This window comes from Musa acuminata, chromosome BXJ3-3 (genome assembly GCF_036884655.1).
Source record: "Musa acuminata AAA Group cultivar baxijiao chromosome BXJ3-3, Cavendish_Baxijiao_AAA, whole genome shotgun sequence".
Classification (NCBI taxonomy): Eukaryota; Viridiplantae; Streptophyta; class Magnoliopsida; order Zingiberales; family Musaceae; genus Musa; species Musa acuminata.
This window is the reverse complement of record NC_088351.1, coordinates 32,766,420-33,005,769: the sequence shown is the minus strand read 5'-3', so window position 1 is coordinate 33,005,769 and position 239,350 is coordinate 32,766,420. Positions and strand designations below refer to the sequence as shown.

Genomic DNA, 239,350 nt, shown 5'->3' with positions numbered 1-239,350 from the left:
TGTTAAACAAGAGAATGACAATAATTTGATGCAGTCAGTATGATCTCTTCTTATTGACTAAAGTTACCAAAAGATGAATGTTACCAAATGGCCAATTTGCCCAAATTTTACTTCAAGACACATCAATAGAAAATGCCACTGAACCAGATGAACACAACTGCCAAACACAAGCAAATTTTAGATATTTCCATGCATAAATCAAAGCATATCATTCTGTAAGTAACACCGTGTGCCTAAATCTGCACATGCGCTCATCAATTGGATATCCGAAGAGAACTCCGTAACAAAAAAAAACTCGAGGAAGATTTGCATCAACAGTTCTGTTAGAATGACCGACAACTACAAAGTTTGCAGGCTACAACAGGGATGTGAAATTATGCCATCCACACCTGTCAAGCCAATTAGAGTAAAAATAAAGAAAAAACTGCACAATTTGGTGGCTTCTCTTTCAGCCAAGGTGACTTTTCACTGGTAAACTTCTTAAGTTATCGATAAACTAACAGCAGTCAAGATAAGCAAATGCAATGGTCTCTAAAGCGACCAAGTATTATTGCTTCCAGTTGTAACATTATTGTCAGCTTTCATCCTTTAAATTCCAAAAGGATGAATTAGAATACACTAGTGACAGTCTTCAAGCTGGGACTTGGGCTATCATGGAGCTGCATACCGTTGATCCAGTCTTCGGAGGTTGCATCAAATCAATAGAATGCAATTACCACAAACATGCGAAAATACCAGAAAGTAAAAGCAAAAGTTCAAGCCTAACTGTGCTCAGTGTCCGCAGCCACAACCCAAACAATTGTCTCATCCGGCTGAATTATCTATTAAATACACCAAGGCTGATAGCTTCAAGCTATAGATCCCATAAGAATCCAAAGAGACGATCTAAAAGATGGTACTTGAGAGTAGAAATAACCATCTTTTTCATATCAGTTAAATGAGGGAGATCACTCTGGCTAGTGATTCAATAATTTGTCATTACTATGGTTTGACTGGGGCAATATAAGAGTAAAGCTTGAATGAACCTTTTGCAGCCTTCTATTCAATGGAGCTGACTGTTGGTAGGCTAAGGAATAAAAGTTCCAATTATACCCATCGAGACAAAAACAAAAATGTTGTAACTTCAATCGAATTTCTGACTCCAAAAGTGAATAGATTCGTTGCCTAAATGGTCTGCAGAATATTTTCCTAGCAATATGTGTCAATTGATGAAGACCATGAACTTCATGAACTATCTCAATATGAGCTTTCATATCGATAGCATGAGACCTCTCCCATCAAGTCCGTTAAAAACTCCTTGTCCCAAGGAACAGGAGTGGCAACCTTCCAATTTCCGATGACCAATTTCAACATGAACAGAAATATACTTGCAGGCTCTTGGAAGATTATATGCTCTTTCACACTTGAACAAATTCAAAATATTAATCGTCATTGTCACTTGTGCAGCATAGCTTCTCAAATTTGATGTGTTCACACAGAAATATTCAATTTCATCCTTGGATGTGCTGGAGTCATCTGCGAAAAACTTGCTAATAATATGCTCTCTCAAAATTTAACTTCGTGTCACCGAGGTTGAGAATCATCAGTCACAGAGACCTACATCCTGTCCATCAGTTAAGCAGCTACGATTTGCTTCTGAAGAATGAATAAAACCTCTATCTTCATTTCCAGCCCGTACAAAGAGTAGCCTCTTATCTTCTTCCGTTACGTGCTTGGCTTCAGCTTCATAAAGTTTATCGACATCAGATTCGGTGTCGTTGTTAATTGGCACAACAGGAACAGGATCAACAGGAAGTTGAATATCTGGAGCACAAATTATAACAGAGGCAGAACAAGAATGTAAAGCAGTAGATTTACTTGTGAATGACATACACGTGAATGTATTTTGCTCAATATGTTCTGATGAATCAAACTGGTCCATCTTATGAAGAGAGAAAATTGCTACAAGCAACCTAGCATTAGGATCAGATAGAACACTACTTTCTTGAAGAGAGAAAGACTGATTAAAAGCAGCTTTGCAAGTGTTCAAAACATCAGTTGGTGATGTTTCTAAAACAGGTCTAAGAGGATTTTGAGCTGGAAAATCACCAACTGTGAAAGCAAATGTACTTTCTGAACCATTTACTGTGTTATTAGGACTTGCTGAATCCTTGTAACACATGTGATGTGAGCATCTTGTATCATGCAAGGCATTTTCAATACAACCAGCTGAACTTTTAAGGCATCTTCTGTGTTTCTACACAGCTTCCAAAATGCCATTTTTGAAGCTTACATTGGCTGCTGCATCGCAGACCATTGCAATTTTGTAATCTTTGCTGATTTATAGAAATTTCACTTACATTTTCAGATTTATAATCAAGCTGAGTAACTGGCAGAGCATTATGATTTAAACACATTCCTGAACTTGGATTCTGATTTGCCACTTGAGCAACTTTGTGCACACTCTGATCTGCCAAGACAATATTATTTTCCCCACTCAGGATGTAAGTAGAACTTTTCATGGCCTTGAATAGCCTTCCCTCTGGCAGAACACCAATCTTCTTATTTATGCAGACCACAGCAACAAATGGTTCAAGAAGCTGCCATCTCTTCAAAAGAGAAATGGATATTCCAACGGGCCAAGTGTTCTTCTCAATGTAGAACAGTGTCTGTCAAATCATCCCAAAATCTGTCGATATTCATCCATACCCTCCCATTATCTTCCTGTTCAGAGCCCATTGCACTGGCATAAAGCCTCTGTCCACAGGCCTTCCAAGCTAGAGAAAATGAAGTGACAACAAGTTTTTCTTTGGGTGCTACAAAGTGGGAAGCGAACTTTGTTCGGTCAGTCCTCACACGAGGCTCAATTTTCCAGCCTGCATCAATAAGTAGACAATTTGTATGAGAACGAAGACAATCAGGAAGTTCCCCAGTCGATGCCCTCTTTGAGACGACATCAACTGTGCCAGAGTGCAAAATGCTCAATTCTTCCACAACATTTTTCATATATAGAGGCACACCTTGTGCCTCCACAGGAGTGGCAGCCACCATCAAAAGTCCTGAAGTGAAGCTCTCTTGGGAAACAGGGGAAGCAACAGATTTAGCTTCACTAAGTAACTTATCCCCTCTCATGTCTTGACTTTTGCAATCAACATCCATAGCAATGTCATCACTACCATCAGTTTCTTCTCAGGTTTTAGAGAGATGGTAACTTCATATGATACTTGGACCACAAGTTTCAACCATAAGGCATGTTGATTGCTGTTGATGCTACATGGGCACACTTAAAGAACTTTGTGAATGACTCAGGTCAGTCAAGTCATCAACAGTGGAAGACAGACCACATTCTTGATCAACATTCATATAAGTTTGTTGCTCAAGAGAAGATAACTTCATCTGCTTCGCACGAACATTGCAAGGATCTGAAACAGCACCAGAAGAGGAGTCATCTAGAAAGCACCCAGGTCCACTAACTTCCCTGGAATAAATACATGCAAGCTGCGAACATTCACCAGATGAACGTTTAATGGACAAATAACTAGTCAGAATTGAACTCTCATAATTCGGAGGGGCTAATGATTTTGATTGGCTGCTTTCATCCTTTTGGAAATTCACAGTGTCCGAAGTGACATTATGACTGTGCGATTCGCCAGCGCCAGTTACATTAAAGACCTCCATAATATGTATTGCTCTTGCTTTGAGCCATCCAAACCATCTCTGGCCAATGTATCAATTCCCTGTCCAGACAACATTCTATTCACCTTGTCTTCCTTACATCCTTGATCATCTGTCAACCTATGCTCTGTCATCTCCATCGAAGCCACTTTTGCTGGGCAGAGTACTTCAATACTTAAAAGGAAGACCAGTGACTGTGCGCTTGCTGAGTAGGAACTCATACATCTGGATGGAATCACCATTTGTTCCCTACTAATTATACGGAAGGAATAGCAGAGAAAAGGCTTTGATAACACAAACAAAAACCAAAAACTCCATATTTGAGAATACCTCACATTGGAACCTGAATTACTACCCAGAAACGATCATGTTTCCTACCCAGTAACACATACATGCACCAAGCTCTAATCGAAGAAGAAACCCCAAAATGTCCAAGAAAAACCCAGCAAACAGTGAGATGGATCAACGAATTCGAACCCTTAACCAACCTTAGCGCCGCCAGGGAAAATTATAAGCTCAGAAGTCTTAGATTTTAGCAAATCCATGCTCGGAGAGCATAAAACGACTCGAAAATGGAACTTCGATCCCAAATATTGAAGCACTAACGTGCAAAAGGCATTCACGAGAAAGCTCCGGAAACAACCAATAAAAGTGGCCGCACAAATGAAGTACAAAAACTCGCCACCGTATCCTTAAACAGCTACATTCACGCCGCCCAAGATCCCATCTTCTGATAACTTTACACCTCAATCTCCTTCCCTATGTGGCCAAAAACCTACCAAGGGCCAAATCTATGACAGAGATAAGAAAAATTCAAGATTTCGGTGAAGGAAACTTTAAAAGACTCCACAAATCACCGAGCGACGGAATACGGGGCAAAGAACTCGTCTTTTGCAGCGAATAGGGTCAAGGATCCGGTCTTCTCCTAAGCCGTTGACAGCCGCTCCTCGGGCTTCCTCGGCCAAAGGATACACTGTGCTTCGAGCCGTCGGGCAAAGCAAGTGGACAAACGGAACGCCTTCGCCACCTTTTCAACCCCGCTTCACACCCAAAACGCTCGTGAGGCCATCAGCCCACGGCGGCTGATATAGTGGGACAGCACGAGGCCCAGCTTTCGATGTTATAAGATCGAACAGTCGATGACAAAAGCAATAACAACTATATATACTCGCTGCTCAACCACCGTCCTTGCCACCACCGTGGACATGACCGAACACATTGGCTCTGGTTTAGCTTAAGCTCCAAGATCATTTCCCCGTCACCAATGGGGACATAACCAACTCTCCAAGATGAAAGAAATCGCGATCCGAGGAGTTGTTGTAGTCCACGAGTAAGATCTTGCTATTAGCCATTGGCCTAAACATGATGATACAACAGTTGAAGGTGTCTTGTTCCAACACACTGTGTTTCCCTTTATCTCCGATCAATCAATGATTCAAGATCAGAAGCTTCTTGGGAACCTGTCGACTTTCCTTAGAGCAAAAGATTTGGCATTTGGGAGTATGAGTGGGCTCTTAAAAGCACGAATTTGTCTTCTCTCCATGACATCACAGTTACCAAGAAACTTCAATGCCACATAACTCAGACAAAGATTTTGTGGGTCAACCATGTACGGACGCAATCTCACTTTAAGTGGGTCCGCAATGGAATTCTTGCACCAATTAGCTTCCCAGCTTTTTCAGTTGACATCAGTGGAAGAGTTACTCTGAAAAGGCGGCCTTTTACTCATTGTATGCACACTCTTAACCTGAAACTAAACAAAGCAATTGACTGAAGTCTCAGAAGTATTCGACATGACAGCCTCATCCCACACTGAAAGCTTGAATTAAAAGAAGTTGTTCTAGCAATCTTAGGAGAAATAAGTGTTAAAACTGCATTTCTTATTGCCCCGAAGAGATTGCTGAAACATGAAACAGGGTACGCAAAATTGGTAAAGACCAATTTTGGAGCAAGAAAAAGAAATTTCACTCTGAACAAGAGAAGGAAAAAGAAGGAACTTTTTGATGGTTTTACTGCTATTTGTCACTTCTGATAATTATCATTTCATTCTGAGTCCTTTTAGTTATCTGTTCACTGATGAATGAATGAATCTTTTGGTGAAAACAAACAGAGAAGAGCAACTGATGCCACAAAAAGATGCGTATGTCAAGACATTCACTTTACTCAACAGGCAATGTTATCAAGAGACAGATTACAAGTTTCAGAGACTGTGTTGACATAAAAGAAACCAAATGATGCAAAGTGAATGTGCAATCCACCAATTATTTCAGTAATCAATGCAACCATACAAAAGGAAGCAAACCTGTCAAAGAGCAATTTCAAGAAACCAAACTACAATGACAATATTTCACACTTAGACAATAACAAATCTGTTGGATGCTATGTGTGATTTGGGACCAATTTAACTTATTTCTTATGTGAATATTTTTTATTAGTTTAGAGGACCAACAACTATAATATTTCTAATTTAGTTTCCTAAGGGAAAGGAAAAAGGAAGTAAATATAGAAAAAAATGAAAGAAATTAAAACTTAATTTTGATTAAGGACAAGAAAATATCTACCAATCTATCATGGGAAGATTATTTTCCAAATAAATCTCAAACGTCATTTCTTAATTATAATTTTTTATTTCTATATTATCTTTTTTTTTCTTGCAATTGAGGTCTATAAAAAGGGTCAAATAGATTGTGATAAGATTATAAAAGGGATAACAATCAGATAGTATGATCAACATGAGCAGTATTGCTTGAAACTGCTAAACTTGCCACTATGTGCAATTCATCTAATTGCTTCATAATGATTTTCCTGAAAACAAACAATTCCTTTTCTCTATTTTTACTTTAATGAGTTCCAACTTCATTGGAATTGATTGTTTATGAATTGATCAAACTAAATGACAAATGAAGCCAAGAGGGTTGGAAGGCAATCCATCATAAGCCTATGAATGCAGCCACCAACTATACATAATACTCTAATCACAGATAAGCAGGTGTCTCAAGGCATCATTACAATAACCTTTGGTTGTTGAGGGAATCAAAGTTAGGATGAACAACCTAATGGTAGGTTTAGGAGGTTGTGGATAGCCTTGATCAAGTTTATATTTGTTGCAGTCTAAAAGAACACAGTTTGGTGGAAAATTTAAAGAAATAATGAGATCATGTATCAAACTAAACTGGTAGGCCATCCAATATTAGGTTCACTGTAGTTGCATATCAGCAGCATATTCCTTGGTAGGACAAGTGACCAGTAACATGTAATCTATATTTCTGATTGGATTTAGATAGTAGATGATGTACCACAAGAATGATATGACCTCTTAAAGAATAATAGGATTGAGGCCCTGTTGGCTCATATGTTGGATCTTATTAGTCTCAGTTTGGCTGAATTCTGTAAAGGACTAACATACATGCAATGTCTTTTCAATCTTCATCAGCTTTTGACTTGTTACATGGTTCCTTCTTGTGTCCAAGTTTGTAGGATCTTGTGGTTGAAGTGTGGTAAATCATGAAGATTTCAATCTAACAGTCGAGCTCCCATGTTGAGGTCAATCCAAACTATTACTCTCCATATCACTATGATACATGAATGTTAATATGGAATTTTCCTCTCATGCAATTTATAGTTTCCCAAACAGCAATTTCATTCCAATGAAAAGGAATGAATGAGAGCAGTGTTGCCTATCAATCTCATACTGTTAGGAAAAAATAAGGAACTCTGACATTACTTTTGTTCATATTATAGATTTGTTCATCAAAAATTAGAAGCTCTTGTAAAGAAGGCTGCAGGAAGGTAATATGGGTCTATGATTTTGGCTTTGACAGACTGACATGTATTCTCCTGCTCTGTTTATAATGACATTTTTCTTCCATCAAGTCCATGAATCTTTTTTTTTTTTTCCTTTCGGAGGCAAAATCTAACATAGTATCATGACAAATATGAAAATGGATTACATTCTTAAATCATTCTCAAGAAATAGTACAAGTACTTATTGTTTGAATCATCTTTATATTACCAACACAAAAGTTTATAAGACAACCTAGCTACCAAAATTATTTATCCAAAATCTTCAAATTTAATCAGTTGACTTGAATCAACCTGATGGCTTTGTATTCTTCTTGATCTCAATTAATTTCATCAGCCACAGTGACCTGGGAGAATTTTTTTCATGAAACTGTTGTTTACTATATTCTGCAGTCAATAGAATGATTATGACAGGTTCAGAAAAGAAGTTTCTTCTTTGATTAGGTATTGTTCAAGATTTTGCAGATTTAACACTAAAATTAACCTTGACTAAGGATGTGCCATGTGAACTAACTAATCAAGCATATCTAATAGATGTAAAGTCATTGATAACATGCATACCGACAAAATTACGAATTGCTAAACTAATATTAGTTGGAGATGATAAAGCCTACAAGTTCAGCTAGATGCTAAAGATATGCAGTCTAGTTTATATGCTGAATAAGAAACATGTAGTTCATCATATAGCTCCTGACTAATGGCTGCAGAATCAGCCATGACTGATAGCAATGGTTCATAGGCGCAACTACTTTTAGTTAGATAGATGTCAATGTTAATACATAAATAACCTACGAAGACACCATGAACATGAGCAGGGAGCAGCAGGGAAGATGGGTTGGTAGCTTATTGACTTTGCCATGTTTGTATTGCCCTCACAGGTAGGTAGGAACAGTTAGGAAATGCAAATGATCAGCTCCACAACATTAAACATCAGCAAGACTTTTTTGCCAACTTCAATCTGGAGACATTACATCACATAATCAACAGAGCATGCACAACTCTTCCTTATTGTTTTAAGGACTCTTTTCCAGTCTATCTAGTATCCTGAGTTAGTAATTGAGCTATTCAAGTTATGGTCTTCAAACAAAGCAAATAGTTATCTGCTTGTTCATCAATTAATCACTGATCAGAAAGCAAGAATATGCTGTCAGTTTTATTAACATCTCCTGTATTTTTCGGTTCAATTTTCATGGAATGAATCGGTAGTATGCTCAATCTTTCTGAATTAGTGAAACAAGCTTGTGAGTCAAATAATTAACATAATCTTGATTACTGCTGATCTATAAAATCTCATTAGGTACTTGCAACATTATGATGTGCAGCATTATTGTTGAAGCTTGGATTATTACATCATTTTGTGCAGAGTTATTTTTAGAGACATTGATGTCTGTAGATGAAACATAATAACCTGGATTGGAGTGGTTGCATAGGGCAAATCCAAGCACATGCATCACCCACCAACCAATTATTTCTCAGCTTTCTGATCTGTCCATGGATAGATCCAACAGGATAACCTCTGCAGCAAGTACAAACATGCAAGAATCATCTGCAACAGACCAAGCATGTCAAGAAAGGCACCAAGGACATGAGGTTTTACCCTTCCGTGGAAAATGCTTCAGGTTAAACAATACCATATATTCTTCCCAACTCTGACATGATTAAGCTTGAGGTTAAACAAGAGCAGGAGACCATGGGGTTGTTTGAGAGGTGGGAAGAGTTCTTAATGGTGTAGATCTGTCGGTGGGGGATCAGAGAGTTGAAACACCACTGCAAACATGGAGGCTACCTACCTTCTATCAACCATCTTTGCACCAACTCGGTCAATGGATCAACAAGTAGTGGATCGAGTCAATAGGGAGAGTTCCCACAGCCTCTCCTTCCCTCTCGTATATATACACACAGACCACAGCAACAACAACAAAAGAAGCAGATCAAGAATTGGCATCTTTCTTCATCTCCTGACATCGCAATGGGCAGGTCGCCTTGTTGCGAGAAGGCTCACACCAACAAGGGAGCATGGACGAAGGAAGAGGACCAACGGCTGGTCGCCTACATCAAGGCTCATGGCGAAGGATGCTGGAGGTCGCTCCCCAAAGCTGCAGGTCTGTTGAGTCCTAATGTCGCAGGTTATGAGTTAGAGGGTGGAGTTGGGTGCTGATGGATGGTTTGGTTCTCAGGTCTCCTTCGTTGCGGCAAGAGCTGCCGCCTTCGGTGGATCAACTACCTGCGGCCTGGCCTCAAGCGCGGCAACTTCACCGAGGAAGACGACGAGCTCATCATTAAGCTGCATGGCTTGCTCGGAAACAAGTACGTATCAGCTGCTGCTGTTGCTGCTACACTTCTCTTGCGTGTCCTCCTTCTTACGATGCCAATGTCTTGTGGTTTCAGGTGGTCTCTGATCGCCGGGCGCCTACCGGGGAGGACGGACAACGAGATCAAGAACTACTGGAACACCCACATCAAGCGCAAGCTCATCAGTCGCGGGCTCGACCCGAAGACTCACCTTCCCATCGGCGGCGTTCCTTCTCAGCGGCAAGGCATTCCCATGGCAGCCGACGAAGCCGTGAAGCCGAACGACATGGCCGAGGACGGGCACAGCAGTGTCACGAGCATGGACGAAGAGCGCTGCCCCGACCTCAACCTCGACCTCACCATAAGCCTCCATGGCGGTTCTCCGAAACCTCCAGCAGCCGAGGCTGCGACGCCGGCATCAGGGCCAGCTTACGCTCAGCTCATCTGTTTGTGTTACCATTTGGGTCTGCAAACCAGTGAGGCATGCAGCTGCCAAGCAAGTCCCGATCTCCAACATGTTCTTAGATTCTATAGACCATTGGAAGAAGGGCAATAAACTGATCATCTGTGTTCAAAACATCAAGCTAGCATCATTTGTTAGGATAGGAATGAAGGGGAGGAGAAGAACAAATGTTGATGAACCAAATGTTCATAGCCAATCATATCGGTTAAGGTTAGATTGCCTCAGTCACCGGTGGGCAAAAGCCCCCACTCAAGCATTCCCTCCTTGCATGCTGCACCAAACAATCATTCAAGCAGGAGGGGGTCCATGAGGAACCTACCTCACCACCACCCAACTTGATCATATATTGTCTTCATTGTCAGATTTAATGCATTTGGAAAGGGAAGGTTGTTGTTGGTTGGAGGTTGGTGACCCACTGACATCACACAACACAACCACCATATCCTCTTCTTCTTCTTCTTCTTCTTCTTGATGTAGATGAAGAAAAAGCCTTTACTCATGATCTCTAAAGCAGAGAAGTGGAGATTAACTTCAGATGATCACCAGAAACTCTGTATCCACAATTTGGATACAGAAAAGCAACCAAAGAGGCTGTGATAAAACCATATTTTAATCTGTAGTAGTTAATTAAATAATATTGAGAGGGAATGGCCAGGCATATTAAATTAATGGGAGGTGATGAGACCAAAACCCTGTTTTGAGCTATATTTTGGTACTCACCAGCTTCTCCACACATGCATTATGCAGTAATAGAATATAATAGGAGAGTCATCTTCTCCTAGAATTTATGGACCATCTAACCTTCTGCTGTCATGTCTGCAATCAACATGTGGTTCTTTCAAGTGTTTGCCTTGCTTTTATTTCCATGTCAAGATTAGGTGTAATAAATGATAGCAACTGGAAAATTAGGTCCCTTGTTCAAGAACTCTTGTATCATGTAGGCATGCATTATTAGCCAATATAAAAAAAACTAGGGGAACAATTCTTGATCATCCTTTGGACCTAAATTATCATATCATGGTTTGCTCAGGATTCTAAATTCCATTGATGATCTTGTCACAATTTTTGGGAAGTTTGCCATAAGATAATGATGCATTAATCCTGTCTACTGACCATATTGTAGCCTTTTTTTCCATATTGGTTGCACATTACTTAAACAAGTAGAAAGTAGGGAAATATTTCCTACACTGTGTGGCCATTGCAATCAACCATTGTCTTGCCAAACTCCAATTGCCACTCCTAAAATTGATTGAAGTGCTCTATGAGTTCCAAGAAATGATAAGACCAATTGATGGAAAGATCAACTTCATATCACACCAAAATCACTCTTGCTCTTTGTCCATATATATGGCATTAAGATGCTCCATGAGGTCTTTTTCCTTATCCTTTTTTTTGAGAAGGGGTATCAAACCCCTTGATCTAGAGAGAATAAGGTCATAAAAGGAATACAAGACCAATTATACATCATAAGTTCATAACAATGGGAGGAAACACAGAGTGCACATAATAGGAATCAAATCACAATTCTACTATGGAAATAAAAGACAGTGGACTTTTTTTCTTGGAGAGTAAATGAGACATTAGTGGTGGTCATAATCAACAAACAACCAACTTTTACCTAAATATGTGATGATTCTTGTGACAACCTTACCTTGGCTCAGCTAATAACTGTCATGAAAGATTAGTTTACCTAATTATCAGTGAACAAATCTGACAATTCTCAACATCCATGCATAGATTTGGATTACACAACCATCCATTAGACACTTTAAACTAGAATTTACCAAAGAGTACATGATGGAAAAAGAAAAAAAAAAGAATAATATTCGACTAGTAAGGCAATGGATCAGATTTCTTGCCTACTTAAACAATGTTGGATTCCCTTTAATCAGATATGGGGTGAGCTTGACCTTAAATACATACCTGAATTGGAAAAAAATTCATATTTGCTTACTTAGGTGGCTTTAGATTTCAGTTTCATAAAAATTGTTGGTACTCAATTCTCTGTAAATCAAAATTTAAATAATAATGATATTTGAATGAATGATGGTGGCTATGATTTTTCGGATTTTCTTTTGTAAGATATAGTACTCACCCTCCAATGACAAGTTTTGAATGGGTGGGAATCGAGAGCTAAAGCTACTTGGTTAGGATAGTGATTGATTCACCCTCTCATACCTCATCCTTGAGTTAATTTGATCTATCATCTTGATAATACATCAACATCCTCTCCTAATTTCACATATCATTTCAATCCAAATTGTGACATTGACCCATTCAGATGAGTGTTTGAAGAGCTAAGGAGGTAATATGAAACTTATTCATTGGTCCCATAAATACCTATAGAATAAATAAACAAATAAAAGGCTTTTTACATATCAATCCTTGCAAAAGAAAAATAGCTTAGTTTGCCCTTGCAAATTTTGATACATCATATCACATATCATGATCCTCCACATATATCATATTTATATTATATATATTATGTATATACTTATTTTGAACTCTATATATATATACCTGTGCAAGTTTACACAGAGTGAAAGAGGCTTAGAGCAGAAACAATGGAGGAACATAAGAGACTCCCAATCACCAGGAGTGGCCACAAAGATGGCCACAGGGTAATGGACACAATGCATCAATAACTTCTCATGCCAAGTGCCCTACAGCCAGGACCAGCTTAGTGTTGTCTCAATTCATGTGCATGGTGAAGGATCATGCTTTTGATAAGCTAGCCAGGGTTGGTGCATCTCTCTCTCTCTCTCTCTCTCTCTCTAAGTGACAACAAAGTCAAATCTACATATCCCTCCACAAAAATAACAGCCCATCATGAAAGATATCTTTTCATGGACAACATGATTGAGCTGAAAGTGACTAAAGTGCAGGTGTAGGAATGATGATGTGGAACATAGAGTACTCAACACCACAACTGATGGTAGCTGCATCAAGGCATTCACTGGGGCTGGTTGGTGGCATTTCATAATAGTTGCTCCTCCTACAATGAATGAATGGGAGAATGCATTTGCTAGTGCTCCTTTTAATGTTCCTCCCACCACATTGCTGCAACTTGCAAGCAGGCATTACAGGAGCGGACACTACATTGGCCACTATTTTTTTTTAGCTAATTACATGTTAACTCAGTAATTAATTATCTTTAGTATTTTGATTCTTATATTTTTAAAAATTACATTGATATATCTATAATTAGAAAGTAAAGCATCTAAATCTATTTACCCTCACATCATCGAAAATATAAAAATATTTTAACGTCTTAATTAGTAGTGACGGATAACGTTGATAGTGGCAGATAGCATCGGTGGTGGTGGACGATGACACCGTTAGGAGCCACGAGTGACTGTTATGGATAAGAAAAATGATAACAAGAAGTGAGGACTACTCGGTAACTATGTCGATAATAGGTACGATGACATAACTAATTGCCTATCAGCTTTTTAGAGTTTTTCTTTTTGGTCGACGATAATCGCGACAAACAAAATTCCTCCAACGAGCCCCATCTCCTCTTTTTCATGCTTATGTCGAAATTGATACAACAGCAAATATTGGGTCAACAATGAGATAGTTATTAGGTCGACGCTAATTCGATTACTTTATATTTGGGTCAAGCAATCCACTCAATAAGTCAACGGTGAGGCAATTACTATTTTCATCATAGACATTACGATGATCACCATCATCTACATCGACATCGATATGATTGCTGAACGACAAAAGAGCCATCGATATAAATGGTAAGTGGCTCTTTCACTGCTTTATGTTGACATAAGATAAATATTGTAAGAGAGGTGTCCATAAATATACATAGAATGTAAGATGAAAAATGAGAAAAACATAATAGTTTTTGGACAAAGATAAATATTCTAAGGTAATAATTTTCTGGAACTTTGTTGCTGATAAATGTCTCTAATTAATAATCGAAGTGAATAAAAAGATGTTATATTCCATGAAAATTACAAATTAATGATCTCAGATGAGATTTATATCTACCTTTATCAATCAAAATCAAGGAACGTATAGCTTAAATGATAGGCTAAGATCCAGAGATTTGAACTTATATATGTATCGAATTGCACGACTCATTCCTAGACTAGTATAAGAACAGTATCTCGATGAGTTCCACACCTAATTTTGGGCCACAATAAGATCCAAATCGGGCCCTTAGTTTTTTTCACATCAAGTCACTTGAAGTGTTCATCCATCAATTACATACAACTTAGTGTTTACATCTCATCTTTGTATATTGCAAGATTGAGCCCATAAAGTTGTCGAAGTTTGCATGTCATTTCACTTAAGTGATTGTTCCATGAAAAATATTTGTTGTATAGAACTCTTAATTGGCATTTTGTTCAATTATCATTGAGCTAATCTTCTTGTATATATATATATATATCTATATCTTTTGTCATACAATCTGCTATTCATTTAAATTGAGTTTAACATGGTGTTTGATCTCATGTAATTAATCACGATCGATTTGACTTGGACTTATGTGATTTAAAATTGTAACATTAAAAAAAAACTCAAGTGATTATTTGATAATAATCTTTTAGATTGTGTCAAAGTTTGAAAAGAAAGTGAGAAAAATACAGTTTAATTTACCCTTACAAATGAAGAAGAATTAAGAAACAATGAGTCAAAAAATTAAAAAGAATATTAGTCAAACTGTAATTTAGCCTACCCTTATGAATAAGAGGGCGGCAAGTCAAATCTTTAGAGTGAATTGATAATTGAAAGGAAAATAGGTCAAATTGTAATTTAATCTATTTTTATTTTTATATGTAAGACTAAGAATTAGGACCGAAGAACAATAACAATTGTGACGATTAATATAATAAAATAAACATGAATATGATATGATAAGATAAGATAATTTTATCATAATTTAAAGTATAATATTAGGCCTATAAATATGTGAGTATTTTGGTAAATTTAATACAATATAATAAGTTATTATTTACCATTATCGATGTGATCGTGAGAGTTTATGAGAAATTTTTTGTTTTAGATTTGGTCATATAATTTTGTCCACTCGTGTATGGCCCAAAAACACATGATAGAGTATGATCAAGATGCTTATAAAATTTTAATTTTCTTACTTTCCAAATAATATAAGATTAAACATACTTATCAATGAATGAATGCTCGGAGACTCTTGGTCTCACGATCCCTCCTTTTAATTTTAGAGTAAGTGAACTAAAATCTTATAAGTGACATAATTATCTTCAAATTTGATAAAAATATATGAATTCATCCAAAACAAATAATTTCTTATCGATGATAACAAATGATGATTTATCATAATCTTTTAATTTCTACTTTGATATCATCGGATTTAGATTTTGTATTAATACTATTTTATTATTATCATCGATTATACTTATATATGAATTTTTTTTCATAATAATTATGTGTTATATATTGGTATAGCGTCTTAAGCTATTTATTATACGAAGAGTTTGAGACGGACTCATCCATTAGGGACATCATCTTCTTGCATCGAGCCAAAGGTTTGCTACTGTTGTCCGTCACATCTTAATCGTCTCTAAAAGCGTGCCATCTTGTCAGAGTCTCTCTCCCGACTCAAAGTCACTCTGGAGCTCCAAACTGTGCTCATGATCGAAGCAGAAGAGACTAAACGTAGAAGCAAAAGAGGAACAGCCATAAAAATTTCGATTCTTTCTTTCTATTGTCAAAAATCTTCTTCACCCACACAAACTCATTCTTGTAAACTAAAAATCAATTTGAAGATCCAAATCTTGATAACTCAATTTACAGAGTAGCAATCACCAAAAGGCTTCTCTTCTTGAAACACGAAGTAGTGTGGCTCCTAACATCTATAAAGTGATTGACATGATGTGGAAACGAACACAGAGAAAAGGAATCAAAAGGAGGGAGTTGGGACCCAAGGTTTGGACAAAGCACCAAACATGGGAGGGTGCCAAAAGCTGGAACAGTGAGGTTGCATGTGAGTGAGTGAGGTGCATACAATATAGAGAGTAGTCCTACGCAACATTGACCAACCAACATCAACTTTGGTAGATAAATATTGAGGGAGAAGACACAAAAAACAATGAAAACAGGTCAAGAGTACACATCAATGAAGGTCCCAAATGGTTGCCTTGTTTTCTAATGTTCCTCATTATTGGAGGAATCTGTGTGATTTCAACTGCTACAATGAGTACTTAAGCACTTTGGGCTATCATATGCTTGAACAACTCATTCACTTTATTTTCTCTTCTACCTTCCTAGTTAAAATTGCTTCACTATCTATCATATTTGTTTTAGCTTCTTCCTAATGAGACTAAATCTTAAAAGAATAATGATTCAACTACTTATTGTAAGAACAAGTTAGGTGAGGGGGAAGTCTCTCCTACCAAAAGAATAATCCAAGAATCAACAAAAATATTGAACATAATATTTACATGATTTGATATATGTTATCTGCATTATTAATTTCTAAAACTTGAAGTATAGTAACTTATCTCAAACATGATGCCAAAAATGTACTTCTCATGTAAAAAAATTATTATTCCTCTTATGATATCTAGTTTTACTAAGAAAAGCTAGCATTCAAAACCAGCATATTTAATTAACTATATCTAAGCATTATAAAAATCACCCATAGTATCATAGAATAGCAAAAATAATAATAATAATAATAATCGAGGAGGTTATTATTAGGAACGAGTCGGCAATCATGTCGGTTTTGAAAAATCTCTTCGTGTAATTAAAATCGATTTCGGAATATGTTAACTTGAAAGCGTATGCGAGTGTAGGCGTAGTAAAAGCACAGTAAAGAGGAGAGACAATTTGCTATAAAAGTAAATTGCTCAAAGTAAATACAAACTGAGTTTATAATGGTTCGATCGTCATGACTTACATTCACTCCCGATTCTTTCTCCGTCGAGACCATCGGCATCCACTATCGATCTTCCTTTAATAAGCGAAGACCAACCACCTTTTATAGTTCGATTCTCCTTTTACCGGATTTAGGAGATGACCCTTACATCACGACTTACTCGTCTCTCAAACTATTCTAACACTTAGAACTTTGAGAGGAATTCACACAAGATTGCAATAGTATTTTCTTTCATTTTCACTCTCAATACTTATGTATTTTAATCATGGACGAGAGGGGTATTTATAGGCCTCAAGTTGATTCAAACTTGGAGCCTAAAAATATCTCATCCTGGGTTTCTTAGGTACGGGCGGTACCATCGCTTGTGCTGGGCGGTACCATCACCAGTGTTAGTCTAACACTGACACTACATTGAGCGATCCACTGCCTACGGTACCATCGCCTGACACCCTACCACTAGGCAGTACCACCACCCAAACTGGTGGTACCACCGCTTGATAATCTCTCGGAGACTATGTCTGGACGGTACCACCGCCTGACATAGTCTCGAAGATTGTGCCACGATGATGCCACCTCTTGGGTCACTATTTGGACCTTTCATTGGGCCCAACACAGTCCTTACATAGGCTCAACTAGCCCATAATTGGGTTGACCCAATTCCAATTCTAATTATATACTAATTATGAAATTTAAGATATCTACTAAGCTAAACAAGTCCGTAAATCTAGGTTTCTTCCGGCGAGCATCCGGCAATCTTCCGACGAGCTTCCAACGAACTTTCGATGATCTCTCGGCAATGTTCCAGCAGACTCCCGGCAAGCTCCTGGACTTCATAAAAATCTTCTTGGTGAGTTTCGACGAGCTTCTTTGGCAAGCTCCTGGACTTCTCGGTTAGTTCCTGCAAAACTTCTGACGAACGTCTGGCTTCCGATAAACTCTTGAACTTCCAACGAAATTACGTTCTTGACTCCGGGACTTCATTTTGCTTTATGCCTTACTATCGTAGTTAATCCCGCACACATAAAAATATACTTCGATCTAGACAATTATTACTAAGCTTGAATCATGTTGTCCGGCATGTCATTGGTCCATCGATGCTTCGTCCGATTATTCAGTGCATCGTCCTCTCTTGTGGCCTATTGTCCAATCGGTCAGTTGACCTCCGTAACTCCGATATCCTTAGCACAGTATCCTTTCTTCTTGGCCCGATGTCCGAATCCATGACCCAAAGCCTTCTGTCGATACACCGATCGATCCTTTGACTCGACGTCCAATCTTCTGACATATTTTTTATTCGGCCCAACATGATTCTTCTTGCTTTAATTGTCTCATCATGATCGAAGCTTTCTGCATCACTTAAAACGTAGATTAAATCATAACTACTATCAATTGGTTTTATCATCAAAATCCAAGATTCAATGTTTACTCCCCCTTGGAAATATAAAAGATGAGAACTTCTAATATATCTAGCTAATTAGTTGGCTGTTTTATTTTTCACCCTATATATATGGAAGCAAATCCAGTAAGATTCAAATATGTAAAATAATATTTTTAATGGATCATAGAACGAGATAATTATGCTTCAAAATATCAATGAGAGCCGATGAATCAGATTCCATATGTATTTGTAGAACTCTCCTGGCCAAACCAAACCTGCTTGAAGCCTCACTAGAATTGCCATAGCCTTGTAGTACAAGACATCCCTATTTTCCAAGAACTTGCAACTAACAAAAATTGAATCAATATTCTCGTTACTTCAAATAAAGCTGACACCTCCCTTATGATCCCCTCCCCTTAAATTATTATAGTTCAATTTAACCCTTATACAAAAAGATCCTCTGTTGGGGACCTTTCTCCTGCCATGCCATCAGGAACTTTGGTTCTGTCATAAGTCAAGATTTAGAATCACAATCAAGTGCAAAATGTTGAAAATAGAAAAATTAGAATTACAATGGAGAGCTTCATTACATGCCCTCCAAATCTATCATAAACCCATAGAGATACTAAGGGTAGCTTCTACAAGCAGTGCCACCAATCCCCCTTAATAATCAAGCCCCATAGGATAGAAGAGAAGAGTTGATTTTGTAGAAACATTCTCATTAGAATTTATTTTTTAAAATAAAAAAAAATCATAAAATATAGGGGAGAAATATAAAATTTTGATGTCAGTCCTCCCCAAAAGTCACACAAAGCCTATCAACATCCAAAACACCATTTGTAATAAAACCTATTACCATGGAGATGAATCAATTTCGAAAATATTATCTAAAGTCAGTAAATAGTTTAATGAAGCATGTGTAATCTACGGATCATCTGGATAGAAATACAAATTTTATAATGTCATCACGAAGGAAAGCAAGAGCATGTAAAACTAATTTTCAACACTAGCTAGTATTTGCATTATTATGAATGTTCCAAGGGTTTACAATATCATATTTAATCCTGACCACATGAATCCAAAGGTTGTCCCCTAAAGAGAATATTCAAACTCATCAATGATAAATCTTTAATACCTAGACCTCTCTAGAATTATCTTATCCCAAGCTACTAAATGAAGATCCCTTATCCTACCAGAGTTATACTATAATAAATTCTTCATAATTGAGTGATCCTATTCAAGATATCTCTTGGTATTCAAATCACATTTAATGAAGGAGAATATAAGTAAGCATAAAATTAATCAAAATGATGTTATTATCTCAAGCGATTATAAGGGTGTCCAAATAGTTAAGAGGTAAATGACCCTCTCTAGTCAGAAGAAACAAATTTTCTCTTAATATCCATATTAGCATGCTTAGGAAAAAAATATTTAATTAAATAGTATTGACCTTGGAATATGAAATATCAAAAGTCTTGAGATACACAAAATATTAGCAACGTAATAAATTATTAATTTTTAGTATGGATCTGTCTTGTTCTTCATTGCTTCTTGATTAGGTAATATGTACTAAATTAAAAAGCTCGATTAGGCAATATGTACATGATTAAGTAATATGTTGTACCAAAATAATATTTAACAACCCTAATAGAGATAAAGGAGGTAAAAGGAAGCTATATACTTTTGGGGAACAAAGCATGTGAGATTCATCTCCTCCAACCAAACCTATGATCCTATGATTGAGAGAGGAAGATTATTATTTTTAGGGTTTTACCCATTTGCATCCGTAGTGATGACGTTGGCAATATTATTTCCTTATGAGACTGATAATGTAAAAAAACTTCTCCTTTTATTTCTTATTCCTCATATTCTTTTCTTTCACAAATTTAATTAAGTGATCATAAATTCTAAATATTTAGATGAGGGGATCCATTTTAGCATATCCTCTCGTTATGAATCTAATCTAGATTTGACATATAAATAAAACTCAAGTATATAATGTAAGTTGATATGAAAAATAATTAAAACTCATGACATGATATTATTTAACCATATAATTATAAATTTTAAAAAATTAAAATGATTAGTATTAAAGAAAAATATTCTTGACATCCTTGTCAGCTTGATGTGACCCCAATCTATATGTATAGAATCATATGAGGTGAAATGTGTCTCCTTCCAAGATATTACATGCACAAAGACTAAATGTGAGCGAAGTTTCCGGAGTACGAGTCTACGAGTCTTTGGAGATAAGGATGTGTTTTTATATCTAACATCGGAGAAATTAAATATTTTCATAAAAATTTCATAAGGCGTCTCGAGCTACATTTTGAACTTCCATAAATATTCTGTATTGGAGATATCTTAATCATCTCGAACTATTCTTTGGAGGGTGATAGATTATGAACTTTTTTCTCTCGTAGATTTTTATGTGGTGGTTATGTGATAGACGATGACCGACTAATTATATATTCTCTGTTAACTAATAATTATAAGAATAATATTTTTATGATAATTCTCTAAGATGTGATATACCAACCATCAAATACTAATGTAAACAATTATCGTGGTAGTTGTCTTGTCCTGACTTCCATGTAGATGGCGTTGAAATCACGGAGGAAGTGATCCCCACGTAAACAATTGCTCGAGTCATGTTGTGGACGATCACGTTACCATCTTCTACGCCCTTCCAAACTGTGGGCAAACAGTCGATGAATCCTCTCTCTCTCTCTCTATGTGCTGCGAGCAGAAGCTTTTGACTTGTGGTAGACTTACACGATGGTTCCAAAAAACCGTCGGCTTCAGTTTGGTAGACGGTGGAAGCAAAATCAGATGGATAGAAATGGTATTGACGAGGATAGTAATTATGATAAGACTCGATTGACGTCAAATGACGTCTCACGTGATCGACGTGATAATACATGGTTAAACATATCAGAACGTCGATCAAGGCATATTAACGCCTGCTTAGGCTTGGTTCTTCGTGTCATGCCAACACTAGAGTTAGACGTTACCAACTTGTCCCCTGCAAGCGGACACATCAGGAAACAGTAAGCTTCTCTATAAATACCCTCGCATTCCGAACGGGAAGGGGAGGGGAAGAGGAGAAACAGACACACAAAAGGACTTCTTCATTTGAATCCCCTTTTACATCAACTAACTTGATCGTCGGAGGGGTCGGGCCGAGCACCCCGACCCGACCTTTGTGCAGGAGCGAAGCCGAAGGTCCCCACGAGACGCGAAGACGAGGAGTTCCTGCTCGGAGGAGGCAACGACACCGTCCCGACCACCGCACCCGATCGCCTCGGCGGACTTGAAGGCTGTCTCAGGAAGATCCCCATCATTCGGACCCGAACCTAGCCGCGTTGGCCCCGAGGCCACGGCTTAAGGTTGTTTACATGAACAGGTATTGAGGCCTTATGCAATTTTGGTTTGAGCTCTTGAATCATTAATTTTGATTTCAGTTTAGAATTAGAATTATCATTTCTTATTATTATTTTTATTGTTAATTTTAATTTAAATTTTTTAGCTAATTTGAAATTGAATCTAAATGAAACTAACTGTCAATTTCGATTGAGGTTTTACAACCACCGATTCCGATTTCGAATTAGAATAGTCTTTTCTTATTTTTTATTAAATTTTAATTAATTTAAAATTAAATCGGAATAGAACCGTTCGATGTTGTTTTCGATTCGGCTCGAAATCATAGAATTATGGTGGGTGGGAATTAACCAAGTGCTGCTTGTCCTGGCATCACCTGAGAACAAGGACGACAAGTGCAGATGCGCAGATCGCCATACGTGCTTTTGCTGATGGATGATACTTTTGGGTAGTGGATGATTCATGGAGGATTCAAAGGAGAAAGAAAGAGGCATTAAAGAGACCACCAACCTTTTTACTTGGAGCTTTAGGGATGCACAGAATCGATCAACGTTCCAAAGCTTTGAATCTTTAGCAGAAAGTTCAGATGGACAAGTGGAGCCATTTGGGAAAAGTTGCATGCCAATCTAATCGAAAGTGAGGAGCAAACCATGACAAAGTCGTAATGGTTCCTCTCATTGTTTAAACATTAGCACAAGATTGAAAGTCGATAGATGGAGGAAAAATATTCGGAATCATTCAGACGCCATTGCTCGTGAGGAAATCGATTCTTGCATATGCATCTTCTTCATGTCGGTATCCCAATTTGGATGACTCCACTGGTGTTGCGGGGAACAACTTTAAGCCGTGGCCTCGGGACCGACGCGGCTTGGTTTGGGCCTGGTCGACAAGGGCATCTTTCCGAGTTGGGCTTCGACGAACGTCCGGGTCGGGGGCGTGCTGTCACGGACTTAGCTGGTTTTGCCTAAGTCGTGCGGCACCCTTGCGTGTCCGTCCGCAAAGGTCAGCCTCCCCGAAGCCTCCCATGGTCCCTTAGGTCCCACAAAAGAGAGAACAGGATAGAGAAAAGGCCTCACTCGGGATCCACAAGCAAACATCTCCGAAAAACACTTTATAGACAATGCAAATCACAAACAGACTTTACAAGCTCTGAACAATTGCACAACAAATGGTAAAATGGTCCATTACAGACCGAGAATCTCTCGCACGTGTCCACATGATACAACCTTTATTTACAAGCCTAAAGACACGGACATACATAAGCATTACATCAAACACCCTGTTTAGAAGTTTGTCCGTGACATTCTCCCCCACTTATTCCTTCGACGTCCTCGTCGAAGCCTTTGTCGGCACTGCAACTCCTTGCCTATGCTGAGTTTTCAATCTTCTGCTCCAGCTGCAATGCGTCCCTTGGCTCCCAACTGCTCTCCATTGTTGTTTTCGAGTAGTCGAACCTTTTGATCCGCCATGCTGCTTCAACTCACCAATGACTCTGACTCCGGTGTGGGGTTGGCTGAGTTGTGTTGATCCTTGTTGATTCCTACGGATCCTTCAAATGAAGGAAAAGACCATCCTTACTGTGCCAGTCTCTCAAATGCCTCATGCTGCTTGAATTGGGTGGATGCTTGTTGGAGCTTTTAACGAGCATCGTCTCGCAAACTTCTGAAGATTTGGGTCCTTTCTCCACAAAATTTGCTCATTGACTCTTCTTTCACTTAGTTGTCACATCCAAGTAGGTTCGCATCACTTCCGCTTTCGATTGGCATTTCGTTGGGAAATGAAGCGGACAATCTACTCTTAGTAACACTGATCACCATTGGTGAGGATTTGACAACTATTGTCTTCCATTATCTTCGAAGGGTCTTTGAACTTTTGCAGAGCTCCTCTGCTGGATAGATAAGAGAATTGGGGTACTCAGTTTCGCCCATTCTCTTAAGAGTTGAGAAGGCAAATGTTACTTGACTTCACCCGCCTCCTCGAGGTTGTACTCCATGCATCGAGCTGGTTACTGGATAAGAACTTCTGGAATGCAGGAAGTTTTCACCCCAACTTGGAGTAGTTCTCTCATAGGTTTGGTCACTTCTGGGATTGTACCATCTTCTCCATCAACCCTACCGCCTACTCCCCTGAGTAGCGAAGGTACAGCACCGCGTACTGCCTGCTTTGTTCATTGGTTATGCACTCTTGCATGACCCGAAGTCCTTCACTTTCGGCTATCTTGATGAGAAGCACATTGACACTGGTCTTACGAAGTTCTTCGGCCTCTGCCCTTCAGCCTTGTCTCGGTACTTAGATATTGCCTTTGTGTTCTCCACCTCCTCGGCCCCTTTCACGACCAAGCGCTCTCCCTCCATGAGAGCAAGGGATCAATGACTTTCACGGAAGTCCCGACTCTGCGGTACCATGGCGCTGCCATGCCCATGACTCTACTATCTGTCGCTTCGCATCTGCATCCCTTTTCTTCACGATCAGTAGAAATGTCTCTGTGGGACTCCTCTGAGTCCACCTTCATTCTAACTGATGCTTGATTTTGGGTAGCTAAGTCCCTCTGGACTCGTTGTCACTTCCTCGCCCCTTTCGACCCCCTGCTTCAACACCTCTGTGTTCTCCAAGCAATCCGTCTGGTCGATAAAGAGACAGACTGCAACTCCCATGCATGGCCTCTGCCATCACGTTGTAGAGTTTGCACCGATTCTGTTCTCCTTAGCTTCCTTGGTAGCAACGTTCGCTTACTCGGCCTTGTCCTCTGACTTGCCGGGCTCCCTTAAGCGATTCTGTTCTCCTTTACCAAGCACCATCAAGTATAGTTGTCAACGTTGAGCCATAGCTCAAACTCAGTCATCCCAACCTTTGTGCGCTTCACATTCTTCCAAGCTTGTCTGTTCTCATGGTGCCTCTTGCGCGAAGGGTTGGCCATTCCTCAAAATGTCAATCTCGGATGCCCGCTCCTCTGAGCGACTCCTGTTTCCTACATCACCATGCCCGTTTTCCCCCAAATGGTCGCGCGTGTGCTGACTGCCCTAAACGCAGCCCTACTAGGTCCCCCACGTTTGCATGCTAAGTGTTTTTATGAGTGCTTGTCCCGCTCTGATACCATATGTCACGGACTTAGCTGGTTTTGCCTAAGTCGTGCGGCACCCTTGCGTGTCCGTTCGCAAAGTTCAGTCTCCCCGAAGCCTCCCATGGTCCCTTAGGTCCCACAAAAGAGAGAACAGGACAGAGAAAAAGTCTCACTCGGGATCCACAAGCAAACATCTCCGAAAAACACTTTATAGACAATGCAAATCACAAACAGACTTTACAAGCTCTAAACAGTTGCACAACAAAGGGTAAAATAGTCCATTATAGACCGAGAATCTCTCGCACGTGTCCACATGACACAACCTTTATTTACAAGCATGAACATACCAAAAGACACGGACATACATAAGCATTACATCAAACACCATGTTTAGAAGTTTGTCCGTGACAGTGCGGGGTCGTCAGCTCCTCCGGGGGGTGTTCCCTCGTTCGGTGGCCTAGCGGGAGGTCGTCGTCGTCTTCGTACCTGCACAAAGGTCGGGTCGAAAGTTCGGCCCGACCCCTCCGACGATCCAATCAGTGGAGGTGGAGAGGGTTTTGAGTGGAGCAGCCGAAGTCGTAGTTTAGTTGGAGTCCAAGTCCAGTCCAGAAGTTTCCCTGTTCGTTTAGAACTCCGGGGTATTTATAGATGGGTTTGATGTTACATGATGTGCCTGCTTGCAGGGGGCAGGACAATACCTCGCGTGGTGTCTGATATTGCCACGGGGGTTACGTAGAGAACCGGGCTATCGCAAGGTATAGGCGAGCCTCAGTTGACGTACTCCCGTGCCTCGGTCGAGCGTACGGGGTCAAATACTGAGGTTGTCGGCCGAGAGCTGGTGACGTTGGCGCACGTCAAGTCGGCCTTAATGCTAGCTTTCTCGGGCAGTGCACCCTCCTGGCGTGGCTGACGTCGTGATGCGTCGCGTTGCCATTTTTACCCTTATCAACCGGAAACTTCTACACTCGATGAGATCTTTGAATCTAATATGATGTCTCGACCTTACAATCCGACGACGAGGAGTACGATGGCTCCAACATACGCTTCTTCTGCACTCCTCCCTCATCCGCTGTGCTGGGAGATGAAGTCTCTGGTGAGCAAGTGGGCTTCTCTGTTTAATTTGGGGGTTCGGTGAAAGTACACAACTTGCAGAATCAGCAGCCTTTTTTTCGACAGAACATTATGCAGAAATCCCCGACCCCACCACCATGCAGCCACATGGACAGCACCGACGAGCGGCCCCCACCCTCAGTCTTTCCTTTCGCTCTACCATAATTCCACCACACCACCCTTTTCCGCCCCCTCGTCTTCTGCGACTCCCGAGCGAGCTCTCTGTGGTCGAGAAGAGAGAGAGAGAGAGAGAGATGAAGGTGGCGGTGGAGGTGGCGGACGCGGCGGACCTGATGCCCAAGGACGGGCACGGGTCGGCGAGCGCGTTCGTGGAGGTGGAGTTCGAGGGGCAGCGGCAGCGTACCCAGACGAAGCAGAAGGACCTCAGCCCGGCCTGGAACGAGACGCTGGTGTTCAACGTCGCCGACCCCTCGCAGCTCCCCCACCGCACCATCGACGTCTCCGTCTACCACGACCGCGGCAGGGCCTCGTCCGTTGGCGGCGGCGGCGGAAACCACCGCAACTTCCTCGGCCGCGTCCGCCTCTCTGGTGTCTCCGTCGCCCCCTCCGCCGCTGAGGCCGTCGCCCAGCGCTTCCCCCTCGAGAAGCGCGGCCTTTTCTCCCACATCCGCGGCGACATCGCCCTCCGCGTCTACGCCCTCCCCGACGCCTTCCCCTCCTCCACCTCTCCCGCCGATACTGCCCCCGCTCCCGCCGTCGATCTTCCGATCGACCCTTTTCCTTCCGTCGGCGAACCGGCCCCGGTTGACGCCAAGGAGCCGAAGAAGAAAAAGAAGTCGTCCGCGTCGGTGGCGCCGGAGGAGCCCCGGGTCTTCTATTCCATCCCTGCCTCCGGCGATGGCGGCGGCGAAGCAGTCAGCCAGATGAGCCAGGCGGCGGCCGGGGCGACGCCGCCGCCCGTGGCGGTGGCCGGCGTGGCCCACACGAGGGCGGAGCCGCCGCCGCCGGTGGCTGTGGCCAGTGTGGCCCACGCGCGGGCCGAGCCGCCGCCTCCGGGGGCTGTGGTCCACATCCGGCCGCCGATGCCGCTGGCCCGGCCGGGCCCCGATTTCGGCATCGTGGAGACGGCCCCGCCTCTGGCCGGCCGCCTGGGGTACCGCACCGGCGACAAGATCGCCTCCACCTACGACCTGGTGGAGCAGATGCGCTACCTGTATGTGAACGTGGTCAAGGCCCGCGACCTCCCGACCATGGACCTCACCGGCTCCCTCGACCCCTACGTCGAGGTGAAACTGGGCAACTACAAGGGCACCACCAAACACCTGGAGAAGAACTCCAACCCCGTGTGGCAGCAGGTGTTCGCCTTCTCCAAGGACCGCATCCAGTCCAGTCAGCTCGAGGTGGTGGTCAAGGACAAGGACCTGATCAAGGACGACTTCGTCGGCCGCCTCGTCTTCGACCTGACGGAGGTGCCCCTCCGCGTGCCTCCCGACAGCCCTTTGGCCCCTCAGTGGTACCGGCTGGAGGACAAGAAGGGCGACAAGATCCCCAAGGGGGAGCTCATGCTCGCTATCTGGATGGGTACGCAGGCCGACGAAGCCTTCCCTGACGCCTGGCATTCCGACGCCCACTCCGCCAGCGGGCAGGACGCCCTCGCGAACACCCGCTCCAAGGTCTACTTCTCGCCCAAGCTCGTCTACCTCCGCGTCCAGATCATCGAAGCTCAGGACCTCGTCCCCGCCGACAAGAGCCGGCCGCCGAACGTTGCCCTCAAGGTGCAACTGGGTCACCAGCTCCGACGCACGCGCGCCGCCGCCGGCTCGGCCAACCCGACTTGGGGCGAGGAGCTCATGTTCGTGGCGTCGGATTCCTTCGACGACCCCCTCGTGCTCACGGTCGAGGACCGTGTGGCCGCCAACAAGGACGAGCCCATCGGACGGCTTGTCTTGCCGGTGTCCACCGCCTTCCCGCGTATTGACCACTACAAGGTCGTCGAATCTCGATGGTACAATCTAGCCAAGCCGAGTACGTCGGCGGAAGAGGCCGGCGGCGGAGAGAAGAAGGACAAGTTCTCCAGCAAAATCCATCTCCGTCTCTATCTCGAGATGGGCTACCATGTGCTCGACGAATCCACCCATTACAGCAGCGATCTCCAGCCGGCTTCGAAGCACCTCAGGAAGCCGAGCATAGGGATCTTGGAGCTGGGCATCCTCAGCGCTCGCAATCTGATTCCAATGAAGGCCAGGGACGGCCGCACCACCGACGCCTACTGCGTCGCAAAGTACGGGCCCAAATGGGTGCGGACGCGGACCCTTCTCGACACCCTGACACCTCAATGGAACGAGCAGTACACCTGGGAGGTGTTCGATCCTTGCACGGTGATCACCGTCGCCGTGTTCGACAATTGCCATGTCGTGGGCAGCAAGGACGACGTCAAGGACCAGAGGATCGGCAAAGTTCGTATCCGGCTCTCGACACTGGAGGCGGATCGCGTCTACACCCATCTCTATCCCCTGTTAGTCCTCCAGCCCTCCGGCCTCAAGAAGACCGGTGAGCTGCATTTGGCGGTGAGGTTCACCTGCACGGCGTGGGTGAACATGGTGGCGCTCTACGGCAAACCGCTGCTCCCAAAGATGCACTACGTGCAGCCCATCTCTGTGCTTCACATGGACTACCTTCGGCACCAAGCCATGATGATCGTGGCCACCCGGCTTGCTCGCGCGGAGCCGCCACTTCGGAGGGAGGTGGTGGAGTACATGCTCGACGTGGACCTGCACATGTGGAGCCTGAGGAGGAGCAAAGCGAACTTCCGAAGGATCACGTCGCTGCTCTCCGGCATTGGCGCCATCGGCAAATGGTTCGATGGAATCCGGAACTGGAAGAACCCAGTGACAACAATCCTCGTCCACGTCTTGTTCCTGATACTCGTCTGCTACCCGGAGCTAATACTGCCCACCATCTTCCTCTACCTGTTCATGATCGGCGTTTGGAACTACCGGTTCCGGCCGCGCCACCCGCCGCACATGGACACGAAGCTATCCCACGCGGAGTCCGCGCACCCCGACGAGCTCGACGAGGAATTCGACACCTTCCCGTCAACGAAAACAGCAGACATGGTGAGGATGAGGTACGACCGGCTGAGGAGCGTGGCCGGCAGGGTGCAGACCGTGGTGGGGGACCTCGCGACGCAGGGGGAGCGTGCCCAAGCCATCCTAAGCTGGAGAGACCCTCGGGCGACCGCCGTCATCATCATACTCTCACTGATCGTGGCCGTCTTCCTCTACGTGACCCCGTTCCAGGTGGTGGTGGTGCTCATCGGCATGTTCTTGCTTCGACACCCCCGGTTCCGGCGAAAGATGCCGTCCGTGCCCTTCAATTTCTACAGGCGGCTGCCCGCCAAGTCCGACATGCTCCTCTGAGATAAACTGCCTTCAGCTTCGCGAGATTAAGGTATCCATGCAAGTTTCCTTACGCATAATGACAGGTGAAAAGGAGAAGAATATGCAGGGACATATGCTTTTGTGGTGTTCGACTTTCTTCGCCTCCAGTGAGAAGGATCTGAGGGAGCTTTTTGGCACCTACCACCCTTCCTTTTCCTTCTCTTTCTCCGGACGTTCACAGCAATAAGAATCGGAAAGTGGATGAGAATCCAGCACATGAGTGGTTGATGAAAGAAGCTTCTCTTCTGCAACCATGTGGCTTCTTCTGTTCTAATAAGTCCGCAGCAATATCGTTTCCGGTCTTCACTCTGCATTTTCTATGTATATATTGAGATGTTCTCAGCAAGACAAAGCTGTTCCTTCTCATTCCAGGAATTCTATATGCCTAATGCACATGCTGGATCATAATATACAATCTCATCAACAACACAATGAGAGAAACATGACGTTTCATCAAGTTGGGATGTCACTTCTCTTGCCATCCTTTCATTACTGTTCATTCGGTGATGCAGAAATAAAAGACAGCAGCAAGCACAGGAGGAGGGGTCCTCTGCAAAGACGAAGTTGTTCTTGATGTGCCATGTTCGTCAACAGGGTTTGGTGCTGTCAAATGCAGAGTGGCAGGAGGCATGACAGAGGTCATGGGAGAGATCATGGAAGTGTAAAAGCAGCGCAATTGATTGATTTCACTTGTCATGAGGAGGATTTTTGTGTTTTATCTACCGAAAACAAAAAAAAGTTAAAGTTTGTTATTAATAATTTTTTTATATTAATTTAATTTGATTTAAAAATAAAAATTGTAATTTTTTTTGAAAAAAATTCCTTCTATACATTTCTTCTAAAACCTTTAACAAAACCACCAAACTTTGGTTCAAATTTTCATAAAGGTAGTTTTAGTTTGATTAAAAATTTATAATTTTATTTTTAATATTATTTTTTAAAAATATTATTATACTCATTATAATTATACATCTATTTGTTACAATTTAGATATAAAATTATAAATTTTATATTTTAAATAATTTTAATTAAAAAATATTTACGATTCGAACCAGAATTGAAATCCTTCTGTTCTAGTTTTTAATTACAAAATTAAAATCGAAATCGACTGTTTTGAAATCACGATCAGGACTAATTTGAATCCCTGATCTTGCCACGTAACACACTTAGCCCATCATCATGCTAAAGCCCATGAAGATCATCAAATATCTAAAATTGGCGGCTTATATTGGGAAGAAATATCTGAGTTGGAGGCTCATATTTCTCGGCTTATTACCAAAGATTCCTCCTTTCCTGCTGCTGTATCCACTCCGAAGCCCGAAGGCCTTACTCCCCCGCACGCGGATGGACGCCGCTGCAGTCCTTCTCCCCTTCCGTCCTCCCGAATGCACCCTCCGGCGACGCCGAACCAGCGCCGGTGTCCCACCTCGGCTCCGTCGTGCTCTTCGTCGGCCGCTTATCTTTGGTGATCTCCTGCCCACCTCTGTAAGCCAAACCCCGCGACGCCATTCTTTAATGATGCTTTCCTTGTGTGTCCTGCTGTTTGGTGTTGATTGCCTCGTTGTTTCATGTAAAGTTCGGATTTTTCTTCCAAAGCTGGGAACTTTATTCGTCTTTGGCGTGCAGCTTGCCTTGTCCTTACTGTCCTGTCTAGTCCTTTTGTGAAATGCGATGGCAATCTTAATTATGTCTGTGCTGATTCCAGTAAAAGGTTTTTTTCTTTTTGGAGGTACATATGTGACCCTATTTGTATGTCTTGCTTGCGAGCATGCTTCAAGCTTTGTCCCTTGGCTCTTTGCTGTCCCATAGTTAATTCTTTGGCGCTTGGTTTTATCTGCGTAATTTACAGATTCTGTGAATGAACAAGCAAAGGAACATAATGCTGAAATTTGGAGCACGTAGGTCAAAGAAGAGTAATTCTTATGCTAGCCTTGGAATCTTTGTGTTGATGGGAAGAAATCCCACTTTGTTCAGCACTCGTATCTTGTATGTGGTTTCAGTAGCAATCTTGACAAAATGACATGAAAAATTAATTTTCAAAGTGAAATGGTGTCTTGCAGAAATTATCATTTAATATCTGGTTTGCTTATGTTTCTAATGTTTTCATGTCACTACTGGGGATGTTTAAGCAGGTAGATATCTGGATATATTCTGTGTAGCACTTAATATTCTGGAAATATTAGTATCCATCTTCTGATTGTAACATTTCAGTTTCGGTCCAGAGGATGTGACTTGTATCGTCGTAGAGGCATGCATATTAGACGAAATGCAACTGGGAAGCTGTTGTGCAGCCAAGTGAAATTGGAGGATGATCTTGATGATGAAACATGTGAACTCGTCAGTGGAGTTGATCTTGTTATAGGGGAGGATCAGGACAGTATTTCTGCATACTTATTGAAGGCAGTCAAGAATAACAATGGAACAGGCGTGCTGCTTTTGTCCGATGTATGTGGTTTTGAATATCCACCTACAAGGGACTTTGCATATCAAGTGGCTTGCCATGGTTTCAAGTATGTCTCCGATTTATAACTTAATGCTTCATATTTCATATATCAACTGTCTTTTTTTTTTTCTTTCGCATTCTCATCAGTGCATTTTGGTGCTTCTAAATGTTAATGTGCCGTTTTAGCTGCGTCATGGTTGTCACTATACTGGCATAGAGCATATTGTGCCCCCTTCTCTAAAATGGTATCCGACTAGAGGCAGCAAGAAGACTAAGAGTAAAGCTAATCAATAGGTACTTTCCAATGAGATTATCCTGAGAAAAGTTGTTTTATTAATCACCAAATATCAACTTAATTGGAGTTTGATATAATCTGCCAAACATCTCCCCTAAATATTGAAATACCAAAACATAAGTTATATTACCTACATGCCCCAAGCTCTTACAATCAGTGAAATGCAGCATAATCTTTCCAAGATACTTCTGAACCAGGAACAGATGAGTCCTATCCTATCATTTACTAAGTTTACATGATTTGCCAAAATTCCTTATCTCCTTCTTCGAAATTATCATGGACAAGAAAAGAATATATTGGGCGAAATTCATAGAAGACTATGATGAGATTTTGCAGAAATTTCTGCCATTGTTAAGATTATAGAGAATAAGTTGTCTTTCTTATCCTCTGAATCAGCAGATCATGCAGTGTATCAAGCATAGCGGTTAAAAGTTTGGTGATTTAATCTACCCAAAGTCATCTCAATTGAGTCCTACTAAAAACTAGATCGGAGCAGGCTCTACTTATTAAAGCATTAAGCACTTATTTTAACTCGTGCCTAAGTCTAGCCATAATTTCCTAACTATTTTGGTTCAGTTACATGGATCTTCTTCTCTGTTGAACTCTATGCAAGACAATATCTTTAGTTATAGTAAGAGCATTCAAATTTCTTTTTCATTGTTTCCTACTAGTTGTTAGTAGGACTTAGCTGATCAATGGCTTAAAGTTTGTGAATGCTTAAGAAAGTCATCTTATTTGTTAGCTATTTGTAATTTAATGTACTTGTTTGGCTGTCTTGTTTACCACATGTTTTATGCAAAAGTTCTTTTTAGAATTCATCGTCAATATTTCAGACAAAATTAATCATACTATCAAAACATAGAGTTCAGTCGCACTTATGAGATCAGACCTGGACGCTACACGTTTTCTAATAACTAGGTTGTCAACTTCCTGTTATTACTCTGTTTTATGCAATGCTTGAAACCAGTGCTATATTCACTCTTATGTCCATTATTTTGAAAATTAAGTTCACTGAAAATGCCAAATTAATTCTTAGTTGTGACTGAAGACCAATATATTAGTCTGACTTATCAATCACATATAACTTAACCTGAGTCTTTTCATTATGCCCCGCACAAAAATTTTCAAAATCTTCCACCTCATGTATAAGTGTTTTGTCTCTCCCGTACATGTGAAACCTTTTTCATATGAGACTGACACATAGCTTCTTCCTAGCATATGCCACATTAGCCACCACATGGGACTAATCCTTAGCTTATGCCACATGTAGCCAAATGAGACTGGTTCTTGGCTCTGGCATCACCTGTTAGGGAGAGATCCAAGCCCAAACGACTAGCTAGCAAGGGGCATATATATGCATATATTCTCAATATCAACCCAAAAGTTTAAGGCACTTAGGTTATGAGTCAACATCAAAATAGAAATATAGTGAGGACTTTTCAACCATTGGCCATATGGCTTATGCCTTGCATATGAATTTCAGAGTCTTTGCCAAATTCTCCTAGGCCAAGCATTCATACATGATGTTGGAAATACAAAGCTCCAATTACTTCAGCAATTTTTGTAAAACATGTACCAATGCCATCTTTTTTAGCTGCTCTTCATGTCATTCTCATTCCTGACAATGCATGGCTTTAAATAATTTTTGCACAATATGCTTTCAGTGTTTTGGTCCCTGACTTGTTTCGTGGGAATCCATGGAAGAAAGGCTGGACAGTTGACAGATATGAGCATTGGTTATCTGAACAATTATCAGAAAGGGTGGCCAGAGACATTGACACATGTGCAAAGTGGATGATCGATGAATTCATGGCAGCTGGAATATCAAAAAAGCTTGGCATAATTGGCTTCTGCTTTGGTGGTGGACATTTAATTAAGGCCTTGGCTCGTGATGAGCAGGCATATTTTGGCACTGGTATCTGCTTCTATGGAGCTAACATAGACCCCTCCAGAGGGAGCAACATCAATGTTCCAGTCTTGTTTATTTGTGGGGATAATGACCCCTTTTGTCCTGTCAACACTTTGCATCAGATCGAGAAGAATATTCAAAGTTCAAAGGTTGTAATCTATCATGGGAGAGGTCATGGGTTTGCTCATCAACCAGAATCCGAGGAAGATGATCAAGCTGCAGAGGATGCATTTGCCATCATGAGGAATTGGTTGCATGATAATTTGCTCGTAAGCAAGAACTAGATTATGTATCACTAGCGGGAAATTGGTTTTCTGTACAACAAGCTGCTATTTCTCTTGTATTTCATGTTTGATTCGAATTCAAGTATATATTGGTAATTTGTGACTGTTGAATGATCTCTTGGAAGATTGACTGTTAGCATTAGCTCAAAGGCTAAATTGTTTAGAACTGCAATATAGAGTATGATTGAACGAGCACAAAGTCCACTGGAAGGTGGAAGGAGATAAATAAGCAGATATTATAAGCTTTTGTATATTTTTGGCCAAAAAAACCTACATATAGTTTTTTGCTTTTATGTTTTTGTCTGTGTATCATACATTGTTTTTTTGGGATAATGTGTATTCCCCTGCCACTATTAACATGTTCGGCACAGAACTTCTCAGATGCTGACAATTATTGCCATTCTTTAGCAATGCTCTCTCCTTTCTCTACCAATCTTGGTAGCTGATGATGCTCAGACTACATTCTTCAATTATGTAGAGATTTTAAAGCAGAGTAAGAACTTTGTTTCTTATTCTCTTGCCAGACTATAATGATTCATTTCCATTGGATTTTGCAGGTTTTGATACATCTGACAAAGAGGCTTAGATTTCAGTAAGAGAGATATAACTGGTTATAGCATAACAAGTTATCTCTTCTTTCCATCATTGTTCATATAGCGTTTAGTCTTTCCCTTCTTTTACAGTGGTAGTCTAACCAATTACTCCATCTCATACACGAAGAAGTTCGAAGAAATCCAAATCCTTACGTGACCGTACAAATGACTGGTGTTACCGTTGAAGTTTTCTCACAGGAATTGGTGAATGTTTCATGACTACAGAACCTGATGCAGTTCTGCAAATGGAGAAGGGAGCATGGTGTTCTTCTAAATTTAGAGTTATATAAAGCATTTGAATTGGTAAAATCAGTTTCTTCATCACAGATCTTATCACAATCCCAGAATTCTTCTGCAACAAGTGAAACAGTTACCATACAAATAGCTGATGCTACTATTGAGATTTTCTTACAGGAATTGGTGAATGTTTCATGACTAATGCCAACCTGATTCAATTCTGCAAATGCAGAAGGGAGCATGGTGTTCTTCTAAATTTAGACATATATATAAAGCATTTGAATTGGTAAAATGGATTGCTTCATCACAGATCTTTATCTCAATCCCAGCTTCTTCTACAACAAGTGAAACAATTACCATACAAATGACTTTTGTTAATACTGAGATTTTCTTACAGAAACTGGTGAATGTTTCGTGACTGCAGACAACTTGATTCAATTCTGCAAGTGGAGAAGGGAGCATGGTGTTCTTCTAGATTGAGACTTGTATGAAGCATTTGGCTTGGTAAAATTGAGTTACTTCAGCACAGCTTTTATCAAAACTCAGACTACTTCAACAAATGGAACAACTGGATTGCTCCTCTTATATGATGCATGCTGTCATTGAAGTCACCAAAAGAATCAGTATCTCAAAAGTATCATGACCTTAGAGGCCACTGCCAGCTTTGCAACTTCCACCACCAGCTTCAACTTTTTCTTCAGGGCAGCTATCTCCAACCTCTTAGTCACTCAATGGATGGAAAGATAATGATAGATACATGTTATATAGATACTTAAAGAACTTTTGTGGGTGTCACATCTGTTGTTGTGGGAGTTTCTCTCTCTAGAATGCTCATAGGATGCCTTATAAAGGATGTAAAAGACAGATGGAGAAGACTATGAAAATATTGTGTTGGATTCCAGCATAATTTCATCATAGATAGCTGGAGATTGCTTGAAAGCATTAGTTTTATATCACCATCATTATCTGAATCCAAATCTTTACCTATTCAGTGCAACATTTAATGATTGCTAGTCCTCTTTTGAGCTACAATCCCATGTACAGTTCAATAATTTGCATTCTGTTTCTGGAGGGCATTAAACTCTAAATTAGTTGGTGCCCAAAGATGAACATACACATTGCATGGAGCTGAGTTATCCCAATCTAATTTCTATCAAATATTTGTCATAATCTATTGTTGATTTCAATTCATTCATTTTCGAATTGAGACTAATAAAGTACATAAAAAATCTATTCTTCTATCTCATACATTCGATAAATGAATATATCAATCCGACTTAAGTGAATTATAAAATGTTTGCTATTTACATATTATATTTGATTTCAATTCTCATTTAGAAAATAATCGTACTCGTTTTAAACCTAATTTATCTCAAACAGATGGATCCGAAAAAGATCCGACCCGTTTCACTTGGCCTCAATGGAAACGTTGGTCGACTGTTGCCTGCCTCGCCTCACCTCTTCATGGCGATAGTCACATGTCCATGAGACAAGCTCGTATGCTCTTGTTTATATATATATATATATATATATATATATATATATATATATATATATATATATATAAGATTTATACTTTTATTTATGACATAAATAAATTATAAGAAATAAAAGTTTATTGCACAGGTTATTTGCTATTTTATAGTCGAGTGGCTGAAAGGTCGAACTCACTATAAGACGAGTGGCAATGGATCTAATAACCCACTTACCCAATCAATATCGCATGTATGGATTGATCACATAGTGTGAATTAAAGTCCAGTTACCCGAATCAAATCCATATACAGATTCAGATTTGAAATGGATCCGACTAAATTACGCCCCTACGACGGACAAACTTACTAGTATGCAAGGCTGAGATATGAAACTTTATGAAATGTATTTGTGGGCTAATTATATATTATTATATGTAGTTAATTACCTTTAGTATCTCGATCCCTATATTTTAAAAAATTATATTTATATTTCTATAATTACAAAAGTAAAATATCTATGTTCATTTATTATAATAACATCGATTTTACTAATGAAAACATGAAAACAAAAGACTAAAAAATAATTTTAATGTTTTGACCGATGATGATAGATGGTTATATCGTTGGGGATCATGGGTGACTATCGTGGATAAAAAGAGAGATAGTTAGAGGTGAGGATCACTTTACATCTACGTAGACGCAAACACAACTGGTAAGCTGCACCTCTATCACTACTGATACATATGTCGAGCGGCTCTTTTGTTGCTCAACAATTGCATTGATGCCAACACAGCTGCAGAGTGGCTCTCACCCTTCGTCATCGCTCTCCTCATCCACAACAGTCATTCATGACCCCCATCGATGTCATCGTCAGCCACCATCGACACTATCTGATAGGGGTAAAAACGGATTTGACATAACACACCGGATTTGACGTAATACCCCCCCCCCCACGTTAGATATCCCTGTGCGGCACACTACCCCAGGGAGCGAGCAGTAACACCGACATAACGTGCACCCACACCCACCGTACCCAAACGACCTCATCGGTTGATCCCTCATGACCAGCCGAGGCAGGGGAAGGCGTCGATTGACACTTTCCATACCCTGCGGTAGCTCGGCCTTCCACGCAACGCCCATGACGACGACAGACACCATCAGAGGTACGACCCTGCCTCTGGCAGGATGGCACATCAGGTAACACCAAACCCACTTACAAATACCCCCTGGCTCCCAACGGGCAAGGAGGAACACGATCTCACTCAAAACTCCACTCCGAATCATTGACTTGATCGTCGGAGGGGTCGGGCCGAGCTACCGACCCGACCTGTGTGCAGGCACTCGACTGAAGCTGACCCTACTCGGCGTCGCGGAACTTTCCAGTCAGATCCCCTACATCGGCCACCACAAGATCCCAAGGGAAGCCACGTCTGATCCCAGCCATTTGGAGCCCTGAACCAACCGCGTCGACCCCGAGGTCACGGCTAAAAAAGTTATTTACCGTAACACTATCCGTCAAAATTTTATTTTTATCCTTTATTTTCGTATTTTTATTGATAAAATTGATAATGTTAAAGTAAAAAAATATAAATGTTTCACTTTAGTAATAATAGAGATAATATGGATGTTAATATAACTAATCTACTTATACCAGTAAACAAAAAAAAAATCCAATGTTTTTTTTTTCTCTAGTCTGTTGCATGGTCTTAAATTATTTGATTAAGTAATTATATTTCATTTGATGAAATAATGTTGATAAGACTTAATTACTTGGATGATGTCAATATCATGGGGAATTATGTATATGTTTGTAAGATAATTTTCATGTTAAGATGGACCCCCACGGACAGGTGTAGCGTTGAACTGCCTCCTCAGCCTTGACAGTGTGCTGTAGCTCTTCCTCTTTCGACATCTCTTTCTTCTCCCTCTCGATCCTTGCTATATATTCTCTTCCTCCTATCCCTCCATCTTTGCTCTTCCTACTTCTTGTTCTTCTTCTTCTTCTCTGTGTACATATATACACACGTAGATATTGTTCCTTTGGATCCCAATGACCGAAGAAACCCAGCCCATGGCCACCGAAGCTGAGCCGACCGCGACGGAGGAGCTAAAGAAGGCGGGGGCTGAAGAGAAGAAGACAGAGACCGACGAGGTTGCGCCTCCCGCAACGGCGGAACCAAAGAAGGTGGAGACTGAAGAGAAGAAGACAGAGGCCGCGGAGGTTGCGCCGCCCGCTGACGCCGCCGCCGCCACCACCGTGCCGCAGTCCGCCTCTTTCAAGGAGGAGAGCAACGTTGTTGCCGACCTCGTGGACCGCCAAAAGAAGGCCCTTGACGAGCTTAAGCAGCTCGTGCAGGCTGCTCTTGCCAATAACGAGTTCAGCCCGCCTCCGCCTGCCCCCGCTCCCGCCGCCCCGGCGGATGTGCAGCCCCCGGTCGAGAAGGATGAGAAGGAAGGCAAGCCCGCGGAAGTTGTCACCGCTGGTTCTGCCGACGAACCGAAGACGCTGTCTGAAGAACCTCCCAAGCTGCCCGAACCCGCTCCGGAGGTGGTAGAGGAGCCCGCTGCACCGGTAAAGGAGGAAGCTTTGCCTCCCCGTCCGCCAGCCTCTGCGGGGGATGAGGACGGCGCTAAGGCTGTGGAAGCCATCGAGGAAACTGTTGTTCCCGTTTCTGGTCTGCCTCCGGCCGCCGAGGAGGGCCCTCCTGCAGTAGAGGAGGCATCGAAGGAGCCATCCGCTGAGGCCCTTGCCACAGCTCCAGTGGCGCATCCAGAGGAGGTGTTCATCTGGGGCGTCCCTCTCGTCGGTGACGAGAAGAGCGACACCGTCCTTCTCAAGTTCCTCCGCGCTCGTGACTTCAAGGTGAAGGACGCCCTGGCCATGCTCAAGGACGCCGTCATCTGGAGGAAGCAGTTCGGCATCGAGGCGCTCCTCGAGGAGGACCTCGGCCTGCCGGAGCTGGACAAGGTGATCTACACCCACGGCGTCGACAAGGAGCGCCACCCCGTGTGCTACAACATCTACGGCGAGTTCCACAATAAGCAGCTCTACGAGAAGGTCTTCGGCGACGCGGAGAAGAGGCAAAGGTTCCTCAAATGGAGGATCCAGTACCTGGAGAAGGGCATTAGGGAGCGCTTGGACTTCACTCCCGGTGGGATCTCCTCCATGGTCCAGGTGACTGATCTCAAGAACTCGCCCCGCCTCGGGAAGCATCGGCAGGTCACGAAGCAGGCCGTCACCCTGCTCCAGGACAACTATCCTGAGTTCATCGCCAAGAAGGTAACTCCATATTAGCATAAAAATCACATCTTTATCATACCCTCTGTTATGTCGAGCATATCTGCTTGTGAATCGAATGTATGGGTGCCGAATTGTCAGGTGTTCATCAACGTTCCATGGTGGTACTTGGCTGTCAGTAGAATGATGAGCCCGTTCTTCACACAGAGGACCACAAGCAAGTTCGTCTTCGCCGGGCCATCCAAATCAGCTGAGACACTCTTCAAGTCTGTCAATAAAGAATGTCTCAGACCCTGTAGGGTGTGATCTTCTCTTGATTGTTCATGTTGTTGGTGCAGATACATGGCACCTGAGCAGGTCCCAGTTGCATTTGGAGGCCTCAGCAGAGACAATGACCCCGATTTCACCTCGGCTGAGGCTGTTGTCGATGTCACCATTGGGCCTTCATCCAAGGAATCCATAGAGATACCGGCTACTGAGGTAGATTTATGTTCTCTTTAGGATCATATGATTGATTGAGATAACACCTCGTATGCAATTTGGCAGACATGCCTTCTTGTCTGGGAACTCCGAGTTCTGGGATGGGAGGTGGGCTATGGTGCTGAGTTCAGGCCGAACGCGGAGAACGGATACACGGTCATCGTGCAGAAGACTAGGAAGTTGGTCGCCGACGACGAGCCAGTAATCAGAAGCTCTTTCAAGATCAGTGAGCCCGGTAAGGTCGTCCTCGACATCGGAAACCTGACATCCAAGAAGAAGAAGCTCCTTTACAGATACAAGGTGAAGAGCTCCACCTAAAGAGCTGCTGCTTAATTGGTTTGTATGTGCTGGTTTTGTTTGATCACATAAACTTGGCTGTGTTGGTTTCTAAGACAGTTCATGAGACATTAGTTCTTGAGCTCAAAAACTGGAAGAGGGGTTATTGCTGCTTATCATCAACCTGTAAACACCAAACTTGCATCCTAAATGCTGAACTTGTCTTTTGATTGATACATTGTGTCTCATCTGCCGGTGTGATCCTGACAAGTTCTACAAATATTTCTGGTCTGCTAGCTACCATTTGGTCTTCCACACTGGCTTGCCATTTCCAGTTCACAGAACAGCAGGAACAAACACAAACAAGAGGGATTGGCCTCCTTGTTCCTGTCAAAGAGAAGGTGCCACTTTGTGATGGGGACAAGGAGAAAGACAGTGTACATATATGAATCCTATGTTTGCTAAAAGACTTGGTTGCATGTGTGACCTCTCATTTGCCCTCTGTTGCTAAAAGGCTTGAAGCTGTCATTGGCAGGAAACATGAGTGTGTTAATGAAGCAAGTTGGACATGGCTGAGTTTATTCTTCCATCTGTAAGGTTATCTCAATTCTACCATTCCGTAGCCAGTGATTTGGACAGCACAAGGCTTTGTTCTCTGCTTTTTCTGATGTCATCAACAAATGAAAACCATGTCTCTGGTAGACAAGTATGATGCTGGTATTTGTGGGAGATTCTTCAAGAAGTCAATCTTCTGGTGATATCCTTCACTAGTTTTGTATGGTGCACGAAGCTGAAAAGAACAGGTGGATTAAAGAAGAACATAAAGAGAACGACTCAAAGAATTTGTCAGCAAACTTCTGCTCTTGCCTTTCTTCCATCATAACCTACTGAAGTTAGCATTTGAAGTCTGAAGTCCTGATTCCACAATTAAGAGGAAGTTGGAGGATAAATATAATCCCTACAATAAATGGTTTCTTATTCAAGGTAATCAGGTTTAGAACACCAATTGATTTGATTAAACTGGAAAAAAAAAGCAAGATACTTTAGTTCAAATTAATTTGTGCCATCAGTTAATGTATTAATCATTGTTTCTGTGGACTAATTATATATTACCCCATACCTCCTTAGTATTTCAGTTTTTATACTTAAAAAAATTATATTGGAATCCTTATATTTATAAAAAGTAAAACAAAGAGCAAAAGGATGATTTTAACGTTTAAGTTGATGATGATAAACGATGACATTGTTGGGGGCCACGAGTAACTGTTGTGGATAAGGAAAACAGTGACGAGAGATGAAGACTGCTTTGCATTTACGTCGACACTAACATAGTTATCGAACGGTCCTTTCATCGCTCGACAATTATGTTGACACTAACATAGATAAAGAGCGACGAAAGTATTGCTCGGGAGGATGTTATAAATGAGGGGAGTGACGACGAGAGGTGAGGGCTGCTTTGTATTTGTGTCGACGCCGACCAGATGCAGAGTGACTCTAATCTCTCGTTGTCGCTTTTCTCATCCACAACAACCACTCGAGTGGCCATTTCGTTGCTCTACATCTAGCATTGACATAATTGTCGAGCAACAAAAATATCATCGATGCAGATGCCGAGCAACTTTTTCGTTGCTCAACAATTGTATCAACACCGATGCATATGTAGAGTGGCTCTCACCTCTCACCTCGTCGCTCCCCTCATCCACAACAGTTACTCGTGGCCTCAGTGGCACCATCATCTACCACCATCGACGTCATCCACTACTACCAACTAAAATATTAAAATTATCTTTTTACCCTTTATTTTTATGTTTTCGTTAGTAAAATCAACGACGTTAGAATAAATGAAGCTAGATGTTTCACTTTCATAATTATAAAAATTTTAATATAATTTTTTTTAATTATAAAAATGAAGATACTAAAGAGATCTAACTAATTAGCCCCTGCCATATCCTTAAAAAAAATAACTGCAGAAGAATTTTGATTAGCAGTCGTTTTCTGTGTTTCATACACATTATGACCTTTCCTTTGACGTGATCAGATTGGGAACAAAAGATAGCTCTTATCCTTTTGTTTCTCTGATTGGTATATAGTTTCTTCAACATAAAATGGAGTTGTCTTTTTTTGTGTATATACCTCAGGAAATCTTTTTTGTAAGCTGTGTACATCACAAAGGAGCTGCTAAAATCTCTGACACTACTTAGGAATTCAATGTTAATTCAAGTCACCAAGTTGCTCATTCTACACCAACCTGGAACTCTTCCATGTCCAGATCAGTACACTGCTTTAAATGATTTGGGACAAACCTCACCTTCATGTCCTCTTATAAGCTCAAAGAACATGATTCTGCTTGTTTGAGCTCCGAGCAGAACTAAAGCTCCACATTTCTGAGATCTGCCAGTTCATGTGATGTGTCTCAAGAGTTGGAACTGAAGACAAGAAAGTGAAAACACCTCATGTGGCTTTCACCTGTTGCCAAGAGGCTACAATTCAGCTGGTAGATATTGTGCCACTCAAAATTGCTTGAACAAATCCAGTGGCAAACTAAATTCAAGTCCTTCAGGTAGTTTAACTTTATTTTCATAACTCTTTTTTTTTCAGAGGAAGGTAATTCAGCCATTCAGGTAGTGAATAAATGCTTACACATGGAGTCTTTCCGATGTAAAGTAGAATGACCATCATTTATTCTGTTCAAGAGCTTGCACATGTTGCATGGATACTCACCAGGAATTGAGTCAGTACAAGGAACAAGCCTCATCAGTGTTCAGATTCCACCTTTCATCTGATCCAGTAGTGTCATCTTATTAAACTTTAGCACCTGCACAATGATAAGGTTGCTCTTTTGTGAAAATCAGGGTTTGCATCTCAAAAACATCCTCTATATATAGATATAATGTTGCATCTCAAAAACAACATGAGAAAAAACTTCCGATAGTAAGATTTTATCATTGTACTTGAGATTATGCCCCATAAATTGAGCTTATATTGACTTCATCACTGTATCGAGGATAGACTGGTTTAGTCTTACCAAAGCACTATGACATGTTCTGTGCCCTATCGACTTCACCATTGTATCAAGGATATACAGGTTTAATCTTACTGAAGAACTATGACACGTTCTACCCTACAATATCTAGATAGCATGTCTGGACCTTGCAGATCAGAACTAAGAAACTACTCTCAAACACTATTTTGAACCAAATTTGATCATTTCCAGGAAAATGACAGGATTTTGCAAGTTCAAAATTAGTGAACACGATCACTAAAAATATGTATGCATATGGTCAACACCAACGACCAGCACATAGTATGTTTATCAACCGATCAGATCCATAATATTGTGTACACCATTTAATTAATCAACAAGGAACCTACAAAAAAATATGCATCATTTGACAGAGCACATCACAGTAAGTGTTGACCTTATTAAGACAAGAAAACAATCTTGTTTTTGCAGCAATTTTCATGTGAAATGGATACACTCATTCTGGATGACCAACACAAACATCCCAAACATTAATCACTTCCACTCATCTTCCTACCACATCATCAGCAATTTAACTCCTTAATCATCAATAATAATTCGATCCTGGGCCAGTCTACATAATTAAAAAAGATTTATAGAAATGTTCTTTCTGAGGAAGTAACCACAAAGCAAAATAATTCTGGTCCATTTCAAAGAATTAGTATTCAAGTACAGCTAAACCACTTCAGACTACCTCTGCAAGCAGTCCTGAGGGCAGATGTCTTAGTTGGGCTCCACAGTTTGAACCCTTTGAACACTGTGCAGTATATGAATATAGGCTAAATAATTTCCGCATATGCTTTGTCGCAGAGGTCCACTGTGTGTCATTCCACTAGTGGTCAGGGAAGGCAGATGATGTTACAGACATGGTCAATGGTGCAGAAATGCAAAAAAAGTTCATATATAGGCATGAAGCACAACCTGATACAACTCTCCCTTTGAGGTATAATCTCGGTGAAGAAGGCAGCATAAAGACATCATTGATGCTGTTGTCATGTTCCATTTAAAGATTATGACAACAAAATGGATAAACAAATAAAAAAGGAAAGACGATGTAAGCAACGAACTATCAATTTCTTACCAATGCATGAATAGCTATTTCCTTTAGGCTGGAAACCAAACAAAATATCTGCTTGGTCAAGCAGTTGTCGTCCTCAACCATCACCGAGATATACAGATCGATCACCCTTTGAGATTCTGCTCTCAAAGGATTTGCTTCTTTCTCTAGTAGCAAAAGTCAATAATTACCAAGAAGTTAGACCTTTATGAAAATTGATCAACCTTTTACTCATAGCCAATAATTTTCACTGAGAAAAGCATAGAGAAGAAAGATATCATCATCAAATTTATTTACGAAAACATGATCACCAAAAGGCAGAACCATAATATCTGCAAAAGTGTCATTCTTTTTATCATACAAATTCTAACACCATCATTAGCAGAAAAGGCTCATCAGAGTTGGCATCTGAAATAAGAAAGCTTGCACTGCACTGATGGTGTCTCACAGGATTTGACATTTAGAGAACACGTCAAACTTCTCCACAATTGTGGCATTCATCCAGGATTACATGCATCACATGTAATAATTCTATCATATGTTAAAAAAATGTGGGATGAAGTATTACAGAGGAAATAAACATGTCAAACTTCTTCACAATTGTGGCATTCATCAAGGATTACATGCATCACATGTAATAATTCTATCATATGTTAAAAAAATGTGGGATGAAGTATTACAGAGGAAATAAACATGTCAAACTTCTTCACAATTGTGGCATTCATCATGCATTACATGCATCAAGGGTTACAAAAGAATGGATGCTCAAAACTTTAGGATGAATAATTATTACTTCTCATATATTTTAGCTCATATAATTAAGTTTAGAAGATGCATGATACATAGAAAGAAGAATTTTCCTAAGAAATAGCTATGAATGTGCTTAAATATAGAATCAGACTTTCTTTCGGTATACTTAATTAAACACAAGGAATGGCAGAATACAATTTTCTACGTCCCCTGTTACTCATCCATACTCTTCCTCCTACTTAATAACAATCTGGAAAGCATATTCTTAAACTACTCCTAATGTAAATGGATCCCAGTGGCATTGAAGTCCAGTAATGGTAATGTCACAAACAATCAGAACAATATGTTTTTCAACAAAGTTCCAAGACCCAACTAACAACAAAAAAGAACAGACTTTCATCCTTTTAAAAATATAAGAACCTTCAGTATACTATCAATGTACTCATTCAAAGACTCTTTGTACCAAAGAAGCCATAAGTGCTGCCAATTGTTGTATCATTTCTCATGTTATCATCAGGACATCTAATAACTCATAGGTCATATGAAAAAATGTACTCATTTCCATTCTCTACACAGACAGTTATGTGGATATCCTACCAAAAAGGACCATTGCACAAGACTATTACCAATATTGGGTACCAGGAAGGATCAAACTTTGTAGTCTTACCCCTTTAAGCAAAGAGGTTATTTCTATGACTAAAGCCCTAGTCATCCAGTTTAGAGAAGAGCCACATTATGATGGCATCATGGTTCACTCACTATCTAACTAAAATATACCCTAGATGTCAAGGATTACTTTTTGATCCACAGCTTGATTGGCTGGCGAATTCCCTCAGTATGCTGATCTCCAACAATCTACACAAAATGTCAACTTAAGTTTTGTTTTTGTTTTTTTTTCTTCCAATTCTATGATGGCTATTAAAGGGTTTTTATTTCTTAATATAATCTATAAATGGGATATACTGTTCTGTACTACTAAGTCTTAGAATAATATGTCATGAAAGAAGAAAAGGATACAGTAACAAAGGTGTGGAAGTGAGAAGGTAGTAGAGGAAAAATGTTGAGGGAGAAGATATTAAACTAAATTAAAGTGATTAAAAAAGATACAACATCCCTTAACTAATGAAACAAAATAGGAAGAAATCTTAACCTTTTCCAGAAGAGCCACTCATTTATATTCTTAAGAGCAAAGAAATTTCTTGTTTTATGAACTTAATTAAATGCTAAAAGATAAAATTATGATAACAATTATCAAATAATCATGTTGTTATACACATTAAATTTACTTTAGTCTTTAGCATTGGGAAAACCACAACCAAGTTAGGAAAAATCAACTTAAAGGAAACCTCATCACTTTTGGAAGATAAGATTAAAAAAAGACATGCCTGTTATTTAGCTTCTGGCCTTCAGGCCTTTCCCCCAACTTTCTGAGAAAGTTTGACAAGATTACCAAGTCATTGCTAGTGTTTCTTTCTGATAACCAATCATCTTGAAGCTGAACATTAACATCCCTAAACAAAAACAAAGTCATTGACATCAATTACTTTTCATAACCATGCATAAGGTTTATGCATATCTTTTTAACTGATTAACAAACTATCATGTGATTACAAAGCCAGATAGCATTTATTCCATCTAGGACATTTCCGTAAACTCATACCTCCTTAGGCTAAGAACCTTATAATTTCTTCTCAGATAATCAGCATATTTTGTGAGTGCATTTTGTGCATAGTCTTTGCCTACTGTTCTTATTGCAGCTGCACTAAGTAAATCTTCTAAAGAGCCGTGTTTCTTCAAGAGTTTGAGGGCTGTCTTGCGACCAAATCCAGGAACCAACTGCTGAATCCCAGGAACACCATCAACTTCATCACCGATGAAACACCCTATGTGGATACAAGTTTAGACAGTAAATAATGATGAAGACCTTGGACAGGTAAAGTTGCATTGTAACATGAAGCAGCTTCTGAATGCCATGTGGTGATGATTGATCTAGTTGAACACTTAATGAGGTACTCCATACAAGTGATTCTGCTACAAGCTATGGGATGGATAACATGAATTTATAAGTCAAATCCAGATAGATTGACCACTTTAATCAAAGATATACAGTAACAGACCAAGCTAAAGGAACCTTTCATTTTTCACTGACAATCCATGGAAGGCAGTGCTTACAGTGCCCAATTAGGAGAGTGAAGGATATAACAACACCTTCATTTGGGCTTAAAATGCTCATGGTCACAATGTTAAAAGCAGCAGCCAGACAAGAGATATAAAACTTTCTGGCAGTATCAACCATAGAAATGCTCACAAGGTCAATAAATAAATAACAGTTACAAGTAAATGCTCATTTTGATTGTTAACCTACCAATAATATGAACCCATATAAAGTGTGTGTGTGTGTGTGTGTGAGGATGAGGTTTGAGAAATACAAAGACATGTTCCATGTATAAATTGCTGCTTGAATGGTAAAATTTTGAAAAATACAGTTAAATTTCGTTTGTGAAGTAAAGCACCAATGAACAAGTTATGAAAGCTGAAACAGTTGGACAGAAAGATTAAGCATCAAATCGAGCTTATATGTAATATCATAGCTAATTCACACATGAGGTACATAATTATTTCCAGATGTGAAGACAACATCATAAATTAACATGAAAAAATAAACAGAACTAAAAGATTAAAAATGTTGTCACAGTGGCATGAACTACCTGAAGAACAAACAATACCTATCCACTGAGGAAAGAACATAATAGAAAGAGAATTTGTGAAAAAGAGCATTTATAGAATAAGTTGAAGCTCTATAAAGTCCATTTATCATGGAACACGCCCACATAAACTGATCAGCATAAAAATACAGAAAAGAATGCACAATGAAGTTCCTGTAGATTTGCACAAAAAGGTTCATTATTAATACAGTGGGAAATGACAACCAACTCTTGCCAGCTATTTAAATTAGGATCCCTCTAGATGGAACACCATCTAATATGAATTACCACCTCATTAATGCAACGTCAAGCATACATATCGAAAAAGAAATCACAGGTTATGACTATTACGACAAAACATCAACAGCTTTCTCCATAACATATAAAATACATAGAACATGTGCAATGTCATGGAAACAGTGTAATATTTTGTACTCACGAAGGCTCAAATCAGAACTTGGATCACAGTTGTACTGATCAATGTAGTGTCTCAATGTGTAGAAAGACCATCGACCAAAATCAGGCATGGGCATCACAATTTGAACATCTTCAGATATCAACTGCTTGAAATCTTTATCAGGAGACCCAATAACAACTCGTGCTCCCTTTTTTAAAACTTGATCTGTTAATGTTGCCACTACATCATCTGCCTCATATCCATGAACTTTGACTACCTGCATTGCTTAAAAACTTGGAAATTATTATTTTGCAGCAAACAATTTGCTGGTAGCAGAATTCTAGGGATAGAAGTAAATTAAAACACAATAATCTTGATTATGGTCTCATATCATGATAAGTTTAATCGAACTTATGTAATTTCCTTTCTTTACACTAGCAAGCTATAAACTACCAGAGGAGCCATTAAGAAAACTACGTGACTGATGGAACTGCAATCGACTGAATGAACAATAAAAATGGCAACTCAAAATACAGTCCCTTCAACAGTCTCAGTCTGAATAAGCACCCAAATTAACAATCTAAATTAACAATCTAATTTAACAAAAGAGAACCTTCTCGACATACCGGCACGTTGCACTTCAGGAGAACGTCTATAACTTTGCACTCGGTGGTGCTTTGATAAGTATCATGAGCACTCCGCAATACCCGCGATTGCCTCAAGTATCTCTTCCTGTGTGCTTTATATGATGGCAACAGATGCCTCCGATACTCATTCCCTTCTTCTCCATCCAATACCTTAAAAGAAGCATTTTTTTCCTCATTCACCCCTAAAAGTTACAATTTTGATAATTCCTATGCAAGAATTAGGCAAGACAGTTGGGCTTACGGCGATGACGGGATCCCGGAGGCTAACTTCGGAGAAGAAAAGGTCGAGCCATCGCGCAAAGGAGCGGAGACTCGGGCGGGACCCATCAAAGCACAAGGGATTCACGTCCAAGAAGAAGACCCTCCGCTTGCCCGCAAGCTGCTTGCTGGAATTCCCCACCGACTGGGACGCCACCGCTGCACCAAGCAGGCACAGTTTCTCCGTTACGGCCTCATCGTGGGAAGAGATGGCGAGCCTCCACCGTCCGGCAAAGGGGCGACGGGGTAGGCTGGGAGGTCCCGAAGGACGGTGGCGGAGCTGTTGGGAAGTACCGAAAGCGTTCGCTATCGCCACCGCCATCAATCCCCTAATACTCCTCCGCGGAAAGTTAACCGACCAATCGAGGCTCGTACCGTCCTTCGGGACCCAATTGCCCCCAGGGGATCTGTCACGAATCTCAATGCATTTCAACGGTCAAGATTTCTCATTCCACGAAAAGAAGTCGCGATCGCTCAGTAATGCGCTGCAACAGCCGGAAGCTAGTGGCCTCGCCACTGCCTTGTGGCCACCGCTTCACCACCAGGCGGCTGCTGGGGCTCCGGCCACCGGCCAGTCTCATACTGCTCCCCCACACCGCACCACCCTCAGCCACCACCAACTTCTGTCGGCTGCACCACCATAGTCTTCCTGCGCAGCCTCTGAGGTAAACAGTTATAAGAAACTGCACAATTTCTAAATAGCAGTTTATCCAAATAAAAAAGTAAACAACACTTTCTTAATCTTTCTCCTCTTCATATGCCTTTTTCTTTTGTTGTTTTGGGTCTTCACTAGGAGTTTTTTCATCTTTAATTACTTGTAAATTCTGAGAGTACTCTCTTATGTAATCAACAGAAAACTAATTTATACTTCTAGATGATTTAAATTTAATTTAGTCATATCTTTTGAAGAATGATATGATGTGATTCATAGGTTCCTTGTATTGCTCTTGGAATGTTATTGCAACTTCATGATGCAACAATTTGATATGCATGATTCATATGTCTTTGTTGTTTCCTTTTTTGTGGAAACAAAAGTTTCCATTAATGAGATTGAATTATTAAATGGATAATATTGAACAAAAGAAGGAACTGGAATCATCCACAAGAGTATAATTCTAAAACTAGTGTGCTCAAGTTAGCAAAAATGATAGTTTCCAAGGTTTGGATCAATGTCTTAGAGCATAAAATGAGTAAAAGCTAAAGCAAGACTTGAGTTATAGCAACCAACATGTATGATAGAAACTTGTATTATAGCAATTTACATGTATCACAGAAACATGAGTTAAAAGCTTAAGCCTCAGGATCCATGTAAGATAGAGAATCTTTTATATAAATTGACAAAAAACTGTTGTCTTTGTAAAAATATGTACAACCAATAAAACTCCACAACCACCAATTATTTTAAGGTAAAATCTGTAAAAACAATGATTAGTTTTTCATCAATATTATTTTGATCACTAAATTAGTAATTTATGCTATACATTTGAAATAGTTTTAGTTCTAGGACTCTTTGCACTTCCCAACTTGTCACAAGTTTTCTGCCAGGCTTCTCTTTGGATCTTCCCCTTCTCAAGATCTCAAGTTGAAAATTGAGGTTCTTTTGTCTTTAATGTAACTCTAACGTGCATCATAAGTTTCTCTGTGGTTCTCAAACAACTTTGATCAATTAAACATGAATTATTGGGTGGTCAGTCTAATGCATGACCCCATTAACTTCAATTCTGAGTAGTCAAGATCTCCTGCAGGTTCTTCATCTTTGTTGCCGCTACAAAGGGATTCTGTATAGCTGAGAATTCTAACAGAATGATTCCATAATTACCTCTTATCTTACAGCATGTTCTATACCAGGAATATATCCTTCATCCTTCATCTGTTTGAGCAACTCTCTCAGCCTCAAACATATTTCTTCTTTTTGTGGATGCAAAGAATCACCTGCCATGAACTCATGGACTTTAGCATTTAGCTCAAGCCAACTTTTTCCTGGTTCTTTCTTCACCCCATTAACTCTCATCATTTGTCGGACTTCCTCAACTCCATCCCAGTTGCCTAAGGAGGCATACAAATTAGAGAGCAACACATAAGCTGCAGAATCACCAGGTTCAAGGGCCAGTATCTTTTCCATGGCCCTCCTTCCTCTTTCAGCATCACCATGAATTCTGCAAGCACTCAGCAATATTCTCCATACTAGTGCATCTGGTTCGAAAGGCATTCCTTCTATCAAGTTTTCTGCTTGCTTTAATTTTCCTGCTCGCCCGAGAATGTCAATCATGCAAGAGTAGTGATTAAATCCAGGTCTAATCCCATATTTAGTCTCCATCATCTTAAAGAACTTTCCAGCTTCCCTTCTCAAACCTGCATAGCTGCAAGCTGTCAATACCGCAATGAAGGTTTTGGCATTTGGTCTCACTGCAGCTATCTCCATTTGCTCGAAGATTTCAAGAGCCTCCCTCGAATAACCACTCTGCACACAACCTCCAATCATTGCTGTCCAAGATATTACGTTCTTGACGGAAAGCTCAGAGAAAACCTTTCTTGCTTCCCTTATGTTCCCTGCTCTGCAATACATGGTTATAAGTGAATTGGCTACAGCTGCATCTGTTTTATGTTCTGATTTCAGGACCAGACCATGGACCTGTCTTCCCTGTTGCATCGCCATGGCATTTGCGCATGCTGCAAAAATACTGGCAAAGGTAAAATTATCTGGCTTGATGTTCTCTTCTCTCATCCTGTAAAGTAGTTTCAGTACTTCATCCAAATAACCATTTTGTGCCAACCCAGAAATCATCGCATTCCAGGTGATCAAGTCCTTATGTTCAACTCTGTTAAAAACCTCCCTAGCATCAGAGATGACCATTGATTTGGCGTACATGTCAATAAGTGCGCTACCGATAAAAGCATCTGGTGCCAGGCTTCTCTTGACCAGGTCACCATGAACTTCTCTTCCAGTTCGGTACCAGGCCAGAGAAGCACAAGCAGCTAAGGCGCCTACAAAGCTGAATTCATCAGGCTCAAAACCAGACCCCTTGATTTCTACAAAGAGTGTCAGTGCTTGTTCAGGCTCCTCATTCTGAACATGAGATTGGACAATGGAATTCCAAGAGATAAGATCTGGCTCTGTGATACTACTGAAAGCTTTCCAGGAGTCAGAAACCTCTTCATGTTTCGCATACATCGTAATGAGACTGTTTCCGATCAAGGCATCTGCGTGCAATCCCATTTTGATTGCAAGTCCATGAAGCTGTTTGCCAACAATTATCGACAAACAGGTAGCACCCGCCTTCAGCAGGATGGAGACAGTATACTCATCTGGCAGCACACCCTGCTCACCCATTTGCCGAAATAGTTTCAGACCTTCTTGCACCATATTGTTCCCGAAGCATGCTGAGATAACCGAGTTCCATGTGACAGCATTCGGTAGCTGCATGGAATTGAAGACTAAGCTTGCAGCTCGTGGATTCCCAGACCTGGCATAGGCATCCAGTAGCACGCTTCCTACAAAGACATTGTTAGCCAGCCCCCTCTTAGCAATCTGGCCATGTAGCTTGGTAATGATGTTTGCATCCGTCAATGAGAGCAAGCTTCCGAATGTGAATTCATCTGGAGTGAAGCCTTCCTTCTGCATGTCCACTAAAAGAGCCAATGCGTCATCAGGAGACCTGCTTTTGACATGCAATGCAATCAGGGAATTCCATGAGACCTCGTCTCGCTCAACCATGTTCCTGTACACTGATTCAGCATTCTCCGGTTCTCCAAACTCTGAGTACATACTGATCAAACAGTTCCCGACCTGGACACAAGCGAAGAGACCTGCCTTCATGAGGTGCCCATGAATCTGCTTCCCGAGCTCACGACTCCCTGTGCCGACCGAAGCTCGGATTGCAGTCAAGTAAGTCAGATGATTGGGGCTAGGTCCTGCCTCAACCATGGTGCAGAAGAGGAATAACGCATCGAGAAGACGGCCATTGGAGAAGTAACCGGAGATGAGGGCGTTCCAGGACACCACATTCCTTTCGGGCATTTCATCGAACAGCTCCCGGGCCATGCCAAGCTCCCCGCACCGCGCGTACAGGTTGATGAACTGGTTGTCCAAGAACAGGCCAGGCGTGTACCCTATTCGGGCCATGTGGGATCGCAGGTGGCGCCCCTCGCGGAGCGCCCTGTTCGCGATGCAGAGGGAGATGACGGAGTTGTAGTGTGCTCGATGCTCTCCAGGGGTCTTCTTCCTCTGCTTCAAGGCGTAGTCCCCCAGAGATAGCATCAACCTCCCCAATTCTAACCTGACATTGTTAGTGGGCGCTGGTGTCCTCGTGGAGGTGGCAAGAGGTGGTCTGGTGGGAGGAGAAGGCAATGGTTGGGTGAGGGCAGGCGAAGTGGCCTTGGCCATTGGACAAAGGTAGGGGGTGTGCAAGTCTCGTCACGTGGGACTTCACATGGCTGAGAGGCAAAGATAAGGTGTTAACTCTCAGAATTAAGGTTATAGTGAGATTAAGTCTATTAGGTATTTGGTTTTGTTATTATAAATGATGACATAAATATTTGGGGGTAATTTCTCTTTTAAAAAATCATCTTTTTTTCTTTTTTTTTTCTCCCAAAAGACTCCCTGTTTTATTTTTTTTGAATGAAATCCCATAATTTCAATAATGCTCAAAATATCCTTCCACAACCCCAATAATATTAACCTTTTTTCGACAATTTTTTCATCAATTTTAAATCATTACAGTATTTTCTTTTGACTTATTTATAATATTTTTATTAAGGTGCTGAAAATACTGTAAGTGATACTATATGATGTCTTTTTAGTTATCATTGCTCATAGATCATTATCTCTGTTTGAGTAATATTATCTATGTTTTAGTAATATTATTCATAAATTATTATAAGTAAATATTTGAACCCTAGTATGATATATCCAATGATTTTTATTGTGTTTTGATTCTATTTATCTCAATTATATTGTTTTTCAATAGTATTATAGTATTTTTTGTTGAGGTATTGAAAACATTATAAAGTTATTAAAAAAATATTATAAGTGACATCATATTATATCTTTTTGGTTGTCATTATTCATGTACTATTATGGTACCAAACTTTTTAACGCTTAAAATTGGTTTGAATAAAATTATGAATCAATTTATATCATTTACAATTTTTTCAAATAAATTTTATAATATTTTTATTGTGATGACCAAATTATTGTAATATATTATTGGATTAGTGAGAGATATTTTGGATATTATTCGAAATAAGAATACTATTTGAAAAAATTAAAAAGAAGAGATTTAAAAAAAATGGTTTATCCAAAGAAATTGTCCACTATTTTAGATAATTTTTTTAGATATATTAAACTAATATATTAATAATGTTTATAATATGTGGACAATTGTTGGATTAGGATTAGTTCAATTATTTGCTGGTTGAGATTGTTGGGAAATTATATAGAGTATCACATGCATAATAGAAGGATAAAAAATAAAACAGGTTTTCAAAGATTTAATATTAAATTGTTGTGCGAAAATTGGTGTGCAAAAAAATTGTAAAATAAAAAATCATATAATATATTTGAGATGATTTACCTACGGGAGATCGTATATCATCAAAATCGCATATCAAAATCTTTAGATGAAGAAGGTTAGATGTCATCGTCCTCTTTCGTAGTATGATATTTCCTTTCCTTTGTATACCACAAGACTATGCCAAGATCAAGAAAGGACCAATCCTTCTTACTGTCCACAAACCTCAAATAGGGCTATCGATTGAGGAGGAGAATGAGAGATAGAATATGAGGTGTAGCCGAAAAGGGTTTAGTATATGTTTCTTTGGTTCCATCCTATTTAAGTTCTTATCAACTTAACCATAATAGATATTACCCTATTGGATATTAGATCTCTATCCAACTACTCAAGTCTCTCTATCAAATAATCACTATTTACTCTTATTGAGTCTCACCCAAATGATCTAATAATACAATGACTTATTGGATATCTAATAAGATATAGGCTCGAAGAATATCTCATATTCATACATCTACTCGTTACAACACCTATTATATGTGTATGACCCTTTAGGCTTAATACTGAGCTGGTCGTGAGTCATACGTATTAGAACTTCTTCTAATCGAATGAATCATTATCTACATGATAATTCACTTGACTTGACGATTATGAACATACTATATCACTATTTCATCGTTCTCAAACGATATTGGGGGATCCAATCTATTAGACTTGTATATCCTCAATTATCGTGTATCTATAGTATCTTATCATTCTAATATCCTAAATATCGTATATCAGGTATAGTACTATCAGGCATATAAGGAATCTACTCGAGTCTTGCTCTAATCGAATTCTTCCATAGAACTCTTTTTTATCTCAATCTGAATAATTGTGACCAGAGATTTAATTGAAAGAGAGCACATGAGACATTCCTCTCGTGACACCGAGAGCAGATGATCCTCTATTGATATTTAATTGCCCTCGTAAGGTTGGTTACCACTCTCTATAATCGACTATGCTAGATTTGGAACGTTTAGACCTACAAATCTAGTATCAAAAAGTAAAATACTCGTACATGGCATCTTTTGTGTCTCAAGTCTACATACCAAACTTATAATTTGAACTAGGAAATCGTTATTTGACGACAAGGTATCATTCACAATCTCGTATTCCGTGAGCGGATCAATCGATGAACTCATTTTCCAATGAACACTTGGATTGTACCCCTAGTGTCCTCACATGAATAACTATGAGACCAATCGTCTCCATCATATGGATGATTATATAGCATATCAGTCTGTCCGACTATCTCGATGTCTCTCTCAAGTAACATAATATTTACGGTCTATATTTATAAGTGAATTGATATCATTATTATGATTTTATCATGATCCAATTCCTATTATGAAAAACTTCATAACATTATCAAGTAGATAATATAAAGTAAAATAATACTAATAATAAAGATAAGAAAAAAAATTATGTAATGTATCACACTTGTGATTTATTGGCACATCCACATATGATAGCATGTTGAAACCTTTAGTTAAAATTGAGGTCAACAATAAATATGCGACCGAGACACTCTCTCGAAGGATTGGATGGCTTTGGAAAAAAATTAATTATCAAATTCCCTATATATTCCCTTTTAAAATTAAATTAAAAATTTATAAAAATATTTTTAATACTCATACATATTTAAAGTGTTAGCTAATTTAATTGATAAATATTTTGATAATTTTATTTATTTTTTAAAAAATACTATACTATTCTAACATATTTAAAGTGTTTTCATTAAAGACTTGGTTGATTTGGATTAATCATAATAGTGTATAAGTTATTAGGTTTTAAAGGATACATACTGACCTTAAATTGATAGAGATAAATATGAAATTTACTTGTATATAAATATATAAATAATTCAATCCTTGTAAAATTCGGAGACTAGTTGTTTGTCCTTCTTTATAAGTTTCAAATTGACATCCATGTCCCCCTCCTAACTCAGTTATTACTTACTGCTGTCATCAGTTAATTCTAATTTTAAAAATAAAAATATAAAAGATTAGAAATATTCTTAATACTCAAATACTATCCTGACATATTTAAAGTGTTTTCTTAAACAATCAGTTGATTTGCGTTTATTATAATAGCATTTAAGCCGTTACGCTGAACTTAAATTGTTATAAATTAATATGAAAATTACTTATGTCAAGTTATATATATATATATATATGATTTTTTTTTGCATCCATGGTTAGCTCTGTGTCTCTCCTCCCTGATACTCATCCACGCCGTCTTCCTTCTCCCTCGTTTCTCTCCCTTCTTTGTGCTTTGTCTCCGTGTTTTGCTTTCTTCCATGGCATCACGACAGTTACTGGCTTGCACAGGTTTCTTTACTGGGTGCGTAAAAGGTAAAAACATGTCGGTTTGTTCACGATGGCGGATGCGCGAGAAAAGAGGAGGCAAGCAACAGAGGCGACGACAGAGCCAGCGCAGCTTGTGGCTGTGGGGAGGAGGAAGAGGTGGGCTGAGATCACCGTACCTCTGTCTCTATGAGCGAGCCACAGTGCTACTGCTGCTGCCCCCCTTGCGAAAGCTGGCCACCACCGGCTGCTCCGTGTGTCTCCAGCTCCAGTTCCAGCTCTTCCTCCGCTGCAAGTTCCGTCCGGTATCAGATCCCGAGGTGTTCGACGTATTGTCGGATCCAGTGTCTTCCACTTGCTTCCACGCTGATTTCGGACTTCGGTTCATTCATTTACTGTGGATGTTTAAGTTGGATTAGAGGGCTTCTTCATCGAATTTAAGTTCAAATTAGGAGGAGCATACGAGGCCCTTAAAAAAGCTAATTTTGATTATAATTTTATAAATATAAATATTCATTAATTAATATACAGTGAGAAATATAGGTGTCTCAATCCAGTTCTATTAAAAGAAAGATGAATAATATAACACGGCTCAATAATAAAATTATATTACTCTATTAGTTAGAATATTTTAATTTTTAAATTTAAAAATATTTATATTAAAATCTCTATAATTATGAAAATAAAATATTTAATCCTATTTATCTTGATGTCGTCGATTTTATCAACTGAGAATATAACATATGATAATAATAATAAAAAAATAATCTTTATTGTATAAATGATCGAGGAAAATAAAGCGCCGGTAGATCAAATGACACGAAAACCACAAGCAAAAAGATGTTTAGGATAAATGAGGTTAAATATTTAACTTTTATAACTATAAAAATTTTAATATAAAAATCGATATACTAAAAAAAAATTAATTATAATGATCTCAATATATTTTTTAAATTTAAAGATCAAAATATTAAAGAGATCTAATTACGTAATATAATCTTATCAAAACATGTCATCACCAAATCAAAATATAATCTTATCAAATATGAAATAAATTTAGATGCTTAAATAATTATACATATATATATTATTATTATTATGGATATGTTGAAAGGTTTTTCTTTTTGTTTTGAGCAAGGATTTCTTTTTGGTCGCATCTCTCTAAATAATTGCCGCTGCTGCTGAAGTAATATTGGCAGCAGCAATCAAGAGAGTGCAGGAACAGTCGCCTGTGCCGGCTGGTCCCGTCCAGAAGCCTTTTCCATGGCGGTTGCCATCCGTTCCCACATCAATCTCAGCAGACAACGAGATTCCACCAGTACCGTCCTCGTGTCTCCTTGTCCACTCAATTGCCCAGGAATCTCCTCCCCACCCATCCTCTTCTTCTCCCTCGCCTGCAGCCTTCACTGACGGAAGAAGATGACAAAGGAACCCAGTCAAAGAACACAGACGGGTTCCTTCCAAAGCAAAGCACAATAAGAAGAAAAGATCCCTTCGTTGCTATAACATGATGCACACAATCAAACTCTCTCACTCACCATGGTGTCTCTCGAGTTGTTTTTACTGTGATCCTGCTTCTGTTTGCATGGAAGAAGACTGGTAATGGTATTGTTTGTATACTAATGGAACAATAGCTGCTACAAACAAACAAAGCTAGAAGAAGAAGAAGACGAAGAAGAAGAAGAAGAAGAAGAAGCTGATCACCGGAATTCTCCTTCCTCTGACCTCTTCTTGTTGCTGCTTCTGCCTACCTTCAGCTCACTGGTGGCTGCAGATGTCCAATAGCTCCTTCCTGCCCTCCACAATTTCATCAAACAAGTCATCCAGCTGCGCCACGAGATTCTCAGTTCCAGATCTCAGCGTCCCCAGCCACCCCTTCAATCCCTCCACCTTCTCCTTCAGCTTCCCTGCCGTGGCCCCCGTGTCGCCTCCCTCCGTCCCCGCCTTCTCCATCTCTTCTCTCAGTTCCTCGGCCGCCGCCCTCGCCGCCCGGAACTCGTGCATGAGAATCCCGGGTCGGCCGCCGAGTTCTTCCACCTCCCCGACCAGCCTCCGTCGCAGCCTGCCCACTGAAACAGCGTACCCCGAGCTCAAGAATGTCGATTCTTCGGAGACACCTTGTTCTGGACAGCAGTGGACCGATCCCCACAGCAGGATCAGCAAGAGGAGCGAGCTCACGTTCCTCAGCGCGTAAAGAACTCCTCTGAAGCCATTGAATCCGTGGAGCCTGGATTCCGTGAACGCTCTCTCGTCGTCGAACCGAAGTGAAGCTGGTTCGATTTTGGTCTCCACCAACACCCTGTTCTCCTCGTCCAATCTCATGGCTTCCCTCCGGCAAACAGAGATCGCTCGCATCACCTTAACAAAGGAAACCAGATAAAAGTCAGGGCTTTGAGCCATGAAGGAACGTTAACAGCAGGTAGGAGGATGTAAGTAGCCGATCAGGACCTGCAGGGCGAGGCGAGGAGTGGGATTCCGGCGCCACTCTTCGAGGGAGGCGACCATGTCTGCTCCGCGGGAGTTGTAGTTCTCCATGCCCGAGATGCCGAGCTTGATCACATGGCAAACGTCCCAAAGGCGGGAGCTTTCATCCATGTACTCGTCCAGCCACCTCTCACCGGCGGGCAAGTGGAGCTTCTGCACCAGGCCGATGAGTCGGGAGTGAAGGGACCGAAGGAGGGCGACGGCGCGCTGCAAGGACTGGAGCGACATGAACGCATTCGACGCGAAGCATCGGTCGAGCTCATCGAGGCCACCGGAGAGGAAGGAGAAGAAGCTGGTGACGGAGTTGGAGCAGGGCCTCATGGTGCTGGAGGACGGAGTGAGTGAGATGGGAGGAGGCGGCGATGGCATGGCTTAAATGCGCGGCTCCCCTCCGCTGAAAGGGATGCTTGGAGGACAATGATGGGTGTTTCCTGTGGGGGGAGAAGGATGATTAGGAATCTGCCATGTCGCGTTGTTTAGTGGCAGAAAGGGCGGAGCAAGTGATGGAGTTCGGAACACAAGCCTCATGAGCTCTGTTGCGCTGCCCTCTTCTTCCGGGGCTACCCACTGTTGCGAGACTGTGTGCTGCCTTTCCAACTCCTCTCGGTGCAGCACCTACATGTTGGGGTGGGTGGAGTGGGGGAGGGGCAGCAGCACAACCTTTACTTCTGGGCTCTGTCACGTCGTTTTCTCTTCTGCTGCTCACTGAGATGACCTTCTTCATCACAATCCAATCTGACGAGAACTTCTCTTGCTCTCACCACTAATCCTTTTTTGCAGGTTCACGGTGATGATGAGCTGTTGAAGAGTGTTCCAAGCTCGGGCTTCAGTCCGACCAAGGGAATGATGGGATTCCATGTACTGCAACTACCGATGTCTCCATGGTTCTTCCTTAATTTACTGCTGTCAAGGTGGGTCTTGACCTGCACGAGCTGCAGTGTTGGTCATGTCTTTGCTGAATGGGAGGAGCCACCACCCATGAGCTTTTGGGAGAACCGAGAACTCGGAAGACCATGTTGGTCTTCTAAGATCTCAATGGCGGCTGGATGACCAAACACAGTTGCAGAAGAACTTGGGAATTTAAGATGCTACGTATATTTATTCGATGCTACATATTTTTCATATCAGTTTTAGTTTCAACATGAAATCGATGGGGATTATTTGTAACAATATATTTGTATGATTTTAGTGTTATATATGCTAAATTTTGATGAGGGTGGGGAGAGCATGCAGGCTAAAAACAGGGTGATGGTGTTGGTAGATTAGAGTGGCAGGGCCGAGAAAAGCCATGATGTAGGGGACCTCCTCACCCTCTATCTCCTCCTCCTGTATTTTCCCACCACCACAACCACCACCACCACCGTAGTGGTGGAGGTTGTGATCTCCCCAGTCCTGCAAACTCTCTTGCCTCCCTGTACTAACCATCAATGATGTATGATCTTTTTAGTTAGCTTATCCTTTCTTGACTACTCAATTTGATGTTGATCTCAGCTTCAGTCTGTCTTTAATATTTTTCTTATAATATATACATATTTCTAAAATTTGATGATTATGTGGAAGTAGAAGCATTCATGAGAAGTCCTCCCTCTTCTGTTGGTGTGTGTGTGTGTATATATATATATATATATATATATATATATATATATATATATATATATATATATATATATATATATTCAGATTATCTCTCTTTTTTTCTTGCAAAGAAAGTGGAAGAAAATAAAAGAAAAGAAATGAAGAGCAGAAAAAATGAGTGTCAAAAAAATAAAAAAATTTCACTACTTAGGAGATTCTCAAATTAATAAGAAAATTACAGACCAAGATTTAATTTGTCAGTCTCTCTTCTCATATATATTTTCTCTTTTTAAGATTTCCTAACACTAATTTCCTTGTGCCATAAATTGACTTACCAGATCCAAAGAGAGAGAATGCTGATGATTTTTTGGGCTACTAATTTCCTGTTTGTTTTCTTGTGATTATTGCAGCATGTTTTAGGAGCAGGGGAGGAGCAGCACTGATGGAGTGAAGAAAAACAAAACACATCAGACATCCCTCTCTCAGAAATCTAAAACAAAATTACCTCTTTCTCAATGCTGCATTTTACTCCAATCCCTGACCCCATTATTAACATGTGCCACAGTTGTCTTGTTTGGTGCATCTACTGCTACATGACAATCAACCATCATAGATGTTTGCACTCATATTATTAGCTCTAAGACAGCAGCTATGGATATAGGATTAACTTAAGAGGGCTTCTAACATCAAAATTACACCATATCAGAAAGCAACATAGGCAAGAAAACCAATGCAAATGCGTTTATCAATCAACATAACTTTGTTAAGTAGAGCAAAGTAGATATGAAACAAGGGGCAACAAGAGATCTCCCCTATTAAGTCATGAAAGCAAAAACAACTACGAAGAATCATTCTGCTAAAGAAGTATTCATTTAAGTTACTATAACCTGTATGTGGGGCAGAAGGAATACGGAAAGTGCAAACATATTGAGAGATTGAACTTTGCTCTTTCTTTGCTGCATTGACCATCAACCACTGTTTTTTTGCAGCACTAAGCTTTATCTTGCTTATCGTTTACAAGGGGGAGCAGCTCCATTAGACTCCGAGGGGTGCGCGGAGTTCGAGGTGTTCCAGAAATAGTGGGTTGCTGTGACAACTTATGCCGGACATACCCATAGAAAGTACAGCCCGACAAGGTCACGGCACATCCAACGGCGTTAAGAGCAGATATGGGGTTTCTGAAAATAATCCACGAAACCAACACAGCGACCGCAACCTATATCATGTCCATAATTTAGTAACAATAACTACACTCTGTGAGGAGGATCAGAAATTAGATGTAACTCACCTTGAGGTTGCCAGCAACATTGAATGTAACAGCAGTAGTGGAATGGATTACATAAAAGATTGAGAAGTTGAGGCAAAAGGCCAGCACCCCAGAGCTAAAAATGATGATCATCGATGAACAAATAGATTGGTGTGAGTATAACCAGTCCACTACGCCAGCTCCTTCGAGTAATATTGCTGGTAAAGCCAAGATCATGGTTGCAAAAGGTGCCATATAGTATACTGTGTTTATGCTACACAAATGAAAATGCAACCAATTTAGCATGATAAAAAAGAACAAAGGAAAACACAACGGCCAAATGTATTAACAACATTAAACTAGAACATCTCTATAAGATGATTGCAGTTCAGTACTTCAGTTGATAATGCAGCAATTATGATTCATGATTTTCTCTATCAGCAAGTTGAATGTTATAACATCATCCATTTAGAATATACTTGACAGTCATTTTATTCCAAACTTCATTTGAAGAAAATGTTCATTTTTCCATATCAAATGAAGTTAAATAACAAGTTCTGTTTTTGATGCTGCAAACCAGCTGCCTGCACCATGTTCTAATGTGAAATTCCTACATTATGTTGGTTTTCACAATCCATTGAAACACCTTATTTAAGAAAGAAAATGACTTGTACAAATCTGTGAACAGGAAAACTACCTTTCACTGGAACTGCTGCCTAAATCAGTTCTCTAAAAGAGAAGTGCTTCCTTACCTAAAATGGACTTAAGTCTCAACCAATCAAACAAAAATATGTGAAGCTCTTTGTTCATATAACTTCAGCAAATTAAAAGTTAATCTGGTTAGGTAATTTTTCTTGCCATGAGAACATATCATCCTTGTCAAAGCCTATGCAAATTGGCATGTAAATCCACACTGAGCAAACCACTCTTAGTTATAACCATTCATTCAAATATGTGAATGACATTGAAAATGTATATTCATAGTGATGTTTCATAAAGTACATGTTAGTTTTGTGGTATTTCAACTGATGCTTTTTCACGTTGGGCTAGAAACTAGAATATTGAAATTTTCATTAATATTGAATAGTGGACTAGAAAGCACACTAAAATTTATTAACAGGACCAAGAATCCTTAAGAAAAAGAATATTGAAATTATCATTGCTGCCAATATATCAGAATCATCAAACAAGTTCTCATCATATATGTATATACCAACACATTCTCTCGAGCTCAAGCCTAAGCCTGTTTGAGCCAGGTCTTTGATCAGAACCACTAAGCCTTGAACCTGACACATACATGAGTGTGCAAATAAGAAGTGTTCTTGTTTTTTTTCACAGATCCCGATCAAGACCAAAAATGATTCCATCTATGGTTACTTAAGTGCAGCCAAAAAATAGACTGGAATGTGTTATCGGTTCCTTTGAAATTTCAAGTGAACAGAAGACACATGAAATTTGTGCCAGTGAAATAAAAGCTTGAATAACAGAAACCATAGTCCTTGTGAGTCATCAACAACCAAATGATTTGACACTGTAAAACATCTTAAAAAATAGTAGTAACAGACTATTCATTACATTCAACACCCATGAAATGATTAAACATAAACTGGAATGTTTATATTTTAGCTAATATAATATGAGATTGATTGTCCAATCAGATATCCACATGAGATATCGTGCAAAGGGCTAAGCAGAACATTTTTCACAAATAACTTGCCCATGGATGGGATAAGAAGATGTATCTCATTCTCTACTTTCAGGAATGAGACCAAAAGCAGCATGCATCGGGCTATACAGAAAAGTGATTAGCTCTGTTAAGAGCATTTTAAGATAGTTTCAACTTGTCATATTGAAAAATCAAAGTTAATAATTCACAAATAAGAACCATTACCTGTCAAATTTATATCCATGAAGAAGAGACTCTGCCAGGATTGTCTTTGTTGATGTAGCAAGACAGCCAACTAGAGCAGCACAAAATCCAAATACATTGAAACTAAGCTCTGTTATTGAGGTTAAAAGAATACCCCCAACAATGGGTACCAATGAAGCCCAAATGCGCCATTCAAAAAATTTTCTCCAAACTAACCACTGAAGAATGACTGGGAAATACATATGAATCAGATAAGATACAAGCTATGTGAAATCTCATACTGATAAAGAAACTAAAGACAGGAACATATGGAGAGAAAACAATAAACCAACCTGTTGTTGCAGGTGTGAAGGATTTTATTGTCTGCATAAATGAAACTGGGATATACCGCAAGCTCACATTTCCCAATACAATATTGATGCAAAACACAAATGACATTGGGAATATTCTCCTCCATCGATCTTCAGATTTTACCTCAATCAAGGGCTTAATCTTAAGCAATTTGATGGCAATATATGCTCCAACAGAAGAACATATGAAGTGGATGCATGACACTGTTAGAGGAAACTTGAAATCCAAATTCTGCAAAGAAAGTTTGTCATCATATTAGTAATGTTTTGATATTTTGATAGGCAATATTTTGATAACTTGAAATCCAATCTGAAACTTAGAAGAAAACTAGGCAATATTTCGCTATTTCTTCAGTTAGCAAATGCGAATACTTCTATTGCAATTAGCAATGCTTGGATAGTGAACCAAGAAACAAAGGCAACGATATGATGAACGAGCACAATGATAAAACAAATGTCATTCATATTGGATCCGTAAGTAATATAAATTAATGATCATAAGAATACAAATTTATTAATTTCTTCAAACACAAATTTCATAATGGCTGAATTATAGCTTCCTTATGACCCATCTAGTATTTGGGTCTTGGAACCAATAGAACATATTATTTTAATGACAATCATATCATCAGCAAGCCAATGTTCCAGTACAGCACTAATCAAAGACGTGGCTTCTGAGACAAGATAAACACTAACATGCAACAAGAGTATTGGTTGTTAGTCCAATAATTATTTAATTAGTTGGCTTGATTTTCTGTCACGGTGGTTATGAAATATGATGATTGGTGACTAACACTGCCCAAGAAGTTGACTAGGGCCTTCAAAGTCTCGAAAGCAGGTAATGTCTAAGGCTAAGTAGGTCAGCATGTCGACATTAATAACCATCTATATATTGTTGCTACCATTTTACCAGTAAATACTTCATCATGTTAATTATTCTGCTAGTAGCTGTGTATACACAAAATGGTACCTCGATTTTGTGCAAGAAACCTCCTTTTCCTTCTGACAACTTGGTTGTCTAAAATGTAGATTAGTAGTCCAAGGATTGCAATATCTTAGTATGGTTATCATCTAATAGCTAAGAAGCCGAAGGATCTCAAGCCATAATCCTGGGAATGCACTGTAAATGAATATAGCAGTCATCAAGAAACTCCCGATTCAAATCATCACTTTCAGCCCTCATTTTCATAATTTATGCCAGATTAATATTGAAAATACTATGAATTCTAGCTGAATGTTTGAAATTCATGATTTCTTTCCCTTTACTAGAAATTTAATTGCTTCTATGTTGTGAAGTTGTTTCCAGTATACAAAGAAAATAAGCTACACAGGAGGACAACTCTTGGCCGACTCTTTTAAGGATAGTGTAGGCAAGACACGCACCTACCATGAGCATAGGAATGCAGAGAGAACATATGCAAATCACATTCCCTCAAGAAAAAGGAAAAAGAAATCTAAGAACCCTATTAAGTACATAGCTCATCATCAAACTGCTAGTGATATCCAAGCAACAAGTCCACCTGCAGTAATCGATGTTACCCTACAAATCATTTAGCTCAACATTTTGGCATTCCTATTCTTCCATTCCACAAACCCTTCTGAAAATGAGGGAGAAAGATCTGCATCACACAGGGTACATGTGTTTGATGCGCAGAATAGAATAGGAAGGCCAAGAATCATAAAATTGGATTCAAAGAATTTCCATCAAAAAGGTTTCATTACTTTCCATATCAAATTTATCTTTATTACTCTGCTTAATATATTGATCCTCGTACCAACGATTAAAATTTCAACCTGCATTTGAACCTGTAAAACACCCATCTTGGACAAAGCAATTGCGTCACCTGCAATTCTAAGTTCTGAGGTGAGAAAAGAGAAATTTATTCATAAAACCTAACAAAAGGCTTGGTAAACCAACTTCCTAATGTGGAAATATCACAAAAAGGCGCAGACTTTACCAGTATGAGACGAGGGCTCGTCCAATAACATATTGACAAGGGAAATTCACATCAAACGCGTTAATCGTGGCCTAAAAATCTCACCTTTTTGAGACGATCAACACAAATCAATAAAAGGAAAACCAGCCAAACACCAAACAAGGTCATAGAACTCATGGCATCCAGGAAAAGCAAGGAAAGTAAAACATAAGAGAGGAGAAGGAAGAGAATCAAATCGGCTTGACCTGAAAGATCCACTTATTCATGATGATGACGGTGACGTTGAAGCCCCACCACTGGAGGATGGACAGCACAGTCCGCAGCGTCTTCCCGTCCAACACCTTGCTCTCCTCCATCAAGATCCTCTTTTGATCCCCTCACCAACACTCTGGATCCACCACCGCCGCAGCCAAAGGCGAGATCAAGAAGGGACGCCCTGAGGCGATCAAAGGACGGCGATTTGGAAGGCACCTCGATCTGCGATCGGATGCGCAGTTCCTCGCACTTGGGAAGAACCCCAATCCTTATTTGAAGACAAGAGGAGAGAGAGAGAGAGAGAGAGAGATACGTGTGGGATTAAGAGGGAGGAGGAGGAGGAGAAGAAGAAGAAGAAGAGGAAGAGGGACGCAGCTGTCGCGGGAGTTCGTTCTCCATGTGTTGTGCGCGGCTTCCATGGGTGATGATGCTGTTATATTATGTCTCCTCCGACCCTTCCTCTCGAGAAACACCCTTCCCCACCGGCTACGCCATGACTCGGGACCCACCTGCTTTGTTACTAAAGTTTCCGAACGGCCAACATAGGACCCGGGTCAGGAGGCAGGTAGACAGATGGGTGGTTGGAGGAGGGTGCTTGTCTTATTAACGCAATATAGCGCTGAGAAACTGCAGCAGGAAGGAATGGAAAGAATAAGAACTATTAATGGGGGCTTCTTCTGGCTTCAGTTTTTTATTTTTCTTCTTATTCTTTCATTACAAAATTTATTATGGGGAAAATGGTTTTGTTGTGATTTTGTTTTTGTTTCAAAAACTCTGAAAAAATCGAAAAAATCATTTCCAGAAACTGTAGGAAATCAGCAATTGCCAAAGGCCATCATATCTTGATTCAGTTTTGTTAACATTATTTAAGCTCTATTTTTCATTAACTAAAACTAATAAAGATTGCAGGTGTTTTTGGAGGGGGATGACAACTGTGGAGAGATTTGATGGAGTCGCTTAAGATTCCATCAGGATCCCAACTTTGTGGGCAGCACTGTGGTTGAAGCTCCTCGCATGGAGTGTGTGTGTGTGCGCGCGCGCCATCCGCCTTGCCTTATTATTTTTCTCTCGTCACAGCTGCCTCACATTCCACGAGAAACATGGAATTCATGGCTATGAGCATCTCTAGAAGAAACCATGGCTGAATGCCGTGCAAGGGCTGCAACAAGTTGGTGGAGTTTGGCGCAAGTGCAACCATTCCTTGGCCAAGGAGGCAATCCAACGTCTCCATCTTCTTAGGCTTCCAAGCACCACAAATGAGAGTTGAAAATGTTCAAGGTTGAAGCTTGATTGATGGAGACATCACTTGGCCACACCAATACCCCATTAATGGCTTCACCATGCTGTCTCACATCAGGAAATGAGCTGTTAACTACGCCCTCATTTACAGAATTCATTAGACTCGTAAAAGAGTAAGCCAGAAGCATAATTGAGCGGTGAAGAAGAAAAGTGGTGCTGGCTGTAACACTGCATGCAGAATTGGGTCAACTGGAGCTTGGAAAACTGATTCATTTCAACTACAGCTGAAGCCTCATTTGCAGAATTAAATTGGATTTGTGAAAGAGAAGCCGCTGAAGTCAAGGAAGGCTAGTCAAGGAAGAAGCATAGTTTTTGTTGTTTCAAGTAAAGAGACATCATTGAATAAAAAACAATGAACAAGAGGGTTGGACGAGCTCTCTAATCGTCCAGCCGATGGGGTCTTGCTCGAGTGACCTGAGAATAAAACTGATACAGAACACTTGAAGGTTAGCTATTATGAGGTGTATATCTGAAATAATAGCTTGCAGTTGCAAGAATATTGCTGGGAGCCATTGACAATGTGGACGATGGCTTGTGCGTCAGTCGTTTGAATCACAAAGTTTCTCTATCTCTCTGGTTCAGCATGTTGAAGTGTTTGAGTCAACATGAACTTATATAAATAAGACTAATACATGTGGATGTGAGAACCCTAAGCAGCTGCAGAGCTTCTTCTGATGATCCGGTCACTCCATAACCTCTTCCAGAGGTGGAATCTTTTGTTCTCTTTCTAAGAGTTGTTTCCATGATCTCACGAGCCCAAAAAGACATCTGATCGTGGCTATTGTATCCAGTTCCTATTGTGGCTAATCCCTTTTCTGGTTTTAGTAGCTCTAAGAATTCCTCCTGCGGATTCAGCGAGCAAAGCTGAGATTTTCACTGACGACAGCGATTAAAAATGGGATCTTGGAACTGGATCCCCCTGTTCTGGAAAGGAGACAAGGTTTCCTCTCGTGGCTTCCACTCTTCCTCCACCGCGGAAGAGGTCACTGAAGGCATCGACGCCAGCCAACTCACTGCCATTGTCACCGGTACTTCCCTGCTTGTTTGTCGATCTGGGGTTTTGTTCTATGGATCGTTTTCTATCCCTGGAAGAGTGTTTTATGTTGTTGGCGTGTTGGTCATTGGCAGGGGCAACTAGTGGAATTGGGAAGGAAACCGCAAGGGTTCTGGCACTGAGAGGCGCCACCGTCGTCATCCCCTGCCGGTCGCTGGAAAGCGGCGGAAAGGTGAAAGAAAGCATTTTGGAGCAGAATGCGGATGCCAAGATCCATGTTATGGAGATGGATTTGAGCTCCCTCGATTCGGTGGAGTCCTTTGCTCGATCGTTTAATTCATCGTACGAGCACCTAAACATTCTCATGTAAGCGTCACAATGCTCTTGTAGCATTCAAGATTCTAATTTTCCTTCCTCTTATTCTTTTTGTGGTAAGCTAATTGTGTGCTCTGAAACATTTGGTAAAAAACACATTATTTGAGCAGCAACAATGCAGGGATTATGGCCTGTCCCTTCCAGCTATCCAAAGATGGAATAGAGATGCAGTTTGCTACTAATCACCTTGGTGAGAACAATCATCTTTGGAATATAAATTCGCTAAAATGTTATCCCCTGTTGAACTTAATCCAGGAAAGTTCCAATCTTGGTGAATTCGAGCAGCCAGATGAGACACCAGATATAGTAACGAAAACTAGATCATGCACTTATTCAATGCCAAAAAATCCATTAGTAATGTCGTACTTGAAATTTAATGGGTTTATTGCTGTGTTAAAATGCAGGACATTTTTTACTTACTAATCTGTTGATGAACAAGATGATAGTTACTGCCGAAGAAACAGGAATACAGGGAAGGATTGTTAGTGTTTCGTCTTTGGGTCATTCAAGCAAATTTGATGAATCTTGGTTTAATTTGGAGAAGATAAATGATCAATCTAAGTAAGCAGTAGCCTCAGAATTCATCCTAGATTTTAGTTTAAGAATATTCTGAAGTTTAACTGAGAGTGAAGTTATTTTCTTTTTGCTATTATATTCTGGAACCATTGATGAAGAGATTTGCTTCTTGCCATCTGTCAGCTATGGACCTTTTGCTGCTTATTCTCATTCTAAGCTGGCAAATATATGGCATGCAAATGAGCTTTCTCGGCGTTTACAGGTATATCTTTAGCCTGTCCAGATTTACCTTGTGTTATTTGATGACTAGATTGTGAAGATAGAAAAAATTAGAGTTGAAGATTAAATCCTTATTCCTATGTATTGATCATGAAAAGTTTTCAATGTTAGTTTTAGACAAGGCAAATTATCTTTTGCATTTTCATTATGTTGTAGGCCAAGTATAGTTTGAAATCTTTGATCAAGAAGTATCTATTCTTGGTATTCGGTGATTAACTGAGTCAAATTAGCACTTATCAACCTTTCTTTGCATTTTCTGACCTTTATCATGGAGGACTTACACCCTCAACTGGCACTAGAAATGGGTTCTAAATTGATCTAGTGGTAGACCAACTATTCATTGTCTTACATTTGAAGTTTTGTGTGATGCACAGATTTTATCATGAATATTAAGAAAGTTGTGAAGGAAAGAAACAAAACTGATTCTTCTCAGGCATTTTGACCATTGACGATGACTCAACCTTGTGAATTTTCTTCGGATTGAACAATTCTGCTTCTTTGACTTCGTTGATACATGATGCAGTATTTGTTTAAACAGCATATCGGTCATACTTTCTTTCACACATCTCATTGTTAAGAATGCTTAATGCTAATTAGGAAGTTAGCCTCCTGAGCTGATTTTAAATTATGTTGGATTATATATGCTGGTACTGCTACTTGATTCGTGCTGCGTGCTATTGCAACTATACTGTGCCGGCAGGGGTTGGCACATGGAGGGCACGCGCAAATTCTAATATCAGACATCATATTCACTTGGTAGAGGTCAATTAACACCCATGTGGATCACATATCCACATGGCAGACATGTATGACTCTTCAAATTGCAGAAGACATTCACTTAAGACTTAAGTTTGGAGTGATCTTAATGGAGGAAACATATTGTCGAAGACCTCCAAATAATCTTATGTTCTACCAATTAACTTGTGGAGTTAAAGGTCATGCTGCTTATGCATCCTATTTATGCAATAGAAAAGCAACCTGTTGCCAAAGAGGAATTTCTGGTGTGGTTTGAGATGGAAGTCAATATTGTAAGTAAAGAAAATAATTGTTTATATTTGATAGAACAGCATTCCTTGTAACAGCCAAAAGACTTCCTTGCCGTTAATTTCTTTCATGTGTGGTTTTAATTTGATTTGCAACTTATCCTGCTGTCTTAGTGCAAAATAGTCTCAGGTGAAGGATTTGAAGTCTAATATTAAGCGATAAGTGCACACAATCTATCAATCTCTTGATTGTTGTATCTGTAATGGTCAGACTAATAACATATATAAGGACCCATGAAAAATGAGAACCACATTTCTTAAAGGGTACTTCTAAATTGATGTATTGACCTTTTTGCATTGTTTACTTTTCTGCATTTCTTGTCCATGTAAAAGCTTATGGGGAATTTGCTGCTTGTATAGGAAAAGGGCTGCAACATAACAGCAAATTCTCTTCATCCTGGAGCAATCCATACTAATGTGTGCCGCTATCTAAATATTAGCTGTAAGTGATTACCTTTCACTTACTTTTTTATCGCAAAATCTCAACTATAATGAATTCTCTGTTGTATCAGCATTTATACTGGATGCCATTGCTGTTGCGATGAAACCTTTCTTAAAATCCATACCTCAGGTATGCCCAGTTTCTCGAAGTTCTTCTCTACATGTCTGCAAATTGTATTTAAATCCAATCTTAATCAGATTTAGAAGCTCTCTGATCCTAGTTCATCATCTAGTACCCACAATACATGTGCTTCAAACTGCAGGGTGCATCTACTACCTGCTATCTTGCTCTACATCCTGACATGAAAGATGTAACTGGAAAATATTTTGGGGATTGCAATGAGACATTGCCTTCTGCTGTTGCAAGAGACGAGGAATTAAGCATCAAGTGCTGGGAATTCAGCCAACAACTCCTAAACAATTTAAGAGGGCCAATTGTTGAACATTAAAGGAGTGTTTTCTTGTCCAATGTATCTTCTGGAAATGAACTTTAGCTACAACTTTGAATTTACTTCATCCAAATCACTCATCATTTTGTTTAGCTCAGTCAAAACTTCTGCTTTGGATAAGTTGGTGGACAGAAAAAGTAGGTTTTACTGGGAAAAGAGGAAGACAACCAATCAAGCGTTGGTGCGAATCTGAAAGCATGATAAGCGGTAGATCATGCACGTGGTTGCATGTGGTCCAAGCTGAACCAAACCACCGACCTTGATGGGTTCGGTGAACCGAGTCGGCGTTCGAACCTTCGGTTCGATCACGACGCACGCACAAAAATATCCTCCGGCTGAACTAAAACCACGGACCAGCCGCCACCCCGTCTCCGTTCCTCTTCGTCTCCGGTCTTCTCCCTTACCTGCGCTACATCCCGATCTCCAGCTCATCTACCTTTTGAAGCGCTGCAGAGTCCGTCGCCTCCCTATGTACACGACTCTCAACTGGAGTCGGAGAGCCGTTTCTTCGCTCGGTCATTTCGTCTAACATCTTGTCTGCATCCGAGAAGCCCCCTCAAGATGATGGGTGTTTCTGCCGCCTCGCCCTCTTCTTTTTGCCTTCCCCACGCTCGATCTCATCTGGGGCCCTCTCGTTTCACTTCTCTCCCAGTTTTGATCCCCGCCTCCAAAAAGAGGCCTGGTTTTTGCCGCGCCACGAAACAGCAGCAGCAGACAGGGGCTGCCAAGAAGAAGCCCGGGAGGAGGAAGGCTCCGGAGAGGCCGCCGGTGGATGACGGGGGAAGACTGGTGGATGTTGTCCCCGGCCCTCAGAATCGCCGGAGTCATTCTTCTCCGCTGCCCAAGCCTCCAGCCGGCTTTGTGCTTGACGACCATGGCAGGGTCCTGCTGGCCTCTTCGAAGCGGATAGTGACTATTGTACGTCGACGGACTCTCCTTCCCTCTTTTATTTTTTATTTTGTTACTTGTGCTCTCTGAAGTGTGCTGCGTTTCTATTGTTGCAAGAATTGTGCTTATTCTTGGATAGAGAACTCTTGAAGCTTTAGATTGGACTAGCATTTTAGATTTCGTTGACTAGAAAAATCAAGGAAGGGGTGCCACGAGGAAAAAAGTGAATACAAGGAGAACGGAGAAAAGATTTTTGGATAGTAAGATGGCATCAAAATTTTCTTTTGATCTAGTAGAGTTTCTGGTGCCCAAGTGATGGAAGTCAATACTGTAGAAAAGGTTGTGTTTGCTTGGTGGATCACTGAATTTAAGATTATGAACTCTCTTTGTCACTGTTATTCTGCTTACCAAAAAAACACTTTGTTGGTTAGCATATATCGAGTTGGACTATCCTCAAAATTTGTTGAAGTCAGATCATGCTTCTATTTTGATGTTAACAAATATATCCTAATTAATCATTTGATGCTTTTCCATGAAATTGCAAAGCAATCAACTCTGTGAGAAGAAATACAAGGTGTGAAACAAGGGAATAAAAGTAACAGAATTAGGTATAACATTCATGCAATTGTTACAAACTGGTCATTTTGCCTCCTTAACATATATAATTTTTTTCCTTAGGTCAGCCTCCATATTTATCTCCAATCATTTTGACATGCTGCCTGATTAAATTTCAGACTCTTTTGCTTGTAATGATATAAAAACTACTTCTCTTTCTTTTGTAACTTTCAAGCTTAATTAATAATTTTTCAAATTAAAATTTCACTGTACTTTCTCTTCAATGAGTACAATGCTGAGTAATTGTGTTGCAGATGGATGCTACAAACAATCTGCCCCTAGAATGTGTTATTAGGCGAGTCTTCCAAAGTTCTGAAGGGGACGAATGCATGCTACTCTGCCCAGTTGATCCGTAAGTATGTTCTATAAGCTTCATTTTTATTTTTTTTGGAAGCATGGCTCATTAAAAGTATTACTTCCTTTCAGGCCTGTGCAAATACTGAAGAGCACAAACTTCGACGGATGGTCAGCTGTATGATTTTCCTCTTATCTAAATCAGAATTTTGGATCACAACATCTTAGAATTTAAATTCAATAAAATTTGGAACAAAAAAAAAAAATATTTTAGCTTGTGTATATTCATCAAAAAATGGTTTTGTCACTTGTCTATGACTTCGATCTTGCAGTGAGCACATGATGACCAGCTTTTAAATGACTGAGTAGGATCTACATTTTATGTTTGAATATTCATGATATAAAATCCACTTTATACTTAGCATTAGTGCTTGTTTTCTACAGGGGTGGTATGGGTTTCTGATAGCTGATCAACTACTAGTTGAGTGTAGTAAAGGAATCTCTCATTCACATGTTTGACCTTCCCTTTTTTGACACTAACTAATATAATAATTTATATTTTTTTCCATATCTTAGAGTATCATGTTTGATAAAAATTTCTAACCATACTTGTTACTTTGCATGTTTGCATGCGCATAAAAGATGGAGCTTACTCTACATATTTGTACACAGTGCAGTGAACTGGTGAAGTTCATTGATTTGTCTGTCTGTGTAATATAAATTCTTTTTGTTTTACTTCACTATGCATTAATGAGTGTTTCTTTGTACTGGTAGCCAACTGTGAACATGCTTACAATATATACGTGATATCATTGCACCATCTACAACTTATTGAAGTTTTCATCTATACATGTATAATCTAACAACACGAATAATTTGTTTTTTACAGGTTGATGATGAGGAAATTGAAGCTATCATACCTGCTGCTGCATATGCCTTGGCCAAAATTCATATGCATCTTGTAGCTAGTGGGTAGGGAAAAACTGGCCCCTTCTGCCAATTTTATCTCTGATTTGAGAGCATTGTTGTGCAAAGCTTTTATGCAACTATTTTATTGTGTTTATAAATTGATGGACAGAGTTTTTTTTTTCTGAACTTATATGATTTTTAAATTTAATTGGTCTCTTCTTTTTTCTCTGTTAGATTTTGTTACACAGCACGAGGTGGCTTTTGCTATTCTGACGAAGACATACTTGAATTTCACACTGGTAACTTTCCCTTTACATTCATGAATATCAAGATAAATGCTTATGGTGATCTGATAATAAGCAGGACAAAATAGTGTCATCTAGAGCTACAAGATCTTTCTGCACTCTCAAGTTTTTTCTGGATTTGACAAGTCAAGACGGCCACAAAATTTCTGTAGAATGAGTCCTTTAATCTGATCACCAAACCAGGAGTTTGTCTAATTAGATGTCAACTTCCCCAAGTCGTCCTACTTGATCATTGCTTCTTCTTTTTGTGTTATAATACTATATTTTAGTTTTATTTATTTTAATGCTAGATTTCTTTCTTAAGGACTTCTCCATTTAAAGTTGTCAGACATATGCCAACTTCCCTAGCTCACTCCATTTAGTCATGGCATATACATTGTGGTATTTAATCCTAGTGAACTATCTTAATGGCTTCTCCACTATAAATTGCCAAATAGATGTAAGCTTCCCCAGCTTACTCCATTTGGTCATGCATATACTTTGTATTTTTAATCCTAGGATACTATCTTATAAATTTTTTGCTTATAAGTTAATTCTTATGACAAAGTTGGTAGTTATTATTTTTTTCTTTTCTCTGTTCCAACCAACTATCAATTCTAGAATATTTTCTTCTTTGCCCATCCATGCTCTTATTCTACTTCTGATTGATACTAGAGCTCCTGTCCTGCATCACTTGTAGTTGCTCTTTCTATAACCATACACTTAGGATGCCTCATGTGCCAATAATCTGGATTTGCTTCCCTTCTTTTAGTTTCTTTTCTCAGATGATCAAAACCAAATATTTAAAAAAAGAGTAATCATGTTTTCAGTGTATTGTGTGTCAGATGATCATGATAGGAAGTTCATGATATATAAAATATCCAATTGATGTTTGTGATTTGATTTGTGTATCATATTTTATTTACTCATAGTTTTTGATCTAATAAATGGTTCATGATGTTGGACTTGCAAGTTTGCAAATTGGCATTTAGGACTGTTACTTTGAGAAAGAAGGAATTGTGGTTTTTTGCTCTCTTGCAACCACACATCTTTGACTTGTGTTGGAAAATTTATCTCAACTCTTGTATGCTGTTAATTCTTGTTGTTTACTGTATGCTCCTTGAGTTACAGTTCCTAAACAGTAACATTTATGAGTCTTACAGATGATGGTGAAGGTATTGAGGGTTTTCCTTCTGAAGCTGTAAAGATAACTTGCTTCAACTTGGTAACTCTAGTCCTCCTTATGCTTTTAATTACTATCTGATGAGAATGTTTGCAGGAACAAGTTAGTTTAATGCTTTAGCATTTGTATATCTTTCTAAAAGAAATTTGTTTAACTAGATGGAACCAAGTCATGGTCTATTTGGCTGCATGAGGTCGATTTTTTCTTTAGTTTCACTTAGCTTATAATAGGTTGCGTGGGACAAAGCCTTTTTTACTTCAGGGTATTTTTGAAACATAGTTTGGAGGGGGAGGGGAGTTAGGGAGCAAGAATTGAGACAAAGGTGAATATAGCTGGGAGAAAGACCTTGAGAATCTTTGATAAGTTCTTTAGCTTTTGTGTTGGTGAGAATTAAAATAACAAATTTAAATGTGGATTAACCACATTAGGCTATATGAGCTAGCTGTAAGGCTTAGAATATAATTAATTACTTGTTTGCTTCTGTCCTCCAACACTACAGTTGTCTCCGTTCCTCTATTTTTCTGTGATTTTAACTATGCTGCTTTGTACATTTGAAAGTTAGTCCTAATGATCTTGTTTTGGCATCTCTGCTTATTCTTTACTTGGAAAATGGTCAACTCGCTGCTCCTCAATTATTCCTTTTCACTGTTGGCTATTATAATCAAATATGTTAATGTTTATCCTGCAAGATCAATAATACTAGTCCTGATAGCAATCTTTAACATCCTAATCATTTATTGTATTCATCAAACTTGCAGGATGGAACACATTATATGATCTATACACCATCTGATCCACTTCTATTTGTTGCTGTGAGGGTGTGTTATCTGGTTTTTCTATATAATCAAGGAGATTCTTTACCGACGTTTTTGATCATCTTGTTTTTGTGCAGGACAAAAATGGTGTTCTGCAAATTGCTGATGATGTAAGCAAGTCATCTTTTGTTTTCTTTGTTTAAAGGCTGTAGATATGGAATGCTATTTAGCCATCAGTCATTGATGATTCCCTTGTTTCAGTGAATTTTCTGACAGTTGATTAATGGTCTTCAATGATTATTCTTAATTTTTCTCTCTCTGCATTTTATCTGGTTAGCTTGAACTTTATTTTGGCATACCTCCTGCAAAATCTGTTCAAATAAAAACAAATAAAGTTGTTACATTAAGGAGGTTCTTGTTGATTTTCTATTTTTGTATATTTACCATCTGCATATATCTAGATGTCTATTCATTCACTTGATAAATATAGTTCTAAATCTAGTTTCATATTGTTTCTACAAAATTAATCTTCTATTGGTTTTTGTGGGGCTGTTAATTAGGATGGTAAGTTCCTTTTCTGTACTGTGTTTTTTCCATGAATTGCATTAATTTTAATAATTAAAATTAGATTAGATTCATGGAATTTGATTTCCCGATATGCTCTTAAATATTGGATAATACATGTATTTCATATTTTATTAGAAGGAACTTGCCCTTCTCTACATCTAACTTGCTTTCTGGGAAACAGGATCTCTTGGAGGACCCTGCTATCATCAGTGCCATTGACGAGGAGACAGAATTTAATGCTCTTGTGGTACGTCTGATTTCCTCTTCAATCTCAGTGTGTTGTATGGTTCCAGTGTCACAAAAAAGAACAACCTATCCAATACACCGGCCACTATGGGCTGATGTAGTTTTTACAAGTGTCTTCCATTGATCCGGCTAACTGCCTACCTATCGAGCCAAATCGATTCAGGTAGTCAACATAGCCTCCAAAAAGGCGGCTTCAGCTGTTCATGCTTTGCTCCTTGATCATGTTCTCAATTAAGTAGAAAACTCAAACACATTAGTTACCTAATATGGCACTTCAATGCAAGTCTGATGTTTAAACAGTTTTTTCAATGTGCATTCTGAACTTACTCTGCTTTCTTGAACCGTTTGATTGGTTTTACAAAGCCCAAATGAATGGTTCTCAACTCCAAGTAAATAAAAGTTTTCTGCATCACACGGGCACAACATAACCCCTCTGTAACTTTGCAGGAGGAGGAGGCTGCTCTTCTTGAATCGTTGTTGGGTGAATGATGGCACCACATTCTGCATTTGTTATCATCATATGAAATGTCATCAGGAACGCAAAATATGATCTGTAAATTATGTGCGCTACAATTGCATATGCCTAGGAAATTTAATCATGTTCTCTTTTCCTTGTTACCATTTGTGCTATATTTTTTTCTTCATGTAAAGCTAACAATTTTTACGCCATTTCTCGGGTAGACATTATTGCATCAATCAAAAGCTTGTCATTCCTGTCAGCGAATACACAAATGTGCTTCTCTCTGCAAATCATACTACCTCGAAAGATTTGTGATGATGGGAAGACTATTGATGTGTGGCAATGTGCTTGTGATGCATGAATCAAACAAATTATATGTTGTAACACTAGCAAAATTTTCCTTGTACACCTGAAGATGCCATGATTTCCTATGTATTTCTCCAGGAATACAAGTATTTTTACATAATACATAAGCCTAAAAAAATCCCCTTATTTATATACCCTTGCAACCCCCTTACATTCCATTTACTGTGTTAGGATTGTGCAGTTGCAGTTGGAGCCTATTTAAGCCCAGGTTGAGGCAAGACGGGTCCGATGAGGCAATGCGGGCTTCGACTCGATCGCGAATCATCTCAACGACGAGAAAAGCGTCGATGCCGTTGGCCGCCTCTCTCCCTTCCTCCCTCTTCCGCAGCTGCTCCTTTCTCTCCGGGTTTAAGCCTAAAACCCATACTTTGCTCCCTCTCCCCTGCTATGCCCTCGATTGCCTCCCCGCGCATTGTCTATGCACTCGCCTTTCTTTGAGGCCATTTTTCAAACACCTTCGGCACCAGTCCCTCCGCCGCTCCTTGGCCGCCTCTCTCTCTACCGCCGCTGCCGCCGCCGCCGTGTCACCTAACCCTGGCGCCGCCGCGTCCAGGATGTCCAAGAAGGCCCGCCGCGAGTCCCCCGAGGGCCTCCTCCGCCACCAACTCGGCTTGTGCTCCCAGAGCGGGGACCTCGCCCGGGCCCTCCACCTCTACGACGACGCCCGCGCTGCCGCCACTTCCCTCTCCGTCCACCACTTCAACATCCTCCTCTACCTCTGCTCCTCCTCCGCCGACCCCGTCGGCCTCGAGCGCGGCTTCCAGATCTACCGCCAGATGGGTCTCGACGGCGTTGCCCCGAATGAGGCCACCTTCACTAGCGTGGCCCGCCTTGCCGCCGCCAAGGAGGACCCGGACCTCGCCTTCGACCTCGTCAAGCAGATGTCTTCCGCCGGGATCCCGCCAAAGTTGAGGTCTTTCGGACCCGCGCTGTTTGGGTTCTGCAAGAAGGGAGACGTCCAGAAGGCCCATGAGGTGGAGGCTTACATGGCCTCCTCTGGCATTGAGCCCGACGAAGCCGAGCTTGCCGCACTCCTCGAACTTAATGTTCGTAAAGGTAGGGGAGACAGTGTGTATCGCCTGCTCCATCGGATGCGGGTTACTGTGAGGCGGGTGTCTGAGTCGACAGCGGAGATAATAGAGAATTGGTTTGGTTCAGAGGTGGCGGAGGAGGTTGGGTTGGAGAAATGGGACGTAAGGAAGGTGAAGGAAGGGGTGGTCAAGGGAGGTGGTGGCTGGCATGGGCAGGGGTGGTTGGGGAGGGGACGGTGGAATGTGGGAAGGACCGAGATGGATGGGAGTGGTGTGTGCCGGCAGTGTGGGGAGAAGCTAACGTGCATAGATATTGATCCAGTGGAGACTGAGGATTTTGCAAATTCACTGGCAAAGTTGGCTTCCCAGAGAGAAGTCAGGGCAAACTTTACGGGATTCAAGGTCAGTGTTTATTGTATTGAAATATATATGTGATAACTATATGCTTAATTTCAATGTTCATATAATTGTCAGAATAACCAAATATGATTATTGGAATACCTCACTAGTACATGATTGTTCTTGAACTTAAATCTGATGAATAGGAAAACTTTCTCCAAAAAACTGTAATACGGTGTGTTGGTAAATGCATCCAGTTTTTATCACATAATTTTATAATCTTTTCACTAGAATATTGTAGTAAAGATGCATGATCTTTTAGATTGGATATTATCACTTAAAACACTGTCAATAGAGATCAGAAAAGTTGCAATCTCTGTGTCCTGATGTGTTAAAGACAAATAAGTGGACTAGGAAAAACAATGTCTTCTGCAGTTCTTTATAGATGTCTACTGTTGACAGCCGAACAATGTTCTTTCTTAAGGCTATTATTTTTTTATTCTTAGAACTACCGTTTTACCCATGCTTTGTAAATAGAATAGCATCCCCTTTGGGTCAGGGATAAGAGTGCATAGATAGAATTCCACATTATCATTTAGATGTTATGTATAAACTGGCAAATATTAAGTTTGTCAAATACTTGAGACAACTTTTCAATAATTGCATCTAATGGTTAGGCCTCAATTACATATTCATTAATTGAGAATCTGATTCTGAAAGTACTAGATAGTAAGAAAAATCAAGGTGATAGCTATAGTTTTTTATGTGAAGCTTTAATAAATATATCACTCATTGGTCTAAATATGCAAGCAAATGTGTATAATAATGGATATTTAGACAAGCAACTTTCTTATATTTATATAATAAGCAACGAGGCATAAGATTCCCTCTTATTCCACCTTCATAGCCTGATTGCTGAAAGTTGATGGCAATAAGGCCTATGAAGAAATGGAAATGACTTTTGTACCAGGGTTTGCAGTACCGAATTGTACCGCCCGGTACGGGCGGTACATACCGGTCCGAGTGCACTGTAGCACTGTAGCAGTGTTACAGTACTCGGCACACCTGGGTGTACCGCTCGGTATACCGTACCATACCGGTACCAAGCCCAGATCGAAATACCGGTACGGTACGGTATTGCGAACCTTGTTTTATACTTCTTTTTCTTGTCTTAAAAACATAAGCATGACATGAAGTTGTCACCTAAATTCAGGATTGGCTTGATCGTCATGGACCATTTGATGCTGTTTTAGATGCTGCAAATATTGGCCTGAACAATCAACAAGTATTTAGTTTTTTCCAGGTAAGTAGTTATTCTCTTGTTTTCTTTAGTGCTCTAATCCTGATGCCTTTTGGATAGCTATATATATTTTTGTGGAAGACGTCATCTAATGATCTCTCTTGCAGGTAAATTCTGTTGTGAGTGGAATCCGTCAAATGAGTCCCTCAAAGAAATTGCCTCTTATTATTTTGCATAGCCACCGCTTGAAATATGGTCCTGCTGATAAACCAAATAATAAGAGACTGTTGGAAAGCTGGCGGAGGGCTGGTGTGTTATATGCTACCCCTCCTGGATCAAATGATGACTGGTATCTGTTCCTTCTTTTTTTGACACTTGATTTAACTAATGATATTGTATTACACAGAACTAAGTGATAGGAAAAGATCCATGCACCCAACTCCAAATAGTTGGGATGTTATAGCTTACTGTTGTTATCTTGTTTATATTTTCCCTTTTCTGGAAATAGCTCAATAATGTTTTGGTGGTACTGTTTAATAGAGGACATCTGTTTCATAACCCAACCATCAATATTTGTGAATTGAAATTGACATAGATGACAGACATATATTATATTTTTGTAGCCTTCTTTTAATTGTGCATTTTTCAAGGATGATACTTGTGAATATCTTTACCTGACAACACCAGGTAGGTACATGGTTAAGGGAAAACATGCTCTTTTCTTTGTTCCTTGGTGAAAAGCAACTAATAGATAATATAGCATGGGACTTCAGTTAGCATTCTTACAAGTGTTTTTAAGAAAAAATAAAGTGGAAAAAAAGCCCTAGCCAATTGTGTTGGTTGTGCTACTTTTATTAAGCCTTTTGAGAGACCAGAAATCAATCTGTATAGGAGATTGATTCAGAGCTAACACTTCATGTTTCTTTATGTTGATGTATTATCCTTTCCTTCCTGAGTTTGAATTTTAAGCACTGGAATCATAAAACTGGCATTGTTAACTCAAACCACTTCAAAGTAAGGCTGTGCATGTCAATATTTTATGCAGGTTTGAACATTGGGATAAATCATTGAAGATGTGTGAGTTACTAATAATACCAAATATTACCTTATAGCTTATTTACTGCAATTTAGGATATCATTAACTTAGTGGCCCCTGCCAAGTATCATGAATCTGTGATGCTTTTGGTGCCTATCCTCTTCTAACTAGGCTAAACTTTCTTTCTGATAGAAATGTTCTTTGAAACAATTTCCCTATGTTTGTTTGAGGCTCTTAGAAGTAGTTTTTGACCCTTAAGATTCTTTCCTAGTGAGTAACATTTAGTCCTGTATTTGGGATATCTAATCTTTTTCAGTACACAGAAGTTAGATGGCCTTTCACCTCTAGGATCTCTCTCCCTTGTTGGCATCTGTTATCATCAAGAACTTTTCTAGTTAGGCAGCTTAATGGAAATTCAGAAGAGCAGAACATGTGATACTTTGTGAAGTTAATGTATCTTGGACCTTGGTGAGCTAACTAAGATAAATAGTTTGCTGGTTGTAGCTTTTCGCATTAGCACATTTTGTGAAATACCATATCTGCTGGTTCTTAAATTTTGGTGATGCAAATTTCTTTAAAGACATGTTCAATTTTTTCCTTTTTGCTTCTCTGTTTGTTGGTATTGGGCATTTGTCTTTAGTAAAGCGAGTGTTGTAAATTAGCTGCCATGACTTTCAGCAGATTAAATATATTATGCTTCTGGAAATTTTCTAATTTGTTACACCATAATATCTGCAAATTACCTGCCGCTTACATTCTAGCTTTCTATGAACATTATTTTTCTTTCTTAATCCACTGTATGCTACCTGCATAGCTGTTACACAGTACATTTTCATATCTGATATCAAGCTTTGGTTTCATGTCATTACAGGTATTGGCTGTATGCAGCTGTCAGATGTAGATCTTTGCTTGTCACGAATGATGAGATGAGAGACCACTTATTCGAACTACTAGGAACCGGCTTCTTCCCAAGATGGAAAGAGAAGCATCAGGTTTGTTTATGCTTCTTTTTGCTGTACTATCTTGTCCACAGAAAATCAGAACAAGTATTTGCCATTTCTTCAGTGATACTATGCGAATATGATATGTATAATTAGTGAACAGCAATTTTATCCACACATTGCATACCGAAGCTAGTTCCATGGTTTTGCATGCCTGTGGTTTGTTGGTGTAGTTTGTCACCCTTAGGGAAACTTTACCCCTTAGTACATGGGTGAGCAAGATTTTTCATGGTAATTTCCAGTGTCTTTTGTGTTGCTTGATGTTCTAGATCGATCATTTTTCGACTTTTGTTATGCCTACCAAGCTTTTATTGTGGTCCAGGCTGCTGCTAGCATTTGTTTATTGATAATTCTTCTTTTGGACAGTGATATGGCATTTTTTAACATACCACCACCTAAAAATCTATTTAGGCCTCTCTTGCATGGTGGCAAGGCAAAATTTTCCCCTTGTTCAGCCACCATTATTTATCACTGCTACAAGATGTGTGATGTTTCTTGTGCTAGCTCTTCAAGAGATAATTGCTTTACCTCTATCTACAGAAGCTTATAAACTAGATCTTTGCCATGCTTACTAACTTGAATTTCATCTAAAGATATAAAAAGCAATGGTAATTGTTTGATAGCCATGTTAGCATGGTTAGCACACCATTTGCAACCTTTCTCATTTATATTTAGCATGCTTTATTTGTACAACACTTCTGGTATATTCATCTTGAACCTATGTTACCTTAGACTGAAACTATATAATGGCACTTACTGTCATTATAATGGTACTAGGCTTTAGTTTGCTCATTTAGTAATGATGTCTTCTAAAGTTTTTTTCTGTTTTGGGTTAAGGTCTAACTTGTTTGTTGATGTTCACAGGTGCGGTTAACCTTCTCCAAAGATGGCCCAACCTTACACATGCCCCCTCCATATTCAGTAGTCTTACAGGTGGTTAATCTAACTACTTGTGTATGATAAAATGAGTTTAATCTATCACGACCTAACCTGATGAGATAACTAGCCAAAATGTTTAAGCTGAGATTGATAGTAATCGAGGTGTTATAATTTCCCTCACTTAAGGGCTTGACAATCTCGTCAAGACCTGATAAGTCCTCTGACACTATCCACAGGTAGTCGTTTCTTACTCGAGCTCTCTCACTATGCCCCAATACTAGGTCGGCTTTGATATCAATTGTCATAACCTGACCTAATGAGATAACTAATCTATCAACTTTGTTTAGCTCAAATCATTAGTCAAAAATACTTAAGTTAAAGTTAATAGTAGTGCACCCATCAGATCCTTATAAGTCAATCTTAGTCTTATTTACTTCCAATATGAGATTAGTTACGATGTTACATAATCACTACGTTAACTGCACATTTGTAAGGCTTACAACTTAAACATTTACAGAATCTGTCAGTAAACAACCATTAGTCTGTTATTGCACTGATGAATTTTTTGTTTTTCCTGTGCACGCCTTCTCGGTGCCATTCTTTGCCCAAGTGCTTCAACTGGTTTTTATGTCATTTTAGATTGTTGTGATTGTTTCACTTCTCATTTTTACCCCTTCTTGTCTTCAGGAGTCGGAAGATGGTGGCTGGCACATACCAACAGTTTTAGGTGATGAGATTGAAACACCAAGGCAGTGGGTCTGTGCAACCAGAAAAACTGCAGTAGCCTCCTCTCCTCCAAGGCAAATACGCACAACATCGAAGCCAATCTCCTAATTTGCAGGAATTTGTGTCTTCTTGAAGGATATTTATTCAATTATTTCAAATTGATATAATGTAATGTTCAATTCAGCTATGAGCTGAGTCTTGCAGTCTTGTGACTAGCTGAATAGAAAGGGTAGAAAGAGCAAGAAAGGAATGCCAGAAATGCATGATTGGGTGCATCAATTTATGAAATTAATTATTGCTAAGTGTATCAAATACAGAATAGTTATTGCAACAAAAGACTGGTTGTCTGAGACAGGGATCCAAAGCTGTAAAAGATTTCTGCCCCCTTCCAGAGTGTTGTCCATTCAATTACAGCATGATTCTAACTAAAGTTTAGGTTCTGAGACAAAATTGAGACCTGTGAATGCATAAAATTATAGTCACATTGCTGTCGGTGATGGAAAATGGTGTGCTGAACCACTTTGGATAACTATTTCTATGAACAAGTTACTATTTCCATTTTGAAGCATTTTATAGTTATCAGAATCTATCAGTCTCCGAGAATTGTAGGGTTAATAAAATTTATTTAAAATAATATATTTATATATTATGTTTAAAATATAAAGCATGTAGAAAATACTAAAAAAAAGCTTTTTAAGGATATATTGAAAGAGAATGGAAGGGACAATAACCAGAGAGCATTTAGGATGAAGTATGGAAGATTAAAGTATATAATAATATTTTCTTCTCTTTCATTCATATGATGGATTGATGATGAAAAAATTGAGGGAATTTTTTTGAAGGCTCAAAAGGTCTAATTAATGAATCAAACTAGTTGACTGTCAAATTAATAATTTTCTTTTCCTTTCCAACATTCTTCCAATCCGATTCTATACTGCTCCATAAAATGCAGCAAATCTACGTGCACTCACAAATTTGTTGCGTCATTTGAGGCAATCCAAGGAAAGATTTGGTCGGGGACACCCAACCCGCCGTTCGCCTCCTAAAGGTTCCCCTTCCTCATTTTATTGGTTAATTACAAATTATCGTCAGTTCTCCTTAGCATTAGCATTCGTAAACTTAAAAAATTTATATTCGAATTTATTATGAAAATTAAATATTTAGTTTTTATCGATTTCATTGATAAAAATATGAAAAGAATGGACAAAAAGATAATTTTAACATTCTAATTTATGATGATAGACGACGTCTGTGGTGGTGAACAGCAATGCCGCTAAGGGCTACGAGTAACTGTTATGGATGTGGAGAACGACAACAAGAAATGAGAATTACTTGATATCTACGTTGATGCTGATGTAATTATCAAGTGGTCCTTTTGTCATTCTATATCTATCGATATCGATGTAATTGTCAAGAGATAACAATGCAGATGTAAGTAGTCCTCACATTTTACAATCGTTTTTCTCATCCATAATAGTTACTAACAATTTCCAATAGTATCATCCTCTGTCATTATTGATATCATTCATCATCACTAATTAAAATATTAAAATTATTTTTTTATTTATTATTTTGATATTTTCATCGATAAAATTGATGATGTCATGATAAATAAAACTAAATATTTTATTTTATAATTATACAAATTTTAATATAAATTTTTTAAATGTAAGGATTGTGATATTATGGAGATGAGCTAACATCTAATTAGCCACATCTTGCATATATCAAATCCAACAACAATCAGACCACGTCGTCATTTCAGATCTCTTCCGGTGACAGATGAGACGCCGATATCCATATTATCCATTCCTTTTTTGTGCTCACCAATGAAGCCATTCCATGTGGCAGAGAACGGCAAGACCACCAAGACTCTAATGGCCGCAAGAGAAGTAGCAGACGACGACCGTGTGTGTGTGTGTGAAGGTCATGGGGGCCGGACGAGGCCACGCATGACGCCTACAGAGAGTCGTCCTCCTCCTCCCCAGGAGCTCCTCCCATGGCTTGCTTCTCGGCTGGGATTGCCTTCGCCGCTACCAGTCTCTCTCGCGCACCCGTCGTCTCTTCTTCCTTGATGGGCAGCAGGACTCCCATGTCCACTGCGACCGCCTCAGCCACCCGTCTGCTCATCTTGAGCTGTGAAAAGAGAGACTTCTAGTGGCCTCTAGTCCTGCAACTCCGTTCCTCTTCTCTCTTCTCCCTTTGTTTCTTATGGTTGTTGAGTTCAGTTGCAATGCTGAGAACATAGATGTGTCCAAGGCACTTGATGAAATGTGTCAAAGAGAACAAACTCTCTTCGAATACGGTTAGCCATTCCGTAGAGAACAATACAGATCGAGCTATCTAAATGATAGTAAGAATTGTGGAGCAGTATCACATTACTTTGCTAGATCTGTTGTGATACAGAGGAATTAATCTGTTTGGTTATAGCATGGCAGATTGTCAATTTGAAGTCTGAGAATAGGATCAAACCAGAATACTTCTTCCCCAACTCTGTTAGCTATGTTTTAGTTCTTAGCCAATTGAAACAGTGAAAGTTGTAAGTAAACGACAATTAGTCTCTTCATCTGGAATAAATAACATCTGAGAGGAGGATCGCCATACCATCCTCTTCCTGACTCGTAGATCTACTTGCAGTTACTACCTAGCATTTTCCGACATTCCACAGGAATATAGTACAGAGTTGATGATTTCAGTATGTGTTGTTTCACTGCCAGGCAGCTAGGCTTTTGGGTCCTCCGTCGAAATTTGAAGCCTTAAAGCTCAAAGTAGTTTTCATGGGGGAAGAAATGGAGAAGTAGATTCCGAGCACCACTCCAAGAGCTTACACTCTCACACACTGTGACTTCACAGCTAATCTAACCTTAGCTGTCTCCAATGGTATGCATAGTCAAAAGGTATGATCAATTGATCAGTAATTTCATTTAGATCCTACACTCTGGAATTTCAATAACCTGCATATTGTGACATAATTTGCAGTTAAAAGATATTGATATTTGGAATAATTTATAGGTTTGTTCCTGAGTTTTATAATGTGAAGGACAAGGGATGCATAACATTGCTTGCTATATGGAATCTTTGGACAAACACAGTCACATTTGCAAATGTTATGGATTTTGCTAAGCAAATTCTATATGATCATTTACCTGTTTATTGCTCTTAATTATCTTTAAGTAATATGCAAGTCTCTAAAATGTCATAAAATTTGTTCAAGTGTTTACATGTGATACTGTTTTCTTCTCTGAGATGAAGAAATATTGCAAGATAATCATTTTTCTGATAGCTATTTGATGCCTTGCATTACACTAACGACCGATGGAAGCTTTCATCAAATATCACGGTTGGACTGGCAAACCACATTACATAGGGATGATGTTGTGGCAGAGTGGAAGGAGATTAAAGAGGAAATGTCTTTGCATGTACATTGCTATGTAAGTGGGTCTGACATCCTCCAAGATCTGGTTGCTGGATTCCGATACCATAGCTTCTCTAAAGAGCTACCAGTGGTGAGTCCACACTTTTAAGATTCAGCAATATCATGGATTCTTGTTTCTTATACTCCAAATCAATGATCTATGATCTGGTGTTCTCGACAGCTATCCGGATCACTTCTCTCAAGCATGAGATTTGGAATTTAGCATTTGATATTTTTGTTTTATTAAGAGCTTTATCCCTAAGAAGAAGCTAGAACATAAGATCTGATATGTTAATTACATGAATTATTAATTTGATTATATTCAGGTTTTAAAAGCTGTAGTACATCTGTACATGGAGATTCTCTCTTATTTAGGAAGCACCCTGAGCTGCTGGAAACTAAGGTATGGGCGTACTTCCATTCAAGATTGAAGAAGTACAATCGAGTAGAATGCTGGGGTCCTTTTAAAGATGCTACACAGGTGGGGATACATGCTGAAAGTTGAATTTTGTAGCCTATGTACTTGCTATTGCATGCAAATCTGATGAAGTTTCGATCGCCAGAGAACACTCGATGATGGATATGATACTTTTCAAACTTCGGTGTTCATTAGCATTGGGAAAACAATCTTACATTCGCTAGTTGCCTTCCTCCTCTTAGACAGCAGCTATTGCTTCAAAGAAGTCCTCTTCCAGGCTATATGATTTTTATGATCTTATCATTGATTCCATTCATTCTTCTTCAGACGGACAAGCAAGTGAAGAACGACAGCCTTGCATGTAAATGCAGTCATTGGTTCATGGATGAGTTCAACCCATGACCATTTATGTTTTGATTGTTTCACTTCACTGAATTATTGTTATTCCTGGTTGATGAGTTCAACCCATGAACCATGCAAATTGTACCATGATACACAAAAAGCAATTTCTTGAGATTTTGAGTTGTATACTGCTCAAAACTAAATACTTGGATAATAAAAATAATATTTCCTTAAGTTATGTAGCCTTTTTTTTATTTTGAGATTGATAATTCTCTTGTTGAAGTGATGGACCTGAAAATTTGTACTGCCTTCAGCAACTCATCTTGTCAACTCTCATCTTTCTGCACAGAGGTGGATTTATGTTTCCCCCACTATATGCTACTTTACTGAGCTTTTCATCAAGAGAGGAAATTGAAAACTTCAATCAGAAGCCCAACCTTGATGGTTATTTAGTTCATTCTCAAAATAGAGGATTTCTCAACCAAAATTATAAGCTTGTGTAGGCTTACTGCCATATGTTAACCTTCAATGTTATCTTGCTCCTCTCTTCTTTTTTTCTTCTTTTGAGGAATTCAACAGTCTTACTTGTGGACTCAAATCACAATCATAGACAGATTAGTGTTCATCAAGGATTTGCACTTGATTGTGACTTTAATTTAGTAAAAATATGAGTTCCTCAAGCTTGATGGGCAACTCATTGCCACATCAGCTGTTGGCAAGCTCAATCTTTTAAATGGTTAATCATATAGTGTGTTCATTTACAAAACCAAACTGAGAAGCACAAGGAAAATGATTTTTTTTCTATATTTCATTACATGCAATGTATATACCCCAAACAAAATTTATAGTATCATCATAGAAGCTCAATAAATGATCTTGTGAACTCTTCATAGAAAAGTGTGATAAGATGCAATTATATTTGTGCAGAAATTGGAATAAGAATCTTCTTGAGGGTGGCTTTTTCCTGTCAAAAAACTTGATGACCCTATGGATTTTGCTTTACCACCAGTTCATACATTTATAATTAGTATTGAATTTGATGATTTTCTTGTGGTATAGGTTTAAAAATCTTGCATGCTTGAAGAAGGTCAACATTTTTTTATTTCAAGAATGAGAGTTTCTTGTTATCAGACTATAATGCACACATCAAGTAGCTACACAAAAAGAAGTGTTAACTTGATTCCTTGTATTCCCAACTCCAATAAGCTATCATTGTCATTCTCATACTGGAATTATCAACAGCTTCATAAATCCACACACTACAGCAGCAACTTAAGGATGTCTTATCTTGATTCCTGTGAGGGTGTCAACCTTTCAGTGTATTATCAACACCAATAAACTAAGATTATCATATCTAAGCTGGAATTATCAACAGCTTCATAATTTTACAGTGAAATCTAAATATTCATCACAGACTCTAAACTTGGGCTTGTCCACTACTAATTGTTGAACAATGCAAACCAGGAAAACCAGACAAAACTGCACTTTCTCACCATGGATGCCAAGGATGTCTTGTCATTCAGCCATGGATGCCAAGGACATCCTTTTTACAAAATAATAGCTGAATGGCATCATCAATATTAACAAACAATTATGCATATCCAACCTTCATCATTTCAAGTATTTCATACGCACAAGAGAAAGAAAAATAATGGCAACATCACTATGAAATTACCTGGAACCAATTGCCAGAACAGAGAGGTGACTAATTCTGTGTATAACAGATTGGTATTCTTCCAGATGTAGACAGTGTCCACAAAAACCATTGTCATCTAGAAGATGAAAGCTTGCTACACCACAATAGAGAATGAGAACAGAAAAGTAATCGAAATTTCCACAGAAAGGGGATACTGGGGAAACGTACATTCTCCTTGGCTATTATTTACATTACATGGGAGACTTCGACTGAGATTGACATTTCAAAAAAGATGTTGCGACCCTTTAACAACAGCATTTAACAATTACAAGGAAAATTTGCCCTTCTAGGGATTTTCTGGCACTGGGAGGATATAATACATTGAAGAAGATGTCTTTCCATTCTTCCAGTTGCATTTGAATGCCGAGTGTATGATTGACATTTGAGTGAAAAAAACCTTCCCTTAGCAAACTAGAAACCAAACTGAACGGGAAAAAACTCCCAAGTCATACTCCATAGATCTATCTCATGATCGAAGGATATCCATTTCAACCATTAAAACTAAGACTCCTACCGATGAAGTATCTCATTGCACAAGGTTTAGTAACTTGTGCAATCACCTATCTTGAATTCTCCCCTGCCATCAATTGCTCTTCTGAGCTCAGCTTCTCAGCAGCAGTTAATAGCAAATCCACTGCACGACTAACCTCATTAAATTGTCTGTCATCATTCTTCCTGTGTTGCTGGGCGATACGCTGCTTGTGTCTCTTCGTCCCTTTCCTCTCCATGGATGCATTGCAAGACTGGCAATACCACTGGCCCTTGGGTATGGAAGTACACGGTGGTCTCATGCAGTATGTGTGGTATGCCTCATCACAACCATCACATAGGACAATCCTATCATCATCCTTATCACAAAAGCAAGCTCTACAAAGGCAAGATGGGCAATACCAACAAGACTTCTTTTGCTGCTGCAGACTAGCTATCTGACTACTTTTTAGGCATCTTATGTGGTAGAACTTGTAAGGGCAGTGAACATGATCACAAATCAAGAATTTCTTGTCTTCATCCTCGCAAGTCCCACATATCTTGCACAAGAATGACTGAGCAGTCCTTGGTAGTTCTGGTGACTCATCAGTCTCCATAAATGAAACTGAACTTTCTGTGGAGTTGGAAGCTCTAACAATCCTGCTGTCACTGTCAATGCAATATTCTTGTGTCCCAGAAGTTTTAAGCCCATCATACACCAAGTGATTCTTGTGCATAATATCTTTCCTAGTGCAGATCGAAAAAGGTTCAGGTGATTCCTTCTCGTATGCATTACAAACAACACAGTACCAGCTCTGAGTTGGAATTTCTACAAGAGCAGGCTTGATGCATGAGATATGGTACATTGCCTGACATCCACCACAGATGAGGCTACATTCTCCATTTGCTTCCATGGCACATTGCCTGCAAGTCGGAACCTTGTATAGAGGAGAGGCCTTAGCTTGATCCAGTTTGGTGTATTGGCCTGATTCACAGAACGTAAGGTGCATGGCAGTCTTATTGGATTCCGCAAAACTCTTCCTTTCAGCAACTACTTGACAAGTGTCCTGGAAGATGTAGAGATGTTTCATAAGCAACAATCTGCTCATGCATGCTATCGTATTGTAAATGCAAACAGTATTAATACAGGATGTACTTGTTTCAGGGTTAAATTCACGACCTCCATATACCAAGTATTAACCAACCAAAACTTCATAGCAACAAATGTTGCAGTTATAGCATAAAAAATCACAACCTCAGACCTCAACAATGTTAAAAATATAGACCATTGACAGGCTAAGCAGAACATTTATTTTTAAGATATGAATTCATTAGATAATTATGTCAACCAACCAGTCCTTGTCACCCAGCCAATGTAACAGGTAAAATCCAGAGTTCAGAAGAGAGAAGAAAAGGGTAACAGTGTTTTACATGCTTCTGACAGGAAACATGTGACATGCTTGAAAGATTACTTGCTAGAAGGACCATTTCTTCACCAAATTTTTGGCATTTGTCCCATACCTGCAAAACATACAAAGTATGTAATAATTTCAAGTACACAAACATGAGGTTCCCAGGTAAAACTTCAAAAGCAAAAGACATCTAAAAAAAGTTACGAATCAGTATGAGATCAACCATACAGCATAACTCAAAATTGAACTGCTCAAAAAGATTTATGACCAACTGTCAAATGTAAAACCTAAAGGCGTTAAAACAGATTTCCTAGCAAAGAAAAGCATAATTATCAAAACCAGATTGGTCCATCCGGTCCAACCAAGGAATTGGGAACCAGACCCCATCTGATCTGATCCCACAGATGGGCCGGCTGTGCATATTGCCCAAGGGAAACAAATTAACCCATCTGATTATTAGTCAAACCAAAAGAACCAGTTACCAGGCAGTCAGTTCTAATTTTTTGCCAAAGATTAAAATAAGCATATTTTGAATTCCAACAAGTAAATTACAATAAAAAACTTTTCAGCTTAAGTAGATTTTTTTTAAAGGGAAGCCTCATGTCTTCATTCAGATATTTAAAATATAATAAAGAAACACTGCCAAAATTTCCTCCAATTTCAAACCACTGCCAGCTAGAAGCACCGTCAATGTTTCTGTCTCCCAAGCTACATCCCTCTCCCTTGAATGGTCCACCTCGGACCAACGTCCACGCACTTTACCGAACCACTGCACCTCCTCTCACCTCTCCAGAGCAGTGATGGATACAGCATCAATCAGGAAACAACAAAGCAAGGCATATTTCAGCTTTGATGAGAGGAGTAGGAGAAGAGACTGCAGTACATCTTCAAAGAGAAGGCTTCGGTTCACACAATTGTAAGGCAATGTGTTGGATATCATGGAGAACGGTCTGAAATCTACAAATCTTGTGCTGGTAAAGAGTGTCCAAGTACTACAATGATGGATGATCATTTAATGCAGCTTCAAGATGAATTTGTCATTGGTATCAAACTTGTTGAATGATATATCTGTTGCTTCTTAATGCTTTCGATTTGCTACATCTTTGTGATGGATGTTGGAAGTGTACTTGTGTAACAGTTTAAATAGTTGCTTCTGTGTTTTATTTGATAATTTTCCTATATATGTATATATAACAACTTTTTTTATTTAACAGCTTTAACAGGCTTACAGTCTGACAAGTGACCTGAAGATCAGTCAAGTCACTAGCCCATTCTGTTTTAATATCAACAAGCCAGAAAGAATAGCAATAAATGGAAAATGAAACATTTTCTGCTACATGAAAGGCCGCTGTTCTCAAGGCACAAAAAGCCAACAAAAGGAACAGAACCCTATTAAGTGGTCGAATCAACTTTTTCATAGTTCTTGATCAAAGGGCCAAAGAAAGCAGGAAAGCATTCTTTATACTGTCTACTCATTTTGTATTGCCATCTAGCAACCAAGCAAAAAGAATGAATAGTACAGGAATCATAGTATGGGAGTAGGCCTGTGTTACTATGAATGTAAATTCCAATTCAAGGTAAGTGGAAGAGCTTCTGAAATGACCTGATAATTCAAAATTAAGAGATTGATAATTTTCAAAAAAATAAACTTAAAACCAGTGATTTAAATAGCGCTAGGCGCTCGCCCGAGCGAAGCGAGACACTAAAATATTAAAATATATAATATAATTAATAAATATAATTATTTAACAGTATTAAAATCAAAATAATATATTATTAATCTAATAAATACAAATACATTACTGTTACTAGTATACTGTTAACAGTATACTTTCGAAAGAGGAGAAGGAAGAGGAGTGTAAGGGAAGACCGAGGGTGCAGCGACGGCAGTAAAAGTGAGCAGCGGCAGCGAGAGCAGCGAGCAACGACAGTGGCAACGGCAGCGGCAGCAACAAGCGACGACAGCAGCAGCGGCGAGCATCGGCAGCGGGAGTAGGAGCGGTAAGCGATGGCAGCGGCAGTGAGAAGCGGCAGCGGCGAGCAGCGGGAGCGGGAGCGGCGGCAGCGGTAGCATGAACGACGAGCAGGGTTAGGGTTGGGCAGCGACAACGACAGCTGATATCAGTGCTTTAGTTGGTTCGATTGAACCAACTAAAGCACCAGAGACCAAACCAGACCTAAAACGCTGGTTCGATCGCCTGGTTTAACCCAGGCGCTCGCCCGAAGCGCCCGGCGCCTGGGCTCAGGCGAGCGCCTAGGCGGCGCCTCTTTGAAGCGCGCCGCCTAGAAGTTAAGCGAGGCGCTCGGGCCTCGCCTCGCCTCGCTCGAGCGCCCGAGAGCCTATTGAAATCATTGCTTAAAACAACAATGTTTGCTGAACCTTGATATTTGCTGTGTTATACATCTTAATTCAGATAAAAATCACACAAACATACTTGAATGATTCAGGCATTAATGGCATAGAAACTAAAACATGTCTAGAATCAGAAAATAACCACTGAAAGCACAGGGGACAAAGAAAAACACAACAGAGATAAATATGACTAAAAAACTGACATGCGTCAAGACTTGATAACACTGCCATAAATCATAAAATAAGTATAAATTCGCTATGAATACAGCATTAGGAAACCAACATCAAGAAACCATAGAGATGACTGCTGAGAAACACAAAATTAAAATTACCTCTTGAATATCCTGACTAAATAATCCAGGTGATTGCTTATAATCCCCATTTTTCATCTTTGAGTTAATCAGGCTGAAGTCAAAGAACAATTTGACCTTGTTGTCCTGGAAGTTATGGCAGATCAAATCACACAATAAGAAAAACTTTTCTGAACGTAAAATGTCAAGAAAGTGTTCTTGACTATTTAAATTGATGACATCTGTATCAGTTTCACTAAGAGATCCAGTTTTTGATGCACTCTTTTCAGCATTTGCAGCACTATCTGGTGTTTGATGACATTTTACTTCACTGTTCCCAACAAACTTATCCTGGTATACATGAAAAGTTACAGTACACTATTATTTCAAACTTCGCAGCAGAGTAAAGAGACCCAGATTGAAGATATGCCACTGTAGTACCTTTAGCTGTACTGTGTTCCCCAAGATATCAGTCATCTTGAACTTTTTGGTAAATTCAGGTCCATATGTGAGAGCGTCACGGATGCAACATGAAATGCCACCACCTTCACTCATATCAGGAAACTGCAGTATGCTTTCTAGTACATATTTCCAGTGATGTTCCCTTCTAGAGTACCTATCTTCCTCAACAGTTCTGGTACATGAAATTTGGTCATGAAGTTCCTCCATATCCTGCTAAAAACAAAATTATCCCATAATTGCTTAAGAAAGAATAGAACAACAGAGTGGCAAATGACTTTCCTGGACTCAGTACTAAGTGACAGCTGTGACTAGCTGTTTTTCCAACTAAGATTGACCATATGCATATGAGCTGATTAGATTCCAAATAAGAGGAAGTAATCGTTATTTACTTTCTAAGTTGTTCATGAAAATGTGGAAAAGAAAACTTGTTTGCAATTTTCCAAAACCACTTCAAAATAAAAATTAGTTCTCCCATAGAATAGTTTTAGTTTTTCAGTAAGTAAATATGTTTCGGATTTTTTTAATTTTCTCAGAAAATGTTCTGGAAGAATGAAAACTTTTCCAAAAGGGAACATGCTCTAAGTCTCTTATGGAATGCTTAAACTTGACACTTGAAATCTAGTGCAATAATCCAATATGATGCACCCTACCTCACATCTCTAGCATGCTGCATGATGGCATGCATGTGCTTACAACATTGTATCAATCAGTTGCCCATACCTAATTTGTGCCAAATAAAATTATTAAGTAGTAACATTAAAATAAGTTTGATCAAACAATCAAGCACTTAAATTTCCATCATGATCATTAACACTAGAATATCACTTATTTTGATAGCCACATGAATAAAGGAATAGCTGAGAAGAATCACAAAATCGACATATTCACTTAACTTGTATATACAGAATATACCAATGACTAAAGAATGTAAATGAAGTCCACATGAGGATATCAAGAAGGGACAGAAATAGGATAATAGAAAAGATATCATATATAAGAGGGGAAGTGATGCCCTCACTGGCAGAGCAAAAAGCCAGTCTAGGTATAATTAGTATCTTTCTCAAGTTGTTATATGCTTTACGAGCAAGACAATGTCATAAATATCATAAACGACTTTTCAATTCATTCAAATAAACCATATTTTGCAAACTATCAAGGAAGTACATGACAAAGTTGTCAAGAAAAACAAGAATAATATATATTAGATAGGTAAGCAACAAATCCTCGCAAAAATTTAGCAAGCTTGCTTATGATCAAAGACCTGGGAGAAAAAAGAGAATGAACATATGTTTCAACATATAAACAAAACATGATACCTCAGTCGTGCCAGTTAATCCCATGGTTGTGGTTGACTGCTGGTTCATGATCTTCAACCTTTCAGAGGCAATATTGGTTTCCCAAATGCCTTTTCTAGATAACTCATTGGCACTTCCCACCTGTGCCTTATTGTCACCTTTTATATGATCCTTGTCCAGTAAATCACAATGAGGAGAACACTTCTGCCTTCTTCCTTTGATACCACGTGCAACCAACCTCCTCTTTCTGTGTTTTTGCTTCTCCATGAGATGATTCATGATCTCTTTTGCAATTTCCTCTGGGACATTTGGGCACTTTCTAACATCACAAACACCAGCAAGATGTTTCTTAAGCCTAGACACCCCACCTCCATATCTAACTAAACCACACCAATTGCACATCCACTGAAACCTATTTCCATCAACTATCTTCCCATGATCCCACCCAATATCCTTGGTTTTCTCCTTACGTGAAGGCATGCACACCTGCAAATACATTCCATGATGACACATGTGTAAGGTAAGATACTCAACAGGAAACACGAGTTAAATGCTGATACAGTTCTTATGATGTCAAATTACTACATTAAAATGATTAAACAGCATGCTCTAAGATTAACATAACACTAAAATATCTTAAAGACATGTAAAGGTGGAAAATAGTTTCTTTAAATCCATAACAACAACAATTCTCTTGGTACTTCCAAAATTAAAGAAAATCAATGAGCACTTCTCTAGCATTATAAATTAAGAGGAGCTCACAATAATTTAATTATCAAAACAATGTGCCAATTTATGCGACTATTCCCAATTTCTAATCCTAACAGAATCTAAAGGATCCAGAATTTGTTATGAGAACAACACAAACTTTTGGAACTGAATCCACTTACTAAAGATTGAGGGTCAAAAATCTCATCCAATAAATGTTTACATCTAAAATATGGATCCAGTTACCAAAGGCCAAGAAGTTTGAAACCCCATTCAATAAATTCTTACAACTAGAATATCGATCTGGTGATGGTGTACCAGGCTCATTTACAAAAAGTTAAAGAGTTTAGGATGTTGATGTACCAAATCCACTTAACCGACATTTTGGATTCAAAATCTTATCGGACAAATGTGTACACTAAAAACATTAATCTGATGATGACATATGAAATCCACTTACCAAAGGTTGAGGGATCCAAACCTCATCCAACATATATTGATTTGTTTTGGTAGTAGGGTACCAAATCTATTTACCAAGGATTGAGGATTTGAAACCTCATCCAACAAATCTATCACATCCTGAGCCCTTTTTTTTTTCACAGGCATGTACACGGAATGTGACATACTTCCACAAAATAATAACTCACAGCAGATATAAAGTTAATAATAACTTTTAACCAAAACAAATTTCAAATGTTCTAAATATCCATGTCTTACAACAAAAAGTAGATCAAGTCCTACTGGCTAAACTTAAAATGTATAAAACTTAAGTGCTTTGATGCAACACTACATAATGATAGGTAATGTTCCTTCCTACTCTTTGTAACAGGATCAAGTAACTGCTCTGAAAACATGAACGACAGAAAAAGCTGAGTAGGAACCTCATATACGTCCTCACAAAACATATAGGAAAATAGCATAGCAGATGTAGAATAAATAAATCAGAGTTAATCACAAACTCTATGGTCACAATTCTCAAAAACTAGTTTTGGTAGCACAAACTAGAACAAGTCACAAATATAACTCATAACATATGGCATAGGCTGGACACATGATGGGGCATGCTTCCAATAGGAGATGGAGATGCATAATCCCTGGGGATGGAGTCTCTCCCAACAACAGATAAAGTGAATCCATATCGCACTTCTAGCAACAGATGAAATGATGTCCCTCACCTGTCAAAGTAGGGATATGTTCCTCCTAACAGCAAATGGAGGAATGTCTAGCCGTCACGTCTAATAGCCCGCTAATCTCTAAAGGAAATCGCCCTCCAGTATAGTGACCCTCCTGCAATTGACAAGGATCATATAGGTCCTCTTATCATATCAGTCACATATCTCATGCTAGTCTTAGGACTGGTGCTACCACATACATCCATTCATCCAGAAGTCATCAAATAACATCAATATCATGGATCATATCATAATTAACCCTCAATTGACTTGAACCAATTGAATCAGTCCAATTGCCTCGAACTGGACTTAATTCAACCAAAACCTTACTAAACCAACCCGTAATCCTCATAAGAGTAGTTTGGAATCACCCTAAACTAGTCAAACATAGACTTGATTAGGTCCAATTTAGGTCAAACAAGCTTGGACCGATCTAAATCGATTCACAATCACCTTGAACCACTCGGAGTCGACCAAACCAGTTTGGTTCAAGTTCAATTTGGCACAAACTCAGAAAAACAGACCACAACAAGGCTACTGGGCCAACCCAGGCTCGAATCCAACCAAATACAAGGCTGAAATCAAGTCGAGCTAACTCAATACAGTGCTGAGCCGAATCCTGGACCAGCCAACAATGCACTCATGTGCTAGGCATGTGCATCAAAGAGGGAGGAAAAGGGGGCACGGGCTGTGCTGCAGAACTGGGTCGCACCTGGGCTGTAGTCAGTGGGCCGCACCAGGGTTACAAGCTGAGTCATGCCTGCACTGTAGCCAGTGGACCACACAACACGGGGCCGCAAGCAATGGACCGCACCAGCCCGTCACTTGGTCGGGCCGAACCTGCCAAGCCACCAGCCTGGTCTAGTCAACCTACTAGGCTTGAGTCAAACCCGTATCTAGGCTCAAAGTCGCATCGAACCGAGCCACGAGTTGAGTTGGGTCTGCACTTGGGTTAAGCCAGGCTGCAAGATATGTTGGTTGGGCCTGATCGAGCCTGACGGCTGGGTTTAACTCAGATCTGATATGAGTCAGATCAATTTTAATTCTGATTTTCTATTTAATTCCTTTTTCACAGATTTCTAAAATTCTACAGTAATTCAAATAATTGATAAAAATTCCAAAAAAAAGGGATTTAAGTTTTAGATATGCATACTCACTTAAATAAAATAACAGCATGATTTATCAAAATTTTAACACCACTTTTCATGAATTAAAATTATAAACAACCAATAAACTTGAGTTAAAAATTCTGTAAATCATGAAAAATATAGATACAACCTGCATAATTAACAGTAAATCAGATCGATAGTATAATCATCAGTATAAGCCAATTTTACAATCTATAATTTGGGTTTGAATAATTTCTAATGTTAAATTTCATGTTTTGCATTCTAAAAATTTGCCACAATTGATAGAAAATTCTATAAAATTATCATTGATCTCAAAAACTTTTCTATCATTAATAATAAAATAAAATTCATAAATTTATTGAATTAGGAGAATCAGAGCACCTATGTCTCCGACGTTGTCTCACTCCTCTCCATTGGGACCAAAGCCTCTCACCATTGTGAAGAACAGGGAGAGTGCAACCCATCCCTATAGAGGAGAGGAGGAGAGAGTTTGATTATGTTAGGATTTTAATAATATTTTCGAAATTAATATTTAATTAATCTCATTTTATCTAAATCCTAACTTAATGTATTTTATTCGATTTCAAACACTTCTCATCCTCAACTCAAGATAAAATATGATGGAATATTCCTAAATCTTAATATTTTCAGAATTATTCCAAATTTTAAAATTTTTGGGGATAATATATACATATATATATATTATTTATTTATTTATGTATATGATCCTAGGACTAATCAAGTCAAGTCATTGGTCACTAGCCCAATGTTCAATTTTGTAGCATTTTATCAAAGAAATATTTATTAATATACTTAGAGAACTAGAAGGAAAGTAGAAGTCATATAACATTAATTTTTAACTCTTTAAGTCTACTTTAGTTTTGTACTGAATTGGAAGCAACAAATTAAATCTAAGCATCCACCTAGATGGGCGCTCTATATTAGGTTACATATATCAACTGATAAAGAAAAAATAAATTGAAGTGATAGAAAACTTAAGCAAGGTTTCAAATCTTGATCCTGTATCAGTTTCAGTAATCTACCAAACTGGTACAGCACCATGTGCAGGCAGTATATTGACCCGTACTGTCTGATATCAGCTGAAAGAAAATTGAAAATTTAAATACTGACAGGTATCAAACCATATGGTCTGATACCAATCCTTGCTTGAACCGGTAAATATTGATTGGTATGGTATGCACCGACCAGTACTTGTACCTACGTATTCATGCAAGATACATTATATTGCATTGTATGATATAACCATGTATAAGAGCACCATATGGTCTGATACCACTGCTTGCTCGAACCAGTATCTATACAAGTCACATCAAAAACCATCTGATATATTGTATAATATTTCAAGATACATTTGTAACCATGTATTTAAAAATTGTAATTTCATTGATACAAGAACAGTCACATCAATATACCAAATCATGAAGAGTCCTTAAGTCATTAAGAATCTAATTAGGCAGGTTAAAAGTCCTTTGCTAATTTTTCAATGGGATTGCGAATTTTAAACAGGAGTTCCAATCCCTAACTTCTGGTATTTTACAACACTCAATTAGGATGATTGGCGCATTGAAAAGGTTTGCAAATAAACAAGCTATCAGCTGAAAAGAGAGAGACTGTACAATGGATTATGGTCAATGAAAGTTGTTTCCACTTAGCAGCTAGTATTCACCTTAAGTTTATTTATTTATTTTTAATTCCACTTTATTATCTATTTTCTTTATTGTAATCACTAAAACATCGGTTCCTGTCATTTGCTGATTAAAGACTGTCAGAAATAGTTCAGATTGATATTCCGTTTACTTGAAATGGTAGAAATGTAGTTATAAACTCGATTCTCAGTATTGTTAGTTTCTCAGCAAAGTAGCCCCTAGAACATTAAATTTGAAGCATATGATTCAATCAAAGTTCCACACACTCAATATGATTTTTGTTGCATTTATTTGTTCCACAGGTTTGCTTATTTAAAGTCAAATTTTAGTGAATGATAGAATTATGATGAAATTTATAACAAAGAGGAAACAGATTATAGAAAAATGACACTTCATAATAGATCATAATTAATTGAAGTTGTTTCTCTTTAGCATGAAGCTTACCGTCGTCTCCATACCCTTTTGTCTAGTTCCCATTATCTCTATTATTTCCATTTACCGCAGAAATAACGATACATAGTGTTCATGCTATTACAGCTCAACAGCAATGATATACGAATATGATCCAGGTCAGAATAACATCCATATCGTTGTTTTCTTTAATTTGATGTCTTTGACATATGCCAACAGAAGCATTGATCTTTCAGTACGAAATGTGCAAGACGGAACAAGCATTGATCACCTGAATCACATTCGGACTCGACCCGGCACGCTTCCGCTTGTCGCAAGTCATTGGACCCCCGAGTGATGATTCTTCCATCTTCAGAGACCCATTTCTTCTCTGCTCCTCGACCGCCATACGAAACCCCTAATCTGTGCCCTCCGTCGCCTGATAGGCTTCGACGAGACACAAAACACCCACAACTACCAAAGAACTCCCAAAAGAGACAGAGGAAAGTTGTGGGAAATCAAGGGAGGGGGCAAATAATTGACGAGAGAGAAGAAAGATGGGATCCTGCGAGGCGGAACGATAAACCCTAGCGGTTTCGGGTGCAAGGTGAAGGGAATCGATCGATCGACAACTGTTTGGCAGAAGCGTAGCGAAGCAAAGCTTAATACCTTCTATTATAATAACTCTATTTCTTTTTAATATGCAATTCCAATATTATAATTTTCGATAAATATATGTTGCATTTTACTTTTTTTTTGCTAGAAATTTATTTGTAAAATCCTTTTTCTGAAAATGGATTGGATATAAAAAAAATAAAAATTTATTTTCATTCTCAAGTAAATAAATACCTAAATTTAGATACCAGAAGATCTAATGACTTGACATTGATGGGTTGATCATAATTTACATGATTAAGTTGATGAGGGTGATGTCCATATCTTTCATGTTTATCAATCAGTGAAAATTTAATTAATAATTTTTTGTTTGATATTGTAATCCTAATTTCACAAACCAAAAATCACTATATCCAAAATAAGATTCATGGGGCTTCATAAACCAACTTAAATCTCTTTCCATTTTTGATGTTGGATGATTTAGGATGTCACATTATCTTCATCAAAAGCAAAGTCAATTTGCAATTCTGTCAATTTCATGGGGGGAAAAAGGCCTTCTTTTGACAAGTATTAGAACCAATTAGCATTGGAGGAAAAGATCTCATAGTTATAACACAATAAACATATTGTGTATAGTGAATCAAGTAATACAAATCATCCTCCAAAATCCCCCCCTCACATAAATAGGGTGGCAACCAAGGCATGGGTCATTGCAAATAGCAAGCCACAGCTCCACTACCACTTGCTCAAGTGTAATATTTCAAGTTCTCTTTGTCAAATGTGAGGATTTAATTATATTTATGTACAAATATGAGTATCACTATGTAAAATGAAATCAATCTTTGAATTAGGTGGATGTGTTTTCATTAACCCCCTGAGAATTCACTAGATTTGGTCACATATTTTGCAGAGCAACCAAGTTGAGGAGGATAAATTCTAATAGCCTGTGTCCCGTATGGAGATAATCTATTACCTCTAAAGTTCAATTGATAATGTCCACATCACAACAGAGCAACCTTATCAACATACATACTAAAATAGATTAACTCAAGAGGTTTTTTTTCCTGTTCCTGATGCAAACATTGAGGAAGATGGAACGAAGAACGTGTCTGGACACATGTTCTTATGTTCTTCAACTTTCAGCTGCTTGTTCAATGTACATGGTGAGAGACCAAAGTAACAACAAAAGCACCACTGCAGCCACTATTTTGATATACTTCATCAAGCATACAAGTCTCCTAAATATCAGAGAGAGAGAGAGAGAGAAAGAAACAGAGGTCTGACTTCCACCATTATCCTTCTCCATTAACCCTACTACTGAAACTAAATTTTATGTAGACTTTTTCCATTCACAGTTAGAATGATTTCCACTTGATGATGGAAACTCTCTGATCTCTGAGCTTGGCTAATCATGATCCAGACTTGCTTTACTGTTCTCATCTGTCTTCTCTATGACAATGAATGATCATTAATTTGGAATTCCAGTTTGCTCCCTTACTGCTTCCACTGTGTCACTCACCCCCATGGAAACTTCCTTTTGAGTTAATGCTCTCCAGTTTGTATGGGTGATAGTGGTGGAAACAGTGTGGCCTTCAATGGATGGTGAGCTATGAAATGATGGAAGCGTCAACCACAGCTGACCACTGCCTCCGCCAGAGTTCAACCTTTGGACCCTTGATTTGACTGTGCTAACTCTTTTCCTCTATATATAGCCCTCTCTCCTTCCTCTGGTAGCTGCAGCAGTCTTGAGCTTACAGTCTCTCTCGACGCCAACTGCAGTCTTCCTATGGAGGTCTCCTTGGAACTAGGCGCTCCACAGGGTGCTTCCAAATGCTTCGATGATGATGACCGCCTCAAGAGAACCGGTGAGGAGAAGAACAGTTTCTCTTGGATTAGATTCTCTGATGACCCTAATTCCACTTCCACTGTGCTCCAAATCCTCTGTTTCTCAAATTGTTGTCGGTTCGGATTCTGCAGGGACACTGTGGACGGCGAGCGCACACATTATAACAGCGGTGATCGGCTCCGGCGTGCTATCATTGGCTTGGGCAATAGGCCAGCTCGGGTGGGTCGCCGGCCCCATTGCGATGCTTCTGTTCTCCTTCGTCACGTACTACACATCTGCCCTCCTCGCCGACTGCTACCGATCTGGTGATCCCAACACCGGCAAGCGCAACTACACCTACGTGGATACCGTCCGAGCTAATCTCGGTATGTCCCGCCACTTCATCGAGCAAAACATCGAGCTTTGCACCAAAATCTTCACCTGCTAACTTGCGACTCTCGTGTTCTTGATTCTAACAAACAGATGGGTTCAAGGTCAAGCTCTGTGGCTATCTCCAGTACCTCAACATCGTCGGCGTCGCCATCGGATACACCATCGCTGCCTCCATTGGCATGGTGTAAGTAGAACCTGCTGTTGTTCTATTTTGCTATGTGGCGTTGAGAGAAAGAGCGTTGATGTTGGTTTGGTGTGGAAACAGGGCAATCGAAAGGTCCAACTGCTTCCACAAGAACGGAGATGACAGTCCCTGCCAGGTGAACAGCAACCCTTACATGATCATGTTCGGTGTGGCCGAGATCATCTTCTCCCAGATCCCCGACTTCGACCAGATATGGTGGCTCTCCATCGTCGCCGCTGTCATGTCCTTCACCTACTCTTCCATCGGCCTTTCTCTCGGCATCGTCCAAGTCATCAGTAAGCAGTTTCTTCGCCGTACCTTCTTGATGGATCCGCCAACTCAATTCGACTCCATTGCTTATTCTTCTCTTCTTCAGAGAATGGTGGTGTCAGAGGCAGTCTCACTGGAATCAGCATTGGCACCGTCAGCGAGATGGACAAGATCTGGCGCAGCCTACAAGCCTTCGGCGATATCGCATTCGCCTACTCCTACTCCATCATTCTGATCGAGATTCAGGTACTTCGGTCGTAGTCCATGCCTTCACGAAGTTTCAGAGTAAGGTGACTGACACAGTGCATGCATCTTCAGGATACAATAAGAGCGCCGCCACCGTCGGAGGCGAAGGTGATGAAGAGGGCGACCCTCATCAGCGTGGCGGTGACGACGGTCTTCTACATGCTGTGCGGATGCATGGGCTACGCCGCGTTCGGCGACATGGCCCCGGGCAACCTCCTCACCGGCTTCGGCTTCTACAATCCCTACTGGCTCCTCGACATCGCCAACGTCGCCATCGTCGTCCACCTCGTCGGCGCCTACCAGGTCTACTGCCAGCCGCTCTTCGCCTTCGTCGAGAAATGGGCTCTGGAGACGTGGCCCAGGTCGCAGTTCATCGGCAAGGAGATCCAGGTCCCGCTGCCGGCGCGGCGGTCGTACAAGCTCAACCTCTTCAGGCTAATATGGCGCACGACGTTCGTGGTGATATCCACCGTCGTGTCGATGCTCCTTCCCTTCTTCAACGATGTGGTGGGCTTGCTCGGGGCCATCGGGTTCTGGCCGCTGACGGTGTACTTCCCGGTGGAGATGTACATCGTGCAGAAGAAGGTGGCGAGGTGGAGCACGAGGTGGGTGTGCCTGCAGCTGCTGAGCTTGGCTTGCCTAGCCATCACCATAGCCTCGGCGGCCGGCTCTATAGCCGGGGTGGTGAGTGACCTCAAGGTCTACCGGCCCTTCAAGGCGAGCTAGGAAGACAAAGCTCACAGATCAGATGTAGCTGATAGTTGTTTATTCCCTGTGGTTGTTGCTGTGCTTCACTTATTTGTGATCCTCCAAGAAAAGCAGCTCAATTACTCGTTAGAAGATACCAAAAGCAAGCTGTGCGTGTACTCCATCTGGAATCCTCAATATAACTCAATTAATATTTGTTTCATGACTTATGTTTTCAGTTATTTAACAAAATATAAATATTGATCCGTGTTTGATGGACTAACGAGTCTATCAATTTCGTTTGGTCCAAATTATTGATCAAAAGAAGTTGATAATAATATACTTATCATATCCTTATCCTTATAAGTCAATCTTAATTTTACCTGCTTCCGATATAGGAGTAATCGGAAGTGTTATAATATATTTTTATTTATTTGTTTAAGATTATTTGTTCAAAAAAATCTTGGACTGATCTAAATTTGATCATTTAGATGCAATTAAATGATAAATAAATAAATAAATTTAAGATATCAAAAATGCTCCAATGCTTTCTAATATGATAAATATTTTAGATTGGTTAGAAATTGATACACAAATATCAGTCAAATTAATCTCTTATATTTGCATATGTCAGAGGGGAAGAATACTCTTCGAAATAATATTTTTTAAAGAATACTCTACATGCTAAATTATTCGAGCCTCTCGAGCATAATTCAAGATAAAAAACTTTCTTTTTGGATTCTCACATAAGACTTTTATTTAAACTACTTTGAGCATCAGAAAAATTATGTTAGAATATTTATAGTGCTACTTTGAGCATTCACTTCAAAGATCTGATTATGATAATGTCCCTTAAAAAGTGGATCGAATTGACTCAAATCCATGATATGGGTCAATGACTATGATCAATGATAACGATAGAAGCTTCTCAAGTATAGTTTGAGAAATAAAACTTTATTTTAGATTTTTAAGTAAAATATTTAAAAGCATCCAAATGACCAAGCTAAGTGCACTATTAATACTAACGTTTAGCTTAGCTCGAAGGAATTATCTTTAAAAAATATCCACCTTCTCAACTCAACTCTATGATATGGATCATAGTTTTATTTTGATACTAACACTAGAGATTCTCATGTGACTAAAAGATCAATTTGAGAGATTCTCGTGTGACAAAAAGGACAAAGAAAAGAAAAGAAAAGAATATATGTGATATTGTAGAGGTAAGACTTCATAGCACAGTGGTGTCTTGTCACCCAGTAGGAAATGTATATTGATATTAATCACTTTCTAATTCACTATGTTGTTTGACTTTGGTAACACACTAAAAGTTCTTTGTCATTTACATACCGATCAAAATTCCCTATAATTGATTGGATCAAGATAGAAACTAGTCTTTGTAATCATTTTGCCGGAAGTCGAGGATCCTGCGGACAATCCGACAATCTGAACCCGATTCATCTCTCTCTTTTTCTTTTCTTTGCCTCTGGTAGGATAAGGGAGTTGAATGATGACCCATGGTAACTGAGTAAACAAACTTAAGATGGTAAAGAGACTTAAATGAGGACCTCAGAATGCTCATGAAATGTGTGCCCTGAATGCTAAAGTTGACGGAAAGAATTAATGCGCGTTATCAAAGAGATAAGATTTCATAGAATAATGATGTCGCGCCACCCAATGATAGCGTCTTTTAATATCAACCAATCCAACTTTGACTCCGTCTGTAGAACTACTGACAAACTCATCTTTATCTCCCACGAATCATTGTTTTTCTGCCAACCAAATCATCCTTTTCCTGAGATGAACAGCTGTTTTTAGGTGCTTGCTGCCCAAACTACAAAATGTGGACTAATCAAAAAGCAAGAGAGGCTTCAGCTTTTTGGTCTTCTTCCTCAACAAGTGGGAGAAGTTTAAGGTGGCAGATTCAGATTCTCCACTTCACTCTACTCCGCACAAGTTGCTATCAGAATCCTCCAAAGAATCCCCTCCGACCCTCACTTTTTTACTTTCAACATTACGAGTCGGCCGCCGCCGGTGGCCACTGAGCCAACGTTTCCTTCTTCTGGGATGCTTCGTGTAACGTGGGAAGACGAGTCAAAAAGAGTCAGTAAAGAAGCAAGATGAGTGGGGGTGGCGACAAACTCACTCATGCAGCCGGCAGGTACAAGAATGGCTCAATTCAAAAGCCTGGCAATAATTTACATAAGAGAACATGTGACATCATTCATGTCTAATGAGAAGAAGAAGGTATTTCTGCTCACTGTGTTGTTTTGCCCAGTTATACTCCTGTATTCATGTTCTCTTTTATATGGGGTTTTGCTTGTTTTGCACTGCTGCTGCATGCCGAAGTAAAGATCTCTGCGTAGCTCTCCATATCCATCCTGCAAAAGTTTGGAAATAATATATGTTTTCCTTCAATTTTTAATGTTGCATTTATCAATATATCTTTAAATTAAAAAAATCATATATGTCTCTCCCATCAACATTTATCCAATAAACTCAAAGTAACAATTATTAATCAGTAAGTAATATATATATATATATATATATATATATATATATATATATATATATATATATATATATGTATATTAATGTCTGAGCTAGATCATATGTATGTTAATTTTAATAAGTTTAACTTAGCAGTATCTAATTTCTAATATGATATCATAAGAAAGTTATATAACTACTTCTTGGAATAGTATTTAATCCATCTTATTTTATTGAATGTGTTTGGCTAGTCTAACTAATAAAGATTTTATTATATCATCCTAAGATTTAAAAATAAATTCCATCTTCACTACTTATTTTTTTTAATAAAATAATAATAATAATACAATAGCAGTTAAATAAAATATTAATTTGGTTACATTCTTAAATACTCTTTATCATTTTCTTCAATAAATGCTATTCATCACTTTCATTAATTATTTGTTTTTTGTTTACTAGATTTAAATTTAGAAAGAAATGACTAATTTAAGAGAGATGTTTCATGATGCTGTGAAGGATACCATCAACTGAAAATTTAACTTCATTGATGATGATTAATTACAATGACATAAGTCTCGAGTTTTGCAAAAATATATATGCTCTACTTAAAGTTGTGATAAACATAAAATTCATACATGAAGCATTTGGAACAATCTTACGAGGAGACCCACTAAAGATGATCGTCCATCTCAAGAATTATATTAATAATCACAAGATAAAGTAAAAAAGCTAGTGAATAGCTCAAGAAATCTTTAATAATTTCACAATTTAGATGTCATGGATGGGAGACTTCATTGGCAGTACAGTGCACTTGCTTTTACATAATATAATTTTTTAGAATGTGATGCACTCGACTAACCAAGTGTTCACGTTTTCTTACATATATATATATACATATATATATATATATATATATATATGTATATGTACATATGTATATGTACATATATACATATACATATACATATATACATATACATGTACATATAAATATACATATACATATATATATACATATACACATATATATTTGTATATATATATATATATGCATCGCACGTGCTCAACGGACCGAACAAGGCATTTGAAGATTCAAGTCGGCGACTTCCCGCCCTCAAACGTCTCGAAACCAACCCGAGAGCTTGAGGGACCGAGAAGAGTCGGAGGAGCCACAAGCCGTGGGAAGACAGAATCGACGTCTACGACTGCGTTCTCCTTCCTCTCCTCATTCGTTTCTCCTCTTCTTCTCGGGATTCTCAAACCCTCACCTCCCCGCCTCCCCTGCGGCCTTTCTCCCACTTACCTCCCCCTCCTACTAAAACCCTCACTCTCCCCTCCGACCCGTCGAGGAGTCTCCTCCCTTGCACATCCCCGGCCTTGCCGGCTTCGTGCAGGGGTTAGACCACCGATACTGCCCTTTCTTTCGCGATCGGTGCACGGATGATGGCGGACTAAATCTCGACGACGACGATGGGGATTTCAAGCTCATTCCGTGGCTGTGCGCGTTAGGGTTTCAGGGTATGCCTCTGCCTCCCGACTATCATCTGCGTGGCTTCGGTTAGGGGAAAATTGCAATCGGGTCTACCCGATTGGTTCTTGGACAGCTGCAGGTTGTTGTCTTGCAGACCTGCCTAGAGATTTGATTTGATCTCCATGGTGTTGATTGGCTTGGTGGATTGATCATCGGGTGGTAGGGATCGTCAAATCCTGCTCCCCAAATGATCTGGGACACCCTATGTTTCTAACACTGAACTTACAGACGGATCTTTGGATGAAAGTTGTGTCATCATTCTTATGCAGAAACCCTACTTTGATTGAGAAGGAACCCCTTTTTAGTATCCGACAGGCATTAGTAGAGGCTTTGTGGAGTCCTCTCGGATTACAATCTCAGTGGCAGTAATCTCTTGGCTTCGTCCTCATTCTCAAGCAGGTTGCAAATACTCATCAGAATCTGTCTTTGAAGTGCCATTTTAATTCTTTTGCTTTCTGCCTAAGTCCAATTTGATTGAGACAGTGAATTCTCTGCTGTTTCTTCTTGAATTCATACTTTCATATGCTTAGAAATAAAACGACTTCAGGTGGCTGCTTCTTGTCCAGCTAAAAGAATGTGGTGAAGGTGCGCTATGCAGATGAAAAATCCATGGGCTGATAATTACATCGGTAATCAAATGCCTTTTGCTATTGTCTTTATTGTCATCTACCATTACCTGCCTCAATAAATGTCCTTGTGATATGTAAAATGCAATTTCTCTTTACGAAGACAGATCTTTTCTTGTGACTAGAAAATTGATCTGGCTTTTGATGTTTCTATAATTTCAGGTAAATTGTCGCTGTTACATCATTTCTCTTGCAGTTCAGTTCCTATTTGAATTGACCTATCACACTCCATTGTATATATTGTTGGTCCCTATCAACAAAACTTGGCATTTTACTGCTGAAATTTCTTTTATCGATATACCTCCTGGTAACCAAAGATAAATATCGGAGGGTTAGAATAGAGTACAGGTAAAAGAAATCAAATTTAGGAGCATGAAAAGTCTTTTACATTAGGCCTTGATCTTCTTGAGAATTCTGAGAATAAATAAAAATGGTATTCCAGACAAATAAGTAGATTTACCACTGGATAAGATAGCTGGATAATGTTCGGAAGACTATGTTTAACATCAGATGCCTGGAAGTTAGATATCAACAATTGCAAAGAAAATATTTGAAATGTCATATGATACAATGAGGTATGTTGATGCCAAGATGGACCACTAATAAAGAGGCTTTTTGGTGAGACAAAACTGAAAGAATTGTCCAAAAGTTTTGGAATATTGTTTGAAAAGTCCAATTGGATGTGTCTGTCTTACATCTTAGATGACAAATGAAAAAAGAGAATTTAATGGCTAACTATATGCTATATATCAAGAATGGAAGTGCAAAAGGACTGAGTGACATTCATTGTCATTAATATATAATAACTATATTGGCTGGTGAAGAAACGAGTAAAGACATTCCTGACACAATTGAAACAAAGTTTGTGCACCAGAGGCTTGCTTATACACTTTGGGCACTACTGGTAAAGTCACATTATTTTTTTACCCCTAACATTGACTTATTGAATATTTTATTAAAAAAAGGCAAAAAAGAGACTCACATTTGAAATATTGAAGGGAATGACATTAGAGATATGTTAACAGACATATCATAAACAATGACAAATAGTGGATCGCTGAATCATCACGATGACTGTATGACGTAAAAATGTTGCATTTGATGAATAAAAAATGTGCTGCTTTGAGTAAGCTATGGATTTTTGTGCTTTGTTGTATTGTTGTTTATTTATGCAATGAAATTAATTCAGAGAAAATTCTCCGTTTTGCTTAACGAAGAGATAGGCGCAATGTTGATGAGGGAAAAAGAGCTTTATATATGCTTTTAGCTGATTGTTCTTTGGATGCTAATGCGTGCTAATCTAAAAGATGTGATGTGTGAGAACATTTGCGCTCTTGAGAGGAGATTATAATATACTTTTGTGGATTCTTGTTTTTTATGCTCAAGGTTCATATTGGGCCTCATTTATTTGTGCTTCCGAGGCAGACAGGGGGCCTCGGGACAATCGGAAAGGTGGATACAATTATTTTGGCATCACAGCTCGAAGAACATCCGAAGGTGCTATATAGTGTTATAATTCGAGATAGACAGGTGCTATACAGCGTTCCTCATGCATCATCCAGATCACAGCATACACACAACAGTGTATTATTGCAGCACCAACATTAGAATGCCGAAAGGTCGATACAAGTGTTTAAGCATCACAGTTTGAGGAACATTGTGGTATCGTTCGATGGGCTTATGATAATGCTCACGTTCGGAGTTCATATGCATCATTTACGTCATAGCATGCAAACAACAAGTTATTACTATTTACTAGTTTCCTTTTCTAAGCACCCCATGGTTTGGCAACAAGAAGAAGCCGCCCTTGTCGTTGTGTTATGATTCCAGGGGCCTCGTTCATTTGCAGCTCCTCCCTCGTCAATCCACCAGGCAGCTCCCAGTCGAAGCGGCTCACCAGGTTCGCCAGCGCCAGCTCCAGAGCAGCGACGGCGAAGTTTTGCCCAGGGCAAATCCTTCGGCCTGCTCCGAACGGCACGTACCGGACATCGTTGCCCGTGAAGTCCAATGCGCCGTCCGCGAACCTCTCCGGCCAGAACTCCTCCGGCGACTCCCAGCTCCGCGGGTCTCTGCCCATCGCCCACGCGTTCACGAAGGCGCGCGCCTTCTTGGGGATGCTGAACCCTTGTATGCTGCAGTCTTCCAACAGCTCGCGCGGGAGCAGCAACGGGGCCGGAGGGTGCAGCCGGAGGACCTCCTTCACGACTGCTTTCAGATACGCCATCTGGCTCACCTCCGCCTCTCTGACCAATCCCTCCCCGCTGCCTCTTCCTCTTCTCACTTCGTCTTGTAATTTCCGTATCGCTCGGGGACTCCGGATGAGCTCCGCCATGGCCCATTCCAAGGTTACGTACGATGTGTCGGTACCGGCGACGAACATGTCCTGCACAAGTTGGTTTACGGTAGCGGGTGTGAACTTTGGATCGGCGGAAATAGTCGTAAGCCATCGGCGTTCGACAGTGCCACAATGGGACAAAATATCATCGATTGTTTTGTCGCCCCTTAGAGAGGAGGAACGGTCAGCGTTCATGTCGTCGCTCGATTTCAGAGATGGCGGGTCGCCAAGAGACAGGTGTCAGGGATGAGGCGGTTTGACGTCTAGGCCTAGCAATTTGATTGGATACGCCACGAAAGCGGATCGAATTAGTCGATCCGCGGTTGGGAAGGTTAGTCATTTCGATTTTGACCAACCGATTCGAAGAGCAGCCAGGACCATGAGAGAGAGAGAGAGAGAGAGAGAGAGACGTACCACCAGAAGTGCCTTGATATGTTCGGTTGTGAGGACGAAGTCCATCGCTGCATCTTTCTGCAGAGAGAGCAGAACATCCACGAAATCCTTCTCCTCACCGTCGTTTTCCTCCCCACCATGCTGCGCCGACCGAACTGCATGTTCCTTAATCACCTCATCTAGCAACTTATCCCACCTCGCCTTGTTCTTGTTGCATCTGGCCACACTACCGAAGAACATATCCAGCCACCCTAGCCACGGGAAGTAGTCACCCACGTAGATCTTGGATAGAAGCACCGAATTCTCGCCGACCAGCTCGGAGAACAGGCGATTCCTCCCTTCTTCTCCCGTGAACTTCCCTGAAACAACTCGACAGAGTACATCGTTGGCGAAAGAGTACAAGACCTCGGATAAGTCGATGACGTTCGCCGAAGCCGAAGCCTGGGACGAGATCTTTCCCATCATGGATTCCACCTCCTCCTCCCTCATTAGCCGGTACGACTGCACCCTCTTGGGGCTCAGCAGGTGGACGGAGCAGATCTTTCGGAGCTGCTTCCAGTAGTCGCCGTAGGGCGCGAAGCCCAAGTCCTTGCAACCGTACAAGAGGATTCGGGCCGGCTTGAGACCTGGCCGGCTGGCGCAGGCGTGGTCCTGGTTGCGCAGCACCTCCCGGGCGGCGTCCGGCGAGGAGACCACGAGCGCCGGCACCTGGCCCAGGCGAAGTAGCATGAGCGGGCCGTGTTGCTGCGACAGGGCATGGAGGGAGCGGTGCGGTAGTGGGCCCAGCTGGTGGAGGTTGCCGATGAGGGGAAGCCCCGGCGGGCACGGGGGATGCCCACGGGAGTTCCTCTTGACCTGCAGCAGAAGCAGCAGCAAAGAGAGTGGCACGAGTATGATGAAGAGGGTGGTGAGTAGAGATGGGTCGAGCGGCGCCGTCGGCAGGGTGGAAGACATCATCGCCTGTGGCTGCTCGTCTTCTCTCGTGCATATCGGAAATGAAAAAGACCAATTGAAGCACGCAAGTATTGCACAGGAGAATAAGTGAAACGGTGTTATGTAAAACCCTATTGTTAAGGGTCCATTTTTTGCTATTGTTAAGAGTATATTTTGATTGTTCGAACAGAAAGCTACTTAGAACCAATATGCTTCTTCTTTTTTTATAGTTTATTTTAAGGTGGGAATTTATGGAGTTAGACATCTAAAGCCTACAAAAACTAAGTGGGCCCATTCCAGATAATGCCCTCAGATAATAAAGTTTTGAATGGTCATGCTTTCGTTGTTCGATATATCTTGGGGGTACTTGCGTAACCCCTTTTATAGTGACCATATGAGAGAAGGGTGTTATAAAGTCTGTTCAATAAATAAGATGTGAAAATTGATCACAACCAACCATCCTTGCTGATCCCGAGCCATTCGATTGGAACTGCCATCACCGACTGTTATGCCTATTTACCATGTTGTTTATGTGATATTAGCTCGGCCATGTGTCAGCTAGTGGCTTGGTCGTATGGAGAGGACCCTTGTTGAACACAAAGTGAATGATAGCATAGAGTGTTGATGAATCAACCACGTCACCTTTATCGAGAAGCTCTAAAATAGTTGGTCGGGAAGTACGGTTCTTGTTAGTGTAAGAGATGATAAAATATCAAACTCAGACTATCCAACTTAGTTTTCTTGGGCTATCTGACTCGAACTATTGGGCTCGATATGCTCGACTTGGCATGCAAACTCAATAGTATTAGTGTGTCATATCTACTTGATTGGGTATGATGACCCGGAGATGATATAGTCAGGTGTGGTGGTTCGATATGATAGTATGATCGGGTGTGGTGACACGATTGTAGTGCATGATAGACCGATGAGGCCACAAGATCGGGAGCAATGACACTCAAAGGGCCAATGAAACTAGGTGTGATGGTGAACGAAAGGCCAAGAGGTCGAGTGCAATGGCATGCCAAAGGCCAATGAAGATGGGCACGATGGTGCACGAAGGGCTCAAAGGTTGGGTATAGTGGTGCACAAAGGGCTAGTGAAGTTGGGTGCTGTTATGCATAAAGGGTCAGGAGGTTGGGTGCAGTGGTGCGCAATGGGCAAGAAGACTAAATAGAACGGTACACAAAGGGCCAATGAAACTAGGCGTAATGGTGCATGAAGAGCCAATAAGTCGAATACAATGATGAATAAAATGCTAGGAGGTCGATTGCAATCATGCAAAGAGCCAATGAAAGCAAATGGAATGGTGCACGAAGGGTTAAGAAGCCAAGTGTAGTGGTACATAAAGGGCCATGAGGCCGAGTGCAACTGTGTACAAAAGAGGCAGTGAAACTGGGTAGGTGTAGTGGCATACAAAAGGCTAGTAAAGTCAAATGCGATGGCATAGAGAGCTAGTGCGATTGGCACGCGATGACGCTGAGGACCTATTATGGGCATGTGCCAAGCATGTCTCTTCTTTGGTGGGTGGGAGAATTCGAGTGAATCTAGATGTGATTAGACAATTAATCATGCGCCATATCATTCTACAATGAAGGGGGACATGGTGCAATTACCAGTTGCCACATAGCCACTATATTGATTGTGATAGATTTGATATGATCTCCTTGATGATCCGAATGACAATTGCATTGTCAGGATTGTACTATGTGTTTCGAGGGTGCTAAATGATGCTATGTGCCCTACTTTCTTTAAGGAGATTGGGAGCCGAATGGGCGATTGGAAAGAGGAAACGCCACATTGGTCCCTATAAATAATAGTTCACTGTCACAGTTACTCCTCATTTAAGCTTGCAACTTGAATCCTTATGAATAATATACTTAAAGCCACACTGCAAAAGGTTTATGATGTCGAGCCCCATCTCTTAACACTTTTGATTCAAGTAAGTCATCAATCTCGTCATCACTTTTGGTGTTGGTAGTGAGACTTTTAGTCACAAAGGTGTCACACCCTCAATATGATATCTGAGATGTGAGCATATCTTAAATCAAGAAAAAATTTTAATTTCTCATATATCCACACCCAAGATTTATAACATAAAATTTGAGAATACTATATGCATTCAATTCTTATTTACACACTATAAAACTATGTAATTTTTAATCATATAGCACATCACTTGATAACTCCATAAAACCTAATGCAAAATCAAAATAATTAACAACCAAATATAGACTTACAAGATCTAATGAAGATATTATAGTTATAAAAATTAATCATTGAGCATAAGTTCACATCAATATAAAGACTTCAATGTAACATTCCAAACTTTAACACGAGAGATCCTTTAACCTTTACAACAATGCACACCAACTCATAGACAACGTTACAAGCAAAGTGTTCCTTACAATAATATCTTGTTAAACTACTAAAAATATATCACAATCTTCCAACATTTCACTTTCTAGCCCAAAACTAATATGAGTGCGAGTGATAAATTAACATAAAAATTTATATAGCAATATAAGCTACAAAAGTAAGTGACTATTATATCCATGGCATATATAAAGCAAATCATATGACATAAGCATTAAGGTATAAATTATGGATTCAAGAGTTATACTTAACATTTCATATGATTCATACTTAACAAGAAGTGCTCAAGAGGCATATTAAGAAAAAAAGGCATGAGCTCAAGAGGCATGTATGACATTTCATTTAATTCATTAATATCAAAGAAACATATAGCAACATAAGAGCAAATCAAAATCATAATGCTAGGCATAAGCTAAAAAATAAATTCATATTTGATATGTCATTCGATTCATTAATAGCAGTGGAGCAAAGAGCGAGTATATCAAGAATAAATGCTATTCATTAGCTCAAGAGTAAATTTAAATTTGATTCCTTTTATTCATTCATAACAATGGAGTAAAGTGCATATAGGAGCATATCAAGAAATAATACAAAATATGAGCTTCAGTATCATATTTAATATTTTATTTATTTTATTTATATTCAAGGAGTATATAAGAACACATAAGTATTTACTTTGAAAAATATGTGAAGAGATATAGAGGATGAAGTGGGATTTAATATAATATGATCCATCTAATTCTCGATGACCATTAACATTAGTTGGTTTAAGCTCGCGTTTGCAAGCCCTATTCTGGTACAAGCGGAGTCTGTGAGTCGCTGTTGTTGCATGTCGCCCATCATCGATTTCGGGTACACTTCCACCATCTCCTCCTCGTCCTCCACCGCTTCCTCTTCTTTCTTCCTCTTCCTCCTCCATCTTCATCTTCCTCATTCTTCCTCCGTTGCCTCTTCTTCTTTCCCCCCTCTTCCTTGTCCTTTTCTTTCTTCCTCTTCCTCCTTCCTCCTTCATCCTCTTCCTCCACCATATGTTCCTGTTCAAGTCTTTGACATATACCGATGTACCATATCAGTACATTAGAACTGGCATGAATGGTCAGTACGAGATGAAAATCGATGATTACCATAACAGCTTCCAATGGTAGAAACAAAATAGCCTTAGAGACCTGGTTTTAGATGATTTTGCAGTCTATAACTATACGTAAAGATTAGGCATCAGAGCATTAGTGAAACCAAAAATTATCAAATGGATTCACACAGTTTATGTTCCGCAACTCAAATTGTCAGAATAAGAAAGACCAGGGTAAAATAATACATTCAACACTGAAAGAATTGTCCAAAAGTTTTGGAATTTTGTTTGAAAAGTCCTATCGGATATCTCTGTCTTACATCTTAGATGAGGAATGAAAAAAGAGAATTTAATGGCTAACTATATGCTATATATTAAGAATGGAAGTGCAAAAGGACTGAGTGACAGTCATAGTCATTAATATATAATTACTATATTGGTTGGTGAAGAAACGAGTAAAGGCATTCCTGACACAATTGAAACAAAGTTTGTGCACCAGAGGCTTGCGTCTACACTTTGGGCACTACTGGTAAAGTCACATTATTTTTTTACCCTTAACATTGACTAATTTAATATTTTATTAAAAAAGGCAAAAAAGAGACTCACATTTGAAATATTGAAGGGAATGACATTAGGGATATGTTAACAGACATATCATAAACAATGACAAATAGCGGATCGCTGAATCATCACGATGACTATATGACGTAAAAATGTTGCATTTGATGAATAAAAAATGTGCTGCTTTGAGTATGCTATTGATTTTTGTGCTTTGTTGTATTGGTGTTTATTTATTCAATGAAATTAATTCAGAGAAAATTCTCCGTTTTGCTTAAAGAAGAGATAGGCTCAATGTTGATGAGGCAAAAAGAGCTTTATATATGCTTTTTGCTGATTGTTCTTTGGATGCTAATGCGTGCTAATCTAAAAGATGTGATGTGTGAGAACATTTGCCCTATTGAGAGGAGATTATAATATACTTTTGTGGATTGTTGTTTTATATGCTCAAAGTTCATATTGGGCCTCATTTATTTGTGCTTCCGAGGTAGACAGGCAACATCCGAAGGTAGGTGCTATATAGTGTTATAATTCGAGATAGACAGGTGCTATACAGCGTTCCACATGCATCATGCAGATCATAGCGTACACACAACAGTGTATTATTGAAGCACCAACATTAGAATGCCGAAAGGTCGATACAAGTGTTTAAGCATCACAGTTTGAGGAACATTGTGGTATCGTTCGATGGGGTTATGATAATGCTCACGTTCAGAGTTCATATGCATCGTTTACGTCATAGCATGCACACAACAAGTTATTACTATTTACTAGTTTCCTTTTCTAAGCACCCCATGGTTTGGCAACAAGAAGAAGCCGCCCTTGTCGTTGTGTTATGATTCCAGGGGCCTCGTTCATTTGCAGCTCCTCCCTCGTCAATCCACCAGGCAGCTCCCAGTCGAAGCGGCTCACCAGGTTCGCCAGCGCCAGCTCCAGAGCAGCGACGGCGAAGTTTTGCCCGGGGCAAATCCTTCGGCCTGCTCCGAACGGCACGTACCGGACATCGTTGCCCGTGAAGTCCAATGCGCCGTCCGCGAACCTCTCCGGCCGGAACTCCTCCGGCGACTCCCAGCTCCGCGGGTCTCTGCCCATCGCCCACGCGTTCACGAAGACGCGCGCCTTCTTGGGGATGCTGAACCCTTGTATGCTGCAGTCCTCCAACAGCTCGCGCGGGATCAGCAACGGGGCCGGAGGGTGCAGCCGGAGGACCTCCTTCACGACTGCTTTCAGATACGCCATATGGCTCACCTCCGCCTCTCTGACCAATCCATCCCCGCTGTCTCTTCCTCTTCTCACTTCGTCTTGTAATTTCCGCATCGCTCGGGAACTCCGGATGAGCTCCGCCATGGCCCATTCCAAGGTTATGTACGATGTGTCGGTACCGGCGGCGAACATGTCCTGCACAAGTTGGTTTACGGTAGCGGGGGTGAACTTTGGATCAGCGGAAATAGTCGTAAGGCATCGGCGTTCGACAGTGCCACAATGGGACAAAATATCATCGGTTGTTTTGTAGCCCCTGAGAAAGGAGGAACGGTCAGCGTACATGTCGTCGCTCGATTTCAGAGATGGCGGGTCGCGAAGAGGCAGGTGTCAGGGATGAGGCGGTTTGACGTCTAGGCCTAGCAATTTGATTGGATACGCCACGAAAGCGGATCGAATTAGTCGATCCGCGGTTGGGAAGGTTAGTCATTTCGATTTTGACCAACCGATTCGAAGCGCAGCCAGGACCATGAGAGAAAGAGAGAGAGAGAGAGGCGTACCACCAGAAGTGCCTTGATATGTTCGGTTGTGAGGACGAAGTCCATCGCTGCATCTTTCTGCAGAGAGAGCAGAACATCCACGAAATCCTTCTCCTCACCGTCGTTTTCCTCCCCACCATGCTGCGCCGACCGAACTGCATGTTCCTTAATCACCTCATCTAGCAACTTATCCCACCTCGCGTTGTTCTTGTTGCATCTGGCCACACTACCGAAGAACATATCCAGCCACCCTAGCCACGGGAAGTAGTCACCCACGTAGATCTTGGATAGAAGCACCGAATTCTCGCCGACCAGCTCGGAGAACAGGCGATTCCTCCCTTCTTCTCCCGTGAACTTCCCTGAAACAACTCGACAGAGTACATCGTTGGCGAAAGAGTACAAGACCTCGGATAAGTCGATGACGTTCGCCGAAGCCGAAGAATGGGACGAGATCTTTCCCATCATGGATTCCACCTCCTCCTCCCTCATTAGCCGGTACGACTGCACCCTCTTGGGGCTCAGCAGGTGGACGGAGCAGATCTTTCGGAGCTGCTTCCAGTAGTCGCCGTAGGGCGCGAAGGCCAAGTCCTTGCACCCGTAGAAGAGGATTCGGGCCGGCTTGAGAGCTGGCCGGCTGGCGCAGGCGTGGTCCTGGTTGCGCAGCACCTCCAGGGCGGCGTCCGGCGAGGAGACCACGAGCGCCGGCACCTGGCCCAGGCGAAGTAGCATGAGCGGGCCGTGTTGCTGCGACAGGGCATGGAGGGAGCGGTGCGGTAGTGGGCCCAGCTGGTGGAGGTTGCCGATGAGGGGAAGCCGCGGCGGGCACGGGGGATGCCCACGGGAGTTCCTCTTGACCTGCAGCAGAAGCAGCAGCAAAGAGAGAGGCACGAGTACGATGAAGAGGGTGGTGAGTAGAGATGGGTCGAGCGGCGCCGTCGGCAGGGTGGAAGACAACATCGCCTGTGGCTGCTCGTCTTCTCTCGTGCATATCGGAAATGAAAGAGACCAATTGGAAGCACTCAAGTATTGCTTCCAAAAAAAATTTACCACACAGGAGAACAAGTGAAACGGTGTTATGTAAAACCCTATTGTTAAGGGTCCATTTTTTGCTATTGTTAAGAGTATATTTTGATTGTTCGAACAGAAAGCTACTTAGAACCAATATGCTTCTTTTTTTATAGTTTATTTTCAGGTGGGAATTTATGGAGTTAGACATCTAAAGCCTACAAAAACTAAGTGGGCCCATTCTAGATTATGCCCTCAGATACTAAAGTTTTGAATGGTCATGCTTTCGTTGTTCAATATATCTTGCGTAACTCTATGCTACAAAACTATGAGAGATGGGTGTTATATAGTCTGTTCAATAAATAAGATGTGAAAATTGATCACAACCAACCATCCTTGCTGATCCCGAGCCATTCGATTGGTACTGCCATCACGGACTGTTATGCCTATTTACCATGTTGTTTATGTGATATTAGCTCGGCCATGTGTCAGCTAGTGGCTTGGACGTATGGAGAGGATCCTTGTTGAACACAAAGTGACAATGATAGCATAGAGCGGTGATGAATCAACCACGTCACCTTTGTCGAGAAGCTCTAAAACAGTTGGTGGGGAAGTACGGTTCAATTAATGCATGTTGTTAGTGTAAGAGATGATAAATATAAGGATTTGACATGAAAAGAAGATTCAAAACAAACGGCACCCTTAATGGTCGAGATCATCGAAAATGAGGGTTCGGTAAAGGAGCATTTAAGGCTATCGGAATCATTTAAGGCTATCGGAATCGATTCATTAACATCAGGGGGATTTAGATCATTAGAGGTTATCTGAGTCGGACAACTTTCCTTGAGACATACTAGTCACCCCTCCTCATGCTAATGTGTAATAGTAGATTTTGGTTGTCCAAGTTAAAAGTAAACTCAAATCCAACCTAGTCCGTCTTCAAACCTATCTCAAAGTGGAACTTGCTGAGTCGAACATCCATCCGTCCGAGGTTTTCAAAACTAAGTTGGGAACATTTTCGGCAACGCCTCTCTCCCCTCCGATGCCTAAATTAAAAACCTACTCTATTGGGCATTACCTATATGACCTCTTTCATAGGGGACGTACGGGGGAAATACCCTATTGACTAACAAAGAAGTAAAAACCAATACTCTATTGACTAACAAAGATGAAAAAACCAATCATAACCGCCGCCTTGCTGATCCCAAATCATTATACCCATTTATTAGAAACGACCATCGATTAATAATGAACTGTTATGGCTGTTTGCTGTACCGTATACGTGATATTAGCTCAACCACATGTCGGCCGGTAGCTTGAACGCATGGAAAGGAGCCGACCGGTAGCTTGAACACGTACATGGAAAGGAACCTTGCTGAACACAAAGCGACATGATAACATCCGAGTACTGATGGGTCAGCCTCGTCACATTTGTCATAACAGCTATGCATCTGCCTTATCATCAATCTCCAAATAAATAAATAAATAAAAGAAAACCAACCTTCTCAGCTAACGTTTTCTGAAGATGCAGTCTAAGCAAGCTGCCAAAAGAACAAAGGAAGACATCAAAATAGCAGCTATCAATATAAACGATATCTTCTCATCATTTGAAAACCAGTTATTTTTCCGCTATGAGGGCTCAACTCATGAAATCAGTGTCATTTGTTTCTGCACTGTCGCAAGACACATTGTCTCGCCCATTGGAAGGCACACTACATATATACCAAAATGCGATTTCCCCGAATGCATGTCAACGGTGTCTCACATATGGGGATTGAACCTATGCTTTAAGGGGCCTAGAAAAAAGATATACAAAGCTTTCTGTAAAGAAAGAATGCAGGCTTTGTCTTGGTACAGTAAGTCGTGATGCAGGGAAAGTCTAGTTCATGTAAAATGGACGGAGAAAGAGGCCACCACAACATCTCATGGCAACCGAAACGAATCCTGAGACCTCAGAGGAATGCCTTCCAAAGAATAGCCATCCTCGTCAGTGTGTTTTGGTAGGCGCCCAGACATAGATGACGATAGACCTGTCATGGATAGAGTCAATAATAAGTAGCAAATTTCACAGATTGCAAAGAGTATGCACAAAATCTAATAATGCTTTTTAGATCATATATGGAACATACCATCAGCCATGTCCTTGGTCCTGTGGAGCAGAAATGTCCCAGAAAGAATTGTGACAAAGCCACACATCTCTGTGACAATCTGGGTGGGATTTTGACGATCCCAGTCCTGTAGAGAACATGGATAAGATAGCCCAGAAAACATTAATACGTGTTACACACCTAAAGAATGCTAACAATTAAACTGATAAGAAGTCCTGAATGAAACTATAAATAATTTCACAAACAGAATCATGGCAAGTTTCCTTATTCTCTTTGTTGGATATATATATATATATATATATACACACACACACACACACACCCCCACATGCACATACACATAATACATATATATACATATACATATATCCATTTAGTTCCGCTTTAGCTTTCACAAACCAATGTGCATTTGATTAATTTCCTTCTACCGTACAGAAAGTAATTGTCACCGAAACCAAATTTGTTATGACAGACCATAGGAACTACAGGTGAGATTTTACAATACTTGCACTGATATCAGTCTTAGGCCTTCCGTCAGTTTAAATTAATTACAATTTTCATAAAGCAGGACATAAATGCCGACAGTGGTAATCTAGTCATGCACAAGGGACAACAAGTTGATGACCTTCTTAATTCTACCAATTCTGTTGTTCCCTTCAGCTTAGGACTTGAGTTGGAGACTTGATTGACAAGTATCGACCAACTTGTCTTATATAACCTAAGACTAATAACTATGATGGTCAACTTTGAACCTTCCTCTTTATCAAGGAACTGGTCTTAAGCTCAATATAGTTTAAATCTTCACATTTTGACTCTTGTCCTCTCAACACAACAGATCAAATTCTGTAGAAGATCTAATATAACTACCATAAATTTAATAAATCATGGTGAGATACAACATCAAAGAACAATAAAATACCACTCACTTCTTAAAACTAAAATAAATACCTATAATATCAATTGAAACTAACTGCACAAAGCTTAAGTGTTCTAAGTTCAATTCAGTGAAATGTCATTGATCCACAATGAGCACAAGGAATAATGGAAGAGATAATAACAAAGAAGATAAGGAGATCTGACATTTACAAGTAATCTCCAAGATATATAATATGAACACCAAAAGTCAGGTCAAGTTACCAGTAAGGATTCACATTCAATCCAGAGACAAAAAGCATCTCATTTTTACAATTGTCAAAGTAGTAAACCCAATGTCTTGTGTTTTTTTTATATTTCAAGCCTTTACAATAACCTATTTCAGTTTTAATTCTCTCTTTTTAAAACATTTTAACATGATCAACTCATATGAAAAGCATGAAAAAAAGGGAAAATATATGGATGAATATGTTTGTGTGAATAAAACATAAGATGAATTGTGGAACAGAAGCCAAATCATACATCTTCGAGGATTTCGAAACCAAATTTAGAAGTGACAAAAGTACAAGAAAGTATAAAGTTTCTAATTTTAATTTATTCCCAAGTTGTCTAGAACTTCATCATGTAGTTTTTTTCTAAAGCAATTCATACAGAATAAGGATAATTGCTCACTCAAGGATTGTTCATTTTTCAACACTACCAGTTACACAATAACATCAATGTCTAGCAATATGATCATTGAACCAAGATATAGAACAACAAAGAAACCGATATGACACATAGAAATAGTTACCTTGAACATAATCACACTAGCCAAAATCGTCAATGATGTAAACATCACATAGTATATTGGTGATACTACTGCTGTATTGAATGTATCAAGAGCCTGAGGACAAAGTTTAGCAAGGATCAGAATATTAGTAACTTTAAGAAGTTCAACATGTGGGATGAAAATCATTATTACTTTAAAATCATATTCCATCATAAATCAAACAGCTATTATCTGCACATTTCTATCCATTATGCATGGTGATTAAGGTAAACATAATAAACTGAGTTAAAATATAATATGTGGATAACCATAACTACATGTCAGCTGGCTGAGATACATATAAAACCATGGAAAGTTGATAGAAGACTAAGACAATCATGTGCAAAATTATATTTAATATATTATTTGTCAGCTTCCAATATGATGCATTGAGAAGAATATGTAGCTGGTAATAAATTGTGTACTAATAACATTGACCACCAAGAAAAGGTACCATTGAAATATATAAAAGACCATGTGATACAAGGAAAATAATTAAAAAATTACAAATAGATGTTGACATGCATTTGGAGGACCACAATACTCCAGTTTCACATTCCTAAAGCCTAGAAATATAACTTGTAAAACCTCTATGCTTAAATCCAATTACAATACTCCAGTTTGACATTCCTAAAAGCCTACAAAATATAACTTGTAAAACCTCCATGCTTGAATCCAATTACTTTCTTAAAACTTCCGTCAAGGACCTAGCTGTATTAAAAAGATCTCTTAAAGCAGATTGACATAAATCTTGATGATAAAGACAGTCTTAAGCCTCATGAATAACAGTTTATGAAGTCAATCAACCCACACTCACTATTTATTTTATTTATATATATATATATATATATATATATATATATATATATATATATATATATATATATATATATGAATTGTTCCATCATTAATGACAGATAAATGAAAAAAAATTAATTAGCTGACAAAGTGAAGATGATGGTTGTTTCATGTCCGGGACCACCAGTTCATCCCAATGGCACATGTAGAGGCCAATGGGAGCAGACATCCAGTCCCACATCTAATAAAAAGCTGTTACAGCCTCAAGGACTATATACAGATGAGTTTTCCAACATTAACCAAATAGAAAACTCCAAACCTAAACAAAACCCTTGTGTCACAAAAAATGAGAACAGGCAGTGAGTAGATCAAAGCTATCCCATTATATGTCTTGTTTCAGCATCTTTTGACTTGTCTCATGATGGACAACTTCAGAAGATGTGTTCAACTTCATAATATGACATGCTGATCAACATGAAGTTTGATTTTGCAAAACGAAACTCCATGCTAGTTGCATATGATGTCATCTTGGCAATTAACAACATAAGGTAACTGTAAGGTAAAACTTGAGCAGAAAGCTTCCAAAGCCAAATATCCAGCTCTGCCACAGTCAAATGGGAAGAACTGTAAACATCAACTACAATATGGTTGGTTCCATGAGGAAATTTTGGACGAAATCTTCAGGAAAATGTTTGGTTCATGATTTAAGTAATTGCTTCATTTAACTTAACCCAGAAGGGCCAACTCTAGTCATTTCAGCTCTGCCAATTCCAGCATCTGATCCTGCTGATACTAACTGGGAGCCAAACATGTCAGAAATAAAAAAATAAAACTTCGTTCTAAAATTCCTATTCAATCATTCTGGCCCACCTGAACAAATCTCGATCAAGAAAACAACTCTTGAAACAAAAGATATTGATCTTAATAATGTGTTCACTGTCTTTCTCCAAATCTCACAATGTGCCCCAGAGCTAATCTATTTTCTCATGTAAAAAGAATTAGAATAAAGCATATCAAATGTTAAAACTTTTGTCACTTTATAGAATTTGATAAGTAGCAACTTCAGTATCTAAATCAGTAAGATCACATCTCCTTATTGGCAAAGGAAAATGTGGATTGTTTCATTTGAGTTATACTCAAGTCAAGATGCATACTTTAACTTGGTAAAAAGCATACTAAAATTTCAGTTTCTCACATGGCTAAGATGTTTAAATCTGTATATAAAGTACCAAGAAGAAGAATCATCATTTCCACACAGATCAACTTCAGTCTAGAAATTCAAGGCCAGCAATAAACTTGGACTCTCTCATATTTTCCAATTTTCTAATCGTGTAAATAACTAAATATAGAAAAACTTCTGTGCATATAAGGTGAAAATATTTTTTAAATAAATTAAATCAATAAAGAATACAGCCATACTCAGAAACTTCTTCCATACTTTGTTCAAATAGTTCATCTGGGTAAGGATACAAACAACGACTATGATTGTGAACACCCAAGTTTGGGAATAAGCCAACTGGTTCATTCCTGAAAATGTCAACTTGAGAGCTATTCCAAGAGCTTTCACACTCATAACCTGCTCAATTAATAACAAGGACAATATCAACTCTTACTTTCATAGTCCTGAATAAAAATAATATATCAAAAAGATAAGCTTCATACCGAGAGAGACCCCACAAGAGAGCAAACACCAATGTAAACCATAATATGTGTTTGCCCATACTTGGGAACGAAATGAAATATGAGTATAAAAGCTGCAAGAAGCACTGTTGCTGCATAGAATAGAAAAGCTGCAACAAGAAACATGAAAGATATCTAAAGTCTTTTCTACAAACATTATAGTAAACAAAATCATGTGCTGAACACATATAATTATGAAATTGCCAATTACTAAATTTATCAAAATATATGTCACTTTCTTTAATTACTGGGAAAGAAGCAAGAAGATGAAGTCAGTACCTGGTTCAGTTGCCAAATCCCAGACTTCGGTCACAGACTCAATCTCACGCTCCTGAGGGGCATGTAGAACAATTGTTGTTGATCCCACAACACAAAGAGCACAACCAAGGATGCCAAAGATATGCAGCCTCTCCCGTAGAATGATATGTGCAAGAACAGCACTGTAGCACAAATATATGTTTATAACAAGTGGAGAAAAAAAAACAATGGAAAACATTGTGTTGATTGAGGCTATGCCTGATTATTATGCTAAGGGCACCAAGAGGAGTGACCAGAATAGCTGGAGCAAATGCATATGCAGCAAAATTAGCAACTTCTCCAACAATCACTGTCGATAAGAGAAAAAATTTTAGTTCTCATTTCTCTCCCTATGAAAGAAACAGTAAAGGATAGTGACCAAGAGAACTCAGGATGCAGTAAAAAAATTGTAAGATCGTAAGACCAGATCGTACGATCCTACAATTTATTTAAAAAATAATTTTAAGATACATAATTATACTTAAAAGAATTCACAGATATTTTTTGTTAAGATTTAGTAATTCTCATATATTCTTATGTTAATAATTGCATTTTTCAATTTTCTTGTTTTGTGTCTTTTCTTTACAGGTTGGCAACAGTTTGATTAATCTCTCCACTCAAGCATTTCTACTCAAGAATGATGGGATTTTCAAGGACAATCATGTTAGAAACTTTCAAAAACAAAGTACCTTCCGATCTAATCACGTGAAACGAAAATGACAAGAAATTATAGGAACTGTAATACAAATGAGCATACACCCTAGTATCCACATCTGACAATCAAGTATAAACAAAGGAAAGAAGGCATTAACAACAAAAGGAAATGATAAGCGTAACAAAAAGATCAACGCTTGCTATCAATCAAGGAACATTGACAACAAAAAACTAACGACGATTTGACAATCGTGAGCAATTAAAAGCAAAAAACATATATTAACAAATAACAAAAACATGAATCAAAACATGGTTTTACAAGGGTGCCGTGGAAAGAGGAAGAGAGGAACAGAGACGAAGCTCGAGCACAGAGACAGAGAGTTCATACCACCTCTTCATGGTGCTTTGATGACCGCAGCGTGCAACAAGAAAGAGGGAGCGTGGACTTGGAGGCAGCAGGATGTGATCGAGGGAAGAGTGGTTGGAGAACAAGCAAAGCCCTAATACAAATCCCAATGAAGAGGGAGGGCGAAGGCAGCAGCATATAACTGAGGCAAGAATGGGAGTAAAGCAAGATCCCAGGCGAGTCCCACAGAGTGTAATAAGAGAGGAAGAGAGGAGATCACATAAGAGGGGAGGAGAGGGGAAGAGAGGAGACAGAGGAGGTAGGACATGGGAGGAGAAGAGACAAAAGAGAGTGGAGAAGAGGAGACAGGAGAGATGAGTACCTGCAACGCATGCTGTGACTCTCCCAATAGAATATGCACAATATTAAAAAATAGAGAAAAGATAGCTTCTGAAAGGAGTGAGTGGGTCATAAGACACTTCAAACCTACATCATACTCATTAGAAGGCACAGGATTTTGCTAAATTAGGATATTCACGTTTAAAATTGTAAATGCGAAAATTTTAAATTTCAAGAAAAGTTCTTGTGCATCTAAAATGTTCCAAATCCGTTTCAGAATAAAGAGAACAATAATAATCACCAATTAATGAAACTATCAAAATCTTAAGCAAAACAATTAATTACTCACTTGTTATCATGCCTGCCCACCAAAGTGGTTCATACAAGTAAGAATATCCACCAGCTCCTGTTGTAAAGTCAAAAAGAAAAGTTTAAACATTTTTTAAATATTATTTAATTGAAGGAAGAAATAGTAGTATTGCACAAGAAGATAATAACGAAAAACCAATGTAATACAGTTACATCTAGATCATGATTATGGTATGTAAGAATAGGCATATTTCCAACATTTTTATCTAGAATTTCAATCAAGGTGACAGACAATTAAGAAAAACCACACCTATCATGTAAACACAGCTGCAAGAAACATCCTCCATCTGACTATAAAATGGGAAAGACACAGAAATTAGTATTCTCTTATATGATAGTATCTATTTTATATCATTATTTTATGTCTTAGCAATATATAACAAAACATCAGAACCATAATCACTTCCAGCCAAGTTAAAATATAACAAAGATAGTTTCCTTAGTACCTACTACTTACATCAATGCTGTCCAGATCCATAAATCCAATTGTCTACGATTTGCAAAGTAATCCTCCAGAACCATGATTCTGTCATATGACCAATCAACAGAACTATTCTTCCTTGATGTCCAATGTGCAGATATCACAAGAAAGTGTGGAGCTTTTTAGTCCTGACTTGAGCAACACAGCATTCTTTTCATATCAAAGTTGTACTTCAATTTCTTTATTGAATTCAACATTAGTAATTTAAGAATGTGCAAACTCACATAAAATAAAAGCACATCACTTGGATGTTTCTTCTTTCAGGAAAGAAATTGCACGAACATAGTCCCAACGACCAAGAAAAGAAATTCATATATAATATTTGAGCAAGTGCAAGGTGATTACTATCACGGACTGCGGTTTCACCCAGATCGATAAGAAACAGGCAGTATTTGGCAGTCCACGCATGAACTGGTACACGGACCGCCCTGGTTTCAGGTGGTCCCGTCTGACCTATTAAAAACAAAACAAAAAAAAATTGTTGGTTTAAGCTCGCGATTGCATGCCCTATTCTGGTACAAGCGGAGTCTGTGAGTCGCTGTTGTTGCATGTCGCCCATCATCGATTTCGGGTACACTTCCACCATCTCCTCCTCGTCCTCCACCGCTTCCTCTTCTTTCTTCCTCTTCCTCCTCCATCTTCATCTTCCTCATTCTTCCTCCGTTGCCTCTTCTTCTTTCCCCCCTCTTCCTTGTCCTTTTCTTTCTTCCTCTTCCTCCTTCCTCCTTCATCCTCTTCCTCCACCATATGTTCCTGTTCAAGTCTTTGACATATACCGATGTACCATATCAGTACATTAGTATCAGTTGGTGTCAGACCCGGAACTGGCATGAATGGTCAGTACAAGATGAAAATCGATGATTACCATAACGACTTCCAATGGTAGAAACAAAATAGCCTTAGAGACCTGGTTTTAGATTATTTTGCAGTCTATAACTAAACGTAAAGATTAGGCATCAGAGCATTAGTGAAACCAAAAATTATCAAATGGATTCACACAGCTTATGTTCCGCAACACAAATTGTCAGAATAAGAAAGACCAGGGTAAAATAATACATTCAACACGATAACTTATCAACATCTGACTCTATAATTCTTTCTCAAATGTGCTTCACAGTTGTAGGAAAATCGCAAACGTAATCTGTTAAATGCAGTATCAAAGGACACACATTATTTGATGTATTTTAGTTGCACTGTAAATTCTAGAATTACGACAAGAGAAGTTGATAAGTAATCCATGACACAGGTATGCTCTAAACAATCATATATGTAATCAGTAGATCCAAGATCGTCTTTTCTTTCTTCTAGTTTCCACATTTGTCAAAATTGTAGTGCAGAATGGATTCTCAAAAACACAATCAAATAGCTGATTCATGCTGTCCATAACATCACTTCTCACTACTAAATACCAGATGAAAAAAATTCAAAGATCCAGATCATTCAGCACGATCTCCATAAAACAGGCCTCAACCAGATTTATTCTTGGATCTGGCTTCATAGTGGTCACATGATGTTGCCTGTCCAGAAACAACAACATACCACCGACATTTCACAGTTACAGAATGCTACATCATGACAAGGAAAACAACAACAACAACGAGATGACGAACAACTAACAGGAACCAAGAAAGAAAATGCTTGGAGGAAATGGATCATTTAATGATACGAGAACACGAACACGAACACGAAAAGATCGATCTCATTCACCTGCTCTAACTCCGGAAGCGCCGGCCTTCTTCAACCCCTTCTTCTTGACGATAAAACTGGCACCGATAAAGAAGCTCGAGGAGAGCGCGAGAACCAAACCCTTGATGTTATCGGAGGACATGCCGGTGTACGACTCGACCCAACTCCCCGCGGACGCCGTGTCGGCGGGCGCCATTCCGAGCTGGCTCAGAGAGATAAAAGAAAAAGAAACCCTAGCCGGGACCGGTCCCCCACTACCGCGAGTTCCCGGCCGTCGGTTCCCGGAGATGGCCCGTGTCGGCGACGGCGCAGCTCATCCGCGGGCGGCGCCCCGCGCCGCTAGATCCGGTTGCAGGGGTGGCGGCGCATGCGACGGCGTTCGGAGGACGGCGGATCAATTGGGAGAGGTCGCGGCTCGGGCTGGAGGAGATCTGGCGGCAGTGTGTGGAGTCAAGTAGAGAGGCACTACCACAAGAAGAGGAGGGCAGAGGCCGAGAGAGAGAAGGATCGGATCGGAGGACGCGAGCGAAATAAGTCGATCGTCGATCGCCGACGGAAGAAATCGCAGTATAAAATAATTAATAATATTAAATATTCATTATTGTCACCGACAATAATAAAATATTATATATATTGAGAAGTTTACATATTAGTCCCTCATGTCATTTAATTAGCGCACTCTATTTCTCATATTTATACCCCTAAAAGAATTAATTATTCCCAACCTTTTATGTCCTCAATTCTTTTACATCACGAATGATTAGAAGAAGAAAGTTGATGAATAGAGCATGTGGTGGTCAAATTACGACGACGTACACTAATAATATGATTTAAGGTATTTACTGGTAACATTAAAAGATATTGGGCATTGACTTTTCATGACATTGTTGATACTTGGAATCTCTCACATTAAACGATCATGGAAACACTGATACAGAGGAGGCATCTTTCTACTTAACTGAATAGTTGTAGAATAGTGTGAAAGAAATGATTAACTGAATTTATTTATTAATGATGAAAAATTCATAGAATCGGATCATACTAAGTTTTATATATTATTTCATAATAAAATATTATATTTTTCAGATATTATTGTTGTTCGTCATTTCAAAATTTTTAAGGTTTAATTAATAGTAGAAGACTTAAAAATTTGAGATTATTTTATAAAAATAAAAAATATTTATTTATTTAATTTAAAGACTTGATTTTTTAGATCTAGTAACCATTCATATGAATTAGTGAAGGATTAATAAAAAATATAGGATATTGAAACTAAATTTTATTATGATTTTTTTTATGTGTAATACTTTCGTGAGGCAGTTAGATGAATGAAATAAACTATTATCCATTGTACATTATTGAGGAAGGACCGAATGAGTTATGAATAGATAAAATAATTAGATTAATAAGAGTGACTCAATTAATAAAGTTATTAGAAGTCAGTTTAGGTAAAAAAAGAGTCTAAGTGATTTAAGAGGAAAAACAAATTTCATAGAGAAATAAAAATTTGTTTGGTTGATGGATCAAAATATTTTGGTTAGTAAAAAGACAAGGTAAAATTCAAAACGAGTCTGAACGCCGTTGCCGGGGATCGAACCCGGGTCACCCGCGTGACAGGCGGGAATACTCACCACTATACTACAACGACTCAATGATGACGTTTAATGATCCTAGTCTATCTAGTAGTATATGAAGGGTGAGAAAATAAGAAATTCTATTGATTTAAAAAAAAAATATTAAGTTTTTGAAATTTACTATTATTATCAAAGTAAAATGAAATAATAGATCATTAGAGAAACTTTTCAATGATAAGTTTAAACCTAGAAGAATAATGAATACTTTATTTTTTACTTCATGAGAAATAACCACATGTAATTTGTGAAATAATCGATAAAAAATAAGATTATAATTAAATTGATCATAAGATTTTATTAATGAAGGCCTCCAAACAATATATAAATTCAAGAGATAAATTACTTATAAGAGAGGAGGTAAAAAATAAAAACTTATGCATTTTATTATATTTATATAAATTACATAAAAGGGGATGATAAGATAAAAATGATAAAGAAAAATTATAAAATTAAATAATATGATTTAGAACCTTAAAAGAAGGATGCCTTAAGTGATTATGTTATTCTTGAAATTGAATTAGATAGAAATGGTACAATAGTGGCCACCCAAATTTTATGTCTATTCAACCCCTCCATGAGAAACATTATTATTAGAAGAATATAATTTAGTGATAAATATTATATTTTTTTTCAAGTCAGGAACAAAAAAAAGATTTTGAAGAAGAGAAGTTTAGAAAACTAGTACGAATTATTTTAAGACATTTACTATCTATCATCTGAATCATTATAATCTAAATAAAAAAGTATATTATTCAAGTCAAATGTAACATAAGTCTCAGAATTAACAAGCCAATTTGATAAATGTTGAAAGGATTAAGCAATATAGTGAGCATATGATGGTGATAATGAAAGTTGTGATGCAAGATATGTAAAATAAAGTGAGTCTAAAGGTATTCACGAAATAGTTACTCGCAAGCAATAACATTTCTTAGCAATTTAGCCTTGCATGTCACCTATTTGACATGTGGCATTATTATTGAATTATTTTTCGAATTTGTTGATGCTTTTGTTGTAGAATTGACAACTTCAAAATTATTTTCTCTAATCATTCGTGGAAGATAAGTGATGGTGTCATCTACATGACCTATAAAATCATAATTGATTAAAAGAGAATAAAATTATAATATATCAAGAGATATAATTTGTGAATATGAGTTTAAGAGGAGTTTGGGTTGTAATATTATCGGAGACAAGAGTACTTTAAAAAGTAAATGAGTTGAAAATAATATGAGATGAGTAACTAGTTGGAAAGGTATTGTCGATCATATTAAATAGTGAAAAAACAAACTCAAAGCAACTTACAAAATCCAGAGATTTGCTAGAACGTAAAACTCAATAGAAATTGTAATACTACCTTCAGCCACAATGAAGGAGATATAAAGCAACAATAAGAGGTTCAAAGAAAAAAAAATATGTCGGAGAAAATATTATTCTAATACTATGAAAGAAACAATTAACTTAAATTTTTAATGATAATGGATATGAATTTATATACATTAAAGAGATATTACAATATATGATAATTATATGAGTTTTTCAATCAATAATAATGTAAAATATTCATCTAAATAATTTCATAATAGATCTTATGATTTTTTTCACTAATAATCAACATAAAATATTTATCTAAATCATCTCAGAATATAAAAAATCATGTTGAAATCATGATCCTTATTATTTAATAAAATTAAAATTATATATTATAATAATTTTTATAATTTAAATTTATAATAATATATTATCAAAATATTAAGAAGATCATGATATTCTTATCATGATTTATTTATTTATTTAATATTATTCTTTCTAATATAATGACTGAGACATACATTTCCATTTAAAAGGTGATGATAAAGAGAATACTGCATTGCTGACAGACTTCAAAATCATCGACCATGTTAAAGGAATGGATATCAATCTGGTCTCATTCCAAGCCTATGATAAGGTCAGGTCATAATACGTTAAGGAGTCTCAGCAAATACATTAACACACTTAGCAGCAGATCCAGATTCCAAGGATGGTATGACTCATCTGCACTCGTTCATTTGCAGCTGAACAACAACAAAAGAGCTGACATAAATACACCAGACACAAGTCCTGTAATCCTAAACTCAACTTACCCCATCATTGTTGGAAGCAACAGTAGAGAGATGAGTCAAGATGACTCCAAGAAATGGCATTATTTGAGGTTTCGGAGCTCTAGTGCAATTTGAATGAGAGAAGATAGTTTCATCCTGATAGAATATTATCCAAACCATCTATTGAACAGGAAAATGACAGAAACAACCAGGCATTGCAGGATGATAACTTGAGAAAAGCAAAAACCAGGATAAAAAAATGAAGTCCCGAAGATGCACGTTTTATTACTCAAGAGACAATTTTGGTCATATACGACAAAAGGGAAAACAGATCACAAGATCAGATAATTTGGTGAGATACAAGATCCTATAATTCCAGCCAGTCAGCCACCACCAATTGGGACCGGTATTGTATCCTGCAGTAAGAGAATCACATCACAACATTCAGTCCATGATGAAACCAGTTCACAAGAAAGAAGCAACGATCTAGCTTGAACTCGAGTCTTTTGAGGGCAAGCTGAGCTTGCACAACAGAGTTAGGAGCATTTGAAGCTTTTATGGAGATATAGGAGGATGTCTAAGAGCAACGGGCAATTGTGCTGGAGGCAGGAGGCAATGAAGGGGTTCCAGTGCCAGTGTGAGCAGAGTAGCGAGGGAGAGAAGAGGTATTGTAAGCAACAGTAAAATACCAGAAGGTTACCATGGGAGAAACAAGTTAGTGTTAGGTTAAAATCCCTAAATCATATATAGGGTCACACACTATCAGCTATCAGATGTAAATCTAATGAATGACGTAAGTACAAAAGTTACAAACCATTAGATTTAGGTCAATCTGAATAATATTCCATAATATATGAAAAACAAAAAAAAATGCTATATGATATCTATACTAATTGAGTGTTGGCAAGCCTAACATGTACGAACAAAGCTTGTTCTTTGTTTGAGCTCGACTAAGTTGCTCATGAAGGAGCTAACCTCGAGTTTCACAACCAACAGACTCACAAATGCTCACAGCTGCACCTCACAAACAGCCTACCAAATTAGGATAGATGGGCCTTTATGACTTGGCTCAGACGATGACTACGTTGAGGTCAAGGTGGTTTAAGGTCAGAACCAGTCCAACAAATCCCAAGATTATCTAAGTTATATTGGATAAAGTGACACAAGTTTAACAATGCATGAAACAACTAGCCCTACTCGTTTCCCTTGCTTCACAAGCTTAGTATAAAACCAAACTAGTTGTTAAAGCTTGGATATAGTAACTTTCAACATATTGTTCTCCCTTTCTCAACTAAGACATAATACCTGATGACCATATTGCAGAAGCAAGACATATATTGCTTTTGAGAATCATAAAGACAAGAAAAAAAGCTCTAGAAAACAAAAGAATTACTTTAACTTGCAAACAAATAACTATCAATAAATCTAGAAATAACATACAAAAGGAAGGCTGGAAGAACACCTTGATCATAGCTCATCTTTTACAGAATCAGGTGAGCCAGGTTGACTAATAACATCCTTATTGTTGTTCACAAAGTTAATAAAGTCCTCTACCGTTCTGTTCCCCTCATACTGTGAAATTTTGCCACTGGCAGAAACAAAATACAATGTTGGATAACCCTGAACAGCAAATTCATCTGGAACATCGTTCTTGGTAGCATCCTACATTTCAAACAAAACAGAAAAAACAGAATGCAAATTAGATATGTATAAGAAAGAAAATAACTTATCTCCTGATGGTTGTCAAACATTACATCATGATGTAACAAAAGAAAAGAAATTTTAATCTACAAGGATCTTACCATAAGAAAAATAATAAACAGAAAAGGAATGCCACACCAAAGAATCTGGTGACTGATGCTATGTATACATAAATATGCTCCATAAAAATAATCTAATATGTAGAAAACTCTAAATTTGATTTCTGAAGATGGAACACATCTATGGAGTGTAGCTACTTAAGCTGCATATATGGTGCTTGAGATCCATCCATTACAGGCTTCAAATAATCATAAATATTTTTAAGTAGACTTGGTCATGCTTGGCCAAGCTGCATGTATGCTTGAACATGCTCCATAGACTTGGTCATGAAAGATGCAACACGCTATAGTTGGAAAGAGCTACAGTGAATTTTAACTATTACAGAAATTTCCTACATAGGCAGCATAGGACACAGCTAATTTTGTTAAGATCAATTAATGGTGCAAATTAAATACATATATACTAAGAATGGTAAAGTGTAAATCATTAAACAACCATTAACTACACTAATATATGTGAGCTGTCACTATAGTGTTTCACTTGAAATGGCCTGAGATTAGGTAGATCATATTTTTAAACTCTGATGCCAATTTATTCCTAAAAGCTGTGGATCAGATCTGACAGTCAATCCATGTTTCTCATGTTATTGCTGATTGTAATTATTAAATAGGTCCAATGACCACAATTTATATGATTCAACTATTGTCCAATGAATATTGAAATTCTAACAAGATCATAATGGATAAACAAATGGGAGAAAAATGTACCACTAAGATAAGCATTACCCAGAAGCATACACAAACAAAGGAGATTCCATATACAAATGAAAAGTTAACCTAATTCAAGCAAGTTAGTTCTTAACCTTTATTTGTCATCATTATTTCAGACTTAAAATTGAACTCAAATTAAGAATGGTCATGAACAAACCATGGGGTGACGATCATAGAACCTAGTTTAAAATTTCTTTATTATTCAACTTCTGATTTCTTTTTAGGTGTCTCTTTTCCTAGTTGATAAATTGGAATCAAGATCTGAACGTCTAATCTGCCCAATCTTATCTGATTCCAATCCATAGTTCCATAGCCATCTCTAGAACCAGTCTCTATTAAAATCGTGCAAAAGTGCTTCCAACTTTTATTCGATGGATGGATATCCAAATGGATTGGTTTTGCGATTTTGTTTCTTATATGCGCATGCATTGGAGAAATTATAAGACTGAAAAACTAATGCGCCTGATTGTATCTGATTCCAATCCAAATGGATTCTTTTCCAAGGGACATAATTTTGTTTCTTGTACGCACATGCATTGAAGAATTTTATATGGCCAAAGAATAAAGGACATGAAATGAATGTGTGTGTGTGTACATATATATCCTTGCAAGGGAAAAAGGAAGTAGGCAGTGAATGATTATCACTTTCCATGATCATGTCAGCAAGTCCATAATCCTTAAATCAAAAACAGATCATCTTAAGAAAAAAGTTACCATCTTTGCAATGATCACATCTGCATCATTTTCAAATGAGATAGCTACTTCTTCTAAGATTGGTGCAAGTTTCTTGCAATGTCCACACCATGGTGCATAAAATTCAAGCAGAACTACAAGAGTCAATAATGATACCATTAGAAAAGTAACAATTCATAAGTTAAAGTAAATAACATATTTATAGGAAAATAAAGCACACAATTGGTTGTACAAAAAAACAAGACAGATTGACCTTTAGAAAAAGCTTAAAGTTTCTGATGGATCCAAAATCACCAGTTGTAACCACCCAAGGCTTGTATTGTCAAGCAAAAGGTGATATCCACGGCGAGTGTCTGATTTAGATTTTAGGCTTCTCGTTTGTGACAATGATCAATGAAAAAAACTTCAATGCAACATTTGAGAATTCCCTTCCAGAGGGTTTGAACATTATGTGTAAAATTTAGGAAAAAATGCATTCTTTAAGGTGAATGCTTAGCCTTCAAGATAGAAAATTACAATTTCTGTACAAGGTAAAGCAATTTTCTCTATGTGGAAAACAGTACTAGTTATTTCCCTAGACATTCAATTTTATAATTAATTTACAATTTTCTTAGTTCAAATCTTTAAAAGTTTCTATAGGTTTTGCAAATTTTCCTTGTGTTCTGTTAATCACAAGGTAAAAAATGTCACTACCCAAAAAGTATGTGTTGGACCATGATTCAGGCACTAAGAGGTTTTCTTAATGGCAGATGGTAAGACCATTGTTTCCAAACTCTTGCATCAATCCCTATAAATCTTTTCTGATTTGCATCTCTGTTAGATGTGTATCTGAAAGTCAGTAACGTCTATCACATGGTTTAAATGTTGGCTAGGACCTATTTAGTGGTATGTTTTATGGAAATTTCTTACTCGTCTCTTTTTGGTTTCACAAAATCAATTTATGAATGTATAAATCATTTGTTACAAATTGCATTACTTCTATGAATCTCCATACTAATTTATGAATATACAAAGTATGATTCTCATGTCCATGTTCAGGCAACACTGGCCACATTAAGAATGTTCCTAGCTTATGAAAATGCAATTCTATCACCATGAGGTCCATCAAATTGTTTTTGTTATATTCAGTGGACGAATATTCCAACCCATGCTTACATTTTCAGTGCCCTCATTCATCACATGGCATAGCAAAAAGGATAAATTCATGATCCAGAAGTTATAATAGAACTAAACAAATTAGTTACCACCATAAAAATTTCAAACTAAACCCTGTATTTAAGGATTTGAAGATCACAAACCATTCTTCCCAGAGCTGAACACTATTTCCTGGAGACTTTTGGCCACCACAATCTTAACTGGTTCATTATTAACTTCAGGAACTGACTCTGATTTACGATATGGTTCTAGGCCACCAACCTGCACATAGAGACAGGCAAGTTAGATGACAGCAAAGAGGTTGAAGAAACTTACAGCAATGGGATAAACATTTAACATGTAAAAAAATTTGATATGCTAACAACAATAGCCGGGCAACCTCTTGGTTGCCAATCATGAATATGGCCAAACAAGTTTGCATCAATTGGTATGGATCGTATTCTGATAAGGGTTGTAATATAGTGATGTTGTGAAATAAGAAAACAACTGACAAGTTGGAATTCTGTTAGGATGAGAGAGTGAGTGCATGCAGATTGTGATATTACATCACAAGAAAACAAGATACAATTATGCTAAGAGAACATACTGCATAGTCCTTCAGCCATGTTGCAATCTGCTCGGGTGTAACATTTGGTTGAAAATATTTGTGGCCCTTGCTATCTTGTATGATTATAAGAGGAGCCTGATCCTTTTCTAGGCCAAAGAACTGTAGATTTTTACCACAGGCAAAGTATTTGTTAAGAATACCATGGAAAAGGTGGAATCCAAGATAAGAAAGTGAAAAAAGAAAAAAAAAAGAAAAGGGAATAACCTTCAAGGCCATTTCACTTGCATCAAGGTCCCCGATCAGAAATTTTATATTATCCCCCTTGTAGTCCTTCGCAACCTCATGTAACTTGGACTTGAAAGTGTTATAATTGTCACTGCTGAAGTTGAAGAAGAGCATAGCCTATGCATTTCCAGATTTCCAACAGAAATAGGACAACACCAGAGAACAAAATATGGGATAAGATGGCATCACATTGATAAAAAAATATAAGGCACTATGTTTTGAATTCTGATGCAGGCACTAAGCTGTACACACAAATTAATAGGCAAATGCTAAGTACATTTTAAGATTTGTGGAAGAACAGTCTTCTAGTGCATCATGGTCAATATATAATAATAATAATAATAATAATAATAATAATAATAATAATAATAATAATAGAATATGACCACCTTTGTAAAAACAGGCATCCTGAGATCATTACATTTCATGAAGTTTCAACCCATGTCAGTATTTCCAAGCACCAAGAAACAGGGTAACAAGTAGTTATATTAAAGAGGCCAACTAAAACCAAAGGAAAATGCTTTTGGTAAGAGATATTTTATCATATAGTGAACACAATCAATAAACACAAAGAAAAAAGGGAAGCCTTCCAACTATTTGAACACAAAATAAAATTTTGCACAGTTAGCACAGATATCAAAGTTCATGAAACTGGTAAAAATGATATTAGGTGCATTACTGTTTGAAAATAGTGTAATGTACATTTTCATGATCAGCAAGTATTTGACAAATGTGTTATATTTGAACCATCACAAGAATAAAGCATTTCTAAAATTGCATAATAGGCATTTCCCTCGGGAGCATATGCAACCAATTCAGAGCAAATCATGATGGGTGAATAATAATCTGCTTGTGTGGTGAAACCACGAAACAACTACATCCATGACTAAGGTGATTGCCATAATCCTCAGCTTCATTGATACTATAAATAGCAATATGGAATACACATCAAATGATAAAGTTCTACTGCATCAGTTTAATGTATGAGGTAACAAAAATAAATCATAAGGCATTACTTACTTTGGCATTGGGACTGTCAAAGAACTTAACAAGGAAAGGGTGGTTGGTCGGATCATTATCATAAGTAGTAACGATTGGCATACTTTCAGATTCAATGAATTTCTCTATAGCATCAGCCTGAAAGTCCTGCGGGGTATCACAGATATTACTCCATCAGCACTTGAATGCACTAAACTCTAGCATGAAAATAATGCAAGGAAATTGTTCATATCACAAAAGTTTTATTTTTCTAAACAGATTTGCAGGTATCTTCAAGGCAAAAAGAACATTGAAAATGAAACTACAGTTTCTTAAAGGTACCTTGAAATCAACAAAAAGCTCGTCAAATGGCTTGAACAACCTAACTATTGGTTGTTTTACAGTTTCATCCCCATGTGGAAGGAGCTTTGCATTTGAGGTGTGACCAAAATCATAGTCCGATCGTAACTTTTCAGCAACTTTAATAAAAGTTTCAAATTCCTCCCCAGAGAATTGAGGGAATATCCCCACCTATGTGATGTGAAACAAGTTTGAGACATGGTAGTAATTGCAGAAAGTGAAGGGAGAAAAAAGTTAAGAATATGTCTTACAATAGAGATTTTCTTATCAACAATCACTTTATCAACATCCTCAGTAGATTTAATTTCAGTCGATGCAGGGCCAACTTGCTTACTTAAGTATTCAACTATACCATCAGCTTCCCGAGGACCTTTATACTCTTGAATGTCCTCCCCTCCATTCCTGAAAATCTTGAGCGTGGGAAAGCCCCTGACCTCATATTTTGAGGCAATTTCCTTGTTTACATTTTCATTACAGTCAATCTTAGCCAAAGCAATGGGAGGATCATTTTCACTTAATACCAATGCAGCCTTCTCATACTACAAGGAGAAAATTAAAAGATTTAATGAACATGGAACATTAATATTCACTGCATTAGTTTCATAACCAATGATTATTAGTCAACACTTGAATCGCCAGAAAACTATTACCTCAGGAGCAAGTTTCTTGCAGTGCCCACACCTGCCAACAGAAAGTTTATTATCAGTGACAAAATGTTGGTTTAATATTGAAGAAGCATCCCCATGAGAATCTCCCATTGGTGCATATCCAACTTGTATTATAAGCTTAATAGAATAACTTGAATATGTGTTGTACAGCATCCTGGTCCAACCTAATAAGCACAGTGATGCCACATCATGTAAATCTTTACTACAAAGTTATTAGAATCATTACTTTATTACACTGACAAACACAATAGTTCCTAGATGACTTGAAAAAAAAGGGTGAGGTTTGCTTGTCAAGATAAAGTTGCCCGTTTGTGACCTAAATGCAGCCTTTCTACAAATATATAAATCCTCCCCTAGTCTATGCATTAGTATCTTGCACAGGGTCAACCGCCCGGCCCATAAGAATTTACTAGGAACAAAATTTGTGCCATGTGTCAGGTACAAAAATAATCCATATAGCATACATAACAAATAGATAATTCATAGTTCTCAATTCCCACATGTCCACAACAAACACCTCGATAAACCGAGCCATTTAAGAGTAGTATCAAACTGACGCTTAAGTGTCTGATGAATTCTTTGTTTTCCTGAAGAAGATGATAATATAAATAATAGCATTCATGACAAAGTTTACATATTAAACTGAGGTAGATACCATCGTCTGAGATCAAATTTGCTAAAATCACCACCAAAGTGTTTGGCCAACCCAAGAAACGGCATCAACAAGTGCTAAAATATCGATATTTTCTTTAGGCCTGTGCTACTGAAAATCAGGAAATGCGAGGTTGTATTTGCAATCCAAGTGCTACCGAAGGTCTTTAGCCTAAAGACTTAGTATTCGCATGGCACTCAAATATACCTTCATCCAAAGATCATCGCCCTCGCAAATCTCAAGAACGACCAAGAAACAGAGACGAGCAAGGAAACAACAAAGAAGGGCAGTTGATGATACCAGGGAGCGTAGAACTCGACGACGATGAAGTCGTGCTTGGAGACGGTCTCGGAGAAGTTGGAGGCGTCGAGTGTGATGACGAAGGAAGGCTCGGCCACCGCCTCCGGGTCGGTATCCGGCTCCTTCGCTTCTCCGTCGTCGCCCTCGGCTGCGGAGGGCGGAAGGGAGGAGGAGAGCACCAGAAGGGCGAGGAAGGCCGCCGTGATCCAAGAACTTGAAATGGCCATTGGGGATAGCGAGACCGATGTACCTCTCTCTCTCTCTCTCTCTTCGTCGCCCTTCGGAAGACGTCTTCGCGCGGACTCGGCTTATACTGGAGAGCGGTCCGTTTCTAGAAGATCAGCTGAATCTCAAGGAACGGGAGAACGTTCACGAATTGCATATGGTTCGTTCATCATCGTGGGTCCCATCTAATAGTCGCACTACAACCGTTGGATCGACGTTGGGGGCGCGCGTAACGGGGAGGAAAACAAATCATGGCGTATCTTCGAGTGCAGTGCATCAAACCGCGACGGTTTTTGCCCTTCCATTTCCGTGTGCTACGTGGTGCGATTTCATTGGCTGAGTTACGTGTCAGGGAGGCCGGGAATGGGACAGGGACGAGACTGCGTTCATCGTCCGTGGACGAGACTGGGACGATTTCATTTCCCTTCCAAATTCCCGCGCGACGTGTCCCCAAAAGGCAACGCCTCCTGTATCGTGACATGGATCGTGGACGGTATCCTTGAACGGTAGAAATTTTGGTTCAAGGAACGTTGCACTTAGCCATCTACCCGTTTTACCTACCGGCGATGTTTCACCGTCCTAATGCGGTGCTACCGTGGCATGTCGGGGGAGCGTGGCGCGTGTAAACATTATTCACTTTTTGGTTTTTGGTAGACGTAAGATTGGTTGATCAAAATGTAACACTAATCTTCGTAGCGTAGGATATGCCACATACAAGTAGCTGAGCAGCTGCAGTTACAAAACACTGATTGGGAGGAGATGAGCTCTTGGTTGGACTGCACTCATCAAACAAACCCCAGAAAAAAAATATATGTTTTTTGAGTGTTTTTAGAAAAATAATGTTTACCTGAGCGATTTTTTTTTTTTTTCTCTTCAAGTGTAAACTGTATATAAACCTCAATAGAAAACAGAAGAATATGGATAGCCAAAGATGAGGTCGAGAACAAAGAGAAGAGACAAGAACTAGACAAGCTTGGCGAAAGGAGTAGAGAATGAAGATATAGCTTGAGTAAATCCTCATTCTCTGCTTTGTTGTATTGTTGTTTATTTATGTAATGAAATTAATTCAGAGAAAATTCTCCATTTTGCTTAAAGAAGAGATAGGCGCAATGTTGATGAGGCAAAAAGAGCTTTATATATGCTTTTTGTTGATTGTTCTTTGGATGCTAATGCGTGCTAATCTAAAAGATGTGATGTATGAGAACATTTGCGTTATTGAGAGGAGATTATAATATACTTTGTGGATTCTTGTTTTATATGCTCAAATTTCATATTTGGCCTCATTTATTTGTGTTTTCGAGATAGACAGGGGGCCTCGCTACAATCGGAAAGGTGGATACGATTATTTTGGCATCACAGCTCGAAGAACATGTGAAGGTAGGTGCTATATAGTGTTATAATTCGAGATAGACAGGTGCTGTACAGCGTTCCACATGCATCATGCAGATCATAGCATACACACAACAGTGTATTATTGAAGCACCAACATTAGAATGCCGAAAGGTCGATACAAGTGTTTAAGCATCACAGTTTGAGGAACATTGTGGTATCGTTCGATGGGCTTATGATAATGCTCACGTTCAGAGTTCCTATGCATCGTTTACGTCATAGCATGCACACAACAAGTTATTACTAGTTTCCTTTTCTAAGCACCCCATGGTTTAGCAACAAGATGAAGCCGTCCTTGTCGTTGTATTGTGGTTCCAGGGGCCTCGTTCATTTGCAGCTCCTCCCTCGTCAATCCACCAGGCAGCTCCCAGTCGAAGCGGCTCACCAGGTTCGCCAACGCCAGCTCCAGAGCAGCGACGGCGAAGTTTTGCCCGGGGCAAATCCTTCGGCCTGCTCCGAACGGCACGTACCGGGCATCGTTGCCCGTGAAGTCCAACGTGCCGTCCGCGAACCTCTCCGGCCGGAACTCCTCCGGCGACTCCCAGCTCCGCGGGTCTCTGCCCATCGACCACGCGTTCACGAAGACGCGCGCCTTCTTGGGGATGCTGTACCCTTGTATGCTGCAATCCTCCAGCAGCTCGCGCGGGACCAGCAACGGGGCAGGAGGGTGCAGCCGGAGGACCTCCTTCACGACCGCTTTCAGGTACGCCATCTGGCTCACCTCCTCCTCTCTGACCAATCCCTCCACGCTGCCTCTTCCTCTTCTCACTTCGTCTTGTAATTTCCGCATCGCTCGGGGACTCCGGATGAGCTCCGCCATGGCCCATTCCAGGGTTATGTACGATGTGTCGGTGCCGGCGCCGAACATGTCCTGCACAAGTTGGTATAGGGTAAGGGGGGTGAACTTTGGATCAGCGGAAATAGTCGTCAAGCCATCGACGTTTGACAGTGCCACAATGGGACAAAATATCATCGTTTGTTTTCTCGCTCCTGAGAAAGGAGGAACGGTCAGAGTACATGTCGTCCATCGATTTCAGAGATGGTGGATCGCGAAGAGACAGAACCTCGCGACGCTCACAGTGGCGGTTTGACTTGCCTTTCCTGGGAAGTTGCCGTCTCGGCGCACCAATTAGATTGGATACGCCATGAAAGCGGATCGAATTAGTCGATCCGTGGTTGGGCCGGGTTGGTAATTTCGATTTTGACCAACCGATTCGAAGCGGAGCCAGGACCATGAGAGAGAGAGAGAGAGAGAGAGAAGCGTACCACCAGAAGTGCCTTGATATCTTCAGTTGTGAGGGCGAAGTCCATCGCTGCATCTTTCTGCAGAGAGAGCAGAACATCCACGAAATCCTTCTCCTCACCGTCGTTTTCCTCCCCACCATGCTGCACCGACCGAACTGCATGTTCCTTAATCACCTCATCTAGCAACTTATCCCACCTCGCCTTGTTCTTGTTGCATCTGGCCACACTGCCGAAGAACATATCCAGCCACCCCAGCCACGGGATGTAGTCACCCACGAAGATCTTGGACGTAAGCGCCGAGTTCTCGCCGACCAGCTCGGAGAACAGGCGATTCCTCCCTTCTTCTCTCGTGAACTTCCCTGAAACAACTCGACAGAGTACATCGTTGGTGAAAGAGTACAAGACCTCGGATAAGTCGATCACGTTCGCCGAAGCCGAAGCCTGGGACGAGATCTTTCCCATCATGGATTCCACCTCCTCCTCCCTCATCAGCCTGTACGACTGCACCCTCTTGGGGCTCAGCAGGTGGACGGAGCAGATCTTTCGGAGCTGCTTCCAGTAGTCGCCGTAGGGCGCGAAGGCCAAGTCCTTGCACCCGTACAAGAGGATTCGGGCCGCCTTGAGAGCTGGCCGGCCGGCGCATGCGCGGTCCTGGTTGCGCAGCACCTCCCTGGCGGCGTCCGGCGAGGAGACCACGAGCACCGGCACCTGGCCCAGGCGAAGCAGCATGAGCGGGCCGTGTTGCTGCGACAGGGCGTGGAGGGAGCGGTGCGGTAGTGGGCCCAGCTGGTGGAGGTTGCCGATGAGGGGAAGCCGCGGCGGGCACGGGGGATGCCCACGGGAGTTCCTCTTGACCTGCAGCAGAAGCAGCAGCAAAGAGAGAGGCACGAGTATGATGAAGAGGGTGGTGAGTAGAGATGGGTCGAGCGGCCCCGTCGGCAGGGTGGAAGACATCATCGCCTGTGGCCGCTGGTCTTCTCTCGTGCCCTTCTCATCCCCCGCATGTGCACGGGTTATATAGGAAACGAAAGAGAACGATTGAAGCACGCAAGTATTGCTTCCAGCCAAAAAAAAAAAAAAAAAACCACACAGGAGAATAAGTGAAAGAGAACAATTGAAGCACGCAAGTATTGCTTCCACCCAAAAAAAAAAAAAAAAACCACACAGGAGAATAATTGGAACGGTGTTATGTGAAACCCTATTGTTAAGGGTACATTCTTTTGCTATTGTTAAGAGTATATTTTCATTGTTCGAACAGAAACCTACTTAGAACCGTTGTGTGTTACTTTCAAACTAAGTGGGCGCATTCCTGATAATGCACCTCAAATGCTAAAGTTCGAAGTCTTGTTGAAAGTGTCATACTTTAGTTGTTCAATATATCTTTGGTGAACTCATGTAACCCATTTTATAGTGACGTTATACAGTTTATTCAGTAATTAAGACGTAAAAATTGATCATAATCATCCTTGAGCAGTTATATAAGTTTGTCATATCGAGTGGAACTACCATCAATTGATAACGGGTTGTTATGCCTATTTATTATATTATTTATGTGATATTAGCTCGACCATATGTCAACCAGTAGACATCATCGACTCTGGCCGTTCATCTTTTCTCATATCCTTCTCATCCCCTTCGTCTGCACCAGTTATATCGAAAATGAAAGAGAACAATTGAAGCATCCAAGTATTATCTCCATGCTATGCCCAAAAAAAATTACCACGGAGGAGAATAAGTGAAACAATGTCATGTAAAACCCTATTATTAAGGGTATATTTTTGGCTATTGGTAAGTGTACATTTGGTTGTCCGAGCATAAAGCTATTTAGAACCAATATACTTATTTTTTGAGTTTATTTCGACTTAGAAATTTATTGAGTTCAACATCCAATACCTACAAAACTAAGTGGGGGCATTCCTGATAATACCCCTTAGATATGAAAATTAGAAGTCTAGTTGGACATGTCAAACTTCAATTATTCAATATATCTTGGGCGTATTTATGTAACCCCTTTTATAGTGATCTCTTGGGAGGAAGGTGTTATACAATATATTTGATAATTGGATGTGAAAATTGATCATATCCATCATTGCTGATCCCAAGCTATTATATCTGTTTGTTACATCGATTGAAATTGTCATCAATTGATAATGGGCTATTATGCTTGTTTACCATGTTGTTTATGTGCTATTAGCTCCACCATGTGTTAGCCAATAGTTTGGACATATGGAGAGAACCCTTGTTGAGCACAAAGTGACAATGATGAGGTAGAGTGTTGATGGGTCAATCACATCACCTTTGCTATAACACATGACACCCTTGCCATAACACAGGACACCATAATGGATCAATGAGGCCACAAGATCGAGGGCGATAACACTCAAAGGGCCAGTGAAGCTGGACGTAGTGCTGCACAAAGGGCCAGAAGGTCAGGTGCAGTGGCAAGCCAAGGGTCGGTGAAGCTAGGCACGATGGTACATAAAAGGCTCAGAGGATGGGTGTAGTGACGCACAAAGGGCTAGTGAAGTTGAGCATTGTTATGCACAAAGGGCCAGGAGGCTGGGTGCAGTGGTGTGCAATGTGCCAGGAGACTAAGTAGAGCGGCACATAAAAGTACACTGTACGAGTGTAGTGGTGCATGAAGGACTAAGAAGCTAGGTGTAATGGCTCACAAAAAGCCAAGAGGTCGAGCGCAACTGTGCGCCAAGAGACAGTAAAGTTGGGTATAACGATGCACGAAGGGTCGGGAGGCCAAGTGCAGTGGTACACAAAAGGCTAATAAAGTCAAGTGTGGTGGCGTAGAGAGCCAGTATGGGCATGTGCCGAGCATGTCACTTCTTTGGTGGGCGGGAGAATATGAGTAAATCTGGATGTAATTAGACAACTAATCATGTGCCATATCTACCTGTAGCGAAGGGGGACATATCACAATTGCCATCTACCATATGGCCACTACATTGATCGTGGTGGATTTGATGTAATCTCCTTGATGATCTGATTGATAGTTGCATTGTCGGGATTATGCCATGTGTTTAGGGGCATGCTAGATATTGCTACATGCCCTACTTTCTTTAAGGAGATTAGGAGCTAAATAGGTGACTGGGTAGAGGAAGCACCACATTCGATCCCTATAAATAGTAGTTTGTTATCATAGTTACTCCTCATCTAAGCTTGCAACTTGAATCCTTACGAATAACATACTCAAAGCCACATTGCAAAAGGTCTGCTATGTCATCTTAAGCCTCATCTTTCAACACTTCCGATTCAGATAAGTCATCAATCTCGTCACCACCCTTGGAGTTGGTGGTGGAAATTCTAGTCTTGAAAGGTGTCACACCCTTAAGGTGATATCAAAGTGGTAAATATATCTTAAATCAAGAATATTTTTTAACTTCTCACATGTCCAAACCCAGGATCCATAATATAGAATTTGAGGACATCATATGTCGAGAAATCTAATATTAGCATCTCATGCATAGCAGAAAACAAAAACAAAATCAGATTCCTAAAGTCATATCTGATGAGAATTGGTCGTTGTGCGACAATTGGTGCGTGAGAAAATCGCAAAACAAAAAATCGTGCATATCTTATGAGAAGTGTTATATAGGAAGATCATATATCCCTAAAATTTTTAGATTCGATGGAGAGGATAAAAGAGAACTCGTATGTTTCTCTCTAGTGATGATCCATATGGTAGACATGACGATGATGCTTCTTAGATCGCTGTGGGATCTCTCTCTCCACGTACACCACAAGGCTACTGAAGCTAAGGAGGAGGAGAGGAGGCCGAGGAGAATAGGAGGGGCGACCACCAAAAGCTCTAGCCTATGAACCTCGAGGTTTCTCCTATTTATAGAGGTTCATGCAACTTAACCCTTAATAGATTCTACCCTTATTGGGTATTGGATATCTATCTAGTTACCCAATCTTATTGGATCTCATTTATATGATCAAAAATAGGAGTTTTACGGATATCTCATATATGCATCTCTACTCATCACGACATTCACCATATATGTGTGACCCTCTAGGCTCGATACCGAGCTGGTCGTGAGTCACTCATATCAAAACTCATTTTGATATAATGAATTATTATTTTCATAATAATTCACTCAAATCATCGACTATGGATATACTATGCCACTACACCATAGTCCCCAAATGGTATAGGGGACCTAATCCATTGTATATGTCTATCCATAGTTACCATGCATCTATAGTCTCTCATCCATCTAATATCTCAAAGATTGTATATCGGGCATGATAACCTCAGGCCTATACCAAATCTTGTCCAAGTCTCGCTCTAATATGATTCTCCCAAAGATCATTCTCTCTTAATCTGAACGACCATAACCAGAGATTTTGTCTGAGTGAGCACACACAAGATATACCTCTCACCATACCAAGAGTGGATGATCGTCTGTTGACATAATTATCTTTGTAAGATTGTATGTCATTCCCGATAACTGATTGTACCAGATCTGTAACATCCAAACATGCAAGTCTGACATCAAAGAATGTAGTACTCATACAAGGCATCCTTTATGTCTTAGGTCTAAGGACTAGACACATAATTAGGACTACATAATTGTTATCTAACGTTAAGTATCATTAACCATCTAACATTTCGTAAGCGAATCAATCAGTAAACTCATTCTCCAATAAGCACCTACATTGTACCTCTAGTATCCCCACATGAGTAACTATGAGATCAGCCACTTCCATCATATGGATGAGTATATAGCGCATCGATCTATCCAGTTATATCGATGTCCCTCTCGAGTAACCTATGATGGAGATGATTTAAAGTTTGTGTTTAAAGGCGAATCAATCTCATTATCATGATCTCATCATGATTCGTTTCCTATTGTATAGATCCAAGGACATCACAATATATGCCTAGATAATATATAATGTGAGAAAATGCTAGTAATAAGAAGCAAATAAATTATCGTAACATGTCACATATGTCATCACTCAAGTGATTGGCTTATAGAGCACCTATAACTAACATTATATGCATTCAATTTTTATTTAACCGATCAACTTAGCTTGGTCCAATCGAAAGTTTTCCAATTTTGCCTTGAGGCTACACAGGTTGGAAAAAGAGCAAATTATCTCTAGCGCAATCGAGTCCATTGTCATCCTAAATATAAGTGAGCAGTGACTCGTTAATGTAGGCTTAAGCCCTACTCCTTGAGGAAAGAAGTTGGAGCTATCATTTTAATTGGCTAATCTTTCGATCTTTCTTTTGCAAATATGAATCTTTATGGGTGTATACTCGGGTGGGCCGATAAAGAGTGTGGTTTCTTGGACCCCGGTTAGGAGGTCGACTTATTAAGTGACTGATTAGGTTAGGAATTCTAGTTTTAGCAGAATGATTGGGTTTTAGACCAATAGCAAGAGAGGTGCTTCAAGCACTACCTAGGCCCAAGGTGGGGAAGACTCAACTACTATGTGAGGAAGACTTAACTACTAGGAAGACTGAAATGTAGGTGGGGTCTCATGAGCAAGTTTAGAAAGATAGAGAGCAATGATTTGGACTATTCCAATCAAAACCTACGTTTGTTGGATTAGGGTATGAAGTTGTGGGAGCCATGCCAATGGTTGGATAAAGGTTGATTATTGAAAAAATTATAAAAAATTTAAAGATTTAATATGGAAAGAGGATTCGAACCAATCAACACCCTTAATGATCTATGATAATGGAGCATTCAAGGTTGTTTCATCGACGTTAGGAGGATTTAAATCTTTGTGAGTTATCCGAGAAGGACCTATGAAGTTTTCTTGAGAGACACTAGTCAACCCTCCTCACTAAAGTATTATAATAGATTTTGATTGTCCAAACTAAAAGTTAGTTTGAATCCAATCTGATATTTCTTTAAAGTAGAATTTGCTAAGTGAAACATCCCATACTTCCAAAACTAAGTTGGAAGTATTTTAGACAACACCCTTTCGATGCTAAGTCAGAAGCCTACTCTAAGAGGTCAAACTTAAGTTGCTCAATGCGTCTTGGGAGGTACGACTCTAACGGGTCAAACTTGAGTTGCTCGATGTGTCTCGGGTATTACGTCTATGACCCCTATTATAGCAGATATACGAGGGAAAGACATTACACTCTCTATTGAGTAACAAATATGCGAAAACCAATTATAACCGTCCTTACCTGAATCATTATACCCATTTATTACATCAATTGAAATGACCATCGATTAATAATGAACCATTATGCCTGTTTGATCAACCACGTGTCAACTCATGAAATCGGTGCAATTTGTTTCTGCACTGTCGCAAGACACATACATTGTCTCGATCATTGGAAGGCACATTACATTTATTCCAAAATGTGATTTCCCCGAATGCATGTTAATGATGTCTCACATATGGGGATTGAACTTGTGCTTCAAGAGGCGTAGAAAAAAAATAAACAAAGCTTTATGTAAATCATGATGTAGAAATTAAGATTGACTTATAAATATCTGATGAGTATGTTATTATTAATTTCAATTTAAATATTGTAGTCAGTTTGGATGGGATAAGCCACACATCTCTGTGACAATCATACTGAGAAAATTGATAAGATAATATGGAAAACATTCATATGTGTTACACACCTAAATAATGCTAACAAATAAACCGATAAGGTGAAAAGTCCTGAATGAAACTATAAATAATTTCACAAACAAAATAATTGTAAGTTTCCTTATTCTTTTTGTTGGATATATATATATATATATATATATATATATATATATATATATATATATATATATCCATTAAGTTCCACTTTAGCTTTCAGAAACCAATGTGCATTTGATTAATTTCCTTCTACTGTACAGAAAGTAATTGTCACCGAAACCAAATTTGTTATGACAGACCATAGGAACTACAGGTGAGATTTTACAATACTTGCACCGATTGATATCAGTCTTAGGCCTTCCGTCAGTTTAAATTAATTATAATTTTCATAAAGCAGGACATATTTTCCTTCTCAACTCAAGAAATGCTGACAGTGGTAATCTAGTCATGCACAAGGGACAACAAGTTGATGACCTTTTCGATTCTACCAATTCTGTTGTTCCCTTCCTTCAACTTAGGACTTTGAGTTGGAGACTTGGTTGACAAGTATCGACCATCTTGGTTGACAAGTAAGACTAATAACTATGATGACCAACTTTGAACCTTCCTCTTTATCAAAGTAGATGGCGTCATCTTCTTCGTTGCTCCTTCGGTGCTCGTTTGCTATCTTGCAGCAGCTGCAATTATGTTGTGCCACTCAAAAACACAGCCTTCCTGTATCATCAGCTTTTGACGCCGTCTCTGTCATCCTTCACGTACTCCCAGGTGGTGGACCAAGTGAAAGATACAAGCCAACCCTTAGGACCACAGCTACCACACAAAGCGTCATCGTTAAAGCAGGACCTTGGATTTCTACAATTCACACGCGTAGAAAAACTCTTAAGTGCCATCTTTCGTTAGGTAAATCATTTGTTAAGTGACAAGATACAAGGCTCGTCATGACTGCTGTAATAGCCAGCCAATATAGTTTCCAACATTTTATGCCAAGTGTCATCTTTTTTCCATCTTAAAGACGTAGCTATTGGCACAAAACAAGCTCTCCAAACGTTGCCCGTATGACATCTCCATTTGATGATTGATGGACCAACGTGAGGCTCAAGTATTACGTTGGTGTACAACATGCCCAAGTCTGCCTCGATCGTTGTCGATACCTGCTTGGCTTGGCCACCAAGTAACAACATCATCACTCGTGCGGTTCGTGACGGCTTGCTCGACTTCTCCCACTCGTTCAGTCCTCACGCGCATGCCTCCTTTACGTGTTAGGATCGGAGATCTCTGGGTTGAATTCTATATTTCCTATTATCTTAATGAATAAAATCTATTCCCTGATGTGTAAAGCCACCGTCTCGGTTGACCCCAATTTACGCTTAACGGATAATTATATATTATCTTCTATAATTAATTATATTTAATATTTTAATCATTATAATTTTAAAAATTATAATATATTAAATAATAAAAATTTATAGTCAAAAAATTTATTACTAATAATTTTAATTCAAATGATCTTTCTTTTATTATTATTATTATTATTATTATTATTATTATTATTTCAGAGCTCTGTGAATTGTGTTGGATCTTTGATTATATGTCTTGAGCATCCATTATCAAAATATTAATTTTTTTATTCATAACTTTCGATTGTAGTCATACTTTGTGTTTCTCATGGTTAGATTTATCAATATTATTCTTTTAGTATAAAATCGTTTATGGTTCTTTAGGAATCTAAATTAATATATGTGAATCATAATTTTTTAATAAATATTTATAAGCAAAATAATCATATCTATAAAAAAATTACCTTAGGGAAACATGTAATATTGGTACTTTAACTAATATAGTTGGCTTTTGTTGAGTATTACTTACAAAGTCAATTCATTCCTTTCTTTCTATAGACATTTATTAGCAAGAATCATGTTTAGTGATTTACTATCAATTTTAAATTTCTTTAATATTTGATGTAATAACGTATTTCTATTTTTTACTAAGTCTAACTCTTAACATTGAGTATAAGATGTTAACATATAATTATCATGCTCATTTTTAATTTTTTAAATTCACTATAAAGAGAAGCATGATCCTTTTTTAGTATTTTATATTTCTTACTAACTAATTTAAAATCATCAAATAAATAATAAAAAGTATTAAGTAATTCATCGTAAGGTAAATGAGTTTTGGTTGAGTCATTTACCTCATCGTCAAAAGTAATCAAAGTTTAGTTCACCAATTCATCTTTATCGATTTGCTTCTCGATCTTCGGATATACTCGATTCATCCTAAGTTGCATTGAGTGTTTTTTTTTTTTTTATGTGCGAGTATATTTTTGTTTAGTTGTGGACATTCACTTTTGAGATGCCCCAGCCTTTATAACAAGTTATTATTTCATTTTTAAGTTCATTTTTATTCTTAGTTTTTTATTTTATAAATTTTTTAAACTTTATTCTTAGTTCGCTCGAGTGGTTTCTTTTGTTCTAAGTGTCGAATCCTTCGTATTCTTTTAAAGGTTGTTCTCATATTCATCACTTGTCGTACAAGTTATTTTATAGATCATTAATAACCCTATGAGTTCTTCTAGAGGAAAACAGTTAAAGTCCTTTGCTTCTTGAATAATAGTCACTTTTGGATCTCAATTTTTAGGAAGAGATCATAGAATTTTATTAACAAGTACAAAATTTAAAAAACTTTTACCAAATGTTTTTAAACTATTAATGACATACATAAAACGGGTATACATGTCTCTAATGGTTTTACTTTGTTTCATTCGAAACAATTCAAAATTATATATCAAAAAATTGATTTTAGACTCTTTTAACTCTATTTGTACCTTCATGTGTAACTTTGAGTGTATGCCAAATGTCATATGCAATTTCGTATATAGAAATACAATTAAACTCATTTTTGTCACGTAAAAAAAAAACTTTAGCTTTTAAGGAAAATAATTTTTTCTTAAAATCATTCCATTCATTCATACGTTTATAGGGTGTTTGAAAACTAAGTTTAATGATATTACATAAATTGAAATCCATAGAAAGCAAGAAAACTCTCATTCATGTTTTTCAATATGTGTAGTCCGTCCCATTGAACATAGGAGGACGAGTGATAGGGTATCCCTTTAGATTACTCGATAAAGTCATTTAAACTCTTTTGGATATTTAACTAATTGAGAAAAACTTGACACTGATACCAACTATTAGGACCATTTTAGCACTAAGAGGGAGTGGTGAATTAGTACTTTCATAAAATTATGTTGATTTGAAAACTCATTCGATAAAGGCCATATCGGAAAAGAGCTTAACTTAAATCATTCGTAAAGTAATGAGCAAATAAATCACTAAGTAATAAGAATGAAAAGCAGAACATAAATGTAAATTAAGTTTATAGTGGTTTGGTCGTCATGACCTACGTTCACTCTCGATTCATCTTTTGTCAAGGCCATCGACGTTCACTAACAATCTTCTTTAAATGGGTAAAGACCAACTACCCTCTTATAACTTTTTATCCTTTTCATAAGTTTAGGAGACAACCTTTACAACTCTTACACATCTCTTAGAATGATTACAAAACTTAAGAGGGGGACACTAAGCACTTTTTAAACTTTTTTAACTCAGAATCACAACCCCTTTGTACTTTTTTTTTTTTTTTGCTTCCCTAAGTAAAAAAAGAGTTGGGTATTTATAGATCATAAATAACTTCAAAAATAAAACCAAAAAAGATCTCATCCCGGATTTTTCGGGACCTAGTGATACCAAACCGTCATTACTAAGCTGTACCATCGCCTGCCAAGTTGACAACTCGCGATACCATCGTCTACCAAATTGACAACTAGCGGTACCACCACCCAAGCTAGGCTGATACTGTGCGGTACCACCACCTGCCAGATTAATATTGGACAATACCATCACCTAGCTAATGGTACCACTGCCTAGGTTTCCCAAAGACGCACATTGTCCCATAGGCAATTCCATCACTTGGGCCAACTTCAGAACATTGAATTAGGCTTTCAATACGCCCAAATCAACCCTGATTTAAGCCCAATTGACCCCTAATCAAATTGGCATGGTTACACCCAAAACCAACTCAATTACGACCTAACTTACTTTGATCAAAACACACACATTTCGAGATGAGAATACTATATTGTTCGGCATATCATTGATTCATCGGTGCTTCGTTCGATCCTTCGGTACATTGTCATCTCCGTTGACATATTGCTCAATCGATATATTGACCTTTCACAATATCCGATCTCCTTGGTGCAATGTTTGATAGCATAACGCATAATCTATGGTGCCTTTCAAAAATCTTCGTGATTGTTTTCCAATATATCTTTTCATGGTTTAATTGATAACAACTCACTAATCCTATGGGATAGCATATGTTTGGGTGTATACACGTAGTAATATATGTTAGACTACTAGCAACACTCTTATAAGGGACTTTTATAGTAAAACTCTTTTTTGTCTTTTTTTTAGTCTTTGGACATATTTTTAAGTTTAGGCTCTAACCTTTTACCATAGGAGTATTTATGAAATTAAAATTTTACATTTTGAATCGTTCAAAAGATTTTCTTATATAAGTCCTTTATGAAAGAGTTAATAATCTTTTTTAATGATCTCTCTTAATTTGAACTCCAAGGATGTTTGTAGGTCTTTAATGTCCTTCATCTTAAAATTAGAGGACAACTACTCCTTAACGTTAAAGACAAACTCTTTATCATTTCCAACAACTATGATATAATTTACATACAAAGATAATATCACAAGTTTGTTTTCCAAATGTTTAATGTACACATAGTGATACTCTTCCATCATTATACACTAATAGAAGATTACGGCATAATGAAATTTCAAATACCACTACATGAATGATTGTTTAAGCCCATAAATGCACCTTTTAAGTTTGCACATTTGTGCTTACTATCTTTAGCTATGAAACCTATAGATTATTCGTGCAGATATCTTTATTCAATTCTGAAAAAAGTTGTCTTAACATCTAATTAGTATAATTATAAATCAAGACTTGCCACCAAAGTCAAGATTAACCTTATTGGGGCAAACTTCAATATTGAAGAAAGTCTCCTAATAGCTTATACCTTCGTCTTATTTATAACCCTTAGTGACAAGATATGCCTTATACCATTTAATAGTCTCATCATATTTTTATTTTATTTTGAGATTTTAGTTGTTTTAATTACATGATGATCTATTGAGAGTTCAACCAAATCTTAGGCTTGATTGACTCTCGTAGACTCCATTCCTCTTTTTAGGGGTAGTTACAGATTATCCTCTATAGTTAACTATGATTAGCATCATAATTCTTATATTTTAAAAAGTAATATTGGGGTTTCTATACTTATGAAGGTAAAACATTTAATCCTAATTCTTCTTATGTTGTTAACTTCGTTGATGAAAAAATATCGCACGTGATAACACATACAAAAATGACGTAAATAAAAAGAATAAAAACATAATTTTATTAATTTTAAATTAGTAAATTTATATCACTTTCTCGCTCTAATCGATTTCCTCTTCCTTTCCGCTTTCCAACGTTCTCTCACCTATCGCACCCGCTCTGCCGCCGCATTTGCATCCTGCACCGCTCGCAGCTAGCTTCACATCTCATGTTATTATCATGAACCATCCTGGTCAGATCGTCAATGGATATGCACCTGTGCTTGATCGCCACACCTCCCACATTGCTGTTAAGTTTGCTGAGCTTCTCACCAAGACCGACAGGCGGTCCGGTAAGGAACCAAAGTTCTTCAAAGAACGGTGATGCTGGTTTTGTTAAGATGATTCCCTCCAAGCCCATGGTCGTCGAAACCTTCTCCGAGTACCCACGCCCCGGTCGTTTTGCTGTGAGGGACATGAGGCAAACAGTGGCCGTGGGTGTTATCAAGGTCGTTGAGAAGAAGGATCCTACCGGTGCCAAGATCACCGAAGCTGCTGCCGAGAAGAAATGAGTAATGACATCAATGTGAGTGCGGCATTGTGGCGGAATGTGGTTCCGAAATTTGCTTTGAATAGTTCTTAGTGTCAGGTCTTCTTTGTAGTGCAGTGGTTGCAAGTGTAATCTGGACATTTGATCATTTGATTTTGAGTCAGACATGTCGACTAATATTTTGAGAGACAATTGCTGTTGCATTAATGGATTGTATCGTTTGTATAACCTTGAAATCAGCAACACGAGCATCTGCGAACATGTGGTGTAGTTGTATGAACACTTGTTCTATCCTGCAGCATGAAATGCAGCGACTTAACGTTTGTTTTCCTGAGAAGATGGCCAAATTTTGTTGGCATCTCATCGACAAGACATCTCCCATGAGATTCACAGTTTACATTAATTGTCCTCTATTGGTAGGCTAGAGAAATAGCTTCTACGGGAGGCTTTACGTGGCGAATGGCGCCGTCAAACAGTGCTCTAGCGATAGTAGATCGCAAGCTACGTCAGGTGGAGATGTTGGTGGGGAAGCGAACGAAAGCAGAAGACGTGGGTATGGTGAAAGCGTATAATAGGTGTGCAAAAGAGGTGTCCAAAATGGCACAATGCTGGGTGGTGTTGACAGAGCCGGCTTGTACGACGATGATGAAGTTGAACAGGTTGGCAACGATGCCACGGAGGACGTAGACAGAGTTGATCACAGGATAGATGATGTGGCACTTGCTCTTGGCGTCGATGATGAGCTAGCCATCGAAGATGATGATCCGATGAGGATCATCATGGAGGGAAAAGCCAAGACTGTTTTACTGATGGGAGAGGGGAGAAAATGATGACGTGGCACTTGCTATTGACGCCAATGATGAGCTGGCCAATGAATATGATGAGAGGATCGAACTCGAAATTTTGCTGTCTCACAGGTAAATACTCTGACAAATAAAAATAAAAGACTTTCTGAGGCAAATAAAGCCTACAGGGTCGAGACCATCTCAGCGACAAATAGCCACGTGGCTCGTTGTACATGCTCCCTAAAAGATTTTAGAGATGGATCGCATGTAGAAATCTTTCTACTACAAACCCATTCCATTATCTAGTCATTTATAAATATTTTTGGGTTTGTTAACATCAATATCCAAGTAGTGAGTTATAATGATAGAATTGGTTGCAGTCATATAACTTAGATTTAATTGTTTGCCAGTCCAACTCACTTACCCGGACATTTCTTCAGCTGCTGCAGCAGAGGCTGGGATTGCAACCTTGTGGCATTTATGGGTTGTCAGGTTCTGTGGATCAGAGACAGTCAAGTTGTCATGTAGTAAAAGGAGATCTAGATCTGGAAAACAAGAGGAAAAGTCCTTCGGGTCAGAGACTGTAAACCCGACAGCTGCGGAGCTACACATGCTGCAGAAGATGAACCAGGTTTGACACTGCCCAAAACATTGCAGCTCTTGCATTGTATCATCTATTAAGCACCAGGGGGGAGTCAAAATATGGCAGCTCACTTTTGGCTTCTACTGCACTTATACATAGCTTTATCAGGCCCCATTAGTCGCGCCATGGACGGATGGATCATAAGATTCTTAAGACAGCCTGTGCTAGTACGATCTGATGAGTTCTGCTAAACTGTTCCATTCTAAGATTCACTCATTACAGGAGGAGCAAAAAGAGAGCTCAACTGCTGTTTCCTTGCTGCCGATTGGCACTGAAGCACATCTTCCTCGTCAGCATCACTGCCACCAAAAACCTGTCCTTCAAAAATGCATGAACGAATAATGTAATTCCTATAGTTATTCTAAATGCAGCAATTAACCCCGACCCTTAACAATCTGCAGAGAGCGGCATGAGTTATTGTCCAACTTGGAGCCTTCCAATTCTTTCCACAACGTATCCTTTAGTTCTGAGCAATTGTTGGATCTTTTAGAATTATACTGCCATTTAACCTCCAGATTGGGAAGTACCTGCCCTTGGAGGAAAACCAAAATAAACCAGCAGAGCTATTTTTAAGTTCCAACACCATCATTCGAGATTCTAACTCCCTCATAACCTTTCAATGTCTCCGAGGAAAAATTCTCCAGTGCTTGAAATATTGGAACTAAGCCCCTCCTTAAATTGCTGGCAGTCACCTGCTGGAGCTGAATTATGGTCTCTTCATGTTTGGCCCTCTCTTCGTCCAGTCTTCTTTTCATTGCATCCAAGGACATCTTGTGCTCAGGATGTGAAGCATCGTTACCATTCGAGATAGGCACATGTGCCTGTCCATGCATCCCGTTTTCCTTCTGCAGTGACCTAAGCCTTCTCGCAAAATCTCTGGACAAATAGTCGGCCTTTAGCTTCTGGCGCTGCTCCTCATCTTGTGTCTCCCACAACCTATGTATGTTTATAGCAAAAGTCTGCATCGAATCTATCACTTCAGCTTCACATATCGCATCCATGTTATGGTACCAATCATTTGCGATTATAAAAGCACCAGGTGCTCCAATTCGGCTCGGGGAGAATGGTGCAACCCCATCAGGTGTCTCCTCCCTTTCCTGGAGAAGCCATTTCAGCAACCACCCATTTAGGGCCTCAATATAAGCCTTTTGAGCCTTGATCCAATTACTGAAACAGGCACACCAGTTCAAGAGTTCCACCTCCAATTCTATGGTGGCTTTAGCAACAGAACCACCTGTTCTGGCAACAAAATTCTGGCTTTCGCTTTCAACAACGGCCTGAAACTGCTTGTGATGGCAATCAAGCACAAACCTCCACATTTTCAACAATCTGCAAAACAAAAGATGTTTTTAAGTGTAAATGCATTATATCATGCACTCAACTCACACAAATACGAAGAATCACTCAAGTTAACAGTTTCATTCTCTCTTCCTAAGAATAGAAAATGGATTATTGCATTCAAACTTGACAAGTCTTGAATCTTAAAAACTATATTTACTTAAAAAACCTTATTCGATTCTTTTATCTATGGAATAGCTTCAAAATATTTAACAAGAGTCCATCAGTAAACCCAACAACTTGAAGAAGAATGGAGAATCTTCAATTTGACGAATAGCAGCGTAAAGAAGAATGGAGAATCATCAATTTGACAAATACAGAAAAAAGTGAAACAGCTTCCATCTTAATTTAATGACTTCTGTTCTGTGTTCAAATCACCATAGTATCAATGCTTCCCACCAATCAGACCAAGGTTAAGAGGCATTATCAATTGTTATTCTGACTACAACCTACTCCCTTGATTAGTTTGTTCACAGATATAACTTCTCATGACTCCCTCATCTTTTTTAGACTATTAACCTGCTTTCTTATCCTTCAATGATAACATAAGCACCTAAAGAGAAACTACTCTAGTAGTTGTTGCACATAAGTGCAATATCTTGATCTCTCTCATCCTATAGTATTGCTCAGAATAGGTATTTTTTATCAAACAATAGAAATGTCAGACAGGAATGGAAGTACAATGCAGGAATCTCCACCACCAAAAGCATTACATTGCATGGCTAGAATCCACCTGCACAAGATCCTTTCTAACTATGACTTCTTTCTTCTCTGTAAAATCCTTTCTTGTAAGTAACAGATTATTTTAATGTGAAATGCATAGTTGAGGGTGCGGTGCAGTTTGATAGCATAGCAAAACTGAAATGTCAAGATAAAATATGGAAAGATGGCTAAGAAGGTTACAATATATCCATCATATAGATAGAGTACACTTGGTCCTATATTCGTTTAGTTTGAGTTGCTCACTTGATTATGTTACTAGGCATATAATAAGAGCAAAGAAGCTTCAAAAATTAAAAGGCACAAGCTTAGTTGATACACAATCTTCATTACATAGATGGAGGCTAGTTGAAAGAACATACCCCTGGATTAATTCAGTCAGCTGGGGTCGCAACTCTTCATCTCTTATTTTGTGTATCCTGCTTGAAATGTGATTGGCAGATCTAATCACAATGTTCAGTTTTGTAACCAAATTTCTTATGGAAGCCTGTGTAGAATCTATCTGCCAAGATTCTCCACCACTTTCATCCAAAGCTTTGAGTTGCTTCCACTCCCTTTCATAGATGTCTCGCAGTCTTTCTTCTTCCTGGTACAACCACCTCAGAAGTTTTAGCAACAACATGTAACCTAAAATAATTTAATTGCACATTAGAATATGCATTGGAAGACACAAGATTTTCTGGCCAAACTCTCTCTTGCACCATTTATGCTAGAGCTGAAGAGGATAATATACACAGACCCAAAACCACAATTCTATTTCTGATGAATAACTGCCTTTTTATCCAAAAGGAGATCTTTATATGACAACCACAATATTCTCTGGTGCCTTATGCTAGTTTAAAATGTGCCGGAAAAAATGTCCAGATAATTTAATACATCCATCCAGATGATATCAAAATGTTGAACCAAATGAGCAGCTTTATCGGGAAAATAATTGAAAAGAGAAGACGGCTTGCTGTTGACTGGGTCAATCTATGAGGATTAGGAAAATTGTGCAGTGGAGGTGGCATAATCTGCTACAAAAGAAAGGAAATGTGTGTTGAAGGTGCCACAAGGATGAGCACAGCAAGATTTGCATATTAGTAGGGAAGAGCAGAGAAAGGAGGTCCTCTAGTTAGCGGAAGTTGTGGCCCTAGTTTTATGTATTCTTCACCAAATAGTTGGGATTTACCGCTCTTATCTTGTTCCTAAATTATTCCACTCCTTTAGTGACAACAACTGTGTACTTCCCTTACTCCTGAGACAATGACACATATTAACTGATTTTAGGACTACTAATTATATCATGGAGAAACTTCCTACAACGGAATTAAGATGCACAAGGAAAAATAACATGAAGCATGAAAGAAGCAAGGGGTGGCAAACTTTCGATGGCTCAATGGATCGATACAGGCACTCATGCAGACAAAATTCAACATAATGTTCTTGCAGCTATGGACTTTGCAATTGCACAAAATTTGTGACTAAAAACTTATATTTGGCTTTATTATACTTCATAAGATTGGAACGCCAAATATAAGTTCTACTTCGTAATACTAGAACTTGATAATAGGTACCATTAATTTCTACCAATTAAGTTTTTTTTTAACATATATTTAGATAATTTCTTCTTTTTTTTTTCTGATTTCATTGGTCTTCACTTTATTGATCAACGTGGGCTTTCATACATTACCTAGAGATATAATATATTTACCCAAACCAAAGTGATTATCCTTGCAAGTCATGCTTTTTTCTTGTAATTGTGTAAATGTGATGTCATGTTAAATACCTGTGTTCTGAATAACCTATCATTCATATCCTCAAAAGACAAGGAACCATATTATGAAGATTTGTCAAGCAACTGTGCTAGTATTATTTAGGTATTGTTTTCAGGTAAACAACCATACTGAGTTTGTCAGACTTGAAGACTGCCTATAGCTTTTCTGATTTCACCTATGTTAAGTTCCATGTCCTCAGTTTGCGTTCAAAGAACATGAACATTCACACTGATGAGCTAGTGTGTGATACACTTTCAACTAATATTTACACAGGGCAGGAGTCGCTTTATCTAGTAGAAACAGTTTACTATAAAATTTACCTTCACATTTTTATGAAGTTTTTTCTCCCATATATATAACTTTTCAAGTGTTGATGAAAGTTTGCCAGGATCAATATCCATATTCCCCCAAGCAGCACGATCAGCTTTTTTCACTTTCAATGACCTTGAAGCTGGATGTTGTGAACTCGTGAATGATGGTTGTGATGATGGCCGAACAGGCGGAACCACAGGGTCCAAAATTCTCGATAAAATCACTGCAAGAATGTGATCAGTTAAATTAATCCCGTGCAAAATGCTCAAGGATTAACAAGTAAGCACTTCTTTTTCCACCTGAAGGATCATTCCAAAACAAACAATAAACAACAAAGAAAAAAAAAAAGGAAGCTGAGGGCCAAATGGAGTATTTATCTCTCATGCAAGAAGTGAAAAATCTCTCAGATAATTCTTGTAATGTAAATGTATTGACGTTCACATCATGCACATAGGAATATTGTAATTACATTTTCAGCACTGAATATCAACACCTTCGGATGGTATGACAAAACATCTTTGGAAACATATTTCACAGCAGCAAAGCTTTAATACATACTCTACAGAACTAGAAACATGTAATACAAGATTGGTTACAGGACCTTCATTCGGACAGTAGTTCAGCACCATAGTAATAAATGTTGCACTAACAAAAGGGACACTTTCATATTATAATACCAACTAATCATAGCAAAGAGAATTGTAACAAGCAGCATTAACACTTAGCACAGAAAAAGAGATATAGTAACATGGATAAGCACAATGATACACAAGACCAAGAGGAAATAGAAAACTATCATAAATCTAGAAAAGTTATATTTAAGGGAGAGAATAATGGCAAAGATGTCCTATGTCATTCTTGGATTAGTTGTGCTAACTTTTAAGAAGTCACTCAAAAGGATATTTTCATATGCTAAGGTTTTCCACATATCCACAAGAAAAAAAATATTGTCACCTACATTCCACGGGAGGATAAAAGCCAAGAGTTGAACAAACTTCTCAGCTGTATACAAGCAACCAGAGGTCAAGCCAAGAGTTGAACAAGCTTCTCAGTCAAGGTAATGGGAGCAGGAAAGAGTTGATCAAACCTCATGTTAACAAGATTAAATCCAAATTTCAAATTTTCTGTAAACAATTATCCATAGCTTCAAACTTTTGAGAAGAAACAGAAGATTGGGTCATGCAAAACCTACCTCTCAGAATTCGGTTTCTTGATCTGTACGGTAACTTGCCTACCTCAAGTATCTCAGAGACCTCTTTACCACAGTTAGCAGCTGACTCAAATTGTTCTTTGATTTCAGTCACAACTTCCATCACGTTCCTCGTACCATGTGCAGATAATGCATTTTCTTTACTCGGTTTGCTGTCATCTGTGACAAGTGATGTTCTGTCCTCAAAGATCACAGTTTTCTTCTTCGTATTCTTTTCCATCTCATCCTCTTCGATTTTGCTGACCGAAGAAATATCCTGACTCTCTTCTTTTACTTCCGGCGCAACTGCATCACCTTTGCCAATGGCTTCTTGCTCCATTGCTGCCACATTCGAGCCCCTCTCACCAGAAACACTCCCTGCAGCATCCTTATCTGCCCCCTTCCTCTCTTTCACTGGCGCAATAACAGACTCTTGCTCTGTTTCCTCTTCCAGATCAGGAATGCCTTCCTTCTCCCTTACTTCGCTCGAGTTAGGACTGCTTGTCACCGAACCCACTCCATAGTTTCCGTGTAAGTACCCAGGGATCATCTGCTCGTATGAATCAAAAGGGTTAAAGAAGTCCCAAGCAGATCCATCTGCGGGTGGTGGCGGCGGAGGGGGATCAGAAGGCTTATCCTCCCTCTGAGGCGGGTTCTGATAGAAATGCTCATCATGAGCATGCGGCTGCAATGGATCCATCGGGGCACTGTACACTGGATAGCCGTAGTAGCCATATCCCACATGGGCCGTGTTGGACCATGTGGGATAGCTATTCTGATAAACTGTGGTGGAGGAGACCGTGGAGGCCGATTTCATGTAGTGGTAATTAGGGATGGGAGCACCATAGAATGGATGATGAGGAAAAGAACGCACCGAATCCTCACTGCCTCCACCAATATCACTACTTTCCCCAGTGATCTCCTCGGACTCATCGTCGGACGGCAAATGCAGGTGGGAATCGTCGGAATGCGAGTGGGAGATCGAAACAAAAGAGGATGCCGAAGCGCCCACCGGGCCGCCACCGTGGCTTTCCCCCTCCGACCTCTCGATCTTGGCTTTCGCCTTGCCCTTCCCTTCGGACGGCGGCAATGTAAGGACGGGGGACGCCGGCGCCACCGCCACGAGCTCCTCCTGGACAAAGCGGTGGAGGGCATCCCCGACGCGGCCGAGCGCGCGGAAGTAGGCGGCGTGTGCCGCCGCGAGGACGAACCGGTGCTCTGCCGCCGCCCTGATGAGCTCCCGCCGCTCCCGGCACAGCGCCACCAGCGGCGGCTCCTCCGCCTTCGAGCTCCCGCACCCCATCAACAGCCCCCTACGGCACCGACATTGCTCCCCAATCCCAGAAGCACCATTCCACGTCCCAAGAGAAAACCTAACCCTAGCCCAAAACTCCAACGCTAACTTCTCTCCCTCTCATTGCCATCCATGTGAGCTGCAAATCCTCTCTCTCTATCTCTATCCCACTCTCTTACCTTGTTAGGGCTTTAAACTTTTGTTGCACCAGTCGATTTGGGTGAGAGAAGAAAAGGATTTTAGCATGAGCCAAGAAAAGAATAGAAGCAAATGGAGAAGGAGACGGAAAGAAAGAGAGACAGTCTTGCAGAAGAGATGAATGAAGAGAGAAGCGCGAAGGGAGAGGGATACCACCGTGTGCGAGAGCACTCTTTTGCTGGTTATCTCATCACCCGATTTCCTACCTGCAGCCCGTTGGAGAAGGAGAGGGTCCCACATTAAGTAAAAGACCGGGTAGAAGGCAGGTGGGACGGGGTGAAAGCGGGGGACCACGTGGAGGCGCCTCGAAGCAAGAGCAGCGGGAACGTGGCACGGGTCGGGCGCGGCTGCCGCGCCAGTGTAAGTGTAACCTCCCTTGTGGGCCCCGCGTGCTGCCCGATGGGACCCCCCGAGACGAGATCTGGCATCTCAAAGCGAAACGAGTCGGATCTCCGACCCTCCGTTCTCGTTCTCCCCCTCCCTCTCACTGTCACAGCTTCCAACAAAGGTTGTCTGTCTCCCCTCCCTCCCCAATCTCCTGTGCCACAAACGAGCACCAGACTCTACATGCTGCAATGTGAAGCTTAAGCTTGGCCCACCGTGTAGGGTTCCAGCTAAAAAGAGCACCTTTGCTGATGACAGTTATTACTACCCTCTGCAAGTTGATTGGTCGTCAAAGAAGATACAAGGATGACCAAAAGAATATAATGAAGCGGAAGATGCTCCAAACCTGGCATCTAATCAAAGCCTCAGCAACCATCTCAGTTCCACATGCCATGTTTCCCCCATCTAAGCAAAGGGAGGAGGATTCTGCTTACTCGAACTCGGCTCCCAAACCCGAGTGTGAGACTACACTCATTTCCACATCCACTGCATGGAAGCGCTGTAGCAGTAATAAAGCCCCTGCCATCGGCTCAGTACCACCTCCGCAACGCGACGACGACCTGTGAATCCAATCATGCAATAAAAGGACATGGTCATTTCGCATGGTCCTCGGGCTGCGTCTCAGCCCCCATGGCCGCCTTGGAAAGCTGGGAGACTTTGACAAGGGGGAGGGGGGGGGGGGGGGGGGGCAGGAGAGGGCGGTCAAAGGCGAAGGACACCGCGGTAGAAAAGAGGCAGAAACCGGTGCAGGATTCCAACACGGTTTCACGGTGATGCGATAAAGAGAGCAGGAGCAGATTAAATGGAAGTGGTTGGGTGTGTGTGCAAAGTGACAGGCAGTAATATGAAGGTTGTACTGTAAAGCAGGAGATGCCGGCTTTCTGATTCGGGTGGGAGAGATCGATGGATGTCTGTGGTCTCATCATACGTGGTTAAGGGAAAAAGGTTGAGATGAAGGTGGAGGACGAGGTGATTTGACGTTGTACCACTGAAATGTCAGGGTGGGGAGACGGAAGAGGTTGGTGCAGGAAACAGGAGCTACACATGAGGCTGGTGCAGATCACAGTGAGATGTCTCACTGGGTGTACATGCTGTAGTTAAGTGTGCTGACAACTTCACCAAACCAGTAATGCAGATGTACCGTCCGTGAAAGACGAGCTTAGCTGAGGTGACAGCTTGTTAATTCATTATTAGGCACAAATAGTTCCTTGTGTACCATTTGCCTCCAGAAGTGCGAAACACATTGGAGAGGAAGCCCCCTCGGGAGAGGGGCCTTCCTCTCTCTATCAGCATCCATCAAATTCATTTAAATTTATGATGCCTGGTCAAGTAACTAAGAGATTTGAAGAAAAGCACATGTACTGTGTGACTACTTGATATGATTAAGGTGAATTAAAATATCCATCATATAAGTTTGGACTGATCATGAAAAGATAAATAGTCAGTGTGAAACTGTAGACATGGATTTTACTGGAGACATATCTAATCAACCCTAAATAGTCAAAACATTATGGCCTGTTGATGTCGATTTAAATAGGGTGAAATGTGGTACGTACCTCCACCAAGAATTTTGGGTTACCAACATTGCCAGCTAGCCTCTACAAAGATCCAGTTGTAAACCTGAGCCTGCACACTGGTACTTTCTGACATTTGAACAGTGGTGGGATCCAAATTGGGCCAGACATTGAAAGGATAATGAAAGAGCCATGTCCCCTAAATTTCAAAATGTATTCATTGAAAACAATAATGAAAAATACTCATTTTTTTATTTTTTTTCGATCAGTTACCTTTTTTCTTTTTGGTTATTCCCGTTCCATGACACTTAAAAAAATGATATATCGAAATTGCTCCTTAAGTTACTGTACCACCTTTGGTTGGATCAATCTAAACCACACTATTAACCGGTCCAACCTCATTAATTATTGTTAGATTGATTATCAAATCAGTTTCTCTACGTAATTGAATCTAATTAGTTTTTCTCTCTTGTGCTCCTTTAGTCTCATGGCTCTCCGACTTCCTTCACTTTTTGTAATGATTCGTTCATCTCTAGCTCTTCGACTTCCTACGCTCCTTGTAAAGATTCGCTCATCTCCGTCGTCGACAAAACCCCCTTATTGGCTCTTCTATTTCCTCTTAGACTTTTGCTAGTCGACTTTATCTCGAAACTCTATTGCTGATTCTCCTGCATCCTCTCGAGTCACTATTATCATCGTTCTTATCCTTAAGCTATAATTTTATGGAACCCGTTCTCATCTCATCTACTCTCAACATGGTAAAGAAATGAGTTGAGCCCTAAATAGTTTCATTAGCATTGGATCAAATCAACCGATCCATCCATATGAACTGGTCCTTAAGCTGGCTCCCAAGATCGACGGGAAACAATTGTTGTAGCTTTGAAGGGCATTTCTAATGTTTTTTGAAAAGAGGGGTTACGGATCAAGAATAATCAAAAGGGGGGTGATTGAGCGAAAAAACCCAAAAGGTGGATATTTTCCTGTGCAATTCCCCAATAATTAATACACATTGATTCAAGACAAATATAGATCTACACTAAATGCCAGATAGAACTAAATCAGGTGTAATATTTGAAAGCTGAAGCTATCTTTACAATGTTCTTTCATGAAGAATGCTAATATGGGCCAAAGATTGAACATTAGATTTTTCAAATAGGAAATTAATGAATAACCATTACAACTAATTCTTTTTAAGAAAGTGAATCAAGTTTGAATAGTTTAGTTGATGCTAATATTTGAATTTATTAGTAGGATTGGACACTCAGTTTTTAGAATTCTTCTTGTTTAGTTGTTTAGGTCAATTGTTTATGGTATTCTTCAAGACAGGTTAGCTCTTGTGATCATTGCCAATCAATCTGCATAAGCCAACTGGTTTTTTTTTTTTTTTGGCTTATACAATTTTTTAAAATACAATTTGCATAACCAATCTAAATTCAGTGTTTCTTTCTGCTTTTTTGTTGGAAAATAAAATGAAATCCTATGATAAAATAGAATAATTTATATTGCAAATTGACTTAAAGCATGCCAACATCCTGAGAAAATGTTTAGGATTCACCAAAATCAACAATCGTTTACTGAAGTGTCTTTGTATGGTCTACTTTAATCTTGTATCTGGATATGATAAGATGGTCTTTATTACCTGATATTAGACATTTTGCACACAACTTATTTGCAGCCAATACTAAATGTTGTTCATATGTTATCAAAGAAAATGGAAGTTTAGAAAACTTCGTAAGATAATCATATCTAAAGCTACAGGCAGAAATCACCATCTCTTAAGTGTACAATCATCATTTTCGAATTTAGTCATCATAATCTTGATGACCTTCATTTAGTTTTCATAATAAGAATGTAGTGATGGATTACTAGCAGCCTGTCATGCAACTAATATGTCCCCTACTTAAAAACAGTGGCTGTCATTTATCCTTGGTGAATTTCTGCTTGTTAATGATTTGCGTATTAGAAATTAGCCTCAAGAACTTAATGAAAAATCAACCCATATTATATACCTTGAAAAGCATTAAGAGATAATAACACGCAGAAAAGGATTGAGACAAAAGGATGGTATTTCTTCTCTTCCTTCTCTCTATGAATATGATAAACATTAAAGATACAACATTAAAAAATGAGAATGGCATCTTTGATGGCTTCTAAATTAGCTAGTTTTTTCAAGTTATTTGACCAAAAATCACTAGGTTCATGCAGAATATGTTTGAGAGAAAGCATTCTGCAAACCTTGTATCACAATGTTATCTGCAGCAGCAAGACACACCAAGGAATTTACTTTATCACCATCTTCATCCACATATCTACTAGTTTTGAAGGGTAGAATATGCTCCTTCAGCCAACTGCATGGACACAGTCATAGATTTGAAACAAAGATTCCGGTGACATACTAAAAGTTCCAATGTCAGACCAAAAAAGCATCGAGAAACCATTACTCACCTAGTTGCCATGGTTATCAAAATCATGGAAGCACCTTTGACTTCACACATTCAATGGCCTTTGTTGATAAGTTAGCAGTCTCTTCCAATCATCTTCTTTCCAAAAAAGGTTTGTTCTCATTATCTGAAGCGTATATCTTCAGTGATCATATATTGATATATGCTTGTAAGGACACAATGGAGTCAGCAATATTAGTCGGGATGTGTTGAGCTGGTATGGCACATTCAACAAAAATTTGGACTGAAGATTGATGTCAAATGATGGCTAGATAATCAAGCATCCAAAAACCATCAGATTCAGAAATCTGTTTTCATTTTCTCTTCTTTATGTCATTCTCCACAGCAATCCCCATATAATGTGGATTCTTCATGAACACATCCCACGCCATTCATCACCCAGTCCAAGAGTTGCAACATTGAGTATACAGCTTTTCCTTCCCATTGGAATAATTGGTCTGCCTTAAATACATAGATATGCTTCCTAACGCAAATCCAGCTATACTCCCTAACCTTCCTGACACCTCTCTCTTCCATGGCCTTCAGCACACGAGCCATGCTCTCCCATCTGCCACTTACTCCATACATCTGAGCCAACACTAAGTAAGGGAGAGAGAAGCGAGCCTCCAAATCTAACAGCTTCTCTGCAATTATTGTGGCAAATACCAAGTCCCCATGAATCCTACAAGCATTAAGAAGCAAGTTCCACAATGATAGGCTATGACTATGAGGTGAAGTCTCTATGATATTCAATGTTTCTTTCAGCATTCCTGCTCTCCCCATCATGTCCACCATACAAGCATAATGCCTCAGATCTCTCATCACTCCATATTTCTTCTCCATCAATGAAAATATTCTTTTCCCTTCATGGACCATATGCCCATAACTACAGGCTAAAAGAACACCAACCAGGGTTATCCTATCTGGCTTGACACCATTCCCTTGCAACTCTCTGAAGATTCTAAGAGCTTCTACACCTTGCCCGTTTTTTGCTAAACCCATGATGATGGTATTCCAAGAGACCAAGTCCTTAGCAACCATCTTGGAAAAAAGCTTCATGGCACTCTCAACGAAACCCAACTTAGCATACATGTCAACCAGCGCATTAGCAACAATCATATCTGCCTCAAAGCCGGTTTTACAAACCCAGCAATGGATTTGCATGCCAAGATCGGTTGAACAGAAACACATCCTCGAGTTGAGAATGGTTGCAAAGGTGAACTCTGTAGGCATCACGCTCTTCCTCAGTGCCACCACAAAAAGCTTTATAGCCTCATCCCCAATGCTGCTCCGAACATAACCGGAGTACATTGAATCGCAGAGCACCGAATCCCATCTCGGCATCCCTTGGAAGATCCGAACTGCATCATCTAATCTGCCAAAGATGGAATACATGTCAATAACAGCGCTAGAGACTATAGAATTTGAAAGGAACCCCATCTTGAAACAGTGGGCCAAGAGTTGCTCACCCTTAGCCAAATTCTCAAGGTCAGTGCAAATGTTGAGCACACTCGACATAGTGAACTCATCAGTTGAAAACCCAGCAGCCCTCATCACACAGAAGCACTCTAATGCTTCCATTCCACAACCTGACCTACCATATGCTGAGATCATGGAGTTCCAAGAGATGACGTCAGAGTTATCCATGGCACAGAAAATTTGGCTAGCATATCCTGCGAGTCCAACTCTTCCATACATATCAATGAGTGAGTTACCAAGCACAGTATTTAGTGAACCTGATCCGAAGCGGATAATAAATCCATGCACTTGCTTAGCCTGTCGAGGAGACGAGACACAAGAAGCAGTGATGGACAGTGTGAAAGCACTAACTTTGACACCGAGATCTTGCATCCGGTGAAGAACCCCAAACGCCTTATCGAAAAATCCAGTGGACACGTACCCCGAAATCAGCGAATTCCAACTCACCACATCTCTCTCAGGCATTTCCTCGAACAGTTCATGGGCGGCTTCGACACAGCCAGTTCTAACAAGCGCCATAAGCAGAATGTTCCACGTGAACCTGTTCTTATCAGGGATGTCGTTAAAAACTCCGATAGCGAGCGTGATGGAGCCAAGGCCAGAGTAGAGGCCGAGGAGCCGGTTGCCAAGGAAGGTGTGGCGATGGAGGCCGGTCTTGACGAGATGGGCGTGGATGGATTGAGCGGAGTAGAGGGAGCCGAGCGTGAGGCAGCGGTCAATGAGGTTGGAGAAGAAGGAGACACTGAATCTTCCGGTGGTTCTCAAAGAGCCACCAAAATTGATCATTGGCAAACAGGGGTGGCCGTCATCCGCGGCAGAGGGACTTGCATCGCCTCACAGACTCTCTTATGATGGCTTCCGCAGTGGCTTCCTCTGCTTCCAATTACATCAGCTATTTTCGGGGATCAAGATGAAGAATAGAGGGGAGATCGAAGCGTCGAAGTGGAAGAGCTTCTCCCTGCCTCCTCCCGTGCTTCTTCCCTCCTCTCAGTTCAGGGTAAAAAGAAGGGTTTTTGAAGTGCTTTTCCCTTCCCACCAAGCTAAAATGCTAGCTTGAGCTCGACCTTCGATCCTCCCCGTCCATCTTGGTTGCACGCCTTTTGACGGAGTCCCGATCGCACAGATGACTAATGTTGCGAACGGTCGAAAACGAAGCACGAGCGGTAGGCCATAGAAGATCTTCGAGAACCGCATTAGTCACGACTTGAACTCTTACATCCGATGACGCGCGCAAGTGTCGATTGGTATTTCTACGACTTAAGTCGGTGCACGAAGTATTGCTTCGCAGGCTGTACACAAAAATATGCAGTATTAGTAGAAAAAGAGTAATGTGGGTGGAAAAATAATACAAAAGAAAATAAGTTAGTATTAATTGAATTAATGTAACATATAATGCTAAGAAATAAAGAACTCTAACAGGAACTCACACTAAGAAAATAGAATGCATCGCGAAAATAATCTTAGTACTATGTTTGTGATTACTATATCATGTCTTTGACCATAATGTATGTATTTATAGTTTTAAAAATCTTAGAATAGGATAAATGTATAATATTTTTGAAGAGGTATTAATGTTATTATATTAATGGGATAATTATATATTACTTTATGTACTTAACCTTAATAGTATTGTGATTTTTATACTTTTAAAAATTTTATTACGTTCCCCAGAAATTATAATAATTTATTTTATTTTTAATAACATCGTTTATAATACTCAAGAAAGACGTTGTTTTACCCATTATAACTTCTCTTTCATTTTCTTTTATTTTACCCAAATTAAAACTTTTTTAGTAGATACTAATCCTCATCGAAAACTTTTAATCAGGGTTCTAGAGAGGAAAAGCTTTGTTTTTCCGATCAATTACTGAGAGTTCTATTCATTAGGGTTCGAGAAAGTTAGGGTCTACGATTTTTAATATAACATATGAGGACTAAGTGTCAAAGCAAAGAACTTATGGTTGAGTTGTAAAGACCTCACAAGTGTTTATCTTTTTTTTTTTTTTTGTTCTTTGAATCACTGCATTTGAATGCAGATTTATTGAATCATATTTTTGTGAAATAGTGGTGGAATCATATTCTTGTGAGTGTTTACCTTGCAGCAACAGTGTTGTTTCTTGTTGAATCATATTTTTGTGAAACTGTGGTGGAATCAGTGGTGTTTCTTGTTCCGTCAGTCGTGTTTCATAACAGGAATCATAGTTTTGAATCAATCTACAGTCATATTATCATAAGATAAAGAAAAGGACAATGGAGATAATAAAGATACAGTTAGTGTTATATAGGATCACAAAAGCAAAGATAAAATATTGTATCTATAATTTAATGCTGGAGTTGACATGAATAACTCTGAGATTTAACTTGGAATGTGTTTAAAGAGTTTCATCAAAGAACATGCCTATGTAAAAAATAATAAGAACATAATTAAGGTGATTTGAATGCTAAGTATTCATATGTGAGATCATTTGATAATTCTCTAACTATAGTTCTAACAATCCTCTAACTATAGTTCTAAATATAGTTAAGTAGTTGGCCGATAAATACTAAAATGAATCTCACGTGGTTAGATCTAATCGTTTTTTAAGATAATAATTCAATAACATTTTAAAGCTCCTTAGATTGATGATGCAATCATATATGCCTATTTATTTGGATAAGTTGTTCAAATAAGGTACATTGTAATCCAACAAATAATCAAAGCTCCTCTACATCTGGCCAACTCAACTTTAAACCTTTTACTTTTTGCATCAGACTTGAAATTACTCTGTTTGCTCGTTCACACATAGGTGGATCAATCCAAGTAAAAAATAGGCATCCCCTATATTTTTGTTTCAACATAAATAAGGAATGGTTGTCCAGAGAAATTGGTTGTTGAGCTTACAAAAACAAGTATACAACCAACAAAGATGAAATCGTCAAAAGATAATAAGTATCTGCAACTTGAACTCTCAGAATTATTTTGCCTCTGGACATATCAATATACTTTCAGAAGGAAGTATTGGACTTCTTGCGATTGAAATTTGGAGGGAGCACAACACAGGAAGAAAACACTCAGTTACTTCTTGAATTAGAGGGGATGGTTGTTAGGCAATTACTGACAGATAAATGTTTTCAATATCAATGAACTTTTTTTTTCTTCATTTTTATCTCAAAGAGTTCCTCAATATCTCTGATCAAACTCTTGAATAGAAGTCATAGGCATATGCTTTTACTTTGCTCACAAAGAAAAGAATCCTATACAAATTTGTTTGACAACCAGTGATGCCATGATCCTTCATTCCATTTTGTACAACCACCCTTGTGATCCTAAATAATGTGAAAGCCTTACTCTCTTATCACGTCTCTCTCTCTCTCTCTCTCTCTCTCTCTCTCTCTCTCTCTTCAAATCTTCCAGAACTTGGGGAGTTCCCTTGCTCCTGCTGGCTGATCCAAGGGTTGATTCAGCCACCACAGTGAATTCAGAAGCAGCAGATGCAAATCAGAAGCGAGTGAATCAGTCTTCTTTCTTTCTAGTCACATAAGGCATATGGTGCATCAAAGAAATGAAAGAAATTCATGCACCCCATTCTGCTTTATATATATATATGTATATGTATATGTATATATATGTATATGTATATGTATATGTATATGTATATATATATACACATGTATATATATATACACATGTATATATATATATATATAAGATGACACTTTGCTGCATATTAGAGGACCCTTAACATCCCAAAACTGCACCATGCAACATTTTCTGGAATACTTTTTGACAGATTAAGCAGTCAATCTGTAAGCTAGTGAGAGATGATTCTTGCACAACAGCCATATGAATTTGCTTCCTACCATCTGCTACTGTCATACAAGCAAAGTTTACTGTGAACTGTCAATCCAACTGTAACCAGGATTCTTATTGATCCTTCTGTCATTCATCATTTGTCTAACTTGGGCTGAGTTCTCCCACTCGCCATGAGCAGCATATATGCTAGATAACTGCAAAAAGGGGCCCGAATGCTGAGGATTAAGCTCAATAAGCCTCTCTGCTACCTTACTTCCCAGAACCTCATCACCATGAGCCTTGCACCCACCAAGCACTGATGTCCACATGCTAGCATCAGGCTTGAAGGGCATTGTATCAATGAAATTGATCGATTCCTCAAGCCGACCTGCACGCACCAGCAAATCAACAACACACGAGTAGTGCTCAGCTATTGGTTCAATGCAATAGTCTACTTTCATCCTGCGAAACCACATTAATCCTTTCTCAACCAGCCCAGAGTGGCAACAAGCTGAAAGGACTGCAATAAAAGTTACTTCGTTTGGGCTCACACCAGCACTGCCCATGGATTCAAACAACTCAAGCACTTCAATTGCATATCCATTAGAAGCATAACCCATCAACATTGAATTCCATAAAGCCACATCAAAATTGGGCATCCCATCGAACAACCTCCTTCCATCAATGACTTTGCCACATTTGCAGTAGAGATCAACAAGTGAAGAAGTGACAACAAGGTCAGTGACTAGGCCGATACGTGTAGCAAGGGCAAATAACTCTTCCCCGGTGGTAAGGGCACAAACGCTAGCACAAGAACTTATAGCACTGGCCAAAGCCACCTTATCAATACTAAGATCAAGATGATGCATGTCAATGAATAGCTCTAGTGCCTGCACTGCATGACCATTCCGGCTGTAACCCACGATCATTGAATTCCATGATATCATATTCTTGCTTGGAATCATCTCAAATATCTTCCTTGCTTCCTCGATTTGACCGCGGTTCGAGTAAACATTGATCATAGTATTAAGCAGTATTGTATCATACAGTCTAAGCTCTCTGAACACTTTACAAGCATCCTCCCAAATTCCACACTTGGAATAGGAGTCTATGAGAGCACTTGCAACAACCAAGTCCTCCAGAATTCCATGCTTACAACCACAAGCATGCATCTGTACTCCATGCTCCCGAATGCCAATACTAGCACATGCACTAAGAACACTTGAAAAAGTCGACGAATTTGGCATGATTCCCTCTCCAGTCATCATTTTGAAGAGTTCTAATGTTCCGTCTCCCTGATTACTAGATGCACATGCATTAATAATGGAGTTCCACAAAACAACACTTGGCTTCTCCTTCTGATTGAATATCTTTCTTGCCTCATCCAATCTTCCACAACCCCCATAGCCTGATATCAAGGCCGACAAAGAAAATTCATCTGGCTCCGACATCAACTCCAAAACTTGATGAGCACTATCAAAAGCCTGACACTTTGCATACATGTCAACAAGGGCGCTACCCAGAATGGAATCCAAGTCAACCTGGCAGATGACAATGCGGGCATGAATCTGCTTGCCACAATCATAAGCCAAACACTCTGCACAAGCACTTAAAAGGGTCGTCAATACAAATTTATCACTATATGGCGACGACGATCCATCGTACTCTGAACCAACCTTTTTAAGCAAACGGAAAGCTTCCTGAACCTCCCCACGACGGATATACCCGTGAAGTATGGCATTGCAGGCAACAGCGTCAACCACGGGCATCTCCTCGAACAATTTCCGGGCGTTCTTCAGGTCACCAGACCGTACTAGGCCAGTGATCATGGCGTTCCATGAAAAGGTATTCTTCCGGGGCATGGAATCGAACAACTGACGCGCACGGCACGGTTCATCGGACTTCAGATAGGCGTCGATGAGGGAGTTCCAAGAGAAGCAGTTCCTGTGGGGAATTTCGTCGAAAACCCTTCGGACGTCGTCCAGGTCGGCGCTGCAACGAGCGTACATCTGGAGAAGGCAGTTGGAGGCGTAGAGGGAAGCGGCGTAACCGCACTTGAGGAGTACCTGGTGGAGCTGTCTCCCTCGAGGGAGCGACCGCTGGGTGCGGCATCCGCGGAGCAATTGGCCGAGGTGGAGGATCTCTGCGGTCATGGCCGCGAAGTTTCATTGTCGGAGTAGAGGCCCGGAGAGGCATTCGTTGGCCACCAAGCACATCGTGTGCGAGCTTCGGGTTGTCTAATGGATATATATATATATATATATATATATATATATATATATATATATATATATATATATATATATATATATATATATATATATATATATATATGATATTTTGATATAATAAGTATGATGAGATTTTGAGTTTTAAAATATGACCATTAAACTAATATTTTAGATGTAAAATATTATATTATTACTTTCTTATCCTTTAGTATATTATCATTTTTTATTATATTATAAAATTAGTTTATGATATTATTAATATATATTTACCTTTTTGATATAATATTTAATTGTTTTATTTTAAAAAATATTAAACATGTAATCTGATCAATTGACTAACCTATTTAACCAATAATCCAATGACTTAAGCCTTGACCAAATTGATGTCATTAAGGATTATCCAGTCTGATTTAGGTAATTAATATAGATCATTAAGAATTTGTTTCAGTACCAAAACCCCCTTAATTATTATCTATATTATTAAAAAAATCTCTTAATTTTGCATATTTTTATCCCATCCCCAGTCAAGATCTTTAAGGCATACTCCTGGCCCCACAGATTCCACTGGTTTGACCATTGACCCCGATCAGGTAAAGTTGTGGGTTGCGAAGCGAAGCTTCTCACCACTACTGCTAAGTGGAGTAAGAGTGGCAGAATGGGCAGAGACCACGTAGAGTCCAAGCTACTGCTGCAGTTGCTGCACATCCTGTTCTTGGGGTGTCCATGTCTTCGAGTTGTCTGTAATCATCTCACATCCTTCTTCTCGAATTGAATATTGCTGATCAGTGCTCAGGAATTGACAAACAGAAATGATTTAGCTTAAATTTTTATATACAGATTATAAAATATAATAATATTTGTTATTAATAATAAATATAAAAATTCAGGAGATCACGTTCAGATCATGATCCTCATTATTGATGAAATAATAATAATAATATATTATCATAATTTTTATAATATATTATTAAGATATTAAGATGATCATGAGATCATGTTGAGATCATGATCCTCTACCTTCTATGGAAGGCAGAAAGCAGAGGTAAGAGATAGAAGGATCTTAGCAGAAAGCAGAGCATTGAGCAGAGAATAATCACATTAGATATTGTGGTGTGTATCTTGTAATATTAGGAAAGATATTATTTAGAAAAATAAATTATCATGATCATCTTAATATCTTAATAATATATTACAAAAATTATGATAATATATTATTATTATTTCATCAATAATGAGGATCATGATCTCAACGTGATCTCCTGAATTTTTATATTTATTATTAATAAAAAATATTATTTACCTTAGCAGAAGGTAAGAGATAGAAGGATCTTAGCAGAAGGTAAAAAATATTATATTTATTATTAATAAAAAAAATATCTGCCTTCCATAGAAGGTAAGAGATAGAAGGATCTTAGCAGAAAGCAGAGCATTGAGCAGAGAAAAATTATGGAAGGCGTTGGTCCGGAGCAAAATGCTCGAGCCTTGCACAGCCATGGAGATTTGACTTGTTGCAGAGTAAAAGCTTCAGAATGGGCACACTAAAGGAGCATCAATGGCATAATGAGCAGCGCTCTGGTCAAGCATATATTAGAGGATCTTCCACCACCCTAATCATAGGCCATGGCATTCCATAATTCAATTTCCTTTCGGCTACCACTAAGCTTTGTAGGGTGGTGCACTTTTCACCGGTGCTCCATCATCATACACAGACACACTGTTTGAATCATTAGAACTTGCACAGTGTGATCCTAATCTACGTGATATATATTCACAGAGATTGGTGAGCTCGACATCGAATGATATGGAATCTGAGATCGGTTCACGCCTGTGGAAGCTTTTGGGCCAATGATCACCAGCATGGGAACGACAATGATAGGTCGACGGGTCCATCTCCCTTTGGCTGCTTTCCTTCACCTTATTTTGACGGTCGGGCGCTCCCTCTCACAGCCCCAGGAGTATGTAGTAAAGCAAGGTTACGGGCAAAGAGACAAGCATGCCAAAGATGACCCTACAAGCGTACGAGATCAGTAAATGAAGAGTTGAGAAGAAGAAGAAGAAGAAGAAGAAGAAGAAGAAGACAGCAACAAGGAACAGAAAAGAGAAGTGTTTGGTCCAGAATCGCTATCTCCTGATGGTTTATGATCATCATGAATGCAAGTAAAACATACCCAGTGCTTAATATATCAGGATGCAATCCGTATTCTCTGGCAAAAACAAATGGTACGATCCCTTGAGGAAGAGCTGCCTGAGAGATTAGAAGAACGTTAATCAATCACCCATGCAAATGCATATAACAGTGCGATGGTTTCTACCTGCACGATGGCTGTGTGAAGCCGTACACCTCTTAACCCCACGACCATGGATGCAACAGACATCACCATGGGGCCGCTTAGGAATCGGATCGCCATGCTTATGGCCGCCATCTTTGGCCCGCAGGCAATGATCCTTGGCTGCAGAGCCATGAACAGCCCTGCAGGAAGCAAGCAAGACACAGTTGAGGCACTTGTACTTTGCTACCTCAGAAGGAGAATGCCATGCTTACCGAGGCTGAACATGGCCATTCCAAGCCCTGCATCTGAGATTATTTTGATGGACTCCTTCACCAGCGTCGGCATGTCGACACCCCACCTAAAGAGATCAACACGCTCATCGGTAGCCAAAAGAATGTATTCATGAGCCACATGAATGCAGAGGGCATACTTGAACGAGATGAGGGACCAAAGGAGGCCTAATATGCTGGAGTACGTGTTTGGGTTGCGCGACAGCTTCCGGCCGAGGACGGTCAGGATGAGCCTGAGCATGACAAACGCTGCCGGCATCTCTTGATCTCCTTCCACCTCCAACTCCTCTTCTTCATCTTCTTTGTCGACCACGAACTTTGAAGTGCTCCGGAAGCTCAGATCTTTCTCCCCTGCTTCAAGGTCAGCTGGCTTTCATTAACATCCCAAACAAGTTATTATGATTCCACCCTAATTTGAAGCTAAACACAGACTCCATGTACTGATTACTTCCTTCCAATCTTGTGTCTGTGATGTGAAGAACAGGAACCGTTGCAGTGGTGACGCAGGTTTCTTTTACAGCCTCAAGTCCCATTCCTAGCAGAATAAAGGGACTGTGGCTTCGAGATTCACGTAGATGGTGAAGTTTGATGCGAGCAAACTAAGAACATGATAAGATGAGATCACAAAACTACACAAGACATACTCTGAGAAAGAAAACATCCCTACAACCTAGGACAGTGACAGCAGAGGAGCTGGCTGCCATCGGACATCATGAGCATCTCACCATTGACATGGATCACATGTGAGCATCGACACATTGTTGAAGAATCTTGACTGCCGTTTAGTTTCGTGCAGGTGATTTTAATTCGTATGTAATTACAGCAGTGTCAGACTTGGTGAAGACTACTTTGGCTTCTACGTGATCCAATAGCCAGCAAAGTCCAAAGAGGAGACCTGACAGCAGTGGATGGCTCATGTGTACTTACCCCCAACATCCTTGTCGCCTTGTCCGCCACAGCCCTCCCACGCCAGCTTCAGCGCCCCGGGTGTCGCCGGCGATTGCTGCCTGATCAACATTCCCGCGGGCGCGGCCGGCGACCGCACCCACACCGGCGTGCCGATCTCCATCTCGTTGAAGTTGGAGGCCCGCGGCGTCGGCTGCAGCGAGTACGAGTCGGAGGAAGCGTACCCCGACAAGTGCGGGCTGGCGGACCGGCACCCCAACGTGATGTCGCGCACCGTGAGCCGATCCGCTGACGCCGGCTGCCTGACCGGCGTGTTGACCGAGTATATCTCGGCCCCGGATATGTTCGACAGGCGGCGAGGCGTGATGCCGATCGACGACGAGAGCCCCGAGTCCAGCACGGAGGATATGGACCGCCGGATGCGGACTCGGATGCGGCCGTCCGCGTCGACCTCCGACTCGGCCCGGATCGGGTCTCGCCCGTCGAGGGAGATGATGTCGCCGTCTACCTCGAACTTGGCAATGGCGGCCGCCGCCGTGCCCGGGAATTGGTCTTCGATTAGCATCGTGGCTGCGCGGTACTCGAAGAGGAAGAGCAGCAGCGTGTACCTACGTACATTGCAAAGAGATCAGTCTCTTCGGCGCTCGAGATGCGTCCGCAAACATGTGAGTAGCCATCGGCAGGATACCAGATGATACACTGCAGCACCACCAGCTGCACCATGAGGCTCTGGGTGAAGTCGCCGTACATGGCGCGGAGGAGGGGGATGCCCATCACGAGAGTGTTGGGGAGCGTCCCGACGGAGAAGAGGGTGATGACCCAGTCGAGCCGGCGGCCGCGGCGTCGGGGGCCGGCGCAGGCGGCGGACAGGGAGGCCCAGAGGGAGAGGATGACGAGGACGAGGAGCTTGGAGAGGGTGTCGGCAAGGATGAAGCGGGAGTCCATCTGGTAAGGGTTGTTGTGGGAGATGAAGTGAAAGGAGAGGACGGGGACGGCGAAGGTGGCGACGAAGCGGTTGATGCCGGAGCACTGCTCCGGGGTGAAGATCTTCCACCACTTGACGGAGCCGTAGGCGACGAACATGGCGAAGTAGAGAGGGACCATGGCGCACATCACGGTGTAGAAGTCCTCCCAGGTGATCATCTCGCCTGGCCTATCAACGAAGGAAACTGTGAGATCCAAAGAAGAACGGAAGCAGCAGCGGAGTGGGGGAGACGAACGTGTGTTATGCCTATATGTACACTTAGTCTTCAATGAAATACGATGATTTAATTACTGATTGAAAACTTCTACGCAAGGATATAAAGAGGACACGTCTCGCAGGATCTGGACCGCGAATGAAGCGCTTGCACGAATCTCCAAGCGCTTGGGTATCTTGATGCAGCCCCACCTGCTCAGGAGTGTACTACACCGCTGTACAACGAGATTCCAAGTTGAAGTAATTCATTAAAAAAAGCTAAAAAAAGATTTTTCTTTTGTTTTTGTTTTTTGAAATCATAACAAAGGCACCGTTAGTGAGATTAAAAAATGAAAAATAATGAAATAAAGAGTAGATTAATGCATGAATGATGATCTTTCAAGTGGACGGCCACTTTGCGTTGAAGCTGAAAAGGAGCGGAGGGAGAAGACAAAACAATTTACGTGAAAGCTGAGGAGGGATCAGACGGGTAACAGTGTTGCATGAGACAACGGTACACAGAAGATGACATCATACGCTGCACCGATGGGTCGTCTAAGAATGTCCGGTAGCAACCCGGTACGAGGACTGCGGCGGTGTTGGAGGGCGGCGGAGGCGTCGGATGGCGATCGGACGGCAGGGTCCGGGAAGCGTGCAGAAGCCGACGAAGTAGCAGGGGTGGTGTCGGGGGTGTGGGTGGCGGGGCTGCGACCTCCTGAAAAGCCGACGCCATTTATTCCCAGCTTTGGTCGTGTCTCTTTTGGGCCGTCGTCACCCCCAAGGCAGTCAAACTCGGGAGGGGCGCTGCGTGAAGTAGCTGTCCTTCCCCTTCTCCTCTCACTTTCTCTTTTGTTTTCTTCTCTTCTATTCCCCTCCAATTTTCCTTTTTTAAAAAAAAATAATATTTTATTTATTTATTCAAATTAAATTAATTTTTATTTATTATTTAAGAATTAAATTTAGAATACAATTTTATCAGCTAAATTTTAAAGTAAAAAAATTAATCTGATATTAATATTTATTTAAAATATATTTTAAAATGATTATAGTAGAGCATTAGGAATATCTTAAGTTTTTTAAACTCAAACTAGTTATTACTAAATACAACTCAATAATGAATAGTCTAAATTTTTAATGATATATGCTAATATGAAGAACTGAATAATGATGATGGCTATCTTAGCTTGTAAGCACATTCACATTGATAGGTAATATTTTATTTCAGAACTTGACAGGCATAGATATTAAGACCTCTTGTTCTTTTCTCTACTAGCATCCAACTTTGCATTTGCACTGTACACTTTTGGGAAGTCATTATTGCGTACAATTTAGAGTACTGTTTTTTTCGATATTGCTTGCTTGGGTGATCGATCATAAAAACTCAACTTATTGCACTGTTGTTGTCTGAATCCACTCAGCTTTAAGAGGGAGAGAGAGAGAGAGAGAGAGAGAGAGAGAGAGAGAGAGGTCTCATTCAAGGGTGTACGTATATTAGCTAATGAGAAAGGCGTTGACTACATAGTCTTGTGTTATTTATTTATATATTTTTTTTCTTTTGGGTGTGTGATTGTCTATCTTCGTCTCTTTAATCTTTTCGCCATCCTGATTCTGACAATTAAGTCAAATAAATCCTATGAGAAATCTATTATTCTAATAGGCAACTAAGATAATGTGGATGTTAGAAATGAGAGAGAGTTGTTGAGAGAAAATGATTGAGGAAAAAGATAAAAATCTAATTTTGTTTGGGTTCAAATGTTCCATCATGCACTCACAATGATATCATCTCATTTATTGATAGAAGATACAGTATAAGATTGTATTTATGAAAGATAAAGGTTGAGGATTCTCTCAATTTTTTATATGATATATCTTCTCTTTATAAGACATGTTGACAACCTTCTATACATGCCAAGTTATGAGGAATTACAATATCTTCCAAGAGGATTTTATATGTTTTTTAAATATTTAAGATATTTTTCATCTTTTCAAAAGATTCATATCATTTTCATGATATCAAAGTCTTTCCTTATCTAAGATGATCAGGTAAGACTATATTTAACTAAATTAAGCTTAATCTCAATACACCCCCATAAGCTTAATTTTTCTTTCATCCATCCTATCAAGAAGTGACTTGAACTTGATAAATAGGTAAACTCCAATGGTTTATATGATAAATTTGTTATCATATAAATTTGTATTGTTTTTTGTTTGATATGCATCTTTTCTAACAAACTTCTTAATCATATAGTATGACAAACATACGTGCATGTCGTATTATATTCGGCTTCACAAGTTGATAATATCATAATTAATTATTTTTTGAATATATAAGTGATTGTAATATTTCTCATATATAACATAAATCGGAATATATTCCTTCTATCATCCAACTCATTATAAAAAAATCTAAAAAGTTTAAAATTATAAAAACTTGAATAGAAAGAGATTTAAGCTTCCAAGAGATGTAACACATAAATGTTTTTAGCAACCTTCCAATGAGTTGATTTAGGCTCATCCATCCATGAGTTGGAGCCATCAAATGAGCCAACAATCCATCAGTTACAATATCAATTTATGTTTTCACATGCATCATTATGCTAATAATTAATTATAATAATTGACTACAATGCATTATGCCTAAGTTTTTTAGATCAAATATATAGTACAAAATCAAACAATAGAATGCTTTTAATGTTGTTTTCTTGCCTTTTTAATTTATTCTTTTTTTGAATAATAAAAAAATAATGGAATGCTTAAAATGCATGGCTCTTTCAGCCACTATCAACCCTAAGAATAGTCTCCCTTTCTTATATACACACCATCAATCTCATAGCTTCTCATTCTCATTTCCGCGGCTGGTGACCAAACCCACTGTGTACGTCACGAAAGAGAGCACCAAATGCAGAAGCCATCTTATATATTTACGCATCAAAATTCGTGCTCTTCATGAAAGTTACCCTAATGTGTTGCACCTGCTAACATTCGTCCTTCTGTTCACTGCTTTGGTGACTTTGTTCACCAAGACACTAATTTCCTGGCTGCCTCTACCCACTAAATCCACCATATATACCCTAAGCTCGATCACTGCCTCATAGTGTTCTCAGAATGGGCTCAACACCGCGTCATATCTCTGCGTTCCTCTCCATCCTGCTAATCCTCCTCATGCTTCTGTGTCCATCTCTTGCAGAAGACCCCGCCTTCGAGCTCGGCAACGAGACCACCACGCACCTGCACTTCTTCTTCCACGACATCGTGACCGGCCCCAATCCCACCGCCGTGCGCATCGCGCAAGCCTCCGTCACCAACAATTCCCCGGCGGCCTTCGGCGCCCTGGTGATGATGGACGACCTCCTGACGGAGGGGCCGGACTCGGGGTCGAAGCTGCTGGGGCGGGCGCAGGGTGTGTACGGTCTGGCGTCGCGGGACGAGCCCGGGCACCTGCTGGTAGCCATGACCCTGGCCTTCGTCGACGGAGAGTACAACGGCAGCACGCTCGCGGTGCTCGGCCGCAACTCCGTGTTGTCGGCGGTGAGAGAGATGCCGGTCGTCGGGGGGAGCGGCAAGTTCCGGCTGGCCCGCGGCTACGCCCTCGCCAAGACCCACGATCTCGACGTGGCCACCGGCAACGCAGTGGTGGAGTACGACGTCTATGTCATGCACCATTAGAAGAGAGAGAGAGAGAGTATATATATATATATATATGCAAGTTGTACTGATCATATTTGAAATATGTGCCTTGGATTAGCATTATAAGTAATATGTTTAATTTGAACTTAAATATTTTTGATTAATTGTTTAAGTTCAATTGAGTTAATAAGTCAATTATCCTATAATTTTTTATAATTATAGGATAATTGACTTGGAGTGGAGAATTATCCTTAAAAAATTATAGGATAGTTTTTATTTTTGATTAATTTTTTTTTATAATTATTCTATTTTTTTTTTATAATTATAGGTTGTAACAATTTAGATTTTTTTTTAGTGGAGTGGAGAATTATCCTACTCAGAAGTGAAAAAAATATGAAATATAAAGTAGTAATGCGATACAAATCAACAAATATAAATAAGAAGGTTCAAATTTTAAAGTATGTTTTCATTATAATACATTTGTATGTAAAATTTTTATTTGATCTAATCAGTCAAATATTTTTGAGAGCTTGAATTGTTACAAAATATTTGTATATGAAATGAAGATTGAGAGAGAACTAAGAATAGTTTCTCATTTCTAAGAATTGAAAGAGTTGAATGACATATAAACTCAATCTGTACTTATTATTTAAGAATTTATTTAATGGAACCAATTCATACTTGCTTATTTCTACCTTATGTAATCCCTTACATTTGTTCTCACCTTCAGATCATGTGTCTCAATAAGAAAGAAAGGGTAGATGGATTCTTAGCAGTGATTCTGCATCATATCAACCATGGCTATCATTGTGATGAGTATGCATCATCCTTGTTATTTCTACACCAGCTTGGTGTCTATACAACAATCATTGATTGGTCTTTTACAGTATATTAGCAACAGCAGAGAGAAACCTTTAACTTCATGAGTGAGAAGAGATCAGATTACATTCTTTTTAAGCAAGTGATAATGTACAGTGTGAGTAGTATTTTACAGTTTGTTCTTACATCATATACATAAATGCACATCAATGATTAGGGAGACTTCAATGTATCCAACTTGTGTGTCCTCTGCAACAATTCAGCAGAAATCAGACTGTAGTGAATCCACCTATATATATAAACAACACAATTTACCAACACAAAAAGATCCTACTCACCAAAAGGGCATAGGTTTCATCTAATAGAGGATGGATTGCTGAGACATAAATCTTGATGTCTTCTTTCAGGGCATCATAATCTTGCTCTTGGCCCATCAGCAATCCGATGAAGATCTCTCTCTCTGGAACCAGCTTGATAGCTACCTACTCATTCACAACTTTGCTTAGCATGATCTCAAGAAGAAGAATTATAATTCCCCCAGTTATTTTTCAGCTGATCTGACAGAAATTTGACTCACTTTAGCTAGAAATTGTTCTATAAATACATTTTCTATCATGATTTTGCTAGATTCATAACTACAAACTTCAGTAGTTGATTTAAAGAGTAAAGCAGCAATTGTAATGTAATGAATGCTTGAATCTCTACTCAAACATCTTCCCTGTAATTAAGAGGGCAATCTGTGGACTAGTAAGTTATTATTAGAGAAAAGCTATAAGATTAAAGTTGCAAGAAGAATCTGTAACCAGAAAGAAAGATTTCAGTGAGCTGTGGTGAGTACCTTGTAAGCAGTTGAGGCAACCCAACCATGCCATGGCTTCAGCGTATCAGTGTATGTTTCTTCCACCACTTGTGCAAGGCTCCACTCAGGGTTTTTATCTAACTCTTGGAACAAAGTTACACTGAAAGTTATCGACCTGTTTGAGAATATAGACAGAAATACAGCAAAAATTAATTAGAATTTCATTTTTTTTCCTCACAAAAATTATCATCTCCGAGTTCATTTATGTAGTTAATGAGGTTTGGCATGAGACTTGCGAATCGGTAAAAGGAAGTGTACTTGTGTACCTAGCAAGCCATAATATAGCTCTGGAACAGCTGTCCTTGTTTCTTGAACTCCTTTGGTCCACCTCTTTCTTCACCATCTCTACCAAACTTGAATATAGATTTGGATTTAACATGTACATTTCTTCCACCCTCTGAACAATTGAAACTATTTAGTCATGTGTTCTAGCTAAGATCATATCTGACACTGTATAATTTACAGCATCATGAAAAATGTAGTTTTTTGTCACGGCACAGCCCCGTGCCAGTTCAGCTGGTTGGCCAAACCCTTAGCACTTGCCCCAACTACATGTTTGCTTGTTCTTGGCACAACATTATATTGCTGTGCCAGCACATTACCAGCATGGCAAGTGTTTGATTGGCACAGAACAGTACAAAGAAGTAACAGAGTCAGCTGATTACAGAAAAAGAATGCATCTTAATTGAGATGTGATTCTTTATGATGAGGATCATATAAGAAGAGTTGATGGTAGTTCAATGGAACTATCTATGAAAATAGGCAAATGCATCTTTTGGAAGTCACTTGATCAGGTCGACTTCCATAATTTATTTCATGACAAATTTCATTACAAGAATTGGTGCTAGTATGAATACATATGTATCAGAAACATCTGGCTAATGTGCCACTGGATTAATCACATTCTCCTTTTCATCTGAGAAGCATGCCAAGGATTTGATTTTTGAGAACATGAGACTCTGGCCCCGTTAATTCTTTTTAAGAGAAGAGAACAATAAATCAAATTTCTGAGAACTTCATTTAAAAGTTTCAGAAAGCTTCATCAAGGCAAAATTTTAATCTCTGATCTGATTATTTTGTGATGCTGACAAGTAACATATTTTCTCTACCAAATTACATCCAGAGCAACTTGAATTATGTTGGATTCTGAAACCTAGCTTCCAGATTGCTAACAGATGCTAGAGTATTTGTAATACAACCAAGGAAATCCGCCGAAAGAAAAGTTGACGGAGAAAAATGACAATCAAAGTATAAAATCTGAAAAGAAAAAGACTCTTCATCTGTGAAATTTGCATATTAGAAATGGCTGAAAGAATCGTGTTGTCGCAGGTTTACCTCGATATTTTGTTGTATGTCTTGCCTTAGCACCAGAAGTGTTGGTCCAATCTTATCTGTGAAATCAAAGAAAGTATCTGAATAAGAGACAAAAGATACACATCTTAAAATGACAGATAAAATTCTTGAAATGTTACAAGGCGAATAACGTTTTCATCAATCCAAGTGTTCGATGAATTGATTCTTTTTCATATACCAAGGAGAAGGAAATGAAAATGAGGACAGAAAAGCAAGCTGTCATTCTCTAACAAAGTTGAGTAACCCATCATTAGCTCATAGAGCTCCTATTTTTCTTGCCTAGACTAAGCTGATACACAAAAAAGCACACAATCATCAAGTCTCTATAAAAATCGAAAGCAAGAACTATTGAAGAATCAAGAGATCCACAAGATGGCACTAATAAAATGGATCCAAAGCACATTTAAGATTGCAGCAACCATAACCATCTCTTAACCCCTTGACATTATTCGTGGCTCTTGGAAAAGCTCCAAACTCACTGATGTAGCTTCATGCCTTGTTGCTCTTTCATTCTTCTTCTTCTTCTTCTTCTTCTTCTTCTTCTTCTTCTCTTCCTCCTTTCTACTACCTTCTGAAATGAAATCATGAGACACCATCATCTCTTTTGCTCCCCCTCTCACACACAACAACAACAACAACAACCAAACAATAGTAGTCATGTCTGCCAAAGAAAGACCAGAGAATAGCCATGGCCCACAAGTTTCCAATTATTTGTCTCTCCAAGGCTTCAGCTTCAAATGCTGAACCCATGTGCATCCTGAGGAGACAACATCCAGTCTGCTGTCTCTTAAATTAAGCTGTACCTGACTACATATACTTCTCTATCTTCTTGGAATCCATATAGCTGGAGAAGAAGAGATCAAGACTTCCAGCCTAGTAAACTCAAAGAACGAACAGGATAAACGAGGAGGGAGAGGAGGAGAAGGAAGCAAACCAAGGACATGGAGGAGCAGATTGGAGGCACCAAGCAAGGCCAAGGTGGACACCTTCTTCTCCTCGGTCTTGAACAAGGAGAGCTCCTCCATTGCCAGCCTCACATCCGACCATCCCCGTCTCCCATCTTCTTCCCCTTCACCCTTCCTCATCTCCAACCCCGCGTTCCTCTTGCTCTGCTCCATTCCCCAATGGACCACCACCGCTCCTCCTCCCCTGTGTCATATATCCCCTGGGTGAGAAGTTGAAATCCCGCTTGAGCAAGGTCAACGAGGGAGGACATGGACTGGAATCCCCATGGCGCCATGGCCGTCGTCATTTGCCCTCTGACCTACGCAAATTGTTTATGGCAGTAATCTATAGAACAAGCTCATACAAAAGCTGAGTCCCTGTGAGGAGTAATCTAATGTTGTCTTCTCCATCAAACGCCCATCCAAGCTTCAACAAAGAAAGCATGTCGTGCATGCAAAACAACACTGTCCACAGATAATTACCAGTTGCATTAAAGTAGATTATCAGGGCACACCTGTTCTTTCTTTAGAAAAACAAATACGCCAATAAATTTCATTTCTTCCCCCATCCTGCTGATGACTGAATTCATCATTGGAAAGCCTCGAGACAAGTTCAATCAATCATCTAAATTACAACAATCAAAACATCGTGACATCACGCAGATGCCTGTTCTCCATCACTCCTCTCACTTGCAGGTGATCTTATCCTGCAAACACCATCAAGGTTGAGTTCTTTTTCTCTTATGATCAAACCAGGCAGCGCATCCTGAAGACAGCTACAGAAGTATGATGCACATAAACATTGGCAAACCACAACCCTGCTTAGCCATATAGATTTGGAGAGGGAAGCAACTGATAGATTTGCTGTGGAAGGGGTGCCCTGTTTCACTGTATGGAGTTGACTTTCCACCAGTACATCACTGTCCATCTTCCAAGAGAAAAATCCAGTAGAGTTGGCTATGCCCCTTCTTTGGTATCAGATCACTTTGTTTGTATGCCTGGAATAATTGGGTATCAACAGCAAGGAATAATCATGACAAATATGGAAGTCACTGTCTCATAAATTGAAGAGTATTGGTAATGAAATATAAATGTTTGTATATATGTAATCATTTTGTCCATCTGTGATGGAGAAGAATCCAACATGTTCACACTTGAAATCTTGAAACTACATGCTACATGAGTTGCATGACACATCATGATGTAATGTGATCATCATCTGCTACTTGGTGTGCAAGCAAGCAATGCCATTAAATTATGTGTTCAGCAATGTTCTGATGATAAGAATGAGTCTGTGAGGGGGTGTCTATTGCATATGGAGTTTGGTCTTTCTAACCTATGCTGGCCAACAACAGTACCCACTGTGGCAGCCATCATCATGAGAGAAGCTTCTCTAACCACAGTCAAGTCTAGTGTAAATATGAACCAATGTCATGTTGCCTTTGAAGCTGATGTGAAACAATCATTTCTGTACTGTAATTATCTTGTACATGTGTTAGCTGATGTGAAACAATCATCAGATTAACCTTTGAAGCTCCGAAGAGATAAGAATGCAATTGCCGATGTGACTTGTTGTAGCTGCTTTTTGCTGTGTTGGTGTCTGCAGCATCAAGTTATCATCAGGTTGTATATCATTGGAGGTGCTGATGGCTTAACTGCCATTGTTGGATGTAGTTGGATTTTTATTATCTCAGGAAAGAAAAGGAAATATTATATTAAAACTAAGGATTACAATCTGTTCCTCCAATCTTAGATTATTGTTCTTCTTAATCCTTCCAAAATCACAAGTATTTATGTTGGATCCTATTGATCATTTTTTTGTAACAAGGTTGTGTGATATTATCATACCTTTTGAGTCTCCATATAAGACTATTAAAAAAGGATTATATTTTAAATTTTTTTGAATTGATCTAGAATATGTAATATTTTGAGTTTTGTATTAATGTTCGAAAGATAATAGTCTAGATAATTATACACATACTCAGAATGTGATATTTTTGGATTGATACAGACTATGCTAAATATGACATATTTCGGGTTATCGTAAAAATATCCGAAATGTAATTCTCTAAACATATAGCGTGATATTTTAAATCCTAAAAATATTAAATTGTCTAACAAATATAAAAAATATTTCTCACCTTCTCTTATTTGACATTCACTATTTGATTATCTTTTTTTCTATCATTTTGTGTTACTAGCTATGAAATATTCTCCGATAATTAGGAAAAAAAGAAGAAAAAAAAGTTAAAATGAAATAAATAATCTTTTTATAAAGAATAATGATGAAGATGAGATTCAAATTTAAAACTTTATGATAGACTATCAAAATCCTTATCAGTTAAGCTCAATAGCCGAAAGAGTCAGTTAAAATTAAGTTATAAATTGAAAACATTTATATTCATTTATAGAGTATTTGAAAAAAATTAAAATAAAACTATAGATAGTGAAAAGAATTATTAATATAAATATTTTTTATATTTTTTATATTTTCTTAAGAACGGTGCCTCCTTAGAGCCTTCTTTCTCGTAATATATCATAGCCCACTCGAGTTCACCATCATCAAAGATGAAGCCGCCTTGCGCTTCTTGGACTGAATCCTTGATAAGCCCAGTTGTCGAGAAACATGAGGAGTTACACTATCGTTTCGCCTTGTGGTAACCTCGAACAGAGGAGGGAGAGGAAGGAATAAAAGGATTGGAAGGAGAGCACGATTTGATTGCAGGGAAGAGTGATGAAGCAAGAGGAGAAAACATGTTAGAAGAGGGAGCCAAGGGTGACAACATACTGCTCCAGCTCGAAGATGGAAGGGAGGGACTATTATTGATAGGCCAAATCTAGAGACATTTGGGGGAACAAAGAGATGACAAGGGCGACCCAAAGGTAGGAGGGGGTGAGGAGGAGGCAAAGGTCATGAATATTATCTTATCTATATATCATACTTGATCGTCAAATTTCTTTTTTATTTCTAATTTCTTTTTCACATCGTATGCCTAATTTTCTAACCCATTATTTGTCAAAAGAAAAAAAAAACAAAAATGAAAGAAGACTCTAGAACACGTTGGGTCATGGGGTTGTGTTCTAGAAGGTCAAAAGCTGACGTGTACGATATCTAATGTCTTTTCCATTTAATACTTTTGTATGACGTTATCAATGACGAATTCAATTGACTGAGTCATTAAATTAATTTAAAATATTTTATATCCTATTTTTAGCCAGGAAATAACTCCCACCAAATCAAACTGACGGTCCTGATCTACGTATCGTCCAAACGCGTTCGGACCGACCTACTACGTGTGGGTCCCGCATTTTGGCGATCGGTTCGTCCAATCAGCGGGCAGGTGCGTGAGACGATCGCCTCCTCGACCTTATAAAAGAGGGCTCGCCCGGCCATCGTTTTCTTGCCAGGAATAGGTTTGCCTTACGTTGTTTCGTAAAGCCGCGGGTTTCGTTGGGTTGGAGCTTTGTTCGCTGTCGAATTCGATCGATCAGAGGGAAAGAGATGGACACGTTCTTCTTGTCGCACGGGTCGCCGACGCTGTCGATCGACGAGAGCTTGCCGGCGAGGTGGTTCCTGAAGTCGTGGCGGTCCAAGGTGTTCCAGGCGGTGCCCAAGGCAATCCTCATCATCTCCGGCCACTGGGAGACCGATTCTCCCACCGTGAATGTCATCAACGGCCACAACGACACCATCTACGACTTCTACGGCTTCCCCAAGCCCATGTACAAGGTTTAATCCTCTTCCGTCCTTGTCGCTCTCTGTCTCTGGTTGATTCTTCTTTGTTTATCAGATGGAATCGCTAAAGTTTGTTCTTCTTTTGTGACAATCCGAAAGGGGTCTTAGATTATCTTTTATTTTCCTTTAAAAAGAATTGATTTTGTTGTTGTTTGATGTTAAGCCTGTGTTATAACATGCAAGAGATTGCCGCATTTGGTGGCTGCTGTTATAAAAACATATCAATTTATTGGCCTGATACTATGAATTCCAAAATGATCGAATCAGCAAGACGATGAGACCTATGATACACCGTTGAATAAAGTAAAGCACAGGAAATACTTAGATTTTTGACTCTACCAGGAGCCACTTAAAGGAGTTCTTTTCCCCTACTTATTCTCTGTGGTCAATTGTTTCTTGATCATTAATGATTAAGGTGTGTGGTCAAAATTACTTTTTTTAAAAACCAAAACCAGAACTTTTGTTAAGGAAATTATTTGAGTTGGTCATAATTTTAGATACTAGATCAACATGCTTGCTACTTGTGTAGAAGATAGTTGAAAAACAAGTAAAATTCTTAAGATGTTCTTTTGGTTCTGTTAATTAATTAGTAATACTTGATCTTTGTTTAGTGCTTGGCACAGATTGATTATACCTTTCTTACTTAAGTTTTATTTCATTTTATTTTGTGATCACTATGTAGTTCTTGTATCTGCACTATTCTGTTATCCAAGCAATTCAAACAATCAAGAATAGATATATGAAGTCATAGAGGAAAGTCTTGAGATTTAGCCGCATCTTAACATTAGATTGCAAAGTTTGGCATGAATATTTGCCCAAAAAAAGGAATGAAAAGGAGTTTTGGATGGGACCTTATTTAGATGTTTATCCTACATTATACACATCCTGAGGAAAGTAATGCGACATGGGAGTCCTTGCCACATGTTTGATCATACAGGGAAATAGTTGTTCTTCAAGTTGCAAGATGAGTGGAGGATACAAATAATTATTTATACTGTTCAATCATTATTGAGCTTTTCTATGGCATATAATCATGTATTTTCACAGTAACAAAAGTATGATCATGCTAAATGAGCATGGATTTGCATCTACACTTGTGATGGATGCAAAATGCTACAATACTGCATAGCTTGCTTCTCTGTGATGTTCTTGACCAAAAGTAAACATGCAGATGCCTAACTCACCAAATTATACTGTGATGGCAGCTTAAATACCCTGCACCGGGTGCACCGAACCTGGCAAAGAGAGTGAGGGAACTGCTACAGAATGCTGGCTTCGGCCAAGTAAAAGAGGACAGGACTCGCGGTCTCGACCATGGTGCATGGGTTCCGTTGATGCTCATGTATCCAGAGGCAGACATACCTGTGTGCCAGCTTTCAGTACAGACAAACAAGGACGCTACATACCATTACAACATGGGGAAGGCACTGGCCCCTCTTAGGGACGAGGGAGTACTTATAATTGGATCCGGAAGTGCTACTCACAACTTGAGAATCCTGAATCGGGAGAGCCAGAATGTCGAAAAATGGGCTCTGGACTTTGATACATGGCTCACAGAATCACTGATAAACGGGAGGTAAGGGGCACTACCACCCATGATCCAATGATGTTTTATTTAGCTTTTAGAAGATATTAACCATATGAATTGCTATCAAAAAAGCTATTCAAGTTTAGATGATTTGATTTAATTGTCATCATTGCTTCACAATTTTGGTAGACATGATGATGTGAACAACTACGAGGAGAAGGCACCCAATGCAAGAAAGGCACACCCATGGCCGGACCATTTCTATCCGTTGCATGTGGCCCTTGGAGCTGCAGGGGAACAAGCTAAGGCTGAATTAATTCATAGTAGCTGGAGCTACGCGGCTCTTTCTTATTCCTCATACAGGTTTACTACTGCATAATGACCAGTGACAAATAAGCTCCCGAGTCATGTAACTTACCGCTTGTGCTATGTTTTATCATGTCTCATCGCCTACCTGCTGTCATCCGGTAGCTGCATCAAGTTGGATGTTTGTATGTGTAAGTGCAGCCTTTGCTACTAAATATGCATTTGCTTAAAATGTAAAGCTGCCATCATTTATGCAATGTGAACATTGTGCCCATATGCAAGAAAATTTCCCTATGTTTTTGGTTCTTTGGTCAATGTTTTGGTTCTCTGCGGTTTTGTACTTTTGAATTGTAGAATACTGAAGAGTCAACAGATGGATGTCTGCAAGTCTTGTGGTGTTGAGATGCACTCCACCACCTCTTATCAACCTTTTCTCTGACTTCTCCTAAGGTTGATTTATATGTGTAGGATTGCAGCAAGAAGGAAATGATTAATCTCCTTTCAGGCATGCTAGAGAAATAGGTTGCAGTCAGGAAGTCAGCAACCAGGTTCATAACATATATGTAGGTATATATGTATATGTATTTATATGACCAATTACAAAAATTTAGATTTCATAACATGGGAATACAAGTAACCTAATTATATGAGTGTAAAGAGTCCCTGATTTATTGATACATCATCTAAGTCTAAACTTAGCACACATGGATGTATGAGATATCTAAATCAAGATCAGCACAAGGAACTGCTGAGATAAAAAGCTAGCAGTTCTTACTGACACTTCTCACGCCATTGACAACTGAGCATGGATCAGCATCTATCAGCATGTTCACCACCTCTCTCATGGTAGGCCGGCAAGATGGCAGCTTGGTGGTGCAGAGGATGGCGATCTTGAGCACCTTCCCCATGTCCTCCTCTGCAGAACTTGGCACCCTGTGATCATAAACCTCTGCAAGATTTTGGCCATCGACATGGCTGGAAATCCAAGACACTATGTCTCGTCCTCCGAACTGGGGATCAGTTGGGCCGCGGCCGGTAATCAGTTCCAGTAGGACTACTCCGAAGCTGTATACATCGCTCTTCTCGGTGACCTTAGGACAATATGCAAGTTCTAAGCAAGAAAAACATTCAAATTCCATAAGCTCAAAGGTTTCAGAATCTAAAGCCAAAGACAATTTGTCTGCAAAAGATCAAACTGCATTCCGAATGCAACCATACCTGGAGCGATATAACCATGAGTTCCAGCAAAACAACTCGACTCCGATCCTTCCACAACGATGGCGATCCCGAAATCGGCAATTCTGGCTTCGTACTCCTCATCCAGCAATATATTGCTCGACTTTATGTCTCTGTGGATGATAGCTGGAGAGCAGTCATGGTGGAGATACATGATGCCTTTTGCTGCCCCCACTGCAATCTTGTAGCGCTTGTTCCAGTCCAACTCCGGCAGCCCACCCTTGATCTCCCGGCGCAGAGCTTGATACAGATTCCCATTCGACATGTACTCGAAGACTAGATAACTCGATCCCCTTCCGGTCAAGCATGCAAAGAGCTTTAGTATGTTCCTGTGCTTGATCTTGCCCATGATATCGATTTCAGCTGTCACAACCTTTGTACCAACAACAGCCTTCACAGCAAATGTTCCTCTGTTCTTGCTCAAATCCAATCGGTACACTTTACCGGTGCCTCCGCGCGCAATCAGATTCTCTTCATCCAGGTTGATGATCTCCTCGGGAACCAGCTCTGTTGGGTAGAAAGATTCAAGCATCCATTCCGAATCCTTATCCTTTCCTTCCTCCAAATCTCTTCTCCTATTCTGTTCTTCAAGCTCGAAGCTTTGGTAACTCACAAAGATGAGACCAGCAAAAAGTATGATCATGGCGAATGCTATGGTGATCACGAGATACATACGCTTTCGCGTTACATCCTTGTGGCTATGGCTCAGAGTACAGAAGCTAAACTCTGTATGCATTGCTCTGTCTGTGCAGAGTTCTTTGTTCCCGGAGAATGCTTCGTCTCCTGCAATCAGCAGCAGATCTGGTGGAATTCTCCCTGATAACTGGTTGTCCGACAGATCAATAGAGCTCAGCTTCAGTGCTTGTAGACCATCAGGGATTGAGCCCGTGATGTGGTTTTGCGAAAGATTGAGCGAGTTGAGGGAGTTCAGCAAAGCTAGTGTTGCTGGAACATCACCAGTCAGTGAATTCTGTGCAAGGTTGAGGTCCACCAAGCTGTCACACAATCCAAGTTCTGATGGTATTGTTCCTGTGAGCTCATTATCTTCCAGATGCAGAGATGACAGTTGCTTCAGATCTCCGAATCGAGACGGAATTCGACCAGAAAAAGAGTTGTTGAATGCAAACAACTTCTGGAGCTGAGGAAGATCACCAAGCTCTGCTGGGAGCTCCCAGGAGAACCGGTTGTTCTGCACATACAACTGAGTTAAGCTAGCTGACATGGCTATGTCAGAAGATACACCCCCGATGAACTCGTTGTCAGCTACGTCGATGATCACTGCAGATGGCAATCCCCAGATTCCACTGGTAATCCCCCCTGTGAAGCCATTTTGACTGATCCGAAACCTCACCAACGTTTTGCACTCGGCGTATGATCCGGGGAATTGCCCTGTGAAATCGTTGTCGAGAGCAAGCAAGTACTGCAGCTTTTTGTTGTGGCACAGGAACCGAGGGAAGTCGCCGGAGAAGCTGTTCTCGGATATGTCGATCTTGTTGAGCGGCGAGAAGCGACCGAGATCGGATGGGAACTCCCCGGAGAAGTTGTTCCCGTAGACGGAGAAGGAGACGAGGTGCTCCAGGTTTCCGAACCCCCGGGAAAGCTCACCCCAGAAGCTGTTTGTGTATAAATGGAAGACCGTTAGCTCCTTCAGGTTGCCGATCTCAGGAGAAAGCTTCCCGGTGAGCTGGTTGCGGGAGACATCGAATTCACGTAGTAACGTGAGATTGGCAAGCTCGGGTGGGATCTCTCCGGTTAGGTTGTTCTGGTAGAGCTCGATCTTGTAGAGACTGCTCAGATTGGATATTGCTTTCGATACTTGTCCTGAGATCTGATTGCGAGAGAGGTCCAACGTTCCCAGCTTCGTCAACCCGTAGATGGAGGCTGGGATTTCCCCTCGAAGATTGCATTGAGCCAAGAACAGCCATGTCAGGTTCTTAAGATGGCCAATGCTCTCTGGTATCTCTCCGGCATCAAAGTCGTTCTCCGCCAGGCCGAGCTCAACCAGGCCGGGCAGTTTCCCCACCCAGGCAGGGAATTCTCCAGTGAAGCCATTTGTGGACAGATCAAGAACTTGCAGGTTCCGCAGAGCCGAAAGATCAGGCAGCAAACCACTCAAGCTGTTCGTGGAGAGATTGAGGACCCGAAGGCTCGTGCAGTTGGCCAAGGCCAAAGGGACAACGCCGGAGATGGTGTTGCCGCCGAGCTCCAGAGTGACCAAGCTGCGTAGAAGAGAGATTGACGGTGACATGTTGCCTGACAAAGAGATGCTTGGAAGAGAGATTCCGACTACATGGCCGGTGCCGATGTCGCAGTGGACTCCAGCAAACTCACAAGGAGATTTAGATTCATTCCAGCTCTCAAGTTGGTTCATAGGATCATTGAGCTGGCCTTTTATTTCAAGGAGCACTTTGGATTCCGGTGAAAGGGATGAGGAGATGGGAGTGAGAGAAAGGAGAAGAAGAAGAAGAAGAAGAAGAGTGGCCAAGAAATGGAAGAGAAAGGCTGATTTCAACATTAAGGAGAGCTGTGATTCTTCACCTGGACATATGAAACAAGAAGGACCTGGACATGTGATTCTTCATCAGTAGATGCAAAAGATTTGATTCTACAATCTAAAGGATAACAAAAGATTTCATATATAGATGAATCCTGAAACCATGGAAGTGGCTGAACAATGCATGAAGAGAAGATCACAAATATTCATTGTTATATGTTGCCTCTCGAAATATTGGCACTACAGCAGGGGAGAAGGAAAAAAGAAGAGCATCAACAGAGACAATGAAACTTGATTTACTGGCTAAATATGAAGGTTTTTGCACCAAAAACATATGATCAAAGTAAAAGAGTTTGAGTGAGTGACATGCTGCAAGGCTCAGAGACATCAATCACTATGCAGAAAAAATAACTATTTTGCATGTTATCTGTGAAATCAATAAGCTTATTACTTATAGCTTCTGCTACTACTATACTTGATTTAATCTCTTCTCAATTTTCCATCTCATAGAATCTTCAAATCAATGAGAAATTAGCAATAAAAATTGCTGACTTCCATTTTGTTTTCCCCCTTTCTTCAGAGAAAATTATGGAGAATCCAGAGTTTGCAGTCAGATTAGGTCCAATTAAAATCAAACAACTAGTAATTACAGAGAAAAGGAAGACAAATTCTATTAGGCAATCAAAGTATGACTAAAATAAGGTATTACAATTTATGTGAATACAAGTATTATCTGGAAATGTACTTCCAATATGTTTCTTTCTTCTATACACTTGATGAAGAGATGGGATGTCAGAAGCACTATAACACAAGTTGATCTCACACAGGTATATGAACATGCCAAAGATATTAATTGCTGAACATTAAACATACAATATTAAAAGAGAGAGTAAAAGGGGTAAAGAAACAACAAGGAAATCAGCAGAGTTTACACTGGAACAGAGAGTCGGAGGGCTCCGACAATGGCACAGGCGGGGCAGATCAAGTTATCCTGAAGCGAAAGGCGAGAGAAGGCCTCGGATCTGTTGGTGGTGCGCTGGCCATGGAGGTCAAATGCAGACGAGGGAGGACCTGGGGAAAGTATCAGAAGGGGGCGGGCGGGGGTGGGGAGAGACGAAGTGGGCAAACGAACGCCGCTTGTTTCAAGTGCGCATTCGCATTGGCGTTCTTCTTTATGGGGAGGAGAAGACAGAGGTGGGAATTGCTTCCAAGTGTGGGATGACTGCAGTGGACTCCCAATGACGCGTCCATTAGTGGCCTCGCGAATGGGACTCGGGGATGGCGCCATGCCGCCATCACGTCACCTTACATCGCATGTACCATAACGATCACTCCTGCAATGATCTGTATCGCATGCCATGCATGGCCTTCCACCGAATGGAAAGAAGAGTTAAATTGATTTAAGAACTCGATAAATATATTATCATTAATTTAAATTTAAATGTTTTGGGATCAATCAGTACGTCTATCTAATAATGCATGACTCACATCATGTCATTCAATAACGAATCTCTCACTTGATTTTGATGTGACCGGAGACACATAGCTCAAATGATGAGGGCATGCCCTACAAATAGCATCCCCATCCAACCGAAGGTGGTTTTGAAGATCCCCATTCCTGCCATGGTAATAGTTAGTGAGATATAGAGGACATTCCAACAGTTGTAGCATATAATACCTTGAAATCAGGGATCTTTAGGACCTACCATGATAAAAAAAAATACAAGGATTTCTAATTCAATGAAGGAGATGTGATATATTGTTTTATGATTGAAGAATGACTCTTTGAGTACAAATTGTTACAAGTTTAGCTTTAATTTTAATGGGAAACTATTTTTTATCTAATCGAATATAGATATGTATCGTGTCGGTTGTAATATTTTTTTTATTTCTTATACTTCTTATATCTAAATGTAATAATAAATATTTAAGACCTAAGGTTAGTTTATCGCTATAATGACATATCATATTGAAACTTTAGATTTTACAATGTTCATCTTTATATTTTACAGTACTTATTAAGTATTTATTTAAATATCTTTTTCTGACATCTTGAGGTTCGACGGAGCGATGATGATAGTTTGCTCATATATTCATGTATTTTCTAACATGTTTTCTCTTTCGTGAGTTCTTAAGAGACCCTATAAGTTGCATGGATATTGATATTTTATAGGTAAATATGTAAAAGTATTATACGACTTAAAGAAAAAAAATTAACTATGTGATAAACAGAAAGTCGATAGTATTAATTTTTTATTATTATTCAGTTTTATTGGAGAGATCAATAACATTATGAGTCACATTAAGAACCACAAATTTCTTTTCATCGATCATAATAAAAATTATTTAGATCTATAGAACCTTTTCAAAAATGTCAATGTCATAATAATAATTAATTTTGTCTTATTTATCAACAACTCATAATCATATACAAATATAAGAATTTTCCGTTTTATCTTTTTCTCTTAATTATATACCATCATTTCGTTTTATCTCTGCATGTGTTATTTTGTTCATAAATATATTAATCCATAAATGTTATTTTTGTGTCTTCCTAACATTATAATAATAGAAGATATTTCTGTAATCATTCATCAAAGTTGTCTCAAAGGCTACCATCCTTTGAGCATGCCAACACAAATCCCGTGAACTCCATGAGAAGAGGATGAATCCAGTCTCATCACCTGTTTCATGCCCATCCACCATCTATGAATCTTCTAATCGAACTATGTATGATAAACAATAATCCAAAAGAAAGATGCTTTTGCTCACATCACCTACTTAAACACTCCTTTAAACAAAAGTTGGATCATCTTATCAGACAGCGAAACCACATCACATCATCGAACAAAGCTGACGACAGCCAGTATTATTCACTGGGAGTCCATCCATTAATGAGCTTGCGATATCTCAATACATGTATGAATCAGTTTACGTGGTTGAGATGGTATATATATCCTTGCCAAAGGATCAAATACATTACCAGCAATGTGCATCAAACACTTGTAATCTGCATTGCAATGGTGTATATGTTTCTTGTTCTTCAATTACTTTGGCATGTGATCAAACACAAGCATTAATTTGTTTCACATGATTACAAGTGGAGAATAATGTCTAGTAGATGTATTAAGGTAGCAGCAGATAGCATAGCATAGCATAGACCTACCCACCCGTGATCGTTTAGCAGCTTGGAATCACGTAAAGGATACAAAAGGGGTCTGAGAGAGAGAGAGAGAGAGGGAAGGAAGCAATTGCTTCGCTGTTGGAAAGCTACTGCTCTCTTGGACGTGCTCCCTCGTCTCCAAAGCTAATGACATATATGAGCTGAGTCGTATCCTTTGGCGGCAAGCTAATAAGAATGAAGCTTCGCCATCAACCTTGCTTGCTTGTAATGTCGAACACCATCCTGTAATGACTTCGACTGGTGCATCGATTGGATGATGAGGATGACAGGATCCAGCCGCCGGAGAAATCCTGGCCGATCATCTTCGGTGATCCCGTCTGTTTCTTCCAATCACATAATAATACTCGTGAGAAAGAGAGAAGCATTGCATTTGGAAGGTCTACAAAAGGCAACAACAAAAAAAAGGCAATATACATAATCTTTGGTTTCAGAATTCTTTACATACTTATCCTTTCGAAATTAGTCCTTTTAAAATTTTAATATGTCATATATATATATATATATATATATATATATATATATATATAATTTTGTCATAATAAAAAAAAGGGATTGGTTGACTCAAATCCACGTAGGTTTGGGTAGAGCTTTGCAAAAGAGATGAACAACATGTGAACTATGGGCTACGGAGAGTCCCCTTCAAAATGTGTGCGTATCGGTACGTTATTATTGTTCCATAATCAAACAAAAAAACAGTAAAAGGTCGGCGATAATGGGACCGGGTGGGTCCCAATGGGCGATGAGTGAACCCACAAAGGGACACGTAAAGCACCTCCGACGTAGTGCTCATCCGTTCGTTGTTTTCTTCTGTTGTTTGAATTGAATGAACGAACAAGTGGAATGGCCAATATGACCGGGAGAGCTCTCGAGACGATCGTCATGGCGAGAAGCAATCAAGGAGGTCGTTGCGTGGTGAAGTCTGCAAAGACGATGTGACGCTGCAATCGCCGACAGTTCGGGTCGCGATTGGGTCGAGTCAAGATGGACTTGTCCTACCTGCTGAGGGTTGGGTGGTTCGATCGAGTCTACTGGAATGTTTCGAGTCTGTGTAGGGAGCAGAATACATTGCAGAGTGATGGTTTAAATCCAACTGGAATGATTCGTGGGATCACAGAGATTTAGACGGGATAGGATATATAATTAGGACATGAAGTCATGGTAATTAAAGAGGGACTATATAAAGAAGACAGAATGAACACAGACTTCAAAGTGCATCTATCATTTGTGCGATCGAAGAAGATGTCTGTATTATTATTATTATTTTCATAAAGAATGAATGAAAATGATTATATTATTATTATTTTTCGTAAATAATAAATGATAAGGATGAGACTTATGTATAAATATTTCCCTTTTTTTTTTGGCATAAAAAAGGGAGACTACTTCTCCATCTATTCTCATGGTGCAGAACAAACTCAATGATTTCTTGCAACATGATGAAAGGTGTAGAAGATACTCGATTTGGGGTTTAAATCCAACATCACACAATGCAACAAGGCATTTCAATGATTTATGCTATCTCAGTGTTGATCACTCACATCATGCCCAAAAAAACCAATCACCTCTTGCAGCGAGTCACAGATTTCAATTACAAGCTGAAAAGAACGAAAAAAAAAGGAGGGGTGGGGTTACCAAGTGCCAATTTCCCTGTTCAAGTAGTCCACAAACATCCTCTTTGCGCTATCTGCGTCTGATGGTGGTGGAGGGCCGCTGAGGCTGGACTGCCCTGTGAGCTTAATGAAGGTGCGCCGTAGGCTTCGGAGCTCCGGCAGCCCGATTGGTCTTTGAATGTTTATGTAGATTGGCAGTCAAGGATTTTGCTTATCAGCAATATTATGCTCAAAGTAAATGATATAAAACCATTTAAGCAAATCTAAGATTAGGTTACCAATGTCTTCATTTCAATTGTATGCACATGATAGAACCACCAATCCTATGCTGATTTCATGATGTGCCAATGTAGCATCAGTGGTGCCATGTCAAGTGATGCCATGTAGCAAACTGCCTAAACAAATACATCCATCTATTTTTTTTTTTGAGTTTTCGATATGAATCCAGTCTCCATTTCAATTGTATGCACATGATAGAACCACCAATCCTATGCTGATTTCATGATGTGCCAATGTAGCATCAGTGGTGCCATGTCAAGTGATGCCATGTAGCAAACTGCCTAAACAAATACATCCATCTATTTTTTTTTTTGAGTTTTCGATACTGTAATGACATCCTTGTATGAAATTAAATGAGAATATCTACGGCAATTTCATCATGACCTAATATTTAATGTGTGACAGGTATCAGAATTCCTTTTATGTGTTTTTCAACTGAGCCTTAGGTGAATAAACTGAAATAATGCTATATCACAGGTGAATGTTCTATGACAAAAAAAAAAGAAAGAAACATATATCAGTATAATAAAACTGAAAATGTATGCAATTTAATTAGATGCCAAAAGTCGAGCTTGAGACTAATATCTTGGCTGACCATTAAGCTACTAAAACTCCATTTAGCTTCCAAGAAAAAGGATATGGTGGGTAAATGTTGGCCAAGAGATATCCTATTCACAGCTCCTGCAAGACCTTGAGATTGCACTTCAACAATCATGTTGATCACCTCCTGTAAAAGAAACAAAAGTGTACATCAGCAGGTTCTAACAGCCCCTAGAAAAGAGAGATCATATTACAAACAGTACCTGTGTTGCTCTGTCCATCTCGTAAAGGGAATTGGCATCTGTTGTATGTGCCTAAAAGATTTTATGGAATCAGAAATAATAGTTATCCAACAAAGAAAATAAAACAAAAAGGTATAAAGACATGCTTGTAAAATTTCAGAATCTCCAGGGGAGAAAATGGAAGAGTTCACTACCCAAAGTGCACTATTGATTTGTCAAATTCAAATTCATAATCTCTCTTACTTAAAAGGCTTAATGTCCTCATCAATGAGAACCAACACATACTACATATCTTATTATCAATCCCTAGAAGGCAGCATATGAGACCCCTGTCCAGATTACCACAGGGCCGAAACAACCTAATCTCATGTTATCAACAGTAAACCCACTTAACCCCATATAATAATCCAATCCATCTTCAACTCCCTATGTGAGCATCAAGCTTCAAATAGCTACTACCTCTCCCAGAATAACTTAAATTACTGTAGATATTCATGTTCAGGTATCAAGATAATCAAAACAAATAATGGTGAGGATTAAAAGAAAAAGCCTCATGTTAATTTACTGGCATGATTTGATAAATATCATGTATCAACATAAATGTACTTACAGTCTGAGTAGCAATAGTAGGCTGAAGGACTCTAACATCTCGGGATTTTGAATCAACCTTTTTTGTGAGGTAGGATACAGCATCAGCAATTACCGGAGAAGACTCTCTTATTTCATCTTACAGGAAGAGACAATAGATATTTTTTAGCAAAAGACCGGTGTTTCTCAAGACAAAATAAAAATAGTGACAATTAGGTGGCTTGACATGTTTTAATCCATAGTTGCAACAACTTGATTCCTGAGTATCACATTAGTTATTTTTCGTAGTCAAGTAATTTATTAACTTGAGACTGAATAAAAAAGAACCTTTTAGATTTTTAACAATTTTAACTGCGAGATCTAGTATAAAGGAACTAAGAGTATTACAAGTTAACAATTAAAAGAAAAAACTGCAACAAAAATTTACATAATCAATTAGGTTCTTGTCCTTTATCTTAGTTGCCAATGTCAACTACTCTTCACGAGAAACAATACAAAGAAAAGTTAGCAAGAAATAAATCTCTGTTGCCTAATCAATAGATTTTTTTGGCTATCTAAAAGAATAAAAAAAGGTACAAACTCTTCTTCCAGTTTAGTAGATTTCACCCATAAAAATTATTGTCATGCCTAAATCATAATTGTTGAATATAAATCCTTGGCTACGACTTACATTTAGGATTAGCTAAATGCTCGAGAAGCTTTCAATGTCATGGCATGACATACTAAGCACAAATACAAGTGCTGGTTACCTTTAGATGGAAATAATTCAAAAAGTGGAGAATCCCAGCGGTTCCTTCTGTCTGGTTTCTCAAATCTCCGCACTAAATCCTCAAATCTGTTAAGGACACATTCATCATATAGTTGTCATTCTTTTCTGAGCAAGAGAACAGCTGATAAAAGGATTCAAAAAAATAAGATGGTATTGTCAATAGTTTTGTAGTTTTAGATGAGGCAAGATATTGTTTTGCATAACCAAATATGAAATTGAGACAACTCATCCGACAAAATAACTTCCAACAGATTTTCAAAGAACATTTTTACTCACAGGGTAAGTCGAAGAAATGTATCTGATGTAGGATGGAATACCAAGATAAGTGATCGCAGAGCAAAACTGAAAAGGAAGAGAAATTCCCCACTTACATTTTTGTGTCATATGAAGATTCTCCCATTTCCCCACGCTTTCTGTTCCATTCCCGACAGCTATCTTCGTCAGTGTCACAAAACACCTGAAACATGACTTGATAATGATAAAGGCATCATCTTTCATCTAAATGTTAATCTACAGCAATAGAAAACAACACTGATCATCACACTTAGATCAGCCTTCTGCTATATAGAAAATTCCAATCTTAGTTGTATAATAATGAAGTCACTTAGAGAAGCAGCGTAGATAATTAATTACCACACAGTATCTTATCCCAGAAGCTCGAGCAAGGCACCATAACTCATATCTATAACCCTGCATGTTGCATGTATAAAAGAGTGGATACAGAGTATTCATTTAGAAAAGACTACAAATGCATAAGAAATAGTAAGGTATTCAAAAGCAGGTAACAAAACAATCCCAAAAAAAAGAAAATAATATATCCATCAACGAAAATGGCAACCCGTTCATAGAATTCACTCTAATATTTTTACATGAACAGGTTGATTCACATTAGGAATCATGATCGAGATTAAGCACTTGCAAATGATGCATAAAATTCTGCTCACAGTTCAGTCAGTCCAAAAACTTCATTATGCATAGAACTTCTCAATACCAACAATAAAATGAAGTTTCCTACCAACTAAGCAAAATAAAAAGAAAAGTACAAGAACTTAAAAGAAAATCAAATATGATGTGACAATCATAAACCACCAACTTTCTTGAAGGAAAAAAAATGATCTTATCATGCTTCACTATGTAAAAAATTTTAAATAATGTAAAAGGGAAAAAGAGTTCATTGAGAACTCTTTCTTCACCCCCATGAGTTAATCCTATTTACTTGAGCAAGTTAAAAGCTACTAGGACTTCACTGCATGTGTATCCAGTGATTAAAAAAAAGTACAGAATTTTGTTCCACCAGTTGATTAAGAAGTCAAATACCTGACTCAGTTGCAGTCTATACTCTCTAGTTGAATAATAAAAGCAGACACCAAATGGCTTAAATGAAATATATATTAAATTGAATAAATTAATTAACCCATCCAACTGAAGCCAGATGCACACAAGAAATGGTCACACTGCTTGATGAAACCAAATTGATTTACCCAATAAAATGGCCACTAACTTAGTGAAACCAAATTGACTAGATCTTACAAAATACCTGACTGCACCAGTACTTTGTCTAATTCAAACACTGCAAGACTCACTGAATTAAAGCGGACATCAGAATTTTAAAAGAAAATATTGCTGTCCAAAAGGAGGCAAATTAGAAAACTGAGGGAGCACCGGGGACCCACTGAATTAAATCGGCCATCAGTATTTAGAAAATATATATAATGTTGTCCTAAGGGGAAGAAAATTAGCAAGAACAAGGAGCTAAGATCTTAGGATACCCAGAATTAGGGTGCTCGAATTTAAGTTCATTTTTCTTGAAAACTTGTCATGTCTCATTAAATGTTCCTGCAATTTCAGCTCTTGAAAATATTGCCAATCTGGTGACCATATAATTTTCTCACATGCACCATGCCACCATGCTAGCATAAATACTTCTTAATAAACCTGTGAATATATAGATTGTATAGCACAATTTAGTACAAATGAACTGATGTCTAGATCTAGACATTTCACATGCTAGATAAAATCAATAAACTCAACAAATCCAGACATGATTGACTTTACAAAAATGTGTTATCAATACTGACAATTAAAATGAAGTAAGAAATGCCATATTTCTCACCTTAATGTTGTTCAAAGAGTCCACAATGATAATGCTGCTTTTAGATAATGATCTATCAACTTCTGATCTAAGCACACCCCTCAAGTTTTTCTCCATGGGCATATCTACCAAATAAACACAATAAGCACAAAATTAAGGAAACAAAATTCTGAGGCAGCCATAAATACAAGTCATACGGCATCAAGTTTATTCTTCCCATCAAAATTTACACTTGTAGACACTCAACAACAGCAGGGTACTATTTATTTTTTCCTGGATATACAACATTACAGCTTATAGTTCACCTGCATTCTTTTACTTTTTGCCACACCCGGACAATGTTTTAGGAGGCACTATGGAAGCAGCCGTTGCATTATTAAGCAATCAAAATTGAAAATTGAAAGTCCAAAACGCCCACTGTTGAATCAGTAAAAAGTAACAACTTTAAGAAATCCTAAAGCGTGAGAATAACCAATCAAACACAGTTCCATCCATGCTTGCTCTTCATGTCACGCCTCTCTATTCACGAACACAATTTGCAAGAGGGTTGCACACCCAAAAATATAGGGGCGGACCAACAACCTCTGTAATCTCTCCTACTTGTCTCTTTATAAGCATTCTTTAACCAAATCAACGGACTCAAATTGTGTTTCACACCAGTTCTCCATCACAAAGTATGACCATATATTATTCCATTTAATAACAAACCAACTCAATTTTCAGCTTGCAAGTGAAGAACAAGAAGTTAATCCATGTAAGTTATGTAACAACAGGTCGAATTAGTAAATGCACGAGAAAGTTCGACTTAATTTTTTGGGCAAATTTCTTTCTTTCTCGAAAAAATATATACAAAAGGATTAAAAAAACTCCTTTTGTAATACATAATCCAAATTACTCGTAAGAGAGACATACATGAAAGATGCAATCACAAGAACGGTGGGCGAGAGTACCAGCATAGCTTTGGTTGCGGCCAAGGTGGAGGGAGGACTCGTCGATGATCCTGACCGTGGGTTTCGGATCCACGGCTTGGAGAGCGTCGGCGAGGCAGGCCGCGGCCGTCGACTTTCCGCTGCAAGGCTGCCCGCAGATCACCACGAGAGCCATCCAAGACCAACAACGAACCCTAAGAGCAGGAACTCTGATCAAAGAGGATTCAATACCGTAAGGCCCAACTGGATATGCCCCACCAACAGCGAATCTGATTCAAATAAATCGAAGGAAAAGGGTCGGACAGGGGCCGGAAATTCGAGCGATGACGGCGGCACGAGAGAAGCGATGCGACCGACTATGGATTCGGGCCTCGGGCCGCAATTTATGTTGGCTTTGCTGCTTCACAACTTTAAGATCTAAAATTATAGAAGGATACAAAGCTATATATAACTAACTAAATAAATAAATATATTTATTGATTTATACATATATATACACATATATATGCATATATATACATGTATACATACACACATAAATATATATATATATATATATGTATATATACATATATATATATATATATGTATATATATATATATATGTATATATATACATACACACACACGTAAAATAAATAAATAAATAAATAAATTTATATATAAATATTAAAAAAAATAAGTTTAAGGGTTTTTTTTTTCTTTGACGTCTAAGCAGTAAATTCTCTATTCATAAAAGAAAATACTTGTTTGTAAATCACATCATAATTTATACTGCATATTTTATAAGGCAAGTAACTTCCTAATCACTTTATGATTTTAGATATGTCAATCATCTCAGTTGGTAAGGATTAGTGAAATCCAAAGGTCCAATCTCATTTTTTTTATCACTTATCTTCTTAAAATAAATTCATTAAAATGAAATAGAAGAATAATGTATAGTAATTCTACTGTTTAGTGTTCAGTGCAACCGAGACTTGGTTGCTTGAACCCAATTGAAATCTGAATCCCAAGGATCTAAGATAAAATCATATGTAGATTTTTAGGTCCAAGATATATGAACATCAGAATTTTTTTTGGACTCTAACTTGCCTTCACAACAATTTATATAAATGCTGCATTGTTTACTACCTATTCATTGTTTTGTATTTAAAATAATTGTCTTAATGGGATTTTTTTTTTATGTTTCTACCTTTGTTCTCATTCTTGTTTTCTGTACACATTTTTCTTCTTTCCTTCTTCCACCTCATAGTATTTCTGTTATCTTTCTTAGTTTGCATGAAAATTTCCTTTTTCTTGAAAGTGATTTTGATATTAAAATGACATGAACTTGTTTTTGTTATACCTGATCATATTTTGCTACTATTTGTACATTCCTAGTCTTGCTCGATTGTTCTAGTTCTGTTCATGATCTTGAGGAATTCATTGGTAAATAAAAATAAAAAATTTCAATTCTTTTTCCACCCTATTTTGTTCAATTGTTCTGAATCATTGGAAGCCCTCAAGAGAAAATCTATGAAACATGACCATAGGAACTTGTCAATTTGTTCTTACTGTAGCAACTCAATGAAATTATCAAACAGTTTCAACATCCTATTTTGTTTGAGATCAGTGCTGTTCAAGTGTTCCAAATCAGTTCAAGCTCTCGAGGAAAATATATGGAAACTCATTGGAAAAACTTGTTGCTTTGATTTTAACTGCAGTAAAGTTTAGACCAGTTGAAAGTCCTTTTACCCATGATTGGAACTGCTTTTCTTAGGTGACTGTGTCAACTTTATGCTACTCTCCTCTTTGGAGTGGCAGGGAGACCATGAATGTGACCCACACATGCATGGTCTTGCAGGAAGACTGCAGCACAAGTGCCCTTTTCCTTTTCAATCATGCTTCTCCCCAATTTCTTAGTGAACTTTGCATCATGTGCTTCTAACTCTTGTCTCTCTTGTGACAATGATCCACAAGCTTTAGAGGTAAGATGAATATAATTGTTAGTCATGTCAATGATTTGCTGAAGAAAAAAAAATAGATTGACCTCTTGCTTTATATTTTTTCGTTTCCTTCTTGAATAATAAAGAACAGTTTCAGCTTTTGCTTTCAGTACAAGAAATTCTCATCTGAATCTGATGAGGATTTGGAGCTTTGTTGGCTGTCTTATCATGAGGGCATAAGGTGGCAAAAGCTTTGATGTTCTTAGCTAGTCTATCCATTTGCTTTTCTTCTTAGCAAAAGAAGTTTACAAGCTTGAATGTGGAGATGTTGTTCTGAAATTGGTCAGCAATCTGTAATGTCTTTTCTTTTTTCCTTTCATTGGAAGTCAACTCTTCTGTCATGGTGCTCTAAACTACTAAAACATATCAAGTGAATGAACTCTTGGATATTGGATGTGTTTGGGTCAAACATTCTTAGGATTCCATCTTTTTTGTGCTACTTTTCAGATTTAAAAGCTTTGTCCCCTTGTTTCATTTCTTCTCTTTCCCCCCAGTTGATTGGCTATTCACCTGTGAGAATGCTTTGTATTCTTCTGAATCATTTCACATGGATTTGATGCAGGTAAAAAGACCCAGTGCTCCAGAGATACATGGTTGGACTTTTCCTTTATGTCATGTTAATGGGGTTAACATGTTTTTTCCTCTTCCATATGGAAACAAAGGATGTGGAGTTACATTGAGGAAGGCATCGGTTGGAAGACTGAACACCACCACCCTTCTCTTCCAACTACAATGTTCATGTGTACTGCACAGAAGCAATCAAAACTTATTTTACAGAGGGAAAGTCACATCAGTGTCTCATAAACTCTTCCTTGAAATAAAAAATCCACAGGCATCCACTGACCTCTTGGACATGGTTATTGGCTTGTGGACAGTGGACCCCCGTTGCTTCCTTGTCTTCCTACTTCTGTTCTGATCAGACAACCTACCATTATAGCTGCTCTTGTTCTTATTCATAGATTATCCTTTCGAAGCAAATGATGTTTGCTCACTCACATGCTTTGGCAATTCCTTGTACCCTTCTTGGTTACTCCAAATGAATAATTTGGTCATTTGTTTTCCTGTTTCTGACAAGGACTTAGGGCACTGCAACATGTATCATCATCATCATCATCATGAATGAGAAAACATTCGGGGAATAGGATATCTTTTGGGGTTTTTGCCGATCATGTGCACCTCTTTGAGTCTTTTTAGGTGATCCATTCCTTTCGTCTCCTGAATCATGGTACCTCTACCGATGCATGTCTGTAAGATCTCTCACCTCAGATCATTACCATCTCTCTCTCTCTCTCTCTCTTTCCTTCTTGTAGTGTCACTTTAGCTGTTACTATATGCTTTTTTGGTTGAGTTGAGTTGATACTGTATGTGATCAATCATTCTTTTGCCAAACCCAAAGCATTATACACTAAACACTGATAGTTTTGTCCCATGCCTGCAGCCTTCCATCAGTGTTGAAATTTATATCTTGAGCTGCAGCTTTTCTTTTCCATAGTGGTGGTGGAAGTCTGTAGGATACTACTGCCTCTGATCTTTGTTTATCCCTTTACCCCACCATGACATTGCCTAAGTAATCTTTTGGAGTGAAGAATGGCTTTTAAAGTGACCAATCAATCCCCCCACACCCCCCCAGTCATGCCTGTGATCATCCATTGTCATTGCTCAGGAACAAAGTACTGTTTGTCATGAGAGGCAAGGAGGTTGTTGACTGGAGAGCATCAAAGGAGATCGGAGATAGCCAAATGCTTTCTTTTCTGTAGTCCATGGTAGCCAGTTTGAGAAGTGTTGATTGCAATCGAGTTCTGAGTTCAAGCATCTGACAGGTTTTTCTTTCTTTCTTTCCATTCTTTGCTTTTTTCCTTCTTGCCAGTTCATATTCATTTCTGTTCAATCAAATCAATGTGGAAGTCTGCTTCTTGTTTGCCACTCACCTTTCAAACCATTGCAATCATCATTTGCTGGAGCATTTGCAGCTTGTTCACAGATTGAAACTTCCTCTCCATCATCACCAAACCACAGTTCTTCACAATGATGTTGTTTGTAGAAGCAATTTGGGTTTCATACATCAGAAAGGAAGTTTCAGCTTGTGTTTCTGTATTTCTGTTGCTTCAGAGATACTTCCATAATATACTTGTTTGAACTGACTTGAAAGTTCTGCATGATCTGATAGGAACGATTTTAGCTAACTTGGAAAACTGAATGAAAATTTACACTTGCATATCAGTTGTTATCAAATGAAATCAATTAGCACTCCAATCTGTGATCTATCACAGAAGCCAATGCAAATGTTGAGACTCTGATCCATGTTCTATCTGAGTGGATGCTACATTTCCTTCTTCTGTTCAGATGTCATGTTTTCTCCATTCTTTCTTCAACTTGTTTACAACGTAGCATCTCCAGATGCATTTGGCAGTGATCCAAACTATCCTGCTCAATTAATAGATGAGACAAATGCACTTGTATGGCATGCTGTGTCATATCCCTGAGGTGAAGAAAAATGCAGGGTCAAGGTTCACCATTCCCAATAATTCTTCTTGTATACTGATGGTTATTTAAGGCAATAGATCCTCCCCTCTTGTCACATTCTTTACATCCTGCAAAACCAATTATATCATTCAAAGCACTTGCAGGTGATAAGATTAAGCTATAGACCAGACTGATATGTAGCTGAGTTTTCTTGTTACGTACCTCCTTCCTCATGCCATCTCTTGTCTGAGATATGACTTCACAAGTGCTGGTGTGCAGGGAGAAGTTGCCATGAATAGTTTTGGAGAGAGGCCACAGACATGGAGTGGAGACTCTGTCTCTACTCCATCAGAACTAGCTTACGGCAGGGATGGCTCTTGGAAGGACCTAGGAACATCGATGAGCGCGATCTCATTCGGTTTAGCTGCAACCGCAATCCTGATCTCCATGTTCCTCGTCATGGCGATATTTGAGCATCTGATCAAGCCAAGGGCATCTCTTCTAAGTTCTCGGCACAGTGCAACAGAATCCTCAGAGATGAGCCAACCACATGCTCAGGTTCACTTGCAGAAGTTTCAGCATCCGGTAGCAGTAAGACTTCATTATAGTTCTGCAATACTTTTGATGAACTCTATGAGGCTCCATCTGCAAGTTTCTTATAGCTCAATACAATGTCATTTGGCAATGGCAGGTTGGAACTCAGTACACAGCTGATTTCTCTGTGTTAATGCCGGGCCAGCAGTATCCTACCTTCATTGCTCAACCTGCTCCTCTTCCTTGCCCAAGAGAAGGGATTCAATGGCCACCCCATGATCCTCACATATCCTTCATGTAAATACAGGTTTTGTCTGTAATGGAATCTGCTCTCTTGGATGCAATTAAACTTTTCTTTCAGGCCAAACAATAAAAGGAAGGCTTGTTTATATCAGTTGTCACTATAACCCTTCTTAACAGTCCAGTGACATACAATATCTTGGCAACATTTGCCAGCTCCTGATCAGATTATCCTGTTTACTGCTACAAACCATTTGATGGGAACAAAACAATACATAATCTGAAAACATAATCCTTATGATTCTAGCAATAGGAAGATAATCTACTTTAACTGCAGAAAAAACCACTCTACATTAAAGCCCAACTGTGAAGAGCAATGTAGCTCGCGATAAGCTTGTAGCAAGTCTCAGAGGATGATAATAATTTGAAGTGAATGTAACAAAATCTTATGCAAGTCAATTGAAAACTTCTGAATGGATATTTGAGGTTCCATTTCAAATTTCATTCAGAAAATAAATTCCACATCAAATGACAAACTTCTAATTTTTCAAACAAAAAAAGGACAAGTTTATCTTTCCCTTACAAGATTTTGATTATCCTAACAAATCAGGACAAAATCATGCTTCTCATTTCTTTAGTTCAGTCGTGCTTTCAAAGTTGGTTCAGCAGTAGATCATCTGACTGCAAGAAGATGCGAATGGATGAATTTGCAATTATATGAGCTATCTCGTCTGCAGCTTCAATCCATCTTAGAGCAAGAAATGCAATTGCTTGACCTAGAAGCTAGTCCTCTTGGCCTCTTTCTGTTAGCAGAAGAAAGGAGAATGAGAGTAACCATGTTTCTGTGCATTTGTAGAAAATCTCATTGTAAAGCTGCTTCAAACAGACTTGAAGTTGCTTACTTTTATAGTCCATCTATTTTATAAGACTAGCAAACTGGAGATTATTAATCATCTTCTCTCTAGAGAATGTTGAATTGGCTAGTGTGTCAGAGCAGATGAACTGCAAATGCCAAAGCCAAGGCACCTCAGTTATGAAAGCTGCGAGATACTGCTCATGCTGATAACAGCACTATTTTTATCTTTTTCTGCCTTTTCAACAATGAACTCAGCACACTCTGCTTCCTGTGCAGCAACCTGCTTAAGTTTGATTGCATTAGTAAACTCCTTCACAAAGATCAAGCTTGTTATGGAAATATCATCCAAAGCAATGTTGAAGTTTCTGGCTCTCTCAGTCAATATCTTTTGTATTTCCTGACTCACAGCCTATCACATGTAGACATTCCTCAATTGACATCCTAATGCTGAGTAATTTCGGAGTAAGTGGTCTTGTCAAGGGCAATGACGTTCCTCATTATAACTCTTAGCATTATAATTTTGGAGCCTTTATTCACGTTCCTCAATAGTTATAATGCCAAGGGCTTGTCTTACAGAAAGTGGTCCTTAGCTTGAAAAAAAATTCCCTATTTGCAAGTTAATTTTGGAGAAAGACCATACGCTCACAACACAAGCTCGAACTCGGTAAACTTATTTAGATAATTCAGAGGAATGAAAACCAGAGAAATAGATTAAAATCCACAAGGAGCTATACACATTACATGAATAGTTATTAGACTATGAATAGGAGAGGATACAAACTGCTTAAGTTTCATTTTTGTCTCTCCAATCATGAATAGGAGAAGCTGCAGATGATCTAGGTCAGCAAACTGAATTGCATAAAAGGGAGGAAAAAAGAAAAATAATTAAATTTACATCTAATATATGAGGAAGATCAATTCACAATTATTGGCAGATAATTAACAATGAAAAATAGTTTCTAAAATAATGATATGGATGTGTGTTTGCTTGTAAAACAAGACATAGAAGATGTAAAGTCATGCTGGTGACACTAAGTTATGAAAACAAGGTATGATGTTTCCTTCCAAAAAAAAAGTTTAGCAATCAAGTAAAAGTATCATGACCCAACTAGTTTCCAGGCAAAAGGGCCGCTGAACCTTTGCCCACTATATTAGATCAATAAAATAAAAAAAATATACATTATTTCTATTACAAAAAGAAAGTTACTGAAAAAGGAGAGTTACCATTTGAAGATCACGATTCCCTGAAGTACTCTCTACCAGATGGAGAAGGGTACGAACATCATAAATGATTGGCCTTTTAAACCATGAAATCATTTAATGTGTTTCCTCAGGATAGACATGTATGTAAGCTTTGTGTTATATGAAAGCAAAGATCACATTCAATGCAGAAAAACTGATAAAAAATACCTATAGAACTACAGATTAAAATTAATCCTTATACGCGGTCTTAATACCAGACCTGACCACGTAATTTCTACTGTACTTACAGATTCCTTTGAATCTGTTTGAACATGGTAGATTCCTACAATGTATCATCGACAAAGTGATGCCTGATGTCCTCGTGCCTTCAGATCGTCAACTAAATCAAGTATTTACTAACACTAATTCAGAAAGGTTCTCATTAACATCAATACATGCTCTAACATATTATAACAAGAAAACATTCTTTAGGGGTTATCAAAGGCGCACTTAAAATCTACTATATTCGTGTGATTGGGTAAATGATTTGACCTTGTCCTTGCAATGCCCTGGATGCAATTGAAGACGATGGCGCGGTGACTGCCCTCGACATTGTAGAGGAGGTTATTGAGAGCAGCATAGACAGCCTTCACCAGCGTCCCAGCTGCGGGACCTTGACGTTTCTAAAGCTCATCGTTTCCTCTCCTTCCTTCGGAACCCGAATAACACCGGAGACGGGACGACGACAAACCACCAGTAAAGCCAAGAAATGGAGTTCGAAGTCGATCGAGGAAGAGAGAGGCGCTCACAGGCGACGGTGGCGGCGATTGCAGCAGCCGAAGAAGGAAATTAGGACCAAGTAATTCAAAATTAACCCGGTTTTTTCTTCAGCATCAAATAATGAACCCATACCCGACTCCAAATGCGGGTTCGAATCCGATAATTCTGGAAATCGTGGTTTGATATCCGATCCTTTGTACCAGCTATCGGATCCGGGATCTATATCCGCCTGCTAGCTTATAGGATCTAAATTTGGGGTTCACACCCGAAATTCCAAGGCACTAATCAGGAAAACTTCCTTTTCTTTACAGTAAAGCATCCGAGAAGAAAAAGATGATTGCTTGAAGAACAAATCAGTTGTTACACTACTCAAACCTAATCCAACCAGAAAACATGTCCAAATTTGTCCGAAAGACAAATCTTCCACAATAATTGTAAGTGTGACTTAAGACAACTATTTCTTCCTATCAAACAACAAATGTAGACAAGAAACTAGAAGAGATTCTATAACAAGGAATTACATAGTATACTTACTGCCTCCAATCAACAAGAAAATTTGGCAAGTGTAATTTCTGTTGACTATTTTTTCACATCAAACAACAATTCTAGACCAAGAAACTTATAGAGAATGCCCACAAAAAGCATCTAGATATTTATCACTCTACTTTGAAGATTTAGAACAGAATTCTACCGCTCAGAAAGTAGCTCTGTGTTAGCAACAGCCAACAACTCTCTGAAGGATATATTATGGTTGCATATTCTGTGCAGTGATGGACCATTAGTTGAATAGGATGTGGAGAGACAATTGACTCATTGTTTATCCTCAAACTCTCTCCGAATAACTTCTAGCAGAATCTCGTTCCAGGTATCAATCGGCCCAGGCATGCACCAATGCAGACAATCCTGCGGTGGGGGCTCCCCGTTGGGTCCCCTTTTAGTGATCTTTTTCGGATCAGGACTCCTGTATGGACCTGGATGCCCATCAGGCCTGTATCCAAACGGCTCGGTTATGTCCATCAATCTCAACTTTGAACCAGCTCTGGCCCTTTTCACTGCCCGCTCGAAGCCACTAACCTGCTTCTCATGCATCACATCAGTAAAACCATTTCTTACTACTGTGCTCACAGGCCTCACCTTTCCTGTGCATGAACCTCCAGTATTCCAAGCTCCACCCTCATAATGATCCGGTGAATAGGAGCGAACAATAGCTAGACCTGTGAAGTTTGGATGAGAGGCAATGGCAGTCAGGCAGCTCTCGACTGATACACCAAAAGCTTCAATGTTGTTAATCTGCATCTTCCCTGCTTTCTTAGGCCACCAGAGTTGTCCCCCAACAAGTGTGCCATTGAGGATATAGGCAGATTGCTTCGCAAACCAGTGCCCTGACGAAAGGACCACCACATCAAATTTTGGGAGATATTCCATGAAATCCTCATCTGGAAGGTCCAGATGAACCTTCACAACACTATCTGGGACAGACTGGAAGGTCTCAGAGGTTTTGTGTACAAGCCACGATGACCATATCCTGATGATAGTAGTGGAGGTCGATCTGAAATACCATCGTTGCATCCTACGGTTGCCTCGGTTCTTGGGAGCTTCTACCTATAAAGGTGCATAAAACATTAAATACATGACCTAAACTTCCTGGTATCATTAAATAATTAGAAAAATAAATATCAACCAGTACCAATCTATATGATAAATTCAAGCTAATACTGATTGGTACCCGAATTTTATGCCTATGTTCAGCATTCAAGTGCAGCTCAGGAAGTCAGACTTAAGTTATAATGACACTTTCACAAAACCTTACAAACACTAAAGTTTCATGAGATTGTCCTTTTGGTTTCTAGCAAAATTCAACTCAGCTCATTATCACATTATATCTTTGTAGTTGGTATTTTCTTTCATGTTCAATCAGCATGTCCTAGATGGCCACAATCATATATGGTGATCTAATTGATTTTAATTCTAAGTATATATGTTATGACACGAGTCTGATGGGCTAACTGGCCTATCAACTTTGTTTGCTCTAAACTCCTGACCAAAATGCTTAAACTGAAGTTAATAGTAATACACTCATCAGATCCTTATAAATCAATCTTAGTATTGTCCATTTCCGATGTGGGATTAATTGGAAGTATTACAATATATTAGTTAACTAAAGAAGTCTACAGAAGCTGGGACCCTTACCCTAATAAAGTTCTCAAATAAGGTTTTTACTTGTAGTACTATTGTTAATTGAATACAAGTTGGAACTACCAGGTGGACTATTTCCTCTATGTTCCTGTATACTACCTATACTCGATTTAGTCTCATATTTTGCAACTTTGTGGACCTTCAGCTATCAAATCTACAAAATAAATGTGAAGCCAACAAAATGGGGCAAAGTAGTCGCTTAGTGCTTCTCATCAACAGAATATCAGTCTATTCAGCAAGACAATTCAGGGTAAGGTAGCTTACCTGCCATAGAATGCAAAGCATGGATTCCATCTGATTTCTAGCAACGGAATCCCCAACAAAAGCTAGTGTTTTGCCCCTCATTAACTCCAAGAATTTCCTTGCATCAAAGCGTGGAAGGTTGCAGCGTTCAGGTTTCCATCTCCAGTTCTCATAGTCCTTGTCAGGTCTCCCATTTCCCTGACAATTCTGCATCTGTGTAATCATAGGGCAAGTGTTGTTTGTATACAATGGCCCAGCAGGATCATAGATCCACTTGCCACTATAAAGATCACAACTCCCTAGACAATAAGAACATGCAAATTTAAGGTGCAGAAATAATTTATTTTAAAAAGCAAATAGTATGGAGTTAAGATAAAGCACTATTATGTACTAGAGATACATTTGTCTCCAAGCTTTAGTTAGGAATATGAAACCATCTTTATATTTATCATGCATGAAATGTATAGCATCACTTAGGAGTTAAGTCAGAGTTATCAAAAGATAACTATGCACTTGGCACGTAGAGTTAAATGTTCAAAGAACACCAGATAACGTCAAACGGTGTGCTTTTTATTTTTAAATGTGTTAAGTAACTGCAATCATAATCCCAATAGACAACGAAGCATATTCATTAATTATACAAGACAAAAGGTAAATAAAGTCCTATTGCCAACATAGAAATACACACAATATTGTAATTGCAACTGACATTTTTAGCCAAAATAGTCACTTGACCATCCAATCCAATGTATTTTTAGATGCTTCTTTCACTACAAACATAAAATCAAACTGTACTTTATTCCACTAACCTTGAACAAACTTGGTACAAAATACATAGTGCAACTCTTAGAACTTCCTCCACCACATCATAAATCCACATGGAAACAGATATGTGACACGATATTGGCAGGCTTTTTATATTACTAGTCAATTTGCAGCTCAAAGTCTTCATACTTTTTCTCTGGGTTTTCTTTACATATAAATTAAAGGAAGTACCACAATCTCTTGATTATCCTCCCTCCTAATTATACTTTGGATAAGAACACAAACTAAATAAGGAGACTACATAAGACTTCGTGCACCATTTGCTTGCACTTTTACTAAGCAAAAAATGGGTATTAAGTTTAGGGCTCCAAAACATGCATATCATATTTAACAAAGAATCAGTTATATGAGCCAACAACAAATAGTGTCTCCATCAATTTTACTTTTTCCAGAAAATCTTGAAATGCTTTAATTCAGTAGCTAACATATTAATCTCTTGCTTAATAAATTGTGATTAGCAGCTTTCTGATAACCATATACAAGTGAAACACATTTCTTGCCTTCTAAGTTCTCAGGCAGCTAGAGTTCTGGATTCTTACCAGAGGATTTAAAAACTTCACCAAGACAATACATATTTTGATGACCTTGTCTTTCTTAATCCCCATCCTTATTTTCTTAGAGCATGTCATCAAAATATATGATCCTTATCAGGCATTGGTTCATATGCATCAATCTGCATGATGGGTTCATTCGCAAATGGGTCCAAAACTAAAGGTAAGGGCACCTAGTATAGTGAATCTCCATATAGCTTTACCAATCACATATACTCAATCTGACTGGCAATCCACACACCTTGAAATATCCTTATTTCTTTAACAACTGAAAGAGGAGAGATAACATAAATGTTCAAATATTCAATTTGAATCTCAGGACTTAAGAAGGCCCCATTATTCTATGTTATACAAAATTAAATAAGGCAGTCCTGTTAATAATTGAATCCACATGACCACATCAATCAATTCATGTGCTCAAAGGGCCCAAGTATAACAAATTAAATGCATATTACAACGAATTTATAACCAAAAAATTCACAAACTTCTGATTCAAAATATATAGGATCAGAACCAGAAGCATCAAATTATCCTACTTTGGATTTTTCAACATGAAGATATGAAATAATATATGTGTTACAAGGTTTGCCGTACCGGACTGTACCGCCCAGTACGGGCGGTACGTACCGGTCCGACAGGCCAGCGATACGCGGACCACTCCGTACCGTACCGACACTGAAGCAGTGTACAGTAACACTGAAGCAGTGTACAGTAACACTGTGGCAGTGTACAGTGCTCGGTACACGTGAGTGTACCGCTCGGTACACCTGGGTGTACCGAGCGGTATACCGTACCGTACCGATACCGAGCCTGGGTCGAAACGCCGGTACGGTACGGTACGGCGAACCTTGATGTGTTATATAGAAAACTAAAACCAGAATTTCATTGCTTATCTAATTTGAACCATGATAATTTTTCTTTCCACAGTCATAAATTTATGACATTGAGGACTGCAATTTTCTTCAAAATTTCACAGGCTATCATGGTAACACATATATAAAGCTCTAACTCGATGCTTTGGATGATGTACATAGGCACTTGATGTTCTCAGTCAGGGAACAGCATGAAGAAATGTGTCTTCACCAATCTTTATAAATTACATCTCTCAACAGTATCAAAATTTTGTACTTCCTATTAGCCCCAGTCTCATGTATAAGTCCTTTTCTATGTCGTCATTTTACCATTTCAATATCAATTTTCTTAGTTGAGATTGCAACAAAGATGGTGATTTAGGGGGGAAATTACAATATGAACAGCTTCATTTAAACTACCCATTTCAAAAAAAAAATAGCCTCAGCAAATGTGCAAAACAGCTGAAATTTGAACAATGTTGTTTGGCACGAAGGCTGCAGTTATCATTATTGATTAACACCCAAAACTTAGAAAAAGAAGTGATACTTACTAGAATCAACCAACCTAGAGTCTGCAGATTGAGATGAAGGGAGAACAACAGCTGATATATCATTTGAAGAGGCCAAGTCATCATCAGAGTTTCCCAAATCGCTCTTACCAGAACCATTGGAGATAGCTGGGGAAGGCAAGTCTCCAAATTGAATGACCTTTGTTAGATTAGGAGCCTCGGAGGTACTCTCACTCTTCGTTACCATCATCCCATCAGTAACACCTTTAGTGGCATCTGCAAGACTACTCGGCACATCAGGATCAGGTGAAGATTCCCTAGTGATAGTATCATTATGGCCATCTTGTGCATGATTTGGTGGCAATAACAGAACTTCAGTCTGACTATTTACAAGAGATACAGAATCGGGCATTCTATATCGATCCACACCTAACAAATAATCATGGAAGGCCGAACCGAGGAGAGATGGAACCAACACCAGTGAAGCGATGATAAGAAACAAAGCCAACCCTCCCACTGACGCAGTAATATTGAAAATGGAGCGCGCTGAAAAGTGTTTTGGAGACGACATAGTCATAATCCTAGCGAATCACCAACCTTAACAGCACCGAATTCTTTCCTACTCCTTAGAAAAGGATTCAGAATCCAAAGAAGATGCTATCTTATCTTCCCTGAAACCTACCCCTTTAGGAGATTCTTCTCGGAGAAGACAATGTAAGCACTTCTACTCCAAAAGTAAAATCCTCAACCTTGATAGCCAAATGCGACGAGGAAAATCTTCAGTTGTCTATCAAATCCCATCAAAAACAAATACAAAAATTTCAGATCTGTCAAAATATTCGCTCTAATCCCACAGCGACTCAAAAGGATTCCCACAACATGTCCTGATTCCGACTCTTAACACAATAAAAGCACAGAAACCCCTCGGGTTCCCATAATCCTTACCAGAAGAGCGAATTCCTATCCAACAAGCCTATCACATCCCCCACAAAAGAACATCCCCCGGCGTTCCTATCGTCTTCTCAGCACGTGCACCAAATTCCAAGCAAAACGCAAGAACTCCCGAAAGAGACCAAAGCAACATAAAAATCTAACTCCAATTACCTCAAATTCTAAAGCCCCCCTCTCAAAACGCCACCTTGAGATCCCCGATCCATCCGTACATGAATGCGACGGACTATACGCGTTCTATCAAGAAAAGTTGTATAATTCCTCCCCGAAGGAACCACAAAAAGACGGGAAAAGACAGAGGAAAAGCTGGAAGACAGCGACGAATCGCTTGTCGGAGAAACGATAGCGCAACAAGAAGCGATCCCACTCGAGAAATTAAAAGGCTTCCGCAACAACACGAGGGATCCCTTTTCTAGCTCTCCGAGCGATTTCATCCAAGGGGCCAAATAACAGCGCCGGACTTAGCCATCAGCCCTCGCGTTTTCTGGAAGAGCTATTAGCCGTCCGTTTCGGAAGAGGTCGTACGATGTTGTGGTCCAAGTTCGAGCACGGATCCTCTCCCGTTTGCTCATCTAAATCGTCCATTCCTCAAATCATCACGTCGAACGGTCTGTTTATATTTCCTGTATTGTTTCTGTTGGAGAGGATCCTACATCGATAGGAACAAGAGCAATTGTTGTGCCAACCCGTTGCCACATCCGAGGTGACCAGTGAAGTAACGTGGGGCCCGCGGTTCCCGTCGGTAGAGGCACACAGCTGCTCAGGGTAATTAAATGGGTTAGCGTATATGTGGTCGGCAAAAAAAAGCGTTCACCAAAGAAAAAGTGCTTTACTTTTTGATTCCCATTAATGGTTTAGCGAATAGTCCATCCTATTTGCCATGGGGTGGAAGGTAATGCCTGCCCTACCGCTGCCTCCAATCACAAGACAGGTAGGTAAGGCCTTTTGGTTCCATGACTGCATTAATTTCGTTTGCACTTCCACCAGTACAGTACACTTGGCAAGCGTACCTCTCATGATCCCCCTCACTTCCAACTGCAACAACACTCACTATTTAGGAGGTTGTCATGTGCATGAATCCATTTATCCATATCCGTAGTCATACAGATTAATGCATATGCGATTGAACCACTTACGATTTAGATTGACACTTGCATTAGATTTAGACGTTTGATAGTGACAACCCAATTTTGCTATTATGTACCGCTTAAAAAATAATTTTACTATTTATAATCCATTAATAATTATTCTTATTCTTATTTTCATAATTATTTATTTATTTATTAGGACTTTAGTTATGTCGATATCACTTTTCGTCAAGCTTTCGATGTCATTTAAAAAAATAAAAACAAATAAAATAAAATAAAAATAGAATGTGAAGAGTATTTACGTTTGTCTAGTGGACTTCACGAACATTGCTTACGAGGAGAAAGAAAAAATATATGATGAGATATTTATGTTCTTTTACATCGAAATATCTTAGAAATATAAAAAAAATAAAAATAATAATATTATATATAGTAAAAAAAGGAACTATCAATACAAATCTCATTTAGATAAAATTAGAGCTTATTATTTAAAACAAGATTCGTCTTATCGTATCGTACTAACGTTAGCGGTACACCCTGGTGTACCGAATAATTATATATATATTTTTATATTGTAATAGTGTTACAGTATAGTACTGTATCGGTACCGGACGGTCCACGTACCGGTAACCTATCGGACCAGTACGTACCACCCGATACGGATGATACATTTCGGTATTTTTTTTTTTTTACTTCTTTACTATCTTCAGCTATACACCCTACTATCACAAGCTCTTTTCGTCACCCTATGTATCCTATTAGATAATTTACAAAGGCTCGAAGTAATATCTTCTCGATTAATATAATTAAGTTAGAAGATGACATCTTTTAAACTATTACAGAGTATACATAACCTCAAAAATATTAAATTATTAGGATAAATATTAAAAATCTATTTCTCGCATCTTCTTCTTGATCTTCAATTCATCTCACTTTATCATTCATTTTATTTTTAATTATTTCATGTCACCTCAAATGATTAAGTGGAGGACGAAAAGAAATAAAAAAAACGAGTTGTAGATAAGGAGTGAAAACATTTTATTATAATTAAATTATAAATCGAAAAAAATTATGTCTATTTACAAATGCATTGCCAATAGATAATTTAAAAATATTTAAAGTTCTTGACATGAAATTATATATATATATGTTATTTATCTAAATTCTATCTTAACTTTCTTTTTAAACAATGGGTTAGATTCGTCTATATGAAATCGATGATATAACATGTCTAAACACACATCAAAATCAGGATATCGTAGATATTCTTTTTTTTCTTCTAAAAAACACATCTAATGTGTATTTGATGTTGAGATATTCATATCTTTCCATGCTGGTCCGGTAACATAGTGAGTGACAACGATATATTCTAAACTAATCTATCGGTATTTTCAAAACTGGTATGTCGACACGATGATATCGATATCTTCCGACGTTATCCGTCGACGTGGATATATTTTACTGGCTGGAATGAGCATCGCCACATGACGTCATTCGATGGGATGGAATATTGTTCCTCGTCACCGAGCGTCCGTCCAAACCATTAAAAAGGTTTAATATCTATTTTCTCTTTTTTCCGTCATGCCCAACAAGCCCTTATAGTTACCACGTGGGACCACGCGAATGACTCCAATCACTTACTCTTCGAATCGCTATTGGCACTCGTAAGACCTGCGGCAGCGTCAGTTACGAGTCAAGTAATCCAACACGAGGCAGCACATACGAGCACCTCCTGCTGGTGCTCTGCTGCGTCAGCTCTATATAAGCAAGTGGCATCGTGGTCACGGAGATGGCGGGAGTGTTGTTAGGGCACGCAGTTCGGGTCTCTGCTCGCCGACTCCGAGGTTTCCCAGATCTCCCTCCTCGATTACTCCGTAGGTGAATCATTTTCGTATCGTGTCGATTTGTTTTGGTGTCTTGAGTCTCTCGATTGCTTGATTTGCCTGCAGTCCCACTTCGCTGTAGGTCCTGGGGAGTTAAAGAAGGGGCCTAAAGTTTTATCGTAGTTGATTGGTTGATGATTGAGGGGTTTTGGATTTCAGAAGGTTAATGCCCGATTTCTTCTCCTGAGGTCCTTGCCAACCTGATTAGTATGAACCTAGATTGTATTCACTCTTTTAACTCATAAAAGAAAAGTAGCGTTGTATTAATGCTACTTTTCAAGAACTGTTGCTGGATCATCAAATTCAGTAATCCAAGCTGACTTTTGTCGGTCAACAGTTGACAAGGCATGATGGCTATTGACTGGGAGTTGGGTAGCTGCTTCATTCGATTTGTTAAGTTGTTGTATGCTTAATTACCACTCACAAGGTTGTAAGACGTAGCGGGTGATTTAAATGTTGGTTGACATACCAGGTGCTTTAAACGCTGATCTTTGGACAGCCAGTTTGTGGTACTGGTTTAGGTAATGGATTGACCATTGGTAAATCTCAAGGCTAGAGCGCCAAGGCCTTCTCTCTGACGACGTAGTGTTGTAAAGCCTTGTGCCAGCTTATAATTGACGACGTAGGGACTTTACAACTTCATATTTAGGTTCTGGAGACAACTAGATTAAAGCCTTGTGCCAGCTTATAATTAAGCCAGTTTCAACTTTACCTTCTATAGGCCACACCTCTTATAATACTTAAAGGCTGATGCATCATCACCTAGCCTGATTACAGAACCATCTTGGTTTTTGGATTATTAATCTGCAGGTTATTAAGGGTGCATTCCTGATTTTATCTGGTAAGAGAGGTTGTGGGAGAGAGAAGACAAGGGAGTTGGAATGAAACCATAATATTTAGCTAAGCCCTATAGATTATATTAGAATCACATAGTTTATCAATTTAGAATATTAAGGAGAGGGTTCATGCACATGAACGTAAATAGTGGAGTGGAAGAGTCGAATGAGTGAATCATATACATGCATTTTAGTGCTCTTGTATCATTGCAGAATACCTCTGAAAGTTGCAACTATTGATAGGCCATTCTAAATTCTAAACCATGTAAACTAGAGCACATTTTTTTAAAGGTTAGCATCAGAATCTGGCTGTTATCTGAAGAATTTTTTGTAGCATTCTTAACCCTCCTAATTAAATTCGTGGTTGTCTGAATTGAACAAGGATGAGGATGCATTTTTCTATCTGGACTATGTTCATTTTTAATCTGGTAATCTACTAACTGGAATCTAGAATTTCATTGTAACTTGACTGGGGTAAAATATGCATAGATTTAGGGCTGACTTTAATTTGGAGTTATGTGTTTCCTAGCTTTATGAGAAGAAGGATGAGGATGTTTTTTTCTCCAATTGTACTAAGTTCATATTTAATTTGTTAATCCACTACTTAGACTCTAGAACCCTAGTGTGACATGACTGAGGCACATTATGACTCAGTTCAGGACAGCATTAGATTTGGACTTATGTGCGCTCAGCAATAGGGAAAGTTTGTTATTTGGTAATTTAATTTCAGTTAAATTGATTTTTAATATGGGTTATACAAACATTCATAAACAAATGTAGGTGATGAGGACATCTATATAAGAATCTTGAATTTAGGAGAACATATGGGACATTTGAATTATTAGATGCCTTTTCTATATTTTCAGGGGGCATGCATGAAACCTTACCTGTTTGTCGATAAAATTTATTTTCTTTTCCTTTTGTGGATGCAACTATTATTCTTTGGCTTCTTAAAAGTTTATAACAATTATGACTTATAGCAATGATTATGCTGCATAATTTAATTTCTTTTGTAACTTCTAGTGCAGACTTTTTGAGAATGGGTGATGGAGTGGAGAAGAGTCATAATGACATAACCAATGTGCTATTCTGTGGGTTCCATTTCCCTGCTTCACAGAATTACACACGCGAATATTTGAAGGGCTATCCATTCATTAAGGTTTCTCTCTCTCTCTCTCCCCCCCCCATATGTGTGTCACTGTTTACATGCAAGCCATCAGCACAATTGACATTGTCTTCATGCACAGTCAGGTTTTATTTGGTTCTTAGAATTACTTTGACTCTATGAACATGCCAATTACAGAGCAGAAAACCAGTCTTTGAATCAACTGAAAAAAAAAAACTGGAATATTGCAACCATAGGTTATTCAAGTAGCTCAGTAAACTTGGAAAACCAGTGGTTAGAAGCAGCTGTGCACTATCAGATCAAATTTTCGTTTTTTTGTGGTTGGCATTTGGGTCTGGTTAAAGAAATAGTGGAATATTGCAGCCATAGGTTACTCGGAAAATAAGTGGTTAGAGGCAGCTGTGACTATCGGATCAAAATTTTTTATGAGGCATGTTGGATCTGATTAAAGAAATAGGCACTCATGTTGGCTAGTTCTCTTTGTTAAAATACACAAGTGATTGTAGTGAGAATGTTTGACTGGGTCATGTCAGAATGCCCTCGTAAAGTTCAACAGATAAACAACTACAGTTATGTGAGTATGGTTAAAATTTGCAGTAGTTAGTATTTAAAAAGAGATCAAATTAAAGTTCACACAGAAGTGGCTGGTTAACAAATACAATGAGTAGTGATCGTGACTGCAGAATGCAAACTAGCTACAAGAAGGAATTTGATACACTTGACGAAAATGTACAACCATTTGGCTTGGCTATGTGATGGAATGGGGGTTTGGTTAGGTAGTTTAAGATCCTAGGAAACTTAAGAATGCATGGTTGAATCAAGATCTCTCCATTAGATGGAGTGATCTGAACAATTTCGATTGCAGGCAATACCTATATCCTTAGTTTAGGGTTTAGGAATATGGCCATCGGACCAGTACATATGGTACCGGTTCAGGCAAAATGTGGAACTGGTGGTAAATATTAATTGGTTTTTACCAATCTGATTGTAAATCAGGTTTTACCAGTGCGATTGGAGGTTGGTATATGGACCAGTGAAATACCAACTCATACCAGGTAAGCATACTGGGTGGTCTGTCCAGATTTTGACCATTGCATATATGGCTACTGGCCATGCTCTGATATCTCCTAGGTCCCTTTTCTTCATCCAGTAACCTCCTCCTTTTGTATCTCTTTTTTCTTTTCAAACTGAAATCCTCCCTCTCCTTACTTTTACATTTTTTTAGTTAAACATTAAATCGAGTTTCGATTTAATGAAAGCTTTGCATTATTCTGTGGTTCAAGTTAAATTTTGATCTTTTTCTTTAGTTTATTTGCTTTTGCTTTCAAATGGCTTGATTTGTGCTTAGATTCATTCATAGATGCATTTTTCATTCATAAATGAGTAATGATCACAATACATTCCTACAATATAGTTAAACGGGCCCAAAAAAAAAAAGTTTATCTTTGCTGCAATTTACCAATGCTGAAAATCATGCCTTTGCCAACCACACAGTGCAAGCATTCTTTTTTCTTTTTCACTTCCATGTAATGATAATTTAGTCTATTTTTTAGATATAGCCAATTTGACTTAGATCTTGATTTGGTTAGATTAAGAATAGATTTATCCAGTACTGTTTCCGTTGGTCATCATTTCAGTATCTCCTTGCAGGTTGATGAAGTACCTCTTGATGAGGTGCCTAATGTTATTCACAGATACCACATATGTGTGGTAAAAAATCGGCGCTTTGATGCAACGGTTATTGACAAAGCAGTTCAGATGAAGCTTTTAATGCAGTTTGGTGTTGGGCTTGAAGGTGCCTGAAAGTTATTAATCAATGATTTTTAATTAATCAATTGGCCATCATTGATATTTTTATGACTAGTTTACTTGACTGTGAACTTGTTATCTCTAATCCAACGAAGCATACATTATAACATAGTCCAACAACACTTTAGGAGTGGACATTGAGGCAGCTACTAGATGTAATATTAAAGTTGCAAGAATCCCTGGAAGCAGTACTGGAAATGCTGCATCATGTGCAGAAATGGCGATATATTTAATTTTGGGTCTTCTAAGGAAGCAAGTAGGTTTTTGATTTTGTAAACTTTTATTAGTTTATTCTATTTGTGTTGTCTTTCTTTCTGTTCCTTTTTTTGCTATAAGTTCCAATTTATGCAGTCAAGTGCTAAATGCTGTTGCTACTTGATATTGTTTTGCTACATGATGTCTAGTTCTTTGTCTGATGTCATATTGAATTAAAACCCAAAATCTAATGAGGATCACAAGACATGTAAGCTCTGCATGGACATAGATGACTAGATAAAGTTTTGTTTTTGATATCAAAATGAAAATGAAAACTGACAAAATGAGATGTCATAGTCTCATAGGTAAAATTTCAGAAGCTAGTTATAGCATATATTAAAATTTTTTGAATATCTTAAACTCCCAATATTCCTACTCTGCAACCTGTGATGGTGTCTCAACCTAACCTGATAGGTCCATTGGCCAATCTAATGGGCCTTTAGCCACATGACCAAAATATGTAAATCTGGATTACCATTGGTGAGCCCACATAGCCTTATATATAATCATACTGTTCTTCCCATTTCTAATATAAATAAATTGGGCAGTCACAACTCCCCCTTCGAAGGTTTGATATTCTCTTCAAGGTTCAATACATAATCCAGAATCATTGTTTCTATTTGGTGGCATATGAGACCTACGGTCTAATGGTAGCTTCACATCATGACATATCTCATGGGCTGTACATGGATATCCCTTTCCTAGTCTGACTTATTTATTGCACATTACAGCAATAGATCTGATCTAATACCTGTAGTTGTCAAAATACAAGCTTATAGGCCTGCTAATCCTGTAAGTTGGTATTATGAGCCTCTAGCCCACATTATTTGTCGAGGTGGGGGAGGAATTTGTGCTATGAAATTGGAATCAAATATGATGATAGAGAGGATTTCATCAAACAGAACTTGAACTAGGCTTTGGTCGTGGAATGGTAAGCAGACATTGTTTTGGCTGATGTTACTGAGTCCACCTAACCATTGTACCATCATAAACCCCTCACTTCTGATGTGTGGCTAAATCCAATTATTGCAATTAACTAATTATGATGTTGGAAAATCTGATATATATATATATTGAACAATGCATCATACTGTTGACTACACTTTTCATGTAATCAATGATTATCTATTTGCCTATGTTGATGGTATTAAATAAATAGGTAGGACGTGCATATTCTGTTAAGTCAATATAAGTTGCTGAGTTACTTTTCAGTCTTCAGCTTGCATGTTCACTCTCTTCTGTGCCATTTTTTGATAACCAGCAAACCAAGAAAGTGCTATTTTTACCAAACTACTAACCTGACGTGTTGCAACAATTTGCTAAATATGTTAGATTCAGAATATAAGGTGCTCTTTTAAATGTAAACAAAATTTGCAAAAGGAATTGCAGAAACAATACAAACTATGTGTCTTACCATCACTGGCTTGCAAAACCTATTCTTGCTTTTTCTTTTTCATCATCTGAAGTTTCTTTTGTTTGTGATATCAATAGATGATTTGCTCGTGTAAGCTGCCTTTGTTTTCTTGCAGAAAGAGATGGACAATGCTGTAAAACTGAAAAATTTAGGAGTGCCAGTGGGAGAAACCCTACTTGGGAAAACAGTATGTTTTACTTTTCTTGATTAATTTATTAGCTTAACATTGTTATGTTCTGTATTCATAGCCTATTTAACACTTTTAAAGTTGTGGATATCACTTGTCGCCTGGCATGCTACTAAAGTGTGCCAATGGCATAGATTACAAGAAAAAAGAAGAGAACAAATGAGAAGAACTAACGGAATCTTAACTATGACAGTAAGGTTCTGTGTTGCTAATGTAGATGCCTCAGCAGCATGAAAGGACTGGAAAAAGAAAGAAAAGGAAAAAGAGGAAGAAAACAAGCAAAAGCTCATACCTTGTTTCTAGGTTTTCTCCAGTATCTGCAGCGGTGGACAGATCATGGCTGACTTTTGCATTTTTGTGAATGAATTAGGGTTGTGCTTCTTTGCATGGTATGGTGCACTCGGCTGAACTTTGACTTCTTTGCAGTAGTCTGCATATGAAGAAGGAACCTCAATGTCGAGCGAGAAGATACAATGAATATATCAATATAAGGGTTTGGATAAGGGAATTTTGGTTCAGTTCAACTTATAATTCGCTTGGCATGGTTCATCAACAAATTATCTATGAAAAGGGGAAATAAGAAAACAATGGACATGTTAGGGTATAGTGTCCGGGAGATTAGGAGTATAGCTTGCCTGTAGGCCCTTTACCCTACTGGAAAAGCACCTATTAATCTGTATTGGCCATCAGGCCCATTATTGTAACATCCGTGGTCAAGCCTGGTGATATTATTACACCAATGTAAGGGGGCATTAGTTCTAGCATCAGTGTTGGCATGAAGTACTGACTGAACTTGCAGCATTCTACATGGTTGACATGAGAATTACATGGGGCAATACTAATGTCACTAGTGGCACGAAGTGCCAACTCAACTGGCATTATTTGATGTGGTTGGTATCACAATCATCGAAATTTGTCACAATTTTTTTAAATTTCAAGTTTGCTGATAATTTGCCTTGGGCGCATATTTCTTCTCAGCAACTGACCTAATGCATTTTATGAATGCTGCATGACCCAATCTACATTTTGTCATAGATGGCTTTTTCTGTTACTTGCTGCAAGAAATAATGATACCTGGTGAGATATACCTGAAACTAAAAGTTGTATATTTATTTGTTGTAAATCATAACAAATTACAGCATACGATCTATGTTCACTTTTATCTCATGGAGTATTACTTGATAACAAATATATTCCTCATTGTGGCTAACACAGATTTGGCTTTCTTTTATTCCTAATTTGGGAGATGAGGCTGCATTTGGTAAGAAATTGTGTTTTGAAGTGTCTGACAGAGGGACATCAACATCCTCTTTCCTCAAGTATAAGTTTACTTTTAGCCTCCCAGAATACTATCATATCTAAGAACTTTTAGTCCAATTTTTGTTTTATTAGTTCACATAGCATGCATCTGATGATTGTTTAAACTGCAGGTTTTTATTCTGGGATTTGGAGCTATCGGAGTTGATCTAGCAAAGAGGCTACGACCATTTGGAGTTAAAATTCTTGCAACTAAAAGGAACTGGACTTCAGTGTCACTGCCACCAAATGGTATGTGTGATGTTTGTCTGAGTTCTGTAAGCATAAGCATTGTCTTGGTTTTGAGACTCTTGCTTTCTGTCCTTTATCCAGCCTCAGGTGCACCAAATGACGAAATTGATCACTTGGTTGATAAGAAAGGTGGCCCAGAAAACCTTTATGAATTTGCTGGAGAGGCTGATATAGTTGTTACCTGCTTGGCTTTAAATGCTGCAACAGTCGGTCTTATTTCTTTTGTCTTTCCTATCATATTTCTTTCTTGGTTCTTTACTTATCAAAAAATTATGGAAATTTCAGGCTGGTATCGTGAATGGAAGATTCCTCTCGTCAATGAGAAAGGTTGGAACATCAAAAACTAAGATTTAAACTGGCAATTCTTTTGACCTCTTACGCACAATAAAATTTTGTTTTGTCATATCTGAAGTGCATTGTGAGTTAAGCTACAGTTTGCTATGTAGACACAGAAGAAGAGATGTTACTGTTAGGTATTACTAATATGTTATTCCATTTGAAGGGCTCACTTCTGGTAAATATTGCTCGAGGAGGCTTACTGGATTACAATGCTGTCCATCAGCACCTTCAATCAGGTCATTTGGGTGGCTTAGCTATTGATGTTGCTTGGACAGAGCCATTTGATCCTGAAGATCCAATTCTAAAGTTTCCCAATGTTTTAATCACACCTCATGTTGCTGGTGTTACCGAGTACTCCTACAGAACAATGGCTAAGGTATATATATTATATTTCTCCCACCTTGTATTAAATAATTTAATTTGTCATTTTTGCATTTTCATCTTGAGGTTTTCATGCCTGCTTTTGGTGAAATCCAACTGTTGGAGAATTATAGCGTAGCATCAAGAAATCAATAAATCAACCATATCTAAGGTTACTCAGCAGATAATCCAACTGTTGGCTTAGCTATTCATGTCTGCTTGTATTTCATGGAACTAGTTTTAATAGATATACACTAGAGACAGCGCCTTTATACATAGCTTAATGGATGAAAAAGCTTCACATAACCAGCTGTTGTTTAACGTCATGTAACGTTGATGCAACATCTAAATTGAAGGGAACATTTGCATAGATGGATGAAAACCTCAAAAATGGTATCCTCGTGGTCATAATTACTTGCCTGTATTTCATTTAATGCATTCAAAATAAATAATTAGAATCTATGTGCACAGTAGGGTATGCATACTGATGCCATTAGTCTCAGTTTAGTATAATTTTGCATGTGACGATGTGCTAGGCAGAAGGGTGCATTTTACAAGGTTGAGCAAATTATTTTAAATTTATTTTTGAGGTCATGGTGGTGTTATCTAAATGTTGGACGTGATAATGCAATTCGATACCAATGCATTTGTGGAATAAGCAAAAAGGAAATCTTTCTAGATGAATTACTGTACTACTTTTGATAGACATGAGTTTTACAAAGTTGCCTGAGAACTGATTGTACAGAAATTCTTGTTGCTACGACACTTGGATGAGCTCTTTGGGTTGAGAGTTCCAATTGTTCTCCTTGGTTTGTGTTGTAGGTTGTGGGTGATTGTGCTCTTCAACTTCATGCTGGAAGTCCACTCACAGGAGTAGAAATTGTGAACTAGTTGGAGACAGAGCTCGAGCGGGACGAGATTGGAGTTAACGATGGCTCAATTGTTTCAAACTCAAAATTGGATTTGGTTGTTCCATCTCTATCTTGCTATATAGATTATTGCAATTGCAAAACAGGATACCAAAATGATTTCTTTTCTCTAATTTCAGTCATCATCTTGTCCAACTTAAAGATTGCTTTTGGAATGCTTGAACAATAATAATGCATATGCTAGAAAAGGAGATCCAGTGCCTTAAATTGTGGATCTCTCTCTCTCTCTCTCTCTCGCTCTCTCTCTCTCTCTCTCTCTCTCTCTACATCATTCATCTTAACTTGTTTATTGTGAATGTTTTCTGTTCTCTTTCAGTTGTTTTTTGTAGCATGAAAAATGAAAAGATACTGCCCGAAATGATTGTTCTATTGGAAGTTCGTTAACAGTTTGATATCAAAGTTTCTTTAGACATATTCATATTTATGTAACACATGGGGTAAGATCATTTTAATAAATATTCATATTCTTGTAACACAGGTTAAGGTCATTTCTCTTTAAAAGTGGCAGTAGCTACATTTTTAGTGCTGGGGTACAGATTTGCCTTTCTTTTTTTTTAATAATAAACGAATGACATAAAGGGTTATACTCTTTTGTATCCAATATAAGGTCACATGACATCATCATCTTCATTATAAGGCTTGTTTGATTATTAAGATCATTTTTTAGTATTGCTTCTATGATTAGTCCACAAGAGATCAATGCCATGTTTAAGCTCAAATCTTACCACTAACAAGGACTACAAATTGGATCATGTAAAAACCATGGTCATTTACATGCTTAACAATAGTGTAATCTATGGTCATCTATACCTTGAAAATTAATCTGATGGCGATATACCAGATCTATTTATTAGGGATTGAATATTTGAAATTTTATTCAATGTATTTTTATTGATTTATACATAATTGAGATTTATTGTTTTCTCATCATTATTGTTGTATACATAAAATATTACTCCCATAGTGATGGATTTGGAAAAGATTGAAGATTTAAAATCTCATACAATATATTTTATTTTTAAAAAAAATATCTGTAAAATGTTTATATGCTAACAAAAATATGTTGTAGATCCACAGGAGCTTTACTTTTTATCTACTGAGCTAATCTCCTTCCTGGATGGAATTCAAAGAAGTCTATATTTCTCTTTGTTTCCTAAATCCTTTAATCACATTCCTAGTTAGCTTAAAGAATTCATATCATGCAAGAACAGTTTTGGTTTATAGCCACACTGGTAAGCAACTTGCACATCATCACCTTTGACCTTTCCTGCTTCATGATGCGCCAGCTCATCCCACAATTCTAGCTCCACCACCCACCTGCTACTTCTTTGTCCCCCTTCCACCACTCCATCTCCCACTACCCAATACACCACCCTCGCTGCCACCATCATCACCTACCAAACCCTACATCTCCACTCTTTGTTGTTCATTTTGTCTTGCCAGGAGCTTCCCTTTCCTGCCATTTCTCAGTTTGGCAGCAAGATGAATGGGTATTCCAAGATGGGAGTGAGCACTGGCATCACGACCAAGCTGAGTTCCACAGACTTGTCAGACCTCACCTTCTCCCTTGAACCAAAAGAACCCACACCAGAGGAAGCTGGTGTGAAGATTCAGGAGGGGGAGGAGGGCCACCAGAGGAATGGGGCGATACTTGGCAGGAACTGCGGCTCTGCCTCTCAGAGGTTCCGGGACAATGGCACCACCAGCCTTCACAACATGGTGAGGAGGGCCTTCTCCATGAGGAAGCCTTCCTCTGCTGCAGGAGGCTACTGGAGGATGCATGACACTGGTGATGGAGATGGGGAGTTTGTAGAGCAGGAGCAGCAGGAGGAGGAGGAGGTAAGGTCTTCAAGGAAGAAGAAGAAAGGGAAGCTCCTTAGGGCATGCAAAAAGCTCCTTGGAATTTAGACATTGTCTTCTGTGTTTTTGCCAACACACAAACAAAAACATATAGATTGAGAGAGAAAATAAAAAACTTTTCTCTTGCTTTTTGATGTTATTAAGGCCTCATGATTTAAGCATTACTGTTTCTATCAAATAGTACTTGGTTTTTAAGTCTCTCAAACTCTTCTTATTGTTTCATCCTTGGTGAGCACATGAACTATATTTTGGTT

At 39.2% G+C, this 239,350-nt stretch overlaps 31 protein-coding genes, 3 long non-coding RNA genes, 2 other non-coding genes and 1 pseudogene across 53 annotated transcripts; 15 read left to right on the top strand and 22 right to left on the bottom strand.

Annotated features, from left to right (window-relative positions):
• Window positions 1-9,041: 9,041 nt before the first annotated feature.
• Window positions 9,042-10,098, bottom strand: LOC135633417 (uncharacterized). Its single transcript, XR_010495002.1, has 2 exons — window positions 9,959-10,098; window positions 9,042-9,865 (listed from the first exon to the last, which is right to left on the bottom strand). It is a non-coding gene; the product is annotated as an uncharacterized LOC135633417 (long non-coding RNA).
• LOC135633416 (myb-related protein 308-like) lies at window positions 9,425-10,669 on the top strand. Its single transcript, XM_065142841.1, has 3 exons — window positions 9,425-9,557; window positions 9,633-9,762; window positions 9,844-10,669. Exons 1-3 carry the CDS (start codon window positions 9,425-9,427, stop codon window positions 10,301-10,303), a joined length of 723 nt encoding a protein of 240 aa, XP_064998913.1. The 3' UTR covers window positions 10,304-10,669.
• A 15,526-nt stretch (window positions 10,670-26,195) lies between these two features.
• On the top strand, window positions 26,196-29,428 carry LOC135585515 (FT-interacting protein 3-like). The gene has a single exon (XM_065142877.1). It carries the CDS (start codon window positions 26,272-26,274, stop codon window positions 29,395-29,397), a length of 3,126 nt encoding a protein of 1,041 aa, XP_064998949.1. The 5' UTR covers window positions 26,196-26,271; the 3' UTR covers window positions 29,398-29,428.
• A 1,255-nt stretch (window positions 29,429-30,683) lies between these two features.
• Window positions 30,684-34,460, top strand: LOC135632821 (uncharacterized). Of its 2 annotated transcripts, none has more exons than XM_065141615.1 (3): window positions 30,684-30,903; window positions 31,630-31,928; window positions 33,821-34,460. In XM_065141615.1, the coding sequence occupies exons 1-3, from the start codon at window positions 30,763-30,765 to the stop codon at window positions 34,347-34,349; spliced, it is 969 nt and encodes a 322-aa protein (XP_064997687.1). In that variant the 5' UTR covers window positions 30,684-30,762; the 3' UTR covers window positions 34,350-34,460. The 2 variants fall into 2 exon arrangements, with proteins under 2 accessions (XP_064997687.1, XP_064997688.1); XM_065141616.1 differs by having other exon boundaries at window positions 30,693-30,903; window positions 31,641-31,928.
• A 4,088-nt stretch (window positions 34,461-38,548) lies between these two features.
• LOC135633225 (patellin-3-like) lies at window positions 38,549-40,883 on the top strand. Its single transcript, XM_065142439.1, has 4 exons — window positions 38,549-39,933; window positions 40,033-40,157; window positions 40,230-40,371; window positions 40,438-40,883. Exons 1-4 carry the CDS (start codon window positions 38,704-38,706, stop codon window positions 40,687-40,689), a joined length of 1,749 nt encoding a protein of 582 aa, XP_064998511.1. The 5' UTR covers window positions 38,549-38,703; the 3' UTR covers window positions 40,690-40,883.
• A 1,936-nt stretch (window positions 40,884-42,819) lies between these two features.
• LOC135632272 (uncharacterized) lies at window positions 42,820-49,871 on the bottom strand. Of its 8 annotated transcripts, XR_010494653.1 has the most exons (9): window positions 49,467-49,866; window positions 49,205-49,375; window positions 48,621-48,855; window positions 47,137-47,359; window positions 46,862-46,987; window positions 44,751-44,893; window positions 44,591-44,655; window positions 44,364-44,501; window positions 42,820-43,462 (listed from the first exon to the last, which is right to left on the bottom strand). XR_010494653.1 is itself a non-coding variant. In XM_065140694.1 (7 exons), exons 1-7 carry the CDS (start codon window positions 49,803-49,805, stop codon window positions 43,449-43,451), a joined length of 1,173 nt encoding a protein of 390 aa, XP_064996766.1. In that variant the 5' UTR covers window positions 49,806-49,870; the 3' UTR covers window positions 42,820-43,448. The 8 variants fall into 8 exon arrangements, 1 of the variants encoding a protein (XP_064996766.1); XR_010494651.1 differs by lacking the exon at window positions 44,751-44,893 and having other exon boundaries at window positions 44,364-44,486; window positions 49,467-49,870; XR_010494652.1 differs by lacking the exon at window positions 44,364-44,501.
• Window positions 49,872-50,780: 909 nt separating this feature from the next.
• LOC103979127 (pentatricopeptide repeat-containing protein At2g33680-like) lies at window positions 50,781-54,230 on the bottom strand. The gene has a single exon (XM_009395177.3). It carries the CDS (start codon window positions 53,865-53,867, stop codon window positions 51,306-51,308), a length of 2,562 nt encoding a protein of 853 aa, XP_009393452.2. The 5' UTR covers window positions 53,868-54,230; the 3' UTR covers window positions 50,781-51,305.
• A 4,587-nt stretch (window positions 54,231-58,817) lies between these two features.
• On the bottom strand, window positions 58,818-60,612 carry LOC135633681 (uncharacterized). The gene is made up of 2 exons (XM_065143445.1): window positions 59,790-60,612; window positions 58,818-59,699 (listed from the first exon to the last, which is right to left on the bottom strand). The coding sequence occupies exons 1-2, from the start codon at window positions 60,192-60,194 to the stop codon at window positions 59,100-59,102; spliced, it is 1,005 nt and encodes a 334-aa protein (XP_064999517.1). The 5' UTR covers window positions 60,195-60,612; the 3' UTR covers window positions 58,818-59,099.
• LOC135633682 (uncharacterized) lies at window positions 60,315-61,280 on the top strand. Its single transcript, XR_010495090.1, has 2 exons — window positions 60,315-60,452; window positions 60,606-61,280. It is a non-coding gene; the product is annotated as an uncharacterized LOC135633682 (long non-coding RNA).
• An 861-nt stretch (window positions 61,281-62,141) lies between these two features.
• On the bottom strand, window positions 62,142-67,470 carry LOC103979129 (UDP-galactose transporter 1). Its single transcript, XM_009395179.3, has 5 exons — window positions 67,049-67,470; window positions 64,849-65,098; window positions 64,538-64,745; window positions 62,689-62,920; window positions 62,142-62,616 (listed from the first exon to the last, which is right to left on the bottom strand). The coding sequence occupies exons 1-5, from the start codon at window positions 67,157-67,159 to the stop codon at window positions 62,392-62,394; spliced, it is 1,026 nt and encodes a 341-aa protein (XP_009393454.2). The 5' UTR covers window positions 67,160-67,470; the 3' UTR covers window positions 62,142-62,391.
• Window positions 67,471-68,295: 825 nt separating this feature from the next.
• On the top strand, window positions 68,296-72,546 carry LOC103979130 (short-chain dehydrogenase TIC 32, chloroplastic). Of its 2 annotated transcripts, none has more exons than XM_065141318.1 (9): window positions 68,296-69,063; window positions 69,183-69,385; window positions 69,486-69,717; window positions 69,837-69,916; window positions 70,131-70,287; window positions 70,426-70,504; window positions 71,925-72,006; window positions 72,077-72,135; window positions 72,269-72,546. In XM_065141318.1, the coding sequence occupies exons 2-9, from the start codon at window positions 69,253-69,255 to the stop codon at window positions 72,452-72,454; spliced, it is 1,008 nt and encodes a 335-aa protein (XP_064997390.1). In that variant the 5' UTR covers window positions 68,296-69,063; window positions 69,183-69,252; the 3' UTR covers window positions 72,455-72,546. The 2 variants fall into 2 exon arrangements, with proteins under 2 accessions (XP_064997390.1, XP_009393455.2); XM_009395180.3 differs by having other exon boundaries at window positions 68,298-69,063; window positions 69,186-69,385.
• Window positions 72,547-72,765: 219 nt separating this feature from the next.
• LOC103979132 (uncharacterized) lies at window positions 72,766-78,914 on the top strand. Its single transcript, XM_009395181.3, has 10 exons — window positions 72,766-73,372; window positions 74,212-74,309; window positions 74,384-74,429; window positions 75,141-75,223; window positions 75,395-75,459; window positions 76,608-76,669; window positions 77,386-77,445; window positions 77,520-77,552; window positions 78,131-78,196; window positions 78,643-78,914. The coding sequence occupies exons 1-10, from the start codon at window positions 73,016-73,018 to the stop codon at window positions 78,682-78,684; spliced, it is 912 nt and encodes a 303-aa protein (XP_009393456.2). The 5' UTR covers window positions 72,766-73,015; the 3' UTR covers window positions 78,685-78,914.
• A 148-nt stretch (window positions 78,915-79,062) lies between these two features.
• On the top strand, window positions 79,063-85,623 carry LOC135632663 (proteinaceous RNase P 1, chloroplastic/mitochondrial-like). Its single transcript, XM_065141317.1, has 6 exons — window positions 79,063-80,454; window positions 81,605-81,694; window positions 81,799-81,980; window positions 83,539-83,659; window positions 84,533-84,601; window positions 85,235-85,623. The coding sequence occupies exons 1-6, from the start codon at window positions 79,258-79,260 to the stop codon at window positions 85,379-85,381; spliced, it is 1,806 nt and encodes a 601-aa protein (XP_064997389.1). The 5' UTR covers window positions 79,063-79,257; the 3' UTR covers window positions 85,382-85,623.
• A 1,430-nt stretch (window positions 85,624-87,053) lies between these two features.
• Window positions 87,054-89,624, top strand: LOC103979134 (uncharacterized). 3 transcript variants are annotated; one of them, XR_010494733.1, is made up of 4 exons: window positions 87,054-88,170; window positions 88,557-88,779; window positions 89,015-89,169; window positions 89,252-89,624. It is a non-coding gene; the product is annotated as an uncharacterized LOC103979134 (long non-coding RNA). The 3 variants fall into 3 exon arrangements; XR_001977323.2 differs by having other exon boundaries at window positions 87,058-88,170; window positions 88,596-88,779; XR_001977322.2 differs by having other exon boundaries at window positions 87,058-88,779.
• Window positions 89,625-91,258: 1,634 nt separating this feature from the next.
• On the bottom strand, window positions 91,259-103,125 carry LOC103979135 (PHD finger protein EHD3-like). The gene is made up of 6 exons (XM_009395186.3): window positions 102,784-103,125; window positions 97,446-97,910; window positions 96,109-96,339; window positions 95,710-96,018; window positions 93,044-93,133; window positions 91,259-92,679 (listed from the first exon to the last, which is right to left on the bottom strand). Exons 1-6 carry the CDS (start codon window positions 102,898-102,900, stop codon window positions 91,705-91,707), a joined length of 2,187 nt encoding a protein of 728 aa, XP_009393461.2. The 5' UTR covers window positions 102,901-103,125; the 3' UTR covers window positions 91,259-91,704.
• Window positions 103,126-104,814: 1,689 nt separating this feature from the next.
• On the top strand, window positions 104,815-106,934 carry LOC103974929 (amino acid permease 3). Its single transcript, XM_009389832.3, has 6 exons — window positions 104,815-104,971; window positions 105,084-105,317; window positions 105,415-105,508; window positions 105,590-105,804; window positions 105,885-106,024; window positions 106,097-106,934. The coding sequence occupies exons 1-6, from the start codon at window positions 104,893-104,895 to the stop codon at window positions 106,748-106,750; spliced, it is 1,416 nt and encodes a 471-aa protein (XP_009388107.2). The 5' UTR covers window positions 104,815-104,892; the 3' UTR covers window positions 106,751-106,934.
• Window positions 106,935-112,926: 5,992 nt separating this feature from the next.
• LOC135632388 (cytochrome P450 71A1-like) lies at window positions 112,927-115,208 on the bottom strand. Its single transcript, XM_065140926.1, has 2 exons — window positions 114,105-115,208; window positions 112,927-113,738 (listed from the first exon to the last, which is right to left on the bottom strand). The coding sequence occupies exons 1-2, from the start codon at window positions 115,038-115,040 to the stop codon at window positions 113,124-113,126; spliced, it is 1,551 nt and encodes a 516-aa protein (XP_064996998.1). The 5' UTR covers window positions 115,041-115,208; the 3' UTR covers window positions 112,927-113,123.
• Window positions 115,209-119,602: 4,394 nt separating this feature from the next.
• On the bottom strand, window positions 119,603-121,756 carry LOC135633570 (cytochrome P450 71A1-like). Its single transcript, XM_065143171.1, has 2 exons — window positions 120,777-121,756; window positions 119,603-120,414 (listed from the first exon to the last, which is right to left on the bottom strand). Exons 1-2 carry the CDS (start codon window positions 121,710-121,712, stop codon window positions 119,800-119,802), a joined length of 1,551 nt encoding a protein of 516 aa, XP_064999243.1. The 5' UTR covers window positions 121,713-121,756; the 3' UTR covers window positions 119,603-119,799.
• A 1,607-nt stretch (window positions 121,757-123,363) lies between these two features.
• On the bottom strand, window positions 123,364-132,768 carry LOC135633571 (probable magnesium transporter NIPA4). Of its 2 annotated transcripts, XM_065143172.1 has the most exons (9): window positions 132,224-132,767; window positions 130,016-130,072; window positions 128,547-128,637; window positions 128,310-128,470; window positions 128,013-128,140; window positions 127,789-127,926; window positions 125,535-125,627; window positions 123,890-123,995; window positions 123,364-123,790 (listed from the first exon to the last, which is right to left on the bottom strand). In XM_065143172.1, the coding sequence occupies exons 1-9, from the start codon at window positions 132,396-132,398 to the stop codon at window positions 123,684-123,686; spliced, it is 1,056 nt and encodes a 351-aa protein (XP_064999244.1). In that variant the 5' UTR covers window positions 132,399-132,767; the 3' UTR covers window positions 123,364-123,683. The 2 variants fall into 2 exon arrangements, with proteins under 2 accessions (XP_064999244.1, XP_064999245.1); XM_065143173.1 differs by lacking the exons at window positions 123,364-123,790; window positions 123,890-123,995 and having other exon boundaries at window positions 125,605-125,627; window positions 127,770-127,926; window positions 132,224-132,768.
• Window positions 126,447-126,553, bottom strand: LOC135634424 (small nucleolar RNA snoR99). The gene has a single exon (XR_010495345.1). It is a non-coding gene; the product is annotated as a small nucleolar RNA snoR99 (small nucleolar RNA).
• Window positions 132,769-133,778: 1,010 nt separating the features above from the next.
• On the bottom strand, window positions 133,779-133,850 carry TRNAD-GUC (transfer RNA aspartic acid (anticodon GUC)). The gene has a single exon. It is a non-coding gene; the product is annotated as a tRNA-Asp (tRNA).
• Window positions 133,851-136,166: 2,316 nt separating this feature from the next.
• Window positions 136,167-144,380, bottom strand: LOC135633115 (protein disulfide-isomerase-like). The gene is made up of 11 exons (XM_065142225.1): window positions 144,084-144,380; window positions 143,114-143,144; window positions 142,715-143,002; window positions 142,446-142,634; window positions 142,146-142,271; window positions 141,105-141,242; window positions 140,880-140,999; window positions 140,437-140,554; window positions 139,160-139,272; window positions 137,377-137,576; window positions 136,167-136,330 (listed from the first exon to the last, which is right to left on the bottom strand). The coding sequence occupies exons 1-10, from the start codon at window positions 144,308-144,310 to the stop codon at window positions 137,382-137,384; spliced, it is 1,545 nt and encodes a 514-aa protein (XP_064998297.1). The 5' UTR covers window positions 144,311-144,380; the 3' UTR covers window positions 136,167-136,330; window positions 137,377-137,381.
• A 1,383-nt stretch (window positions 144,381-145,763) lies between these two features.
• LOC135633308 (cytochrome P450 71A1-like) lies at window positions 145,764-147,948 on the bottom strand. Its single transcript, XM_065142631.1, has 2 exons — window positions 146,964-147,948; window positions 145,764-146,568 (listed from the first exon to the last, which is right to left on the bottom strand). Exons 1-2 carry the CDS (start codon window positions 147,897-147,899, stop codon window positions 145,954-145,956), a joined length of 1,551 nt encoding a protein of 516 aa, XP_064998703.1. The 5' UTR covers window positions 147,900-147,948; the 3' UTR covers window positions 145,764-145,953.
• Window positions 147,949-159,152: 11,204 nt separating this feature from the next.
• Window positions 159,153-159,483, top strand: LOC135633360 (elongation factor 1-alpha-like; annotated as a pseudogene).
• Window positions 159,484-160,522: 1,039 nt separating this feature from the next.
• Window positions 160,523-168,567, bottom strand: LOC135632975 (protein ROLLING AND ERECT LEAF 2-like). The gene is made up of 5 exons (XM_065141931.1): window positions 168,428-168,567; window positions 166,209-168,352; window positions 165,025-165,239; window positions 163,310-163,533; window positions 160,523-162,218 (listed from the first exon to the last, which is right to left on the bottom strand). Exons 2-5 carry the CDS (start codon window positions 167,506-167,508, stop codon window positions 161,459-161,461), a joined length of 2,499 nt encoding a protein of 832 aa, XP_064998003.1. The 5' UTR covers window positions 167,509-168,352; window positions 168,428-168,567; the 3' UTR covers window positions 160,523-161,458.
• A 3,076-nt stretch (window positions 168,568-171,643) lies between these two features.
• Window positions 171,644-173,410, bottom strand: LOC135633418 (pentatricopeptide repeat-containing protein At1g43980, mitochondrial-like). Its single transcript, XM_065142846.1, has 2 exons — window positions 172,041-173,410; window positions 171,644-171,943 (listed from the first exon to the last, which is right to left on the bottom strand). Exon 1 carries the CDS (start codon window positions 173,378-173,380, stop codon window positions 172,370-172,372), a length of 1,011 nt encoding a protein of 336 aa, XP_064998918.1. The 5' UTR covers window positions 173,381-173,410; the 3' UTR covers window positions 171,644-171,943; window positions 172,041-172,369.
• On the bottom strand, window positions 173,272-174,507 carry LOC103979590 (pentatricopeptide repeat-containing protein At1g43980, mitochondrial-like). Its single transcript, XM_009395762.3, has 2 exons — window positions 173,506-174,507; window positions 173,272-173,411 (listed from the first exon to the last, which is right to left on the bottom strand). The coding sequence occupies exons 1-2, from the start codon at window positions 174,299-174,301 to the stop codon at window positions 173,407-173,409; spliced, it is 801 nt and encodes a 266-aa protein (XP_009394037.2). The 5' UTR covers window positions 174,302-174,507; the 3' UTR covers window positions 173,272-173,406.
• Window positions 174,508-177,239: 2,732 nt separating this feature from the next.
• Window positions 177,240-179,507, bottom strand: LOC135633335 (putative pentatricopeptide repeat-containing protein At1g77010, mitochondrial). Its single transcript, XM_065142687.1, has one exon. The coding sequence runs from the start codon at window positions 179,438-179,440 to the stop codon at window positions 177,383-177,385; it is 2,058 nt and encodes a 685-aa protein (XP_064998759.1). The 5' UTR covers window positions 179,441-179,507; the 3' UTR covers window positions 177,240-177,382.
• Window positions 179,508-180,979: 1,472 nt separating this feature from the next.
• On the bottom strand, window positions 180,980-184,187 carry LOC135633624 (auxin efflux carrier component 6-like). Its single transcript, XM_065143308.1, has 7 exons — window positions 183,673-184,187; window positions 183,006-183,592; window positions 182,219-182,429; window positions 182,061-182,146; window positions 181,831-181,988; window positions 181,687-181,763; window positions 180,980-181,526 (listed from the first exon to the last, which is right to left on the bottom strand). The coding sequence occupies exons 1-7, from the start codon at window positions 184,125-184,127 to the stop codon at window positions 181,460-181,462; spliced, it is 1,641 nt and encodes a 546-aa protein (XP_064999380.1). The 5' UTR covers window positions 184,128-184,187; the 3' UTR covers window positions 180,980-181,459.
• A 3,054-nt stretch (window positions 184,188-187,241) lies between these two features.
• Window positions 187,242-187,895, top strand: LOC135632802 (dirigent protein 23-like). The gene has a single exon (XM_065141586.1). The coding sequence runs from the start codon at window positions 187,267-187,269 to the stop codon at window positions 187,825-187,827; it is 561 nt and encodes a 186-aa protein (XP_064997658.1). The 5' UTR covers window positions 187,242-187,266; the 3' UTR covers window positions 187,828-187,895.
• Window positions 187,896-188,711: 816 nt separating this feature from the next.
• On the bottom strand, window positions 188,712-192,572 carry LOC135632648 (glycolipid transfer protein 3-like). Its single transcript, XM_065141290.1, has 6 exons — window positions 191,754-192,572; window positions 190,802-190,857; window positions 189,733-189,863; window positions 189,446-189,581; window positions 188,946-189,089; window positions 188,712-188,856 (listed from the first exon to the last, which is right to left on the bottom strand). Exons 1-6 carry the CDS (start codon window positions 191,935-191,937, stop codon window positions 188,821-188,823), a joined length of 687 nt encoding a protein of 228 aa, XP_064997362.1. The 5' UTR covers window positions 191,938-192,572; the 3' UTR covers window positions 188,712-188,820.
• Window positions 192,573-195,154: 2,582 nt separating this feature from the next.
• On the top strand, window positions 195,155-197,639 carry LOC135634079 (extradiol ring-cleavage dioxygenase-like). Its single transcript, XM_065144261.1, has 3 exons — window positions 195,155-195,493; window positions 196,705-197,075; window positions 197,217-197,639. The coding sequence occupies exons 1-3, from the start codon at window positions 195,266-195,268 to the stop codon at window positions 197,404-197,406; spliced, it is 789 nt and encodes a 262-aa protein (XP_065000333.1). The 5' UTR covers window positions 195,155-195,265; the 3' UTR covers window positions 197,407-197,639.
• A 291-nt stretch (window positions 197,640-197,930) lies between these two features.
• On the bottom strand, window positions 197,931-202,254 carry LOC135634078 (receptor protein-tyrosine kinase CEPR2-like). Of its 2 annotated transcripts, none has more exons than XM_065144260.1 (3): window positions 201,996-202,254; window positions 198,552-201,107; window positions 197,931-198,444 (listed from the first exon to the last, which is right to left on the bottom strand). In XM_065144260.1, the coding sequence occupies exons 2-3, from the start codon at window positions 201,082-201,084 to the stop codon at window positions 198,095-198,097; spliced, it is 2,883 nt and encodes a 960-aa protein (XP_065000332.1). In that variant the 5' UTR covers window positions 201,085-201,107; window positions 201,996-202,254; the 3' UTR covers window positions 197,931-198,094. The 2 variants fall into 2 exon arrangements, with proteins under 2 accessions (XP_065000332.1, XP_065000331.1); XM_065144259.1 differs by having other exon boundaries at window positions 198,552-201,131; window positions 201,996-202,252.
• A 3,473-nt stretch (window positions 202,255-205,727) lies between these two features.
• LOC135585940 (protein KTI12 homolog) lies at window positions 205,728-211,694 on the bottom strand. Its single transcript, XM_065141553.1, has 10 exons — window positions 211,600-211,694; window positions 211,318-211,505; window positions 210,389-210,492; window positions 208,909-208,965; window positions 208,647-208,732; window positions 208,256-208,341; window positions 207,529-207,644; window positions 206,940-206,990; window positions 206,778-206,863; window positions 205,728-206,044 (listed from the first exon to the last, which is right to left on the bottom strand). Exons 2-10 carry the CDS (start codon window positions 211,469-211,471, stop codon window positions 205,876-205,878), a joined length of 909 nt encoding a protein of 302 aa, XP_064997625.1. The 5' UTR covers window positions 211,472-211,505; window positions 211,600-211,694; the 3' UTR covers window positions 205,728-205,875.
• Window positions 211,695-214,400: 2,706 nt separating this feature from the next.
• Window positions 214,401-216,672, top strand: LOC135586859 (uncharacterized). Its single transcript, XM_065144318.1, has 3 exons — window positions 214,401-214,528; window positions 216,024-216,335; window positions 216,436-216,672. Exons 1-3 carry the CDS (start codon window positions 214,523-214,525, stop codon window positions 216,577-216,579), a joined length of 462 nt encoding a protein of 153 aa, XP_065000390.1. The 5' UTR covers window positions 214,401-214,522; the 3' UTR covers window positions 216,580-216,672.
• A 3,058-nt stretch (window positions 216,673-219,730) lies between these two features.
• Window positions 219,731-225,931, bottom strand: LOC135634110 (protein YLS7-like). Its single transcript, XM_065144317.1, has 3 exons — window positions 224,554-225,931; window positions 221,797-222,074; window positions 219,731-220,938 (listed from the first exon to the last, which is right to left on the bottom strand). The coding sequence occupies exons 1-3, from the start codon at window positions 225,086-225,088 to the stop codon at window positions 220,147-220,149; spliced, it is 1,605 nt and encodes a 534-aa protein (XP_065000389.1). The 5' UTR covers window positions 225,089-225,931; the 3' UTR covers window positions 219,731-220,146.
• Window positions 225,932-228,269: 2,338 nt separating this feature from the next.
• On the top strand, window positions 228,270-237,427 carry LOC135584890 (uncharacterized). 5 transcript variants are annotated; one of them, XM_065140702.1, is made up of 10 exons: window positions 228,270-228,424; window positions 230,298-230,428; window positions 232,046-232,190; window positions 232,333-232,460; window positions 233,989-234,060; window positions 235,491-235,608; window positions 235,690-235,814; window positions 235,894-235,935; window positions 236,111-236,323; window positions 237,130-237,427. In XM_065140702.1, exons 1-10 carry the CDS (start codon window positions 228,340-228,342, stop codon window positions 237,196-237,198), a joined length of 1,128 nt encoding a protein of 375 aa, XP_064996774.1. In that variant the 5' UTR covers window positions 228,270-228,339; the 3' UTR covers window positions 237,199-237,427. The 5 variants fall into 5 exon arrangements, with proteins under 5 accessions (XP_064996774.1, XP_064996775.1, XP_064996773.1 ...); XM_065140703.1 differs by having other exon boundaries at window positions 228,287-228,394; XM_065140701.1 differs by having other exon boundaries at window positions 228,325-228,428; window positions 230,293-230,428.
• Window positions 237,428-239,350: the final 1,923 nt, after the last annotated feature.

Coding starts and splice junctions, on each gene's coding strand:
- LOC103979132 (XM_009395181.3), top strand. CDS start 73,016: ATGATGGGTGTTTCTGCCGCCTCGCCCTCTTCTTTTTGCCTTCCCCAC. Junction 75,224..75,394: donor ATGCATCTTGTAGCTAGTGG/GTAGGGAAAAAC, acceptor TTTCTCTGTTAG/ATTTTGTTACACAGCACGAG. Junction 76,670..77,385: donor AGATAACTTGCTTCAACTTG/GTAACTCTAGTC, acceptor TCAAACTTGCAG/GATGGAACACATTATATGAT.
- LOC103979590 (XM_009395762.3), bottom strand. CDS start 174,301: ATGATCAATTTTGGTGGCTCTTTGAGAACCACCGGAAGATTCAGTGTC.
- LOC135634079 (XM_065144261.1), top strand. CDS start 195,266: ATGGACACGTTCTTCTTGTCGCACGGGTCGCCGACGCTGTCGATCGAC. Junction 195,494..196,704: donor TCCCCAAGCCCATGTACAAG/GTTTAATCCTCT, acceptor CTGTGATGGCAG/CTTAAATACCCTGCACCGGG. Junction 197,076..197,216: donor GAATCACTGATAAACGGGAG/GTAAGGGGCACT, acceptor CAATTTTGGTAG/ACATGATGATGTGAACAACT.
- LOC135586859 (XM_065144318.1), top strand. Junction 216,336..216,435: donor AGTTTCAGCATCCGGTAGCA/GTAAGACTTCAT, acceptor TGGCAATGGCAG/GTTGGAACTCAGTACACAGC.
- LOC103974929 (XM_009389832.3), top strand. CDS start 104,893: ATGGAGGTCTCCTTGGAACTAGGCGCTCCACAGGGTGCTTCCAAATGC. Junction 105,318..105,414: donor TACCGTCCGAGCTAATCTCG/GTATGTCCCGCC, acceptor TCTAACAAACAG/ATGGGTTCAAGGTCAAGCTC. Junction 105,509..105,589: donor GCTGCCTCCATTGGCATGGT/GTAAGTAGAACC, acceptor GTGTGGAAACAG/GGCAATCGAAAGGTCCAACT.
- LOC135632663 (XM_065141317.1), top strand. CDS start 79,258: ATGCGGGCTTCGACTCGATCGCGAATCATCTCAACGACGAGAAAAGCG. Junction 80,455..81,604: donor CAAACTTTACGGGATTCAAG/GTCAGTGTTTAT, acceptor ACCTAAATTCAG/GATTGGCTTGATCGTCATGG. Junction 81,981..83,538: donor CCTGGATCAAATGATGACTG/GTATCTGTTCCT, acceptor ATGTCATTACAG/GTATTGGCTGTATGCAGCTG.
- LOC135584890 (XM_065140701.1), top strand. CDS start 228,340: ATGGCGGGAGTGTTGTTAGGGCACGCAGTTCGGGTCTCTGCTCGCCGA. Junction 234,061..235,490: donor AAACCCTACTTGGGAAAACA/GTATGTTTTACT, acceptor TTTAAACTGCAG/GTTTTTATTCTGGGATTTGG. Junction 236,324..237,129: donor CCTACAGAACAATGGCTAAG/GTATATATATTA, acceptor TTTGTGTTGTAG/GTTGTGGGTGATTGTGCTCT.
- LOC135634078 (XM_065144260.1), bottom strand. CDS start 201,084: ATGTTGAAATCAGCCTTTCTCTTCCATTTCTTGGCCACTCTTCTTCTT. Junction 198,445..198,551: donor TCATGGTTATATCGCTCCAG/GTATGGTTGCAT, acceptor TTTCTTGCTTAG/AACTTGCATATTGTCCTAAG.
- LOC135585515 (XM_065142877.1), top strand. CDS start 26,272: ATGAAGGTGGCGGTGGAGGTGGCGGACGCGGCGGACCTGATGCCCAAG.
- LOC135633571 (XM_065143172.1), bottom strand. CDS start 132,398: ATGGCGCCCGCCGACACGGCGTCCGCGGGGAGTTGGGTCGAGTCGTAC. Junction 128,638..130,015: donor GTGGGCAGGCATGATAACAA/GTGAGTAATTAA, acceptor TCTTATCGACAG/TGATTGTTGGAGAAGTTGCT. Junction 123,791..123,889: donor GACCAAGGACATGGCTGATG/GTATGTTCCATA, acceptor TATCCATGACAG/GTCTATCGTCATCTATGTCT.
- LOC135632975 (XM_065141931.1), bottom strand. CDS start 167,508: ATGGGGTGCGGGAGCTCGAAGGCGGAGGAGCCGCCGCTGGTGGCGCTG. Junction 165,240..166,208: donor AAGAAACCGAATTCTGAGAG/GTAGGTTTTGCA, acceptor ACATTCTTGCAG/TGATTTTATCGAGAATTTTG. Junction 163,534..165,024: donor AACTTCATAAAAATGTGAAG/GTAAATTTTATA, acceptor TGGTTGTACCAG/GAAGAAGAAAGACTGCGAGA.
- LOC135633624 (XM_065143308.1), bottom strand. CDS start 184,127: ATGATCACCTGGGAGGACTTCTACACCGTGATGTGCGCCATGGTCCCT. Junction 181,989..182,060: donor AATGGCCATGTTCAGCCTCG/GTAAGCATGGCA, acceptor TGCTTCCTGCAG/GGCTGTTCATGGCTCTGCAG. Junction 181,764..181,830: donor TTCACACAGCCATCGTGCAG/GTAGAAACCATC, acceptor CTAATCTCTCAG/GCAGCTCTTCCTCAAGGGAT.
- LOC135633225 (XM_065142439.1), top strand. CDS start 38,704: ATGACCGAAGAAACCCAGCCCATGGCCACCGAAGCTGAGCCGACCGCG. Junction 39,934..40,032: donor CTGAGTTCATCGCCAAGAAG/GTAACTCCATAT, acceptor CCGAATTGTCAG/GTGTTCATCAACGTTCCATG. Junction 40,372..40,437: donor TAGAGATACCGGCTACTGAG/GTAGATTTATGT, acceptor GCAATTTGGCAG/ACATGCCTTCTTGTCTGGGA.
- LOC135633418 (XM_065142846.1), bottom strand. CDS start 173,380: ATGCCGAGATGGGATTCGGTGCTCTGCGATTCAATGTACTCCGGTTAT.
- LOC135632648 (XM_065141290.1), bottom strand. CDS start 191,937: ATGGAGCAGAGCAAGAGGAACGCGGGGTTGGAGATGAGGAAGGGTGAA. Junction 190,858..191,753: donor TCTGCTCCTCCATGTCCTTG/GTTTGCTTCCTT, acceptor TTGATTTCACAG/ATAAGATTGGACCAACACTT. Junction 189,864..190,801: donor ACATACAACAAAATATCGAG/GTAAACCTGCGA, acceptor TCAATTGTTCAG/AGGGTGGAAGAAATGTACAT.
- LOC135632821 (XM_065141615.1), top strand. CDS start 30,763: ATGGACGCCGCTGCAGTCCTTCTCCCCTTCCGTCCTCCCGAATGCACC. Junction 30,904..31,629: donor GTGATCTCCTGCCCACCTCT/GTAAGCCAAACC, acceptor GTAACATTTCAG/TTTCGGTCCAGAGGATGTGA. Junction 31,929..33,820: donor GTGGCTTGCCATGGTTTCAA/GTATGTCTCCGA, acceptor ATATGCTTTCAG/TGTTTTGGTCCCTGACTTGT.
- LOC135632388 (XM_065140926.1), bottom strand. CDS start 115,040: ATGATGTCTTCCACCCTGCCGACGGCGCCGCTCGACCCATCTCTACTC. Junction 113,739..114,104: donor ATATCAAGGCACTTCTGGTG/GTACGTCTCTCT, acceptor CAACTTGTGCAG/GACATGTTCGTCGCCGGTAC.
- LOC135634110 (XM_065144317.1), bottom strand. CDS start 225,088: ATGACTATGTCGTCTCCAAAACACTTTTCAGCGCGCTCCATTTTCAAT. Junction 222,075..224,553: donor CTCTAGGTTGGTTGATTCTA/GTAAGTATCACT, acceptor CTTATTGTCTAG/GGAGTTGTGATCTTTATAGT. Junction 220,939..221,796: donor TGCTTTGCATTCTATGGCAG/GTAAGCTACCTT, acceptor GCACCTTTATAG/GTAGAAGCTCCCAAGAACCG.
- LOC135632802 (XM_065141586.1), top strand. CDS start 187,267: ATGGGCTCAACACCGCGTCATATCTCTGCGTTCCTCTCCATCCTGCTA.
- LOC135633416 (XM_065142841.1), top strand. CDS start 9,425: ATGGGCAGGTCGCCTTGTTGCGAGAAGGCTCACACCAACAAGGGAGCA. Junction 9,558..9,632: donor GTCGCTCCCCAAAGCTGCAG/GTCTGTTGAGTC, acceptor TTTGGTTCTCAG/GTCTCCTTCGTTGCGGCAAG. Junction 9,763..9,843: donor CATGGCTTGCTCGGAAACAA/GTACGTATCAGC, acceptor TTGTGGTTTCAG/GTGGTCTCTGATCGCCGGGC.
- LOC103979127 (XM_009395177.3), bottom strand. CDS start 53,867: ATGGCCAAGGCCACTTCGCCTGCCCTCACCCAACCATTGCCTTCTCCT.
- LOC135633115 (XM_065142225.1), bottom strand. CDS start 144,310: ATGGCCATTTCAAGTTCTTGGATCACGGCGGCCTTCCTCGCCCTTCTG. Junction 141,000..141,104: donor CAAGTGAAATGGCCTTGAAG/GTTATTCCCTTT, acceptor AAAAATCTACAG/TTCTTTGGCCTAGAAAAGGA. Junction 137,577..139,159: donor ATGTGATCATTGCAAAGATG/GTAACTTTTTTC, acceptor TTTGAAATGTAG/GATGCTACCAAGAACGATGT.
- LOC135632272 (XM_065140694.1), bottom strand. CDS start 49,805: ATGGCGGTGGCGATAGCGAACGCTTTCGGTACTTCCCAACAGCTCCGC. Junction 46,988..47,136: donor AAGGTTCTTAGCCTAAGGAG/GTATGAGTTTAC, acceptor GTTTTTGTTTAG/GGATGTTAATGTTCAGCTTC. Junction 44,656..46,861: donor GGCCAGAAGCTAAATAACAG/GCATGTCTTTTT, acceptor ACATGACAACAG/CATCAATGATGTCTTTATGC.
- LOC135585940 (XM_065141553.1), bottom strand. CDS start 211,471: ATGGCTCTCGTGGTGATCTGCGGGCAGCCTTGCAGCGGAAAGTCGACG. Junction 208,966..210,388: donor ACTCTTTGAACAACATTAAG/GTGAGAAATATG, acceptor TGCAACATGCAG/GGTTATAGATATGAGTTATG. Junction 208,342..208,646: donor TCTTCATATGACACAAAAAT/GTAAGTGGGGAA, acceptor TGTCCTTAACAG/ATTTGAGGATTTAGTGCGGA.
- LOC135633335 (XM_065142687.1), bottom strand. CDS start 179,440: ATGACCGCAGAGATCCTCCACCTCGGCCAATTGCTCCGCGGATGCCGC.
- LOC103979129 (XM_009395179.3), bottom strand. CDS start 67,159: ATGGAGGAGAGCAAGGTGTTGGACGGGAAGACGCTGCGGACTGTGCTG. Junction 64,746..64,848: donor CTTCACACCTGCAACAACAG/GTTGGTTTATTG, acceptor TGTATTTCCCAG/TCATTCTTCAGTGGTTAGTT. Junction 62,617..62,688: donor ATGTTGCTGGCAACCTCAAG/GTGAGTTACATC, acceptor GACATGATATAG/GTTGCGGTCGCTGTGTTGGT.
- LOC103979130 (XM_065141318.1), top strand. CDS start 69,253: ATGGGATCTTGGAACTGGATCCCCCTGTTCTGGAAAGGAGACAAGGTT. Junction 69,386..69,485: donor ACTCACTGCCATTGTCACCG/GTACTTCCCTGC, acceptor GGTCATTGGCAG/GGGCAACTAGTGGAATTGGG. Junction 69,718..69,836: donor GAGCACCTAAACATTCTCAT/GTAAGCGTCACA, acceptor TTATTTGAGCAG/CAACAATGCAGGGATTATGG.
- LOC135633681 (XM_065143445.1), bottom strand. CDS start 60,194: ATGCCATCGCCGCCTCCTCCCATCTCACTCACTCCGTCCTCCAGCACC. Junction 59,700..59,789: donor CTCCTCGCCTCGCCCTGCAG/GTCCTGATCGGC, acceptor TCCTTTGTTAAG/GTGATGCGAGCGATCTCTGT.
- LOC135633570 (XM_065143171.1), bottom strand. CDS start 121,712: ATGTTGTCTTCCACCCTGCCGACGGCGCCGCTCGACCCATCTCTACTC. Junction 120,415..120,776: donor ATATCAAGGCACTTCTGGTG/GTACGCCTCTCT, acceptor CAACTTGTGCAG/GACATGTTCGCCGCCGGTAC.
- LOC135633308 (XM_065142631.1), bottom strand. CDS start 147,899: ATGATGTCTTCCACCCTGCCGACGGGGCCGCTCGACCCATCTCTACTC. Junction 146,569..146,963: donor ATATCAAGGCACTTCTGGTG/GTACGCTTCTCT, acceptor CAACTTGTGCAG/GACATGTTCGGCGCCGGCAC.
- LOC103979135 (XM_009395186.3), bottom strand. CDS start 102,900: ATGGCGGTCGAGGAGCAGAGAAGAAATGGGTCTCTGAAGATGGAAGAA. Junction 97,911..102,783: donor CGAGTCCGAATGTGATTCAG/GTGATCAATGCT, acceptor ATGTATTTGCAG/GTGTGCATGCCTTCACGTAA. Junction 93,134..95,709: donor TTAGTCAGGATATTCAAGAG/GTAATTTTAATT, acceptor TATGTTTTGCAG/GTATGGGACAAATGCCAAAA.